General features: G+C 42.9%; 10 protein-coding genes, 1 long non-coding RNA gene and 1 pseudogene across 13 annotated transcripts in view; 4 read left to right on the top strand and 8 right to left on the bottom strand.

Annotated features, from left to right (window-relative positions):
- Window positions 1–34,319: 34,319 nt before the first annotated feature.
- ccdc174 (coiled-coil domain containing 174) lies at window positions 34,320–37,140 on the bottom strand (the record flags this gene model as incomplete). Its single annotated transcript, XM_038964818.1, is given in 13 exon segments — window positions 34,320–34,669; window positions 34,966–35,082; window positions 35,236–35,380; window positions 35,524–35,552; window positions 35,555–35,614; window positions 35,798–35,928; window positions 36,036–36,112; window positions 36,249–36,266; window positions 36,324–36,391; window positions 36,527–36,585; window positions 36,668–36,759; window positions 36,848–36,979; window positions 37,114–37,140. Coding segments are annotated over 13 exon segments (1,305 nt in total), but the record flags the coding sequence as incomplete, so codon positions are not given.
- Window positions 37,141–38,082: 942 nt separating this feature from the next.
- ghrl (ghrelin/obestatin prepropeptide) lies at window positions 38,083–42,610 on the top strand. Of its 2 annotated transcripts, none has more exons than XM_038969798.1 (5): window positions 38,083–38,100; window positions 38,280–38,425; window positions 38,565–38,660; window positions 40,831–40,942; window positions 42,462–42,610. In XM_038969798.1, the coding sequence occupies exons 2-5, from the start codon at window positions 38,312–38,314 to the stop codon at window positions 42,464–42,466; spliced, it is 327 nt and encodes a 108-aa protein (XP_038825726.1). In that variant the 5' UTR covers window positions 38,083–38,100; window positions 38,280–38,311; the 3' UTR covers window positions 42,467–42,610. The 2 variants fall into 2 exon arrangements, with proteins under 2 accessions (XP_038825726.1, XP_038825719.1); XM_038969791.1 differs by having other exon boundaries at window positions 38,280–38,434; window positions 42,462–42,526.
- A 22,982-nt stretch (window positions 42,611–65,592) lies between these two features.
- vhl (von Hippel-Lindau tumor suppressor) lies at window positions 65,593–68,812 on the bottom strand. The gene is made up of 3 exons (XM_038969779.1): window positions 68,423–68,812; window positions 66,685–66,807; window positions 65,593–66,354 (listed from the first exon to the last, which is right to left on the bottom strand). The coding sequence occupies exons 1-3, from the start codon at window positions 68,616–68,618 to the stop codon at window positions 66,158–66,160; spliced, it is 516 nt and encodes a 171-aa protein (XP_038825707.1). The 5' UTR covers window positions 68,619–68,812; the 3' UTR covers window positions 65,593–66,157.
- Window positions 68,813–75,202: 6,390 nt separating this feature from the next.
- LOC120025275 (oxytocin receptor-like) lies at window positions 75,203–78,723 on the top strand. The gene is made up of 2 exons (XM_038969771.1): window positions 75,203–76,010; window positions 78,518–78,723. Exons 1-2 carry the CDS (start codon window positions 75,203–75,205, stop codon window positions 78,721–78,723), a joined length of 1,014 nt encoding a protein of 337 aa, XP_038825699.1.
- Window positions 78,724–101,965: 23,242 nt separating this feature from the next.
- Window positions 101,966–120,651, bottom strand: crbn (cereblon). Its single transcript, XM_039011091.1, has 11 exons — window positions 120,570–120,651; window positions 119,886–119,992; window positions 119,432–119,634; window positions 119,028–119,177; window positions 112,204–112,366; window positions 111,768–111,830; window positions 111,461–111,545; window positions 109,874–109,989; window positions 107,392–107,456; window positions 106,126–106,257; window positions 101,966–103,669 (listed from the first exon to the last, which is right to left on the bottom strand). Exons 1-11 carry the CDS (start codon window positions 120,640–120,642, stop codon window positions 103,486–103,488), a joined length of 1,341 nt encoding a protein of 446 aa, XP_038867019.1. The 5' UTR covers window positions 120,643–120,651; the 3' UTR covers window positions 101,966–103,485.
- A 2,875-nt stretch (window positions 120,652–123,526) lies between these two features.
- Window positions 123,527–125,112, bottom strand: LOC120025267. The gene is made up of 4 exons (XR_005472975.1): window positions 125,041–125,112; window positions 124,914–124,940; window positions 124,328–124,350; window positions 123,527–123,843 (listed from the first exon to the last, which is right to left on the bottom strand). It is a non-coding gene; the product is annotated as an uncharacterized LOC120025267 (long non-coding RNA).
- Window positions 125,113–127,981: 2,869 nt separating this feature from the next.
- On the bottom strand, window positions 127,982–156,941 carry LOC120061332 (proliferation-associated protein 2G4-like). The gene is made up of 12 exons (XM_039011083.1): window positions 156,795–156,941; window positions 145,349–145,477; window positions 143,547–143,652; window positions 141,530–141,599; window positions 132,381–132,537; window positions 131,153–131,231; window positions 130,378–130,456; window positions 130,075–130,208; window positions 129,791–129,885; window positions 129,573–129,700; window positions 129,258–129,311; window positions 127,982–129,162 (listed from the first exon to the last, which is right to left on the bottom strand). The coding sequence occupies exons 1-12, from the start codon at window positions 156,877–156,879 to the stop codon at window positions 129,097–129,099; spliced, it is 1,182 nt and encodes a 393-aa protein (XP_038867011.1). The 5' UTR covers window positions 156,880–156,941; the 3' UTR covers window positions 127,982–129,096.
- A 4,362-nt stretch (window positions 156,942–161,303) lies between these two features.
- Window positions 161,304–194,963, bottom strand: LOC120061323 (receptor tyrosine-protein kinase erbB-3-like). 2 transcript variants are annotated; one of them, XM_039011061.1, is made up of 28 exons: window positions 194,500–194,963; window positions 182,264–182,418; window positions 177,925–178,111; window positions 176,948–177,073; window positions 176,688–176,750; window positions 176,442–176,560; window positions 176,172–176,313; window positions 175,865–175,978; window positions 175,537–175,654; window positions 174,005–174,078; window positions 173,802–173,892; window positions 172,575–172,792; window positions 172,318–172,450; window positions 172,103–172,196; window positions 171,756–171,910; window positions 171,608–171,661; window positions 168,614–168,755; window positions 168,216–168,335; window positions 167,960–168,058; window positions 166,550–166,735; window positions 166,184–166,339; window positions 165,355–165,430; window positions 165,075–165,221; window positions 164,801–164,898; window positions 164,381–164,566; window positions 164,081–164,140; window positions 163,662–163,932; window positions 161,304–163,402 (listed from the first exon to the last, which is right to left on the bottom strand). In XM_039011061.1, exons 1-28 carry the CDS (start codon window positions 194,582–194,584, stop codon window positions 162,531–162,533), a joined length of 4,341 nt encoding a protein of 1,446 aa, XP_038866989.1. In that variant the 5' UTR covers window positions 194,585–194,963; the 3' UTR covers window positions 161,304–162,530. The 2 variants fall into 2 exon arrangements, with proteins under 2 accessions (XP_038866989.1, XP_038866998.1); XM_039011070.1 differs by having other exon boundaries at window positions 164,081–164,141; window positions 164,388–164,566.
- A 15,838-nt stretch (window positions 194,964–210,801) lies between these two features.
- Window positions 210,802–226,963, top strand: LOC120061318 (peptidyl-prolyl cis-trans isomerase FKBP11-like). Its single transcript, XM_039011046.1, has 6 exons — window positions 210,802–211,118; window positions 211,343–211,405; window positions 212,138–212,228; window positions 212,417–212,450; window positions 212,716–212,786; window positions 226,713–226,963. The coding sequence occupies exons 1-6, from the start codon at window positions 211,005–211,007 to the stop codon at window positions 226,916–226,918; spliced, it is 579 nt and encodes a 192-aa protein (XP_038866974.1). The 5' UTR covers window positions 210,802–211,004; the 3' UTR covers window positions 226,919–226,963.
- A 2,744-nt stretch (window positions 226,964–229,707) lies between these two features.
- Window positions 229,708–235,866, bottom strand: LOC120021166 (annotated as a pseudogene).
- An 8,512-nt stretch (window positions 235,867–244,378) lies between these two features.
- LOC120061312 (zinc finger protein Eos-like) lies at window positions 244,379–259,692 on the bottom strand. The gene is made up of 8 exons (XM_039011032.1): window positions 259,614–259,692; window positions 251,025–251,076; window positions 249,319–249,423; window positions 248,869–249,135; window positions 248,513–248,680; window positions 248,223–248,372; window positions 248,002–248,133; window positions 244,379–247,811 (listed from the first exon to the last, which is right to left on the bottom strand). Exons 2-8 carry the CDS (start codon window positions 251,059–251,061, stop codon window positions 246,934–246,936), a joined length of 1,737 nt encoding a protein of 578 aa, XP_038866960.1. The 5' UTR covers window positions 251,062–251,076; window positions 259,614–259,692; the 3' UTR covers window positions 244,379–246,933.
- A 15,080-nt stretch (window positions 259,693–274,772) lies between these two features.
- The window catches only part of LOC120021155 (limb region 1 homolog-like protein), an 18,163-nt gene continuing 7,615 nt past the window's right edge, over window positions 274,773–285,320 (top strand). The window contains exons 1-3 of the mRNA XM_038964797.1: window positions 274,773–274,838; window positions 280,673–280,757; window positions 285,168–285,201. Coding sequence (XP_038820725.1) covers window positions 274,773–274,838; window positions 280,673–280,757; window positions 285,168–285,201 — 185 coding nt within the window. The remainder of the gene's footprint in view (window positions 274,839–280,672; window positions 280,758–285,167; window positions 285,202–285,320) is intronic.

The raw sequence follows: 285,320 nt of genomic DNA, 5'->3' as shown, positions 1-285,320 counted from the left end.
ATAATGTGTTTTCCTATTGTGGTACAAATTGATATACAGTACCTATTAACCACATTCAGCATTATCATGATTATACCATCTCTTTTAACTGCAGCTATTTTGATCCATGTGTACTGAACTGACTTTACCTCACTCTGTATCTCTCACGGGTAAAGAGTGTGACACATGGACTTGTTAGCACGTGAGCGCACACACACACACACACACGCACGCACGCACGCACGCACGCACACACGCACACACACACACACACGCACGCACGCACGCACGCACGTACGCACGCACGCACACACACACACACGTTCAGCTGCAGAGGTAATCCCAGTCTCTACTCACTGTTACTTGCGGTTCAGAGAGAGGCTAAGCCTGCACAGAAGGCATTGCTGGGTCCTGCCCAGGGCCACCAAAGGGAAATGCCAGGATTCCAGCGTTCCCAACAACCATTCCCCCCTGCTGTGACATTGCACATGGCTGGATATTGGATAAACTGCCTTTGCCTGAGAAAGGGCCATGGTGCGCCATCTTTCCTCTCTCTCTCTCTCACACACAACACTGAAAGGTAAAAAAAATTCTGGCCACATCACAGCCGGCCTGGGGATTTCTGCAGATATAATTCAACATGCAAAATACATAAATAAGTCCCATTGCTGGCAGGATTACAAGACGAGACAGACATCAGGGCACCGCAGAAATAATACATTAGACCTGACTAGTAAAGAAAAAAAGATCTAAAAGAACTAGAGCAGGCACCACTGCTGGGTTCCACTAAGTTAGACCTGCCCAAATATGTCACCCACACTGATCCTCTAACACATTAACTAAAACATCCTTGAGTGCCCAATGACCAAAACCTCACAACTGTGTATCTGCAGAATTCTCCTGTTTGTACTTTTGAATCAGGGGTATCGTGCATGCACAGACAACCAGTCCACATAATATGAAGCGAATCTGGGCATGACACATCTGTTTTCAACAGTCCCCCAACCGAGGCTAAGTATAGTGTTACTAGCAGCACAGATTGTTCTGCTCATTTAAAAACATTACATGTTGTTACCTTTGACCCCTTTTGTTGGTCCAATAAGTATGTTTTTATATTGACTCAATGAAGGGCAGGGAGGTGGGCTCAGAGAGCAGCCCTGCTCTGTGGCGTGAGAGAATAATGACGGATCTCCTGATAAACAAGGGGCTGCAGATGTGGAGCATGAAAACATGTTTTGGGCTCATACAAAAACACACACAGATAGACAGACACACACACACAGCCATCCCCGCCTTCCGAAGGGAAGCGGATCTGAAAGAGGGAAAACAGGCCACTAAGTCCAATGCTGCTGATCTCAGGGCTGGAGCACAACCCTCTCACAGGGACGGATGTGAAATGTTCTGGTCAACATGCCAGCTCCACAAACTAGTCTGAGGCCAGTGTTGTGGAACACCTCTGCTGTTACAGAGCAGCTTGTTGGGGGTGTGCTGTGTGCAGCCAGCTGTGCTGTTACAGAGCAGCTTGTTGAGGTGGGAGGAGCAGAGTGATTAATGGACAGACCTATTCAATCTGGCTGCTACACCACATACAGCGATTAGGTACACCTGCAAATCAGCATTTAGAATCAGAGAGTAAGGAAAAGAGTGTGTGAGAGAGAGACAGACAGACAGATAGAGAGAGAGGGGGGGGGGGGGGGGAGATAGAGGGGAGGACCGCTCATGAACCCCATCAATTAAAGTGCCCTTTATTACAAAGCCTTGTTCTCCTGGTAGTAATGGAAGGGACCTACTGACCCCACCAAATGGCATTTATTTGTCCACAATATGTTACCAGGGGATTTTAACATTACATTGATGGTTTTGAGTTGTTCTCTTTAAGAGCAGGAAATACTTACAATGAACCAGCCTTATAGAACAATCACGTGGGATGATTTTACAATAATCACCCTCTTGTAGGAACAGGTGTTATTTAGAGCCACTGGAAAACAATGAGAGCACAGTCCAACCAAGAGCCAGCAAAATCACTCCTTCACAGTTGGATTTCAGGCCATGCATCGAAGAGGCACATGAGCACGATGCTTGGTGTTCTGGCTTAGCTAAATCATACTATGCACAATGGTCTGATGCTGAAGCATTCCAGAGCTAACATATATGATAAAGTGGGGGAATCCCTCCATTGTGTGTGTGTGTGTCTCCCTCAGCACTACACTCCATTGGCTATCTGTCTCCTGTCTGCATCAGGCCATATCGGGGGAAGAGGGAGAGGGTGCGTACCTCTTCTTTCTCCTGCTCTGAGAGAAAACAATAACAATGTGTCTTAAAAAAAGAGCTCCCTCTTGATTTATTCTTTCCTGTGACTGTTTTCACGTCTATCAGAAAAATTGGGCAAGGATTGAGAGAGGGTACGGATTCCAAACTTGTAAACATATTTTCTTTATCTCTTCTTTTTCTTTTCATCTGAACCAATAGCTTTTGTACGTGTGATAGTTATGGCCAGAGCAGTAATGTATTGGGTCCCTCAGTCTATGATATTGCAGTTTAATTTCTAAATATTTGAAGTGTCACAAAGAAGTGCTGGTTATAAAAGAAAGATAATAAGTCATCATTTACAGTGCTAACAACAAACTACTTCTGTTAAAACCCCTCTGACAAGTAGTTGATGTGGATTACACCAGCCGTGATTCAACAGTAACTGTTTTGCAGGTGGGGAAAAAAGTGTGTCAAGGGGTTGAAGTGTTTTCCTGTAAATACGCTTTTATCTGTCATCATATCTATTGTGTGAGCCTGGGAGTCTATTCAAATATTTTCCCACCGGGCCACGCTAACCATAAAATACAGTCACACTTTCGCAGTATTGAAAATGACAGAAAATATTTATGTAACAATGTAAGCAAACACTCATGCTCACACATAAATACAGACACCCACACAAACTGAATGAAAACATGTTTGTTCTACTTGAACTGTGCTCTTGGCTGGCACAGCTATGCTGAGTGTCGCATGGATGCGTGTCCTGTCAGCTTTACAGTGGGAATAGCAATGGTAGCATGGATGTCTGTCTTGTCAGCTTTACAGTGGGAATAGAAATGGTAGCATGGATGTCTGTCCTGTCAGCTTTACAGTGGGAATAGCAATGGTAGCATGGATGTCTGTCCTGTCAGCTTTACAGTGGGAATAGCAATGGTAGCATGGATGTCTGTCCTGTCAGCTTTACAGTGGGAATAGAAATGGTAGCATGGATGCCTGTCCTGTCAGCTTTACAGTGGGAATAGAAATGGTAGCATGGATGCGTGTCCTGTCAGCTTTACAGTGGGAATAGCAATGGTAGCATGGATGCCTGTCCTGTCAGCTTTACAGTGGGAATAGAAATGGTAGCATGGATGCCTGTCCTGTCAGCTTTACAGTGGGAATAGCAATGGTAGCATGGATGCGTGTCCTGTCAGCTTTACAGTGGGAATAGCAATGGTAGCATGGATGTCTGTCCTGTCAGCTTTACAGTGGGAATAGCAATGGTAGCATGGATGTCTGTCCTGTCAGCTTTACAGTGGGAATAGCAATGGTAGCATGGATGTCTGTCCTGTCAGCTTTACAGTGGGAATAGAAATGGTAGCATGGATGCCTGTCCTGTCAGCTTTACAGTGGGAATAGAAATGGTAGCATGGATGCCTGTCCTGTCAGCTTTACAGTGGGAATAGCAATGGTAGCATGGATGTCTGTCCTGTCAGCTTTACAGTGGGAATAGAAATGGTAGCATGGATGCCTGTCCTGTCAGCTTTACAGTGGGAATAGCAATGGTAGCTGGATGTCTGTCCTGTCAGCTTTACAGTGGGAATAGAAATGGTAGCATGGATGCCTGTCCTGTCAGCTTTACAGTGGGAATAGAAATGGTAGCATGGATGCCTGTCCTGTCAGCTTTACAGTGGGAATAGCAATGGTAGCATGGATGCCTGTCCTGTCAGCTTTACAGTGGGAATAGCAATGGTAGCATGGATGTCTGTCCTGTCAGCTTTACAGTGGGAATAGAAATGGTAGCATGGATGCCTGTCCTGTCAGCTTTACAGTGGGAATAGCAATGGTAGCATGGATGTCTGTCCTGTCAGCTTTACAGTGGGAATAGAAATGGTAGCATGGATGCCTGTCCTGTCAGCTTTACAGTGGGAATAGAAATGGTAGCATGGATGCGTGTCCTGTCAGCTTTACAGTGGGAATAGCAATGGTAGCATGGATGTCTGTCCTGTCAGCTTTACAGTGGGAATAGCAATGGTAGCATGGATGCGTGTCCTGTCAGCTTTACAGTGGGAATAGCAATGGTAGCATGGATGTCTGTATGTCAGCTTTACAGTGGGAATAGAAATGGTAGCATGGATGCCTGTCCTGTCAGCTTTACAGTGGGAATAGAAATGGTAGCATGGATGTCTGTCCTGTCAGCTTTACAGTGGGAATAGCAATGATAGCATGGATGTCTGTCCTGTCAGCTTTACAGTGGGAATAGAAATGGTAGCATGGATGCCTGTCCTGTCAGCTTTACAGTGGGAATAGAAATGGTAGCATGGATGCGTGTCCTGTCAGCTTTACAGTGGGAATAGCAATGGTAGCATGGATGTCTGTCCTGTCAGCTTTACAGTGGGAATAGCAATGGTAGCATGGATGCGTGTCCTGTCAGCTTTACAGTGGGAATAGCAATGGTAGCATGGATGTCTGTATGTCAGCTTTACAGTGGGAATAGCAATGGTAGCATGGATGCCTGTCCTGTCAGCTTTACAGTGGGAATAGAAATGGTAGCATGGATGTCTGTCCTGTCAGCTTTACAGTGGGAATAGCAATGGTAGCATGGATGTCTGTCCTGTCAGCTTTACAGTGGGAATATAAATGGTAGCATGGATGTCTGTCCTGTCAGCTTTACAGTGGGAATAGCAATGGTAGCATGGATGTCTGTCCTGTCAGCTGTGGGGAGAGTAAAGGGGTGCTGACTGAACTTCTAGTTGTGTCATGGTGGGCTAAATATAATTTCACATCACATCACGGCTAACTAAGGAAGAAAACACAGCTGGGTTGTTGTTTTTGTACTTCTGTAATACCTTCCTGACTTTCGTACAATGACCATGGGACATTCCCTTGCTCTCTTTCCTCTCTTTCTCTCAGGATTTTTCAGCAAATATGTTTTTCAAAAAATGTTCTGATTAAGCTACTGGTGAGAAAAACAGCTGCCTCAGAATAGGTTTTGATAAATATAACTTTATTGAATTTACAGTGGACCCCCTGACACATGGGAAAAGGGTATCAGGATGAAATAATCTATGTCACAGATAAGAATGACACTTGATTTGAAGGGGCTTTGTTAAAGAAACAAGAAACCTTACAGAGACAATTTCCTGACCTATTAACATTGCTTACCTTCATAAATGACGGTTATGGTGAAAACATACACATATGTCTGTCAGGCGCATTCTTCGAATTGCAAATGAATGTTATTTTTAAAGCTGATTTAAAACTTTCCTGCACTAAATCATGGAAGGCAAACAAAATTAAAGTCCTAAAATAGCAACCACAAAACAGCATGGTGTGCATGCAATTTCAACCCCTGAACAATAAACAATGGACTAAGAAAGGTCAAACTGTGTTTGTGTGTGTGGGGGGGAGAAAGATCATAGACCATAGTTAAGGTTGTAGTTGCTTGTCCTTGGAATGGTTTCAGTACTTGACCTGTCCTCTCATAAGTGTTGTACTGGTCCTGTCCTCTCATAAGTGTTGTACTGGGCCTGTCCTCTCATAAGTGTTGTACTAGACCTGTCCTCTCATAAGTGTTGTACTGGACCTGTCCTCTCATAAGTGTTGTACTGGTCCTGTCCTCTCATAAGTGTTGTACTGGACCTGTCCTCTCATAAGTGTTGTACTGGTCCTGTCCTCTCATAAGTGTTGTACTGGTCCTGTCCTCTCATAAGTGTTGTACTGGACCTGTCCTCTCATAAGTGTTGTACTGGACCTGTCCTCTCATAAGTGTTGTACTGGACCTGTCCTCTCATAAGTGTTGTACTGGTCCTGTCCTCTCATAAGTGTTGTACTGGACCTGTCCTCTCATAAGTGTTGTACTGGACCTGTCCTCTCATAAGGGTTGTACTGGTCCTGTCCTCTCATAAGTGTTGTACTGGACCTGTCCTCTCATAAGTGTTGTACTGGACCTGTCCTCTCATAAGTGTTGTACTGGACCTGTCCTCTCATAAGTGTTGTACTGGACCTGTCCCCTCATAAGTGTTGTACTGGGCCTGTCCTCTCATAAGTGTTTTACTGGACCTGTCCTCTCATAAGTGTTTTACTGGACCTGTCCTCTCATAAGTGTTGTACTGGACCTGTCCTCTCATAAGTGTTGTACTGGACCTGTCCTCTCATAAGTGTTGTACTGGACCTGTCCTCTCATAAGTGTTGTACTGGACCTGTCCTCTCATAAGTGTTGTACTGGACCTGTCCTCTCATAAGTGTTTTACTGGACCTGTCCTCTCATAAGTGTTGTACTGGGCCTGTCCTCTCATAAGTGTTGTACTGGGCCTGTGGTGCTTGGCTGAGTGATGATCCTTCACCGGCACCATCAACTCTCAACACACACAACAATTATCCCTGGTTAAAATACTAATTACATTTGCAGGTGAGACTATGGTAAAGGTTCTGCTTTAGAACACGAGGCCTTGGATCTTGTGACTAGAACTGCAGTGGATTAACCCGAGCTAACCTTTCATCATATGTGTATGTGTGTGTACGTGTGTGTGTGTGTGTGTGTATGAGTGTGTGTGCGTGTGTGTTTGGGATGCAGAGAGGTGGAGAAGTGCACCAGACAGTTATCACGCTGAAGTAATGGATGTCGAAGTAATGGATGTCCAATCCAGGCAATAATCAGAATCCCAGCAGCTCCATAAGGACTATAGAGCCCAGCCTTTAAGTACAGCAGAGCGGCCAAAAGCAGTGGACAGGTGGGATTCTGATCCTGGCATATTGATGGAGTGAGTTCTACAAATTCTTTATCTCCAACGGAGGACACCATGGGGTTAGTTCCACCGGTAGCCTATAGACCTACTGTTTTCCCATAGAGACCACAGACAAGATAATCAAACTGACTTTTAAATGCATTCATAGGCTTCCCTCACTGGCTTTATCACTGGAGGGGATAACCCCGTTGCCATGCTCGCCAGAGTCGTAGAATGCCATGACAGTGGGCTACGTTGGTAAGCCTAGAGAAATTGAGATCAATTGTGGTATGGGTCAGCTAGTGTGCTTCCTGGGTTAATTGAATCAGAGATGCCCTCTGTGCCAACTCAGCACATTGGCAGATTATCTGCTGTTTTCCAACCATTTACTCATTAGTTATCAACTTTACTTCACCATGAATGAGTATTTGAGTATTTATGAGTATTTATGCTGCAGTAGTTTATGTGTCGGGGGGCTAGGCTCAGTTTGTTATATCTGGAGTACTTCTCCTGTCTTATCCGGTGTCCTGTGTGAATTTAAGTATGCTCTCTCTAATTCTCTCTTTCTCTCGGACCTGAGCCCTAGGACCATGCCTCAGGATTACCTGGCATGATGACTCCTTGCTGTCCCCAGTCCACCTGGCCGTGCTGCTGCTCCAGTTTCAACTGTTCTGCTACGGAACCCTGACCTGTTCACCGGACGTGCTACCTGTCCCAGAGCTGCTGTTTTCAACTCTCTAGAGACCGCAGGAGCGGTAGAGATACTCTTAATGATTGGTTATGAAAAACCAACTGACATTTACTCCTGAGGTGCTGACTTGCTGCACCCTCGACAACTACTGTGATTATTATTATTTGACCATGCTGGTCATTTATGAACATTTGAACATCTTGGCCATGTTCTGTTATAATCTCCACCCGGCACAGCCAGAAGAGGACTGGCCCCCCCTCATAGCCTGGTTCCTCTCTAGGTTTCTTCCTAGGGTTTGGCCTTTCTAGGGAGTTTTTCCTAGCCACTGTGCTTCTACACCTGCATTGCTTGCTGTTTGGGGTTTTAGGCTGGGTTTCTGTACAGCACTTTGAGATATCAGCTGATGTAAGAAGGGCTATATAAATACATTTGATTAGATTTGATTTGATGAATGGCACCCAACCCAGTATAAGGAAAATAAGGAAGGAAAATACTATTTCCATTTAAACTTCCTGCCATCAAATGCTTAAACTGTTTTCGGTTGGTTCTGTCAGTGACATTCAGGTTGTTTTGACAATGAAAGGGAGATAGAGAGAGAAGAGCAGCAGGGAGTCCTAGTCGGTGTTGATGCAACTGTTCATTATCATTATATTTGCTTGTTTGTTTCATAGAGGCACAATTAATCTCCCCCTGAAAGACACATTGAGAGGCAAACCACAGTAAAACTGCTTTTGGACTTCACAATCAATATTGGTTTTGGGCCTGTAGGAGCCACATCATCACTGCCATGAGGTGTTAGTCACAGATCCTCCTTATCTGCAACTCATTTGGGATTCTCCCTGGGAAAACCGTGTTGGAATGACTTAATAAAGCCATGCAGGCTGGGAATAAAGAGCAGATCGATATCTGGGCTCCCATCCATCTGTCTGAGAGGGGAGCAACATGAGAGAGTGCCACTGTCTGGCATCTACATTGAGGATACCAAACATTAGGAGCACCTTCCAAATATTGAGTTGCTTCATTTTTTTTTATTTAGCCTGTCTCCTCCCCTTCATCTACACTGATTGAAGTGGATTTAACAAGTGACATCAATAAGGGATCATAGCTTCACCTGGATTCACCTGGTCAGTCTGTCATAAAGAGTACTCAGTGTATATCACCATTAGACTAAACTCTGCTTTTATTTGTAGCACTAAACCTACATTAAACACAAACTCACAGTCATTTGAGTCATGGCATTAGTGCAATTGAACATTCATCTATCACTATTCGTCTTAAGGGCTTTTCACAGTACTGAGCCGAGCTTAGCCAAACCAAGCTGGCCTGGTTACGCATCCACCATATCTGCTGGAACTGTGCCCAAAAAGACAATTGTTTAAAAAAATATATATAATAATATCCATGCCAGCAAAGTTTGGGTTGCCATGAACATTCTAAGGCATCAGAGAGAGAGAGAGAGAGAGAGAGAGAGAGAGAGAGAGAGAGCGAGAGAGAGAGAGAGAGAGAGAGAGAGAGAGAGAGAGAGAGAGAACTGACGGTTTTCTTCTTCTTCCCTCAGCCCCTCCTCTCTTTCTCTTTTCCTTTTTCTTTTACGTCAGCAGAATTTACGAGTCCATTACGAGCGTGCGTGCTGTGCCCACAGCGCTCAGCACTCTGCTAATCTCTTTATCTGCCAGCGTGAGGAACAGGCCACGAAGGACGACAGATACACCACCTGGAAGACAAACGGCCTGTCGAGTTCCCATTTCAGCTGAACACAGAAGTATACAAATGCTCTTTCTGCAATTTGTTACATCTCAGTTTAAACACCTTAACTGCTCTCTTTTGGATAGATTTCCAGGTACTTAGGGGATCAATTGAAACCAGTTTTTATTCTTGGAATCGTCCTTACCGTATCATCCACGAGGGCAGGATCTCATTTGTGGGCAACAAAGGTTTAAAAGGGCTAAATGACTCACTTTTCCTTACAAAGCCACAGTATAGGAACTGAAGGTCCTAGGCTAGTGCCTTGGTTGGGGAAGCCTGCTCCTCCTCACCACACAGAGGGAACAACAGAACCAGTGAGGAGAAATAAAACACTAGGAAATGTTTATCAAACTGTGAAGGCATTATTTACTACATGAATTCAGCAGCCTCACGCTGTGAGTTGCATCATAGCCAAATGGATTCATCACATTATCCACAGGGCCTCTTTTCTCTTTGCTCTCTGTCTCGCTCTGATCCATCTGCTACTGGGATGTACTGGGGAGACACCGCTGCAGATCTGCCATCAGCCCTACTGGTGCCAGCCTACATTACATATGTTGATTTTAGGCTGCTTTATACAGCCAGGTCACCCGTGGTACAAGTCATTATTCAACGTCCATTCATGTCTGAGGACGTCGGCAGATGAAACTGTCCACTAGGGGCAACAGTGAGAGATGTTACCTTCAGGTAGGTTTCAATTTTGCTAGGGTGTTGTGGACGGGATGGCGGATGGGTGTAAGCATCTGCCTGTGGTGCCAAAGGCTGCATCTCTGAATCCATCTGCCTCTGGTGTCAAAGGTTGCATCTCTGAATCCATCTGCCTCTGATGCCAAAGGTTGCATCTCTGAATCCATCTGCCTCTGGTGCCAAAGGTTGCATCTCTGAATCCATCTGCCTCTGATGCCAAAGGTTGCATCTCTGAATCCATCTGCCTCTGGTACCAAAGGTTGCATCTCTGAATCCATCTGCCTCTGATGCCAAATGTTGCATGTTCAAATCCAGCAATAGAAAGTTGTTTTTGAGATTTTTGGAGTTAATACCAACCATTTGGAGTTAATACTTAACCTAAAGATTTCGGAGTTAATGGCTAAACTTAACCCTAACCTTAAAAAGTTTGGAGTTAATGCCTAAACTTAACCTTAAACACTTTGAAATTTGACATTTGAGAAACATGGATGAACGTCTAATTCTGATGTGAGACTGTGAGAGCTAGTTGGCTGTACACAACACAGCAGGAGAGTCTTTTTACGGTGAGCCTCCATACTGGCTGGAGAGTCACAGCGGTTGTGGGAGAATTAGCCTGTGTTGAGCTTTCTAACTCATTATGACTCTCTGTGCGGTGATGGAGGGACAGATCCTTAAGGTCTGGACCGCCTGCTGAACCAGTTGTTAGAGGCCATGCAGTATGTACTGGGCACACCACGCCATTTCAACGTGGATAATTGGGAAGTATTTAGTTGAGATGTTGATCAATGATACTTCAACCTATATTCACACACACAGCCAAAAGTTAGTTGGACTTCGGCCTCCCGGGTGGCGCAGTGGTCTAGTGCACTGCATCGCAGCGCTAGCTGTGCCACCAGAGTCTCTGGGTTCGCGCCCAGGCTCTGTCGCAGCCGGCCGTGACCGGGAGGTCCGTGGGGCGACGCACAATTGACCTAGCGTCGTCTGGGTTAGGGAGGGTTTGGTCGGTAGGGATATCCTTGTCTCATCGCGCTCCAGCGACTCTTGTGGCGGGCCGGGTGCAGTGCGCGCTAACGGAGGGGGCCAGGTGCACGGTGTTTCCTCCGACACATTGGTGCAGCTGGCTTCCGGGTTGAAGGCGCACTGAGTTTAGAAGCAGTGCGGCTTATTTGGGTTGTGCTTCGGAGGACGCATGGCTTTCGACCTTCGTCTCTCCCGACCCCGTACGGGAGTTGTAGCGATGAGACAAGATAGTAATAACTAGCGATTGGATACCACGAAAAGGGGGTAAAATTTATTTTTAAAAAGTTAGTTGGATTTCCAATGTGTTATCATTATGCTTTCAACCATCTAAAAGCACAACCATATTCCAATGGAAAAACAATGTCTGATTTTTGGTTTAGTTGTCACCCAAATGTCTATCACTGGGCTTTCAAAATATTTAAAAGCACAGCAAAGTTCAAACGAGAATACAATGTCAGATATTTTGTTTATTTATACAACGGATTGTTTTATCACTGTGCTTCATCTAATAGCAGAACCAAATGACCTGGATTGCAGTTTAGATTACATGGTGCTAGTGATCAATGCCGTTCGAGATTCTTCGCAGGTTATTACATCAATTGTGAAAATCTCCACAGACCTGCGACGACCTATGCATGCTATCTTGGACATGCACGCTTTATATGATTACATAAGAAGAAATGTATATGTTTATCTTCTGGGTCGTTCCACCTCAAAAAGCACAAGAAAGTGGTTTTCGACACTAACAATCTCAGATGGTTCTGAAATTGTTTCTGTAATTAGTAACAGATACGATTAGCATTCCTGAAACAGTATTTTGTTGATATTAAATTTCATATATAATTGGAAATTAAGCTAATTAATTGCACCAAAATTGGCCATTTTAATTTTTAGAATTCAGATAATATTCAATAAATAAAGTACCCAACATCCAATTTGGACCAAACTTCTTCGACTACCAATGAGTAAAAATAATTGTCAAAAGCCAACCATGGACACCCCACAGCCCATGCCAATCAAACCCTAACAACCAGTATACAGTATTAGTTCTCTATGTTTGTCACGCCCTGACCGTAGATTGCTTTGTATGTTTCTATTTTTTGTTTGGTCAGGATGTGATGTGGGTGGGTATTCTATGTTGAATGTCTAGGTGTTTTATTTCTATGTTTAGGCCTGGTATGGTTCCCAATCAGAGGCAGCTGTCAATCGTTGTCTCTGATTGAGAACCATACTTAGGTAGCCCGTTTTCCCACTTTTGTTTGTGGGTGGTTGTTTTCTGTGTCTGTGTTTTCACCATACAGAACTGTTTCGATTTTCATTTCTTTCATTCACTTTGTTATTTTGTATTTTTCGTGTTCTGATAAAATAAATTATCATGGACACTTACAACGCTGCGTTTTGGTCCAATCCTTCCTATTCCTCATCAGACGAGGACGAAGATCGTTACAATGTTTGACAAGTAGCATGAAGCTGTGATTTGGAGTATTGAATCTTCTCCATACTATGTAATGTATTCCCTATGAATCTGGTGATGTTTTTTCCCCCGTTTAGAAAAATCACTCATTGAAGTCACTTGCATTATTTAAAACAATATGTCCAATTTGCTTAATTTCTCCGAGATCAAATAATACGTAAACAAAATAATGCTTCAGGAATGCAAATCGTATCTATTTCTAACTACAAAAAACGATTTCCAAACAATCTGAGATGGTGGGTGTCATGGCTTGCTGAAAATATATATATGTATTTTTTATAAAACCAAATATCAACATGTCAAGGAGATGTATCTTCTGCTTTCATAGTTCCATCTGTACCACGGACTTAGTCTATCACTAAATATAATGACATTTGAAAACAACTAGTGCTTGAAACCCTAGGCCTATTGTATTGTCTATTTTTTGTTGAATTCTGGGTTGAATTGAAACAATAGCTGTTGATGACTTGCAAATATAGGCCTAAATACCATCAAATCAATTCAAATGTTATTTGTCACATGCACCGAATACAACAGGTGTAGACCTTTCAGTGAAATGCTTACTTACAAGCCCTTAACCAATGATGCAGTTTTAAGAAAATACAAAAAAAAGTAAGAGATAAGAAAATCTAAGAATTAAACAGCAGCTGTAAATAACAATAGTGGGGGTACCGGTACAGAGTCAATGTGTCAATATGCGGGGGCACCTGTGTCGAGGTAATTGTCCAGTTGAAGTCGGAAGTCCAGTTGAAGTCGGAAGTTTACATGCACTTAGGTTGGAGTCATTAAAACTCGTTTTCAACCACTCCACACATGTCTTGTTAACAAACTATAGTTTTGGCAAGTCGGTTAGGATATCTACTTTGTGCATGACACAAGTCATTTTTCCAACAATTGTTTACAGACAGATTATTTCACTTATAATTCACTGTATCACAATTCCAGTCAGATTCCACAATGGGTCAGAAGTTTACATACACTAAGTCGACTGTGCCTTTAAACAGTTTGGAAAATTCCAGAAAATTATGTCATGGCTTTAGAAGCTTCTGATAGGCTAATTGACATAATTTAAGTCAATTGGAGGTGTACCTGTGGATGTATTTCAAGGCCTACCTTCAAACTCAGTGCCTCTTTGCTTGACAACATGGGAAAATCTAAAGAAATCAGCCAAGACCTCAGAAAAAAAATGGTAGACCTCCACAAGTCTGGTTCATCCTTGGGAGCAATTTCCAAACGCCTGACGTTCATCTGTACAAACAATAGTACGCCTAGAGATGAATGTACTTTGGTGCGAAAAGTGCAAATCAATCCCAGAACAACAGCAAAGGACCATGTGAGGATGCTGGAGGAAACAGGTACAAAAGTATCTATATCCACGGTAAAACAAATCCTATATTGACACAACCTGAAAGGCCACTCAGCAAGGAAGAAGCCACTGCTCCAAAATCGCCATAAAAAGCCAGACTACGGTTTGCAACTGCACATAGGGACAAAGATCGTACTTTTTGGAGTAATGTCCTCTGGTCTGATGAAACAAAAATAGAACTGTTGGCCATAATGACCATCATTATGTTTGGAGGAAAAAGGGAGGGGCTTGCAAGCCGAAGAACACCATCCCAACCGTGAAGCAAAGGAGTGGCAGCATCATGTTGTGGGGGTGCTTTGCTACAGGAGGGACTGGTGCACTTCATAAAATAGATGGCATCATAAGGAAGGAAAATTATGTGGATATATTGAAGCAACATCTCAAGACATCAGTCAGGAAGTTAAGGTTGCAAATGGGTATTCCAAATGGACAATGACCCCAAGCATACTTCCAAAGTTGTAGCAAAATGGCGTAAGGACAACAAAGTCAAGGTATTGGAGTGGCCATCACAAAGCCCTGACCTCAATCCCATAGAAAACTTGTGGGCAGAGCTGAAAAAGCGTGTGCGAGCAAGGAGGCCTACAAACCTGACTCAGTTACACCAGCTCTGTCAGGAGGAATGGGCCAAAATTCACCCAACTTATTGTGGGAAGCTTGTGGAAGGCTACCCAAAACGTTTGACCCAAGTTAAACAATTTAAAGGCAATGCTACCAAATACTAATTGAGTGTATGTAAACTTCTGACCCACTGGGAATGTGATTAAATAAATAAAAGCTGCAATAAATCATTCTCTCTACTATTACTCTGACATTTCACATTCTTAAAATAAAGTGGTGATCCTAACTGTCCTAAGACAGGGAATTTTTTACTAGGATTAAATGTCAGGAATTGTGAAAAACTGAGTTTAAATGTATTTGGCTAAGGTGTATGTAAACTTCCAACTTCAACTGTACATGCAGGTATGGTTGTTAAAGTGTAAATACATAGATAATAACAGAGAGTAGTAGCAGCGTGGGGGGGCAAATAGTCTGGGTAGCCATTTGACTAGCTGATCAGGAGTCTTATGGCTTGGGGGTAGAAGCTGTTTAGAAGCCTCTTGGACCTAGACTTTGCGCTCCGGTACCGCTTGCCATGCGGTAACAGAGAGAGCAGTCTATGACTAGGATAGCTGGAGTCTTTGATGATTTTTAGGGCCTTCCTCTGACACCGTCTGGTATAGAGGTCCTGGATCGCAGGAAGCTTGGCCCCGGTGATGTACTGGGCCGTACGCACTACCCTCTGTAGTGCCTTGCGGTTGGAGGCCGAGCAGTTACCAGGCAGTGATGAAACCCATCAGGATGCTCTCAATGGTGCAGCTGTAAAATCTTTTGAGGATCTGACGTCCCATGTCTCCCGAGGGGGGAGTAGGTTTTGTCGCGCCCTCTTCATGACTGTCTTGGTGTGCTTGGGCCATGTTAGTTTGTTGTTGATGTGGACGCCAAGGAACTTGAAGCCCTCAACCTGCTCCACTACAGCCCCGTCGAGTAGAATGGGGGCGTGCACGGTCCTCTTTTTCCTGTAGTCCACAATCATCTCCTTTGTCTTGATCACGTTGAGGGAGAGGTTGTTGTCCTTACACCACATGGTCAAGTCTCTGGCCTCCTTCCTATAGGATGTCTCATCGTTGTCGGTGATCAGGCCTACCACTGTTGTGTCATCAGCAAACTTAATGATGGTGTTGGAGTTGTGCCTGGCCGTGCAGTCATGAGGGAACAGGGAGTACAGGAGGGGACTGAGCATGCACTCCTGAGGGGCCCCCGTGTTGAGGATCAGCGTGGCGGATGTCTTGTTACCTACCCTTATCACCTGGGGGCGGACCGTCAGGAAGTCCAGGATCCAGTTGCAGAGGGTGGTGTTTAGTCCCGGGGTCCTTAGCTTAGTGATGAATTTTGAGGGCACTATGGTGTTGAGCTGAGCTGTAGTCAATGAATAGAATTCTCACATAGGTGTTCCTTTTGGCCAGGTGGGAAAGGGCAGTATGGAGTGCAATAGAGATTTGTGGATCTGTTGTTGTGGTATGCAAATTGGAGTGGGTCTGCAATAAAATGCAAATTAATTGCTTAAAAATCATACAATGTGATTTTCTGGATTTTTGTTTTAGATTCCGTCTCTCACAGTTGAAGTGTACCTATGATAAAAATGACAGACCTCTACATGCTTTGTAAGTAGGAAAACCTGCAAAATCGGCAGTGTATCAAATACTTGTTCTCCCCACTGTACGTGCTTTCAGTTCGTCCTATTTATTTACTAGCTATTGATTATTAGCTAGCAGAACGGAGGGCAAGGGCAGATTAGCCACTCGTCGCCTGGTCTTCACAAGGCACCCTGATCTTTTGCCTCAGAATCTCTGTTTCCTTCTCCAGTGAATCACGGGGATCGGGGCCTGGTCGGGTGCCAACAGTATATCCCTTGCGTCCGACTCATTGAAGAAAATCTCTTCGTCCAGTTTGAGGTGAGCAATCCCAGTTCTAATGTTTACAAGCTCTTTTTGGTCATAGGAGACGATAGCAGCAACATTATTGATGATATATGAGTGATAAAGTAAGGTCACATTTCAATTGCTCTGTTAAACCTTCCCTTTGAAATGACTTTGATAGCAACAGTGAATCTATTTAGTTGGGGAAGTGGAGATCTTTCAACAATCATTCTCATGCTAGCACGTTGGTAATAGTCAATGACAAAACCCTGGGTGGAAGACCAAAAGGTATAGCTGTAGATATATCCATTTTCCAGTAGGAGGTGCTGCCCAACCTATAGTTTTTTGTCTGATAGTGAATATAATGTTGAAGAGTTGACGTTGTTTTAAAGGTAAAAATTCTACATATTTTATGCAATGTTTGTCTATGTTGAAATTTGGTTACCATGATGACATAATCCTGTGCTTGAAATTTTCACCCTCAAAACAACAGTTAATTACTTTTTTCAAATCCAATGTATTTTCCACGTAGATTCCACGTCACAATACATTGACAAATTACGTTGAAACAACATTGATTCAACCAGTTTGTGTTTAGTGGGACACGACTGGAATGAACATTTACAGAAACTTTTGTGACAACACTTAAACTACTTTAGTAAAGCAACTCTTATCTGTAGTGATAAATACTTTTTTAATCTTCTCCTCTGTCCAAGGCTGATTGCCGATGGCCGCGTGTTTGCGTTTTATGATGCCATGACTGTTTATGTAAGCGTCTGATGAATGGATGTGTGTGATTGGCAGGGTATGTGTAGGCATGTGTACATGCTTACATTTACATTTTTGTCATTTAGCAGATGCTCTTATCCAGAGCGACATACAGTAGTGAGTGCATAAATTGTTGTGCTGTGTCGACTCACTGCCCTCCTGCCTGACTGACTGTTCCCATGGGGCATTCTCTGAAAAGGTCTGGTTTATACCCTGCATCGATTTGCATTCACCCTCTCTTTCTCCCTTTCTTTATCTCTCCTTTTCTCAGTGAGATATCAGTCCCCATTGTCCACCTGCTTATCATCTGATGATGTGGGCATGTCCAATGTCAGCAAGGATACCCTTCGGTTTATCTGAAAACGTGGAACTAGATGATAACACTCTGAAATCCTCCCCTATGCCCCATAGTCTTCTCTAAGATACGGTAGATTTCAAATGGGTGTGACCCCAACCAGATGTATGGATGTTGTCATTGCAAAAGGAAACCATGCCTGTCCACCTCATGACTTACTTGACTTAGGCTCTTGGCTTCTATGGAACATAGGACGTTGACAAATGTCCTCCATCACACTCGGTTTGGGACAGGTTTTTCCAGGTCACACTAATTGAGGCCTCTCTTTCATTTCTGCCTGGACGTCTCTCCTCCAAGTGTTTCTGGGTCACCCTCCTCATGAGATAGGCCTATATGAGACAGGGAGCTAGGTTAGCTCCAAAGCTGTTGTAGCATTTAGCTTACAGTTCCCATAGAGGATTCAACTAGAGGTGACCACTGTTTCTGGCATGGAGATAATGACTGAAGAGTTACTATACATGTAACGTCCTGACCAGAGTTCTTATGTGTTTTGCTTGTTTAGTGTTGGTCAGGACGTGAGCTGGGTGGGAATTCTATGTTGTGTGTCTAGTTCGTCTGTTTCTGTGTCCAGCCTAATATGGTTCTCAATCAGAGGCAGCTGTCAATCGTTGTCCCTGATTGAGAATCATATATAGGTGGCTTGTTTTGTGTTGGGGATTGTGGGTGGTTGTTTCCTGTCTCTGTGTTTGTGTTCTGCACCAGATAGGACTGTCTCGGTTTTCACGTTTGTTGTTTTTGTATTGTTGTAAGTGTTCACAGTTCGTTATATTAAACATGTTGAACACTAACTGCGCTGCATTTTGGTCCTCTCCTTCATCCCAGGAAGAAAGCCGTTACAGAACCACCCACCTAACCCGGACCAAGCAGCAGCAGCAGCAGCAGCAGCAGCAGCAGCAGCAGCAGCAGCAGGAGAGGCTGCACTATTTGGAGAAATGGACATGGGAGGACGACCTAGACGGCAAAGGACCCTGGGCAGAGCCAGGGGAATATCGCCGCCCCAAAGAAGAGCTGGAGGCAGCGAAGGCGGAGAGGTGCTATTATGAGGCGCTAGCACGGCAGAGCGGCTGGAGGCCCGAGAGGCAGCCCCAAAAATTTCTTGGGGGGGGGCACACGGGGAGTGTGGCAGAGTCAGGAGTCAGACCTGAGCCAACTCCCCCTGCTTAGCTTAAGGAGCCGGTCAGGGCGGAATTGGAGGTGAGCGACGCAGAGACAGTGAAGGAGTTAATGGGGAAATTGGAGGAGAGAGTTATGAGGGAGGTGCTGGTTTGGTGCATGAGGCACGACATCCGCCCGACTGAACGTGTCGGGGAGTTGATGTCACCGGGAACAGCTCTCCATACTCGTCCTGAGGTGCGTGCTAGCCGTCTGGTTAAGACTGTGCCAGCCTCACACACCAGGCCTCCTGTGCGCCTCCCTAGCCCTGCACGTCCTCTGCCAGCTCGGCGCTACAGCTCTCCCAGCCGTGCTTCCAGTGGAGAGAGAGGGCGTCGTACCGGGCAGGCACCGTGTTATGCGGTGGCGCGCACGGTGTCCCCGGTGCGTGTGCTTAGCCCGGTGCGCAACATCTCAGCTCCCCACATCTGCCGGGCTAGGGTGAAGATCCAGCCAGGGCGGATGGTGCCAGCCCTGCTCTCAAGACCTCCAGTGCGCCTTCACGGTCCGGTCTGTCCAGTACCACCAGTGCCTACACCACGCACCAGGTTTCCAGTGTGTCTCCAGAGCCCTGTTCCTCCTCCACGCACTCTCCCTGTGGTGCGTGTCTCCAGCCCAGTACCTCCAGTTCCGGCACCACGCATCAAGCCTCCTGTGCGTCTCCAGAGCCCTGTACGCACTGTTCCTTCTCGTAGCACTCGCCCTGAGGTGCGTGCCCTCAGCCCGGTACCACCAGTGCCGGTACCACGCACCAGGCCTATAGTGCGCTTTGAGAGTCCAGTGTGCCCTGTTCCTGCTCCCCGCACTAGCCTTAAGGTGCGTGTCTCCAGTCCGGTACCACCAGTTCCGGCACCACGCACCAGGCCTACTGTGCGCCTCAGCAGGTCAGAGTCGGCCGTCTGCCCAACGCCGCCTGCACTGCTCGTCTGCCCAGCACCGTCTGTACTGCCTGCCTGCCCAACGCCGCCTGCACTGCTCGTCTGCCCAGCGCCGTCTGAGCTGCCTGCACTGCTCGTCTGCCCAGCACCGTCTGAGCTGCCTGCCTGCCCAGCACCATCTGAGCCATCCGTCTGCCCAGCGCCGTCTGAGCCATCCGTCTGCCCAGCGCCGTCTGAGCCATCTGTCTGCCCAGCGCCATCTGAGCCATCCGTCTGCCCAGCGTCATCTGAGCCATCCGTCTGCCCAGCGCCATCTGAGCCATCCGTCTGCCCAGCGCCATCTGAGCCATCCGTCAGTCAGGAGCCGCTAGAGCCGTCCGTCAGTCAGGAGCCGCCAGAGCCGGCAGCCAGTCAGGAGCCGCCAGAGCCGGCAGCCAGTCAGGAGCCGCCAGAGCCGGCAGCCAGTCAGGAGCCGCCAGAGCCGGCAGCCAGTCAGGAGCTGCCAGAGCTGCCAGCCAGTCAGGAGCTGCCAGAGCCGCCAGCCAGTCAGGAGCTGCCAGAGCTGCCCTCCAGTCATGAGCTGCCCGCCAGTCATGAGCTGCCCGCCAGTCAAGAGCTGCCCTCCAGTCATGAGCTGCCCGCCAGTCATGAGCTGCCTGCCAGTCATGAGCTGCCCTCCAGTCATGAGCTGCCCGCCAGTCATGAGCTGCCCTACAGTCATGAGCTGCCCTACAGTCATGAGCTCATGAGCTGCCCTCCAGTCATGAGCTGCCCTCCAGTCATGAGCTGCCCTCCAGTCATGAGCTGCCCTACAGTCATGAGCTGCCACTCAGTCCGGAGCTGCCACTCATCCAGAGCTGCCTCTCTGTCCGGAGTTGCCCCTCTGTCCTGAGCTACCTCTCTGTCCTGAGCTGCCCCTCTGTCCTGAGCTACCTCTCTGTCCTGAGCTACCTCTCTGTCCTGAGCTACCTCTCTGTCCTGAGCTACCTCCTAAATAATGTGGGGGCCTTGGGGAGGATTCTTAGGCGAAGGTCGTGGGCGAGGGTCGCCACTCAAAGGACGCTAAGGAGGGGGACAAAGACAGTGGTGGAGTGGTGTCCTCGTCCAGCGCCGGAGCCACCACCGCGATCAGATGCCCACCCAGACCCTCCTCTTGAGTTTTAGGGGTGCGTTCGGAGTCCGCACCTCAGGAGGGGGGTACTGTAACGTCCTGACCAGAGTTCTTATGTGTTTTGCTTGTTTAGTGTTGGTCAGGACGTGAGCTGGGTGGGAATTCTATGTTGTGTGTCTAGTTCGTCTGTTTCTGTGTCCAGCCTAATATGGTTCTCAATCAGAGGCAGCTGTCAATCGTTGTCCCTGATTGAGAATCATATATAGGTGGCTTGTTTTGTGTTGGGGATTGTGGGTGGTTGTTTCCTGTCTCTGTGTTTGTGTTCTGCACCAGATAGGACTGTCTCGGTTTTCACGTTTGTTGTTTTTGTATTGTTGTAAGTGTTCACAGTTCGTTATATTAAACATGTTGAACACTAACTGCGCTGCATTTTGGTCCTCTCCTTCATCCCAGGAAGAAAGCCGTTACAATACAGGAGTAGATCATTGAGGTTAATTAAAACACAAACTAACCGGCCAACTTTCAAAGGCATGCAAATATAATGGGAAATCTCACTAACACCATGTCCAGTGTTATGTCTCTGAGACTTTGACAGGATCCCATTCCATCCCTAGAAACCTAAAATTGTTTAGACACAGGGGTCTCTCTTTATGACCCATGTCCTTTGACCCACCCATGCCCCTCTATCAAAACATTGCAACATCAACCTGCATTAGCATGTGGGAATTCCATCCTGGACATCAATTAAGTCAATCAAGGAAGTGATCCCTGTTGTGATAACATGGCCTACGGTGTGACTCTACTGACCTATGATGAGCTAGACACAAGGTCAAACCACCACTAACCCAGAGTGCCCCTGCTCCACTCGCCTTATCAATGCTAACCCTGGTTGGGGACTTGTAAATGGTGTTGGAAAACCCATGGGCAAAACAAGGAAATGCTTAAGTCAGGTGGATCAATGCTGACATAATCCATCAGACATGTCTCCAGGCTCTTTCATAGAACCAGTGGAAGTCATCCCTCTATCCCTCTCTACCTCCAGCGGTCGCTGAGTGCATCAGGATCCCTCTTGTCTTATCTGGGTGCTTTGACACTTCAGTGAATACAACCTTGTGTAGTGTTATGACATTACCTGCCAAATGATATTATGAATCTGTAGTATTGATAGTACCTGAGATGTGCCACAATATGAGGGGAGCGTGGGGGGCACCGTCGGGGGCATTATTTCAATAACAAGAGTAGGCAGTTGTATGCAATGGTGACACCATGTATAATTTTAGTGTCTATTTAATGTTTAATATGCATGTTATAGATGACCTGTAGTTTGGGCTCTTCCCCCTTTCTTAAGAGCTTTGGAGACACTCCTTCAGGAAAAACACAATATGTCATGATCAGCCATTTTGGCTTTCACAGCATTTATTACGACTACCACCTCAGCCATTTTGGCTCCATGTACTTTCATATTGTTAGTTTTATTGCGCCTGTGAAATGGCATTCACGAGGGGCAGCCATACCGGAAACATGTTCCATCTGCCCCCATCTTCCCTGCACTGCAATAAAGAGGCCATTGATCGTGGTCCCTGCTCAATGCTAGAGGACATAAGACAGGGGGATTACCAGGGTAGATGTGTCAGATACTGGCTGCCCCCCATCCCATCTCCATATATCCCCCACTCATAAAGGCTCCATTAGCTCCTGTTGTGGTCCGGATGGGACAGACGTTAAAACAGACCAACTGTGACGAGTGTCTTCAATAAAGAAGTGCAAACCAACACCACTGTGCTCTTTGTGTGTGTGTGTGTTTGTGTGGACATTTCGCTGGTCCCCACAAAGAAAAAGGCTATTTTAGGTGGCTTAGGGGTTAGGGTTTCGGGTTAGGGAAAATAGGATTTTGAATCGGAATCAATTGTTTGGTCCCCACAAGGATAGTAAAACAAACAAGTGTGTGTGTGTGTGTGTGTGTGTGTGTGTGTGTGTGTGTGTGTGTGTGTGTGTGTGTGTGTGTGTGTGTGTGTGTGTGTGTGTGTGTGTGTGTGTGTGTGTGTGTGTGTGTGTGTGTGTGTGTGTGTGTGTGTGTGTGTGTGTGTGTGTTTCTTTACAGCAGATCAGGAAATGTTTTTCCTTGTAGTCGGAGCAGGAGGATCGGGTCCATCTCCTTTACTGTGTCCTGCTGGCTGGCTGATTCTGAGCAGGACACTTGGCTTCCCAGCCCCTGCATCACTCAAGCAGAGCTCAGTGACAAACTAAAACTACAGTCCACTTGAAGTCATTGGTCACAGGCCTGCTGGCTTTACAGGCCAATGGGAGGCTCTCGCGTACTGTTTTCCATTTCATCCATCACAGCATTGATCTGAAATAGCCCAATCCTTATAAACACTCAAACAAGCACACTGATACATCCACACTCAAACATATACACACTCTTTCTGATGCCAATACACTCTTTCTGATGCCAATACACGCTTTCTTTTACGCTCCTGTTAATGCCTTTGCTTAAAGAGCTGGAGAGTGCTATTGAGTTAACACGTGTCCATTGGCCTGTGTGAATGTATTGATTTTATCGCAAAACATGTTAAATGATCACACTGACTGAGACAAAAAATGTGAATCAAGTGTCATGTTAACCCACATGCAGAATCTGGGACAGCCCTTGGCTGTTTGACCAGTCAGTGAGCAAGGTGATGGGGTCCTATGTGGTTCTATGCCAGACACCCCAGTTTGTAGTCGTGGGGCAGGAAGTTGTCCTTGGCATGGTCACTCTGGGTTTTGGCAATCTCCTTCAGGATGTTGGTCTTCCTGAAGCCGTAGCCAATCAGAGCACCCACATTACTATAGAATACTACAGTACTAACTATAGAATTCTCTAGTATAGTGTAGAATACTATACTACACACTTTAGCATCCCTCTATCATGTGTAGTACATACTATATGATGTTGTAATATACTGTAGAATACTAGAGTAAATACTACAGTATCATACCCACAAAAAAGATTGCAGTAAATACTACAGTAATGTCCGCAAAAACACTACAGTACGCAAAAACACTACACTTTTTTAACTATACTAAATACTACAATATTTCATTTGCATATACCCTTCCCATTCCCCTCCCCATATCCCAATCTGTGCCACCCGTAAGTGAGAAACCTACATGACAAGTATAGACCATATTGTGTTCCATACAGATTATAGAAAAGAGCTGAAGTGCTGAACTAGCTGTCCTACCTACCTATCGACCTACCGACCTACCTACAGGTTATGGAAAACATACTCTTTTAGTATTTGTCAAACATAATAAAACAAAACACTATAGTAAATACTACTGTATACTACAGTATATCCTACAGTATACCACAGTAAAGTCTGCAAAAACAGAATACTAGTGAATTTTTTTCATGTGGGCACTGTCTCACCGAAAATCTACTCTCCCGCTGCGTACATTTGTGGACACAAGACACATTGCACACATAGGGAGAGAAGACAGTAAAGTGTGTTAGGTTGGCAAAGAGAAATAAAAATAGAGTAAAATTAAACATTTTAATATGGTTTTGTTTATTAACCACAACTTTAAGGCAAAATACTGAAAGTCTTATTGCGTGGCCATCTAGTACATAATAGTACAGAGAAAGTCATTTCACTGTGTCTTTATCTATCTGCACAATAACATAGAAACACACCTTATTTACATATCAACAACAAAAAAATATGGCTTGTTGTTTTTCATCTGAGCCCAGTGCGGTCATTGTGTGTATCACTCTCTGCTCTTATTAGGTTGAATTATTCAGTCATAACCTTCATTAAGTGGCCTTTTCTTTATTGTTGTGTGCGTTCTGCCCTGCACTGCATTATATTTTCATGAGTGTGCATATTAAATTTCCCTGCATCACTCTGTGGGGTCCGGTCACTGCACCCCCCCTCCCTCCGCTCTTTCTGAAATGTGCCCTGGCAGCAACCCATAAATCCATCTTCATAAATGGGAGTGCAGACAAACACACACAGACAGTCACAGTCCCACACGCACACACACCCACAAACACATTTACATTTGAAATTTGAGCCATTTACCAGACTTAGTTAGTTAATTAATCTTAAGTTAGTTAGGTGGGACAACCACTGTCCACATTCGACACCATTCTGTATACTTTTGGCCCTTCTTTAGACACTGTGTTAACTAACCTCCAGACGAGCTTCAATGCCATACAACTCTCCTTCCGTTGCCTCCAACTGCTCTTAAATACAAGTAAAACTAAATACATGCTCTTCAACCGATCGCTGCCTGCACCTGCCTGCCCGTCCAGCATCACTACTCTGGACGGTTCTGACTTAGAATATGTGGCAACTACAAATACCTAGGTGTCTGGTTAGACTGTAAACTCTCCTTCCAGACTCACATTAAGCATCTCCAATCCAAAATTAAATCTAGAATCGGCTTCCTATTTCGCAACAAAGCATCCTTCACTCATGCTGCCAATCATACCCTCATTAAACTGACCATTCTACCGATCCTCGACTTGTCATCATTTAACCAGGTAGGCCGGTTGAGAACAAGTTCTTAGTTAAAACTGCGACCTGGCCAAGATAAAGCAAAGCAGTGCGACACAAACAACAACACAGAGTTACACATGGAATAAACAAACGTACAGTGTAATAGAAAAAATCTATGTACAGTGTGTGCAAATGAGGTAAGATTAGGGAGGTAAGGCAATAAATAGGCCGTAGTGGCGAAGTAATTACAATTTAGCAATTAAACACTGGAGTGATAGATGTGCAGAAGATGAATGTGCAAGTAGAGATACTGGGGTGTAAAAGAGAAAGAAAAAAAAAATAACAATATGGGGATGAGGTAGCTGGATGGGTTATTTACAGATGGCTATGTACAGGTGCAATGATCTGTGAGCTGCTCTGATGGTCAGTGATCTGTTTGTTAACTTAGCTTCTGAAGGTGTCCTTAGAAAGGCAGGGTAGGATAGATATAGGTCTGAAACAGTAGCCATATCTAGGAAAATCTCAATTCCAAAGGCTGGGCCTAATATAGTGTATAAAAGGTCATACAATACGTTTTTTTGTGATTCCTATGTTGACGATGTAAAGAATATTCGCTGTAGTGTGTAATGAGGAGCAACCAGACGCTGCACTTGACACATTTATGAAATTGCTTATTCCCATTTGTAAAAACTGTTAAATCCCCGTGGATTGATGAGGAACTGAAACCACATAGGCCTATCATCCGAAGTCATCAAATGCCCATAAGCCACAGAAAATGGCAACACTGATGATGACCAGGCTCGTAGACGAGTCCATCTGCAGAGGTGTAGCATAGCATACATCCAGTTGTGACCGCCATAAAGATACAGACCTGAAAGACAAACTAGTTGTTAGAAGATTCTAGTAGCAGGAAATGTAGAATGAGGCTAATGCCAAATGGTGTCAGGTACTGTATAACTGACATTCCCCTATAAAACCCCCACTAATCCACAACAGTCCCACCCCATGATGAAGATCTATGGTTTCACTCTCACCATGTGTCCCTGGCATTTAATATCACGCAGGAAGCTTTTGAGCTTCACTGTCTTCAGAGCCTGTGGCCTGGTGCCAGTCTGAAACACCATGGTCTTACCCCCAGGCTCCAGGAAGCTATAATAGACACTGATCCTCCTAACCAGACAGAAAGATACATGGGAAAATATTCAGTTACAGAGCATTCACATATTCCCCATGTAATGTTAATGGAAACTAACAAGAATGCCACAGACTGTCAACGTGTCATGTAAATGAATCATTTTTTACATTTATTTCACCTTTATTTAACCAGGTAGGCTAGTTGAGAACAAGTTCTCATTTACAACTGCGACCTGGCCAAGATAAAGCATAGCAGTGCGACAAAAACAACAACACAGAGTTACACATAAACAAACGTACAGTCAATAACACAAAAGACAAGAAAGATCTTTCTATTTATGTACAGTGTGTGGAAATGTAGAAGAGTAGGGAGGTGGGCAATAAATAGGCTATAGAGGCAAAAATAATTACAATTTAGCATTAATACTGGAGTGATATACAGTTGAAGTCGGAAGTTTACATACACCTTAGCCAAATACATTTAACTCAGTTTTTCACAATTTCACAATTTCACAATTTCACAATTCCTGACATTTAATCCCAGGGAATTTCCCTGTCCTAGGTCAGTTAGGATCACCACTTTATTTTAAGAATGTGAAATGTCATAATAATAGTAGAGAGAATGATTTATTTCAGCTTTTATTTCATTCATCACATTCCCAGTGGGTCAGAAGTTTACATACACTCAATTAATATTTGGTAGCATTGCCTTTAAATTGTTTAACTTGGGTCAAATGTTTCAGGTAGCCTTCCACAAGCTTCCCACAATAAGTTGGGGGAATTTTGGCCCATTCCTCCTGACAAAGCTGGTGTAACTGAGTCAGGATTTTAGGCCTCCTTGCTCGCACACACTTTTTCAGTTCTGCCCACACATTTTCTATAGGATTGAGGTCAGGGCTTTGTGATTGCCACTCCAATACCTTGACTTTGTTGTCCTTAAGCCATTTTGCCACAACTTTGGAAGTATGCTTGGGGTCATTGGCCATTTGGAAGACCCATTTGCGACCAAGCGTTAACTTCCTGACTGATGTCTTGAGATGTTGCTTCAATATGTCCACATAATTTTCCTCCCTCATGATGCCATCTATTTTGTGAAGTGCACCAGTCCCTCCTGCAGCAAAGCACCCCCACAACATGATGCTGCCACCCCCGTGCTTCACGGTTGGGATGGTGTTCTTCAGCTTGCAAGCATCCCCCTTTTTCCTCCAAACACAACAATGGTCATTATGACCAAACCGTTCTGTTTTTGTTTCATCAGACCAGAGGACATTTCTCCAAAAAGTATGCTCTTTGTCCCCTTGTGCAGTTGCAAACCGTAGTCTGGCTTTTTTATGGCGGTTTTGGAGCAGTGGCTTCTTCCTTGCTGAGCAGCCTTTCAGGTTATGTCGATATAGGACTCGTTTTACTGTGAATATAGATACTTTTGTACCTGTTTCCTCCAGCATCTTCACAAGTTCCTTTGCTGTTGTTCTGGGAAGTCTTCGCTGATTTCTTTTGATTTTCCCATGATGTCAAGCAAAGAGGCACTGAGTTTGAAAGTAGGCCTTGAAATACATCCACAGTTACACCTCCAATTGACTCAAATGATGTCAATTAGCCTATCAGAAGCTTCTAAAGTCATAACATAATTTTCTGGAATTTTCCAAACTGTTTAAAGGCACAGTCAATTTAGTGTATTTAAACTTATGACCCACTGGAATTGTGATACAGTGAATTATACATGAAATAATCTGTCTGTAAACAGTTGTTGGAAAAATTACTTGTGTCATGCACAAATTCGATGTCCTAACGGGGCCCTTTTTCGGCAGCAAAGGGACCAGGCCAATTGGCAAAAGAGGTATTGAAGCCCAGGGATTATCTGATGGATTTCTTCGGCTAACCGGGAGATGGGCCTAGCTCGAGGCTAACTCCAGGCTAACTGGTGCTTGCTTCGGGACAGAAACCTCCTCAGACGGTTACGGCGGTAGACCAGTCGTGATGGACTGGCGGGCTCCGTGTCGGCAGCCAAGGCCCAGGCCAATTGGTAAAAGAGGTAATTGAAGCCCAGGAATTGCTTGATAGATCTCTTCAGCTAGCTGGGAGATGGGTCTAGAGATCGAGGCTAGTTCCAGGCTAACTGGTGCTTGCTTCGGGACACAGAAGTTAGCCAGGAGTAGCCACTCGGATAGCAGCTAGCTAACTGCGATGATCCAGAGTAAAGGGTTGAGCTCTGGGTTGATTTAATGCAGAAACCTCAATGATTTAACCCTCTACATGGCTCTTCAACAGGGACATGTTGGTAACAATAATTTCAGAGACATTTCAGAGAGGCCTAACAGGTGGAACAGCCTAGCAACAGACTTCTACCAGTGGTGCTGGTCCAAGTGGAGGTGTCATAAAAGAAATGCATCCCTCTCCCCAACGTTCAAAACCCTCCTTGTACTGTAAAATAATATACACACCCTTCTCCGTCTTAACATTTACAACAACAAAAATGTACCACCATAAATAACAACTGTAGCAACCCTGTGTTTATAAATGTGGATTTTGACTTCACCACTTTAGCATAGTTTTGTGGCATAGTCAATGCCACGCAGGGCTAACGGGCCAGTAGGTTGAGAGTTTGCCGACCCCTACGGTCAAGCTCACTCTCCCTGCCTGCCTCATGTACAAATTACCTCAACTAACCTGTACCTCTGCACACTGACTCGGTACCGGTACCCCCTGTATATAGCCTCGTTATTGTTATGTTATTGTGTTACTTTTTATTACTATTGTTATTTTTGGTTAAGGGCTTGTAAGTAAGCATTTCACGGTAAGGTCTGCACTTGTTGTATACGGCGCACGTGACAAATAAAGTTTGATTTGATTACACTACAATCAGAAACGGCTGCAGGCAATGATCAGCTAGGGGGAAATAAGATTTTCAAAATTTTGATGCTATATTTATAATTATATAAAATATACGCAACAAATTTTCCACCAACAGGTTTCTGTGGCAATGCATCACACACAACAATAAGCAACATATAATTGCATACCGATTACTTTGAGCGCTTATCATCATGGTTTGAGTTTTCAACACCACAATCAAGTAATGTCAATCTTGACAAACAGAAAATACATACTTCCCTACTCAGTATCGAAAGTTTGACAATCTTTGAATGTTATTAAACTTTTTGGTGTTTTGTAACAGTTGTCCCTTTCCATGAATCGAATGGCCATTGCGCAGTGGGGGAATATCTGCAAGTAGCCTGCAGGACACTTTTTAAGTAGGTTACCAGTAATCAGATGAAAACATTGTGGTTAGTTGTGTTTTTGCCACACATAAAAGGTCATTCATTTTAAAAGTTAAATGACAAATATTTAGTCTATATTGAAGCGTTAGGTTCTAGCTCTAGGAATAGCCACTCGGATCGGAAAGGAGGCAGAACATGTGTTAAGCTTTCCTGAATAACTGGGCATGCTGGGAGCATAGGCCTTTGTGAGAATGATGATCAGCAACAGACAGCGCATCAGAAGTAAAAATACAGCCAGACTGGGCTGCTACTGTGCCTTTCTATAATCTGTCCAGAGGAGACCAACAACTGATCCAAATGGAATGAAATTCAAATAACAGGGCTTTTGTGATAATAAACAAGATCAATAGGGGACCTTTTTGAGCTGCATGCCTTCACTGTTCTTTCAAGAGCAATGACAGACCTGGCCTCTCAGCTGCCTATCAGCTATTTCCTCTATCTCAGATTGCTAGTTTGCATCATGCAGATCTGGACAAACAATCCACCTACCATTATTGTCACTATGGATAGAGAACAGGATAGATCATTGACTGGTAAAGAGTAGTGCATAAGGGAAGTACCAAAACACCTTTATAGGGGAGGTGGATGCAAGCTGATGAGGAAATGTGGCTATATGGAAGACATTATATAGAAAAACCTGGAAAATGTTGAATGTAAAATTCACTATTTTGGACAAGCACTCCAACCCCAGTAAATTTCGAACTGTCCTAAAGCAGTTTTAAGAGGACTTGTCTTTTTCCGAAGCACCAAAACGTGACTTTTTCCAAATCCTCCTACAGAGTCACATGCAGGTAAGACATTTTGATTTATATATAATATATATATATATATATATATATATATATATATATATAGAACAAAAATACAAATGCAACATGTGCTGGAAATAAGATTGCAGAAATGTTCTATATGCACAAAAAGCTTATTTTTCACATATTTGTTTACATCCCTGTTAGTGAGCATTTTATCCTTTGTCAAGATAATCCATCCACCTGACAGGTGTGGCATATCAAGAAGCTGATTAAAGAGCATTACACAGGTGCACCTTGTGCTGGGGGACAATAAACGGCCACTCTAAAATGTTTTGCTTTGTCACGCAAACAATGCCACAGATGTCTAAAGTTGAGGGAGTGTGCAATTGGCATGCTGACTGCAGGAATGTCCACCAGAACTGTTTCCAGAGAATTGAATGTTAATTTCTCTACCATAAGCTGCCTCCGTCGTTTTAGAGAATTTGTTAGTACGTCCAACCAGTCTCACAACCGCAGATCACGTGTACCCATGCCAACCTAGGACCTCAATACCCAGGTTCTTCACCTGCGGGATCGTCGGGGGAGGGGGGTCATGCTGAGGAGTATTTTGTCTGTAATAAAGCCCTTTTGTGGGGAGAAATGTTGAAATTGTTTATATTTTTGTTCAGTAGATTTGCATACACTTCAGACATATATACCACACCAGACACACCACAATGGGTTTCTACCCAAACCAAAAACAGATTTAATGCGTCACTCAGTTATAATAGAGCCATGTCATCATGGAATGCTCTGCCACCAGAGGTTAATGTTTTTTAAAGCAAGTTTAGCTTTACACAGTTAAAAACAACAAATTGTATCACAGCGCCTCTCCTCTTTCTAAATATCTCATTTAACTGTACTGTATATAAGAATATGAATAGTGTGTAAATAGTACAACTTTTACTTTGAATTTAATGTAATATCTCATGCTGTTCTTGTCTGTAACGGTTCTGTACTTTGTCATGCATTTGTATGTTTTGTGGACCTTCTGGAAGAGTAGCTGCTGCATGTGGGGCGGCAGGTAGCCTAGTGGTTAGTGCGTAGGACTAGTAACCGAAAGGTTGCAAGATTGAATCCCCAAGCTGACAAGGTAAAAATCTGTCATTCTGCCCCTGAACAAGGCAGTTGTTCCTAGGCTGTCATTGACAATAAGAAATTGTTCTTAACTGACTTGCCTAGTTAAATAAAGTGTTTTTTTAAAGTGCAGAAGCTTATGGGGATGCTAATAAACTAAACTCTCTCTTGGGCCTTCCAACAAAGTTCTCACTACCTCCTGCGTGGTCTTTTTTTATTTTTCCTTCCTTGGTCTTTGGGCTCTATGGCGCCATGTTGCTCCCTCGTTTGTTGAAACAACACTGAGCACAATATTAAGACAAAATACATTTATTTGTAGTGGTGTAAAGTATTTAAGTAAAAATAGTTTAATGTACTAATTAACTAGTGTTTTGGGGTATCTGTACTTTACTAATCATATTTTTGACAACTTTTGTGATGTTGGGTGCGTTTTTAAATTCACTCTGGAGTGCCAGAGCGCGCACTGTGCCGTTGTAGCGCTTCGCTTTAGGTGCGTTCAGAACGCACAATGGGCTGGCCGAGGAGTAGGGTTGATCCGAGCGTTCTGACCTCACAACGGCAGTCAAGCACCCAAGCTAACTGGCTAACGTTGGCTAGCTTGCTAGCTACTTCCAGACACAATTAATAGAACACATCACTCTGACCATTTTACTCGCCCTAGCAGAGCTGGTTAGGCTGTTATCCAGGGCGTTGGTGACTGTGCTGCTGGCAACAATTTAATTACACTTTTTTGTTGACAAGAGTGGTCTGAAATCGGAGTACACAGGCAGAGCGAATTTACGAACGCACCCATCATTGAAGAAAAGTCCGTCTCTTGATGTCATTAGTGGTCTACCTGAGTGGCCAACCTGCTACTGCAATATGATTATTTTATTGTAACAACATAATTTCAATGAATACTGAAATTATATGGAACCATTTGCATCGATAACATTTAATTACTGATTGAAATGTAAGATATATTTTTAGGGTATTAAAATAATTGTCCTCATAATTCATATTGGCAAACTGAATTTAAAGGAATTACGTGTAAGCAGTAAGCACATATTACACAGCCTTTTAGTGGTAAGATATATAAAAATATAAAAGTTGGAGGGGGAAAAAAGTCATTTGCAAAAGGAAAAACAGCAGTGATTTTACCTAATCTACAGTACTTCAGAGGTGCATTCAAAACGGTTTAAACATGGAATAAGTGGTACAAAATTAAAACATTTGCTTGCTTACAGAGCCTTGTTGGTAAAGTTTATGATTGTGATTATCTCTGTGTGTGTGTGTGTGTGTGTGTGTGTGTGTATATGTATATATAAATAATACACTCACATGGCATAAATAACTATTTAATACAATCTAATGATCAGAAATATTAAAGTTTCCTTTCATTCGCTGTTTGAAGAAGCTAAACATTTTCCACGTCAGTGTCATTTCCCTGACCTGTCTTCCTGATGGGACAAACACACCTGCCTCCTTGTCAAGCGCATGAAATGGACCAGAGGAGTTCATGCCAGGCCAGTGAGTACTCCATTGGATTGAAAAACGTTTAAAACACTCAACATTACACATTCTGAACACACCTAAACCGAGTCTGGTGGCTCATAAAACAATGGTAAATGGGCACAGCGCCATCTAGAGCATCTCAGTCAAACCTTCCTCACTTATAGCTATATCCCAACACTGAATATATATTCCATAGATCCTTTTAAATGATCACAGGTAATTGCATATGTTTGAATATAATGACAAGCTTCCAGAGACGTCTCAATGTCAAACCCAGAAAACAGCTATTACATCGCGGCTGATCCTCGGTATTGTCCTGTCACTCAAAACACACAATCACCACACATGAACAAGATCACCAGTCTAAAAAGGGTACTGAGGTGGGGGTTGAGGGGGGGTCACTGAGGGGCTGGAGGTGCATTTTGGGGCTGACCAGGGGATCAAATCAAAGTTTATTTGTCACGTGCGCTGAATACAACAGGTGTAGACCTTACAGTGAAATGCTTACTTACAGGCTCTAACCAATAGCGCAATGCACACAATGCAAACAGTCCGGTAGCCATTTGATTACATGTTCAGGAGTCTTATGGCTTGGGGGTAAAAACTGTTGAGAAGCCTTTTGTCCTAGACGTGGCACTCTGCTACCGCTTGCCATGCGGTAGTAGAGAGAACAGTCTATGACTGGGGTGGCTGTGGTCTTTGATAATTTTTAGAGCCTTCCTCTGACACTGCCTGGTGTAGACGTCCTGGATGGCAGGCAGCTTAGCCCCAGTGATGTACTGGGCCGTACGCACTACCCTCTGTAGTGCCTTGCAGTCAGAGGCAAAGCAATTGCCGTACCAGGCAGTGATGCAACCAGTCAGGATGCTCTCGATGTTGCAGCTGTAGAACTTTTTGAGGATCTCAGGACCCATGCCAAATCTTCTTAGTTTCCTGAGGGGGAATAGGCTTTGTCATGCCCTCTTCACGACTGTCTTGGTGTGTTTGGACCATTCTAGTTTGTTGTTGATGTGGACACCGAGGAACTTGAAGCTCTCAACCTGCTCCACTACAGCCCCGTCGATGAGAATGGGTGCGTGCTCGGTCCTCCTTTTCCTGTAGTCCACAATCATCTCCTTAGTCTTAGTTGAGGGATAGGTTGTTATTCTGGCACCACCCGGCCAGGTCTCTGACCTCCTCCCTATAGGCTGTCTCGTCGTTGTCTGTGATCAGGCCTACCACTGTTGTGTCGTCTGCAAACTTAATGATGGTGTTGGAGTCGTGCCTGACCATGAAGTCGTGGGTGAACAGGGAGTACAGGAGGGGACAGAGAACACACCCCTGTGGAGCTACAGTGTTGAGGATCAGCGTGGCAGATGTGTTGCTACCTGCACTCACCACCTGGGGGCGGCCCGTCAGGAAGTCCAGAATCCAGTTGCAGAGGGAGGTATTTAGTCCCAGGATCCTTAGCTTAGTGATGAGTTTTGAGGGTACTATGGTGTTGAACGCTGAGCTGTAGTCAATGAATAGCATTGTGGGTTGAGAGGGTACAGGGGTACTTGACTGTGGCTGGGGTAAATAACTACTTTTGGGCTTGGCCTGAGGTGGCTCCTTATGCCCTCCACCCTGCCCCTCTGACCACTTGAAGGCCATTTTGGGTTTGTCCTGCTCCCTTTTGGCCCATTTCCCATAGCCCTGTCTCTTATCGTCGCTGAAGTACACAGAGGGAGGAGTGAACTCTGACTCCCTATCATCCTGCCGCCGACTCGTCCACTCGCCCAAAAAGTCCACTAGGAAAGGAGTGTTGTCATATTGAAAAAAGAGAAGACAGTTAGTTAATGATCTAACCCTCCAGGCAGCATACAACTCTTTAGTGTCTCACTGGAGGAAATTACCAGAGATGATCTGACAGGCCTTGATTACAGCAAGCAGTCCTTGGTTACACCTGGATCTTTCCTGCTCTACTTTGCCATGTTATACATGTTATGCCAGTGTGATGGCAGTGATTCATCAATGATCACCATTCATTCTAAAAAAAAAAAAAAGATCCATGCCAATCGTGTCAACCAGAAACAAGGAGTAGTACCTTTTCCCCTGTCCCAATCTCTGACGTGGGGTACTCCTGACTTGGTGTCTCTCCTCTCTTGGATCTCTACCTCCAACTTCTTCACTGCAGGGGCCTCCTCATGGGCTTCATCCTCTTCTGAAGGAAGTAATATAAGAGACAACACTTACAACAGCATTCACTACAGTCCAAAGTATATACATAGAGCAGTATACAGTCATAGCCATACAATCTAGCGTGATCAGGTATCATTGTCCCCAATGCTGTATTATTGTGGGAGGTTCCTCTAACCGTGGTTGTGTCCAGCTCCCTGGTTGTCCTGTGTTCCGTCCAGCTTAGTCTTCATCTTCCTTTGCCTCACCTTGGCCAACTGAGCGTTCAGCAGAGCCTTCCTCTTCTCCTTCAACTGCTCCCTCTTACTGCGCTGGTCTGTCGTCTGAGAGAAAGAGAGGGAGAGAAAAGGAGAGATAATTAATCAAAATAAAAAATTGAATTAACATCAACAATCTGCTGATTGAACTGATAAGTAATATAAGAAGGTCCTAATCTCAGGGGTTGCGGAGGCTGAGAGTAACTCACCTGGTGTCTGAGCATGTCCAGAGTCTCTGTTTCCTGCGCTGCTCCTGGTCCTGAGAAAATGCAAAGTAGCCCACACCCAGCTCACGGGCCTCTGACATGGACAGACAGAGAGAGAACAGGGAGGAAAAGTAGCAGTGTGAGAGATGGAGGAAGAGGCGAGAGATCAGAGAAGAGACAAGTCAATCCACAGAGAACACACCTCTCAGGGTTTGGTTCAAAAAGTACAGTAAATTCAGTTTGATTACTGTATCTATGAAACCAGTGCCATGCCAACGTTGCTCCCTGATGTCCTCGTAGTGGATTCGTCCCACAGGCCCGTTCATGGCCTCCTCCCTCTCCCAGGCTTACCTCTGCAGCTCTCCACGCATGTCCTCTGACAGTCGGTCCTTCTCAGCCAGGTCACGTCTGTGTACAAACATTAAAAAACGAAGCTCAGAACAGTATTGTCATTAACATCTTCTTCTATGAACAAACTTACATTCACTTCCATGTTTGATCAGAGTAAAATATACCCTTTTCCCTGAAAGTCTAGGTCAATTTTCTTGAACCCTGGTAGGTCTTTCTTCATGCATCTCCAAGATCGTCCACCCTAAGGAGGAATCAGACAACGGCTTCTTCAATTCCTAACCCTCGACCACTCAATGACATCTACAGTCCAATACTCTGCCTCTGCTATAGATGAAATATACAGTAGTTTGGGGCTTCATGTGCTGTGCAGACATTACCATTCCTTGCCTGGGTTCTCAGGGGGTGGGTTGGGGGAGGAGCTCTCTCTATCCTCTCTCGCTCTCTCATTGGGCATGATTCTCTCTCTTGTCAATAATCTTCTGGGTGAAATCCACCAGGAAAAGTCCCTCTGTCTCCTCATCTGACACAATGGAAAAGAGGACTGTAATTCCAATGCGAGAAATACAAATGGCATATGCAGGGCCTTCACATGTCAACCTTACATACAGAATATGACAGCATGTAATGACCAGTGTAACGAATTACAAAACTATACCAGGAAAGTCTCCTTTGGTCATCTGCTCATACAGTTTAACTTTCTCCTCTAGTTTGCATCTGTGGACAAAGAGAGACATGGCAAACAGCAATGAGCTCTAATAGAAGGCACCGATGGTGTAGTAAATGTGTTTGTACTCACTTTGCCTGGTTCTCTTCCTCTGCCACCTGTTCCACAACTTTCTGTGCCGGAGCTGAAACACCCTCATTCTGTTTGATCCATACATTAGGTTTCTACACAGGGACAAGAACCCAATGAACGTTATGGAGGCGAAGTAGGTTGATTTACGTGTATCTGTACGGTACAAAGTTCAATACATACCTTGCTTTTGGGGGATTTGGCACTAGTCCCAGCATCTTGCCCCAATTGTTCATGTTTGAATTGCTCTTGTTTCCTGTAGAGTTCAGCTTTGAGATCAACCAGATGCAGAAAAAAAGAGTACAGTACAGTATCCTAGCTTGCTATGTGTTAGCGTGCTGGCTAGATAAGTTACAAGCGTTATCTAATCAGCTAGCTATGGTTCACACTGCTGACAGAAAATGTGACAATATTAATTATTGTAAACAAGTCAACGATGAAGCAGTCACTGCATATTGCTTTTTCTTTTTATCCATGGTTGTTAGATTTCGATATAGCAGCTCAAAGTCAGCTAGCTAGTGGAAGGCAACCATTCTACAACTCGGAAGCAGCCATGTTGTTTGGGTCACGTGATAATTTAAGGGTAGGTAGCTAAGTAGATTCAGGACTGCCACCTAGCGGTGTGGAGTAAGCAACTGGCAGTCTAAAAAAAATATTGATGCTTTCAATGTTGACATAATTCGTTTCTGGTTATAATGGATTTAGGCTCTTGAACATGCAGTTATGTAATATATGTATATGTATATCAGACCAAGTATAGACAGAGATTGTTATTTTACTATGTCTCAGGTATCAAATCAAATTTTATTTGTCACATGCTTCGTAAACAACAGGTGTAGACTAACAGTGAAATGCTTACTTAATGGTTATTTTCCAACAATGCAGAGTTAAATATAAAATATATATACATATATTATAACCAGAAATATACAATTTCGATGCTTATAATGATGCACAACATTCTGCCCATTAACAGCTGACAAAGAACGGAAAAACTGAAAGTTGAGATAATGTGTTCTTGGCATATTTCAGTACATAGGACAGTGAATATGTCTATTGTAGACTCAGGAAATGCAGAATGTTTCTGTTGATGGACCAGCAAACAGTTGCTCAGGTATGGGTACACATTCTAAAAGGGTCTAAAGCCCACATGACAGTGTGGTGTCATCATAATAGTATGATTAAAGGTGATAATCAGCAAGAACATTTCTGTTATCAGGTTGCAACTGTGCTATTCTTGTTCTTTTATCTATTCAAACATTTGAACAATCCATCTATTCCCAGTTCCATCAACCATGACTGTATTTGCTTTAATGTGCAAACATAGAAGCAAATATGTGTTTGGATTCCAAATGTCTCAGAGGTAAACATCAGAATAGGTATATATGGTGAAAAGAGGCCCTAGTCCAACCATATCAATGTCCAAGGTATATCTGGTGAGTATAACAATTCGTTTTCAATAAATAAGATATCAGAGGAGATTATATTTAGGTTGGGTATCTCTATTAATTTATACACAAGTAAAAAATATGTCACATTGTGCCATAGGAATGCTTTGGGTAAAAGCATCACAATATACAGTGCTTTAAAATGTTGTTACTTTGTATTTGGTGAGTTCTCTCTACGAAGCGCAAACAGCCATCCATTATGCTACTGAAGAGAAACACCGGTCTCACGATACTGATGCTGTGTACTCTGGCTCTGTGGGCCAAGTCAGTCAGTGCAGGCTCCAGCTTCCTCAGCCCCTCCCAGAAACCACAGGTAAGACAGGTAAGGTGTAGCAGACGTGTGTGTTTGTGAGTAAGGTTTATGAATTGTGTGTAAAATGTGTGTGAGTAATGTTATAGTAAATGTGTGAATAAGGTAGTGTGTGACTCACTGTCGTGGCCTGGCCCTGCAGGGTAAAGGGAAGCCCCCTCGAGTTGGTCGGCGAGACATTGAGAGCTTTGCTGAGCTGTTTGAGGGTCCCCTTCACCAGGAAGACAAACACAATACAGTAAGTGACACAAAGAAGGTTGCTGATGCACATGGATATACCTCTTACAAATAGCTCTACAAATCCAACACTGCTGCTGAATCCAAATCAACCCAATGCCCCTACCATCCACCCAGCCTAAGTCTCTCACTGTTTCCGCCTGTTATAGACCCCCCTCAGCTCCCAGCTGTGCCCTGGACACCATATGTGAATTGATTGCCCCTCATCTATCTTCAGAGTTTGTTGTGTTAGTTGACCTAAACTGGGATATGCTTAACACCCCGGCAGTCCTACAATCTAAGCTAGACGCCCTCAATCTCACACAAATTATCAAGGAACCCACCAGGTGCAACCCAAAATCCGTAAACATGGGCACCCTCATAGATAATATCCTGACTAAATTGCCCTCCAAATACACATATGCTGTTTTCAATCAGGATCTCAGCGATCACTGCCTCATTGCCTGCATCCGCTATGGGACAGCGGTCAAAGACCACCCCTCATCACTGTCAAACGCTCCCTAAAACACTTCTGCGAGCAGGCCTTTCTAATCGACCTCGTCCCGTCAGTCGAGGATGCCTGGTCGTTCTTTAAAAGTAATTTCCTCACCATCTTAAATAAGCAAGCCCCTTTCAAAAAATTTAGAACTAGGAACAGATATAGCCCCTGGTTCACTCCAGACCTGACTGCCCTCGACCAGCACAAAAACATCCTGTGGCGGACTGCAATAGCATCGAATTGTCCCCGCGATATGCAAATGTTCAGGGAAGTCAGGAACCAATACACGCAGTCCGTCAGGAAAGCAAAGGCTAGCTTTTTCAAACAGAAATGTGCATCCTGTAGCTCTAACTCCAAAAAGTTTTGGGACACTGTAAAGTCCATGGAGAACAAGAGCACCTCCTCCCAGCTGCCCACTGCACTGAGGCTAGGTAACACTGTCACCACCAATAAATCCACGATAATCGAGAATTTCAATAAGCATTTTCTCTACGGCTGGCCATGCTTTCCTCCTGGCTACCCCGATCCCCCCCCACGCTCAAGGTACTAAACGAAATCATAACCGCCATCGCTAAAAGATTGTACTGAGCAGCCGTCTTCATCGACCTGGCCAAGGCTTTCAACTCTGTCAATCACCGTATTCTTATCGGCAGACTCAACAGCCTTGGTTTCTCAAATAACTGCGTCGCCTGGTTCACCAACTACTTCTCAGACAGAGTTCAGTGTGTCAAATCGGAGTGCCTGTTGTCCTGACCTCTGGCAATCTCTATGGGGGTACCACATGCTTCAATTCTCGGGCCGACTCTTTTCTCTGTATATATCAACGACGTCGCTCTTGCTGTGGGTGACTCCCTGATCCACCTCTACGCAGAGTACACCATTCTGCATACATCTGGCCCTTCTTTGGACACTGTGTTAACAAACCTTCAAACGAGCTTCAATGCCATACAACACTCCTTCCGTGGCCTCCAACTGCTCTTAAACGCTAGTAAAACTAAATGCATGCCTTTCAACCGATCGCTGCCCGCACCCGCCCGCCCGACTAGCATCACTACTCTGGACGGTTCTGACTTAGAATATGTGGACAACTACAAATACCTAGGTGTCTGGCTAGACTGTAAACTCTCCTTCCAGACTCATATTAAACATATCCAATCCAAAATTAAATCTAGAATCAGCTTTCTATTCCGCAACAAAGCCTCCTTCACTCACGCCGCCAAACTTACCCTAGTAAAACTGACTATCCTACCGATCCTCGACTTCGGCAATGTCATTTACAAAATAGCCTCCAATACTCTACTCAGCAAACTGTTAATTTACTGAATTGTAATTACTTGCTACTATGGCCTATTTATTGCCTTACCTCCTCACGCCATTTGCACACACTGTATGTAGACTTTCTTTTTGATCAATTGTGTTATTGACTGTACGCTTGTTTATTCCATGTGTAACTCTGTGTTGTTGTTCGTGTCGCACTGCTTTGCTTTATCTTGGCCAGGTCGCAGTTGTAAATGAGAACTTGTTCTCAACTAGTCTACCTGGTTAAATAAAGGTGAAATTTAAAAAAGGGTCTAAAATGGCTTTATTAACATATTGCTTATCCCTATCTGTTGCTTTCAAAACCACCAAACATGCCAAGGGATGTTAAGGGCTAGGTTTAATTTGGATACTGATCAGCTCTGCCTGTTCTCAGATCAAGGCTCCTTTTGAGATGGGCATCACCATGAGTGAGGAGGAGTTCCAGGAGTATGGTGCCGTGCTGCAGAAGATCCTGCAGGACGTCCTGGGAGACACTGCCACTGCAGGTGCCCTGCGATGACATTTGAACTTACATACAGCACTACTACTCTAGTTGGATAGAGACAGTGGCGATTTTAGCCTGTAAATCTTGGTGGGGCAAACTCAACTTTTTATTTAATGCATACCAGCAAAGCCACTACACACAACACTAAACAAGACATTAATTGCACTATAACGGTGACAAACGGTGTCCACAAACTGTTAGGGCCTACATAAAGCTGTCCCAATAGCAGAGTCCCAACAGCAGTCCCAACACCTTACCACTGCTACACCTGGTTATCAGCTGAGCCTTGTCTGTCAGCAAAACAGTTCATTCAGCCTCATTTGCTACATATTTTTTTTAAAACAGCTGATATGGCTGACTTGCTTAAACAAATGTGGTTTCTACTGACAATTGAGATGTACATACTATAATACAAGAGAACGGATCAGAGGTAATCCGTAATTTCGATTAAGACATTAATGAGCGAGCTAAGACAGACGTAGTCAATATAACTATCTGTTCAGTATTTTTTAAATGTACAGCAACAGAATTCAGAACAATTGTCCAGTGGCTGTGTTCTTTTGCACATCTTAATCTTTTATTTTTATCGGCCAGTCTGAGATATGGCTTTTTCTTTGCAACTCTGCCTAGAAGGCCAGCATCCCAGAGTTGCCTCTTCACTGTTGAGACTGGTGTTTTGCAGGTATTATTTAATGAAGCTGCCAGTTGAGGACTTGTGAGGCATCTGTTTCTCAAACTAGACACTGTAATGTACTTGTCCTCTTGCTCAGTTGTGCACCGGGGCCTCCCACTCCTCTTTCTTTTGTGGTTAAAGTCAGTTTGCGCTGTTCTGTGACGGGAGTAGTATACAGCATTGACCGAGATCTTCAGTTTCGTTGAAATTTCTCACATGGAATAGACTGACGAGTTTCAGAAGAAAGTTCTTTGTTTCTGGACATTTTGAGCCTGTAATCGAACCCACAAATGCTGATGCTCCAGATACTCAACTAGTCTAAAGAAGGCCAGTTTTATTGCTTCTTTAATCGGAACAACAGTTTTCAGCTGTGCTAACAATTGCAAAAGGGTTTTCTAATGATCAATTAGCCTTTTAAAATGATAAACTTGGATTAGCTAATGCAACATGCCATTAGAACACAGATGGTTGCTGATAATGTACGCCTATGTAGATATCCATTTTTAAAAAATCTGCCGTTTCCAGCTACAAGTCATTTACAAAATTAACTGTCTACACTGTGTTTCTGATAAATTTGATGTTATTTTAATGGACAAAAATTTTGCTTGAACAGTAGTGTATATTCATTTTTTTGCTCAAAGCCCCACCTGCCCTGAATGACAGGTTGCCACTGGATACACTGCCTGTTCATGATGGTAGCTATAACAATTCATTAGCACATATTTGGAATTAACCATATTTGGAGCCAAAGAACAGTCATCTGTCAAATCTAAACCATCAGACAGACAGCAGAGTGCATTAAATGTTCCAGAGCAGCATTGTTTAAAATCATGTTTCTGTGTTTCAGAATGATCACAACTTGGCATAGACACGGAATACAAAGAACCTCCCATTTCCTGTTCTCCAACTTTCTTTTCTCAATTTGTCTTATACCTGATTTACTGTGTGAACATCATTTGAATTGTAAAAGATGAATAAAATAACACTGCTTCATTACTCCCTGGGTCATTTTGGGTATTTGAACAGATCTCTCATCCTTATCTTCAAAGAGTTCTCTAGTAAAAATACTTTCTTAGATTGCGGCTCATAATGGCAAAAAATCTGAATTTGAGCGCCAGGAGAATATGAAACAGCCCATCGATCTCACTAAATCTGCCAGAAATAATTATTCTTATAAATCCCCTCAGCTGTTTCCTGCAAGTATAACTCATTTGTTCTGGTCAGATTACAGTCACAGTGCAGTGAATAGGACGCTTGACATAACCCTGTGAAACATGCTAAATTATGACCATTGAAGGAAAGAACCCTCCTCTCTTTGTGTCTTGTTTAATATCTGTTTCAGTTTAGCTGAAGAGGCCGCTACTCAGACCTGGGGAACTAGGGCACCTCTGGCAGTGGGCTGTGGGCCACGTGTTTTATTAGAAGGCCTCGTCTCTACCTCCAGGCTGCCCTTCCTACAAGAGTGTACTCGCATATCCGGACCTATATACAAACAGGCTCAAGTAGAACACAAAACAGTTACATGGGAAACGTGTGTCCATGAATAACTCAAAATCATTCAGTTCAGTAGAGGCACTTAGGTACCATTCACACATTGAACCCATTGTCCTAGCCGCTTTTCCACCTTGATCTGGTGTGATGATAGTGTCTCTCTGGATGTGTCACTGGGTACTCCTGTCAATCATTCTCAAATGGAAATGCTGAAGCTAAACTCTCTTTCTTAACCCATCTCTGACTGCTCACAGGAAGTGGCTAATGGACAGGCCACTCAACCTTATTTCTCCCTAACGCCGGAGATGTTCAGCCTGGTTCCCCCATACAAAACACTACAGAAATCTGTATAAGACAAGGCCCTATATGGACATTCTACTCAGTTTCCCTCTAGTCTATACAACCCCCTGCAAACCCTTTACACACTTAACATCTTTCCTTAGTGTATCAGACTTGAAGCATACACAATTCCTTCCCATCAAACTACACATAAAAACTGACTGAATTGACACCAGTGGAACTAAGGTATAACTTCAAGAGTAAAGTATTAACCTTTAAAAAAATGCCTTTGCACATAACAGGCTTGTTATACCATTACCAACCACTGAGTACACCAGCACCCTCAGAGGTATTTACCTGTTGAGAGTAAATTGGCCTAATGCAGCAGACTCCATGTTCTTGATAGGAGAGGAGTTTAATGAGGGGCGCTGGAGAAAGAGCTGTATTCAAAGGACCAAAGTGCTCATGTATCAATTCACATAAAAATCAGGAGAAAGTAAAAATAAGCTTTTAATTGAGTAAATAACAGCCTTTTGATAGTGAGGAAGGAACCAGGAAGGAAGGCTTCTACATCGACTAAATCAAAACCAAACCATTTCACAAGTCAGCAAAACAACACATGCAGACAGGAGGAAAAGAAATACACACCAAAATTAAACGAATTAAAGCTTCCGTCAAATCTAATAAAAAAATATGTAAAAATAAAATAGGATTTGGATTCCAGTCGATGCATATGGAGCCTTATGTTCAGGGTGAGATCATAGTTGCTGAAACCATTGGGATCTTTTAGAACAGAGTGAAGCTCAAACTGAGCATTTCATGCTCCTAATGCCTGCTAGCCTGTTTCAGACTTAACTCCTAAAACTATGCAAGGGCTTGGGGCCAGCTAAAACAAAGCTTCACAACTACATCCTTTTTTCCTCTTACCTTATATACATTTTTCTGCAATGCGTTAACTACCAAGACGTTAAATGCCACAGGCAGCAAACAAAACCAGTTTGGAAAACATAGTTGATTTATTCTATATATTGTTTTACGATTATTATTTAACGTGAACCTTCGATAACACAATTCTCTCCTCCATGAGGCTGCCTATGTTTGAGGAGACCGAGTGTGTGTCAGGTCACTACGACAGCTACACCTTGTACTTTCCATGCCTACAAGGGTGGTAGTCATGGCCTCCGTGGTGACCTTCCCTGTCGTCGTGGTCATATGCCGTAGAGCTGGGTGGTGTTGCGTCGGATCGTGGTGAGCACCGTGGTGATGCTTTCTCCCTTCAGAAGGCTGATCTCACGCAGGGTGTGAATACCCATGCCTGGGTGGGCAAACCTACAGACATCTTTACTAACCTACCGGTACACAGAGAACAAAAATGATTTACATACATGCACTGTCAACCTTAAACTTTCACCTGTATACGCCTAGCTTGTGAATCGGTGCCCGTCGAACCACCCTCCCAAATGTGTGTTGTCGTGTGGTGTTTGTGTGTACCTGTCGGGGCAGGAAATAGGGTGCGTCTGTCTCCAGGAGGATGCGGTCGAGGGGGATCTTGCGGATCGCGTCACGTGCCTCGTATGCACTAGGGTAGGTGATGAGAGCCGTGAAGCCCACACACAGGTTGGGAAACTCCTTCAGGAAGGGCTCGATCACCGGGTAACTGTTGGTGAAACAGTGTCTGTGGAAAAGAAAGGCAGATGTAAGTCTAAGTTTAAGAAACATTCCTTGTGCCTTGTAATTCTGTTACCAAAAAAATATGTTTTAAGACATGCTCCAGTACTTTGGCGACTAGTAAGTATATATTTTTTTTACCTCCCACTTTAGGCTGGATGTTACAATGTGTAGTTCCATACATGCATAATCTATGAGCAGAATTACTGACTTACCTCAATTAGCCACGAAATCCTTAGTTTGAAAGTGACTGTTTTCTGGAAGCCGTGTGGCACCACTTCCCCTACATTTCCCCCCATGTGGACCAGCCCCTAGCAATTTGAGTTCCAGCCAATAAGATTCAGCCCCTCGCCATTTGAGTGACAGCTAGCAAGAATCACACACAGTAGAGCAAGAAAGAGAGCAATGACATGGTGCACATATGATTTTTTTCAGGGACCACTTTTGGCTCGTGGGTGCTACTTTCAGAACTACTCGCTAAAAAGAATACAAAAGTAATGGAGAATCCCTTTAAGATATTTTATTTCTCTCCCTCATGAGGGAAGATAATGAAAGTTCACAGACTTATAACAAGTAATGGTAGACCTACCAATTAGTTAGTGATTTACTGATATCAAATTCTCTTATGAATTATTACGTGATTAAAACTCGTCATTCTGTTACAAAATTAGTAACAGAATTACCAAAACAGTAATGGAATTACAGATACTGAATTGGCTACAATGGGAAATCGTAGCAGCCACAAACCACAAGTTGTGTCACCTGCTACTGTTTTCCCTTCCACTGGCATACTGTTGTGTTCAGCTCAAAACTGTTTGGTTTGTGGCTGCTTTGTGTTAAACCAAGTGTTAAAACAGTCTGTCTTGACAACCACTTCCTCTCCAGTTAATGTCACCTACCCTCAGCTCTTACCGACACCTACCCATGAGCCCCCTCTTTTTCCATTTACTGTTACCAGCGTCCTCACCCACTGAGCACTGACCGACACCGGTCATCCATTGACGTCGAAAAGTAGTTGAAATTTGGTCAGTCCACCCTGACGTTAATGTTAACGTCCACAGATGGACCGGACCAAATCTGAACCTATCATAGATATGTTTCACAAGTTTGGACAGCATAGTACAGTGAGAGCACAGTCCAATACATTAGTACAATACAGTAAAGAAAAGTAGAGTACAGTATATTGTAATGTACTAAATTATACTGTAATCCACTCTACTGTGCTATATTGTACTGCACTCTTACTCTACTGTGCTGCAATATCCAAACTTGTGAAACATGGAGAATGACATTCATATGCATTTCTGTGTAGTACAGATCAGGGACCTATGATGTAAATCCACTTCACTTACTGTAGTTAAAAAACAAAGCAGATATTTCAGTTTTTGGAAAAGGTGGTCGCATAAAAACACTGAAGGAGATTTTACCATAATTCTGTTAGCAAAGTTATCATCTGCACAGTTCTTCCACTAAACTTGTTTTTGTAATTTTTTCTGTGGAAGTTGTTCAAAGTAGTCCTTGTGTATAGACGGGTTGGTTGTTAAGCAACAAAACCGACGTGTACGCGACTATGGGGCAAACCAGACGAGGTTGACTTAGACTGTTGACAACATGTAAACTATAGTTAGTCTGCAATGTTTATTGAAAACATACATTTGCGGAATGAGCACTTCTCAAATACATTGCTAGTTGTTGCTCATCTAGCTAGCAAATTGTTTTGCCATATTAGCATAGACATGACATCAGTCAAAACAAGACATGGTATCAAGAACAAGAAACCTACAATTCCCCACATGGCAGCTTCTTGTCATTGTTGATAGCCATCTGGCCATCCAGAATCACTACACAGGCTTCTGCCCCATTGAAGCGTGCGCATCGTTTTCCTGATGCTAACCCGTCTATAGAGTTGTATGGATTGTTAAACTTTGAAATCAATGGTTTTTGTTCAGCACACATTTTAAAAGTGAAACAAAAACCAGTCAAATTGTAATTCTGTTACTGTGGAATTCCCCATGAACAGTATCACAGTCACACACACATGCAGACACTGACCTGTGGATTTTGTAGTCCTGGGGCACACACTTCTTCATGATGAGCAGCAGGTCATCGTCTGCGTCCCTGCAGTGGATCACCAGAGGCTTGTTCATAGCCACAGCCAGTTTCAGCTGACGTTCAAACACCTACAGGGGGCGCCAAACACTCAACACCATCACTACCTCCACCAAGCAGCAGCTAATTAACTACTTCAAATGGATCAGTTGAATGAGAGGGAGAAAATTCAGCTCTGATCATACCTCTTTCTGCCTGGATGTGTTGGTGGAGTTCTTATGGGAGTAGTCCAGGCCAATCTCGCCAAAGGCTATAGCTTTAGGGTGTCGCATGGCCATTAGAATGCTACGCTCGTGGACCTCAGAGTACTCCTTGGCGAAGTGGGGGTGGCACCCAAACGCCCCCCAGACCAGCTCCTCCGCCAGCAGGCCCTCCCACAGCGCTTCCCGCACCATGATCCGAGGGTTGCAGAAGTCGGCGATGCAGCCGTGAAAATCAGTCGGGAAGCTGCTCTGATGCAGGCTGCGGAAGCGAGCAAAGGTGCCCCGGAAGCCCAGCTTGCCCCACAGCATGTCCAGGTGGCAGTGGGTGTCCACGAAGCCATGTTGGCTCGCCCTCCGCTGGGAGGGGTCGCATGCCCAGATAGGCTCCACCCCCACTGACATTCTCCTGGTGTTGGTGCTGTTGTCATAGCACCTGGAGGGGGAGGAAGAGGAGGGGCCTCCGTCAGAGTACCTTCGGAAGGTCTGTTCACAGGGGCGGTAGGGGCTGGAGAACAGGGGGTGGATTTTGTGTGTAGCAGGCGAAGTGTTGCTGGAGCGAATAGCAGGCTCCCACAGAGCAAAGGGGTCCGGGGAGGAGGAGACACTGCTGGGGGAGCGCGGGGCACCGATGCCCCCCATGCCAGTCCTGGGTGTCCCGGGGGCAGGCGGCTGTGCACTGTTTGGCTTCTCTGGGGGGATTTGCTTGGAGGAAATGAACACCGTCCTCCATGACTGAGGGAAGGGCTGAGCTGGGCTCTCACTGGGTGACTGAACAACACCATTCAGTCTGTTTGTAGAGGGGGAGGTGAGAGAGGGTGCTGTAATACTACTACTCTGAGCATTCACAGCAGGAAAGTTGAGTTTCCAGGTGTCTGGGTGGTATGTTTGAGGCTTCGTGAAGTAAAGTAGAGAGTTAGGAATGTAGTCCAGAGCAGGTAAGGAGGAGTCACTGCTGCTGACCTCTCTCTTGGGCTCCACCGTGGCAGTGGAATGCGATGGAGACTCCTCCTGGGAGAAGGTCTCCACCACCACAGGGTCCTCAACATCTGACCAATCAGGGGAGTCATCCCTTTTCAGCACCACACTCTGAGATGGAAAAGGAGAGAATAGAGAGATATTTCTGTTGAATAATAATATAGGTTCAGGAACAAAATATTTATCTTAATTGAACCGCCCCCAACCAATTATCCATACTACACATGTAAATCCCTGCTAACCAACCTTTGGAACCTTCTTTCCTGTGACTCACCCTTGTGTCTTTTTTGAGACCAGTGTTCTCATCCTGTGTCCCTGTTTCCTCAAACACCATTGGGCGGGAATAGTAGTCTACGCCCTCGAGGGGAGCCATGTCCTCTGACTCGCTCTCTGACTGGGCTGAGCAGCAGTCCAAGTCAAGAGCCGTGCAGTCGTCTGGTTCCAAACTGGGCATGTCGTCATTGGCTGTGTCCAAAGACTGGTTCTTTTTTGTGGACTTCTTGGCGAAAGAAGGGCTTTTCTCGGCAGTTGCTTTGGCCGGGGACTGCTTCTCTCCTCCTCCCCTGATAGCGGCGGTCAAAGCCTTCAGGTAAATTGCCTTCGACCCCTCCTGTGGGGTCCGGTCTTTCCTCTTCAGGCCACAGGCTGAAGGTGTAGGTGAGGAGACACGGCTTTCTGACTGGGATGTTGTGTCCTTGAGTACCGCCTAAGGGAAAAAAAAATTGACATAGATATATCCAATGGAAGCAACACCAGTAAATGACATGTAACACTGGCCATCTGAGTTCATGTAGGAGAGGAGGCAAAGAAAGATGACATTTGGGAGAACAGAGCAATGGTCCGTGCATTGAATTGCTTAGCAGAGTCCACAGTCATGATTTACCTTGGACTCGGAGGGAGTGAGATCTTTCAGACATTTTCTGGAGAGATTCCTGAGCCCCTTGATTTTCCCTGTGAAGAGGTTGCTCCCGCTGGGTTCGTCTGGCGAGGTGACCTTTCTCTTGGGTGTGTCTAGGCAGATGTCCTCCAGCTCTCCCAGGCCAGCCGACACGTTCAGATCAGAGGCATTCAAAACCTCACTGGGCGACACACTCCAGCGGGTGGGCTTGGGTGCGCCACCATTGCTCTTGTGGAACTTTGTAGGCGAGCCGAGTGTTGACCGTAGCCAGTCAAACTTCACCTTCTCTCTGTTGTTGCTGTCCATATCAGAAACCCTAGTCAAAAATACAAGCAAAAGAGATGTCTGCATTATTAGTCACTAAAGTCAAACAATATCTTAAAATTGTCTTCAGAACAAGCATATAGTTCAGTGATTTGTATCTTCCCAATGTATCAGACACATCACAATTTGAAAAACACCAATAGACAACAATTTGTTAAAGTTAAGTTTTACCCTGCAGAGCTGTTTCTTTCAACCGAATTATGTTATTTTCTGTAGAAACAGACCTGAAACTTTGTTCTCCATTTGTCTTTCCAAGAGGGTTAGCACAGAGGCATAATTTCTCCCTAATGAAATCACAGAAGAAAAAAAGATGGATAACAAAGTTTCCGTTCTGTTTAAAGATGTGAAGTTTCCGACTACAGACAGGCTTGTTAGCTAGGTAGCTAACTAACCTTCACAAATCAACCTTATTTTCTTTCTCACGTGTCAAAGCCACATCTCTGGTCTGGATACTGTGGCTAGTAAAATTTGGTCTGACATGTAAATTACAGGATTCTGCTACCATGCGTTAACTCAGTTGCTACCTAACCTAGCTAGCTAATGTTACCTACCTAGATACCTAGCTTAATATGTTAGCTTGGATCACATCACTTTGTTATCATCAAAATGGGTACATTACCTAATATAACATCTGATATAAGACTGATCAAATATTTACAAAACATGTATTCGAAGTGCAATTCGATCGGAGACTATATAGCTAGCTAGTTTAACAACTTTACCTTCTATGAGAATTCTGATGACAGAAACTAGCTAGCTAACTGTAAAACAGCCACGTGCGCACTGATGAGCAAATCCACGTGACTGATTTGACGTCAAAGGGACATTTGTGATTGATTCATTGGTTGGGGTCTTTGCTGATGAGAAAAAATGTATGTCAAGCAAATACTCTTCAAGGCACCCCAAAATCAAGGGCACAATGTGGGGGAGGATGATTGACCCTACAAACCGATCTAAGGTCAGATCTTGCGTCGTTTCCTAATTGTTTCTGGAAAGGTAAACTGATTCTAGATCTGTCAATTTGCGAGTTCATATGAAATCTTTCAATCCCTGCCATTTTGCAAGACTCCACTTGATGGCAGTGTTGTTACTACTCGGATGAATGAATAAATGCATGAATATTCTTTGCACAGATTCAATTTGTCATGGTTGTAACAGTCTAGTGTAAGTCGTAGGAGTCAATAAATGATCATATCTTAGCCCACTATGTTGTCAGTCTGGTTGGTACCAGGTATAACAATTATTAAAGGTATAGCTATGTATGCCATCCATCTAATTGTCAAGGTTAATTGGACAGATCTAGAGACCCCACCCACCATACAGCTCAAACATTACATTTTAGTTTCATATGACTGAATTCTAGGAAAACAATTATCAATACAAACAGGCTTATCTATGTTGACCCTCTTAACCTCTCAGAACTGATTAAGTTAGACTGTTGCATAAGAATAAATATGTTTTTCTATTCCTGCAATTACTACTGTCCCCCAATCCTCTCTCCTTTGACTTTGTATCAGTCATCAGTAGTGGTGTACTGCAATGTAATTACAAGAGACCCAATACAAATAAGCCAATATTCGGGTCAGATAAGGCAAGCTCAAGATGTCCACATGCTCTTGATGGAATAAATGTAACAGTATAACTTTAGTACGTCCCCTCGCCCCGACACGGGCGCGAACCAGGGACCCTCTGCACACATCAACAACTGACACCCACGAAGCATCGTTACCCATCGCTCCACAAAGGCCACGGCCCTTGCAGAGCAAGGGGCAACACTACATCTAGGTTTCAGAGCAAGTGACGTAACTGATTGAAACGCTACTAGCGCGTACCCGCTAACTAGCTAGCCATTTCACATCCGTTACATAAACATATCAGATTATTCATAGGTGAGATACTTAGCTATTGCCAAGATTTTATGATTGACAAGATAAGTTGGTTACAATTAGTATGTATAATTCAACTCTCTCATAACGGTTGATAAATGGGAATAAAACCTGAAAAAATGGTACTTGGAAGTTTACAATCTTGGCAACGTCATGTATAGTGATTGACAGCTTCAGAATATGATTTCTGGGGAAACTTAATAAACCTCTCAATAACAGAATCTACCTTTGAAGTCCTTTAATATTATTCATCATTTGTCATTTACAAACACTGTTTCATTCAACCATCAGAGTGCATAATTCATACTTGGTCAGTAATAGTATTTAAAAGTACTGACAGAAAAAATAAAATGTATGAGCACAGCAGTGGTGTAACGTACTTAAGTAAAAAATACTTTAAAGTACTACTTAAGAAGTTTTTGGGGGTATCTGTCCTTTACTATTTATATTTTTGACAACTTTTACTTCATCATACATTTTCCCTGACACCCAAAAGTACTCATTACATTTTGACTGCTTAGAAGGACAGGAAACCGGTCCAATTCACACACATATCAAGAGAACATCCCTGGTCATCCCTACTGCCGCTGATTTGGCGGACTCACAAACACAACTGCTTCGTTTGTTAATGATGTCCGAGTGCCTCTGGTGATCCATAAATTTAAAAAACAAGAAAATGGTGATAATGCCGCTGGAGGGGATGGCTGCCGTTTTACGAGCTCCTTACCAAATGTGCTATTGTGTGTGTTTTTTCGCATTGTTCGTAACTTAGTTTGTACATAATGTTGCTGCTACTGTCTCTTATGACCGAAAAGAGCTTCTGGATATCAGAACAGCGATTACTTATCTCGAACTGGACGAAGATTTTTTCTTCAATGAAGACAAGATGGAAATATATGGGATGGAGGTTCAAAATCAAATCAAATTTTATTTGTCACATACACATGGTTAGCAGATATTAATGCGAGTGTAGCGAAACGCTTGTGCTTCTAGTTCCGGCAATGCAGTAATAACCAACAAGTAATCTAACCTAACAATTCCACAACTACTACCTTATACACACAAGTGTAAAGGGATAAAGAATATGTACATAAAGATATATGAGTGATGGTACAGAACGGCATAGGCAAGATGCAGTAGATGGTATAGAGTACAGTATATACATATACATATGAGATGAGTAATGTAGGGTATGTAAACATTATATTAAGTGGCATTGTTTAAAGGGGCTAGTGATACATTTTTACATAATTTCCATCAATTCCCATTATTAAAGTGGCTGGAGTTGAGTCAGTATGTTGGCAGCGGCCACTAAATGTTAGTGGTGGCTGTTTAACAGTCTGATGGCCTTGAAGCTGTTTTTCAGTCTCTCGGTCCCTGCTTTGATGCACCTGTACTGACCTCGCCTTCTGGATGATAGCGGGGTGAACAGGCAGTGGCTCGGGTGGTTGTTGTCCTTGATGATCTTTATGGCCTTCCTGTGACATCGGGTGGTGTAGGTGTCCTTGGGGTGCCCCAAGGTGTCCTTGGGGTGCATCCTTGGGGTGCATTGTGAGAATTTGTCGGCGAGGGGGTAACTCGCCTCTACGATCCATTCTATTGGCCAACGTGTAAACTCTGGAGAATCAACTGGGTGATCTCCATTCAAGATTATCCTACCAACGGGACATTAAAAACTGTAATATCATATGTTTCACCGAGTCGTGGCTGAACGAAGAATCAGATAATATACAACTGGCTGGGTTTTCAGTGCATCGGCAGGACAGAACAGCTCCGTCTGGTAAAACAAGGGGTGGGGGTGTGTGTCTATTTATCAATAACAGCTAGTGCACGATGTCTAATATTAAGGAAGTCTCAAGGTATTGCTCGCCTAAGGAAGAGTACCTCATGGTAAGCTGTAGACCACACAATCTACCAAGAGAGTTTTCATCTATATTTTTTTGAGCTGTCTATTTATCACTACAAACCGATGCTGGTACTAAGACCGCATTCAACAAGCTGTATAAGGCCATAAGCAAACAAGAAAATACTCATTCAGAAGCGGCGCTCCTAGTGGCTGGGGACTTTAATACAGGCAAACTTAAATCCGTTTTACCTCATTTCTACCAGCATGTCACGTGCAACCAGAGGGGGAAAAAATCTAGACCACCTTTACTCCACACACATAGACTCTCCCTCGCCCTCCATTTGGCAAATCTGACCATAATTCTATCCTCCTGATTCCTGCCTACAAGCAAATACTAAAGCAGGAAGTACCAGTGACTTGATCAATACGGAAATGGACAGATGATGCAGATGCTAAGCAGCAGGACTGTTTTGCTAGCACAGACTGAAATACGTTCCGGGATTCATCCAAAGGCATTAGGGAGTATACCACCTCAGTCACTGGCTTCATCAATAAGTACATTGACGACGTCATCCCCACAATGACCGTACCTATATTTCCAAACCAGAAGCCATTGATTACAGGCAAAATCCACACAGAGCTAAAGGCTAGAACTGCAACTTTCAAGGAGCGGAACACTAATCCTGACGCTTATAAGAAATCCCACTATGCCCTCAAACGAACCATCAAACAGGCAAAGTGTCAATACAGGACTAAGATAGCACCCACATCGGTAGCTAAGAAGTGCTTTGAAAGGCTGGTCATGGCTCACCATCATCCCGGAAACTCTAGACCCACTCCAATTCGCATACCGCCCCAACAGATCCACAGATGACGCAATCTCAATCGTACTCCACACTGCCCTTTCCTACCTGGACAAAAGGAACACCTATGTGAGAATGCTGTTCATTGACTACAGCTCAGTGTTCAACACCATAGTGCCCACAAAGCTCATCACTATGCTAAGGACCCTGGGACTAAACACCTCCCTCTGCAACTGCATCCTGGACTTCCTAATGGGCCGCCCCCAGGTGGTAAGGTTAGGCAACAACACATCTGCCATGCTGATCCTCAACACGGGGGCCCCTCAGAGGTGCATGCTTAGTCCCCTCCTGTACTCCCTGTTCACCCATTGCTGCGTGTCCAAGCACGACTGCAACACCATCATTAAGTTTGCTGATGACACAACAGTGGTAGGAATGATCATCGACAACAATGAGACAGCCTATAGGGAGGTGATCAGAGACCTAGCAGTGTGGTGCCAGGACAACAACCTCTCCCTCAACGTGAGCAAGACAAAGAAGCTGATCGTGGACTACAGGAAAAGGAGGCCCGAACATGCCCCCATTCACATCGACAGGGCTGTATCGGACCGTTAAGTTCCTTGGTGTCCACATCACCAACAAACTATCATGGTCCAAACCTACCAAGACAATCGTGAAGAGGGCACGACAACACATTTTCCCCCGGGACACTGAAAAGATTTGGCATGGGTCCCTAGAGCCTCAAAAAGCTGTACCATCGACAGCATCCTGACAGGTTGCATCACCGCCTGGTATGGCAACTGCTCAGCATCCGACCGTAAGGCGCTACACAGGGTAGTGCGTACGGCCCAGTACATCACTGGGGCCAAGCTTCCTGCCATCCAGGACCTACAGTTGAAGTAGGAAGTTTACATACACTTAGGTTGGAGTCATTAAAACTAATTTTTCAACCACTCCACAAATTTCTTGTTAACAAACTATAGTTTTGGCAAGTCGGTTAGGACATCTACTTTGTGCATGACACTAGTCATTTTCCCAACAATTGTTAACAGACAGATTATTTCACTTATAATTCTCTGTATCACAATTCCAGTGGGTCAGAAATGTACATACACTAAGTTGACTGTGCCTTTAAACAGCTTGGAAAATTCCAGAAAATGATGTCATGGCTTTGGAAGCTTCTGATAGGCTAATTGATATCATTTGAGTCAATTGGACGTGTACCTGTGGATGCATTTCAAGGCCTACCTTCAAACTCAGTGCCTCTTTGCTTGACATCATGGGAAAATCAAAAGAAATCAGCCAAGACCTCAGAAAAAAAATTGTAGACCTCCACAATTCTGGTTCATCCTTGGGAGCAATTTCCAAACTCCTGAAGGTACCATGTTCATCTGTACAAACAAGAGTACGCAAGTATAAACACCATGGGACCACGCAGCCGTCATACCGCTCAGGAAGGAGAAGTGTTCTGTCTCCTAGAGATGAACGTACTTTGGTGCAAAAAGTGAAAAACAATCCCAGAACAACAGCAAAGGAACTTGTGAAGATGCTCGAGGAAACAGGTACAAAAGTATCTATATCCACAGTAAAACAAGTCCTATATCGACATAACCTGAAAGGCTGCTCAACCAGGAAGAATCCAATGCTCCAAAACCGCCATAAAAAGCCAGACTACGGTTTGCAACTGCACATGGGGACAAAGATCGTACTCTTTGGAGAAATGTCCTCTGGTCTGATGAAACAAAAATAGAACTGTTTGGCCATAATGACCATCGTTATGTTTGGAGGAAAAAGGGGGATGCTTGCAAGCCGAAGAACACCATCCCAACCGTGAAGCACGGGGGTGGCAGCATCATATTGTGGGGGTGCTTTGCTGCAGGAGGGACTGGTGCACTTCACAAAATAGATGGCATCATGAGGTAGGAAAATGATGTGGATATATTGAAGCAACATCTCATGACATCAGTCAGGAAGTTAACGCTTGGTCACAAATGGGTCTTCCAAATGGACAATGACCCCAAGCATACTTCCAAAGTTGTGGCAAAATGGCTTAAGGACAACAAAGTCAAGGTATTGGAGTGGCAATCACAAAGCCCTGAACTTAAGCCCATAGAAAATTTGTAGAACTGAAAAAGCGTGTGCAGAACTGAAGAACTGAAAAAGAGTGTGCTAGCAAGGAGGCCTACAATCCTGTCTCAGTTACATCAGCTCTGTCAGGAGGAATGGGCCAAAATTCACCCAATTTATTGTGGGAAGCTTGTGGAAGGCTTCCCGAAACGTTTGACCCAAGTTAACCAATTTAAAGGCAATGCTACCAAATATGAATTGAGTGTATGTAAACTTCTGACCCACTGGGAATGTGATGAAAGAAATAAAAGCTGAAATAATTCATTCTCTTTACTATTACTCTGACATTTCACATTCTTAAAATAATGTGGTGATCTCAAATGACCTAAAACAGGGAATTTTTACTAGGATTAAATGTCAGGAATTGTGAAAAACTGAGTTTAAATGAATTTGGCTAAGGTGTATGTAAACTTCCGACTTCAACTGTATATCACTCCAGTATTAATGGGAGATCGATGAGGGGAAAAAATGATTTAATCAATTTTAGAATAAGGCTGTAACGTAACAAACTGTGGAAAAAGGGTAGGCGTCTGAATACTTTCTGAATGCACTGTAAGCATTTTTAAAACCAAACACTTTTACACTTTTACTCAAGTAGTATTCTACTGGGTGACTTTCACTTTTATGCAAGTCATTTTCTATTAAGGTACTTGACTTTTACTCAAGTATGACAATTGGGTACTTTTTCCACTACTGGATCACAGTAGCAAGAATACATGAAAGGCAAGAATGATTTAGCAAACTTCAAACATTGAAATTAGCAACAGATTCTCCTTCTTCAGACTATTGGTAATCCCAGGGTTTTGTTGGCTCCAAATCTGTGTCCATGTCCTAGAACATTTTGAGCTACATCATCACCAGTCACCTGGGTAGGTGATATAGTCATGCTGTTACTCTAAAATATAGGCACTGCTTTGGCCCTCAGTGAATCAGTCAAAAACACTTTTATGGAGACACCAATCAAATCCCCTGCAAAGTAGGCAGGTCAGAGAATATAGTATTCCTATCAAGCTGTATGTTAGCTGACATTTCGATGTATAGGCAGTAATACTGTATTTCCTGTAGTGTTAAACCCTGGCATGCACTCACTAACCCGACACGAGTTAGATGAATTTAGACAAGGGGTCTCAGAGGAGCAAATGCAGAGGGGATTAAGGAGTCTGGAACAGAGGGAAAGGATGGGTGTCAACTCTGTGAAGCAGAGGGAAAGGATGGGTCTCAACTCTGTGGAGCAGAGGGAAAGGATGGGTCTCAACTCTGTGGAGCACAGGGAAAGGATGGGTCTCAACTCTGTGGAGCAGAGGGAAAGGATGGGTCTCAACTCTGTGGAGCAGAGGGAAAGGATGGGTCTCAACTCTGTGGAGCAGAGGGAAAGGATGGGTCTCAACTCTGTGGAGCAGAGGGAAAGGATGGGTCTCAACTCTGTGGAGCAGAGGGGAAGGATGGGTCTCAACTCTTTGAAGCAGAGGGAAAGGATGGGTCTCAACTCTCTGGAGCACAGGGAAAGGATGGGTCTCAACTCTGTGGAGCAGAGGGAAAGGATGGGTCTCAACTCTGTGGGTCTCAACTCTGTGGCGCACAGGGAAAGGATGGGTCTCAACTCTCTGGAGCACAGGGAAAGGATGGGTCTCAACTCTGTGAAGCAGATGGCAGGGATGGGTCTCAACACTGTGGAGCAGATAGGAGGGATAGGTGTCAACTCTGTAGAGCAGACAGAGGGATAGAGTTAACAGCAACAGCCTGGGGTTTGTCTCTGCAGCTCCCGGTTGCAGCCTTATAAATATGATGGAGATGAAAGCATAAAGGTTGAGAAGGCCAGGGATAGATTGCACAGCGGGATCTGAAATAAAAGAGACTTAAGGAGAGATGTCATTCCCCTCTCTGATATGTGTATGTGAATGTCACACAGTCCACATGTCATATACAGTGAGCTTCAAAAGTATTTGCGACAGTGACAAATGTTTTGTTGTTTTGGCTCTATACTCCAGCACTAGGGATTTGAAATGATACAATGACTATGAAGTTAAAGTGCAGACTGTCATCTTTAATTTCAGTGTATTTTCATCCATATCGGGTGAACCGTTTAGAAATTACAGCACTTTTGTACATAGCCATTTTAGGGGACAAATTCACTTATATGTGTATTAAACTAGTAACATTTTTAGTATTTGGTCCCATATTCCAAGCACGCAATGATTACATCAAGCTTGTGACTCTACAAACTTGTTGGATGCATTTGCTGTTTGTTTTGGTTGTGTTTCAGATTATTTTGTGCCCAATAGAAATGAATGGTAAATAATGTATTGTGACATTTTGGAGTCACTTTTATTGTAAATGAGAAGAGACTATGTTTCCAAACATTTCTACATTAATGTGGACGCTACCATGATTATTGATAGTCCTGAATGAATCATGAATAATGATGAGTGAAAAAGTACCATACGCACAAATGTCATAACCCCAAGCCATGCTAACCTCTCACCATTACAATAACATGAGAGCTTAGCATATGGGGGGGTGGGGGAGTGGGGGAGAGGTCTGTAACTCTCCCAATACTTTTGTAGCTCACTGTAGGTTATGGAAATTGTTGTGTAACCAGGGAGACATAAGGGGGGGGGGGGGGGGGGGACGACGACAAATGCCTGTTTACAAGACGTTCACATTTAGGGGTCTTCTTCTCGATGGGCCAGTAGCGGAAACCCCTCCTGGCGTGGTTGTTGTACTTGTTTCCATCCTGGGGCTGGTTTTGGAGAGAGGTGTTACCCCCCAGAGTACTATGGGTCTCACCTAGAGGGAAACACAACAGCATGACATGTGGAAAATATGCCCCCCAAAACTCCCAGCCTGAGCTCAGTTTGATCATAGCTTTGGCCTCATTCATTATTTATCTCCAACAGATCATAAAAATAAATAGAAACCCCGAAAAGGACTTACGTTGTGCCTTAGCAGGTGCCAGATCATTAGGTGAAGCCTCAGACATGTCTTGAGTCAGGGGAGGAAAATGATGGTCGTGTGCGGGTTCTAAACCAGCTGGACATCCCATACAATAGAGGATCTAGGTACAAGGGCAGGGACAAACAATGTTCTTAATGGAATATATTATCTTTATGTTTTTGGGGAACTCACCTCAGTCCCCAGCACAGTAGAGCCTTATTTCAACCTACTGTACCAAGCTACTAACACACTGGACCCTAATAACCAGCCTAGCAAGAATACCTACTGTAAGAAATACCAGTCACCAAAAACTAGATATACCTACATACTATACAAACCTACAAGCTGCAGAAAGAGACCAATATATCAAGCAGAGCAACAGCTGTCAGCTCAGAGACAGTCAGTACACAGTAAAAGCGAGTTTGAAAAGAGTCTCTGCCACGCTTCTAGTCAGAGGACCTTGAGGTAAAGACAAAAGTAGTTGAAGTTTAAAGAAGTATTCACAAAACCTGTCCTCTGGGCTCTTGTCGTCAAACAGCAACGTAAGAGAAAGGCCAAAAATAACCACAGTCAGTGTCGTTAGAGCCAATTTAACTAAAGTAGAGATTTCCTCTTCAAACTTCCACCTATTACCTTTTGGAGAGACTGGACAATGACTCCAGATGTAGTGTGTGAACAGAGGAGCATGTCAATGTAATTCAAATCTTATATAAGATGGACTGTGTTAATGAGATGTACATTATCAGGAATGGAGGAATAGGATACTCGGACTTCAATCATTCCATCAGCATTGCTTAACTTAACCTGGGAGAGACTTGTTTATTGAATGTTATTTCACATTTAAATTACATACGATGATTGCTGGCATGAACAGTTATGAGAAAATCTTTTCATATGTTTAATTAGTTTGCTCAGGGGTACAGTACAATTCTGTGTCTCCATGGCAGCTGGCATTGAGAGCAGATAGGTGGGTACCTTCATGAATATAACATTGTGATTTACAAATCATTCTAAGGGATGAGTTTATATGATTGTTTTACTCAATTATTCATGTAGGACCAAGAGATTTAAAAAATACTTTTTTGGAATTTAACCAGAACTGCATCAGTGTGTTATGAAACAGTCTAATCTTTACTAATGGGATAAATGCACAAATTCACATGACATATGCATGCTAGACTGAAAGCCTGCAGGAAACCGTTCATCTTCTATTCTATATCTGATTGACGTCATTGGTAATCTACAAATGGTCGCCAGGGTTTTTAAAAGGTGGATATCAAGATAGGAGGCAGATAAACATCCACCACAAAGCGAGAACTCGATCTTTGTCTGTGATGCTGGGTTTTTGTGTTGTTTACCCACGTAAAGGACTTGGTGGCATAAGATATTTCTACATTTTCACCCATGAGATAGACTTTCGGAACAGAAAAGTGCATGCATGTATAAACGACAGCTATTTTGGTATGAGAATCGCTATTAAAACATGATCGATGTAGCCTTACCTAATCTAGCTGTGTCTACATATAACCCTGTGGTAGATTATTTTATCCACACTTGGTACATGTCAGGCAGATTAGCAGTGGCATTGCGATAAGAGTGAAATGGTCCAATAGTGAAGGAAAGAAGAGAGATGATTGGACTCCCTGTTGTCATCTGAAGTGACTGGGGTCCTAAGTGTTCTTCCTTTTATCCTCGGCCTGCATGTTTCTGCAACTCTTCTCACAAAGACAGGTACAGATAGTGTTTCTTCGTAGCCTAGCAACAGGTCCTCCTCTATAATTTAATATCTGTAGCACAGTATTCATATCTTCTGATGTGAAGCTGCATAGAATGCACACACACACACACCTATAGACACCATAGAAAGGTACATACCTAACATACATGAATGGAACATCCATAGATCTGAACATAAAAAACATAATAGTTTGTCCTTAGTAGAAGAAAACTGTAGTATATAATCCACAGGAGGTTGGTGGCACCTTAATTGGGGAGAACGGGCTCGTGGTAATGACTGGAGCGGCACCAGTGGAATGGTATCAAACACATCAAACACATGGTTTCCAGGTGTTTGATGTCAGTCCATTTGCACTGTTCCGGCCATTGTTATGAGCTGTTCTCACATCAGCAGCCTCCACTGATACAATCACTATGCTTTTTGCATTTATCAGGAAGCTTTTTTATATTACCACCTAAAAGGAATGTATCAGGTGTGTTATTAGAAGTTCTGGTACTTAGCTTTGGTAGGTAGAAGCTGGTGCAGAAACAGTGAGCAACGGGGAGTGCAGTACGAACCGACACGGGAGAGGAGTAATAAGAGGGGGGATAAACTAGGCAACAGAGATCCAGCACTGAGAAGTCTTATATTCAAATGACATTTTGAGTGGTATTTTTTTAGCAAACCCCATCTGAATGCTGAGCCCATAGAATTATACACTGAACAAAAATATAAATGCAACATGTAAAGTGTTGGTTCCATGTTTCATGTGCTGAAATATAAATGTTTCATACGCACAAAAAGCTTAAATCTCTCAAGTTCTGTGCACAAATTTGTTTACATCCCTGTTACTGAACATTTCTCCCTTGCCGAGTTATTCCAGCCACTTGACAGGTGTGGCATATCAAGAAACGGATTAAACAGCATGATCACTACACAGGTGCACCTTGTGCTGGAGACAATAAAAGGCCACTCTAAACTTTGCAGTTTTGTCTCACAACACAATGTCACAGATGTGTCAAGTTTTGAGGGAGTGCGCAATCGGCATGCTGACTGCACAAATGTCCACTAGAGCTGTTGCCAGATAATGTAATGTTAATATCTCTACTGTAAGTTTCCTCCAAGTAGTTTTAGAGAATTTGGCAATACGCCCAAACGGCCTCACAACCGCAGACCACGTGTATGGCGTCGTGTGGGTGAGCAGTTTGCTGATGTCAATGTTGTGAACAGATTGCCCCATGGTGGCTGTGGGGATTCGGTATGGGCAGGCATAAGCTACAGACAACGAAAATAACTGCATTTTATTGATGGCAATTTGAATGCACAGATACCGTGACGAGATCCCGAGTCGCATTCTCGTGTCATTCGTCCGCAGCCATCACCTCATGTTTCATCATGATAATGCACGGCCCCATGTCGCAAGGATCTGTACACAAGTACAGGAAGCAGAAAATGTCCTAGTTCTTCCATGGCCTGCATATTCACCAGACATGTCACCCACTGAGCATGTTTGGGATGCTCTGGATCGACGTGTACGACAGCATGTTCAAGTTCCCGCCAATATCCAGCAACTTCGCACAGCTATTGAAGAGGAGTGGGACAACATTCCACAGGCCACAATCAACAGCCTGATCAATTCTATGCAAAGGAGATGTGCTGGCTTTATAAGGCAAATGGTGGTCACACCAGATACTGACTGGTTTTCTAATCCACACCCCTTCCTTTTTTTAAGGGTATATGTGACAAACAGATGCCTATCTGTATTCCTAGTCATGTGAAATCATATTTTAGGGCCTAATTTATTTATTTAAATTGACTGATTTCCTTATATGAACTTTAACTCAGTAAAATCTCTGAAATTGTTGCATGTTACATTTATTTTTATCATTCTACTGTATTTCTGTGGCGGAGACATGGACCAGCTGTGTAACGGTAGGGACTTACGTCCGTTAGTCCATACATCACTATTCCCTTGAAGTGTGAAACTTACTGTCTTAAGAAAAATTGGAACAGGCCAAGAACATAAACATTTATTAGGTTTATGTATCAGTCTTTTGCATATGTGGAATATATTACAAATAGAAAACATTGCAAAAAAAACAGGCACGTAGATACATACAGTATGCATTTTTCACGTAGCCTCAAAGGTTGTTTGCAATATACACTGGGTGTACAAAACATTATGAACACCCGCTCCATGAGCCTGACCAGCTGAAAGTTATGATCCCTTATTGATGTCACTTGTTAAATTCACTTCAATCAGTGTAGATGAAGGGCCGGAGACAGGTTAAACAAGTATTTTTGAGACATGGATTGTGTATGTGTGCCATCCGGAGGGTGAATGGGCAAGACAAAAAAATGGAAGTGCCTTTGAACGGGGTATGGTAATAGGTGCCAGGCGCACTATTTTGTGTCAAGAACTGCAATGTTCTTGGTTTTTCATGCTCAACAGGTTCCCGTGTGTATCTAGAATGGTCCACCAACAAAAGGGCATCCTGGGGGTGCAACTCAATATTAGGAAGATGCTTAATGTTTTGTACACTCAGTATATATTCCTATACTTAAGTAGGCACAAGGGGGTGTGGTATATGGCCAATATACCACGACTAAGAGCTGTTCGTAGGCACGACGCATCGCAACCCTTAGCTGTGGTATATTGGCCATATACCACAAACCCCCGAGGTGCCTTATTGCTATTATAAACTGATTACCAACGAAATTAGAGCAGTAAAAATAAATGTTTTGTTATACCTGTAGTATCTGGTCTGATATACCAAAGGTGTCAGCCAATCAGCATTCAGGGCTCAAACCACCCAGTTTATAATAGTTACTTTGACCCATCCCTCATTCAAACCTGTACATCTTTTCTCACAACTTTACATTTTATGATGAATAAATACATTGAGCTTTTTCATTATAAAGTTACAGTATGTAAAAAAAAAAAAAAAAAAGCTACCTTGATTGCCAGCTAACGTGTAAATCAAGCTAAATCAATATATTTTGGTTGATTTAATCTTATTCCAAACCCAGTATATTTGATTAACAAGCTGATGAGCAAAACCTGCTTGAAAGTCTTAAACGCTCCAAAGCAGGGTTCCCCAACCAGTGGGGGATTTTATTTGGTCACCCAAGTTTTCTGAGCAAAAATAATAATTTATATATATATATATATATATATATATATATACACACACACACACCAGTCAAAAGTTTTGGACACACCTACTCATTCGAGGTTTTAGTTTTACTATTTTCTACATTGTAGAATAATAGTGAAGACATCAAAACTATGAAACAACACATATGGAATCATGTAGTAACCAAAAAAGTGTTATACAAACCAAAATATATTTTAAACTTGAGATTCTTCAACATGGCCACCATTTGCCTTTATGACAGCTTTAAACACTCTTGGCATTCTCTCAGCCAGCTTCACCTGGAATGCTTTTCCAAAAGTCTTGGTGTTTCCACATATGCCGAGCACTTGTTGGCTGCTTTTCCTTCACTCTGTGGTCCAACTCCTCCCAAACAATCTCAATTGGGTTGAGGTCGACGGATTGTGGAGGCAAGGTCATCTGATGCAGCACTCCATCACTCTCCTTCTTGGTCCAATAGCCCTTGCACAGCCTGGAGGTGTGTTGGGTCATTGTCCTGTTGAAAAACAAAATGATAGTCCCACTAAGCGCAAACCTGATATGACATATCCCTGCAGAATGCTGTGGTAGCTATGCTGGTTAAGTGTGCATTGAATTCTAAATGAATTACTGATAGTGTCACCAGCAAAGCACCCCCACACCTCCTACTCCATGCTTCACGGTGGGAACCACACATGCAGAGATCATCCGTTCACCTACTCTGCATCTCACTAAGACACAGAGGTTGGAACCAAAAATCTCAAATTTGGACTCAAATTTCCACCGGTCTAATGTCCATTGCTCGTGTTTCTTGGCACAAGCAAGTCTCTTCTTATTATTGGTGTCCTTTAGTAGTGGTTTCTTTTAAGCAATTCGACCATGAAGGCCTGATTCACACAGTCTCCTCTGAACAGTTGATGTTGAGATATGTCCGTTACTTGAACTCTGTGAAGCATTTATTTGGGCTGCAATGTCTGAGGTGCAGTTAACTCTAATGAACTTTTCCTCTGCAGCAGAGGTAAGTCTGGGTCTTCCTTCCCTGTGGCGGTCCTCATGAGAGCCAGTTTCATCATAGCGCTTGATGGTTTTTGCGACTGCACTTGAAGAAACATTAAAAGTTCTTGAAATTTTCCGCATTGACTGACCTTCATGTCTTAAAGTAATGATAGACTGTCGTTTCTCTTTGCTTATTTGAGCTGTTCTTGCCATAATATGGACTTGGTCTTTTACCAAATAGGGCTATCTTCTGTATACCATCCCTACCTTGTCACAACACAACTGATTGGATCAAAAATAAATTCCACAAATTAACTTTAAACAAGGCACACCTGTTAATTGAAATGCATTCCAGATGACTACCTCATGACGCTGGTTGAGAGAATGTAATGAGTGTGCAAAGCTGTCATCAAGGCAAAGGGTGGCTACTTAGAAGAATTTCTTGGGGGGTTTTTTTAGTAACTTTTTTGGTTACTACACGATTCCATAGTTGTAATGTATTCACTATTGTTCTACAATGTCAAAATAAAGAAAAAAACGTTGAAATGAGTAGGTGTGTTGAAACTTTTGACTGGTAGTGTGTGTGTGTATATATATATATATATGGACATAAAAAAAACTTTAACAAAAAATCAAATCAGCTCCAAGTGATTGAAATTTCAGAAATCTGTTCCAAAGTATTCCCATGTGGCAAAAAAGAGAGCTATGTAACCGTGCACAAATGTAAGCAAGGTTTGAAATTATTATGCTTTCGTCAAATCTTATAAATGTTTGGGCTTCTTGCAGTGATTTTGCAGTCTACAAATAAATTGTAATTATGTTCCAACCACCTGACATTCCGCAAGAACAAAAAAACAGCCAGCAGCTGAATCATGTTGATGATCCTTTCTCTAAAGTCAGACCACTGAATTGGTTTACACATTTTTTTCCTAAGCTACGAAGACCATATTAAACAATTGCAACAATAAAAATAAAAAAAATGGAGAAGATCCGCGGTAGTCGCTACAGCAGTGAATTCAACCCTGACCTCCCAGTGTCCAATCAAACAATCTTACATTCTGTCATCTTATTATTTTGATAGAATCAGAAACATCAACATCAGAGCCATCCATATAGCGATATCTATATAAGCACTCCTACTCTAAGTTGCTCCTCATGCATCCTGGGGTTGCTGCCTGTCTTCTAGGAGGCGCTGTTCCACGCGCTGGGCGATGCGCATCAGGTCCTTCAGCACGCTGGGACGGTCCTCCAGCTCCTCATGGAGACACCGAGCAATCTCCAGCCTCCTGTAGTCCTCTGGACGGACCAGGCGCCGCACTACCTGGAGGGCACGCTCCTTCAAGCTGAGGACTGAGGGGAGAACACACATACACAGATATGACATAGTTGTTAGATTAAAGAATAATATTCCTTATGTGTGTTCTCAGTGCAGAGTAGTAGTAGTAGTAATAGTAATAAAATAAAAAATAATGTGTGCTGATCAAAACACAGAACAATGATCTACCAGTCATAATCCCCAGTGACCCTGCTGTTACACAGGGAGTACAATCGCACTAAAGTGCCATAAAGGTCCAAACCTCTTAGCAGAGATGCCCACATACAGGGAGATGACACTATTATCGGTGTACAGATGATCTGTACAGGTCAAAGGAGAATTCAAACCTGATGTTTCTCTCTAACCTGGTAATGTGATGTTAACCTGGACAGCCTGTCCATTCTCCATTGGTTTGGGCAGGAACATCTCTTTACTATTCGCCTTCAGCGCCTCATCTGTTTCTGCATCTCTGAACATCCAAGGATGACCTGATAGAATAAAAACATGGAAAGGCATAAAGACGATAAACACCAAGAAGACCAAATACAGCATGACAAACAAATAAATGCATATGTGTAACACTTGTGTGAAAAGAACCAGGCGTAACTTTGCTAAACTGCGCACTGTAAGGGTATATCTTTATTTTTTGAAAGATTCTCTCGCTTATTTGAGAATTAAGTTCCAAAATGTTTCCAAAATAGTATCAAAAGTGAGGCATATTTGCGTGTAGACAGAGCATCGGGATTGAACCAATGATATGTATTAAGCCTAGACGAAGGCTCCCTGTGAGTAGACCGAGGCCAATAAAGAGTGATAGAAATAACATGTGTTTCAGTAAGGTTCACCAAGACGACTGACAGCGGAGAAGATGGTGGAGGCGGATGTTTTGTTTGAAACTGATGGCGCGTCGAGTGGAGATGAGAGTAAGAAGGATTTGACTGCAGTGGCGAACAGGAAGGAAAACGTGAGAAGTGGTTGTGAATCTAGTAAAGTCAAGCCTTGCTCTGAATCTTTTTTTTAGTTGGATTGAGGGTTTTGGACCGTTGGCGTTATCTGGGAGATCCGTTTGACGTCTCGATGAATATTATAGATGCATTGGATAAGGTTGCGTCAGAGAGGATAACAAGAAGTGGGCTTTTTTGTGTGTGTCCGAGGAGCATAAGGAGCGTGCTTTGCAACTGAAAAATATACCAGATAGGAATGTGTCTAAACCCCTGCAGTGTGATAAATGTAAACTATTTGGGCATGTGTCAAGTGTATGTAGACAATAGGAGTATCGTATGCCAGTTGAGGCGAAATGCTGCAATTGTGGTGGCGAGCATGTGCCCGGATTCATGAAGTGCCCTGTTAGGGTGAAGGAGACAGAGGTGGCAAGAGTAAGGGCCGTCCAGCATGTCTCCTATCCCGAGGCGTTGAGACAAGTGGAAGAACGTTGAAGAAACCATGGTAGTTGGATTAGAGAAAGCAGGAAATGTTACTCGGCAACAGGATTCTGATATGTTGCATGTTTAAAAGGTGGACTTTGTATCATTTATTGCATTGGTTATAAACTGCACAGCGCAGTCTGAGAAAATCTGAGAAAAAAGGCATTGTGAGCGTGGCTTAAAGTTTTTTGGGCCTATGGGGTTTTACAGCAGAGGCATTACAAGGAATCCTGTCAATGGATGTTAAGTCCTCACAGGCTCAGGGATGTGATTTGGACTATGACAGAGTGGTGTTGGGTTTTTGGATTGATATTGTATGTTCTTTTCCCCCATTTCACCTATTTTTTTTCGTTCACTACACGTACAGCAGTTGGCGGTATGCACTTTTAACGTTTGTTTGCGGACCGAAATAATACCAGAGAAGAAGACTGACAGGGGTGGGCGCTGTTTTGAAGCCAACGCGCAACCATTTTGGTAACGTTACTCCATTCTAAAACAATATTTTCGAAGCTATATGAATTCCTTTATTAACAATTAACTTATATTACAGACACATTAATGTATACTTGGGTTATTGACAGCTATTGATTACCAATTATTGAATTAACAGAAAATCTTACACTTAACGTTACTCGCTGTGGCTTATTTGCTAACTGGTGCTAGCCAAGCTTCTACCTACCTACGAAGGTGTTCATTTTCATTCCTTTTCCTGGCTGTAAAATATCGTAGGGTTGAGGTTCCCCGAGGAAATTAATCCATACTGGTCGCATGATTCGAGGACTCCGGTTACAAAACACTGCAATCGACGGTATTCCGCTTTTCAGAGACCTTACCAACGGGAGCTGTTCTTCTCCCCCTTGAATCTCTTGAGGCATAATTTAACGTTAGCTAGCAACAACAACAAAAAGTATAAATTGATCTAGCAGCTGTAGCTAACAAGATATGTCTTGAAGAAAGTATGATAAACATATAGTCATAAACGCAAACGCGACATTATAAAGGTAACTTATTTAAAGTTGTTATATCTTGTCTTTTCATGCCAGCCAGCAAGTCGCTTGTGTTTGTTATGTAATTATTTTCCGGTTGAGGAGGGCGTGGAAAGAATGTCTTCACTGAGTGGTCCGTTTTACTGTCAATCAATGGCTCCTGACCAATTACTTACCTCACACAATGTACATTTTTGATACAGAAGACCTTCTGATGTCTATTTAGTTATTATTACTTACTTATTGGGAAATTAAGAAATCGTGTGAATTGTAAAGCAGAAATATTATGACTTGTAAAGCAGAAAACTTGTTAAGTTGTTTTCTAAATGAGCAACATTTTTTTATACCCTACAGTGGAATTTTTTAAATGCTGTTCACACACGGAGAAGACATGCAGATGTATGCAAATAAAATGGTAATCTCGTCCAACCAGCTGGCTCTGAGTTGTCTCTATATGCTGTAGCAATCGAGCCTAAGGATGAGGTTAATAAAATGTTCGCACAATTACCCTCTTTAGAAGTGAAGGGAGCTTTTTGACATTGCTCTTATATGATTGTTGCAATTTTGCATCTATTTTTGTAGTGAATACAGTTTGACATGTCTGTCATTACAAGCAGGCCAACAACATACCTCTCCTGGCAGCACTTGCAGTGCCTCATGTTTTTAGTTTTTTTGCATCACAAAAGGGCTGACTGGGTACATAAACAGGCATTTGAGTCACCTAAGTGGTCGACACTTTATCAGGCATACACTGTATACTCATTTTCAATAAGCCACATGGCTCGGTGTGAATGGATTTGGAGTGCAGCCTGAGTGCTGTACTGTATTTTATCAAATGTGTTGTTTGGATCGTATTGTATTTCCCTATGCTGACTGTGTACATAGGCTTATTACAATATTCAGCTTCCCCCACTCCCCTTTTCCAGAAGTTGCTCTCTCTGTGAAATGTGAAAAATGAATGCTTAAAGCCAAACCCTCAAAATAGTCAAAAGATGTTAATGGACGACCGTACCCGAAGTGGAGAGGTGATTAATAAAGCCAGATTGAAAGAGCCCTTACGGCAGAGCCTGATGCTTGCATTCCCAGACATTGAGCGCAGCAACTACACCAGCAGCCAGATACTCATCTTGTGTGTGCAGAATAATTGGGCCATTAATTGACACAATAGTTCCTAAAGTGTAGAAAAAGGCTAAGAACAAGGTGCACAGTCCTGTACAAATGGCTGCGCATGGGAGAGTTGAATAAAAGCATTGCGGTCAACTGTAAGTGCGGTTATTGTGAAGTGGAAAGTCTAGGAGCAACTACGGCTCAGCCACGAAGTGGCAGGCCACACAAGCTCACAGAACGGGACCACTAAGTGCTGAAGTGTGTAGCGTGTAAAAATCACCTGTCCTCGGTTGCAACACTCACTACCGGATTCCAAACTACCTCTGTAAGCAAGGTTAGCACAAGACCTGTTCGTCGGGAGCTTAATGACATGGGTTTCCATGGCCGAGCAGCCACACACAAGCCTAAGAATACCATGCGCAATGCCAAGCGTCGGCTGGAGTGGTGTAAAGCTTCACAATCTGGCTGTCCGACACACGAATATGGGTTTGGTGGATGCCAGGAGAACGCTACCTGCCCCAATGCATATTGCCAACTGTAAAGTTTGGTGGAGAATGAATAATGGTCTGTGACTGTTTTTCATGGTTTGGGCTAGGCCCTTTAGTTCCAGTGGAGGGACATTTTAACGCTACAGCATACAATGACATTCTAAACGATTCTGTGCTTTCAACTTTACGGTAACAGTTTGGAGAAGGCCCTTTCCTGTTTCAACATGACAATTCCCCCATGTGCAATGCGAGGTCCATACAGAAGTAGTTTGTCAAGATCAGTGTGGAAGAACTTGACTGTCCTGCACAGAGCCCTCAACCCCATTGAACACCTTGCGAGCCAGGTCTAATCGCCCAACATCAGTGCCCGACCTCACTAACTCTCTTGTGGCTGAATGGAAGTAAGTCCCTGCGGCAATATTCTTCTTCCCAGAAGAGTGGAGGCCGTTATAGCAGCAAAGGGGGGGACCAACTCCATTTTAATGTCCATGATGTTGGTCATGTAGTGTGTATAGTAGTATAAACTACTGTGTACAAAACATTCTGAACACCTGCTCTTTCCATGACAGACTATCCAGGTGAAAGCTATGATCCATTATTGATGTCACTTTTTAAATCCACTTCGAAAATCAGTGTAGATGAAGGGGAGGAGACTGGTTATAGAAGGATTATTAAGCCTTGAGACAATTGAGACATGGATTGTGTATGTGTGCCATTCAGAGGGTGAATGGGCAAGACACACGATTGAAGTGTCTGAACAGGTTTTGGTAGTAGGTCCCAGGCGCACTGGTTTGAGTGTCAAGCACTGCAACGTTGCTGGGGTTGTCACGCTCAACAGTTTCCCTTGTGTATCAAAAATGGTCCACTCAAAGGACATCCAGGCAATGGCTGGCCAGTGGTCAAAAAACAGGTAATTGATGAAAGAGAAAAAGGAGGCTGACACGAATTGTGCAGAGCAGTGCATCTATCAATTCGCAGATGGATACACTGCTGCCATGAAGGGATGTACGTGATTGGCAATGATGTTCAGATATCCTGTGCCATTCAAACATTAATCCACATTTATCAAGGGTCCCAATGTGTTGCATGAAAACACCCCACACCATCACAGCACCACCACCAGCCTGCAATTTTGACACGCGGCATGATGGATGTACTTGTGGTTTTCTTCATACCCTAGTCATCCCATCAGAGTGAAACAGAAGTACCGGGATTCATCAGACCAGGCAATATTTTTCCAATTCTCCAGCGTCCAGTGTTTTTGTACCATAGCCCACTGCAATCGTAGTTTTGTTTTTTGCTGAAAGAAGTGGACTCTGTAAGGTCGTTGGCTGCCATACCACATTTGTGTCAAGGAACGATGAGTTGTGCATTATTTTATGGGTCTTTGGGCACCAATGTTGTACTAGACTGTCAGTTGACTAACTGTAGCCCGCCTGTTGCTCTGCACAATTCGTAGCAGGCTCCTTTTCCCTCTTTAATCAATTTATCAATTACCTGTTTTCGACCACTGGCTTGCCATTAGCTGGATGTCCTTTGGCATTCTTGATACATACGGGACACTGTTGAGCATGAAAAACCCACCAGTGTTGCAGTTCTTGACACTCAAACCTGTGTGCCTGGCCCCTATTACCATACCCTGTTCCTGTCCCAAGAGCATCTTATACAGTTAATCTCTTTTTGTAACGTGTTGAGGCCGGTGTTGTGCCGAAAATCTTCCCCCTGCCAGAACCCCCCCCCCCCCCCCCCCCCTCGCGTGAACGCGCACACATTTCTTCATTGCTGCGACTTGCTTGCTAGTTGAGATTTCTGCTCTTCACTCCGTTGTCAGCTTAGCCTACATTTCACTGATCTTAGTAGCAGAAAGCATTTTTTATTTGTGTCCTTCAAGGCAGCTGTCAATGATCACATTAGGCTGCGATTCAATTTATTTTTTATGGCGGTTTGATCACGGGGGAGGCACTAGTAATGTCTGCAATTTTCAGTTTGGCTATTTGTTTCAAGTGTATTAGTCTATAAATAAATATCTTTGCCAAAATTCGTCACCTCTCCCATGTCTTATTCGACTAGTAGTTGTTTTGAAATGTTTATTGCTTGCCTACATTTTACTCCCTCTGTTTAATATAACACACATACATTACTTATTAATTTTGGTTGCCTATCCTGATATGAAGTTTGTTCTATAGAAAGTATTTGACTCTGATGTGTGCACAGAAAGTATTTGACTCTAGCCCCCAAATTAAGGAAATTAGAAGGGGGGGGGTTCGGCAAGGCCATGTTCATGCCTTGCCGAAATCTGTGTTGTGTTGTGTGCTTAATAACCTCTTGTAAGTTTGTAAGTTTACTCAAGGCCTGAGTTGAATGCTCTAGCCTACATGAGAACCCGGCCCCCAGGCCCAGACCATAGACTGATCAATCAGATCAATGGATATCTCTTTCTTGCTCTCTCTCATATAGTCAAACAAATGGACTCTCTGATCAGTATTAATCCAAGTTAGTGCCCGGTGGCCTCCATGTAATCAGTATGATGTAAAGGTCCTCTTTGGAAATATGTTTACTGTAAGATGCACAAAACACCGCGATGTGTTAGCTTTCCAATACAGTATTGAGTGTTTATCTCCAATTGGTTAGACTCAAAGATTGTTCCCATTATAGGTAACTTACTCTCTGTTGACAACATGGGTCCTCTGATCCCACCTTCTCCATAGCTCTCTCCCCATGGAAGACATACACAGTCTGGACATCCAGGAGGCTGTGTGGAAGTGAACTAGCCCTTGCCTCCCCTTTAGTGGGTAAAACCCAATGATGTGTGACTATGCTGATGTCTATCATAACGCCAGAGGAGGACCTGCAGCTCCCAGGGATTCTGATACAGGGGAATATGTTGAGGGAGTCAGAGAGAGGAGCAGGACACGCTGGGCACAGAGGCTCAGCTGATTACCAAATTCTCATATTATTATCAGTCAGAGCTACAGAATTTTTTAAAGGACCCAATGAGAGTTATTAGTGATATAATTCTCTTGATCTTTTGTGTGTTCCATACAGCAAAATCAATGGTGTACATTTAACTCTGAAAGTGTTAAATGTACACTTTTTTCAGTGAACATATGAGTCCCACTGTACTGGTGTATAACACTTTTGAAACTATTAACACCAACACTGTTGGTTATTTTACATCACTTAGTGTTAATGTCACTCGTACAGAGTGAATTTAACTCCTGAATCAACACTAGAAATGTAACACAACAAAAAAATCAACACTGGCCAATTTGTTGTGCACATTAATACTTAAATATGATATTTGTGATAGGCCTCTCACAAGAGGGACCCCAAGTACAAAAGTGTAAGAGTAATTTCTCCTCCAGTGTTTCCAGAGAAAACATCTGTAACCATTTGGAGTCAACTGTGTGTCTGGAATCAACAATGTCTGTTTCAGAACATCTGGAGGCTGTCAGGAACATTGGCACATGTCCCATGCCCTGTGATGTGTCTGTCTGGATAAGCCAATATAGGGAGGATGAGACTATAGGTCATAGGGTATTATGGTAGATTGTTATTAGAGGAGTGCATTTATTGTCAGTATTGATCCATTTTGTGGATGGAACACAAAGCATTTGCACGGGCAGGATCTGATCCCTGGTCAAATGGGAATAATCGACATCTTGAAAGTTACAGTAAGTGGCTGGTGATGTCCAATTGTGCACTCATAGAAATATTATTATTATTATTTAAATGTTACATTCATTAAATTTTTAAACAATGCCACCCACTGCCAGGCACACTGTAGGCCTATGAATTATGATAATTGTATCACCATTTTTTTTTTAAACATTGTTTATTAGATTTCTATATAACCTGCTCATTTGGGGTTAAGGTTTCAGGAAGCTCAGTTCTGTCTAAATTGGGCTGTTCTCATTATCCCAGGAAGCTAATACATAATGACTGGAATTATTCTGTATAAATATGGAGCCACAGAGTTTCTCATACTGTACAGTCTTTGATTGAGCTCTTCATGGAAAGGGAAACTCTTGAATGGCTGAGACAAGTTCCAAACACTTGGTGCCTATGTAAACAGTATACCTCGCGCAGTCCAATGTAAACATCCGTTAGCCTATACAGACAGCCTAGCAGCCTGAAGTACTCTAGCCTATGACCGAACTGTAAATAAAAAATGAAAGCGTTGTTAAAAAACAAATCAATAGTTACATAAAACGTTTTGATAAACGTCTTCATATTTGAGACTTCTCGATAGAGTGGACAGGGTTCTCTATCATGAAAGGTGGCAGTCGCTGTGCGCGCGAACATCTGGAGCTGAAGGATAGCTCCACCCTGCTCCCACGCAAATAATATAAAACCCAGAGCAACAGATGCAACACCTCATCAATAGACTACTAGGCTGCAGCTCATGTCGACCCCTCCCCAACTTCTCCTGCGCACTGCAATCAAACTGAATATCAGTTAAGTTGTCTTTGTTTAAGTTATAGGCCTAAGTTTCTTTAGCCTATGGCCCTATGTTTTTTGATGGGTTGAAATCATTGGGCTATTAGTTATTTGGAGATTTAGGTTAATTAAAATTCTCGGACATGATGTCAGTATTTAAGCATTGATGCATTGTAATTTTGAAAGTTAAATTAGCCTAAAACGCATCTTACTAACTCAGTAGTTTTAGATCAGATATAGTAGGTATATCAAACATTAGTGTAATAGCATATCAGAGTATCTCTGTTAGTCAGTGTATCAATTTTTGTCTTGTTTCTCTGCAGAAGACCGCTCGTGCGTAAAGTTGCTGGCACCCGCCTCTTCGCTCTCCAAACCTGAACCATGTACCCGTTTAATGGCAGTTTCAGTAACTTCAGTCTGATGATGGAGGTTGCAGACATGCCCCGGGATGAGAACCTGGCCAAAGTAGAGATCGCGCTGCTCAGCGTCATCTTCGTCAGTGCCGCTATCCTGAACACAGGGCTACTACTGGTTCTGTGGAAGCGGCGCAAACAGGTATCCACGATGCGTGTCTTGGTGTTCCACCTTTGCGTTGCGGACCTGGTTGTGGCGTTTTTCCAGGTGTGCCCGCAGCTCATGTGGGACATTACGGACAGATTCATCGGACCGGACCTGGTGTGCCGCTTGGTGAAGTATCTGCAGGTCGTAGGCATGTTTGCGTCCACCTACATGATCGTAGTGATGACCATTGACCGCTACCAGGCTATCTGCAACCCTATGGTCAAATTTCAGAGGAGGCGCAAGCGCTGGAACATCCCTGTTTGCATCGCCTGGGCGATCTCCCTCGTGGGCGGCCTGCCCCAGATCTTCATCTTCTCGCGGGTTCAGGTGGCGCCCGGGGTGTTCGACTGCTGGGCGGACTTTATCCAGCCCTGGGGCTTGAAGACCTACATCACCTGGACCACGATGGTTATCTTTGTCTTGCCCATTTTGACCGTGGTGGTGTGCCAGGTGCGAATCTGTCGAGCCATCCAGAATAACCTTTACTTAAAGACGCACCAGGATGGGGGTAGCGGGGTTGCCTTTCAGCTGCCCTCCAGAACCAGCAGCGTGGCGGGGGTGTCCAAAGCACGAATCAAAACTGTGAAGATGACAGTGGTTATCGTACTTGCCTACATCATCTGCTGGACTCCGTTCTTCACGGTCCAGCTTTGGTCTGTGTGGGACAAGGACGCGCCAACAGAAAGTAAGAACACGGATATCAATCTTATTATAACTGTATAATAAAGTCCCCAAATATGACTGTCAATAGGGCGTTAGGGGTGGCGCCCCACTTGTGATGAAATAATAGATATATTTTATATAGTAATTATTTTTATAAAAATATAAGCCTATATATTATATCATTCATGGATTGTGTTTTAAACGCTCATAAAAGTGGGGTAGATCTGTACATTTTCCTGTTTCAAAAATAGATTGTTCAGAACAAGCTGTTCAGTTACTACTCCTCTCCTCAGCGACTGCAAGCAGCCTGCATCAGCACGGCCTCCGTGGGCGCATAGGCCATGCTGAATGTTGAGGGGGTTTGATTAACCTCGCCCAGGCGCACGTGTAGGCTTGTTTTTGCACCGGCTTAAAGGCGCATAGGCCATGCTGAATGTTGAGGGGGTTTGATTAACCTCGCCCAGGCGCACGTGTAGGCTTGTTTTTGCACCGGCTTAAAGTTGACTGCATGAACCAGGTGCCCGAGCCAGCGTAAAATAACTCCCTCAATGATTGTATTGTTTTGCCAGTCAGCTATTTGCTATGAGGGGGAACTGCCCATAGCATAAATTATGACAGCACAAAATAAATGGACTGACATGGGTTCTAAAATTTGCATCCGTTCAGTCAGAACTTCTGAATCTGCTTTAGTCTCTCTCCCAATGAGTCTCTCATGCCAGACGGTTTACTTCTGCATGTGAGACTAGATCTGCTCTATCAGGTATAGATGCCGCTAAAGCAAATTGTAATTAACTTGTTAATAAATAATCATAACACTCACGGGTGCCTGGGACCTGATAAACCAGACAACAACATCCAAGAAAGGTCGAAGGACAGAGGGATACACTAGCTAGAATCTTCTCAATGCGGATCTGGTAGGACAAAAAAGCTTGGCCAATTTTATTGTCCATCAAGGTAGGTAACAGGGTGACGTGTGTGGACTAAAACAGACTAAAACCGTGTGTATCAATCACAAAGGATGATGAAAATAATTTGCCAGCTACAGTAATTTTGAGAAATAGTTTGGATGATTTTTGGGTCAAATTAACCAGTTAGGCTATCTTCCTTTGATAAGTAGCTTGCTAGCTAGTTAATAGTTCACTCTCATGCCAATTTCAAGTCTTTCTAAACTAATATCTGACTAAGGGTGCGTTTGTAAATTCCCTCGAGTGTCAGAGTGTGCTGAGTGCAGTCAGATTGTCCGTTCATAAATTCAGTGCATTTTGCTCTCGGAGCGTACAGAGCGCACACTGGACGTTCAGGCAGAGGAGTAAGCTTGATGCGAGCGTTCTGACCTCACAACGGCAGTCAAGTGCCCAAGATAACTGGCTAAAGTTAGATAGCTTGCTAGCTACTTCCAGACACAAATGAGAGAAACCTCACTCTGACCATTTTATTCGCCCAAGCAGAGCTGGTTAGACTGTTTTCATGTTATCTAGAGTGTTAGTGACTGTAACTGTGCTGCTGGCAACAATCTAATTACGTTTTTTTGCCAATGTTTACTGACACGATCATATTCAATGGGTGTTGCGGGTGTTGTGTGTTCAGAATTTATGATCGGACAATCTGACAACTCTCTGAATTTACGAATGCCAAGATCGGTCTCTGAGCGCACTCAGGCACTTTACAAACACACCCTATGTTAGCTAGCTATCCCCAGTTAGATAATGTGTTTTCCCAGTTAGATAATGGGTTTTCACTTATTGCATCTGCATGCATGTTATGTTCTCCCTGGTGCACTCATTTGTTTGTGACATGAGCTGGCTGCTCATTCTAAATAGTAGCCTATGATCTAATCTGTTCAAAACAGTGGCAGCAGTGGTCATTTGGTTTTTGACATGCAAATGTGAAATAGATCTATTTATGCTGTTGTTCAAATGCACAGATTTCTTTATATGTCTTCTCAAATAATCTACTGGTAGTTTGAAAACATGACATCATATTTATGTCATGCTGCTTTGTTGACAACTCCAACCACCTCATGCCCGGGTATTCACACCACAGGTACACACCCTCTGATTTAGGCTAGTCTCTTACACGCCAATCAGACCTACAGCATCATTGGACAAAATGGTGCCCAGCATAATCTGGATATGTGTGCAACAAAAGTTCAACAGTCATCTTCTGCTACCATTTCTGTCAAGCCATCTACGCATACAATTTGATGCATACCTTTAATAAATCCAACATATGCACCACACAGAACACACTGCAACTACCTCTGCAACCAGTGGAGGCTGTTGAGGAGGGGACAGCTCATAGTAATGGTAACCACTTTTGATACCATTCCATTTACTAAATTCCAGCAATTATTATGAACCTCCCCCTCAGCAGCCTCCACTGTCTGCAACGCAATGCTGCAAGGCAAACGCAGCGTTCCATTGGAAATGAATGTACTTCTGGTGTACCAAAACGCAATAACACTGTCGGTGTGATCGAGGCGTAGGGCGCAGTAAATGTGCGTAATTTCTCCTTGTGTTGTCATTGCAGCCGCAACGTTCACCATCCTGATGCTGTTGGCAAGTCTGAACAGCTGCGCAAACCCCTGCATCTACCTGCTCTTCAGCGGCCAGCTGCCCAATAAGCTGATGGTGCTGTGCCGAAGGCCTTCCAACGGGAAAGACTCCATTAACTATGAGGCCACAGTGGTCAGCTCGCTCTACATGAGCTTCAAAAGCATCTCCGACTCCAAATAGAACACACTGTTTTCATATTTTCCCGGTATGGGGAAGCAAGTAACTAAAGGTACGCTTTAGAACCTGAAAGAGTTCTTTGGCTGTCCCCATAAGATAACCCTTTGAAGAACCCTTTTTGGCTCCATGTAGAACCCGTAACCAAAAAGGTTTCTATGGGGTACAGCCGAAGAACCCTTTTGGCACTCTTTCTTCTAAGAGTGTATGTGCGCAAATACACGCTAAATACTGGGGAATAGTCCACCACTAATGGATGAAGGCAGCCTGTTTGTGATGTGGGCTGGCGCTGGGTGTCACAGGGAGATATATCACGGTTGTAACACCTCTGGCAGACAACATAGGAATGAGCAACATTAGCTAGATTTCCGACAGTTTTCATGTGAATATTATCAAATCCGCATAAAAACAATATGCGCATTTCCCACCGGAGGTGTTTCCATCAAATGTACTTGTTTGACTTGATGCAGATAAAAGGCTGTGTGCGCGTGATCACGCGGTATAATTCCCAATGTACACAAGAAAAAATACAAGTTAAATGAGTTTCCAGCACATTTTCAACTCTACTGATTGGTTTTCTAGCCAACAGCGCTATCTTCTTTATATTTGTCAAACGGCGGCCAAGCATTGATTAACATGTCACCAGAAGAAAACCCTGGATATTTATTGGAAAGGAGCATCAAGCTCAGCACCTTGTACTTTCACCACCCTGTGAACTTCATCATTTATTTAATCTGTAGCATAATAAACTGCATGCTTTCCCAAAGAGTCATAGTGGGGGGGACCACACAACATGTCATTAAGTGACTCCAAGTTTTCTTCGACATGATGTTATTATATCAATATTTGCGCAGAGCAGTGTTTCCCAACTCCTGTTCTCGAGTAATCACAACAGCACAGACATATTTGTTGTAGCACCAGACAAACTCACCTGATTCAACTAATTGAGGGCTTAATGATTAGTTATCAAGTTGAATCAGGTGTGCTTGTCCAGGGTTACAACAAAATGTGTGCTTTTGGGGGTACTCGAGGTTGATTAGTTTCCTACCTTTTTGTGAATACATGTCTAAATCTAATCTAACACCACCAGTTAACACCTGTAAACTTTTTTGTTTTGTATAGTGTATAGTGTAGACTGCATTTACTGCCTGTGATTGTTTACAATAATCATATGATCATCTTCAGCTGTTTGGTGCTTTTATGAAGCCAGTGAAGTGGTGAAAGAAAGCAGTTACAAAATAGAAGGTGTGTGTTCACAGACATAGTCCAATGTTGATGTAACCTAACAAAATACAAGCCAACTGTTTGATGTCTTCTGTGCCCATGTGAATGTACCCTACGATGTAACTGCAATGATGAGATAGATGTTCTTCTTCTTTGTTTTATTTTCTCGCAGTCATACTATGTTCAACCGTGTTTGATCTTGCCTAGCCATCTTGTCTCAAGAGGACCACATTGGAAATAAGTCCCAGACTTTATTGTGTGTTATCCTCCATGCTTTCACTCATGTGCATGTATGGCTTTTTCTAGTTTTATGTGTGCTTGTTTTTAAAATGGTCAAATTAATAAACTAACTTAACTTCAGAAAGACTAGACAGATTTTTGGAAAACTTTGTTTAAACCAAAAATGATGTACGAAAGCCTTCTATGTTTAGGTCTGTTGTAAACTGACAAAGACTAATGATTTTGTAGTGCAATTGACTGTAAAATAAACAACCACATTTTTGTGGGTAGATGTTCTCCATTTGAAATGAAGCCCATAAATTTGCCAAGTTGCTGGGAGCCATTTTATTTTTGTTCTGCAACAGAGCTGTTTCTGGGAGATTTCTTGGAGTTAAGGAATTCTTATTCAATTCCCTTTCCTGTTTGAGTTGGGCACCATTAGTAAGAGGGCGTCTGTTCTACAATTGCAGAAATGCAACATTTCTAATGATCTCTTCTTAAAACAGATCCCCCAGTATCTATTTTGTCATTAACAAAGAGTGAGACCTAGCACACCATCAATGCACAAACATAATCAGCAGCATATAGCCTACTTGCGGCTACAGCATAAAACACAGTGGATAAAATGTCTAGTTAAGTACACAATCAAAAACCGTCCAGCCTAGAGTCTAAACATGTCACTTTAGTCTATGGTACACAACCACAATCATACAGCTAATAGAACGACAGAAAATTAGCTGCTGTATAATGAGCTAAATTTAATTTGTGTGTCTAGCTGCACTGCTATTCCATAAAGCATTTGTACGTTTGTAAATCATGTTCCCCTTCTTTGTTTTGATATCATTTGCACAGTATAATATGTATGATGAATAAAGTGTTACATTTTCCATACATGAGTCTGGCTTGATTGTGTTTTCTAACAGTCAATCATCTATTAGTGACATGGACATACATTTTTCAGATGCATCTCCAATTACCTATATCTATCCACCACAATACACAATAACACCAGCAGTACAGTATGTTCTGTTTTATATTGTTGAAGACATCACTTCAGTAATTGGTCATGAAAACACAAAGAACACAACCAACTCCTTTGCCTTAATTGGTCAGTGACTGAAAGAAAGGAAGATCATAGTGTGAATATGACTTCCGAGAAATATAAGAATGTCATATAAAATATCTCTCCAGCCTATTACTGATAACTGCTCACTGTATAAGTGCAAATTTCAGTCCCAGTTCAAATACATTATTTTAAATTGCTCTGAATATCATGCTCTCCAAATTCTGCATGCACTGACAGTCTCAACAAAGCCATTGAATATATCAGGAGTCCTCTGTAGACTATACATTAGGTGGAATGGCATTTACTGCAATCAAATACTAATCCGCAGGGACAATAACGACAGCTATGTAGACATGGAACAGACTGGTCATGTTTGGCAGTGATGTAAGGACATAGTTCTAGATGACAATGAGTTTAGGATAGCCTGAGTGTCAGTCGGTTTGTGCCATCATGCCAACTCCTTGTCACTCATTGTCATGCACAAAACATGATCGGATTGACAATGACAGCAATGGAGTTGGCAAGAACACAAACAGATCTGAGACCAGGCTAGGTTTACAGTGCGTTGCAAAAGTATTCATCCCTCTTGGCATTTTTCCTATTTTGTTGCATTACAAACTGTAATTTAAATTGATTTTTATTTGGATTTCATGTAATGGACATACATAAAATAGTCCAAATTGGTGAAGTGAAAATATAAAAATTACTTGTTTAAAACAAATAAAAATGGAAAAGTGGTGCGTACATATGTATTCACCCCTTTGCTATGAAGTCCCTAAATAAGATCTGGTTCAACCAATTACCTTCAGAAGTCACATAATTAGTTAAACAAAGTCCACCTGTGTGCAATCTAAGTGTCACATGATCTGTCACATGATCTCAGTATATATACACCTGTTCTGAAGGCCCCAGAGTCTGTAACACCACTAAGCAAGGGGCACCACCAAACAAGCGGCTCCATGAAGAATAATTGCGGCTATATAATAACCTCCCGGGGGGCGCAGTGGTCTAGGGCACTGCATCGCAGTGCTAGCTGCGCCACCAGAGTCTCTGGGTTCGCGCCCAGGCTGGGCTGGGTTCGCGCCCAGGCTCTGTCGCAGCCGGCCGCAACCGGGAGGTCCGTGGGGCGACGCACAATTGGCATAGCGTCGTCCGGGTTAGGGAGGGTTTGGCCGGTAGGGATATCCTTGTCTCAGTATGTAAAAATGTAATAAAATGTATGCACTCTACTGTAAGTCGCTCTGGATAAGAGCGTCTGCTAAATGACGTAAATGTAAATGTAAGAAAGTTGTGGAGAAGTACAGATCAGGGTTGGGTTATAAAAAAAACACGAAACTTTGAACATCCCACAGAGCACCATTAAATCCATTATTGAAAAATGGAAAGAATATGGCACCACAACAAACCTGCCAAGAGAGGGCCGCCCACCAAAATTCACGGACCAGGCAAGGAGGGCATTAATCAAAGAGACCAAAGATAACCCTGAAGGAGCTGCAAAGCTCCACAGCGGAGATTGGAGTATCTGTCCATAGGACCACTTTAAGGTGTTCACTCCACAGAGCTGGGATTTGCGGAAGAGTGGCGAGAAAAAAGCCATTGCTTAGAAAGAGGTAAGCAAACAAGTTTGGTGTTCACCAAAAGGTGTGTGAGAGACTCCCCAAACATATGGAAGAAGGTACTCTGGTAGAAGGTAAGGTAAGCTTTTTGGCCATCAAGGAAAACGCTATATATGGCGCAAACCCAACACCCTTCATCACCCCGAGAACACCATCCCCACTGTGAAGCATGGTGGTGGCAGCATCATTCTGTGGGGATGTTTTTCATCGGCAGGGACTGGGAAACTGGTCAGAATTGAAGGAATGATGGATGGCACTAAATACAGAGAAATTCTTGAGGGAAACCTGTTTCAGTCTTCCAGATTTGAGACTGGGAAGGAGGTTCAACTTCCAGCAGGACAATGACCCTAAGCATACTGCTAAAGCAACACTTGAGTGGTTTAAGGGAAAACATTTAAATGTCTTGGAATGGCCTAGTCAAAGCCCAGACCTCAATCCAATTGAGAATCTGTGCTATGACTTAAAGATTGCTGTATACCAGTGGAACCCATCCGACTTGAAGGCGCTTGAGCAGTTTTTCCTTGAAGAATGGGCAAAAATCCAAGTGGCAAGATGTGCCAAGCTTATAGAGACATACCCCAAGAGACTTGCAGCTGTAATTGCTGTAAAAGGTGTCTCTACGAAGTATGGACTTTGGGAGGGTGAATAGTTATGCACACTCAAGTTTGTTTTTGTGTCTTATTTCTTGTTTGTTTCACAATAAAACATATTTAGCATCTTCAAAGTGGTAGGCATGTTGTGTAAATCACATGACACAAACCCCCCAAAAATCCATTTTAATTCCAGGTTGTAAGAAAACAAAATAGGAAAAATGCCAAGGGAGGTGAATACTTTCGCAAGGCACTGTAGGAGCCTGTCAGAACGGTCTCTGTATCGTTATGAGAGCTGGTTGACATAGTTTCTCACTGAATATAGCCATACTGTAAGGTATGAACAGGTGATGAAATATAATATGGTCTGCCAAGGGAATGGATATCAGCAGAATTGTATATCAGAAGTAGTGTTCCAAAGCTCCACACATTTATCAGAAAGCTGTTATTAGCTGTTCTGTTCCAGGGCCTGTCAGTGCCGCACTGGGAAACCAGTCTGTACCGTGTGACAGCCTGTCAATCAATCACAGCTAATGTGTGAGCAATGCATTCTTACAATTAGGCAACTTGACAATTGCCTGAGGCCTCACATCCTCAGGTGCCTCGTTAACTTGGCATAATTTTGTTTAATAATACATAATTTTGTTATCTTGCCTTCCTCCTCCGCTCAAAGCCTTCCTCAGCTCGTGGGTAACCTCTGATCGGTTTTCTTCCTCTGAAATTGGCTCTAGTTTTCGAACAGTTGGGACTATTAGCTCTCTCTCTATGACGCTCACAGGCCACGCAGGACACATAGAAGGGATGGTGACAAAACTGCTATTTAAAACACTGCAGATCTTTTTTTCTACACATAATTATTACCTGACAATCTTCCCTGATGTTTTCTCGCACTTTCCAATACCTTTCTGATGCATTTCACTCATGTTTTGATTCAAATGTTTGTACACTTTGCCCATATTAAAGTAATTTGACATATTTTCTTATTAGCCTTATGAATATAGAAACTTGGTTGCAGTTTTATTTATTTTTTACTATTTTCTACTCTGTAGAATAATAGTGAAGACATCAAAACTATGAAATAACACATATGGAATCATGTAGTAACCAAAAAAATTGTTAACAAATCTAAATATATTTTATATTTGAGATTCTTCAAAGTATCCACCCAAGCTCTTTTGAATTCTCTCAACCAGCTTCATGAGGTAGTCACCTGGAATGCATTTCAATTAACAACTGTGCCTTGTTAAAAGATAATTTGTGGAATTTCTTTCCTTCTTAATGCGTTTGAGTCAATTAGAAGTGTTGTGACAAGGTAGGGTTGGTATATGCAGATGATAGCCCTATTTGGTAAAAAACCAAATCCATATTATGGCAAGAACAGCTCAAATAAGCAAAGAGAAACGACAGTCTATCATTACTTTAAGACATGAAGGTCAAACAATCCGGAAAATGTCAAGTTTCTTCAAGTGTAGTCGCAAAAACCATCAAGTGTTATGATGAAACTGGCTCTCATGAGGACCACCACAGGAAAGGAAGACCCAGAGTTACCTCTGTTGTAGAGGAGAAGTTAATTAGAGTTACCTGCACCTCAGAAATTGCAGCTCAAATAAATGCTTCACAGAGTTCAAGTAACAGACATCTCAACATCAACTGTTCAGAAGAGAGTGTGTGAATCAGGCGTTCATGGTCGAATTGCTGCAAAGAAGCTACTACTAAAGGACACCAATAATAAGAAGAGACTTGCTTGGGCCAAGAAACATGAGCAATGGACGTAGACCAGTGGACATCTGTCCTTGGGTCTGATTAGTCCAAATTTGAGATTTTTGGTTCGGAGGATGTGTGATGGTGTGGGGGTGCTTTGCTGGTGACACTGTTGTGATTTATTTAGAATTCAAGGCACACTTAACCAACATGCCTACCACACCATTCTGCAGTGATACGGCATCCCATATGGTTTGCGCTTAGTGGGACTATCATTTGTTTTTCAACAGGACAATGACCCAACACACCTCCAGGCTGTTTAAGGGCTATTTGACCAAGAAGGAGAGTGATGGAGTGCTGCATCAGAGGACCTGGCCTCCACATTCACCCGACCTCAACCCAATTGAGATGGTTTGAGATAAGTTGGACCGCAGAGTGAAGGAAAGCAGCCAACAAGTGCTCAGCATATGTGAGAACTCCTTCAAGACTGTTGGAAAAGCATTCCAGGTGAAGCTGGTTGAGAGAATGCCAAGAGTGTGCAAAGTTGTCATCAAGGCAAAGGGTGGCTACTATGAAGAATCAAAAATATATTTTGATGTGTTTAATACTTTTTGGGTTACTACATGATTCCATATGTATTATTTAATAGTTTTGATGTCTTCACTATTAGTTGACAATGGAGAAAATAGTAAAAATAACGAAAAACCCTTGAATGAGTAGGTGTGTCCAAACTTTTGACTGGTACTGTATCTATAATATAGGTATTGGCCCAGAATTTCCACATCAGTGCATCCCTAACTTGAATGTCTAGAACCAGATAGAAAATATGTAGAAATGATAATGGACCTACATATTTTAAAATAACTGCCCTTTTTCTGGCCCGCAAATCTGTGCCACCCTACATGGAATTTTGAATTCCCGGTTTTATCCCTTGAGCCAAAATTATTGCCCACCCCGGTTTTATGTGGTGATACAAAGACCTTTACTAGTAAAGGGCATTTAAAGTATTTTCTGTAAGCCTATTCATTCTGCTTTGTTCACTTAAAAGAGACGTCTCTGAACAGCTCTTCGTTCAGTAGCCATGATTATGATAAATAAACATGAGTTGGGGCCTCAGACTGGCCTATGCATAGGGCCTCCAAATCTGCTCGTGTGTGTGTGTGTGTGTGTGTGTGTGTGTGTGTGTGTGTGTGTGTGTGTGTGTGTGTGTGTGTGTGTGTGTGTGTGTGTGTGTGTGTGTGTGTGTACAGTATATATATATCCGTCTGATATGAGCAACATTATGACTCATAGTTGTAGAACCATGTACTTTGGAAGTACAGTATACTTCCTACACAAACTGACATGGACACAGAGAGACACAAACAAACACCTAAAAGTTCTGTACTTCATGTACACACTTACATGGACAGAAAGAGACACACGAACACACACATATCTAATAGTTCTATACCTCAGACTAAGAACAACTTCAGAGGATGTCCAAGTTATTTGAGACTGTCGTGAGACAAAGGGTTGGAACTGGTTCAAAAAACGGAAAATAACACAATTATTTGAGGAACAGAACCCAAACCGAAAACAAAAGTGACCTATACTGTTCCAAAACTGAACCATTATTTTAAAAGCATAGGAACCGGTTAATAACATTACTTTACATTCCAGGCATTTTTTTCCAGTCCAACAAAAATCGCAACAAAGCACCTATGCAAAGCCCTCACTCTGTCACTCAGAAACGTATTACAACAACCTTTCATTCAATAGAATAAAATAAGGAGTAAAGTACAAACATAACAGGTATCAGAATAAAAACGTCTATTACAACAATAATGTCAGCGACATCAACAATGGGTGTGCGTGTGTGTGTAGGCTACCTGCCCCTCTGAAGCATAGGTCGCTGTAGCCTATTTACGACGTTACAAGCGTGATTCAGAAATTATGGAGAGATGTTTAATTAGAGAAGAGTGGAATTAATTTTTCATTGCTAGTTAAGGATACTATAGTTATCACTTTCCACATTGTATTTATTAACTACAAAAAGGTCAAACGTGTTTTTAATTCTACTGCTGCTCTGCACACACAAGCTTGTTAGCTAGTTAGCTAGTTAGCTAGCTAATGTTTACTCTGGTCCAACATTAAACCAACTCGGAAGTTCAAAGACTTTGAAAGTTCCTACATGGATACCACTCCTCCGTAGGTAGAATTCTGTGAGCCTAATTCAGATAATGCATGTCATGACAAGATGCCCAGTGCTTCAAGGTAAGCTTCCTTCATCCTCTCTCGCCCTCTCCTCACCCTCGAAATTTCAGTTGCATCTTGCGCCCTATACTGCGACTAGCAGCACAGTGTGTGTTTGTCCCTCATTATGATTAAACCATGCTTTTACTGCATAATACAATTTGTTCTTAACGACTTTCCGATAAAGATGAAATCTCTTACCTGCTCCACAGCAAGCTGCTATATCTGCACTGATTGGTGAAGTAATTGAATGTTGTGCTAAATGTAAAAAAAGGTAGGCTATATTTCAGAGGTTTTAAAAGGAACGATATAAACTGGTACTTTTTTGGGGTTTGAACCAGTTCAGAACTTAATTTCTCTGGTCGGAACAGTGGAACTGAACAAAAAAAATAATGGTTTTGTTCAGAATTAAACGATTTGAAAATAATTTTGTTTGAACCCCTGCCTGAGACAGACATTGGTGTTGTTGTTGTGAACTGAAAACAATCTGGGGTCCTGCCCTAGAAATGCTGTCTGTGCCTCAGGCCAGCCAGGGTCTCAACATTCTCTAAATGGCAAAGTAATACTCTGTATTGGAACCTTTCACAATTAGACACAGGATTTATAGGCTTATAGGCTCTTTCACTGGGATTGAACTGAAATCCTGTGTACCCGTGGCTCTAAATATGCTGAAATTCAAGATAAAATTTGTTCATCTTTCAGGCTAACATATTGAAACTTGGACAAATCCAGACTGGAATATGATGACTGTAATCAGAGGACTCCATATGTGCTGATTGTATCCACAGTGTCCTATTGTGGGGAGAGGGAGGGCAGTTTGTTGGTGTGATAAATGACAACTGTGTTTGTAATTAACACAAATACAACATCAGTCTAGGTCCTATAATCATGATTTGTTAGTAGCAAATATGTATTGTTTCTCTAACTTATGAGTTATTGAAACATTCAAAGGCTCATTCATGTGCACTTATGCATACAGACAGGCATAAACACACACCTTTTGATACACCTGATACAAACAATTACTGTTTATCGCAGATATAACAGTCAAGCAGGTAATAAAAGTTTAACATAAGAGGTCTGACGTCACCAATGGTGGAAAAAGTACCCAATTGTCATACTTGAGTAAAAGTGAAGATACCTTAATAGAACATGACTCAAGTAAAAGTTAGTCACCCAGTAAAATACTACTTCAGTATTTGGTTTCAAATTCTGAAATATTAAGCAAACCAGAAGGCAGAATTTTATTTTTTATTGACAGATAGCCAGGGGCACCCTCATAATTTACAAATGAATCAAATCAAGTTTATTTTATATAGCCCTTCGTACATCAGCTAATATCTCGAAGTGCTGTACAGAAACCCAGCCTAAAACCCCAAACAGCAAGCAATGCAGGTGTAGAAGCACGGCGGCTAGGAAAAACTCCCTAGAAAGGCCAAAACCTAGGAAGAAACCTAGAGAGGAACCAGGCTGAGGGGTGGCCAGTCCTCTTCTGGCTGTGCCGGGTGGAGATTATAACAGAACATGGCCAAGATGTTCAAATGTTCATAAATGACCAGCATGGTCAAATAATAATCAGGAGTAAATGTCAGTTGGCTTTTCATAGCCGATCATTAAGAGTATCTCTACCGCTCCTGCGGTCTCTAGAGAGTTGAAAAGAGCAGGTCTGGGACAGGTAGCACGTCCGGTGGACAGGTCAGGGTTCCATAGCCGCAGGCAGAACAGTTGAAACTGGAACAGCAGCAAGGCCAGGTGGACTGGGGACAGCAAGGAGTCATCATGCCCGGTAGTCCTGACGCATGGTCCTAGGGCTCAGGTCCTCCGATAGAGAGAAAGAAAGAGAGAAGGAGAGAATTAGAGAGAGCATACTTAAATTCACACAGGACACCGGATAAGACAGGAGAAGTACTCCAGATATAACCTAGCCCCCCGACACATAAACTACTGCAGCATAAATACTGGAGGCTGAGACAGGAGGGGTCAGGAGACACTGTGGCCCCATCCGATGATACCCCCGGACAGGGCCAAACAGGAAGGATATAACCCCACCCACTTTGCCAAAGCACAGCCCCCACACCACTAGAGGGATATCTTCAACCACCAACTTACCATCCTGAGACAAGGCCGAGTATAGCCCACAAAGATCTCCACCACAGCATAAACCAAGGGGGGGCGCCAACCCAGACAGGAAGATCACGTCAGTGACTCAACCCACTCAAGTGACGCACCCCTCCTAGGGACGGCATGAAAGAGCACCAGTAAGCCAGTGACTCAGCCCCTGTAATAGGGTTAGAGGCAGAGAATCCCAGTGGAGAGAGGGGAACCGGCCAGGCAGAGACAGCAAGGGCGGTTCGTTGCTCCAGAGCCTTTCCGTTCACCTTCACACTCCTGGGCCAGACTACACTCAATCATATGACCCACTGAAGAGATAAGTCTTCAGTAAAGACTTGAAGGTTGAGACCGAGTCTGCGTCTCTCACATGGGTAGGCAGACTATTCCATAAAAATGGAGATCTATAGGAGAAAGCCCTGCCTTCAGCTGTTTGCTTAGAAATTCTAGGGACAATTAGGAGGCCTGCGTCTTGTGACCGTAGCGCACGTGTAGGTATGTACGGCAGGACCAACTCGGAAAGATAGGTAGGAGCAAGCCCATGTAACGCTTTATAGGTTAACAGTAAAACCTTGAAATTAGCCCTTGCTGATTTGTGTTAAATGAGTCCACCCAATCAGAGGCAGTAGGGATGACCAGGGAGGCTCTCTTGATAAGTGTGTGAATTGGATCATTTTCCTGTCCTGCTAAGCATTCAAAATGTAATGAATACTTTTGTGTGTGAAGGAAAATGTATGGAGTACAAAGTACATTATTTTCTTTAGGAATGTATTGAAGTAAAAGTTATAAATAATAAAGTACAGATACCACCCCAAAAAAGTAGTACTTTCAAGTATTTTTTACACCCCTGGACCACTATTTTAAATCTCTTATTCCCCCTTCATCAAAGGCTTGTTTTTGAAATGAAAAAAGGATGAAAGGGATGAAAGCGAGAGCTGGATAATTCATGTATCCTCCAGCAATGTGTTTGTGTGGGGCGAGCACTAGACTATGGAGAATCAATCCATACCATTTCATCTCCTAATACATATTTGAACCAAACACACCTCAAGCCACCCCATTGTCCTGTTCTTCCAAAACAAATTGTGGCTTTGCTTTGCACCCATCCAACTTATTAGGCTACCAGGGAGAAAGGCAGTTATCATAGCAGACCTAGCTGACAATGACAGAACACTGTGGACACAAAACATCTCTGCCACAGACACAGCTTCATTATCGCTCTGGGATTCTCTAGCATTATTGGCATCAGCAGGCCAATGTCATTGTCACCATAGAAACAACAGACAGGTTGTTTTTGTCTAGATCACTATGGCAGCCACCATGCCCGGCTCTGTTTTGACTGAGAGGGCTCCTGTGATTGGACAAGATCTTATCATGAACTGTAACTACCTCTGAAGTTTATAAATAGTCTGGGATCTGTGGGCATGCATCTTTCAGTGCAGTGGGTACCGATGATTATCCAAGCAAGGGAACAGAACCACTTCACATATTCCACATAAACATGTATAGGCCTAACAATTTTCTTGCAAACTCCAATCACAACAATCTTCATGTGGATTTTGCTGTATCAAAGTTGAGCTACAAGGGTAAGGTTTAAAGTAATTAAATAACTGACACTTGTGAATTATCTCATCAAAAGAATTCTCTGGTGAACTGAGGTCGGTGTGTACATGCGCTTACTCCGACACTCTTATAATCAGTGAAATCACCAAAACGAATAATAGATTGAGAGCAGGAGGGTGTGTTCACTTCTCTCTGATCCTTGCAACAAATTAGGCTCTTGGCTGATGAGCTGCAATTGTGCTACAGATCATGGAGAGACTTGCGGGAGTCACCACTTCCCTCAGAGTTTGTGAGAGAGATGTACAAGACCTTATAATAACATATGCCATTTAGCAGATGCTTTATCCAAAGCGACTTAGTCATGCATGCATACATTTTATGTATGGGTGGTCCCATGAATCAAACCCACTATCCTGGCATTGCAAGCACCATGTTGTACCAACTGAGCTACAAAGGGCGAGTGACTTAAACATACCAGAGAACGAGGCCCTATGGTCTCAGCTCTGATGATGTGAGCGATGACACTTCTTTATTAGCAGGATACACGTTTATTCACCACGTACTGTAGCACCCACTCCAACTATATCATGACTCAACTAGCTCCAATAAAGAGCACCATTCAGGCAGTCAAAAAGCCACCAGGTGAGCGAGGAGAGCCCTGGAGGGCTCCGTGATTAACTCCAGCTGGAGTGGCTGACTTACTTGACATCACAGGGCAAGGAGTGGGTGGATGAATTAAACCTGTCAGTTAGAGCCACTGTGAAACTCAGTACATGCTATTATAGCATGTACTGTAGCTAGCTCTGTGCCTATCTGCTGTCCTTCACACTGGCCAATTAGGAGGAGGACATGGAACAAATAGCTGAGCGGAGACAGCAAGATGGAGAGAGATGCCGAACAATAAGAACACAGAGGAAAACTAATATAATTACTTGCCACACCCACACTGCGGCCAGCTTGAGTGTGGGCAAAAATTAAACAAGATAACAAGAGAGGCCAGCCGTCTTTTCTCTGGGGTTCTTTTAAAGAGTTTGAGGAGTGGTGCAAACCTTGATTCAGTTTTAACTGCCTGTCTCTCTCATCATAACAAAACATATGCTGAGCGATACAACCAAAAGTGCTGTTGTGAGGACCTCGCAAAGGCTCATGAAGTCATAAAACCTCCTCGATATGTTTCCCATTAATTCCTAAGAAAAAGTGACCAGCTGTGGTTCAAACGTAGGCCTATTGTAATGACTCAATGGGCCAGTTCCCGGAACACAGATTAAGCCTAGTCCTGGACCAAAAAACATGCTCAATGCAAAGTGACCATTGAAATAGTTTTTTAGTACAGGACTAAGCTTAATCTGTGTCCAGGAAACTGGCCCATTGAGTCGTATTTGACCTATTTGCACAACGAGATTGATGCAGATTCAGATGGGCATGAAACCTCATAGGGAGCTCATCATACTAAATCCTTGATCAAACACAACACAGCGGGTCCACAGCAGTCTCATTCCCAGCGCTCTTATCGGATTAAAGTCCAGGCTGCCACCACATCAACGGGTACCCCTGAGTGTTCCCAACACGTTCCCCTTAGAGTCATCTGGCCTGGACAGCAAACAATCTGTTGGATCAGGTACACCAACATGGTTTAGTCAGGGTGGTGGTGATCAATCTGCCGGAACCCAATGAGTAGGTTGCCATTACCGACTCCTGCCAAATCAAATATACGGTAACTTTGAAACTTAAGCAAACTGATATCTAGTTTGTTCAATGACAAAACTTTTGGGGGATCCATGTTTTGGATGACGCTGGAGGTTAATTCTGTTCTTTTGTGAATTGCCTCCATCGTCAAGAGGGCATATTTTTCTTTGAATGCAGCTTACGATTACAATTTGTGAAGAGAAGAAAGTTAATAATTAGTACAGACATAAAGACAACAACCATCATTAAATAGTCTCTGCAATTTTCTTAAATTCACCACTCTTTAAAATGCTTGTTATACTGTATGTCCACGTGTGGTCTCTGAGCGCACATATCATGGCAGTGGAGTGTATCAGAGAGTGGGTGACTCGTAACAGCTTGTTTGTTGTCTCTCTCCGATTCATCCCTCCCTTTTGTTGACCCTGAGAATGGAATGTATATGTTTTAAATATGTTCTTTAAACGTTTCTAAATGTTTTCATAGAAAGTTTCCTTAATGTTTTGAGAACATGACTTCAAATAGAACCATTAAGTAACCTGTAGAACGCAGAAGTACTGAAATTCCCACAGAAGAACATTGTTTAAAATACTCTGAACTATGAGAACATTCCCAATGTCAAACCAGTTGGAGAATGTTCCTAGAACATTACCAAAATAAAAATTAAACGTAAGAATGTTCAAACCTTTAGGAAACCTTCTGTTAAAGTAATGAAATTTGTCAAGTTCCTTATATGTGCTGGATAGTGCTCATTGAGACTATCATAATAATATGTAGACAACCCAAATGAATAGTCATCAGTCATTACTGTGTATTTACAAACACATAAAAATGGATATCATTCATTCCTCACCGAGGTTCAGCAGACACATGCTCACATGGAATTGTACACATGTGGAGAATAACACAGGACACTCACAACGAGTGATGTCTGTCTAAAGGTGAACATTTACAGTGTTCAGCTACAGTGCAATCGCATGCATGAAAACCTTTCCCTACCATTGTTATTTGACAATTACTTGTTCTTTCTTTGACATCCTGGACCTGTGCAGCCTTCTCTCTTTCAACTGCCTCAAAACTAACAGCCATATGAAAATGCCTATGATAGAGCTATCGCTCACAACAGTACACCAGTCTTCGAGGATAAATGACTCCAGGTTATGGCAGGGAGAGAGAGGGTAGAAAGAGAGGGCTGAGAGTAAGAAGAGAGGAGAAAGAGTGAGACATGGAGAGATTGTTCATAGATTATATTCATTATGGCCATGCCGATGGAAAATTTCTAATTTAATTGTGAAGAAACCAGGGCACGAAATTATCTAACGAAGGTCGTCCTTTCTAGTTTCAAAGAGCGTAGTAGGCTAACTGCACAGATAAACCCAAGCAAGATAAAAGCAATGCAGATCAGAGAGAGCAGGTTCACAGCCAGGGAGACGAGAGAGACAAGCCAGGCACCGTGCCTGTGACAGTAGCAGGGGGCGTCTATAACAAGCTCAACTGAGTGCTGTGAGATATGAGCTGTCACACACTGGACATGAAAAGGAACACAATTTCACTGGCTGCAATTATTCCACGATGAGGGCCTCTCGTGGAGTGTGCTAAGGCAGGTTGAGGTGCGTGCTGGAGAGCCCCCAGAGAGGCCAGTCTCCTGCCCAGTAGCCACTCGCTGGGCCAGAATATGAGACAGCGGCAGAAGGCTGCAGGAAAGCACTGACCAAGCCAGCACACAGCAGTGCACGTGTACCTGTATGCCTACCACACACACACTTTGTATGGATAATCAGTACAAACACAGAGGTTCAGCCCAGGCTTCTGCCATCTCTTTTCCTCCCACCTTCTTTTCATTCTCACCGTTGTTCCCTTTTACCCCATTCTGTCTAAAGAGGTTTTCCCTACATTCTGCATCTCTCTATAGGTGTTGTTTTTGTCTGAGGGAGTGTGCCTAGTGTTCCTTTGTTTGTTGGAACAGTAAAGTGAGAAGTGTATCTGTTGGCTTCTAAAATCCCTTCTGATGCTGAGTGCACCTCCACATGTGCCAAGAAACAAACACTTGGACGCTGTGGAGTATACAGCTCCTTATTTTGATTTTAGCTACAGAAGAACACTGAAAACATTCAAGGGCAATGGAGTGTCCTTAGACTAGAGGGAATAGTGCCCCCTACTGGCCCTCCAACATCACTCTCGCATCATCTGGTCTCCCAAGGCTCGACCAACCCAACTTAACTTTAGAGGCAAGACAGGACTAGGATGCTGGGTAATATGGCTCCTGACCACAGGAGGTTGGTGGCACGTTAATTGGGGAGGACAGGCTCGTGGTAATGGCTGGAGTGGAATGGTTAAAATACAAACACATAGGTTCCGTGTGTTTGATGCCAATCCATTCGCTCCTTTCCAGCCATTATGAGGAAATTATGACAAAAAGGAATGCCGTGTTTGGATCTTGAATCTCTTGGGTAACTTATTTGGTAAGACACTACAAAAATGTCCTCTGTATTGGTTTCATTCTACTATATTAAACCACAATTAATACCAATCATGTGTTCACCAGCTCTGTGAGACTAGGATCCCCATAGTAAGTCCAGCAGACATGGTCCTATTGATATTGTCCCATGGTGATGGTTATTGTCTCTGTCAGGTGGATTACACTGTATTGACCTTAAACAATCTGTCCCCGGGGTCTGCCACTGAGGACACAAACAAACACACAAAGGGAAAGCAATTTCCTTCATAGACACTTTTCCATATTGGTAAAATCAGACGACAACCACTGGTTGTGTAGCTAGCTGCCTTTATTCAAATCAACCACACACACACACACACACACACACACACACACACACACACACACACACACACACACACACACACACACACACACACACACACACACACACACACACACAGCATTAAGGCATATTGACATGTCAAGATGAGTTTGTAGATAAATGTCACGTTACTGCCAACGGAACTTCAGGTCACACTGATGCATTAATGACAAGAGTAAATCTGGATCACGAATGGAAAAATCCATTTGAGTAGCTTTACCCTTAAGAATTGTTTTCATCATATCTAATAGAACAAGCTCAAAAGCATGCCTGTTTGATTAAATTTAAAGTAATCACAAAGCTTACACTGAGTGTACAAAACATTAGGAACAACTTCCTAATATTGAGCTGCACCCAGGGTCAAGATCTCTCACCAAGTCAAAACGAGGACCCGAACCAGCTACCTATCGGCCACCGGCCCAAGCTCCCAACCGCCAGGCCACCAACCATCCAAGATCCCCCTCACAGTTCCCCCCCGAGAGCTGCCCCTCAACCATCCAAGATCCCCCCCACAGTTCCCCTCGAGAGCTGCCCCTCAACCATCCAAGATCCCCCCCACAGTTCCCCTCGAGAGCTGCCCCTCAACCATCCGAGACCACCCCACAGTTCCCCTCGAGAGCTGCCCCTCAACCATCCGAGACCCCCCCAAAAAACCTCTCCCTCTATTCCCCACATCCATTCCCCACCTCCAACAAGCCACCACCTCCCCACTGCACCAACAAAGTGAACAAGAGATAAAAACAATGCAAAAACAAGACATCAAGGACAACAAAAATCAAAACAGCAAGGCCAACTATATATACGTTTGAGTGCATGTGGTACTATTTACATGTGTATGTACAGTTGAAGTCGGAAGTTTACATACACGTAGGGTCGAGTCATTAAAACTCGTTTTTCAACCACTCCACAAATTTCTTGTGGAAATGTAGTTTTGTGAAAATTTGTGAAAATTAAATAAAAAATAAAAAACTTGTGAAAATTATAGTTTTGGCAAGTGGGTTAGGACATCTACTTTGCGCATGACAAGTCATTTTTCCAACAATTGTTTAAAAACAGATTATTTCACTTATAATTCACTGTATCACAATTCCAGTGGGTCAGAAGTTTACATACACTGAATTGACTGTGCCTTTAAACAGCTGGGAAAATTCCAGAAAATAATGTAATGGCATTAGAAGCTTCTGATAGGCTAATTGACATCAAAAGAATTGTAGACTTCCACAAGTCTGCTTCATCCTTCGGAGCAATTTATAAACGCCTGAAGGTACCACGTTCATCTGTACAAACAATAGTACGCAATTGACATAATTTGAGTCAATTGGAGGTGTACCTGTGGATGCATTTCAAGGCCTACCTTCAAACTCAGTGCCTCTTTGCTTGACATCATGGGAAAATCAAAAGAAATCAGCCAAGATTTCAGAGAAAAAACTGTTGATCACAAGTCTGGTTCATCCTTGGGAGCAATTTCCAAACGCCTGAAGGTACCACGTTCATCTGTACAAACAATAGTACGCAAGTATTAACACCGTGGGACCACGCAGCCGTCATACCGCTCAGGAAGGAGATGCGTTCTGTCTCCTAGAGATGAACGTACTTTGGTGCGAAAAGTGCAAATCAATCCCAGAACAACAGCAAAGGACCTTGTGAAGATGCTGGAGGAAACAGGTATAAAAGTATCTATATTCACAGTAAAACCAGTCCTATATCGACATAACCTAAAAGGCTGCTCAGCAAGGAAGAAGCCACTGCTCCAAATCTGCCATAAAAAGCCAGACTACGGTTTGCAACTGCACATGGGGACAAAGATCGTACTTTTTGGAGAAATGTCCTCTGGTCTGATGAAACAAATATAGAACTGTTTGGCCAAAATGACCATCGTTATGTTTGGAGGAAAAAGGGGGAGGCTTGCAAGCCGAAGAACACCATCCCAACCATGAAGCACGGGGGTGGCAGCATCATGTTGTGGGGGTGCTTTGCTGCAGGAGGGACTGGTGCACTTCACAAAATAGATGGCATCATCAGGTAGGAAAATTATGTGGATATCTTGAAGCAACATCTCAAGACATCAGTCAGGAAGTTAAAGCTTGGTCGCAAATGGGTCTTCCAAATGGACAATGACCCCAAGCATACTTTCAAAGTTGTGGCAAAATGGCTTAAGGACAACAAAGTCAAGGTATTGGAGTGGCCATCACAAAACCCTGACCTCAATCCTATAGAACATTTGTGGGCAGAACTGAAAAAAGCGTGTGCGAGCAAAGAGGCCTACAAACCTGACTCAGTTCCACCAGCTCTGTCAGAAGGAATGGGCCAAAATTCACCCAACTTATTGTGGGAAGTTTGTGGAAGGCTACCTGACATGTTTGACCCAAGTTAAACAATTTAAAGGCAATGCTACCAAATACTAATTGAGTGTATGTAAACTTCTGACCCACTGGGAATGTGATGAAAGAAATAAAAGCTGAAATAAATCATTCTCTCTACTATTATTCTGACATTTCACATTCTTAAAATAAAGTGGTGATCCTAACTGACCTAAGACAGGGACTTTTTACTAGGATTAAATGTCAGGAATTGTGAAAAACTGAGTTTAAATGTATTTGGCTAAGGTGTATGTAAACTTCCGACTTCAACTGCATGTGTGTGTGTCCGTGCATTTGAATGTGAGTGTGTGTATATGCATTTGTACACGCCTACAAGCACCTGCGCGGCAACAGCCTCAGGGAAACAGGCATTGGATGTAACAGCATTGTCCCTCCGTGTCATTCAAACTTACTTTCTTTAGTTCCACAGGGATGCTGTCCCATGTTGACCCCAAGGCTTCCCACAGTTGTGTCAAGTTGGCTGGATGTCCTTTGCGAGGTGGACCATTAAGACACACGGGAAACTACTGAGCCTGAAAAACCCAGCAGCGTTGCAGTTCTTGACACACTCAAACTGGTGCGCCTGGCACCTACTACCATACCCCGTTCAAAGGCACTTAAATCTTTTGTCTTGCCAATTCACTCTGAATGGCATACATACACACTCCAGGTCTAATTGTCTCAAGGCTTAAAAATCCTTATTTAACCTGTCTTCTCTTCATCTACACTGATTGAAATGAATTTAACAGGTGACATCAATATGGGATCATAGCTTTCACCTGGTCAGTCTCAAATCAAATTAATTGGTCACATACACATGGTTAGCAGATGTTATTGCGAGTGGTGCGAAATGCTTATGCTTCTAGATCTGACAGTGCAGCAGTATCTAACAAGTAATATCTAACAATTCCACAACAAAACCTAATATCTAACAAATTCCACAACAAAAATCTAGTAATGGGGTAAGAATATATAAATATACAATATATGGCTGAGCAGTGACAGAGGGGCTAAGATGCAATCGATAGTATAGAATAGATATGTATACTGTATCCTACACTATGATATAAGTAATGCGAGATATGTAAACATTCTTAAAGCGGCATTATTAAAGTGACTAGTGTTCCATTTATTAAAGTGGCCAATGATAAAGTCTGTAGGCAGGCAGCCGCCTCTCTGTGTTAGTGATGGCTGTTTAACATTCTGATGGCCTTGAGATAGAAGCTGTTTTTCAATCTCTCTGTCCCAGCTTTGATGCACCTGTACTGACCTCGCCTTCTGGATGGAAGTGGGGTGAACAGGCAGTGGCTCGGGTGGTTATTGCCCTTTATGATCTTTTTGCCTTCCTGTGACATCGGGTGTTGTAAGTGTCCTGGAGGGCAGGTAGTTTGCCCCGGTGATGCGTTGTGTAGACCGCACCGTTTGGAGAGCCCTGCGGTTGTGGGCGGTACCAGGCGCCTACTGTACCAGGCGGTGATACAGGATGCTCTCGATTGTGTACCTGTAAAAGTTAGTGAGGGTTTTCGGTGACAAGCCACATTCTTTCAACATCCTGAGGTTGAAGAGGCGCTGTTGCGCCTTCTTCACCACACTGTTTGTGTATGTGGACCATTTCAGTTTGTCGGGGATATGTACACTGAGGAACTTAAAAAACGTTCCACCTTCTCCACTGCTGTCCCGTCGATGTGGGTAGGGGGGTGCTCCCTTTGCTGTTTCCTGAAGTCCATGATCATCTCTTTTGTTTTGCTGACATTGAGTGAGAGGATATTTTCCTGACACCACACTCCGAGGGCCCTCACCTCCTCCCTGTAGGTTGTCTCGTTGTTGTCGATAATCAAGCCTACCACTGTTGTGTTGTCTGCAAACTTGATGATTGGGTTTGAGGCGTGCATTGCCACGCAGTCGTGGGTGAACAGGGAGTACAGGAGGGGGTTGAGAACGCACCCTTGTGGGGCCCGTGTTGAGGATCAGTGGAGTGGAGATGTTGTTTCCTACCTTCACCACCTGGGGGCGGATCGTCAGGAAGTCCAGGACCCTGTTGCACATGGCAGGGTCAAGACCTAGGGACTCAAGCTTAATGATGAGTTTGGTGAGTACTATGGTGTTGCATGCTGAGCTGTAGTCAATGAACAGCTTTCTTACGTAGGTATTCCTCTTGTCCAGATGGGATAGGGCAGTGTGCAGTGTGATGGCGATTGCATCGGCTGTGGACCTATTGGGGCGGTAAGAAAATTGAAGTGGGTCTAGGGTGACAGGTAGGGTTGAGGTAATATGATCCTTGACTAATCTCTCAACGTACTTCATGATGACAGAAGTGAGTGCTACGGGATGATAGTCGTTTAGCTCAGTTACCTTAGCTTACTTGGGAACAGGAACAATGGTGGCCCTCTTGAAGCATGTGGGGACAGCAGACTGGGATAGGGATTGATTGAATATGTCCGTGAACACACCAGCCAGGACGCGGCTAGGGATGCCGTCTGCGCCGGCAACCTTGCGAGAGTTAACACTTAAACGTTTTACTCAAGCCGGCCACGGAGAAGGAGAGCCCACAGTCTTTGGTAGTGGGCCGTGTTCGGTGGCACTGTATTGTCCTCAAAGCGCACAAAGAATTTGTTTAATTTGTCTGGAAGCAAGACGATGTCCGCACCGGCGCTGGTTTTAATTTTGTCATCCGTGATTGTCTGTAGAGCCTGCCACATACGTCTCGTGTTTGAGCCGTTGAATTGCGACTCCACTTTGTCTCTATACTGACACTTTGCTTGTTTGATTGCCTTATGGAGGGAATAACTACACTGTTTGTATTCGGCTATATTCCCAGTTGCCTTGCCATGATTAAATGCGTTGGTACGTGCTTTCAGTTTTGCGCGAATGCTGCCATCAATCCACGGTTTCTGGTTAAGGAAGGTTTTAATAGTCACAGTGGGTACAACATCTCCTATACACTTCCTTATAAACTCGTTCACCGAGTCAGCATATGTCAATGTTGTTCTCTGACTCTACCCGGAACATATCCCAGTCCACGTGATCAAAGCGATCTTGAAGCGTTGAATCCAATTGGTCAGACCAGCTTTGGATAGACCTAAGCACGGGCACTTCCTGTTTTAGTTTCTGCCTATAGGAGGGACGCAACAAGATGGAGTCATGGTCAGATTTGCCAAAAGGAGGGCGGGGGAGGGCCTCGTATGCATCGCGGAAGTTAGAGTAGCAATGGTCGAGCGTGTTACTAGCTCGTATACTGCAATCGATATGCTGATGGCATTTAGGTAGCCTTTTTCTCAAATTAGCTTTGTTAACATCCCAGCAGCTACAATAAATGCAGCCTCAGGATATATGGTTTCCAGTTTGCATAAAGTCCAGTGAAGTTCCTTGACGGCCATCTTGGTATCCGCTTGTGGGGGATATACACGGCTGTGACAACCGAGGAGAGTTCTCTTGGGCGATAATACGGTCGGCATTTGATTGTGAGGAATTCTAGGTCAGGTGAACAAAAGGACTTGAGTTCCTGTATATTGTTACAATTCCGCCATGATTTGTTAATCATGAAACATACACCCCCGCCATTCTTTTTACCGGAGAGATGTTTATTCCTATTGGCATAATGCACTGAAAATCCCGTTGGCTCTACTGACTCCGACAGCATGTCCCAAGCTAGCCATGTTCCCGTGAAACAGACTATGTTACAATCCTGGATATCTCTTTGGAAAGCAACTATTGCCCTGATTCCATTGACTTTGTTAACTAGGGACTGAACATTAGCGAGTAATATACTCGGAAGCGGTGGGTGGTGTGCGCTCATCCGAAACCTCACTAGAAGACCGCTCCGGCACCCTCTCCTCTGGCAGCATTGTTTTGGGTCGGCCTCTGGAATCAGTTCTAATGCCCTGGGAGGTGCCAACAAAGGATGCGCTTTGGGAAAGTCACATTCCTGGTCGTAATGTTTTGATATAAAAATGGCTGCATTGGACCTTTAAGGTTTACCAACTGTGACATCACATATAAACACTTTAAAAAAAAAGAATCTTAAAACTCAAGGGGAAAAAAAGAAAAAAGACAATCTCAATCGTATTGTAGAACATTTCTTATTGCGTGGAATTACTTTACTCAAATGTTGATAATCGAGCTGAACAAATCAATCATGTATTACATGTTCTAAAATGGAAATACACTGCAATGAGGGGCAAGAGTGTTGAGGTTCTACATAGATAAATCAGTTATATCAGACCAGAATTGCTATCATTGATTCTTATTGGTTACTTACAAACATGAGCCAAAATAACCTTGTACATCAGCAAGGAATACAATTCTTAATTTAAAACATAATACATTGATTTAAACAAAAATATAGTTATGTAGGTAACACTTGATATGATGTTGCCATTTTCAACCAATACAGGTTAATTAACACAATGTCCCATTTAATTGTGTGGCTCATTAGACATTGAATTGGACCATAGGCACGCCATCCAGCCATGCCCTTAGTGCAGCAACATCACATATAGAAGAACCATGGCGAAAGACTGAAATTCTAGTATCTCTGGCTCCACTGCCTTGTGCCCTGCTATCCAAGTCTATATTACACCAGGCATCAGACCAACTCTAGTCTTCACTAACCAGAGGTACTCCTTGTCTTCAGAGAAACAGTGTCTTGCAGTTCAATGGGCCTCCACCCGTTTCAAAATAGAAACCTCTATCTCTACATGTGTATTACATATACTGTACATTTTAGACAATGTGAAAATATGATAACCAATCAAATAATATATTTCCACGCATTTCAAAATAAAGCAATAGCTTCCTTACATTGTTCATGTTCCGAATTCCTCCATCATATTCATTCAACGGGCATATGAAACAAAGGCATGATACATCCTTGTAAAAGCAGTATACTTTCATATGTACGTACACAGTCTAAACCGTGGATTTAACATGGTTTAACTCTCCATGACCCGATCCAGCTGGACTGAGCTTCTCTGAGAAACACATCAAGGACAAACAGTGGACCTGAATCACAAGTGGTTTTCTATTGATTGGTTTGTTTAGAGATAGATTATGGGGACTGAAGGTCCTCTTGATGGCTGTCTATAAGCCTATATACACCTAGCTGGATACCGCATGCAAAGTCACACCCACTATGTTTAAGAGCAAGTGGCAATGCACTGGTGCGTGCCGTGTCTGTGGCAAATAGCACAGACACAGACCACAGTAGACAGCCATACAGACAGGTCAAGAGTAGCATGCTATGGGGAAGATATGCCGTGTTGCAGAACTAATCTCTTGCTCCATTCCCCACATCTATCTGTCGATGTGCAACGCATTCCATCACCAGTGTCCCTGCAGTCAGGAACAAAACACCCCTCCCACCTCCTTGCTCTCTCTCGCCCCCCTCTCTCTATGTTAGAAAATGCCATTTTAAAGCAGGATGACCTTTACACTAATATGATGAATGTGCTGCCATGGCTGTCAGGGGGTTGGGCGGGACGCATCGATTACTAAAATAGAGACCCTTGCCCTGTGGACAGGGTGGGGCGATCGAAGACCCGTTGGGGACATGGGGGGTGGGGAGGGGAGGTCCCCATGTTGTCACAGGCAGAGCAGGCGGGAGCCCTCGTCCCCCTCCTCACCCTCAGTCTGGGGGATGCGGGGCAGCATGGCCGAGCGGGTCAAGCCCCAGAAACGAGGAGGGGACAAGTCTTTCTTGGTGGCTGTGAACTTCCAGCCCATGTGTGAAGCACAGGTACGACACTGAGCGATCGTCCAGGCATACCTGAGGGGGAAGGGAGAGAGGAAAAACAGAAAGAACATATTAGTCCTCATGCATTTGTGCTGCATGCCACATTTCTTATTATTGTTGTCATAAGGCACCTGACACAGAAACTAATACCCTAGTTGGTTGTCTTTCAAATCCCCCTCACCATATATGGCATACCAGATAGTATTGTTCTAATCATCAGCTACTAGAGGCCTAAGGCTCTCGGAGGCTCTCCTTCCCAGATATTACACTGAGAAAGAACACAGAGTGTGTGTCTAATCAATACAATCCACTCGCATCTCCTCTCTATTTGTTCCAGCCTCATTTCCTCCTCAGACCAAAGCTTTGTTGGCTTTCACGTGGGAACGGCGGCGGGAGATGGAAGCAAGGCACACATACAAACCACTCCCCTCCAGCCTCTCATCTGACACCTGTCAAATTAAGACGTATCCCAGTGTTCTCTTCTTGGCAACAGCATACCATTTGAAGCGGCTGCATGACAAGTATCACCCAGCAGCACTGGCAATTCAAATCGTCTGTATACTGACAAACGCCAGTATACAGCCTAAAACTGCCATCTTGTGGGTCTGTTGCTCTCTCTACAACAAGTCTTCTCAGAACACCTTATGCTAAAAGGCTGTAAAAGCACCCTTCCCCAGAAAAGCAGTGTGGCACAGAGAGGTTGAGTGGAGTAAAAGCCCTTTCTTCCCCCTCCCCCTCCATACCTCCCCTCTGAGAGGACTTGAATAAGACTCAGCTTGACCAGTGCCAGCCCTCGAGGAGAATAAGTGGAGGCCGTTATTACTGTCATTATTATTACTGGAGGCTAACACCGGCACAAATGCATTGTCTCAGGCAGAAAATGCATACTGGGGATCATTTATGAGGAGCACTGAGGAGTGGCGTTGGTTGAAGGGGCCTTATGTTACAGAACCACTGAGAAGCCCGTGGAGCATTCCACTTCTCTCCAAACAGTTCAGGTTCTACGTCAATACCTCGGTCAAGCCTGATGTTATGTACCCAGGCACTCACACACACAGCTGCTGTATGTGTAAGGTATCCCCGCAAGGAGAACTATGTAAAAAAAAAAATACAATTAGCATATTGAGGACATACCAAAAATGACAAACGATACCAAAAATGACAGTACACCAAAGGGGCCATACGCTTTCGTTTTCAAGTCTTTAGCAGCTTAGATTATTCCTGGACCAAATAAGGTATTAAAGCGCAAATTAACCAAAAAAACTACTTCTCTGGTTGAAAACGGCCTGTGTGCATAATATGAGTCAGAAACATGTATTCTAGTGTCAAAATTGACTACAAAATGTAAATAGGATAATTTTGGTCATTAAGTCAGTATCGTCCCAAACTGAGATTTGCGAGATGTAAGCTTTCCTTGGGTTTATTTTATTTCAATCCTGCCCACATGCCCACAGCTGGCAGCACCCAAGTAATCATCAATTGAAGTGTTTCCCATAAAAACAAATCCAGCGCATCGGGGGTGCATTGCTATTTCTAGCTGTTCCCATAGACTTCCAGTCATTGAGCCCACGGCTATCGCGTCTTGGCAGAAATATATATTTACAAACATGACATGTTTTTTTATTTATTACATGCTTTACATACTTTTTTGCAGCGGCGGCAACAATTTAGCAGTGGTGGATCACCGCTGCTTAATTAATATAGGGGAAACACTGAATTTGAAGTGCAGCTGCACACGACCCAATTGTAATGCCCACTAAACACATGGGTGTGGAAAGCACACTGACCGTGCTAAATTTGATTTCACTTTGGATATCCCTATGGGGCTAGTTAGGGTAGGCTATCCAAAGTCAAACAACTTTTGCAATGGTCACACACCGGCCAACTGAAGCCAATTGGCGAAAGCTGGTTGGCCTAGGATACTTTCAGAATGTTACATCTTCGCCATACCATCTGGTTTGCGCTTAGTGGGACTAAAATTTGTTTTTCAACAGGACAGTGACCCAAAACACACCTCCAGGCTGTGTAAGGGCTATTTGACCAATGAGAGTGATGGAGTGCTGCATCAGATGACCTGGCCTCAACAATCACCTGACCTCAACCCAATTGAGATGGTTTGGGATGAGTTGGACCGCAGAGTGAAGGAAAAGCAGCCAACAAGTGCTGAGCATATGTGGGAACTCTGTTGGAAAAGCATTCCTCATGAAGCTGGTTGAGAGAATGCCAAGAGTGTGCAAAGCTGTCGTCAAGGCAAAGGTCACTACTTTGAAGAATCTCAAATATAAAATATAAAATATAATTTGATTTGTTTAACACTTTTTTTGGTTACTACATGATTCCATATGTGTTATTTCATAGTTTTGATGTCTTCACTATTATTTTACAATGTAGAAAAATTTTTAAATAAAGAAAAACCCTGGAATGAGTAGATGTGTCCAAACTTTTGACTGGTAGTGTATATGTGCGTGTCATGTATAGAGAGGCATTACCCTGGAAACCAGCTGTGGAGCGTGGACGGCCTACCGACCAGGTTGAGGTTGCTGGCTTTGTAGACGGTCAGGGTCTCATGGACATAGCCGTGGGGGTTGACATAGGCTGCCATGGGGCCGTACAGAGACAGGCTGCAGGAGAAGAGAGAGGAGACATGGTAGAGATAAAAAAAGTTATTGTCTAAACCACATTGTACAAATAGCAGCTGAATTGACTGTAGAAAATGACATGCAAACATTTTTAAGTATAGAAATATACTAAAACTACAAATATTCTAAAATTATACAAACATACTACAATGACCACAGGCCAGGTGGCTAAGGCTGTGGTAAGGTACAGGTCAGACAGTTTAGACCAACTGAATGGGACAGTAGACAGAGAGATGGTTATGAAACCTAACTCGATGAATGTCAAACAAGAGACAACTTCTGCTTAATCCTTCCTTCATCGCTCTCATTTGAGCAGATTACAAATGCACCTGCAGCATCATTAATCTAGTGTGTTTGAAACGTATACTGTATCAAACACATCCGTCATCAGTTATGTACACTGAGTATACCAAACATTAGGAACACCTTCCTAATATTGAGTTTCACCCTCCCTTTTGACCTCAGAACAGAGTCAATTTGTTGGGGCATGGACTCTACAAGGTGTTGAAAGCGTTCCACAGGGACGCTGGACCATGTTAACTCCAATGCTTCCCACAGTTGTGTCAAGTTGGCTGGATGTCCTTCGGGTGGTGGACATTCCTGATACACAACGGAAACGGTTGAGTGTGGAAAAACCCAGCAGCGTTGCAGTTCTTGACACACTCAAACCAGGGCGCCTGGCACCTATTATCATACCCCGTTCAAAGGCACTTAAATCTTTGTCTTGCCCAATCACCCTCTGAATGGCACACATACACAATCCATGTCTCAATTGTCTCAAGGCTTAAAAATCCTTCTTTAACCTGTCTGATCCCTTCATCTACACTGATTGAAGTGGATTTAACAAGTGACATCAATAAGGATTCACCTGGTCAGCTTATGTCATGGAAAGAGAAGGTGTTCTTAATGTTTTATATACTCAGTGTATAGCTGCCCGTTCCCTAGTAGGGCTGCACAGAACCAAAAACGGGTCTGGAGAAGCTCATTGCCTCTGCTTTTGGGTCCCTGTGTTTCGCAACACTCATCACACACACTACCAGCTCACTCTGACAACCAGTGTTAGACTACTCGACAGACACAGACACTATTCAGAGTCTAGGTGCATCTCTCCCTCACCTGAAGATCTCGTTCTTGGTGGTGATCTCTGTATCTTGGCACTGCTTGCAACACAGCGAGGTGCACTGTGGGAAGAAAAAAAAACTAATGTGACTTCATGTTCAATCCACCAGACTTCTGTAGCAGAAGCAAACATCCCCGTAGTTATTGCCCGTACTAACAACCACCTCAGAATGGCCAGGTGTTTCTCTTTATAACAATCTTTCTCCAGGCAGCAGCATGAGAGTGCTTATTATCTTCAATCAGAGGAAAGAAAGCCAGCTACAATAATGAAGCTAGAGAATTACCTCACATATTCATACTGACACACACATCCATCATCTCCTAACAGTCATGCCCATAGAGATTCTGCTGTTGTAATATTATCCCATTCTTATTTCATTTCTATGACCGTGCTGGAATCATGAGAGTACAAAAATAGGGAGAGTATAAAAACTGGGAGTGTACAACAGGACTACATGCTCATGTCTTTGTGTGTGAGGGAGTCTCATGCTCAACCATCCTTATGTTTATGTATAGAAACTCCATGCACTTCCCCCTTGTCTCCCTCGCTCCCTATTTTTATTTAACCTTTATTTAACTAGGCAAGTCAGTTAAGAACAAATTCTTATTTACAATGACGGCCTACCCCGGCCAAACCCGGACGATGGGCCATTTGTGCGCCGCCCTACAGGACTCCCAATCACAGCCGGTTGTGATATAGCCTGGAAACAAACCTGGGTCTGTAGTGACGCCTCTAGCACTGATGCAGTGCCTTAGACCGCTGCGCCACTCGGGAGCCCAAATATGAATGAACAGAGAGAGGATAAGGAAGGACATTAGGTATACTTGTTCCTTTCTTTACTTTCAGACAATTGCTGTTATATTCCAGACATAATTCCACTTTCAATTCCCACAGAAGTGGACACTAAGCCTCTCTGCCCAGTTTTCCTGCTGTGGCTGATGAACGCAGTGCGGAAGCAGTTTAAGCCCTAAGTCCTGAGACATATGCCAGAGCACCCTTTTCTGTTGACGTTGGAACTGAAGGGAGTCTTTGAGGGACGATGAGAAACAAGCAAGCAGTGGTGTAGGCTCTGAGTGATGAAATCATAGCAGGGGGTGCAGAGTGGTCAGAGTGGAGATGAGGGTGATGATGGTGGTAGGGTTTAGGGAAGTAGCACTGTAACAGCTCTCAATGCTTCAGAGAGTTCACAAAGGAAGGCAACATCTCCGACCCACCGACTCAGAGGGGAAATTATCATGACTATACAGTATATATGCAGTGGCTAAATATACTGAACAAAAATATAAAACCAAACAAGTGCTGGTCCCATGTTTCATGAAAAGTTCCATACACACATAAGGCTTGTTTCTTTTAAATTTGGTGCATAAATTTGTCTACATCCCTGTTGGTGAGCCTTTCTCCTTTGCCAAGATAATCCATCCACCTGACAGGTGTGGCATACCAAGAAACCGATTAAACAACATGAGCATTACACAGGTGCACCTTGTGCTGGGGACAATAAAAGGCCACTCTAAAACACAATGCCACAGATGTCTCAAGTTTTGAGGGAGTATGCAATTGGCATGCTGACTGCAGGAATGTCCACCAGAGCTGTTGCCAGAGAATTTAATGTTGTTTTAGACAATTTGGCAGTACGTCCAACCGTACTAAAAACCGCAGACCACGTTTAACCACGCCAGCCCAGGACCCCCACATCCGGATTCTTCACCTGCAGGATCGTCTGAGACTAGCCACCCGGACAGCTGATGAAACTGAGGAGTATTTCTGTCTGTAATAAAGCCCTTTAGTGGGGAAAAACGGATTCTGATTGGCTGAGCCTGGCTCACCAGTGGGTGGTCCTGGCTCGCAAGTGGGCGGGCCAATGCCCTCCCAGGCCCACCCTTGGCTGCGCCCCTGCCCAGTCATGTGAAATCCATTGATTAGGGCCTAATGAATTCATTTCAATTGACTGATTTCCTTATATGAACTGTAAATCTTGAAATTGTCACATGCTGCATTTACCTTTTTGTTCAGTATATAAACACTAGAACATTAGAGGAGAGGGAAGAGAGAGGAGAGGGAAGAGAGAGAGACAGGGGCGTTTGCCACAGAACAGCAGGGAGGAGTAGGGGGTCAGAGGTTAGACAGATCAGTCGGGGAGTCAGTCGGTACAGCTGGATGGATGTGTGTTGTGTGTTTAGGGGTACATATCAGACAGTGTGTGGATGGTCAGTGCTATCCGTGATCCTTGGGGCGTCCCTACCCATAACCATAACCCTTAACCATTTTAAATTACCTCAACTTCAATGGGGTAGGGACGTCCCAAGGATTTCTGATAGGAACGGACCGTGTGTGGATAAGGCTCTGTGTTTCTCACAGATGAACAAGTCCTTGCCTGGTCCATGTGTTGAGCAGTGTGCCTGGCCTTTAAATTGTAAGGTTTAGTGATATGTATTTCTGGCTCTGTGCGTGGGCGCACATGTCTGTGTCTGTGCTCACCCGGGCCATGATGTCCAGCTCACAGCGCAGCCTCTGGATGGCACTGCCAATCTTCAGCAGCTGGAGCCGAAGGGCATCATCTATGGGCAGACAGGCCGCCACTCTATAGGAGAAATCTGACAGGAAGGAGGGGGAGCAGGTATATTACAGTTCAGGATTTGAATTCCGTGAGATTGTCAGTAGTACTCTAAAGATTTTAGGTGACATATATACTCTGAACAAAAATATAAACGCAGCATGTAAAGTGTTTAATGAGCTGAAATAAAAGATCCCAGAACTTTTCCATACACACAAAACGCTTATTTCTCTCAAATCTTGTGCACAAATTTGTTTCCATCCCTGTTAGTGAGCATTTCTCCTTTGCCAAGATAATCAATCCACCTGACAGGTGTGGCATATCAAGAATCTGATTAAACAGCATGATCATAACACATGTGTACTTTGTGCTGGGGACCATAAAAGGCCCCTCTAAAATGTGATGTTTTGTCACGCAAACGCAATGCCACAGATGTCTCAAGAGGCATGCTGACTGCAGGTATGTGGACCAGAGCTTTTGGCAGTACGTCCAACCGGCTTCACAACCGCAAACCAAGTGAAAATGTCCTTGTGGCCTCCCGGGTGGCGCAGTGGTCTAGGGCACTGCATCGCAGTGCTAACTGCGCCACCAGAGTCTCTGGGTTCGCGCCCAGGCTCTGTCGCAGCCGGCCGCGACCGGGAGGTCCGTGGGGCGACGCACAATTGGCATAGCGTCGTCCGGGGTAGGGAGGGTTTGGCCGGTAGGGATATCCTTGTCTCATCGCGCTCCAGCGACTCCTGTGGCGGGCCGGGCGCAGTGCGCGCCAGCCAAGGGGGCCAGGTACACGGTGTTTCCTCCGACACATTGGTGCGGCTGGCTTCCGGGTTGGAGGCGCGCTGTGTTAAGAAGCAGTACGGCTGGTTGGGTTGTGCTTCGGAGGACGCATGGCTTTCGACCTTCGTCTCTCCCGAGCCCGTACGGGAGTTGTAGCGATGAGACAAGGTAGTAATTACTAGCGATTGGATACCACGAAAATTGGGGAGAAAATGGGATAAAAATTTTAATTAAAAAAAAATAAAAAAAAGAAAAAGAAAAGAAAATGTCCTTGTTCTTCCATGGCCTGAATACTCACCAGACACGTCACCCCATTGTGCCTGTTTGGGATGCTCTGGACTGACGTGTACGACAGCGTTCCAGTTCCCGCCAATATCCAGCAACTTCGCACAGCCATCGAAGAGGAGTGGAACCAACCATCCACAGGCCACAATCAACAGCCTGATCAACTATATGTGAAGGAGTGTCACGCTGCATGAGGCAAATGGTGGTCACACCAGATACTGACTGGCTTTCTGATCCACACCCCTTACTTTTTTTTAAAGGTATCTGTGACAAACAGATTCATATCTGTATTTCCAGTCATGTAAAATCCATAAATTAGGGCCTAATGAATTTATTCCAATTGACTAATTTCCTTATAGGAACTGGAAATCAGTAAAATCTTTGAAATGGTTTCATTTATTTTTTTGTTCACTGTATATACACAGTATACATAGCCTAGAGGGCAGTTGTACCTATAGCGTTTGTGGGGAGGGAATCATCCTTGAGGTTCTCGTCCCACTCATGGAGCTGTCTCTTCACTCTCTTCATAAGAGTCTCCTGGGAGACAAACACAAGAAACCATGTTACAAACAGGATGTGTGTCATAACAGTCACTAAACTCACTTACAATATTTCTCTGAAACGCATTATAGAATAAATCAGCTCAATCAAGTTCCAGTGGAAATGTTATGTCTGTACACACACAGTAGTTATATCTAGCCCTGATAAGTTAGCACACTAACCTACAGAGCAGAGATGAGCAGGGCATTCAGTACTCACAGAGTCATAGAGGGCGTAGACCCAGGGAGGCCATGAGGTCATGTTGGCACAGTGGAACTTCCTCTGAGGAGAACAGAGGCAAACACACAGACAACAACACCTCAGCAAGAGAACTTCTTTATTCATCTTCATTGTTGAACACAAACACTGGGATGCCAGGTCGCATTCAGGAGTGAGCAACTCTATAAAGAGCGGATATGTTTCCTTTTCCCATATGACAAAGAAGCATGTCTGTTCTAGCTAAAAACAAGTTTATATGAACACTTCATAAGGTTGGGCCTTGATTTGAACACATCTCATGTTTTGTATGTCTCGGCCTGAAGACCGCCACCTCTCCTCGGCATCTTAAACATCCAAACATCACCCTAACAAACAATTAACATTGACTCCATCCCTCCCCCGTTCCTAATTTCCACAAGAATAATGTGTGTCGGACCTGGCGGTAGGTGGCCCACCAGCGCTGGGCCTGTTTGCAGCTCTGGGCTGGGGGTCTGGAGGAGGGGTGCATGTGGAGGCGGGACAGGGGCGTGAGCTGCACTGCAGTCAGGGGGTCTGGAAGGATCCGCTCAGGGAGGATCTGCACCTTGGCCTGTCTGATTCTAGAAGAGACAAGAGAGAAGACAGAGAGAGAATTGGGGGCTAGATAAACAAAGATAGTGAATAAACCCTTAGGTACGTATACTATGCATTTCAATTACAGAGCAAAAGCATACTTCATCAGAGAGAGGAGATAATCTGGGGCCTAAGTGAAAAAAACATTACGTGGTGGATTAAAGCATGCAATTTGGTGTAAACATTCCTCAGGTGACATGAAAACATCCCAGAAGGGGTGCCCATTAACATTTTACCAGGAATATAGTTTTTATTTTTGCGTAAATCCAAAATGGCTTCCATAATATAGGTATTTGACCATAAAAAGTGTTATGCAACAGATAAAAGCATGATATTTGGTACAAACATTGCTCAGATGATATAAAAACATCCTAGAAGGGGTGCTCATTGCAGATAGCTTGTGCGAATAGCTGCATAAACTGGACACAGAGAACAAACATACCATATTAGGGTGTGGTACCCACCCTTAAAAAAATAGATAGTGGCACATCCAGTCCACAAGGTGGCGTAGCGCCAGTCTTACATTCTTTGGAGAGAACCCTGCCGGACATATTAACTCTCTGGCTTCATTCATACATTAGACCAGTCATCACAATGCTAGCAGCCAACCATATTTAGCTTAGGCCTACTCAACGTAAAGTCCCCAATAGAAAACATCACTTACGTGCATGACTTTAAATTGTATTGCTTACTATTATTTCCATGCTACACGCCACCTCTCAACACATTTACTGAAGGCAATCTCCATCTCGCATTCCCAAATCTCCAAACTAGCTTTGTGACACTGGCAAATGCTCAAAATATCAACTGCAGCTACTCAGTGTTAACAAAACGGCTGGTACACTGTGTCCACAAACGCGCTTGAGGAAATGGACATCTGCTACATCGTTCCATGTTACAATAACAAAAGTGAGTGCACAGGCTTCACAGTGATTCACAGTGATTTGATCAACCACTGCGCTATCCATGGTGCTGAATCTCTGCTACTAGGCCTATTTGCTTGTAGGTTTGTTTAGCAGAGAATTGGATATGTTCCCTGTGACAAAGTCATCACAAGCGGGTTACCATAAAGTAAAAACAGCCACAACCTTCCAAAATTACACTGACAGCCAGGTGCAAGAGAAGATAAATGGGCCAACAAGCTGGCTGACATCTTTCAGTCAAAAAGTGAGCTACAATAAAATGTAATTTTCACTAGGCTGTAGGCTAATAACCTCATATTTTAGGCCTACATTTCAACTAGGCTCCTTCAATGAAATAGTCTGGCGACTGACTAAATTGATTAAATTGTGGAAAATACAAGATAGATTCAAGTCCATTTTTTCAATTTACAGTGATATAACCATGTCAGAGGAGAAAGGCTTGCCTTTGAGATGAATACATTCATGGATGTATGTACTCTATGATATGTATTGTCTTTTCTCTGTGTGACTGATGACTATTTCAATGCTAATAAACAGTAGACATATGTTGAAGAGGTCACCAGGGTGTATAGATTGCAGGGTGGTCACAGTGTAGGGTAAATGACCGCTGACACATAATCATAGGTAAGTCACCAAGTGCACCAACAGGTCCAAATTGTTTTGAGCTCAGGGGGTCTATGTACACCTACTAATGAATAAACCGACTGAAGACGCGAGAGATATCATTATAAACACTATTAATGTACATGGAACACATGGGGTTTCCATGGCAATGAGGATCTTAGTGACGTAAACTTCTAGAACAGCTTAATCAGTGAGCGATTGACCTCTATAATAACCAGGTGCAGCAGCCTGTTCTTCCTCCATGTCTCATATATGTTGGAACGTAATATGAACTGAACTGTGTGATCTATTTAACTATTCAATGAAGAAACTTAAATGACCGCACCTTCCCTATCTGCAGAAACTTTAGTTGCGGCAAAAATGTTACTAAATTTAAAGTTCCTCAGTTAAAATTTTGATTAAATTATGAGTAAACTGTGTTACAGAACAACAATGCCAGTTTAAACCATAGCTTCAGTTTTACGGATAATTTAATGCAATTCTACCCACCTTGCCATGACTTATGCCATGTTAATATGACATCTGAGTGAGTGACAGTGACTAATAAAATCAATGGCTTCATGCCCGGTCGGTATTCGGCCATGATTACTACAAGTTTAAATAGCTGGCGCAACTAATTTACCAATCAAAAAATTGTTAGCTAACTGACTCTAGCTTGGTTTCCATCCAATTGGCGACAGATTTTCATCGGAATATTATAAAATCTGCCTAAAAACAATATGCACATTTTCCCACCAGAGATGTGGTTCAATAAAATTGGGCTTGTTAAATGGATTTCCATCACAACTGATGGTTTTGTCACAAATGTAGAGTTAGATAGTGAATGTGCCCACTCTGGTATTGGCACGTGCTCTCTAGCCAACAGCTCGCAGAAATAGTGTGGTATTTTTGTATTTATTTAACTAGGCAAGTCAGTTAAGAACAAATTCTTATTTACAATGACGGCCTACCCCAGCCAAACCAAAACAACGCTGGGCCAATTGTGCGCCGCCCTATGGGACTCCCAACCATGGCCGGTTGTGATACAGCCTGGAATCGAACCAGGGTCTGTAGTGATGCCTATTATGGATTATTAAAAGTACGAAAACTTTTATTTGTCAAATGGCAGCCAAGCATCGATCATCATGTCAACAGGATAAGCCCCTCGATATTTATTGGAAAGGATCATCAAGCTCATCAACTTGCACTTTGACCACCATTTGAAGTTCATCATAACTTATTTATTATGTAGCCAAATAAACTGCATGCTTTCCCAAGTCATAGTGGGATGACCACAACATTTCATTGCGTTATTCCAAGTTTATTTCGAATGATGATTATTATACTGAACAAAAATATAAATCCAACATGTAGCAATTTTAACGATTTTACTGATCATAAAGAAATCAGCAAATCAAAATAAATAAATAAGGCCCCAATTAATGACTGGGCAGGGGCACAGCCATGGTTGGGCATGGGAGGGTATAGGCCCACCCACTGGGGAGCTGGCCCAGGCAATCAGCATGAGTTTCCCCCCACAAAAGGGTTTTTATTACAGACAGAAATACTCCTCAGTTTCATCAGCTGTCCGGGTGGATGGTCTCAAATGACACTGCAGGTGAAGAAGCCGGATGTGGAGGTCCTGGGCTGGCGTGGTTACATGTGGTCTGTGGTTGTGAGGCTGGTTGGATATACTGCCTAATTCAACGTTGGAGGCGGTTTATGGTAGACAAATGAACATTAAATTCTCTGTCAACAGCTCTGGTAGACATTCCTGCAGTCAGCATGCCAATTGCACGCTCCCTCTAAACTTGAGACATCTGTGGCATTGTGTTGTGTGACAAAACTGCACATTTTAGAGTGGCATTTTATTGTCCGCAGCACAAGGTGCACCTGTGTAATTATCCTGTTGTTTAATCAGATTCTTGATATGCTTTGTGTGCATTTACAATTTCTGTGATCGTAGCTCATGAAACATGGAACCACTTTACATGTTGCGTTTATATTTATGTTCAGTGCGCATGTACAGTACCAGTCAAAAATTTGGACACAACTACTCATGCAAGTTTCATTATTTTAACTATTTTCTAGATTGTAGAATAATTGTGAAGACATCAAAACTATGAAATAACACATATGGAATCATGTAGTTACACCTCCAGGCTGTGTAAGGGCTATTTGACCAAGGAGAGTGATAAGAGTGCTGCATCAGATGACCTGGCCTCCACAATCACCCGACCTCAACCAAATTGAAATGGTTTGGGATGAGTTGACCCGCAGAGTGAAGGATAAGGAGTCAAATGATCAGCATTGTGGGAACTCCTTCAAGACTGTTGGGAAAGCATTCCTCATGAAGCTGGTTGAGAGAATGCCAAGAGTGTGCAAAGCTGTCATCAAGGCAAAGGGTGGAAACTTAAGAATGTCAAATATAAAATATATTTAGATTTGTTTAACACTTTTTGGGTTACTAAATAATTCCATGTGTTATTTCGTAATTTTGATGTCTTCACTATTATTCTACAACGTAGAAAATAGTCAAAATAAAGAACAGGTGTGTCCAAAATTGACTGGTAATGAACTGGCAGCTTCATTAAATAGTACCCGCAAAACATCAGTCTCAACGTCAACAGTGAAGAGGCGACTCCGGAATGCTGACCTTCTAGGCAGAGTTCCTCTGTCCAGTGTCTGTGTTCTTTTGCCCATCTTAATCTTTTCTTTTTATTGGCCAGTCTGAGATATGCCTTTTTCTTTGCAACTCTGCCTAGAAGGCCAGCATTCCGGAGTCGCCTCTTCACTGTTGACGTTGAGACTGGTGTTTTGCGGGTACTATTTAATGAAGCTGCCAGTTTGGGACTTGTGAGGCATCTGTTTCTCAAACTAGACACTTTAATGTACTTGTCCTCTTGCTCAGTTGTGCACCGGGGCCTCCCACTCCTCTTTCTATTCTGGTTAGAGACAGTTTGGATGGAAACCTGGTTAGTGACTGAAATACCAAAAGGAATTGCTTATGCACAACCAAATTCCGAAATTGCACCTTGTGTATTCTACTATTCTAACTCTCAACAACCATGTATTTGGGAAAGAAACACTGCTTTAACTATATACTGCTGGTCACAAAACAATTTGTTTACCACTGTCTCTGAGGATATATGATTGTCCACCCTTTTATAGGGGATAGTGTCTTATGTGCTTTCCCACTCAGATGATACAAATAAAGTGAGTTTTCCATCTTGTGGTTACTTATGGTATCACTTCCAAAATATTTCCTGCTCATACATACATAATCTCTGTTTACAGTTGAAATCGGAAGTTTACATACACCTTAGCCAAATACATTTAAACTCAGTTTTTCACAATTCCTGACATTTAATCCTTGTAAAAATTCCCTGTCTTAGGTCAGTTAGGATCACCACTTTATTTTAAGAATGTGAAATGTCAGAATAATAGTAGAGAGAATGATTTATTTCAGCTTTTATTTCTTTCATCACATTCCCAGTGGGTCAGAAGTTTACATACACTAAATTAGTATTTGGTAGCATTGCCTTTAAATTGTTTAACTTGGGTCAAACATTTCGGATAGCCTTCCACAAGCTTCCCACAATAAGTTGGGTGAATTTTGGCCCATTCCTCCTGACAGAGCTGGTGGAACAGAGTCAGGTTTGTAGGCCTCCTTGCTCGCACACGCTTTTTTCAGTTCTGCCCACAAATGTTCTATAGGATTGAGGTCAGGGCTTTGTGATGGTCACTCCAATACCTTGACTTTATTGCCCTTAAGCCATTTTGCCACAACTTTGGAAGTATGCTTGGGGTCATTGTCCATTTGAAAGACCCATTTGCGACCAAGCTTAAACTTCCTGACTGACCTCTTGAGATGTTGCGTCAATATATCCACATAATTTTCCTACCTCATGATGCCACCTATTTTGTGAAGTGCACCAGTCCCTCCTGCAGCAAAGCACCCCCACAACATGATGCTGCCACCCCCGTGCTTCATGGTTGGGATGGTGTTCTTCGGCTTGCAAGCCTCCCCCTTTTTCCTCCAAACATAACGATGGTCATTATGACCAAACAGTTCTATTTTTGTTTCATCAGACCAGAGGACATTTCTCCAAAAAGTACGACCTTTGTCCCCATGTGCAGTTGCAAACCGTAGTCTGGCTTTTTTATGGCGGTTTTGGAGCATTGGATTCTTCCTTGCTGAGCAGCCTTTCAGGTTGTCAATATAGGACTTGTTTTACTGTGCATATAGATAATTTTGTACCTGTTTCCTCCAGCATCGTCACAAGGTCCTTTGCTGTTGTTCTGGGATTGATTTGCACTTTTCGCACCAAAGTACGTTCATCTCTAGGAGGCAGAACGCGTCTCCTTCCTGAACGGTATGACGGCTGCGTGGTCCCACGGTGTTAATACTTGCGTACTATTGTTTGTACAGATGAACGTGGTACCTTCAGGCGTTTGGAAATTGCTCCCAAGGATGAACCAGACTTGTGGAGATCAACAGTTTTTTCTCTGAAATCTTGGCTGATTTCTTTTGATTTTCCCATGATGTCAAGCAAAGAGGCACTGAGTTTGAAGGTAGGCCTTGAAATGCATCCACAGGTACACCTCCAATTGACTCAAATTATGTCAATTAGCCTATCAGAGGCTTCTAAAGCCATGACATCATTTTCTGGAATTTTCCAAGCTGTTTAAAGGCACAGTCAACTTAGTGTATGTAAATTTCTTACCCACTGGAATTGTGATACAGTGAATTATAAGTGAAATAATCTGTCTGTAAACAATTGTTGGAAAAATTACTTGTGTCATACACAAAGTAGATGTCCTAACCGACTTGACAAAACTATAGTTCGTTGACAAGAAATTTGAGGAGTGGTTGAAAAACAAGTTTTAATGACTCCAACCTAAGTGTATGTAAACTACTGACTTCAACTGTATATGGCCATGAAGATAATGCCTTTATGAATATGAGAATGATGATGAAAGTCAGAGTGAAGCTCAACTGATAGACAGATTGGATAGATGTTGGTCTGTGTTTTATTAGCCGTTTTACTCATTACTATGCCCAGGTTCTACGAGGTTCTAGGTCGTTCTGGTCTGGTCAGTAACATTTAGTTCCACTCACCCATCTGCTTGGGTTCTGATCTCGTGGACCTTGAACCGCTGCCGTCCGACTGCCTTCACTTTGACTGTCTCAATTCCGTACTCCTGCTCCTCCCGGTAAGCATAGATCTCAGCCGTCGTCCCAAACTCTGCCTGCACCTCGCCTGTTTCACTGGGGGTGGGGGGGGTACAGACACATCTATTTAGCAACACCCTACTGTGCTCTACTCTAGCCATGCTCAAACGCAGCGCAATACACACCAATCCAATGCATTCTAATACATGACAGAGAATGAGCAAGCGAAAACTTTGTGGAGAGGGGTAGCCAATTGGAATGCAGCCCATTACAATTCTCACTCTTTCTGAACCCATAAACTCTCCCTCCGTCCCCCTCTCCCATCCTCCTCCTCCTCCCTCCCGCCATACCTGTGTGCGAGAACAGCAAAGGTGCGGTCTCTCTGGATAATGCTTCGCATCATGCTGACCTCCTGCGGTCTGAAGAGCTGCAGCGGCAGGGTCTGTCCTGGGATCAGCATGACAGCTGTGAACGGCAGCACTGGGATGGTCTGGCAGCTGTCGTCATCGTGCACCGTGCGCCCATGAAACTCCTCCATGTCTGAGCCCAGGTACTGGGAGGGAAGGGGAGCATTAGAGGGAGAGACATTATCAGATACATGAAGAAACAGCACTACTGGAATCAGGAGGCAAATCTAACTGCACTGCTTATTTGAATAAATGACTGACTAAGTGATTAAAAGGCAGAAGGGAAGCATTTCCCAGATACGGAAAGAAGAATTAGTACTGTGTGTGTAGAAAACCCCATACTGAATACTGATACAGCTGCACAACAATACTTTGTAGAAGTAAATATGAAACCCACAGCATGTGAAGTTGGAAGACTGGGGTCAAAGTTTATGTTTGGTTTTTCTGCATCCTCACTGTCACGGTCCTCAGTCTCCATCTCATTCTCCTCTTCCTCTTCATTTTCTATAATAGTGAGTGGCAAGCAATACATACTTAAACAAGCAAATATGTACTTTCTCTTTCACTTCAAATGACCCCATTGTAAAAATAAAAAAGTATTTCCCTTAGTCATTGTGTTGACAATAGCATAACCTGTTGGACATGCATTTCGATGATGATTACCAGTGATCATACACACAGACCAGAAAACCTCGCTCTGGCAAGCTACTGCATCTTAATGCCAAGTATAAGTAGACTGACATGACTATCAGCTGGGGATTAAATCACATTAGCATACATGGTAGCTAGCTAGCTAATAGACAGTTTAATTACAGTCTGTTGAAACAATTCCATAGCTAGCTAGCAATAAATGACAAATTATAAAACAAGCAATCAATCCGTCAAGATAAAAAAAAACGTGCTTTACTGCGACAGCGATTGAGTGAGTTGATTATGCTCTGTCACTTGCAGTGGTGTGGCCTCGATTCTTTGCAGAATACAAAACTGATTTTGGCTTGCATAACGAGGCTTTACCATTTACAATAACCAACGTATTCAGTACACTAGTCTACCAATGCAATTCAATTGAAGACACATTTACCGGGTAAGAGTTGTAGTTGGTTGCCCATGTTGTCGTTGATATTATTGTCGCCTGCACCCCTCTCGTCGGCCATATCCTTCTGTTTACACCATAGACTGTAAAAAAAAAATGGTTTAGACTCTTCTTTCTCAGTGGTGTCTTATCGCAGGATATGCGTTGAAAACGACTCACTATCGTCCCTCAGTGGAAGGAGCTAGTCTTGTATTCCGGTTCTCAAAATGAATTATACATTTTGAGTTAAGGGAATTAATATTTTCAAGTTTCAAAGTTTATTCGCCACGTGCACAGGATACAGCAGGTGTAAAACCGTACCTTGATAGCTGTTTCCCAACAATATAAAAAATGTCAACCACACAAAAACTACAATGTGAGTTAGAAACACGAGAATGCAAGTACATACAGGTCACTGCCAGTACCATACTAAATGTGAAGGGGTACTGGAGCGGTTGAGGTGGATTTATAAATAAAAAGTGACTGGTAGTAGAATATACATGTGAACCAGGCTGAAAAGTGACTGGTAGCAGGAATATATACATACTTATGGTAATATACTAATGGTCATTTATAAACTGGGTGGTTCGAGCCCTGAATGCTGATTGGCTGACAGTCGATGGTATATCAGACAGTATACCACTGGTATGCCAAAACATTTATTTTTACTGCTCTAAATACATTGGTAACCAGTTTAAAATAGCAATAAGGCACTTCGAGGGTTTGTGGTATATGGTCAATATACCACAGCTAAGGGCTATGTCCAGGCACTCCGCGTTGCGCATAAGAATATAGAGTACCAGTCGAAAGTTTGGACATGCCTACTCATTTAAGGCTTTTTCTTTATTTGACTATTTTCTACATTGTAGTGCAGACATCAAAACTATGAATTAACACACATGGAATCATGTAGTAACCAAAAAAGTGTCAAATCAAAATATGATTTATATTTGAGATTCTTCAAAGTAGCCACTCTTTGCCTTGATGACAGCTTTGCATTCTCTCAACCAGCTTTATGAGGTAGTATCCTGGAATGCATTTAAATTAATAGGTGTACCTTGTTAAAAGTTCATTTGTGTAATTTCTTTCCTTCTTAATGTGTTTGAGCGAATCAGTTGTGTTGTGACAAGGTAGGGGTGGTATACAGAAGATAGCCCTATTTGGTAAAATACCAAGTCCATATTATGGCAAGAACATCTCAAATAAGCAAAGAGAAATGACAGTCCATCATTACTTAAGACATGGTCAGTCAATTAAAAAAAATAAGAACTTTGAACATTTGTTCAAGTGCAGTTGCAAAAGCGCTATGATGAAACTGGCTCTCATGTGGACCGCCACAGGAAAGGAAGACCCAGAGTTACCTCCGCTGCAGAGGATTAGTTCATTAGTGTTAACTGCATCTCAGATAGCAACCCAAATAAATGCTTCTCAGAGTTTAAGTTACAAACACATCAACATCAACTGTTCAGAGACAGCGTGAATCAAGCCTTCATGGTCAAATTGCTGCAAAGAAACCACTACTAAAGGACACCAATAAGGAGACTTGCTTGGGCCAAGAAACATGAGCAATGGATATTAGACCGGTGGAAATCTGTCCTTTGGTCTGATGAGTCCACATTTGAGATTTTTGGTTGCAACCATCTTTGCCAGATGAGTAGGTGAATGGATTATCTCCGCATGTGTGGTTCCCACCGTGAAACATGGTGTGATAGTGCTTTGCCTGTGACAGCAATTTATTTAGAATTCAAGGCACACTTACCCAGCATTGCTACCACAGCATTCTGCAGCGATATCCCATCTGGTTTGGGCTTAGTGGGACTATCATTTGTTTTTCAACAGGACAATTACCCAAAACACACTTCCAGGTTGTGTAAGGGCTATTTCACCAAGGAGAGCGGAGTGCTGCATCAGATCACCCGACCTCAACCCAATTTAGATGGTTTGGGATGAGTTGGACCACAGAGTGAAGGAAAGGTGCAAACACCTTCAAGTCTGTTGGAAAAGCATTCCTCATGAAGCTGGTTGAGAGAATACCAAGTGTGCAAATCTGTCAAGGCAAAGGGTGGCTGCTTTGAAGAAATTCAGATATACAAATGTTTTTGGTAACATGATTCCATGTGTTATTTCATAGTCGTATTAACTATTCTACAATGTAGATCATTTTTCTTTTAACTACCAGTAGCAGGATAAATATGAATGGCAATCGATGTGGACAGGAAAGCAGTAGTTAGCCATATTACTGCCGGGGGATAGAAACTGATTAGTATTCTGAGCTTTGATGCACCGGTACTGCCTGCTGGACAGCAGCACAGAAGTGTCTGGGGTTGCTGGCAGTTTCAGGCCTTGCGCTGGGCTGTCTGCGCCTTCCGGTCACAGGCAGTGCAGTTGCCATACCTTTCAGGATGCCGCTGTAAGAGGATGAGGGAACATGCCAATCGGGCGTCTAAGAGAACTTGGCACGCTGGAAGACCACTGTTAAGGAACTTAAGAATTTAAAGTTTGAGACATGTTCTCATTAGCCGTTTGCCTCAAATACCCACTGGATGGTGCCACAGACCAGGCCTTCCAGTTTGCACCAATCAAGATAGACCTGCAAGCAATTTTCATAGTACCACTATTCTAGACAGGGTTTGTGCAACTGAATGCACGTCATTGTTTAGGACAGGTACAATTGTACAAGGCCTCTTGTCGATGTCATCTTCATATCCCACAGAGAAGTTAGGCCGGAACCTCAACTATATTACTTGATCCCCAGGGCATTTCAAAGCCTACCGCTGTAAACCAAATTGTGCTGCAACTGGGCTTCAAAAGCATCCCAACTGGTTCCCCAGATATTAGTTTCAAACATTATCAAAAGCATAAGTGCAGTGCAAGTTGGGTGGACCAAAAGACATGCATTTCACTACACCCGCTAAATGTGTGACAAATAAAATTTGAACCTGAATCAATGTTTACAGAGACAGCAATGTAGTTAGTAAACCAAATATTTATTATGGTCTTGACAACAAATCAGCTGTGCAGGTGGTAAAAGGCCAGAGTTCAACGACAGGAGAGATTCTAGCAGTAGTCAACAGCCAGGCGCCATTGGCAGAGTAGAGGGCTGGGTAGGCAGGATCTGTCCTTCACACCAATGAGACCGGCGTCAGACGACCATGGTTCAGCTCTTTACAAATCATGGACCGCTGGCTTCAAACGGAGGGCTTGAGAAAAAGAATCACAGCAGTAGGGGAATGGGCAAGTCTACTTGGACCTCTGCCTCATCTTTCGCCTTTTACGCTTCAGCCTACAAAGACCAGAAAGAGTCAATTAGTGACCAGAGCTGCATCATTACACACCAAACACAACATGTCAGTTTGTAGAAGTCCCTACAATGATTTGCATTAATCCCACCATTGTTGTATGCTCATTATTTAAATGTAACGTTTATTTAACTAGGCAAGTAAGTTAACAAATTCTTATTTACAATGACACACGGTTCCCCAGTAGGCTAAGTTAGCTGCCTTGTTCTTGGGTAGAACAGATTTAAGTTCATCCAGCAACAATTCTCTAACCACTAGGCTACCTGCCACCCCAAATGAACAAACATCCTGGATATAACTTATGAGCCTGAAAAAATGTCATATGCATGGTTGTCAAATCTATTGTAGTAGTTCGTTTATTGCAAATGTGTGCCGTGTCCATGTTAACAGAAGGAGTACCATGCTTATCTGAACGAAACTACAGTAAAATTAACATTCAGATAAATCCTTCAAGGAAATGATCCTTACCTGCGCATACGCTTCTTCCTCCACTAAAAGAAACAAACACGTAAGTCAATTGAAAGACTCAAACAAGGAATCATTCATGTTTACAGCAAAAACTGCGGATCTAAACAGGAAAACACGTGACTATCTGGCATGGCAATGCGGACCATGCGTCACAATGTTAGGAGTTAAGACCATACAAACTCTCAGTAGGCATGGCACTGGTGAACAGTATCATTTATCCTGTTAATATAAGCCATTCCTGAAATCTACAAAATACATTACAAGTAATATTGATATTACCTTGTGCGGCATTGGGCCGTGAAACCTAGTTCACCAACGTGGTCAAGCTAGCTAACGTTAACCAATACGCCATGGATGAAGCAAATTGTATATCCAACATTCAAAACTCTTCCGCCAATTAAGCGTATACCCTTTAATGTAATATTGGATACAGACAATGTTTCCACAATACAATATAGAAAGCCAACTATTTAGGCACGTTATCGCGAGAGAAATGTTTGTATAGCGTTAGGTAGCTAGCCACTGCTTAGTGACAATGAGCCAAACAAAAACCCGCTAATACGGAGTTAGATATTAGTCAACTCACCTTTGCTCTCATCTTGTGGAGATGTGTCTGCAAATAAAGATAACAAGGTTATTGGATGTAATGGATGGCAAACAATTACTATCGATTCAGTTGGATTTGTTTTGGGACATAATTCAATGTTTCTTACCTCTACAGCGAAGACACCAAATTGAAAGAGGACGTGACGAAGAAAGGGGAGGGCCTTTATAGAACAAAACGCAACGTCATATTCAATCGCCACTTGCTCAGCTCATTGCTCACTGGGAGATGTAGGCAGAAATCGTTGAAATTGAAATCATATTTTATGTTGGAATTATATACCTGCGTTCGGCTGTGTTCAGGCATGTCTACAATCACGTAAGTCTATGGGTGCTGTTTGTAATAGAAAAATGGGGCACACTTTCCATCCATGTAAGTTTCCTTTTAAATCTTATCAAGCAAATGTTATTTTTCACCACACCTCCCAAGTCCTAGTCCTATATATAATCTGAAACCTCTGATTAAAGTGTAACTGAATGGTCCAGGCATCAATTATATACTCTACATGACTAAAAGTATGTGGACACCTGTTCATCTCATTCCAAAATCATGGGCATTAATATGGAGTTGGTCCCCCCCTTTGCTGCTAAAACAGCCTCCACTCTTCTGGGAAGGCTTTCCACTAGATGTTGGAACATTGCTGCAGTGACTTGCTTCCATTCAGCCACAAGAGCATTCGTGAGGTCGGGCACTGATGTTGGGCAATTAGGCCTGACTCGCAGTAGGTGTTCCAATTCATCCCAAAGGTGAACCATGAAAAACATCTCCAGACCATTATGCCAACTCCACCAAATGTTACAGTTGGCACTATGCATTGGGGCAGGTAGCGTTCTCCTGGCATCCACCAAACCCAGATTTGTCATTTGACAAACCATTTTTTTGTGCTGACCTTGCTTCAGGAGGCAGTTTGGAACTCAGTGGGGAGTTTTGCACCTGAGGACAGACCATTTTTACGCTCTACACGCTTCAGCACTTGGTGGTCCCGTTCTGTGAGCTTGTGTGACCTACCACTTTAACACTGATGCTCCTAGATGTTTCCAATTCACAATAACATCACTTTCAGTTGACCGGGGCAGCTCGAGCAGGGCAGAAATTTGACGAACTGATTTGTTGGAAAAGGTGGCATCCTATGACAGTGCTACGTTGAAAGTCACTGAGCTTTTCAGTAAGGCCATTCTACTGCCAATGTTTGTTTATGGAGATTGTATGGCTTAAATAGCCAAATCCACTAATTTGAAGGGGTGTCCACATACTTTTGTATATATAGTGTACGCTTTATGCCTGTGCAGTCTAAAGTAATATACAGTGCCTTCAGAAAGTATTCAGACTCCTTGACTTTTTTCCACATTTTGGTAGGTTACAGCGTTATTCTAAATTTGATTAAATTATTTCCCCCCCTCATTAATTTACATACACTACCCCATAATGACAAAGCAAAAACAGGATTTTAGAAATTGCTAATTTATAAAAATAAACTGAAACATCACATTTACATAAGAATTCAGACCCTTTATTCAGTACTTTGTTGAAGTACCTTTGGCAGCGAATACAGCCTCGAGTCATGGGTATGACACTACAAGCTTGGCACACCTGTACTTGGAGAGTTTCCCACATTCTTCTCTGCAAGCCTCTCAAGCTCTGTCAGGTTGGATGGGGAGCGTTGCTGCAGAGCCATTGTCAGGTCTCTGACATATTCGATCAGGTTCAGGTCCGGCTGGGCCACTCAAGGACATTCAGAGACTTGTCCTGAAGCCACTCCTGCATTGTCTTGGCAGTGTGCTTAGCATCATTGTCCTGTTGGAATGTGAACCTCTGCCCCAGGCTGAGGTCCTGAGCACTCTGGAGCAGGTTCTCATCAAGTATCTCTGTACTTTGCTAAATTAATCTGTCCCTCAATCCTGACTAGTCTCCCATTCCCTGCTACTGAAAAACATCCCCACAGCATGATGCTGCCACCACCATGCTTCACCATAGGGATGGTGCCAGGTTTCCTTCAGACATGATGCTTGGCATTCAGGCCAAAGAGTTCAATCTTGGTATTATCAGATCTTGTTTCTCATGGTCTGAGAGTCTTAAGGTGCCTTTTGACAAACTCCAAGGCAGGCTGTCAGGTGCTTTTTACTGAGGAGTGGCTTCCGTTTGGCCACTCTACCATAAAGGCCTGATTGGTGGGGTGCTGCAGAGATGGTTCTCCTTCTGGAAGGTTCGCCCATCTCCACAGAGGAACTCTAGAGCTCTGTCAGAGTGACCATCAGGTTCTTGGTCACCTCTCTGACCAAGGCAATTCTCCCCTGATTGCTCAGTTTGGCCTGGCAGCCAGCTCTAGGAAGATTCTTGGTAGTTCCAAACTTCTTCCATTTAAGAATGATGGAGACCACTGTGTTCTTTGGTGACCTTAAATGCTGCAGACATTTTTTGGTACCCTTCCTCAGATCTGTGCCTCGACTCAATCCTGTCTCAGAGCTCTACGGACAATTCCTTCGACCTCATGGCTTGGTTTTTGCTCTGACATGCACTGTAAACTGTGGGACATATAGACAGGTGTGTGCCTTTCAAAATCATGTCCAATCAATTGAATTTACCACAGGTGGACTCCAATCAAGTTCTAGAAACGTCTCATGGATAATCAAGGTAAACAGGATGCACCTGAGCTCAATAAGAGTCTCATAGCAAAGGGTCTGAATACCTTTGTAAATAAGGGGTTTCGGTTTTTGCTTTGTCATTATGGGGTAGTGTGTGTAGATTGCTGAAAGGTTTGTATTTATTTAATTCATTTTAGAATAAGGCTGTAACGTAACAAAATGTGGAAAAAGTCAAGGGGTCTGAAGACTTTCCAAAGGAACTGTATGTTGACAGACATCGGCAACTTATTTCCTGTCACTAAAATCTTTCTGTTCTTGCTACTACAACAATTTACCTATTGCCTGCTTTCACTGTCAGATATGTGAGAGGGGACCATGATTAATATGTAATGTTGACTCATATCTGTGCAGATCAGATCATGACTCAATAGCTTTGTTGGAACCTTCCAACAGAGAATAACATAGACATATTAAAAGGTAATTTTATTTCATTAGGTACAAATAAGTATTGGATACTGGTTATGCTTTAAAAAGTACATCTCAACATGTACTACTGTTGTCAATTTAGCTTCTTGCCATTTAATGACATGCTCTCATTTAGTTGAAAAACGGATTTGCATAAAATATGATTTCAAGCAGTTCTGAATGAAGACACTTTGTTTAAAAGCTCCACTAAAATGTTTCATTTGGTTGATAAAAATTAGTTATTGTTGAAAATAAAAATTGATTTTTAAACTGAACAGCACAACACCATTCCCTTAAAAATCCCCTACCAGGAAATAGGGGGGGGGGGGGGGGGGGGTGCCAGTAAGTATAGCAGGGTTTGTTCCCATAATAGTAACTCTTCAGGTGTTGGTGCAAGAATTCTGTCTTCGAAATTCTGTGCTTTAACCTTTCAATACTGTCATGTTTGAATAATTGTAACGCTTTAACCAAATATGATTCGAGGCCAAAAGATTGAGTTGCTAACTCAGTCTCATTCATGTACAATAGAAATACCAAGTCAGCTCATTTGGGTTTGGAATTATTTAAAAGTGTGACTGGCACCCAACTATTATTTTCCAACAAATATCATCCAGTTAAAATTGAGTTAATCAAAACAAAACTTCTAATTTGTTTTGACATTTTTAATTTAAAAAGTTTATAACACTTCACCTATAGATTGCAACATTTCTGAAGTCAGGTACATCACCTAACGATAAGGTGTAAAAACACAATGCTAGAAAAGGTTTTTTATCCATCATATTCCAAAAATGTGTTTCCCCAATCTCATACTCCAGTTAAGTATCAATGGAAAATAAACTCCATATATATGTGTTACAAGGATGTGACTCTTCTTCAGACTCCAGATTCAACTGAATGGCTACAACAACAACAAAAAAATCAACAGATTTGAGAGCATTCCAAACAGGCTCAACTCCAAATCTATCAGATGTATTCAATGGGCCAAATACTAGAAAAGGACATGAGGGTCAAAAAGAGCTAACAGTTGGGGAAGATTTAGATTCACTTTCTAAGTTTGTTATATGGTGTGTGTGTGCGTGTGTGTGTATGTGTCAGTGTGGCTGAAGACAGGTAGGCATCTATTCTGCAGCCTTGTTGCTCTCCTCGGTTGGCTGTCCAGTAGTGGTTTCCACAGTCTTGGAGGCCTAGGAGGGAGGAAGCAAGGCACCGATTTAAGAATGGAGAGAGCAAACAGAATGTTATGAATTAATTTGTTTTTCACCATTGTCATATCAAATACCTTCTTTTTCTTCTTCTTCTGTGTTTTGCGACTGGCTGAGCTCTGTAGTAGAGTCTGGGGGAGAAAGAGGGATTGTTTGCTGTCAATCAAGAAATGTCTTCCAAGGAAGAGAGCCACAACAGAGCTGCTAAGTGTGGAAATAGACTGGTCAAAACCTCAGATGCCATCTCATACCCTGATGCAGTTACTTTACGTGTAGGCTCTGAGGTGCAAGTCCCTGTTCATTAATATAGTTATTCATGTAATATGAGCGGTGAAGAGCCATTCAGGTTGCCTGAGGCCATGGGCTGGGAGCCAGCTGGAAGCCCTACTTACCCTCAGGTCTGCATCCTGCACCTCGTGCTCTGACTTGTAGAGCTCTGGCTCAAAGGGTCCGCTGGTGATTTTATGGGGGCCGTTGGCCATCAGCAGCACTGTGAACTTAAACTGGGCCACAAACTCTCCTGAGAAGCAAAGAGAGAGATAATGAGACAAGTAGTTAGAAAAAAGAAACAGTGTACAGAGGATAGGAAAAGAAAGATGCAGAGACTCACCCTCCTTCTCATTGAGCACACTGAAAGGCTGTAGCAACTCGTGTTTGGCACACTCCACCACGCCCAGGCGGGCTTTGGCCTCATCCTCAAACGCCCTGAAGAGAGGAGAGGAACAAGACACACCTGTTAGCTGAGGAGGTCTCCAATGGACAGTCAAAGCACCTGACTCACAGCATCAGATGGTTGATGAAAAAAAAGTCTATGACTTTAATGATAAGATTATGGTGTTGATGCGGTTGGTTATAACAAGTCTCTCTGACACTTCTAATATGAGGACATCCTACCTGAGAGTGAAGGGCATGGCGTCAAAGCGTCGCTCCACCTCGCTGAAGAACATGCGGGAGGTCTTCATCTTCAGCCCGTACTGCTTACTGGGGTCCCTCTTGTAAATGGTGGTCCTCTGGCCTCCATCCCTGGCCTGGGCAGGGGACAGGAGCATAGAAACATCAGTATTGGACAGTCACATTTAGCCAGGTAAGAAAAAAGAAAAAAGAAAAAAAGGATAGTTCAGACTCAAAGTAATATTGCCCTTTTCTATCGATGTTACTGCATGGGGGCATTGGGATCCCCCCCCCTCGCTCTCTCACCTTCCCTTCACCAGTGCTGATCAGCACATCAACAGCGTAGACCTCGTGCACCTCAAACTCTGCCTTCTCATGGTCCTTCCTGCAGATGGGCATCAACAGTAGCCAATCAGAGCAACTCACATGTCATTTATCATTCAGTCCTAGTGACTAGGGCTGTGACGGTCATGGAATTTTGGATCGGCCAAATTACCGTTATAACTGTTCGAATAGCAAAAAACAACAACAAAAATCGTTCTCCTCATGACTGTATGTGCTGCTCCAGACTGCATGTGCTCCTAGGCGTTGCCTTGGACTCAAATCAGAAACGGTGTTTACTGTTTAGCCAAGCTGACTGACAGCTAGCAGAGGGGATAGCTAGCTAGCTGGAGTTAGCTAGCCTAACTTGCTGACATTTCTCTGTGAAGTCAGTGTGCCCTGTTTTTGGTAATCCATTGGGTGCATGTTTTTCCATGATTGCTACAATACTGTACCTTGCTGAAACAAGGAGCAACAATGTTTCATCACGGTGTAAAGAGACCATGTTAGTACGGAAACTGACTCAACATCACTTCTTGTCTTTTTGAATGCCCGGCCATTCCGTCTTCAGTTCCACAACACAAAATTCAAAAACTGGCTAGTTTTGTCTCCTCTTCTTATATCAGCTGTTAGATGTGAACCAGACTTACTTTTATACAAAACAAAAATATAAACGCAACATGCTGTCTGCCTTCGTGGTACTGCACTTCATCAAAGCACTATTCTCTACATGTGTTCAAGTGCTTGGACGTTAATGTACCTTTGCTGGTCTGTGGGGTTCTGAATGATGGTTTTCTCTCCATCGATGACGTGTTGCTTCAGCTGATGAGATAACATACCTTAAACAGAAAGATACAAAGCCATTGCAACAGTTTTCTCCCCACATTTTACTGCAGTCACACAACAGTTAACTTCATAGACTGGTTGGCTGACAATGTCCTGAAAATTATGCTTGTGTTGTGCATGATGGGGACGGAAGCCATGCATTGTTATCATTCTGAACGGTCAGATGGCTAGCAACAATTACAATAAGCTGCCATGTGGGGAATTTTAGGTGGCTCATTTCAGCTAGTTTATCATGTTTTGATACTATGTCTTGTTGTGAGGCGTTTTGAGTGATTTCATGTCAATGCTAATGATTAAAATTCACGAGCTAGTGTAACAGTATAACTTTAGTACGTCCCCTCGCCCCGACCCGGGCGCGAACCAGGGACCCTCTGCACACATCAACAACTGACACCCACGAAGCGTCGTTACCCATCGCTCCACAAAAGCCGCGGCCCTTGCAGAGCAAGGGGCAACACTACTTCTAGGTTTCAGAGCAAGTGACGTAACTGATTGAAACGCTATTAGCGCGTACCCGCTAACTAGCTAGCCATTTCACATCCGTTACACTCACCCCCCTTTCAACCTCCTCCTTTTCCGCAGCAACCAGCGATCCGGGTCACGGCACCAATGTAACAGTATAACTTTAGTACGTCCCCTCGCCCCGATCCGGGCGCGAACCAGGGACCCTCTGCACACATCAACAACTGACACCCACGAAGCGTCGTACCCATCGCTCCACAAAAGCCGCGGCCCTTGCAGAGCAAGGGGCAACACTACTTCTAGGTTTCAGAGCAAGTGACGTAACTGATTGAAACGCTATTAGCGCGTACCCGCTAACTAGCTAGCCATTTCACATCCGTTACACTAGCTAACCAACAACTGTAACAATGTATTTGAGAGACAAGTGCTCATTGTGCAAATGCATTTGTTTTCAATAAACATTTGGAGACTAACTATAGTTTACATGTTGTCTACAATCTATGCCAACCCAGTCTGTTTTGCCCCATAGTTGCGCAAGTATCGGTTTTGTTGCTAAACAACCAACACGTCTATATGTAAACGGTCAGCTAAAACCGTTGATTCACTATCTTAGACCCATGAATCAGAGTCAACTCTCAGGGCAAAACTGACTTTCTGCCTCAACTAGTGAAGGCACTCACCCTCGATGGCTGTGCATTTGAATGACTGAGCGATCTTGTTCCAAGCCTCTGTCACCTTTGAGTTCTGGTTGCCAGGCTTGACAAGACGTAGGGCTGCCTCCGCACACAGATGAGCTGCCTTTATCACATCAGCTTTCTTCCCCGTCACTGGCGCCTCCTACATGTACAAGGCAGAGGTAAGGTCAGGGCGCTACGTTGACTTTTTTTTTTTCAAGGAGCACGTGCACCTTAATTGAAAAAAAGGTAGAAGTACACAAAGACAATTATGAGCTAAATGGAAAATATTTGAGATATTAAAGCTAAAATCATAACTTTTTTACCAGCACACTGGTGGTCGCACAGCAAAAATATTTAGGCACACATGCCAGAACCCTGAAGGAGAGTTAATGTGGGCGATTTAAAGATATTTTCTGGAAGTTTTGTATAATTTCAGCCAGTAGTTTTGAAAGTAGTGCTCACGAGCCAAAACGGATCCCGAAAATTGTGCACAATTGTGTACAACGTCCTCACGTCATTGTTCTCAAGCCTCTGTAGCGTGTGCTCAAAGAGAGTAAAAAAAACTCTGTGGTGTGCATGTTGGGCTCACTCCAAAACTGGGGCTGTAATGAAAACACGAAGCAGACCAAACTCTTTGGTCCTTTAAAAACCTGCTGTATGTAAAATATTGTGTGCTTTAGCTTGGAAAATAAATACATGTGACTCTGGATGACAACATAATGATGTTTGTTTCCAACATTAGGACTGTTTTCCTAAAGAAGTTCCTTCTGCTTCATGTTTTGTTTCCTTGCCAGTATCGAGATACTGGTATCGTCCCGGCTCTACCCTCAACCTCATTGGACAATACTGGGCCTATCCTGATCCCGCCTCTCACTTTAACCTTGCAACCTCATTGGACATAATTTTACCTGCCAATTAACATTGTCCATCAGTTTGGTTGTTGCAGGCCAGTTCCCGAATTCCTGTAGTTGCACCCAAGGTCTCAAAGTGATGTGATAATGTAATTTCATACAATGGAAAGTTATACCGGTAGTTATACGTTGGCATCAACTCCTTGAAAGTTGTGTATTTATTATAAATAGCATTTGGCTACGTGATGAATAATGATCGCTGACAATGAACTGCAGTGTTGGATTATTATCCCATATCATGGAATAATACCTTTGTGAACGTTTATAATGACAAAAGTTGGACACATGGAATTATTTGAATTGGATGGATGGTTGATAACAGAAAGGTAGGACGATATTTTATTGTCTAAAAAGTGGGTGAAAGCATGCATTTCTCGAGCGCGTCAAAATGCGTGTTGTGTCATGATTGGCGAATGGGACAAACGGATGGACGCGCACAAGGTAAAAACCTTATAGCCTATTGTGAAATATGTTCCAAAATTCACCAGCGACACCATTTAGAAACTAAAGGTTGTCAGTACAGTGTTTGTGATCGGGTGGACAATTACCTGCTAATGTATTTGTGTGGCTACAAGGGCATCTTTAGCGCACAACATTCTCTGGTTTGCAGAGAAATGCTTTGAAAGAAATTAAACAACTACCTAGGTCCAATAGATCTCACTTCTAATTCAGGAGGCTTTCTAACTTCTGATGCAAGGAAGTTAACAGCGAAAATACATTGAATGCATGATATCAAAATAACTAATGGTAAGCGCATGCAGCCACTCATCCCACTTGCTTCAGAGCGCACGTTCACTGCATGACAGAAATGAGCAAGTAGATCTCATGCACTAAATTATGTAAGGGAAGTCCCCCCCCAATTGTACAAAATAACATGGCAAGTTATTGGCACCGAGCGCAGCATATACACGATGGACAAATACACTACTTCTGGCGGTGTTTCATTCAAAGTTGATGGCAAATGCCATGCTGCAAATGAGCTGTGTAACACTCCAAAATTCCTATAGTGGGCGAGTTTGTTCTATCTAAATTTTTCATAGGCTTTATGTAACGCAAGTCAAGACCCAAGAGTAAAATTTTGAGATTTTGAAAGTTTTGGCAAAAACTTATCACCCCCTTAAAAAAGTGCTTTCTGGACCGTTTTTCGAAATTCTTTTGAGTTTTATGTCAATTACACATGTGTAAGAACTATATGAAAATACTTTTTTCAAATGTTATTAACATAATTTTTTTTGAAATTTTATTTGAACTTAAGGTATATGTTTTGTGCATTTGGAATGTGATTTCATAGGAAGTCAAAAGTCAAAAGTCAAAAATGTCAAAAATTTGGAAAAAACGTATCACCCCCTTTAAAAAAGTGCTTTCTGGACCGTTTTTTCGAAATTCTTTCGATTTTTAGGTCAATTACACATGTATAAGAACTGTATGAAAATACATTAGTCACATTTTATTATCATAATTTTTTGTAAATGTTTATTTGAACTTAAGGAATATGTTTTGTGCATTTGCAATGTGATTTCATAGGAAGTCAAAAGTCAAAAGTCAAAAGTAAAAAATGTCAAAAATTTGGAAAAAACGTATAACCTCCTTTAAAAAAGTGCTTTCTGGACCGTTTTTTGAAATTCTTTCGATTTTTAGGTCAATTACACATGTATAAGAACTGTATGAAGATACTTTAGTCACATTTTTTTATCATAATTTTTTTTGAAATGTTTACTTGTACTTAAGGAATATGTTTTGTGCATTTGCAATCTGATTTAATATGAAGTCAAAAATGTGAATAAATTAGAAAAAACTTATCAACCCCTTTAAAAAAGTGCTTTTTGGATTTCATAGTCGAAAATAACATTTTGTTTTTAAAAGGCCAAAATGAAGCATTTAAAACCGTTTTGAAAAATGACGCCTGGTAACCCAAAACATAGAATATGTTTTGACTTTTTTTTGGAAACCTCCTTAAATCACTCAGGCCGGACCCCCATTGACTCGAGAAGAAAAAACAAAACAAAAATTCCAGAAGAAAAAACATAGAATATTTTCTGACTTTTTTTGAAAACCTCCATAAATCACTCAGGCCAGCACACATTGATTTTTGTCCGTAGAATAGTGCTCCCAGAGCGGGTATGGAATTCTGGATGCCCCCTAAAAGCAATTTCAACCATGGCACCTGGTAACCCAAAAAAAATACCAGGTGCACGAAAAGTTTGGACTTAGAATATTTTTTGAGTTTTTTGGAAAAACTCCATAAATCACTCAGGTCATTGACTCGAGAAGAAAAAACATAAAATATTTTCAAGAAAAAAAAACAATATTTTTTGACTTTTTTTGTAAACCTCCATAAATCACTCAGGCCAGCACCCATTGATTTTTGCCCGTAGTATAGTGCTCCCAGAGCGGGTATGGAAGTCTGGATCCCCCCTAAAAGCATTTAAGGCTCTGTGTGTCTTTAAGCACCATACTTTTTCATTCCATCCTTGCTGTGTGTGTCTGTGTGTGTGTATGTGAGCTTTTCTTTGTTTAGAGAAATGACTGATTTACAGTGCATGAAGGTTGCCTAATCACACACTTAAAGTTTTGGAGAGATCTGACTTTTTTAACCCTTTGAAACAGCACCTATGACCCCATTTTAAGGCACTTCCGGTTGGCACAGGAAGCTATAAGTAAAGACCTATCCTGATCGGGGTATGCTTTTACAGAATCCTGAGTTTTAAGTCTATACGTTAAGAACTGACTGATTTACACAGGGTTGAATGCACTATATATCACAAACTGCTGGTTGGGTAAAACACTTTTAGGGTGATTTTATCACTTCCGGTTGCTCCAGGAAGCTTAGAATCAACACAGGTAGACCTCATAGTGGCTTGATGGATTGTCATTGAAGACAGGTTCATAAGACATTCATAACCCACATAGGGTTTATTTAAAGAATGCACGTTACATTTGCATATGATTCAACAGTGAAAAACATCACATCATATTGCAAACATAACACACTGTTGAATCATATTGCAAACACACACTGTTACATTTGCAATATGATGTGTTGAATCATATTGCAAACATAACACACAGTGTTACATTTGTAATATGATGTGTTGAATCATATTGCAAACATAACACACAGTGTTACATTTGCAATATGATGTGTTGAATCATATTGCAAACATAACACACAGTGTTACATTTGTAATATGATGTGTTGAATCATATTGCAAACATAACACACAGTGTTACATTTGCAATATGATGTGTTGAATCATATTGCAAATGTAACGTGCATTCTTTAAATACTTTAGAAATACAAAATTGAACGTCCTGATGACCTCAGGATGGCCGGGCAGTGTTAGTGGTTCCTCTCCATCGCTCGTTGCGTGGTAATTTCATCATGTCGATTTTGGTGATGGTACCCCCCCCGTTGAAACATATTGCAAATGCACAAAAGTCAATTAGCAAGTCAGTGTCCATCAGTCAATTGGATATTGTCAGACACCAAACTGATACCATCTGACACCAAACTCACTTTTACCAACTCCTTTAGAAGCCAACTATCACATATTTCAGAGCAGGCCCAAAATTCACAGCGCCTTCTATTTAAACCATAATAAAACAAATAATACGTAGTTATGTTCTAGCTGCGGGTCCAATATTCACATTATGTTTAGCCCTATGTGAGGCGACCTGGAATCCCAAGTTTCGGCTCGATAGGTCATTCGGTGCCCGAGCAAAACCCTAATTGGTGCTGAAAATCCACTTTTTTCCATGCCTTGCTACGGGGTGCTTGAATGAGCAATCGGACAGAATCGTTGAGGTCCATCTCTATGGGCCGAGCCGGTTTCAATGCACCTAGTCTTGAGACTCTGGGACTTTTCTAAATGTCGTCCGTTTCGTTGAGCTGAAAATGAATTGAAAACATAGCAAATACACGAGGCTGTTTATCGGTCTGAGAACCTTCTAGAGCCACATAACTCACCGTGCACAATCGACCTGAGGTCTAGAACAGGTTTGTAAAGTTTCAGAACTCTAAGTCTGACGGTTCTTTAAAAGTTGGAACAAAAGTAACTACTACAGGCACTGTCTGCCTCTTAGCCCCTCAGTGTGTCCCTCCATCATTTCTGTTTGGGTGTGTAAATTTTTCTTTGAAATCTGATGGGACTAATGACTGATTTACAGTTCAGGAGGGTTGCCTAATCACAATTATGAAGTTTTGGAAAGATTTGACATTTTTAACCCTTCAAAACAGCCCATTTGACACCAATTATGGCACTTCCGGTTGGCACAGGAAGCTGAAAGTAAAGACATATACTCACTGGAGTATGCTGTTACAGAATCCTGAGTTTTAAGTCTATATGTTAAAAATTGACTGATTTACATAGGGCTGAATGCACTATTTCTCTCAAATTGCAGGGTGCTTATTGCAAACACTTTTAGGGTGATTTTAACCACTTCCGGTTGCTCCAGGAAGCTTAGAATCGACACAGGTAGACCTCATGGTGGCCTAATGGACTGTCATCAAAGACAGGTTCATAAGACATTCATAACCCACATAGGCTTCAGGTTGAATTTAGGGGAGCAGTCAATGTATTCCTATGGGGCGAAATGTCATTGTAAACTGTTTGATGTAAACACCTTCTTTTAACTGTGAAGGGTTAATGCCACAAGCTCAAGGATAGGCTTGCACAGATCGGGAGGACCTTAAGAACATTCCTGAGGTGAAATTGTGTTTCTAACCTTAACGGTTCTCTCTCTGTCTCCCAAAAGCAAATAAAATTGACATTGAGGTCAAAAGGTCATTCGTGTCCGTTCTCTTGTAACGGTCGCTGCGCTCAGACCGAGCGAGCTACGGTCAAGCGGGGCATCCCGTTGAACTCGGCACGGCCTGGAGAATATGGCGATGTCATTTTAGTGGTGATTTCAGAATGCTATTTTGGTGCATTCATGGAAGGCGCTGTGAATTTTGGGCCTGCTCTGAAATATGTGATAGTTGGCTTCTAAAGGAGTTGTAAAAAGTGAGTTTGGAGTCAGATGGTATCAGTTTGGTGTCTGAAAATATCCAATTGACTGATGGACACTTGCTAGTTGACTTTTGTTGACACTTGCTAGTTGACTTGCTAGTCGACTTTTGTACATTTGCAATATGTTTCAACGCGGGGGTACCATCACCAAAATCGACATGATGAAATTTCACGCAACGAGCGTTGGAGAGGAACCACTATCACTGCCCGGCCATCCTGAGGTCATCAGGACGTTGACTTTTGTATTTCTAAAGTATTTAAAGAATGCACGTTACATTTGCAATATGATTCAACATCACATCATATTGCAAATCTAACGTGCATTTGCAATATGATGTGATGTTGAATCATATTGCAAATGTAACGTACATTCTCTTAAATACTTTAGAAATGCAAAAGTCAACGGTCTGATGACCTCAGGATGGCCGGGCAGTGATAGTGGTTCCTCTCCATCGCTCGTTTCGTGAAATTTCATCATGTCGCTTTTTCCTCATGGTACCTCCCCGTTGAAACATATTGCAAATGTACAAAAGTCAACGAGCAAGTCAGTGTCCATCAGTCAAATAGATATTTTCAGACACCAAACTGATACCATCTGACTCCAAACTCACTTTTTCCAACTCCTTTAGATGCCAACTATAACATATTTCAGAGCAGGCCCAAAATTCACAGCGCCTTCCATTTAAACCATAATAAAACAAATAATACGTAGTTATGTTCTAGCTGCGGGTCCAGTTCACACATTATGTTTAGCCCTATGTGAAGCGACCTCGAATCCCAAGTTTCGGCTCGATAGGTCATTCGGTGCCCGAGCAAAACCCTAATTGGTGCTGAAATTCCACTTTTTTCATTGCCTTGCTACGGGGTCCTTGAATGAGCAATCAAACAGGCTCGTTGGGGTCTGTCTCTATGGGCCGAGCCGGTTTCAACGCACCTAGTCTTGAGACTCTGGGACTTTTCTAAAGGTCGTCCGTTTCGTTGAGGTCAAAATGAATTGAAAACATGGCAAATACACGAGGCTTTTTATCGATCCGAGAACCTTCTAGAGTCATATAATTCACCGTGCACAATCGACCTGAGGTCTAGAACAGGTTTGTACATTTTCAGAACTCTAGGTCTGACGGTTCTTTAAAAGTTGGAACAAAAGTAACTACTGCAGGCACTGTCTGCCTCTTAGCCCCTCAGTGTGTCCCTCCATCATTTCTGTGTCGGTGTGTATTTTTTTGTTGTTGAAATCTGATGGGATGAAGAACTGATTTACAGTTCATGAGGGTTGTCTATTCACATATATGAAGTTTTGGAAAGATTTGACATTTTTAACCCTTCGAAACAGCCCATTTGACACCAGTTATGGCACTTCCGGTTGTCACAGGAAGCTATAAATAAACACATATCATCACTGGAGTAGGCTGTTACAGAATCCTGAGTTTTAAGTCTGTATGTTAAAAATTGACTGATTTACATAGGGCTGAATGCACTATTTCTCCCAAACTGCAGGTTGGCTATGGCAAACACTTTTAGGGTGATTTAACCACTTCCGGTTGCTCCAGGAAGCTTAGAATCGACACAGGTAGACCTCATGGTGGCCTGATGGACTGACATCAAAGACAGGTTCATAAGAAAATCATAACCCACATAGGCTTTAGGTTGAATTTAGAGGTGCAGTCAATGTATTCCAATGGGGAGACATTTCATTGTAAACTATTTGATGTAAACACCTTCTTTTAACTGTGAAGGGTTAATGCCACAAGGTCAGGGTTAGGCTTGCACAGATCGGGAGGACCTTAAGAACACTCCTGAGGTGAAATTGTGTTTCTAACCTTAACGGTTCTCTCTCTGTGTCCCAAAAGCAAATGAAATTGACATTGAGGTCAAAAGGTCATTTGTGTCCGTTCTCTTGTAACGGTCGCTGCGCTCAGACCGAGCGAGCTACGGTCAAGCGGGGCATCTCGTTGAACTCGGCACGGCCTAGAGATAATAGTAATGCCATTGTGGGCTTTGTGTGTCTTTAAGCACCGTACTTTTTCACTCCATCCTTCCTTTTTGTGTGTGTGTGTTTGTGTGAGAGAGCTTTTCTTTAAAATCTGTTGGGATAAATGACTGATTACAGTTCATGAGGGTTGTCTAATCACACAAGTGAAGTTTTGAAAAGATCTGACCTTTATTACCCTTCAAACCTGACCCTGTGGCACCATTTTAAGGTACTTCCAGTTGACATAGGAAGCTGAAATTGAACACATACCCTCCTTGGCGTAGGCTCTTATATAATATTGAGTTTTAAGTCTTTATGTTAAGAACTGACTTATTTAAAGAGGGTTAAATGAGTGTGTGTTATTTCATAAAATCATATAAAATCACAGGATTCTCGCAGAGCTTCGAGACCCACTTTAAAAATGTACGTCTGAACACACTGCAACTGGATCTGTGAATTTTTTGAAAAAAAAATTCCTCTTTGTGAACATCACCAAACGGTCAATGTACGATTTCTCTTAAATTACGATAGATAAATGGCTGGTTCTTTTTTTCCTGACACCGTATGCTTATGTACTTTGACATGAAGCGGTCAAATTAGCACCCTACTTGCGTTTTAACCCTTTAATCCCAGAAAAATGGCCATAACTCAAAAAGCGCCGAGGTCTCGACGCCATCTTGTTCGGGGCCAACTGCCCATTACTCCAAACCTACGCTCGCCGAGTTTCGTCTTCTAAATATTTTCAGTTTAGGAGAAAAGGCCGCGCTCGTTTGCCACGTGCTCGTGCGCCTGCAATATGATTTATTTTCCCTCTTGTGGGAATTTTCGAGAATGCAGAAAAAAGTCAAAAATTTGTCATTTTTATAAAACGGAAACCGAAAGTCCGAGACGTTTTTTTGAGTGACTTCCTGAAAGAGCTCTCCGACGCCCACGGCCCGACGCCGTCCGCGATTTTCTGCGACGTCGTAAGACGTCAGGTAAGGGACCGTACATTTGCAATGGGACTTTCTTCACTAACCATACGGCTCCCGTCTCAGAGTTCCCTTAAGGTATGGCAGGTTAGAATGTAAGGATTCTGTTCCTTTTTTTCTGCTGGGAGAGGCCTGTAGATAATTTATTATGCATGCATGAGCCATACATTTATACGTCAGGTCCAAAACGGGAGGCAAAAAAATAATGAGGTCATTTTCAATCCTCCAGAATATATCTCTTCAATGAGGGCTTAAGAATTCCAAGTCATTAGGTCATAACGGTACATACCTTGGTAGCTCCCACAACAAAGCTATGAGCCACATTTGAGATGAAGCCATCAACATGGACTCCAAGATCACTGCAGAAATAAAGGGGACAGAGATGGAGAGGATAAGAGAAAAGGAGAGATGGAAATGTTTAAGTCATGAAGGAAATAGAAGTTCATCAGACATTCAGAAATCGTTATGCCAACCATGTAGTGGTGTAGCGATGTTATGATGACCTGTTATATCTTGTGTAATGTAAGTGTCTTGATGTGTTTGGACCCCAGGAAGAGTAGCTGGGGATGCCTAATAAAATACAAATACAAAACCAGTTGCTGATATCTATGACATTGTGTAAAAGGACATATAGATGAGATGATTAAATACATTTAGAGAAGGACAAAATGGCAGTCATGTTGTGCTTCCAAAGATCAAATGGGAAAAAGTTTACTGACAGAAAAGACAAGGTCAGAGATAAATTAAACAGTCTAATTTGTGTGATTATATTATGGTAAGTGTCAAGTGAGGATATGGCTTGTTCACCTACAACCATACTGCAGGGGGGTCATAATGTATTCCAAAGACAGCACCCATGACAATGACATTGCTAGTGAAGGATACACCCAGCCTTTTGTTATAGTAATGAAAAATATGACTTTAACAGATTCAGAGAATGGCACAGCCCTACAGTAATACAACATAAGTTGGCATAATCATCTACACTGAACAAAAATATAAATGCAACAATTTCAAAGTTTTTACTGAGAGTTCATATGACCAAATTGAAATAAATTCATTAGGCCCTAATCTATGGATTTAACATGACTGGGAATACAGATATACATCGGTTGGTCACAGATTTCAACAACAAAAAAGGTAGGGGTGTGAATAAGAAAACCAGTCAGTATCTGGTGTGACCACCATTTGCCTCATGCAGCGCAACACATTTCCTTCGAATAGAGTTGATCAGGTTGTTGATTGTGGCCTGTAGAATGTTGTCCCACTCCTCTTCAATGGCTGTGCCGAAGTCGCTGAATATTGGCGGGAACTGGAACACGCTGTTGTACACGTCGATCCAGAGCATCACAAACGTGCTCAATGGGAGATATGTTTGGCGAGTATGCAGGCCATGGAAGAACTGGGACATTTTCAGCTTCTAGGAATTGTGTTCAGATCCTTGCAACATCAGGCTGTGCAGTATTATGCTGAAACATGAGGTGATTGCGACGGATGAATAGTAGTGAAATTAATTCAATTCTCTGGCAAGAGCTCTGGTGGACATTCCTGCAGTCAGCATGCCAATTGCACGCTCCCTCTAAACTTGAGACATCAATGGCATTGTGTTGTGTGACAAAACTGCACATTTTAGAGAAGCCACTTATTGTCCCCAGCACAATGTGCACCTGTGTAATGATCATGCTGTTTAATCAGATTCTTGATATGTCACACCTGTCAGGTGGATGGATTATCTTGGCAAAGGAGAAATGCTCATTAAACAGGGATGTAAACAAATTTGTGCACAAGATTTGAGAGAAATAAGCGTTTTGTGTGTATGGAAAAGTTCTGGGATCTTTTATTTCAGCTCATGAAACATGGGACCAACACTTTACATGCTGCGTTTATATTTTTGTTCAGTATAGTTGGCTCTTTAACACTCACAATATTCCAGACAGTGACATCCTTATATTGACAGAAGACAGAAAACAGGAAAGGGAGGGTCAACAGAGAGATGACAAAAGTGGCAATCCAACAACTAAGATGAAAAGGCTTGTTCAACTATACAATGGCAATAGTGACAATTAGACACCAATACCAGATGAACAAGGCTAGTAATCCAATCTTTACTTATCGTTTGCCATATAGACATACAGGCACATAGACATACAGGGAGACGAGACCTAACGAAGACGACAAGTCAACAGCCAAGGAGACCCCATCAGATGCATGAGAACACAGCAAACAAGATGACAAACAACACATACTTGGGAGACTGAAGACACACAGAGTGAAGGGGTAACGTTACTGTAGATTGAGGTTCATACATTTTGACCAGATCTCCATCTTTAAGTGTGTAGTCAGGGTCACTCTTCAGGGGAGAGAAGTGGCAAACACAGTTATTGACTGAGACGCTGGTGGGGAAGGCAATTCCTGGAAGAGGGAAGAGAGAACCACCAAATCTTCAATTGAAAATAATCTGCAGTGTTTATGAGAGACCTGACTGATGGCAAATAATGTCCCTCTTTTCAACCAATATCACTCCTCATAGTTCTGTCATCTCACTGACATATTCAATAACTCATGCCATGTTCAGGCCCATTGTGAATGTGTGGCATGTGTTTCTGATCTGGAGACAGTATGACAACATACTGTCCCCCTCACAAAAGAAAGCATGGCTTTGAACCACCTGCCCTATATAAACATTTATGGGAGACAGGACCAACAGTCTTACCTGTCTCTTATAACTACATAGTAGGGGTGTGAATGTTTAAACGACATTGGGATAGTTAACGGTTATAAAAAAACTACTACCAACAGGTCCCAATCAATCAAATCAATCAAATGTATTTATAAAGCCCTTCTTACATCAGCTGATGTCACAAAGTGCTGTACAGAAACCCAGCCTAAAACCCCAAACAGCAAGCAATGCAGGTGTAGAAGCACGGTGGCTAGTAAAAACTCCCTAGAAGGCCAGAACCTAGGAAGAAACCTAGAGAGGAACCAGGCTGTGAGGGATGGCCAGTCTTCTTCTGGCTGTGCCGGGTAGAGATTATAACAGAACATGGCCAAGATGTTCAAATTTTCATAGATGACCAGCAGGGTCAAATAATAATAATCACAGTGGTTGTCGAGGGTACAACAGGTCAGCACCTCAGGAGTAAATGTCAGTTGGCTTTTCATAGCCGATTATTATCATCATTAAGGGAAAATAGAAATTAAACAAATACCTAACGCAACAATTCTGTAACGTTAGTAGGAGATATGCATCTTTCAAATGATTTGCCAAGGATATAAAGCGCTCCACACCTCATTGCGGTTAATAGTTATCAAAATGGCAGAGTGAGGCAGGGAAGGGACAGCAGCGAAGTCCTGTATGGCAATACTTTGAGAAGTTAAATGAGAAGGTGGTGAAATAAATACAAACTGTGCAAGGTGGAATTGAGCTACAGTGGCAAAACTGTAGCTCAATTGAAATACTTGGTGAAATACTTAACCATCATCTGAAAGGGAGGCACCATGGAGTGAGAAAATCACAGCACTGATTACAGAAATTATTGCAGTTGATATGCATCCATTGTCAATGGTAGAGAATGTCGGCTTCACTGCCCTGATGGCATATCTAGAACCAGTCTATAAGCTGCTATGTAGAAAAAAATGTAATGACCTGGATGTTGAAATTATACAATGATTGCTCTGCGAGTACAAAGCGCGAGCTCTCAAACACCATACGTGGTGTTAACAGCAGATTGTTGGATGTCTATGAACACGCCGTCATAGATCACTGCAACGAGCCATCACATTAATGAAAAGTGGGACATGCACTGACAATTGAGCACATGGAGGAGAGGGACACAGCAGGGAACCTAAAACAGCATTAACTAGCAGTAAAGTGAGCGTCTTCTGTAAGTAGCAAGGACTGCGGTAGATTGAACTGTACTGCCCCCTAGCGGTCATACGCAGGATCATATCTGAATAGTAAATTCACGTCATTTTAAGATATTTCTTTTCCTTTAAACGTTTAAATGATTTAAAAAAAATTGCAGTTTAAACATTAAGAACAATTGTAACCCCATTCCGCTTGCACTTCTCACCCAGCTTTTACCCCCCTTCCACCCCGGCCCTTTACCTTTCTTCAAGTCTTTTTCCTTCCTGAAGACCTTGCCAGTTTCTGCCATGATGTGAGCATCTCCCTTTTCACAGAGAATGAGCACAGACACCCCTGACTTGGCCGCCTCAATCACCATGCGCAGGGCCTCTAGAGAGAGCGAGAGGGCAGGGGAATAGGAGGTGGAGAGGTATGAGACATTTGAGAGGTGAAAAATAGTGTAGAAGTGAGACCAAATATGTCATCATGGTTGTATTATGTCATGATGAATCAGCTGCCATTTAACTGAGTTCAATGTTGGGGTATGAATCATGACCCTGGGCCTGAGGTCAGTTTGAAGCCTGTCCATAGAGTGGCTCAGTTGGTAGAGCATGGCGCTTGCAACGCCAGGGTTGTGGGTTCATTCCCCACGGGGGGACCAGGATGAATATGTATGAACTTTCCAATTTGTAAGTCGCTCTGGATAAGAGCGTCTGCTAAATGACTTAAATGGGTAAGGAGGATGAGTCTACCGTGTCCGGAATTTACTTCATCGTTAATTTATTGTATTCAGGGTTCATTAAAACATTATTATTATTTTTTTTACTATTGACAGTTACAGCGGATTTCGATATTGTATACCCATTCGCTCTCCTTAAATATAGGTAATCTGATTTATTTGTTTCAGTCTCTGAATTGTTTAAATCAAACTTTTCTCTGCCAGCTCCTGATATCAGTGCATAAAAACTTAAAGCTGTCTACTGAATTAGCCAGGTGCGCATGGGCACACATGCACACTAAGGCTAAGCTCGTTTTCCCATTTGAACTATGCTAGTTTCCGTCCTCATTACCAAACTTCATAAATACTCCACCCTCGACTTCAAAACTCCTTTGCTAGTTATATAATTATGTAAATAAGAAATTTGCTGTAACGAAACTTCAAAAGTATTTGTTTTATTGAATAGTCATGACCGGTTCGAGATGTCGTAAGATGACGGTGGTGAAGGATATCATTGCTACTTAACGCGGATCCAAGTTCAGTTTTGAGATCCACCGGCATCATTGGCGCTGGATATTTCTGACTGGTCTTGGAACTGTGACAACGAGCAGCCTCTCCTCGCTTGGTTCGATGGGATAAGTAGTGATTTTGCCAACACCGCCAGCTATGTACAGTTATGTACCCTTATACCCTGACTACACCGTGCGCGCCAACAAGCATCTGCGTTGCCAAGGGCTAAAATAGAAGTCAGTTCTATTTGTGATGCAGATCGCGCTGCAAGTCCTGCCTCTCCTATCTCCTCATTGGTTTATAGAAGCAGATACCCACGTGCCATCTCCTCATTGGTTATACCCACGTGGGTGATTGAAAGACGAACTGTGTTGTCGGTCATCATGGTAACGATGAAAGTTTGGAAGCCAATCATCATATAAGTTCAAAGAAGAAAATGCCTGGAAGGAGGCGAGATGACTAGAAACGATTTGGTTGGCCGTTTTATGTGTGGATTAATTGTCGAAGTAGAGGACCTTGTGCATTTCAGGTAAAATAACAACTTAATGTTTATATCCCAGGACAAATTAGCGAGCAACAGCAAGCTAGCTAGCTAAATAGGACAAAGTAGCTAGCAAGTGCAAGCTAGCTAACTAAATTGGCATAAATGTTTAATGCTTTTTGACCTGTCCCCAAATGAATGTAATTGGTTCAGAGTTTGTTTTGATAATTTAACCTGCGTGCCATGATCGCGTTTGGTGTGGGGGGACAAAATACATTTATGCACAATAGTGCACGAGTTTGGGTCCGTGTTAGCCCTCGGCAACGCAGACGCTCGTTGGCGTGCGCGAGCAGTGTGGGTGCAATAATTGAACAATATAGATTTCTAAATTTATTTTGCAACGCTCGCACACACAAGCGGTGTAGTCATCCTATTAACCTTTTGTTAAACTGACTATCATATCTGTTTAAATCTGACTTACTATAATGAGTAATCCAGGAATGTCACAAGTTACGAGAAAACAGCAACTCTACAGAGCGCATTCACTACACTGAATGGCAAAATTACTTCCGGACACAAATGGTCTGCGGAGCGCCTCCTCCTGCTCAACACCTCCACGATCTAGCTGTGTCATGTCTAGAAAGGAAACAGCTTTGTCAAATTATCGTCAACAGTAGAATTTTGGGGCATTTTAGCTAACCTAACCCAATTCTCCTAACATGCTACGTTATTTTTTGTACTGTCAATTGAGGTGGCTCAACAAATCACAGCACAGATTGAAGGGTAAACTTCCTGCTTTTACTTCCTGCTATGGTTACACTCAAAATGGCTGCCAGTCCACCCATTATGTCATCATTGACTTGAATGAAGAGCCCCGTCTACTCATTCTATTTCTGTGTGTCATAAAGCTACTAAGGTCATGCCAACAACACGTTATTTTTTGTATTGTCATAATCTTAGTTCACTGTTTGGGGAGCTACAGTAGTTAACGGAATGTATGTTTCCATGTCAACCACACAGTTAGGAAGTGGCCTTGGGGAAATTTGGTTACTTATGTCAAACAAAAACCAAGAAACAAAAACTCTATGCACAAAGATTACTTTTAAAAAAATGTAACAAAAGTGTTTATAAAAATACATTTACTTGACGAACAATGCAAATGCAAAGTTTTGTAACAGAATGATGGTTTATGCTGTTTGTGCCATTATTCTGTTACCAAACTTTGCATCTGTACTGTTAGAAGTAAATTCGTTTTTGTAAAATTCGGTGGAAATTGTAAAAATGCTGGCTTGTGCATAGAATTGTATGGTTTGTTTAACTTTGTAATCATTTATTTTTGTTTACAAAAATTACATTATGATATACAACATGCCACCTCCATATATCAGCAGTTCACTGGCATTTTGTACATAACACAGTAACCTGCGTCTTGGTCAACTTCAGGTTTCACAGATTGTACCACTATCTGAAGAATAAACTTAGGATGGTGCTCCCAGATCTGTTGCAAAATGGAAAAGAAGCGTATTAACTGAAAGTCCTCTAATAATCCTTTGTTTCACTAGACTGGCATCCTCTACTTCGACAATTAATCCACACATAAAACGGCCAACCAAATCGTTTCTAGTCATCTCGCCTCCTTCCAGGCATTTTCTTCTTTGAACTTATATGATGATTGGCTTCCAAACTTTCATCGTTACCATGATGACCGACAACACAGTTCGTCTTTCAATCACCCACGTGGGTATAACCAATGAGGAGATGGCACGTGGGTATCTGCTTCTATAAACCAATGAGGAGATAGGAGAGGCAGGACTTGCAGCGCGATCTGCATCACAAATAGAACTGACTTCTATTTTAGCCCTTGGCAACGCAGATGCTTGTTGGCGCGCACGGTGTAGTCAGGGTATAAGGGTACATAACTGTACATAGCTGGCGGTGTTGGCAAAATCACTACTTATCCCATCGAACCAAGCGAGGAGAGGCTGCTCGTTGTCACAGTTCCAAGACCAGTCAGAAATATCCAGCGCCAATGATGCCGGTGGATCTCAAAACTGAACTTGGATCCGCGTTAAGTAGCAATGATATCCTTCACCACCGTCATCTTACGACATCTCGAACCGGTCATGACTATTCAAGTTAAAAATTTGCCCACTTGCTTTGGGTAGGAAATTAGCTGTCCATTTTATAATACCTGTGAACAAATTGTCAGTGAGGCAGCTAGCTAGCCAGATAATGTGTGGTTGGAATAATATTTCCCTGACAAGTTTAAGCATTTCCCAGTAAAATTGTCTCAGTTGACTACAGCTAGTGTAAGAAATTGTATTAGATATTGGTAACTTGTTTTAACAACTTCTCAACATTAGCTATAGTTGACACAATATGCCCACACCCCCTCTTTCTCTTGGACATATGCTGGACTCATTAGACATATACACGACACCCACAACTCCCCTCCCCCATGACAATCACACAGACACACACAACTCAGGGTTGGAGCTCAAGACAAAGAACTATCTCAGGAACCAATGGAACGTGGACACCAGGCCTGTTCAGGACTACCCAAGACCCAGATCGACCAATCGGAAGGCCAGACTTCCAGATCAACCTACTTTGCTTGTTGTCTATATAAAACTGTACAACTGTTGAAACTAGTCTCTTTTCCGGACGATTTCATACAAATCAGACAGAAAGAGCCGTGCCGCACGCTTTGCCTAATATTTTTACACTTGAATAAATCTGCCTTATTATACAATTATACACCTTGTCATATGTCTCCTCTTGTTCTCCTGTCTCAAGTAAAACGAATTATCAACAGAAACTTGGTAGCAGAGGATGGTTAAGACATCTTTGAATTCGGCCCAATAGAAAATTGATCGGACAGGAGACGAGAGGGAGAAAGATTCCAGAGGAGAGGTGACCTTTTCGAGGAAAATTGCGATTCAACGCACCCAGGAAACTGATCAGAGAGCTCGAAATTAAAAGGTGAGCAGATGCCTGTTTAATCAAAATCTGTATATTGTATTATAGCCAATATCTAAATTATGATCAGGAGTACTTGGGTGAGTGTGAATTGTGTTAAATTTATGTGTAGAATCTAAGGCATTGTGTAAAGATATTTGCGAAGTATAAAATCAAGTTGTATTAGTAATCTGGAACTAGTTGAATTGTTCTTCAACTAGGAGTATCGGGGATAAACCTAAGCTTGATGAAGTGTTGAAATGTAATGTGATCTTGATGAAGTGTTGAAATGTAATGTGATCTGTTCAAGTCGAATTAGTAATCTGGGGTTAGTGGACATGGCACCCCACTAGGAGCATCGGTGATAAATCTAAGCTTGGCGTATTGGGATTCAAGTTGCATTAGTAATCTGGGACTAGTCGAAATATTCTTCAACTAGGAGCATCGGTGATAAATCTAAGCTTGAAATAGGAGTAATGGTATTTAAACCTGAAACTCTCCAAATTAATGTGAGTGATTGAACGTTCCACGAGACCGATTGCTACTAATTAGCCATATGCTAAGTTGAGGCTGTGTTGAAGTGACCGCCGAGTCTACTGTGAAGCAGTTATTTTCTGTTGAGAAGTTGACCTGATTTTTCCCTCTCGTGCTGTTGGTAAATCCTTAAGGGTTAGACTCTAAATGGGTTGAGGCAATACCAACAGCAAGGGAGGATGCAAAATCGGTCATTAAGTGGCTGCAAACCGAACTCATACTAAGGTATGGAGTTCCAAGGCAAATTTGATCCGACAAACGGGTCCCGTTTCAGTAACCAACACCTGAGATAGGTGGAGGAAAGATTGGGTATTGTGCACAAGTTTGGGTTAGTGTACAGGCCACAATCTCATAAGTCTCGTGGAACGCGCCAATCAAAGGTATGTGCAGGTTTGAAGTTGATTTGGGTTAAAGTCCTGCCCCTGGCGTTGCTGGCCATGATAGCCTCTCCAGGTGCAGGCACCCATCTCTCTCCTCATGAGACAATGGCTGGAGGAGTCATGCTGGGTTCACCAAGGGAGGGAGGTCATATGCCCGCCCTTGATGTACAACAAATTGTAATGTCTGATAATTGACGGAACTTTCTGCAGCTCTCTCCACACAGATTCACAAGGTCCAACGGGGAAGCTGACGGGAGATCCGGCACCACTGAAGGAAAAATTGGTGACTGGGTGGGGTGAAAGTCCACAAGAGAAAGTGGCTAGAACCCAGGTGGACTGGACTGTACGAAGTGAGGGAGGTTACTTCACACTCAGTCCAGGTCAAAGGTAAATCAGGCGCACCTTGGCACTACCTCACACATTGCACTCCAGCCCCAATCCCTTCTAGAACACTGACAGAAGTCAGAGCTGATTTAAACAGCTTAAATTCGATTCCAAATGAAGACATTCCTGACTCAGGTGATGCGGCATCAAACTCCGCCTCCCCTGATAAAGGAACCTCGCCCAGTTAGAGGGATATTTCTCCCTCCCTGGGCAAGGCTAGGGATATCTGGCCCCTTATTTGTGATATTCCTACTGATATTTGGGGTGTCCCTGGGCACTTTCACATGGTTAATAGAATAACTATAACCGGATCCCCATGGATGTATGTCACGGACACTCTAGTCTAACTAGGTAATAATAGATTAAAAAATTAAAAAATTAAAATTTAGAAAACAATAGTTAAAATAAGAAACTAATGGCTCAAATTGAGAAGGTTGAATAAGAGTGGGTGGAGAGCTGTGCAGAGAATGGACAGAAGATGGCAGTATTGCAGCACCCAACGGTTTCCCAGCCGACGGGGAGCCTGGTTGAATGCTGGTGACATAATTTTGTTTTTTGGAGTAAACATTAAGGTTAAGGGTTTCCGTGTTCCCAGAGATAAGATATCTTAAAAGAATACACTCATATTGGAATAGGAGTTTTACTTTCTGAGTTTTATTTAGGCAAGGGACTTTGAGAAGATAAAGGGTTCTTTTGGTATGTATAGATATGGTATGGAACACGAATGTAGGTGTAACCTTTTGACCTATTTTCTGTTTTCATTGCATTTTCCGGCGACTTGATCACTCGCGGGGAAATGTAGTGAGAATAATGAGATTGTGTCATTTGGGATACTAGTTTTGAGGTAAATTGATTATAATAGAGTTTATAACTCTTGACCATAAGGTAAGCATTTGTATTGGCCATTAGTAGATAGAGATAGGTTAATTAAGGTTATGTAAGGACTTTAGAGATTGACACTATAAGACCTGTTGTTATTTTTAAATCCATGCAGATAAAGTCAAAACAGTGAGACACTTAGTTAATATTGTAAAGGAACACATAGTTGTTATTGACTATTATTAGAAAAAGGCAGACAGATGGGTCTACCCCGCACTGTTGAGACCTTGAAGGTTTGAGAGCAGAGTGGGGAGGGTGGACCAGGAAATGAGCAAGGTAGGCTGTGAAATAAGATAGGAGAGAAAGGGGTTAACATATATAAGCAGCACAGATACATATCAAAGTAGATAAGTCACTTGACAGAGAATTGGAAAAGAATAGATATGAATATACGCCCAAGGGAGAATTGGATATGCGGCGAATAAAAGGGACGTTCTTATAATATGATGTACTAAGTCATTATTTAGAGTAGGTAAGGTTGATACCTGGCCAGAGCCAGGTATCAAACGAAGGAGGGTACATTGTGGTCTAGGAAAGGATGGGGCCTATTGGATAATAAACTTATTTAAAATTAAAAATTTCTAGTTAACCAAACCTGTATGTCCAAGAGTTTATGCATTGCAGGTGAATTAAGGGAGAAGGTGAATCACTCGACCTGGGGGCATATCGCACTTGGAGGGTGAGACACACTGACACTGCCGAATGATCACAGAGTTAAGGAGAAGAACCGTTGCTAATAGAGCTCGGGGATCAACTCCTTAATGAAGAATCCCTGACCCCGACCTCTCAACACTGTGTACGTTCATAGAAGTGAAAGTGTTGTTTGATCTCTGGCTGATGATGTGTTCTCTGGGAGAGGGTGGGGTTTTACAGGACTGCTTGTAGTCCTGAGCTGTCTGATTAGGATACGATGGGGATGTTACCATCGCGGTGCTGCCAGAACCACCACCAGTTCCAACGGACCAGGGTTCAGCCGGCCTCCTCCACCACTTCAAGACCAAGTCCCACGCCATCACCTAAGCTCTCCAATCTGGTACAGATAATAAATATAAAAGACATCTCAGATAGTGAACATTTGGGGACTGAAACTGGTTATGAGGAAAGGGAGAATATGTGGTTGGCCTACAAAACACTTAATAGAAAGGACTGTGTCGTATGTGGACATGCCAGACCTATTCTGGCTGCTCACCCATTTGTCCTAAGTAATGGGGAAGGTTGGATGTGCATATTGGAAAGTTCAAGCCAAATTCAACCCTGTGTAAAACTCTGAGTCTTGTGTTCCCAGAAGTCCCTCCCCAGAAGGTACCGTGGGGAGTTAAGGCATATGGAGGACATAACAGCTGTATCACTGGTACAGGTAGAGGTATAGACTATGGAAGGCTCCCTACTATTACCTGCATCACTAATGCCACTATTAACTAGAGGTGTTGCTGATGTATGGTGGATGTGTGGACCTGCCAGGCGGTTGACCCCATGTTTGAAAGGAAATTGTCGTTGCTCATGTGTTTTGGCCAGTCTGATACCACCATTGCCTATTATTGAGGTTATAGCTAATCAACTTCTGGGAGCTACACATGACACAGAGGCTTGGGACCAACCCAGGAGACGGCAGAAACGTGACGCTCCTTGGTCCGAGGGTACAGATAACATGCACACCAACCTGTTGGGGGTCCCAATAGGGGTCCCCCACGAATTCCAGACAATAAACAGGAATGATGGCCTGTGGCTTCTGATGCCCATCATTGGCCCAGCTATTGTTGATGCTAAAACAAAAGGTCTGGATCAATTATATCTACTATAATTAATGATGATTTGTTAAACACACCCACACAGGACTTACAGGGATGGCTGAACAATTGGATGCTACCTCTCAAATCAGTAGACACAATAGACTAACACTGGACATAAGTCTGGCCAACCAGGGAGGTGTATGTAAAAAGATTGTAGAACAGTGTTGCACGTTTGTTCCTAACAATACTAGTCCGGATGGGAGCATTTCAAAAGCTCTGAGTGGGTTGGCAAGGTTATCAGTGGAGATGAAGGGTCTTGCAGGTGTGGAGGAGAGTGGACTGTTCCCCTGGCTGGGTGGTTGTTTTGGTAAGTACACTGCAATGATGATTACTGGATTTCTGACACTAGTTGTTGTTTTTCATTTCTGTGTTGCCTGTATCATACCTTGTTTGAAGAAGTTTGTTACAGATGTGTAAGGGGCCTCTGGTATGATGCCGTTGCTTGATGCTCCAGTTGGAGAGGCTGATACGAAAACAAGCTTCCGCAGGAAAGTGGGCTGACAGAGGAGGACCCTTGGTTTGCTGTAGTAGATGTTGTTGAATGAATAAAAAGTGATGTTTGTCCTCCCTGTTGTGAAGGTTTGAAGTTCCCGGGTGGCGACGAGCCCACCTGGTACAGGTTGTATAAAGGGATGGACCTGAGGGTTTAACATATTCTCGTTTTTTGGTTTACTAATGTGTGGTTGGCCACTCCAGGTGTAGTTATTGGAGTGGTCTCCTTTTTGGTCCTTGCTCATTTACGACTCAACTTACATTGATGCTATTGGTATCCCTAGGGGGTGCCAGATGAATATAAACTGGTGGACCAAGTGACAGCTGGGTTTGAATCTTCTGTCTGTTGGTGGTGAACAGTTAGTAAAAATGTGGACAGAATTAACTACATTCATTTTAATGTCCAGAAACTGGGCAATTGGGCTCAACAAGGCTTCGAGGCGGTCCATGGACAATTGGCAGCCACATCCCTGATGGCATTTCAAAATAGAATCGCGGTTGATATGTTATTGGCAGAACGGGGGGGGGGTCTGTGCAATGTTTGGTGAGCAGTGTTGTACTTTCATTCCCAATAACACAGCTACGGATGGGAGTCTGACTGTAGCATTGGAGGGACTTCGTACCCTTAATGGTAAGATGAAACAGCATTCTGGAGTGGACACTTCTGTGTGGGACTCATGGATGGATGCTTTTGGTAAATATAAGACGCTGGTTTCCTCCATCCTAGTATCAATTTCCGTTTTTGCGGCCATTCTTGTACTTTGTGGATGCTGTTGCATTCCATGTGCGTGCACGCTTGCAAGCCGTGTTATAACTGCCGCCATAGACCCTAATCAGGAAAGGGCCCAAATGTTCCCATTGCTTGATGATGGGGAAGCTGGACCTGTCTATCTATTTGAGGACTAAGATACTTTTATGTCACGTCTCTTGTGAGACGTGAAGAGAGGGAATTAAAAATTTGTCTTCTGACAAATTTTATCCTTTAGTTTTGTCTTTTTATACTTTTATGTCACGTCTCTTGTGAGACGTGAAGAGAGGGAATTAAAAATTTGTCTTCTGACAAATTTTATCCTTTAGTTTTGTCTTTTTATATACTTTTATGTCACGTCTCTTGTGAGACGTGAAGAGGGGGATTTGTAAGAAATTGTATTAGATATTGGTAACTTGTTTTAACAACTTCTCAACATTAGCTATAGTTGACACAATATGCCCACACCCCCTCTTTCTCTTGGACATATGCTGGACTCATTAGACATATACACGACACCCACAACTCCCCTCCCCCATGACAATCACACAGACACACACAACTCAGGGTTGGAGCTCAAGACAAAGAACTATCTCAGGAACCAATGGAACGTGGACACCAGGCCTGTTCAGGACTACCCAAGACCCAGATCGACCAATCGGAAGGCCAGACTTCCAGATCAACCTACTTTGCTTGTTGTCTATATAAAACTGTACAACTGTTGAAACTAGTCTCTTTTCCGGACGATTTCATACAAATCAGACAGAAAGAGCCGTGCCGCACGCTTTGCCTAATATTTTTACACTTGAATAAATCTGCCTTATTATACAATTATACACCTTGTCATATGTCTCCTCTTGTTCTCCTGTCTCAAGTAAAACGAATTATCAACACTAGGCAGAACAAACGTACACATATATTGCCAGACCTATTTCACTTTACTTGGAACTAGCTAAATTAGCTAGTTATGACTGCTAGTAAGTGGCAATTCCATGACGACAGAATTATGCGGAGGCAAATTTTTCACTTTAAATGTATGCCAAACAAAAATAAATGATTGCAAAGTTAAACAAACCATACAATTCTATGCACATGCCAGCATTTTTACAATTTCCACCGAATTTTACAAAAACGAATTTACTTCTAACAGTACAGATGCAAAGTTTGGTAACAGAATAATGGCACAAACAGCATAAACCATCATTCTGTTACAAAACTTTGCATTTGCACTGTTCGTCAAGTAAACGTATTTTTATAAACACTTTTGTTACATTCTTTAAAAAGTAATCTTTGTGCATAGAGTTTTTGTTTCTTGGTTTTTGTTTGACATAAGTAACCAAATTTCCCCAAGGCCACTTCCTAGCTGTGTGGTTGACATGGAAACATACATTCCGTTAACTACTGTAGCTCCCCAAACAGTGAACTAAGACTATGACAATACAAAAAATAACGTTTACTAGCTAACTACATCTACCTAACAAATACAATAGTGGTTACTATTGTCTGGTGTCACTGTTGATAATTAATGTGTAGGTAACTTTTGCTAGCTAGCCGTTATGTTCACGGTCCTTTACAAAATAACCGTTAACCATAGCTAGCTGGCTTACTGAATTTTGCTCACAAAATAACGTCATGAAGTCCGCTTGCTAGCACTAGACTGGGATACCAGGGCTAGGCCAATTTCCATTCCACCATCACACGTTTCTAAACTGCGCCTACTATGTCAAAGCACATGGTTGTGTCTGTGCCTACACATCAGGCTGGTGTTGTACGAAAGGCCGCCAAGAGCAGGTCACCTCATTTAAATGCAAGTCACCCCGATCTGGCACTTACGGTTGGCGATGTCACCTCCCATTTTGTACTTGGTGACAACCAAGTCCTCAGCGATAGTCTGTTCTTGTTCTTCATTGTCAGACATCTTGACAGCTACTCTCTTTACAACACACTTCCTAATGTGTCGGCACCAAGACCGACACCTGTGTGAAGCTAGCCACAATAGTGGATTTGCGGTTCGACTTCAAAATACAAGTCACCAATTGAAAGTGATAATAACTGATACAAATAATGGAATCATGTCATATTTGAAGTAGATAATGCTAAACAAGTTGGAAAGTTGTTATATACATTTGAAAAAAGTCCATAATTGCTGAACAATTAATCAAATGGCCACCCGGACCATTTACATTGACACCTCCCACCCCCCACTTTGTTTTTACACTGTTACTACTTGCTGTTTATTATCTATGCATTGTCACTTTACCCCTACCTACATGTAAAAACTAACTCGACTAACCTGTACCCCTGCACATTGACTCTGTACCTGTACCCCCTGTATACAGCCTCATTATAGTTATTTTATTGTTTTACATTTATTACATTTTTTACTTTCTTTTATTTAGTAAATATTTTCTTTACTCTATTTCTTGAACTGCATTGTTGGTTAAGGGCTCCTAAGTAAGCATTTTATGGTAAGGTCTAAACCTGATGTATTTGGCACATGTGACAAATAAAATGTGATTTGATTTGATAATTAGTCAATATATGCTAATATTTGTGAAACTCTTCACAGTTGTAATCTGTGGATGACACTGAGTAGTCTGATACCCCATTTCAAAATCCGTAGGTAAGGCTATACATTGCAATATGAACGTCAATACGCACAATAGGCTATCTAGTGAGGTGACCTCCCACAGTTAAATTTCCCAAATATGAGCAACAATGATAATATTTGTGTAAACTCTTCAGAATTGTAATCTGTGGGTGTCACCGAGTAGGCTGATGCCCCTATTCATGGACCGATGATCAATAGGTAAGGCTGTACAAAGGAAAACTCAGCCGCGAGCTGCCCAGTGACGCGGGCCTACCAGACGAGCCAAATGCCTTTTATGCTCGCTTCGAGGCAAACAACACTGAAGCATGCAAGAGAGCACCAGCTGTTCCGTATGACTGTGTGATCACGCTCTCGGTAGCAGATGGGAGCAAGACCTTTAAACAGGACAACGTTCGCAAGGCCGCAGGGCCAGATGGATTACCAGGACGTGTATTTAGAGCATGCGCGGACCAACTGGTTAAAAAAATATATATATATATTTATTTGACCTTTATTTAACTAAGCAAGTCAGTTCTTATTTACAATGATGGGAACAGTGGGTTAACTGCCTTGTTCGGGGATTCGATCTAGCAACCTTTCAGTTACTGGCCCAATGCTCTAACCACTAGGCTACCTTCCGCCCCTTAAGTGTATTCACTGACATTTTCAACCTCTCCCTGACCGAGTCTGTAATACCTACATGTTTCAAGCAGACCACCATAGTCCCTGTGCCCAAAAAGGGAAGTTAACCTGCATACATGACTACCGCCCCGTAGCACTCACGTCGGTAGCCATGGAGTGCTTTGAAAGGCTGGTCATGGCTTACATCAACACCATCATCCCAGAAACCTTAGACCCACTCCAATTCGCATACCGCCCCAACAGATCCACAGATGACGCAATCTCAATCGTACTCCACACTGCCCTTTCCCACCTGGACAAAAGGAACACCTACGTGAGAATGCTGTTCATTGACTATAGCTCAGCATTCAACACCATAGTGCCCACAAAGCTCATCACTAAGCAAAGGATCCTGGGACTAAACACCTCCCTCTGCAACTGGATCCTGGACTTCCTGAATGGCCTCCCACAGGTGGTAAGGGCAGGCAACAGCACATCTGCCACTCTGATCCTCAACACGGGGGCCCCTCAAGGGTGCGTGCTTAGTCCCCTCCTGTACTCCCTGTTCACCCACGACTGCGTGGCCAAGCATGATTCCAGCACCATCATTAAGTTTGCTGACGACACAACAGTGGTAGGCCTGATCACCGACAACGATGACACAGCCTATAGGGAGGAGGTCAGAGACCTGGCAGTGAGGTGTCAGGACAACAACCTCTCCATCAACGTGAGCAAGACAAAGGAGCTGATCGTGAACTACAGGAAAAGGAGGGCCGAACACACCCCCATTCACATTGACGGTGCTGTAGTGGAGCGGGTTGAGAGTTTCAAATTCGTTGGTGTCCACGTTCTCTCTGCTACCACACGGCAAGCGGTACCGGAGCGCCAAGTCTAGATCCAAAAGGCTCCTTAACAACTTCTACCCCCAAGCCATAAGACTGCTGAACAATTAATCAAATGACCACCCGGATTATTTTGCATTCACAACCCCCCCTTTGTTTTTAAACTGCTGCTATTTGCTGTTTATTATCTATACATAGTCACTTTACCCCTACCTACATGTACAAATTACCTCAACTAACCTGTACCCCTACACATTGACTCGGTACCGATACCCCCTGTTTATAGTCTCGTTATTGTTATTTTATTGTGTTACTTTTATTTTATTTTTTACTTTAGTTAATTTAGTATGTATTTTCTTGAGCTACATTGTTGGTTAAGGGCTTGTAAGTAAGCATTTCACATTAAGGTCTCCCCCTCTTGTATTCGGCGCATGTGACAAATCAAATTTGATTTGTACACTGCATATAAGTATGCCACCAATGCAATTCTAATACATCCACTGATTTTTTCTTTTTTTGTGTCAAATTAATGAATAATTGTCTTTTGGTGAATTTATATAATTACATTCCGACCTTGTTTACTGTTATCTAGTCCAAATATGGAAAGATTCCACTATTTATTTATGTTTCAATTACTTTCAATGGGGTACTTTTATTTTGAAGCCAAACCGTCGAGTCCACGATTGTGGTTAATCCTTATTGTGGCTAGTTTCACACAGGTACTGCCACTACCAAGCCAGAGATACTTATTAGGAGATGGTAAACTCGTTCAAGACGTCAATGGTTTGCGCTGTGCATTCTGGGTGATTCTGGGACAAGGAGAGCTCTCCTTCAAAGTGTGAATGGGAGTCAATCTGACGCTGGCTCAAAAACCCAACATTAGCATGAATTTCGGTAACAAGAAGTACAACATTACAAATATTTTCAAAGATGTGAGATAAATAACTTGCTCTCTGTAATATTGTATAGCTTTGGAATCGTGAGATTACGTACTTTCGATGAAAATAGGCACGTTTCTCCACTCATACCCTGACTTTGAGAAGGGATTGCGTGACAATTATTTTGGCAATCGCGTGATGCAGCATGATAACGTGAACGCGATTGGTCGACAGTCTGCTGGGTGGGGCGTTGTACATTATTCCATTCATTGCCCAATGTGATTCCTATCTCCTCCTTTCTGTAATATCAATTCAATTTAAGGGACTTTATTGTCATGGGAAACATATGTTAACATTGCCAAAGCAAGTGAAATAGATAAACAAAAGTTAAATAAACAGTAAACAAAAGTGAAATAAACAGTATGTACAGTAAACATTACACTTACAAAAGTTCCAAAATAAAAAAGACTATCTCTGACCAAGCTCCACTTCATGTAGCTGCTCAAGCCCCCGATTCTCCAATCTCCTCCTATGTTCTTGCTACGTAAGCAAAAACGTCACAACCAAATAGGGCTTTATGGTCTAAATCAGGAATGGGCAACTTGATCGGGATGGGGGTTAAAAAAATCTGAACTCATGAGGGGCCACAGTTGCTCGCGGGTCTGTGTACACACTTTGTTACATCTGCTGTTGTAAAAAGGGCTCTATAAATACATTTGATTGATAGAAATAGGCAGGGTTTATGATCCTTGGGACATTGCTACCCTAAACCCTAACCCTAAAGCACTTTTCATACAGCCAGCGGAATATCGTTGAGATACGACTTGATAACTTCTAGAAAATGATCCAGTTTCCCACCTGGGAAGTTTCGGAATCAACCAGTATGAAGCTCTGCGCAAAATAACTTAAGTTAATTGTAATGCGGAGGTTCCAAGTTTCCAATAGCATGTGAACACGGCGTTAGATCAGCATCTTTGATTTCCTTGCGCCTCTACCGAAGGCTGTAGGGACAGCCGCATCAAGGTGCCATCCCACTTCTGACACCAATGTGTAAATTCTGGCCTGGGTCGCATCCTTATCGGGACTCAATCTACAGTCCCTGAGACTGTCAGTCCAACACCTTAACCGTTATGCACAGAGAATAACTTGACAAGGACACTAATTGTTGTACTAAGGTCACTATAAATGTGGTTCCTGGGATGTTGTTTCAGGTGTTGAGCTCTGGTAATATGCTCAGCCCAACTGGAATAACGACAACATGGAGTGTGCCTATTCATTTCTCACTTACCCCAAAGAATGGGACTGTGTAACAAGTGAACAGCAAGACACCACTGAAATGAATTAAACATCTGTTATCAACAAACAGATTGTGAATTATGCTCATTCCCACTAATTAATGAAAACAATCACATACATTCTTCAAAGAGTTTTATTATGTAGAAAATAATCAATAATATCACTTAAAGGTTACATTAACATTTTCAAAACATGAAAATACCATAGAAAAATAACATTGTACAAAACCATTTTTTGTTCTTATAAGTAAAAACATATACAAAGCTTATAAATCGGCCATTTCTATTAGTGCTTCACACACTCAGTGCCTTACACTTATAATACAGTATCATATTTCAAAGAAAAGAAAAACATCCCAAAGCCTATATGTTATTATGGCTAAAAAACATGATCAATGTAAACCTGTAACAGACACATTAATGGCTGAACTTCCTGATTTGGCTTCTTTTTTGGCTTGGTCATTAAGAAATGCAGCGGCCATAACTGAAGCCAAACAAGAGTTGTCTTGTAAGGTGGTATAATGTGGGTGTCTCTTGTGTTCGTATGTGGCAAGCGTTTGTACATTCACTCTACCAAAACAGTACACAGTTACAGTAACTCACCCTTCTAGATATCTTGAAACCAGTTCTTGTGTCTTAAAGTTGCCTAAGATAGCTAGTGCTAGCCAACTTCTTTTGCCAGTTAGCTTCTGCAGGCTGGTATGTGACCGTGGCAAAGTAGATTTTTCATATTGCACATCTTTTAATTGTCTCATTAAATGCTTTCAATATTTGTTTATGAATTTCTACAATTTATAGTTTGTATTAGGTTTTTAAGTCATTTAAATTTGGAGCTATTGATATTTAAAAAATATTGCCCCATGTACCATTTACTGATGGTCCCTATCTAGCCCCATAGAGATATTGAATGTCAAATCAAATTGACTATGGGCATTACAACCTCCAGATTGATGACTGATGGTGGGCAGGATTGAAATAAACCCAACCCCAGGAAAACTAATACGGTACCCTTTATTCCGTGACATAAAATGTTTTCCTATCATCTTGCAAATCTCTGTTTTGAACGAGACTGACTTTATGATTTACACTTTGTTTTGACACTAGAATGAATATTTCTGACTCATATTGATGCCACATAGGCCATTTTTAAAACAAGAAGTAGCTTTTTAGTGTCAGTCGCTCTTTAAAATACAAAAATGGCACACAGAGATATGTCTTAAATATTTTTTATATTTGGATGGCTTGGTTTCTCTCCTCTCCTGGTCCTTCATTGAATTCAATGGATGTGGAAAAGCTACAGAGGCAGCTATCCCCTTCAGGTTTGATGAAGGAGGTCCACTTCCCTACGTGCTTACAGCATTAGGCTTCAGGAACAACCTGCTCTGCCAGTAGTCTGGATTGTCAAATGAGCGATCTCCGCCACCAGGCTCCCCCATCCCTACCCCTGCACGCACTTTTACAAATGCCGCCATCCCTGTGCGCTGACCCCCCATGCCCCCCACTACACCCTCACCTTCTCCCTGCAAATTCTCATACTCCACTGGGTCTCCAGCTCCAGGGGAAGCCAGGGAATCCATGTCCTCGTACTCATCCACCTCTCCCTCTCCTCCTCTCTGCATCCTCAGCCCCTCCCTGCTTCGCAGAGCCTGCCTCAGCTTGGGCTGCCTGTTAGTGTAATGATAGTCGTCCTCTTCTACGTATTCATCGTCCTCTTCCTCCACCTCTCTCGCGCCTCTCATCCGCTGTTTGGGCGTAGCTCCAGGATGAGGGACAACTCGTGTTGGGGGATCGTCTGGTCTTTCACTGGCCTCTGGTCCAACACTTCGAATGTCCATGTACTCATATTCAACGTCACCAGAGCCCCTTTCCTCTATTTTGTCTGAATCAGAGTTGAGGGCAGGGAATTCATAGTCCTGGTTGGTTTGGCCTCCCCTGTTCTCCCCAGCTGATGTCCTGTGCCCCGTGCACTCTGTATACTCTGTGTCCAGGGATGGCAGAGAAGAGCGTTGCCTCTTGTTCATATTCAACCACTGGCCATCTTTGGAGTGGCCAGGCTGCTGCCTGGGGGAGAGAGACATCATGAACGCCTGTTTGTTCATGTACTCATATTCTTCACAGGCACTGTCATTGTCCTCCGAGGGTCCTGACGGGTATGAGGGAACCTTGGAAGTCCTCCCGTGAGGAAGGGTGACCCGTGAGCTAGACAGTAGCGTATCTGTGGAGAACAGTGACAAGGGAAAGAGGAATGAGTAAGGTGATCCAGAGATCTGAAATGATCTGAGTAATTAACACTGACACTTTGAGTTATAACAATGACCATGCACCCATCCACAAACAAAAACATGTGACTCTATTTATATAGCTTAAAGAAAATATAAAAATGCAATATGTTCAATAGTCAGAAACACAAAGATATATGTTCCTATGCATATTGTGTGTGTATGTTTGTTTTCGTGATCTATCTATGGTATCACCTCTCTCTGGACTGTCACCCAGTCCGGGGAGCACGTATCCGTTTTGGTCCTCCTCCCCCTCTGTGTCAGGGGAGGGGGTCTCAGACAGCACCCCTGACATGCTGTCCCTCTGGGACATGTAGGCACTGTCCTCCCGATGCCACTTCCTCTGCAGGCTGCCAGCCAAGTCCTCGCTCATCTCCAGCTCCACCAACGTGCCCCGCCCCTCTGAGCTCTCTGACACAGTGCGGGCAGAGTTGAGGCGAGAGCGAGATGCTGGCGGCCACACCATCTATATAGAGGTACAGGGGGTATAATGTCAAATGAGTGATCAACCCTTTAGGTTTGATATAGGCTGGAAGACTTTCAATAATACATGTGTTAGCATGTAAACGTTTTCAGTAGGTTTTCATGTATCTTTGTCATCTCTAGTGACTGACCTGAGAGTTATCCAGTCCTGGGTTCATGGGCAGGTATCCAGCCTGACTGCTGTGAACACCCTGAGGGGAATACAGGAATGGGACAGGACGGGATGGGAGTTAGAAAAACAACTTGGTGAACAAAAGGTTGTTTCGATCTGCCCATGTTATACATTGACGACGTGACCTGACCAGGACTATAGGCTAGAACTTGGATTTTCCTGGTCAGGTCACATGGTCCGGAAAAACTCCTGGCCCCATACAGTTTAAAATGTATACATCGAATATGCATCGGGAGAGATGCCTTATATGAGCCCTCACCCTGTGGCTTTCCATTCGTGAGAGTCGAGAAAGACTCCTGGCCTGTGACAGATAGAGAGGAGGTGTGGCCATGCCGTCCCCTAGCCTCTCCTCATCCTGGTCCTCCAGTCCCGCCTCTATGTGATCCAGTTCTGTAACTCGGTGGTGAGACTCGTCTGAGGGAGAGTCCGACGGGCTGCAGTCCCCCTGGTGAACAGAGGAAGATAAAGAAATAAACTTCAATCATCATCATCACTAACAACATCATTATTATTATCCTCATGAGCTGACATTTGGTGTGGATGAACAAGAGTGTGACTCGGGCAAACAGCACAGTCTTGGGACTGTATTGATTGGCATTTGGGAGTGGACTCCAAAAAACACATTCTTAGCAAACATTGATTTATATGGCTATCTCCCAGGTGTGGCATTCTGTCTTACCTTGATCACAAGGTACCGAGGCGGGTCCCTGGCCATTCTGGTAAACTCATTGGCCAGTTCCTTGAATGTGGGACGGACATTCTCGTCAATCATCCAGCCTGTAAATGATGATCATGCCATGTGAGTCCCATTTGAAAATGGTGTCAGTTGTTTGAACATTCTTTATATACTACACTTTCATAGCAAATCAAATGATTTCAATGCAATGTACTCTGACACATTTCACACAGATCTGATAGGAATTGAGGGTGAAGGAGAGAGGGTGGGCACTCACACTTGACCATGACCATGTAAACATCTATGGTACAGATGTGTGGCTGGGAGAGACGCTCGCCCTTCTCCAGCAGGTCAGGCACTTCCTGTGGACGCATCGTTGAGTAGGGCTCCGCCCCGTATGACATCATCTCCCACACGGTCACTCCTGCAAGATGGAGTAATATAATTGACATTCTAAAATCCTGGTAACTCAACATACACATAAGTACTTTCAAGTTACCGTTGATATAAAAGTCTATAAAAGCACACAAAACATACACACACACACAGTGACTCACCATAGCTCCAGACATCACTTTGATGTGTGTATCTGCGGAACAAGATGCTCTCCAGAGCCATCCATTTGATAGGTGTCTGTGGTGAGAGAGACAAGACAGGGAACTATGTCACCATGAGTTGCACCCAGTTCAAAGCCTGTGGCCACTGGGAAAAAACACCTATTAGTTAGTGTTCATGGCAACAATAGAAAACACGTAGAGAAACAGGCCATGTATGTAGTCAACATCTCACCTAACAGAAAATACACAGGCCATGTATGTAGTCAACATCTCACCTAACAGAAAATACACAGGCCATGTATGTAGTCAACATCTCACCTAACAGAAAATACACAGGCCATGTATGTAGTCAACATCTCACCTAACAGAAAATACACAGGCCATGTATGTAGTCAACATCTCACCTAACAGAAAATACACAGGCCATGTATGTAGTCAACATCTCACCTAACAGAAAATACACAGGCCATGTATGTAGTCAACATCTCACCTAACAGAAAATACACAGGCCATGTATGTAGTCAACATCTCACCTAACAGAAAATACACAGGCCATGTATGTAGTCAACATCTCACCTAACAGAAAATACACAGGCCATGTATGTAGTCAACATCTCACCTAACAGAAAATACACAGGCCATGTATGTAGTCAACATCTCACCTAACAGAAAATACACAGGCCATGTATGTAGTCAACATCTCACCTAACAGAAAAGATAACAGATGGTGCACAGGATGGTTTTTCCAGAAGAAGATAAATAGTAGGCTGAGACATTGTCCATGACAAGTTATTCCGGACCATGGGACCTAACCAAGAAGCCAACACACCTTGACCTCATTGTAGAAGTACTTCTTGTCGTCAGGGTATAGCAGGTCTGCGATGCCATAGTCAGAGATCTGGACCATGTAGTCACTTTTCAAGAGAACATTCCTGGCTGCCAGGTTTCTGTGGACCATCCTGTGTTCCTCCAAATAGTACATACCCTGACGTGGGAGAGGACACACACCTCGGTCACATAAACAATAACATGCACGCATACATACACACACACACACACACACACACACACACACACACACACACACACACACACACACACACACACACACACACACACACACACACACACACACACACACACACACACACACACACACACACACACACACACACACACACACACGGTATCTCACCTTGGCAATCTGCACACACCAGTTGAGCAGCCTCTGTGGGTCCAGGCTATCCCTGTAGTGCCTGATGTGCTCCAGTAAGGACCCCTGAGTGCTGAGCTGGGTGACCAGCTGGAGACTGGCACCTGGACAGACGCCTAAGAGCCTGACTATGTACTGGTGGTCCAAGCTACCCATCGCCAACATGTGCTGCAGGGGTTATTAGAAAAATCTGCATTAGTAAACAGAGTCAAGATAAGTGTTATCAGGTCAGTTATGATTTGAAGGGGAAGATGTTCTTGAGAATGGGTATGTGAGATATACACTACCGTTCAAAAGTTTGGGGTCACTTAGAAATGTCCTTCTTCTTGTCCATTAAAATAACATCAAATTGATCAGAAATACAGTGTAGACATTGTTAATGTTGTAAATGACTATTGTAGCTGGAAATGGCAGATTTTTAATGGAATATCTACATAGGCGTACAGAGGCCCATTATCAGCAACCATCACTCCTGTGTTCCAATGGTACGTTGTGTTAGCTAATCCAAGTTTATCATTTTAAAAGGCTAATTGATAATTAGAAAACCCTTTTGCAATTATGTTATCACAGCTGAAATCTGTTGTCCTGATTAAAGAAGAAATAAAACTGGCCTTCTTTAGTCTAGTTGAGTATCTGGCGCATCAGCATTTGTGTGTTCGATTACAGGCTCAAAAAGGCAAGAAACAAAGAACTTGCTTCTGAAACTCGGCAGTCTATTCTTGTTCTGAGAAATTATGGCTATTCCATGTGAGAAATTGGCAAGAAACTGAAGATCTCGTACAATGCGGTGTACTACTCCCTTCACAGAACAGTGCAAACTGCCTCTAACCAGAATAGAAAGAGGAGTGGGAGGACCCGGTGCACAACTGAGCAAGAGGACAAGTACATTAGATTGTCCAGTTTGAGAAACAGATGCCTCACAAGTCCTCAACTGGCAGCTTCATTAAATAGTACCCGCAAAACACCAGGCTCAATATCAACAGTGAAGTGGCGACTCCGGGATGCTGGTCTTCTAGGCAGAGTTGCAAAGAAAAAGGCATATCTCAGACTGGCCAATAAAAATAAAAGATTAAGATGGGCAAAAGAACACAGACACTGGACAGAGGAACTCTGCCTAGAAGGATAAACTTGGATTAGCTAACACAACGTGCCATTGGAACACAGGAGTGATGTTTGCTGATAATGGGCCTCTGTACGCCTATGTAGATATTCCATTAAAAAATCTGCCGTTTCCATCTACAATAGTCATTTACAACATTAACAATGTCTACACTGTATTTCTGATCAATTTGATGTTATTTTAATGACAAAAAATTAGCTTTTCTTTCAAAAACAAGGACATTTCTAAGTGACCCCAAACTTTTGAACGGTAGTGTATATATATTTTCTTACGTCTGTGATCTCATGGAAGGTCTGCCGCCCCGTTCGATCATGAATAGTCTTTATGGCCACGGGGATCTTTACTGAGTCTCCCTCAGGAATCCAAATGCCCTGAGAAAGGTGGAGGAAAAGACAGGGGGAGAGGGGTTACCTCACAATGAAACAAAGACAAGTAAGGTAAGAAGCACAATTTGGTAAATGGTAGAAAGGTGCATAGTGATGATGAAAATATGGGGTTTAAGAGGGCGACGGTTGATGTTGTAAGCACCTTGTGGATGGAGCCAAACACCCCGGTGCCCAGCAGCTTGATCTTACGGAGCTCTCTGACCTTCAGGATCCTCGCATGAACTTTGACCCCCTTCTCACCAGGGTCCAAGGGCTCTAAACTCTACAGACAAACACAAATGCACACAGTTAATATCAGGACATATCAAGACAATAACACACACAAACAGTGCTTTAAAAAAATCCTTATTTTCTCTCTCTCGCTCTCTCTCACTCACTCACTCACTCACTCACTCACTCACTCACTCACTCACTCACTCACTCACTCACTCACTCACTCACTCACTCACTCACTCACTCACTCACTCACTCACTCACTCACTCACTCACTCACTCACTCACTCACACACACACACACCCTCTCTCCCCTCCCCTTCCCACCTCTCCACTCGCCAGGTATCTCCTCATGGCTCTCTTGCGCCGGATTGCAAGACCTCGGCGGTACAGAACACTCATCACAAAGATAGAGATGCCCACTATCACCACTGCCAAAACTCCCAGAACAATGCCTATAATGGGTTGGCTGGAAAAAGACACAGGAAGAGGTATTAGCCAATCAGCAGCTGATATTCGGCAGCATTCGGATAGTATTTAGACCCCTTGACTTTTTCCACATTTTGCTATGTTAAAGACTTATTCTAGAGAGTATTTAAAAAATCTAATCAATGTACGCCATAATGACAAAGCGATAACAATTTTTGATGAAATGTTGGCAAATTCAATTGATTGGACATGATTTGGAAAGGCACCCACCTGTCTATATAAGTTCCCACAGTTGACAGTGCATGTCAGAGCAAAAACCAAGACATGAGGTTGAAGGAATTGTCTGTAGAGCTCCGAGACAGGATTGTGTCGAGGCACAGATATGGGGAAGGGTACCAAACATTTCGGCAGCATTGAAGGTCCCCAAGAACACAGTGGCCTCCATCATTCTTAAATGGAAGAAGTTTGGAACCACCAAGACTCTTCCTAGAGCTGGCCACCCGGCCAAACTGAGCAATCAGGGGAGAAGGGCCTTGGTCAGGAAGATGACCAAGAACACGACGGTCATTCTGACAGAGCTCCAGAGTTCCTCTGTTTAGATGGGAGAACCTTCCAGAAGGAGAACCATCTCTGCAGAACTCCACCAATCAGGCCTTTATAGTAGTGGCCAGACGGAAGCCACTCCTCAGTAAAAGGACTCTCGGAACATGAGAAACAAGATTCTCTGGTCTGATGAAACCAAGATCAAACTCTTTGGCTTGAATGCCAAGCGTTACGTCTGGAGGAAACCTGGCACCATCCCTACGGTGATGAATGGTGGTGGCAGCATCATGCTGTGGGGATGTTTTTCAGTGGCAGAGACTGGGAGACTAATCAGGATCAAGGGAAAGATGAACAGAGCAAAGTAGAGAGAGACCTCCTTGAGAAAAACCTGCTCCAGAGCACTCAGGATCTCAGACTGGGACGAAGGTTCACCTTCCAACAGGACAACAACACTAAGCACACAGCCAAGATAATGCAGGAGTGGCTTCGGGACAAGTCTCTGAATGTCTTTGAGTGGCCCAGCAAGAGCCTGGACTTGAACCTGATCAAACATCTCTGGAGAGACCTTAAAGTAGCTGTGCAGCAACGCTCTCCATCCAACCTGACAGAGCTTGAGAGGATTTGCAGAGACGAATGGGAGAAACTCCCCAAATACAGGTATGCCAAGCTTGTAGCGTCATACCCAAGAAGACTCGAGGATGTAATTGCTGCCAAAGATGCTTCGACAAAGCACTGTGTAAAGGGTCTGAATACTTACAGTACCAGTCAGAAGTTTGGATACACTTACTCATTCAAGGGTTTTTCTTTATTTTTACTATTTTCTACATTGGAGAATAATAGTAAAGCCATCAACACTATGAAATAACACATATGGAATCGTGTAGTAACTAAAAAAGTGTTAAACAAATCAAAACATATTTTATATCTGAGATTCTTCAAAGTAGCCACCCTTTGCCTTGATGACAGCTTTGCACACTCTTGGCATTCTCTCAACCAGCTTCATGAGGTAGTCACCTGGAATGCATTTCAATTAACAGGTGTGCCTTGTTTAAAGTTAATTTGTGGAATTTATTTCCTTCTTAATGAGTTTGATCCAATCAGTTGTGTTGTGACAAGGTAGGGATGGTATACAGAAGATAGTCTTATTTTTTGTAAAAGACCAAGTCCATATTATGGCAAGAACAGCTCAAATAAGCAAAGACAAACGACAGTCCATCATTACTTTAAGATTTGTAGGTCAGTCAATTTGGAAAATTTCCATAACTTTGAAAGTTTCTTCAAGTGCAGTCGCAAAAACCATCACGCCCTATGATGAAACTGTCTCTTACAAGGATTACCACAGGAAAGGAAGACCCAGAGTTACCTCCGCTGCAGAGGATAAGTTCATTACAGTTACCAGCCTCAGAAATTGCAGCCCAAATAAATGCTTCACAGAGTTCAAGTGACAGACACATCTCAACATCAACTGCTCAGAGGAGACTGTGTGAATGAGTTCTTCAAGGTCAAATTTTTGTAAATAAAATACTACTAAAGGACACCAATAGGAAGAAGAGACTTGCTTGGGCCAAGATTCACGAGCAATGGACATTAGACCGGTGGAAATCTGTCCTTTGGTCTGATGAGTCCAAATTTGGGATATTTGGTTCCAACTGCTGTGTCTTTGTGAGATGCAGAGTAGGTGAACGGATGATCTCCGCATGTGCGGTTCCCACTGTGAAGCATGGAGGAGGAGGTGTGATGGTGTGGGGGTGCTTTGCAAGTGACATTGTCAGTGATTTATTTAGAATTCAAGGTAAACTTAACCAGCATGGCTATCAGAGCATTCTACAGCGATACACCACCCATCCGGTTTACGCTTAGTGGGACTATCATTTGTTTTTCAACAGGACAATGACAAAACACACCTCCAGGCTGTGTAAGGGCTATTTGACCAAGAAGGAGAGTGATTGAGTGCTGCGTCACATGATCTGGCCTCCACATGTCTTCACTATTATTCTAAAATGTAGAAAATAGTTCAAATAAAGAAAAACCCTTGAATGAGCAGGTGTGTCCAAATGTTTGACTGGTACTGTATGTAAATGTGATATTTCAGTTTTTGCTTTGTCATTATAGGTTATAGTGTTAGATTGATGAGGGGGGAAAACTATTTGATCAATTTTAGATCAAGGCTGTACCTTAACAAAATGTGGAAAAAGTCAAGGGGTCTGAATATTTTCCGAATGCACCGTACGATAATGAAGATTGCTGTGTTCTAGACTAGAGAACACAGAACACACTTTAATTGTCATTACATTGAGGAGATATCAGGTTGTCAGTCACAGGTGGAGAAAAGACAGAGGCTCCACTCACCTAGTGGTTATTCTGGACGAGTCCAAACAGTCCCCAATGCCTGGCCCTGAGCAACTGAAAACACAGAACAGAGAGATATTTAACACGCACGCACGCACGCACACACACACACACACACCCCTCCCCCATTCTCTGACTCGTTTCTCACCTCTGGGTGCAGTTGAGGTGGCAGGGCTCACAGCGTCTCTGCTGGTTGGGGTATTTAAAGATGAGACCCTTCTCCCCCATCACTCCCTCAGGGCATGAAGACACACAGTGGGGACCGTCCCTCAGACTGGCACACACCACACACTTATTAGCTCCCTGCAGAGAGACAGAGAGGGAGAGAGAGGACAATTTCCATCTAACTGTGGTCCAGAATATCATCCACAAGGTGGCAGTAAAACGCTACATTTCAGATAGTCCTAACAATTTTGAGAGACACTTTTCAACTGATCACTCTGAGCTTATGTCTTTTTATGATGCATTGAGAGATATGGTCAGAGGTGTGCATACCGGTCCTGTGCAGGTGAGCTGTCCCTCCTGGACCTCACACTCTGAGTGACAGGGCATACACTCGCCCTTTGGACCTGCAAACTCACGCCCCTCCCTGGAGAAAAACATAGAGATTGAGATTGAAAAAGAGGTTGAACATAGTCACACACACACATTGAGACATACTGACAAATCTACATTATAATAAAGATACATTGTTTTGACTGACTACTGACCCAGTGAGAAATCTGCACTGATGGACACAGGTTCCTCCTCGGTTGTAGTTCTTACAGGACATACACTGGTCCGGACCAGGACCCCAACACCCCTCCAACGAACACAGTGGGTCACACATGTGCCCCTCCTCAACTACACACACACACAAACAGAAACATATGCAAAAAACTATTAGTACTTTACTAGTTTACCCGCCATATTCACTCAATGATTTTGAGATTTCACTCAGTCTCTCTCCTCAGTCCCCCTGTCTCACCACACTGGCTCTGGAGACGATTCTCCTTGATGTCAATGTTCTTCTGGCGGCGCTGTGGGCGGGAGCTGCTGCTGAAGAGGCGTGTCCAGTTGACGGTGTGGTGGTAGCACAGCTTCTTGTTTCCTGTGATGTAGACGCCGCCGTCGTTGATCCTCCGCAGCGAGCGCAGCCCCAGAGATGTCAGGGACGGGATGCGCATCACCAGCAGGGAGTAGCCCCTGAACAAGAGGGAGGAGGGAATAACGCAGGAGGAGGAAGATGGGCAGGGCAGAGGGGTAGAGAGGCAGTGAGATGACAGGAAGGGAGAGTGGGTCAAAGGTGAGGGAGCAGAGAGAGGAGAACCATCAGGGTGGAGGGAATGGAGGATACTTCAGACAAAATATGTACAAATGTATACTGGTGCTGGGAACATCAAGTCAGGACAGATAAAAAAATGAATTGCGCAATCGGCATTGCTGCTCCCAAACACTAATTGTCTACATGCAGACAGAAAAGATGTATGTTGCTATGTAGGGAATGCATATGTCATTGTCTTTGAGATTAGTTTCATCAATAACACCTATTCACCCAGTGACTCCCAGTACCCAACTCTTCACTTATACGTAGACGTGTCTATGGTCATATGGTATGATCAAGTTCAAAATACAATCATGAGGATAGTGGTTACCTTATACCTCAACACAAATCCCTCACCCACCACCACCACCAACTGAGACACTTCCCATACAGTTCAAGACACAACACATAACCAATTCTGAGTAAAATGTTGCTTAGCATAGTCACAGGTGATAAGGAGGAAATTGTGTAAGTATGATGTCATATCAGGAAGATTAGTAAAACAGCTGTCACAAACACTACTGTACCTTTTAGAGCGCCCTCTGATGGGACAAACAAGACAGAGAGAGAGACAGAAGAGACAGAGAGACAGAGAGAGGAAAACAGAAGAGACAGAGAGACAGAAGAGACAGAGAGACAGAAGAGACAGAGAGAGAGGAGAACAGAGTAGAGAATGAGAAAAGGGATGAAAGAGGATGAGAGAAAGTGGTGACAAGACACACAAGACACAACAGGTCTACAATGCAGTTGAACACAGATGGAAATGGTGATGGGTTCAGTGTACACATACTGTAGAATGTGAACAAGATATTTCTTCTTTCCTTAGTGCAGAGAGACAGAGACACAAGTATAGTGTCAGACAGTGAGGGAAACAGACAGACAGATCGTCACCTGTAAAGAGTTCTTCCTTGTATGGTTGTCAAGTTGGAGAACACTGACAGGTCTGTCAGAGTTTCCGGCCATGACTGGATACTCAGAATGTCTGGCAACCGGAGAAGGTGTGTTACAAACACAGAACACCATACAAACACACCACTAAACTGACACTTGCACTTGAAACTTCAACACACACACACATTCATACACACACATACTTGTGATCTCTCGCACAGTTCTGAAGATCTTCAGTTTCTCTGGGTCCAAAGCTGTGATGTTGTTGTAGGGATCACTGTGTATAGAAGATCAACCAACAGAGAAGTAGTGAGGACCAACGAAAAGGGAACAAGTTGACATTACTGTGTCATTTTGAATATACAGATGTAGGATCTTCATTTGAGCCAGTTTGCTACAGCAGGAAAATGAGCCTGCAGAAACAGGACTTGTGAATTATTATCTGGATTATAATTAATGGCATTTTTTTGTAGGGGATGATACATTTTTCATTAGGGCAAATCAAGTCTGACATTTTAAAGTGGAAATTAGAAACCTTAGAAGCCTTTTTTAGCCTTGAATAGACTACAAGTTTGCATTTCGTACTGTGCAGGAAAATTCTCAGCAACAAATCTTAATCAAATTAAGATCCTGCATCTGTACATTGAGTGTATAAAACATTAGGAACACCTGCTCTTTATGAAATAGACTGACCAGGTGAATTCCCTTCAATCAGTGTAGATGAAGGGAGGAGACAGGTTAAAGATGGATTTTAAAGCCTTGAGACACTTAAGACATGGATGGTGTGTGTGCCATTCAGAGGGTGAATCGGCAAAACAAAATATTGAAGTGCCTTTGAATGGGTTATGGTAGTAGGTGCCAGGCGCACCGGTTTGAGTGTGTCAAGAACTGCAATGCTGGTGCTAGCTGTGCCACTAGAGATTCTGGGTTTGAGTCCAGGTTCTGTCGCAGTCGGCCGCGACCGGGATACCCATTGGGCAGTGCACAATTGGCCCAGCGTCATCCGAGTTATGGGAGGGTTTGGCCGGCAGGGTTGTCCTTGTCCCATCGAGCACTAGCGACTCCAGCGGCGGACCAATGTTCCTCCGACACATTGGTGCGGCTGGCTTCCGGGTTAAGTGGGCATTGGTTGGGTTGTGCTTCTGAGGACGCACGACTCTCGACCTTCGCCTTTCCCGAGTCTGTACGGGAGTTGCAGCGATGAGACAAGACTGTAACTACCAATTGGATACCACGAAATTAGGGAGAAAAAGGGGTAAAAGTAACAACAAAAAAACAACAACAAATAAATTTATTTTTAAAAAGAACTGCAACGCTGCTGGGTTTTTCACGCCCAACAGTTTCCCATGTCAGTTTCCCATATCAAGAATGGTCCACCACTCAAAGAACATCCAGCCAACTTGATACAACTGTGGGAAGCATTGGAGTCAACATGCATCCCTGTGGAACACCTTCGACCCCTTATAGAATCCATGTTTCGACGAATTGAGGCTGTTCTGAAGGAAAAGGGGGGTGCAACTCAATATTAGGAAGGTGTCGATTTTTGAAGGTGTTTAAAAATTTAAAAAATTGATAGAGGTGAAAGGTAGGGGAGAGAGTGCTGAAAGCATATTGGGCCAGATTGGAAACTATACTGGCAGCGGTACATTGTACATGTGCTCCAGCTGCAGTGTCTTAGATCATTAAACCACCTCAGGTCATGCCATTTTGATAGGACATTGCAACTGTCACTCACCCTTTGATCCCGGTGACCAGAAAGTGCAGGCTGCCCTGGATCTTGGTGCAGTTGATGAAACTGTCAATGTTCTGAGAGTCCACTGTCTGTCTGGAGGCTGTGCCTGTTCCTCGACAAGCTAAAGAGGAGAGGAGAGGAGAGGAGAGGAGAGGAGAGGAGAGGAGAGGAGAGGAGAGGAGAGGAGAGGAGAGGAGAGGAGAGGAGAGGAAATAATTAATAAAGCCCAAGTTTCACTACATGAGTGAAAAGGACAGGTTGCTGGAGTAGAGGACACTACAGATCTATGATATTTGATGGGTGTATGTGTGGACACTGGACAGGCAGGTACCTTTGGGACAGAGGCCTCCACAGGGCTCACATCTCTTCACTCCTTTCTTCTCCACCTCCGTCTTATAAGGGGGGCAGCTGCTCACACACGAGCTCCCGTCCACCACAAAATTAGCTGTGGAAGAATGAGAGACAGAGAAAGAGTGGGGCAGAGGGACAGACAAATCATTAGAATCCATAGGAAAATACACAGGGAGATTGGACCATGCTAGAAATTGATAGATTGAATGTCGTCATGATGGTCATGATTAGGACCAGGAGTTGACCGGTGAGGTGTAGTGGATAGAGCATGCTGTGTGTGGACTCACTGGGGCACTGGGCCACGCAGATGGAGCCGTACTGGTACTTGGCGCTGGGGTTGGGCTCCAGTTTGAAGGTGTGCTTGTTGTAGATGAGGGTCTGGGGACACTGCGGCACACAGGAGCCTGAGTTGTTGAAGTTGCGGCAGGCCTGGATAGAGAAAATACAGTTATGCATTGCTTAGTAGTATAGGTTTAACCTATTCATTTCTATTCAATGACTATCAAAACTTCTGGTAACACTTCTTTGCAGTATGCTTGTGTGTATAGAAAACTCACAAAGCAGTCTGTGTCCAGGGGTCCGGTGCAGCCTCCTGCACACTCCATATGACAGCACTCACTGGGACTCCTCCCAAAGCAGCGGCCATTACACTGAGGGGCACACACTGTCTTCGTCACTGAGGGGGAGAGAGAGAGACAGAGAGAGAGAGAGAACACTTTGAGCCAAGCGATCTGACTGAGCTGGGTTGTATGCGACAGAGGGGTTATCTAGTGTTGCAAGACAATGAGAAGGAGGTGACTAACAGATCTGGCAGGTGTCATTCCTGGACCCCCAACATGGACCTGCGCATGCCTCATCACATGGCTCTGAAAAACAACATGTCAGAAATGTTAGAAAACGTAGAAGCTACATTATACAAGAACACAGATCCTAGCCATTTAACATAAAAGTTATCCGTACTGTAGCAGTCCCACCACTAATCTGAATACATAAACATGACAATTGACTTCTGCGAGTCCTACCATGTACCTCCCACTGTACGGCTGAGCTGGGTTGTACTCACGTTCAGGCCCGTTCTCGTTGATGATGACCTCAGAGGCTCCATCCTTCACTATGTCCAGCCAGTTCACCTGAGGGGTGTAGCTCAGGAACTTATTCTGAATGATCTGCACCCCTCCCTCCAGGATCTCTGTGGAACACACACACACACACACACACAAAAAGGAGGACAAACAATTAGTTTACTGTTTCCAGTCAAGATAATTGCCATAACAGGCCAGAACCCATTGGTGAGTAACCACATCAAAACTGACACAAGTCTGTATTTCTCTCTCACCCTATTGTGCCGTCTCTCACCTCTCATGTTACACTGACTGTTGGGTACATAGTAAAGGGCATTTCAACAGGGACTTCCAATAAAGACATCTACTCATATTGTACCTGACATAAACAATAACATGCACGCACACACACACACACGCACGCACGCACGCACGCACGCACGCACGCACGCACGCACGCACGCACGCACGCACGCACGCACGCACACACACACACACACACACACACACACACACACACACACACACACAAACAAACAAACAAACCTCCTTAAACCCTACTGTACTGTATCCATGCCAACAAGGGGTGTGGTTGTACTATGTGGGTGTGGGAGTGCCAACAGTAACATGCAACCAGGCTCTCTTTTCTTTATGTCCAGCCTCCCACGCGCAGCCATACTACAACTCTAGAGAGGGAGGGTTGTAGTAACATGCCTGCCATTTGTCACTGACACTTTGATGGGACGGGAGCATAAGGTTAACTACTGAAGCTGGCATGGTAGTTGACATGTGGACCATGATAACCATAGTGTTGTTTATGATGATGATGTGTATCACTTAAAGACTTATCTTCATCTCCATTAACATGTTTTTGAATGTGTGTGTGTGTGTGTGTGTGTGTGTGTGTGTGTGTGTGTGTGCGTGCGTGCGTGCGTGCGTGCGTGCGTGCGTGCGTGCGTGCGTGCGTGCGTGCGTGTACCTGTGAGGTGTGTGAGGCCCAGCTCCTCCAGTCCGTGTTGGCCGTCCTTCTGGTAGTTGACGAGGACAGCCAGAGCAAAGCGCTCCTCGAACAGAGTGGTGCCTCTGATGATACGGAGCTGGTCCAGCGGCAACCGACTGAACTGGTTAATGGCTATGAGGATGTAGCCTGTCACTTCTCTGATAGACTACAGGGGAGGAGAGAGGTCAGGGAAGAGGGAAAGAGTCAACAAAAAAGTTTTATTCCAAAGTGCAGTAAACTCCCACTGACATCCGTTCTTCTTGCTAACGTGCAATCATTGGAAAATAAAATTGATGACCTACGATTAAGATTATCCTACCAACAGGACATTAAAAACGGTAACATCTTATGTTTCACCGAGACATTGCTGAATGACGATACGGACAATATAGAGGAAGCAGGATTTCCCATACACCGGCATTACAGAGACGCTACCTCTGGTAAGACGAGGGGTGGAAGTGTGTGTCTATTTGTCAATAACAGCTGGTGCGCGATGTCTAATATTAAAGAAGTCTCGAGGTATTGCTCGCCTGAGGTAGAGTATCTTATGAAAAGCTGAAGACCACACTATCCACCAAGAGAGTTCTCATCTATATTATTCGTAGCAATCTATTTACCACCACAGAACGAAGCTGGCACTAAGACCGCTCTCAACCAACTCTATAAGGCCATAAACAAAGAAGAAAATGCTCACCCAGAAGCGGCACTCCTAGTGGCCGGGGACTTTAATGCAGGCAAACTTAAATCAGTTTTACCAAATTCTAACCAGCATGTCACATGTGGAACCAGAGAAAAAAAAATCCTAGACCACCTTTACTCCACACACAGAGATCCATACAAAGCTATCCCCCGCCCTCCATTTGGCAAATCTGACCATAATTCTATCCTTCTGATTCCTGCTTACAAGCAAAAACTAGAGCAGGAAGTACCAGTGACTCGCTCAATACGGAAGTGGTCAGATGACGCGGATGCTACACTACATGTCTGTTTTACTAGCACAGACTGGAATATGTTCCGGGATTCATCCAATGGCATTGAGGAGTACACCACCTCAGTTATCGGCTTCATCAATAAGTGCATCGACGACGTCGTCCCCACAGTGACTGTATGTACATATCCCAACCAGAATCCATGGATTACAGGCAACATCCGCATCGAGCTAAAGGCTAGAGCTGCCGCTTTCAAGGAGCGGGAGACTAATCCGGACGCTTATAAGAAATCCCATTATGCCCTCAGATGAACCATCAAACAAGCAAAGCGTCAATACAGAATTAAGATTGAATCCTACTACACCGGCTCTGACGCTCGTCGGATGTGGCAGGGCTTGAAAACTAATACGGACTACAAAGGGAAACCCAGACGCGAGCTGCCCAGTGACGCGAGCCTACCAGACGAGCGAAATGTATTTTATGCTTGCTTCAAGGCAAGCAACACCGAAGCATGCACGAGAGCACCAGCTGTTCTGGATGACTGTGTGATAACACTCTCGGTAGCCGATGTGAACAAAACCTTTAAACAGGTCAACATTCACAAAGTCGCTGGGCCAGACAGATTACGAGGACGTGTAGTCAAAGCATGCGCGGACCAATTGTCAAGTGTCTTCACTGACATTTTCAACCTCTCCCTGACCGAGTCTGTAATACCTACATGTTTCAAGCAGACCACCATAGTCCCTGAGCCAAAGAAAGCGAAGGTAACCTGCCTAAATGATTACCGCTCTGTGGCACTCACGTCGGTAGCCATGAAGTGCTTTGAAAGGCTGGTCATGCCTCACATCAACAGCATCCTCCCAGACACCCTAGATACACTCCAATTCGCATACCGCCCCAACAGATCCATAGATGACGCAATCTCATTCGCACTCCACACTGCCCTTTCCCACCTGGACAAAAGGAACACCTATGTGAGAATGCTGTTCATTGGCTACAGCTCATCGTTCAACACCATAGTGCCAACGAAGCTCATCACTAAGCTAAGGACTCTGGGACTAAACACCTCCCTCTGCAACTGGATCCTGGACTTCCTGATGGGCCGCTCCCAGGTGGTAAGAGTAGGCAACAACACGTCTGCCACACTGATCCTTAACACTGGGGCCCCTCAGGGGTGTGTACTTAGTCCCCTCCTGTATTCCCTGTTCACCCACGACTGCGTGGTCAAACACGACTCCAACACATCATTAAGTTTGCTGACGACACAACAGTGGTAGGCCTGATCACTGACAACGATGAGACAGCCTATAGGGAGGAGGTCAGAGAACTGGCAGTGTGGTGCCTCTCCCTCAGTGTGAGCAAGACAAAGGAGCTGATCGTGGACTACAGGAAAAGGCAGGCCGAACAGGCCCCCATTAACATCGACCGGGCTGTAGTGGAGCGGGTTGAGAGTTTCAAGTTCCTTGGTGTCCACATCACCAACAAACTATCATGGTCCAACATACCAAGACAGTCGTGAAGAGGGCACGACAAAACCTTTTCCCCCTTAGGAGACTGAAACGATTTGGCATGGGTCCACAGATCCTCAAAAGGTTCTACAGCTGCACCATTGAGAGCATCCTGACCGGTTGCATTACCGCCTGGTATGGCAACTGCTCGGCATCTGACCGTAAGGCGCTACAGAGGGTAGTGCGATTGGCCCAGTACATCACTGAGGCAAAGCTTCCTGCCATCCAGGACCTATATAATAGGCAGTGTCAGAGGGAAGCCCATAAAATTGTCAGAGACTCCAGTCACACAAGTTATAGACTGTTTTCTCTGCTACTGCACGGCAAGTGGTACCGGAGTGCCAAGTCTAGGACCAAAAGGCTCCTCAACAGCTTCTACCCCCAAGCCATAAGACTGCTGAACAATTTAAAAAATCGCCACCGTACAATTTACATTGACCCCCTCTCCCTTTTGTACACTGCTGCAACTCGCTATTTATTATCTATGCATAGTCACTTCATCCCCACCTACATATACAAATTACCTCAACTAACCTGTACCCCCGCACACCGACTCGGTACCGGTGCCCCCTGTATATAGCCTCGTTATTGTTATTATTTTTGTGTTGCTTTTAATTATTACTTTTTACTTTCGTCTACTTGGTAAATATTTTCTTAACTCTTCTTGAACTGCACTGTTGGTTAAGAGCTTGTAAGTGAGCATTTCACGGTAAAGTCTACACTTGTTGTATTTGGCGCATGTGACAAATAAAGTTTGATTTGATTTGAAATTTCGAACTTTCACCGTATGTATTCTACTATTCTACCTCTCAACAGTAAGTTGAGATCCCGCTTAGCGGCCGGAGGCCCTAAGCAATTGCCTATATCGCTTATGCCTGGGGCCGGCCCTGGACTAAGGTTATAGACTGGAATGTAAGGTGACTCATTTTGTACAGGAGACAGTGACATTATCCACAGGAGACACACACTGATAAGAGCTCTGAGTAGTTCTCTGTGCAGCAAAGGGAAGTCTGTGGCCTGACATGTCTGATTGTGTGTTTAGTGTTGTCAGCAGTGGTGGAAAAAGTACCCAATTGTCATACTTGAGTAAAAGTAAAGATGCCTTAATAGAAAATGACTCAAGTAAAGTAAGTCACCCAATAAAATAGTACTTGAGTAAAATTCTAAAAGTATTTGGTTTAAAGATACTTAATTATCAAAAGTAAATGTAATTGCTAAAATATAATTAAGTATCAAATGTAAAAGTACAAGTATAAATGATTTAAAACTCTTTATTTGAGCAATTACAATTTTCTTGTTTTTTTTTATTTATGGATAGCTAGGGGCACACTCCAACACTCAGACATCATTCACAAATGAAGCATTTGTGTTTAGTGAGTCCGACAGACAAGAGGCAGTTGGGATGAACAGGGATGTTCTCTTGAGTGTGTGAATTTGACCATTGTCCTGTCCTGCTAAGCATTCAAAATGTAACAAGTACTTTTGGGTGTCGGGGAAAATGTTCAAAGTATATAATTTTCTTTAGGAATGTAGTGAAGTAAAAGTAAAAGTTGTCAAAAATATAAATAGTAAAGTAAAGTACAGATACCCCAAGCACCTACTTAAGTAGTACTTTCAAGTATTTTTACTTAAGTACTTTACACCACTGGTTGTCAGGAAAATAGACTGGCACTATATATAGACTTCTGTTGAACTGGACTAAATTATACATACACTCCTGATGCAAGAAACACACACACACACACACACACACACACACACACACACACACACACACACACACACACACACACACACACACACACACACACACACACACACACACACACACACACACACACACACACCTGTTGCCATTCATCCACCTGTTCATCCCCTCACCTGTAGAAAAGTGAAATCCCTCCAATGTTCCATCATGGTTATCTCCAGGTTGCCCATGACAATCTCACAGCCGCTGTACATATCCTTCATCAGTGTGTACTGCGTCTGTGAACTTCCTGTCACGCTCAGTGCGTTCTGGGTGCCGGAGCATATCACTGCGGGGAAAGAAAGGCAAAAGATAGTTCTTCAGTTTTAAGGATTTCACTTCAAAACTCTAGCCTAAGTTGTTGTCAGTACTGATCCATTTTGTGTAGTTTTGATGTAATACATCAGCTCACAACATACATTCAAACTCTGACTAATACATACTGTAATAACTGTCAGTGGTAGGAATAATAATTCATTGGTTTATGCTCATTTCTCATGCCCTTTAGCTTTGCATGCTAACGGCCAGAATGGATACATGTGATGTGAAATAGGCTGAGGCCAGTGCTACATTCAATACAGTAACTGACTGTCTCTGGGGCAGACATACTGGGCCTTTCTTACTGTGGACTGTAGGAGTCCAGTCCCTTTCCATGTCATTGGGACAGAGAGACTGTTTTGCTATTCAAATCTCAGCCAGATGTCCAAAGAGAGAGAAAGAGAAAGGGAAAGAGGAAGGAAGAGAGGCTAACTCTGTATAATAACTTGTTTGTTTTTTTATTTCCAGTTGCTGTTCGATGAATATGTTTCCCTATATACCAATAGGTAATTTATTCACAGATTGAAAGGTAGCTAAGAACAAGCTATACTGTGTTGGATCTGATGGGACGTTGAACTGCACACAGGCCTGCTTGTGACTACCCTAAAGAGATAGACCATGTTTATAACGAAACAGGATGAGTCCCAAATGCAGACACAGGAGGCAGAGGGTTTGACTCTCTGGTATTTATTAATAGACAAGGGGCAGGCAAAAGGCAGGTCGAGGACAAGCAATAGTTCGTAAACCAGGTCAGAGCCAGATGGGTACAGGACGGCAGGCGGGCTCAGAGTCAGGGCAGGCAGAAAAGGTCGGAACCGGGAGGACTAGAAAAACAGGAGTACAGAAAAACACGCTGGTAGGCTTGACGAGACAAGACGAACTGGCAACAGACAAACAGAAACCACCGGTATAAATACACAGGGAGACACCTGGTGGTGTACAAATGGGAGACACCTGGTGGGGGATGGACACAAGCATAAGACAGGTGAAACAGATCAGGGTGTGACAGCATCCCCACCTCTAGGGGCGCCACCTGGCGTCCTACCCGGGCGCATGCCTGGTTGACCGGGATGCTGGCGGTAAAAGTCAGCGATGAGGGCCAGGTCCAGGATGTTCTTAGCGGGGACCCAGCACCTCTTCTCCGGGCCATTACCCTCCCAGTCAACCAGGTTCTGGAAACCCCTGCCCGAAGTTGAACACTCAGGAGGCGTCTCACCTTGTATGCCGGAAGGCCATCAATGAGATGGGCGGGGGGGGGGGGGGGGGTCTGGAAACAGGAGACATAGGGCTGTGAGACAGAGGTTTAATCTTAGACACATGAAATGTGGGATGTATACGGAGGGTGCGGGGCAACAGAAGACGAACAGCAGTGGGACTAAGGATTTAAGAGATGGGAAAGGGGCCGATAAAGCGGGGGGAAAGTTTATGGGATTCCACTCTGAGGGGCAGATCCCGAGTGGAGAGCCATACCCTCTGCCCAAGACTGGGGTCCGGTGGTGATCCGCCTGTCGCCGATACCTGGAGGTGGTCTTAAGAAGAGCGGACCGGGCTCTCTTCCAGATATGCCGACAGCGACGGACGAACATCTGGGTTGAGGGCATGCTGACCTCTTCCTCTTGCTCTGGGAAGAGCGGAGGCTAGTAACCCAGGGAACACTCGAAAGGCGAGAGCCCAGTGGCCGAGCAGGGTATGATGTTCCACCCACACGAGTTGCTGGCTCCAGGTGGTGGGATTGGCCGAGACGAGTCACTGAAGTGTCGTCTCCAGGTCCTGTTTGGCACGCTCTGACTGGCCGTTGGACTGAGGACAGGCTGGCCGACGACCCAATGAGGGTGCAGAACGCCTTCCAGAATCGTGACGGAAACTGAGGACCACGATCGGAGACCATGTCAACAGGAAGTCTATAGATTAGGCACTGTGCAGGCGGCGACCGCTGTAGGATGAAACGTTATTGGATGAAAGCCAGGGTCCGTCGGGAGCCGAGATGACAGGTAAGCTTCGAGGAATGGGCCCATTCAGGACCGGGCCGAATCAGGGACGAACATCCGGTTAGCCATGCCCCCTGCCTGGTGCACCTTGTGGACCAGGCTCTTGATTCACGAGACAAGTGTAGCAGTGAGACAGGAGGTAGGGAGGATGATCTCTGGGTCTGATTGTATAGCCGCAGAACTGTACAGGCGGGAGAGAGCATCAGGCTTAACATTCTTGGACCCAGGGCGGTAGGTGATGGTAAAGTTAAACCAAGTGAATAACAGAGCCCAACGAGCCTGTCTAGAGTTGAGGCGTTTGGCGATGCGGACATATTCAAGATTCTTAGGGTCGGTCCAAACTAAGAATGGCATTAAGCCAATGCTTCCACTCCTCCAGCGCCATCTTGACTGCAAGAAGCTCTCGATTACCAATGTCATAGTTCCTCTCAGCAGAATTCAGGCGATGAGAAAGGAAAGCGCAGGGGTGCAACTTTTGGTCCTGTGCCGAACGTTGGGACAGAACGACCCCCACTCCAACATCCGAGGCTTCAACCTCCACCACGAACTGATGGGATGAGTCCGGATGGATGAGGATGGGCTGTGGTGAAACGATGCTTGAGATCCAAAACCCAGTGTCAGCAGCTGGGGACCATGTGAACGGCACCTTAGAAGAAGTGAGTGCAGAAAGGGGAGAAGCCAGGGTGCTGAAGCCAGGGTGCTGTAGCCCCGAATGAAGTGCCGTCCAGTGCTCTGGCGTCCATGGGAACGTAGAGGAGTTGTGTGGCGATACGCAGCTCAGATACTAGAGTAGCGTCCATGAAGCTCTCGTCAGCCCCAGAGTCAATGAGCATCCGGAGAGATTTAGACCGGTCACCCCACAGCAAGATAACATGGAAAGGAGTACGAGTAATAGGAGTTAGAAGACTCCCAGTATGGCCCACCAGCGTACTCGTACCTACTGATGAGCCTGGTATTTTACTGGACAGGTGGATATGTAACGCCCTGTAGCACCACAATACAACTGCAACTGTTGTAGCTCATCCTGCGTAATCATACGATAGGCGACAATCTTGCCCTGCCCAGTTGCATAGGCTCTGGAGTAAACGAGTTGCCCGTCCCTGATGATTTCCGAGGGGGCTCGGGTGACATCGGATCCTCTCGGGAATGCAGGCGTCGGGGACATCCGTGTTCCTTCGGAGGAGAGAAAGCAGCCGTGGAAGAGCGAGTGTGGACGAGAACAGACCTCCTCTCCCTCCTGCATTCCCATAGGCGCCCAACAATCCTTATGGTTAAGGCTATGAGGGAGTTGAGGTCCAAGGGTAACACCCGAGCTGCGAGCTCGTCTTTAATCTCCTCCGATAATCCATGAAGGAAGGTGTCAAACAGGGACTCCGGGTTCCAGGCACTCTCGGCAGCCAACGTGCGAAAGTCTACCACGTAGTCTGCCACACTACAGGAGTCTTGACGTAGTAGAAGTAGCTTTCGGGTCACCTCTCCCGGTCAACGGAGAATCGAACACCTTCCTCACATCCGCCACAAAATCCTGCAGACGAAGGCAAATAGTGGATTGTTGCTCCCAAACCACTGTGCGCTGTTCCAGACATCAGTGTTATGAGATACGCTTTCTTCGAACGATCTGAAGGAAACGAAGAGGGCTGCAGCTCAAAGATGAGGGAGCACTGAGAAAGAAACGCCTGGCAGGTTCCAGGATCCCCAGCATAGCGCTCCAGATGAGGTAAGCGGGTTCTTGGGAAGCCGGGGTAGGCTAGACAAAAATCACCACTGGTAGGGGGATTACTGAGCATCTGGGAGGTCTCCGTTGTGGCATGCTGCCTGATAGATAGTCCACGGAATTGCTCCAGTAATGATTTGAAGCCCTGGTCATGGCGTTCCGCCAAAGTATGGAGTCCATCCATAAGATTCTGGAGTAGATCCTCATGTCTTCCAATGGTGGCTCCATGCAGGGAGACAGTGTTGCGGAGCTGGTCTGAGTCTGCTGGGTCCGTCATGGCCAGTTCGTACTATAACGAGGGACAGGAGGCAGATGGTTTGAGTCTCTGGTATTTATTAATAGACAAGGGGCAGGAAAGAGGCAGGTCGAGGACAGGCAGAAGTTTGTAAACCAGGTCAGAGTCAGATGGGTACAGAACGGCAGGCAGGCTCGAGGTCAGGGCAGGCAGAATGGTATGGCAGGCGGGCTCAGGGTCAGAGCAGGCAGAAAAGGTCGGAACCGGGAGGACAAGAAAAACAGGAGTATGGAAAAACATGGTGGTAGGCTTGACGAGACAAGACGAACTGGCAACAGGCAAACAAAAACCACCGGTATGAATACACAGGAGATAATGGAACAAATGCGAGACACCTGGTGGGGGGAGGAGACAAGCACAAGACAGGTGAAATAGATCAGGGCGTGACAATGTTTTCAAGTTCGTGTGCTCTCATATGTTGTATATGTGCTCTGTTCTTGTGCTCTCACAATGATCGAAATACATGTTCAGCATTAAATCTGGAGACTCTGAGGAGTCACATAGACATGAGCACCGAACGTGTTAACATGTACTAGTTCATTAGATTCACACATGGAATAACAATCAGTAAAAGCTAGAAGGTGATTCTGGAGAGAGTATAGCGTGTGATAACAGTCCAATGAGCAGGCCCAGCCATCATAAAGCAGAGATAGCAGCTACTTTATTGTGTTTGTGAAGGAGCAAGAGAGAGAGGGTCACAGGTGCTAGTCTAGAGGAATTTGGACACACTTGGACATCAATCGCAGTCAGACAGAGCACACTGACTCTACCTGGGTAGAGGGTCTATGGAAATTCCTGAACACTACACTCTTAGAGAAAAGGGTTCCAACAGGGTTCTTTGGTTGTCCCCATAGGAGAACCCTTTTTGGCTCCAGGTAGAACTCTTTTGGGATCCATGTAAACTCAGCAAAATAAGAAACGTTCCTTTTTCAGGACCCTGTCTTTCAAAGATAATTAGTAAAAATCCAAATAACTTCACAGATCTTCATAAAAGATCTAAAGGAAAGGATTTAAACACTGTTTCCCATGCTTGTTCAATGAACCATAAACAATTAATGAACATGCACCTGTGGAACGGTCGTTAAGACACAGACGGTAGGCAATTAAGGACACAGTTATGACAACTTAGAACACTAAAGAGGCCTTTCTACTGACTCTGAAAATCACCAAAAGAAAGATGCCCAGGGTCCCTGCTCATCTGCATGAACGTGCCTTAGGCATGCTGCAAGGAGGCATGAGGACTGCAAATGTGGCCAGGGCAATAAATTGCAATGTCCGTACTGTGAGACGCCTAAGATAACGCTACAGGGAGACAGGACAGACAGCTGATCGTCCTCGCTGTGGCAGACCACGTGTAACAACACCTGCACAGGATCGGTACATCCAAACATCACACCTGCTGGACAGGTACAGGATGGCAACAACAACTGCCCGAGTTACAACAGGAACGCACAATCCCTCCATCAGTGCTCAGACTGTCCGCAATAGGCTGAGAGGCTGGACTGAGGGCTTGTAGGCCTGTTGTAAGGCAGGTCCTCACCAGACATCACCGGCAACAATGTCGCCTATAGGCACAAACCCACTGTCGCTGGACCAGACAGGACTGGCAAAAAGTGCTCTTCACTGACGAGTCGAGGTTTTGTCTCTAGGGGTGATGGTCGGATTCGGGTTTATCGTCGAAGGAATGAGCGCTACACCGAGGCCTGTACTCTGGAGCGGGATCGATTTGGAGGTGGAGGGTCCGTCATGGTCACACACCAGATACTGACTGTTACTTTTGATTTTGACCCCATCCCCCAAGGTTCAGGGGCACACTATTCAATTTCTGTTAGTCACATGTCTGTGGAACTTGTTCAGTTTATGTCTCAGTTGTTGAATCTTGTTTTGTTCATGCAAATATTTACAAATGTTAAGTTTGCTGAAAATAAACGCAGTTGACAGTGAGAGGACGTTTATTTTTTTGCTGAGTTTGGAACCCTCCGTGGAAATAGTTTGACATGGAACCCAATAGGGTTCTACCTTGAATCAAAAATGGTTCTTCAAAGGGTTCTCCTATGGGGACAACCGAAGAACCGTTTTCGGTTCCAGATAGCACCTTTTTTCTAAGTATACCTAGCAGCATGCTACATTAGACCAGTGCTCTTCTATCTTGGTCCTGGACACCCACAAGGTTGCACATTTTGCTCTTGCCCAGCACTTGCATATGTGCAACCTGCCATTGTGAGATTGCATGTGTGTAATAAACGTGTAATAAACAAGGAACAGACATTTTTATATAACGAATCACCAGCTAGATGCCAGGTGTACAAGTTACAACACAAGAGAGTGTCATTTAAGCATGTGTACTGTAGGAGCTCTGTTCAGCTCAAATTGGGCCATGGACTTTGTGCAGTGTAGACACGTTTGGGCCTTGGAATTGTAATTATCATTAGATTGTAATTATGTTCTTATGTGTACATTGCACACTGCGAACCATCTTATCACTGCCCCACCTAGATTAAGCACTGGGAGAAGCCTGAGCTTGGTCACTGCTATCAGTGGATGGCTTAAAGCTGTTTACACTCAACCAGTTCAATTACCTGTTGAGAAATAGTCCTGTGCACCTGCACATGTACACCCAGGCAAACAAAATCACGAAAGTGTACAATCACCAGACAAACATTAATGTGTATGCAAGCACAATAATTGTACACAAAGAAGGTCATCAGATGCTGTTCAGCCACGTTATCTACCTCCACAGTGTTCCTGTACACTGTTTCACATTGTTTGTAAAAAATTGTCACTTTTTGTCTTCTATGTTATATATTGTATTACCTTGTTTTTTTAAATCGACTATTGTGCTCTTGTTATTTTCTTACTATTTGTATTACTTTTATTAATCTACTTTGTATATTGTATATTTAAGCAATAAGGCCCGCATAGCGTCGTGGCTAAGAAAGGGGAAAGGGGGATACCTAGTCAGTTATACAACTAAATGCCTTCAACTGAAATGTGTCTTCCGCATTTAACTCAACCCCTCTGAATCAGAGAGGTGTGGGGGGCTGCTTTAATCGACATCCACGTCTTTGGTGCCCGGGGAACAGTGGGTTAACTGCCTTGCTCAGGGGCAGAACGACAGATTTTTACCTGCTCGGGAATTCGATTCAGCAACCTTTCGACAGCCCTTAGCCCTGGTATATTGGCCATATACCACACCCCCGCGGGCCTTATTGCTTAAATATACAATATACAGTAGCAAAACTATTATAAACTGGTTACCAATGTAATTAGAGCAGTAAAAATACATGTTTTGTCATACCCATGATATACGGTCTCCTATACCATGGCTGTCAGCCAATCAGCATTTAGGGCTCAAACCGCTCAGTTTATAATGATAGTTTTGCTACTTCACATTTATTCTGCACTGTTGAGGAAGAGCTGGAAGTAAGCATTTCACTGTATCGTTACACCCGCTGTATTCTATGCTAGTGGAGAATAAAAATGTCAAGGGGTCTGAGTACTTTCCAAATGCACTGTATATCTACTGTACATAGAAATCGTGGCCAATTGCTTCCTGTTTAAGTCATGTCTTTAGTCACGTTTGTATGGGTCAAACAAAAACACTCTAATGATTGCTTGACAATAGAGCCTCCCACAATGCAGGTGATGACTGCAGGATGAAGTTGGTGAAGAGCAGCTGCAGAAACTTGCAGTCGACTGTAGTCAAAACATCATGACCTTTCAATGATTTTTGGAAAGTTCATGCAGTCGACATTTAGGAGCATGCACAGGGCCCCAGGGTTCTGGTATAGAAGCTCCTCTCTCTCTCTCTCTCTCTCTCTCTCTCTCTCTCTCTCTCTCTCTCTCTCTCTCTCTCTCTCTCTCTCTCTCTCTCTCTCTCTCTCTCTCTCTCTCTCTCTCTCTCTCTCTCTCTCTCTCTCTCTCTCTCTCTCTCTCTCTCTCTCTCTCTCTCTCTCTCTCTCTCTCTCTCTCTCTCTCTCTCTCTCTCATAATGAAGATATTTTCCTAGACTCTATACCTCTTTTCCATTTTCTCCTGACTATTTTCCTCTGTTGCATATGCAGTCAAGGCTAGATAGTGGTGTCATTGTCCATTTCCATAGACAGCAACCTAACACACTAAAAAACATTACTGCCATAGACAGTAACCTAACACACTAGAAAACATTTCTCAGTTCTGGATCAGGTTTAGTTGTCATTTTCATTCAGCTGTTTCTGAAAGGGAGGGAAAGAAAAGGGAGGGAAAGAAAAGGGAGGGAAAGAAAGAAAAGAAAGAATGGAGGTAGGAGGAGATAAACCATTTCTATAAAGCGATAGAAACAGTGGATGAGGTAAACAGAAACTTGGCTCAGGACGCCAACAGATTACTGCATACCTTAGAGGTCTATTCTCACATACACGCCTCACTGAGATGTATGTTCAGCACACACACACTGACACACACACTGACTCACACACACACAAACAGACATACACACATACACACACAGAGCAGAAGGATCAACACACACATCAAAGCATATAAACACATACTATGTCACATTTATTTTATAAGGCACATTTTACATTGCTATTGTTCACTTCCCACGGGGTATAATCCTTCAGGTCCATTGATATTGTAATAATGCTTAGCTTAGGAATACTTTTTCTGTGATAAATGAAAAGAGTAAATAAAGAGTTTCATTCCAAAACGCTACATATCCATTTTCAGAAATGTTGGTAAATTAGCTTTTTTGGTTTAAAGAATTTACCAAAGAGATTGGTGTGTTTTTTCCACATCTAATCGTGGCATGGGGTTGTTCAGTAACAGACATGTATTTATTTGAAATCTATCACTGGATGGTTTCATTTCAGAGATACAAACAACCACATTTTGCTGCAAAACAAGATATATTCGCATCATTCTCAGAAGAAAAAGTAGCATTCAAGGATTTACACAGTCAAATGTGACAAATAATTACATTTGTAATAAAGAACTGAACAAATGATACATTTGATATCAATAATAAAAAATATATATAAAACATTATCAATACAGTAATATGAGATCTGGGCTCTGGTCAAAAGTAGTGCACTATATAGGGAATAGGGTGCCATAGGGACAGGGCCTAAGTCTAACCAAACACTATACCATTAGAGGTTAGATTCATGATGGGTTGAATTTCTATGTTAAATATACAGGATACGAACATTCCATTCCAGCTTAATAATGGATGTACACTGAGTATACCAAACATTAGGAACACCTTCCTAATATTGAGTTGCACCCCCCTTTTTGCCCTCACAACATCCTCAATTTGTTGGGGCATGGACTCTACAAAGTGTTGAAAGCGTTCCACAGGGATGCTGGCCCCTGTTAACTCCAATGGTTCCCACAGTTGTGTCAAGTTGGCTAGATGCCCTTTGAATGATGGACCATTCTTGATACACATGGGAAACTGTTGAGCGTGAAAAACCTAGCAACTTTGCAGTTCTTGACACATTCAAACCGGTGCGCCTGGCACCTACTGCCATACTGTTTAAAGGAACTTAAATATTTTGTCTTGCCCAATCACCCTCTGAATGGCACACATACACAATCCATGTCTCAATTGTCTCAAGGATTAAAAATCCTTCTTTAACCTGTTTCCTCCCCTTCATCTACACTGATTTAAGTGGATTTAACAAGTGACATCAATAAGGGATCCTAACTTTCACCTGTATTCACCTGGTCAGTCTATGCCATTGAAAGAGCAGGTGTTCTTAATGTTTTGTATACTCAGTGTATAGCGTTTCGCAGCAAAACCCTCATCTAAAATCTTTGGAAATAAACTTTTGAAATATTAACTGTAATGGGTACAACGTTTGGATAAGTATTGTGCAATTACAAAGAAAGACATACAATCTAAGCTATTAATACATATTGAAATCAATGAAATCATAAAAAGTGATTGAGTGCAATTAACTTTGTTCAGCAAACATTCACTGGTTTATGCTGTTCCTCTACAGTGGCCATGCACTGCACTAGTCTGGGAGACCAATATATGAAAATAACCCAGGTTTCCTACCTCTCTATTTCACAGACATGACTCCAACATCTGTAGAATTAAACCTGAAGATCTGGTAAATGGTTTGTTTTTATTAACCAAAAAACAATCCACATCTTACAAAGGTGTGCATGCATCATAATATCATTACGGTATGCCATAATGAATCTTTATCAGAAATCACTCAATCATCAACATTTGAAAACAACATGTATCACATAACAAGAATGATTTGATGCGGATAAATATGCTCCAGTGTCAAATCTTAAAACACACACCACACACACGCGCACACATACACACACACATGCACAAGCACACACTGTACACATACACACACAGTTCCGGGTGAAGAAAAACAAGCTTGAAGAGATTGAGGACAATCCAAGCTTCAGAGATGCCTGAGAAAGGGCTGTGATTGGTAAATTTTTATGGCATGGCTGTTATCGTTATCTCTGACCCCTGATATGAGTTCATGGCACACAGTGCTTTTATAGGGCCTTGTAATCTAGAGCTCTGTGCCACATCTTCAACGGCTAAGAAAACAAACCACTGCCTGACCAGTGCCCATGGTCACATATAGGACAAATAATCAAACAACCAATCAATCAATCAATCAATCAAATTGAAATTATATTTCATTAAATTAAATTTGGATCAATTTTAGGATAGGAGCAAAACTGTCTTCACCCCATAGCTGCAATGTTGGACCAGCTGTCCCTCAATAAATAAAGTGTGAGTTATTTAACTGCTTATAATAATTGGGGCACATGCAGATGCAACTCTGGTCCATTGTGTAATAAACCATTTATGAACTTGTAGTAAATATGATCCATGCATCATTTACCTTCAATGAATTCACTGTTTACCACATATTTACAACATTTGTCAAATTGTTTACCACATATTGATAAGGGGTTATAGATCTCTAGAGAATACATTGAAATAGGTATAGGCCTAGTGTGCTAGCAGATGAAATAAAGTACTGATTTGATGCAGATCAAAATCTACATTAATTATATTTCCTCAGTTGCGTGACATGTATGAGTATATTTACTTCTGCCTATTATCCTTCACTGATGCCAGAGGCTCAGTCTGACTATCAACTGCCTCCTGACCTGTTGTTGACTTTGTTTTCCTCCTGCACTGCACCACCTTATTTACCTAAGGCCAGATGACATCAGTACAGAGCCAAAGTTCAGATTCAAATCACAACACTTCACTCTAACATGGAGGCTATACAATCATACCTGACTCACTATGAATACACCTCACAGATTTGACAAGTTTCCAGGAAGCTTGTTATTAATGAGTAGCTATTTTTTTAAACTCTTGACCATATCATATGGACACTGGGGTTAAAAATGTAAAGAGGTGCAAAGTGAGAAAGACAGAAAGACAAAATAGCCATTTCTAGGGAGGAGCTGTTTTTTGTTAGCAGCTTGCATGGAGAGCGATAACATACAAAAGAAGCACAGAGACAATAGACACAAACACATAGGCACACTCTGTTCTGCAAGTTGGCTGACGCACAGCAAACAGGTTCTGCACATATGAAACTGGTTTTCTCCCTATGGTCAGATTGACAGCACTGATTTAGGTGAGCACAAGAGATGCACCATTGACTCTTTTATGTACACAACTCTGTGGGATTGGTCACTGCTAAAATAAAATAAAAACACTACAGCATGTAGCTTGATTGTAAATTAACACAGTGAGAAAAACATATAGGACATATGGGCACTAGTGCCACTAAACACTGTTGACTCTTTCTTTTGCCTATAACAACATTTCGTAAGCAATGTATATTTTTAGTGTTAAACTTCCTGGGCCTAAAAGTGGGATTATTGACAAAATAATAGGCAACATACTTTGGGCATAAATTAAACTATTTTCCCAAGTACAATTTTTGTGGTTAAAGTCAAATAGAAAACATAATGGCTCATAAAATCGGGGGATTAGGAAATCATTTGAAAGACATTGCAGCCTACTCAATTTGAGGGCGAGCGCAATACAGACACGGAACCTACCTTCTTGGGTTTGAGCGCAGGTAAACTGGAGCCATGTTAACGTGACGCACAGCGCGAGCACCTGCCGGAGACCTGTCATCCTCATTCGGACAGTCGACAAAATGTATCAAACATTACGAGCTCGGAGAGATGTACAATATCGACTAAACTCTACTATTATCTGACTGCTCAGGAATTGTTAGGCTACGAAATCCTTTGAATAAAAGTCCAAATCTACAGGTGAAGTCTTCGAACGTATCCCCTGCTATGTACAGTATCCCAAAGAGAAGAACAGTTAAAGTAAGTCCATTTAAAGTCGACTGAAGAGTCCTCTTGAAATTTTTATGTGAGGCAGAAAGCTACTCAGCAGAGTCCAATTGGTTAATACATTCCTTTAATTGACAGAAAAACGCTAAGAGTATTGACAAAAGTACACGCTATGAATAGGATAAAGGCAAGTGTACATCGGTTTGACACAGAGTTTACAATCGTTCAACCTCTGATGTGTAAAATCATCACTAGTCACTGATTGGACCACATACTGGTCGTTGAACCTATCAGAGGCAGATGCGCCTTCTGTAGGCTACTCTACAACAGTCTGCGTAAATCAAGTCTACAAAGTAGCACTTGCCACAAATTGATTATTATTGAACAATCCTTCGTAGTAAATAAAGCTCATTTTTCATTTGCTTATATTAGGTATATTAGTCATGCTAGTACAGTATGATAAATCAAGATCATTTTTTAATCTGATTTCTGATTTCTGAGATATATTTAGAAATCCCTACATAATTCTATACCTAAATTATTTGAAGAAATAACTTGTAGACAATCTTGAAGCCCTACCAGTAAAATATGATGAACCACACACAATAGACTCAACATCATTTGGGCATCCTGGCTTCTCGCAGGGAGACCTTATCCGGGCTAATGTAAGCCCACCATTGACAAATGGCTGCTTGTTGAGAGTTACATTGCACCGCTGTTCCCCATGAAGGGCTGTATTGTACCTCGGTATCTTGGACTGGTTAATCAGTCTTTCTTTGAAGGGTGCTGGACCAGAGCTATCACAATGACCACATTGTCAACGGATCAAATTGACTTCTGAACCCTTACAAGCGCACGCACAGACGGGCCAAACATTCTTGCATTCTCTTGTCTGCGTCACTGAAACAAAATATCACATTTTATATTAAACGTTTCATTTTGTTTTGTGTTTTTCTCAGTGTGAAAAGTACATCAATATTCGGGCATGAATTCAACTATTCAAATTTGGTATTCTGTGACGGACAGTAGGCTAATGAACTGATGATGTTATCCTAGTAGTGGAACAGGAACTGTAGATGAATAGACTCTTTATAGTTCATACCGTCATCATAGTGGTTATTTAATGAAAAAAATGGTACATGTATTTAGACTTCTCATTCACACACACACACACACACACACACACACACACACACACACACACACACACACACACACACACACACACACACACACACACACACACACACACACACACACACACACACACACACACACACACACACACAAGGGGTACACAGCTCAAATTGAGGCACATTTCTGGTTTGGCAAGACAAAGAACAACATAATCTCCTCTCTTTGACTAGTCACTTGAGCTTTATGCAAACACAGTCTGTCTGAGTGGGTGAGCCAGCTAAACAACTGCTCTACTGAAACTGGCTCTGCCTGTAGCTCCAGTCTGTGTGTGCACGTGTGCGTGTGTGTGTGTCTGAGTCAGTGATTGACCAGACAGGCACTGATTACAGTTTTTCTCAATCACGTGAAAGCATTTTTGGGATCTGTGTTGATACTTATCAATAGCAGAACAGCAATGACCAAATGCTCAAATACATTTATCGAACTTGGGATCATTTTCTTGCTCGAGTTGCGTATCTCAGAACAACCCCTTTTGCGAAACTTTAAATACAAATGTCATCAGTGAACACAAGAAGTGTTTTGTTCACAGAATATTAACAAATTGTTTTCATCTGAAGTGTAATTGTGTTCTAAATCACCCCATCAGTGTCATACAATATAGGGAAAGATCTAGTCAATGAGGACTGTCTAATTTCTAGGATTTTTACAATATTGCGGACATGCAAAGGTGTCATAATCTCCAACATTGTGACTTTCCATTATAGAGCTGCGCTTTGGTGTGGATTGAGGCCTATACATTCATATCAGTTGTTTCTTCAATGTATTCACCTTTCCTTATTTCTATTGTGGATTGTGTTTCTGTATGCCAATGGAAAGTCAACAAAACTATGAGCAAATCAGACAATGTATTTTATATATGGAATTTGATTGTGATGATGCTGTTGAATAAATCCTGCATACCATGTGCACATTTTTTATTAGACTTTTTATCAGGAATACAATTTGATTTGTTTGGAGAAATATGCATAAAAGGAGGCCCATTTCTTGCCCATAATGCTGCACCTTTGCATAGATGTACTTCCACTTTTGATCATCATGATTTAGTGACAGTAAAGAACATGTATTGATCTATTGGAATTGTTAAAAGACAGACTAACTTTCAGTTTTGTGTGCTTGGACTCAAGAGATAAAAATGGTTGTGTTCGTCGTTTTGCAGGCAGTTGTGTTCTTTTTATGAATGTATTTACAATTTTGACGGTATAATATAGTTTTGATGAATTTATTCATGTTTTGAGAAGACACCTACATTTTGAATGTGCATTTACTGTTTTGCAAAAGGCCACAGAGTTCTTGTTGTGTTTTGTCGACAACGTTTTTCCAAGAAATGTACGCGATTGAGAAAACTGTAAAGAACAACACTGAACAAAGTATTTTGGGTTAAATCACCTGCACTTAAGCATGTGACCAATCTAGTTTTAGAATAATAATGATCATTTTAAGACTTTTTTTGTAACTAAACACCAGAAAGACCCCAAATGTTCCTATTTGTGGCATTGCCACATGTATAAATCTACTCTTGTTATGCATTATGCTAAAATAAAAAGTAAACATCTCACTATAGCCAGAGGTTCCATCAGGAAGTTATTCTCAAAGATCTTATCATTTTCCCGAAAAGGACCTCTTGTTTCGTCTTGGTTAACAGTGAGGTATGGGGTCAAATACAATAAACAAAGATGAGACAATTAAAAGCAAGCATGTAGGGGTTGTTTTACAATGTCTTTATGCAGCTAGACAAAAAATGACTTCACATTAGGCCAGGCAATGAAACATTTAAGAGGCAAATGACAATGACATTTTCGTAATGCATTAGCCAGTGAGAGACGTGTGCTGGTGAAGACTGACCTCTTCAGGCCAGCATGAAGAAATAACTTCAGTGATTGTTGTCTGAATCTAGGTTAGATGTAACGGAGCACTCCAGGTATATAGACAACATCGTCTGAAAGTTGATTGTATCTAATGTCACCCCATCTGTCAGAGCCTGTGAGTCAGGTCATACAGAAAACGGATTTATTTTTGACACAGCAGGATTTTCCTTTGTTTTATAACATCACTCTACAGCCTTACAAGGTAGGATGTCCATGACACCCCTGAGACTTGGTCATCATCACAGAACAATTCTTCAATAAGTAATTTACGTTATTTTCCCCATTGATTATCATTATTAATGTTCATTTATGTTCACAGACACAGTCTAAACCATACATTTTTTTAAACTCAAGCACCAAAAATCGACTACCAAAATTGAACCAACCACTCTCTTCAAACACAGGAACCCAAAGGAACACAGAACAGACAACCCTTGCTAACTTATTTTGCACAATGGAATAAAATACAACATTTTCATAGAAGGTATAAAGAAATTGTAGGCTGATTATATAGAAAATTATATTATAGATATTATATTCACATCCTCATACAGATGTAGAATATTAATTTGATCACTCTTTTATTGATGAGAATTTTCCTGCACAGCATGAAATGCAAACTTGTAGTTTATTCAAGGTTTAAAAAGGCTTCTAAAGTTGCTAATTTCCACTTTAACATTTCAGACTTGATTTGCCCTAATGTAAAATGTGTCAACCCCTACAAACATGTACATTAATTATAATCCATATAATAATTCCAATTTCCTGTTGCTGCAGGATTATTTTCCAACTGTAGCAATCTGGCTCTTAATTAAGCTCCGACAGCTGTATGGTTGACAAGCAAACCAATTTGAAACGAAAATTTCTTATAATACTATAAGGCTGAAAAACTCTAATTATTCAACACATGTAACATACTGTAGATGTTGTATGTACAGTGCCTTCAGAAAGTATTCACACCCCTTGACTTTTTCCACAATTTGTTGTATTACAGCCTGGATTAAATGTATGACTGCATAATTCCACTTTGACATTATTGGGTATTGTGTGTAGGCTAGTAACAAAAAAAAAACACAATTTAATCCAGGCTGTAACACAACAAATTGTGGAAAAAGTCAAGGGCTGTGAATACTTTCTAAAGGCACTGTACAGAACAAAAAGATTTAAAAACATGCATCCTGTTTATAACAAGGCACTAAAGTAATACTGCAAAAAATGTGGCAAAATAATTCACTTTTTGTCCATAATACAAAGTGTTATGTTTGGGGCAAATCCAATACAACACATTACTGAGTGCCACCCTCTATATTTTCAAGCATATCGGTGGCTGCATCATGTTATGGTATGCTTGTAATCGTTAAGGACTGGGGAGTATTTCAGGATAAAAAATGTACGGAATGGAGCTAAGTACAGGCAAAGTCCTAGAGGAAAACCTGGTTCAGTCTGCTTTCCAACAGACACTGGGAGATTAAAATGTGAAGCTCATTTATTTTATTCAATTCAGTCTGGTATGAGAACGGTAGCCCCTATCTGCAAAAGCCGGGTGTCTGCGGAAAGCTGAGTATCTTGGCTATTCATCAGTGCCTTCAAAACTTGGTATGACTAACTACCATATATGGACATACAAATTTATAAGGGCAGGCCGAGTTGATTACCTCATTTCAAGATGACTGCTACTTACATTCCGGTTAGCGTTGTGAAGAATAAACAAAATAAACACGGAATACGTTGATACCCACCAAGAACCGGGACTCCACAGATCATGAGGATATCTTATTTGTCTGCCTGTGACCTACCGTTATTGATCACCAGCCCCGAGAGTCAAAATGTTTATTTAATACAACGTTTTCACCAAACAGCAAACATCTTACAGGGTAATCTTCGATTTGCTCTGTGCTATAGCTACATGGGGGGTATCAAATGAATCCTTAGGTTGGTAGGAACAAATATAGCCTATTGCCAATATTATCTGATGATGTATGACTTAATGGAAACATCGAATGTCCACCGAGTGACTATATCTTTGCGCATCAAAAATATGACGTTGCCTGCTTACGCTCAAGGGCATCCATATCCCCTGTATGTCCCCCCACACCAACACAATGTTTCAGAGAGTTTGGTGTTGTAGAAATGTCGTTTTTTAGTGAACAATGACTTTTAGGCACATCCAGTGTGCAAAAAGAGTGCAATTACCACATTCGTACACTTTGGAGAGGTTGAAATCTACTTGAAAATATATGGCAAGACCTAAAAATGCTTGTCTAGCAATGATCAACAACCAATTTGACAGAGGTTGAAGAATTTTGAAAAGAATAATGGGAAAATGTTTCACAATCTCAGTGTGGAAAGCTCTTAGAGACTTACCCAGAAAGATGCACAGTTGTAATCGCTGCCAAAGGTGTTTCTACAAAGTATTGACTCATGGGTGTGAATACTTATGTAAATTAGATATTTCTGTGTTTTATTTTCAATAAATTTGCAATAATGTCTAAAAACATGTTTTCATTTTGTCATTATGGGGTATTGTGTGTAGATGGGTGAATTAAAAAATTATATTTAATCAAGGGGTATGAATACTTCCTGAAGGCACTGTATGTGAATATTGGACTGTTTGGTTTGTTAGGTAGATACAGTGTACTGTATAATAGTGTTAAATATTACAACACTCACCAAAAATACTGTTTTTGACAGTAAACTCTGAGTTTGGCTGGTATCAATTCCATTTATATTGTTATTAGCTTTAGGTGTTAACATACAGTATCTGGCATGTCAAATTGAAGAAAGGACCCCTGAAAAAGAGTAAAGGACTCCTAAAAGAGGACAAATACAAAGATAAATTGTTTCACCCTGCTTATTTTTAAGTAACAAACAATTAATTAAATACATTAAATGAACATCAAATAAAATAGACACCGTCATTAATAAATACATCAACAAGAGTCAAATTCAATTACACTCTGCTATCAACTTGGACCCTTACGTCTTCCCCAGATCCAACTCAACACTGAGACAAAATGAACTCAAGTAAGAGCAACATGATGCAGTTTGACTCCTAACTAGGACAGGCAGGTAGGCAAGCAGTAGCAACTTGTGTTAGTGAGGTGAGGTGTGCACATCTTCATGTAGTAGTGTCTGAGTCGAACTACAGGACATCATTTCCAATACTGACATCACACACCTTACTACTTGGCTAAAATAGACACCCAGCAGTGATGCATCTATTTATCCAGTTATAGCACAATACATTGAGTGTGAGAGAAGCTGCATTTTAACTGTTTGCAATCTAAGCATCCAGCTATCTATTGTGACTATCTATTACACAGAAAGCAGTGCAGTTAGGCCATGCAGTGCTAGCACAATTACGTAGGTTAGAGGAGACCAGTCCATATCCCCATTAAGTACTGTATATTGACCTGATCACAGTGTTAGCATGGGAGGGCATACAACTAACCAGTGGTGTGTATTCAAGGATGCCAGGGGAAGCCAGGCTTCCCCCCAAAAATGACCAAGAAAAAACATACAAAATAATGTATCTTAAATCTCTCTGTGTTTCATAAATGTCCTTCAATTCGCAAGAGGCTGAATGTATCTCACCGGAGAAAGTATCCAAGTGAACAAAACAACGCCCCTCTGTCTCTGTATGTATAGCTCATCTATGCTGTCTGGTCAAAAATAGTATGACATTGTTGCCGCTCGTAGCATTGAGTGCAAGGGAAGCCAGCGAGCATTTGGCCTCCCTTGATAAAAAATATCAATAATAATAGCCAATGAGTGTTGAGCTAAACTGAGTGAGCTCAGCTGTGAATGCTCCTGGCGCACCACAAAAAAAGTGTCAAGGGAAGCCAGTTTGGATTTGGATTCACACCAATAACATCACATTAGAAGCCAAACATCTTTGACAAAAAAAAATATTTGTTGCATTTCATTGTGTCGTTGGACTCCAGAAGCTAGCTAGCTGGCTAAAATCATCTCTTTTCTAAATTAGTTATGGATGGAGATAGGGATTTGGACTTGTGGTTTTACTTAATTCTCTGTACTGGCCAATGATTATAACAATGATTCTAATCCAACCAATAAATTCATACATTGTGCCCCTGGCCTGAGAGGATGGAAGATCAACAGATAGCTAGATGTAGTAACACATTAGGCAAATGTTAATTATCTGGCCTGGTGCATCATTGCCCATGAAAGGAAGTTAGGCTAGCGAGCAAGCATTTTATCCAGGTTTTTTTATTTAAGATTTATTTAACTAGGCAAGTCAGTTAAGAACAAATTCTTATTTACAATGACTGCCTACACCGGCCAAACACGGACTACACTGGGCCAATTGTGTGCCGCCCTATGGGACTCCAAATTATGGCCGGTTGTGATACAGCCTGGATTCAAACCAGGGTGTCTGTAGTGATGCCTCAAGCTCTGAGATGCAGTGCCTTAGACCGCTGCCACTCGGGAGCCCCCCAGATATCCCCCAGATAGCCATAAAAAAAGCCAGACTACGATTTGCAACTGCACATGGGGACAAAGATCGTACTTTTTGGAGAAATGTCCTCTGGTCTGATGAAACAAAAATAGAACTGTTTGGCCATAATGACTATCGTTATGTTTGGAGGAAAAAGGGGGATGCTTGCAAGCCGAAGAACACCATCCCAACCGTGAAGCACGGGGGTGGCAGCATCATGTTGTGAGGGTGCTTTGCTGCAGGAGGGACTGGTGCACTTCACAAAACAGATGGAATCATGAGGAAGGGAAATTATGTGGATATATTGAAGCAACATCTCAAGACATCAGTCAGGAAGTTAAAGCTTGGTCGCAAATGGGTCTTCCAAATGGACAAAGTTGTGGCAAAATGGCTTAAGGACAACAAAGTCAAGGTATTGGAGTGTCCATCAGAAAGCCCTGACCTCATAGAAAATTTGTGGGCAGAACTGAAAAAGCGTGTGCAAGCAAGGAGGCCTACAAACCTGACTCAGTTACACCAGCTCTGTCAGGAGGAATGGGCCAAAATTCATCAAACCTATTGTGGGAAGCTTGTGTAAGGCTACCTAACATGTTTGACCCAAGTTAAACAATTTAAAGGCAATGCTACCAAATACTAATTGAGTGTATGTAAACTTCTGACCCACTGGGAATGTGATGAAAGAAATAAAAGCTGAAATAAATCATTCTACTATTATTCTGACATTTCACATTCTTAAAATAAAGTGGTGATCCTAACTGTCCTAAGACAGGGAATTTTTACTAGGATTAAATGTCAGGAATTGTGAAAAACTGAGTTTAAATGTATTTGGCTAAGGTGTATGTAAACTTCCGATTTCAACTGTAAACAGAGATTATGTATGTATGAGCAGGAAATATTTTGGAAGTGATACCATAAGTAACCACAAGATGGAAAACTCACTTTATTTGTATCATCTGAGTGGGAAAGCACATAAGACACTATTCCCTATAAAAGGGAGGACAATCATATATCCTCAGAGACAGTGGTAAACAAATTGTTTTGTGACCAGCAGTATATAGTTAAAGCAGTGTTTCTTTCCCAAATACATGGTTGTTGAGAGTTAGAATAGTAGAATACACAAGGTGCAATTTCAAAATTTAGTTGCGCATAAGTAATTCCTTTTGTATTTCAGTCACTAACCAGGTTTCCATCCAAACTGTCTCTAACCAGAATAGAAAGAGGAGTGGGAGGCCCCGGTGCACAACTGAGCAAGAGGACAAGTACATTAAAGTGTCTAGTTTGAGAAACAGATGCCTCACAAGTCCCAAAATGGCAGCTTCCTTAAATAGTACCCGCAAAACACCAGTCTCAACGTCAATAGTGAAGAGGCGACTCCGGAATGCTGGCCTTCTAGGCAGAGTTGCAAAGAAAAAGGCATATCTCAGACTGGCCAATAAAAAGAAAAGATTAAGATGGGCAAAAGAACACAGACACTGGACAGAGGAACTCTGCCTAGAAGGCCTGCATTCCGGAGTCGCATCTTCACTGTTGATGTTGAGACTGATGTTTTGCGGGTACTATTTAATGAAGCTGCCAGTTCATTACCAGTCAATTTTGGACACACTTTTTTTTGGTGACTTTTTTTGAATATTTTCTACGTTGTAGAATAATAGAAGACATCAACACTACGAAATAACACATATGGAATCATTTAGTAAACAAAAAAAGTGTTAAACAAATCAAAATATAATTTATATTTTATATTATAGAGATTCTTAAAAGTTTCCACCCTTTGCCTTGATGACAGCTTGATGAGGCCTACAAACCTGACTCAGTTACACCAGCTCTGTCAGGAGGAATGGACCAAAATTCACCAAACTTATTGTGGGAAGCTTGTGGAAGGCTACCCAAAACGTTTGACCCAAGTTAAACAATTTAAAGGCAATGCTACCAAATACTAATTGAGCGTATGTAAACTTCTGACCCACTGGGAATGTGATGAAAGAAATAAAAGCTGAAAGAAATCATTCTCTCTACTATTATTCTGACATTTCACGTTCTTAAAATATAGTGGTGATCCTTACTGACTTAAGACAGGGAATTTTTACTAGGATTAAATGTCAGGAATTGTGATAAACTAGGAGACAGGAGACAGAATGTTCATTATGGCCAAACAATAATATTTTTATTTCATCAGACCAGAGGACATTTCTCCAAAAAGTATGATCTTTGTCCCCATGTGCAGTTACAAACCGTAGTCAGGCTTTTTTTTTCATGGCAGTTTTTGAGCAGTGGCTTCTTCTTTGCTGAGTGCCCTTTCAGGACTCGTTTTACTGTGGATATTGATACTTTTGTACCTGTTTCTTCCAGCATCTTCACAAGGTCCTTTGCTGTTGTTCTGGGATTGATTTGCACTTTTCGCACCAATGTACATTCATCTCTAGGAGACAGACCGCATCTCCTTCCTGAGCGGTGTGACGGCTACGTGGTCCCATGGTGTATATACTTGCGTACTATTGTTTGTACAGATGAACGTGGTACCTTAAGGTGTTTGGAAATTGCTCCCAAGGATGAACCAGACTTGGAGGTCAACAGTTTTTTTTCTGATGTCTTGGCTGATTTCTTTTGATTTTCCCAGGATGTTAAGCAAAGCTGCACTGAGTTTGAAGGTAGGCCTTGAAATACATCCACAGGTACACCTCCAATTGACTCAAATGATGTCAATTAGCCTATCAGAAGCTTCTAAAGCCATGACATAATTTTCTGGAATTTTCCAAGCTGTTTAAAGGCACAGTCAACTTAGTGTATGTAAACTTCTGACCCACTGGAATTGTGATACAGTGAGTTAATCTGTCTGTAAACAATTGTTGGAAAAATGACTTGTGTCATGCACAAAGTAGATGTCCTAACCGACTTGCCAAAACTATAGTTTGTTTAACAAGAAATTTGTGGAGTGGTTGAAAAACAAGTTTTAATGACTCCAATCTAAGTGTATGTAAATGTATGACTTCAACTGTGTATATATATACTTGTTAAACAAACTATAGTACACATATATATATACACACATACATACAGTACCAGTCAAAAGTTTGGACACACCTACTCATTCAAGGGTTTTTCTTTCGTTAAAAATGTATTTGTGGAATTTCTATCCTTCTTAATGCGTTTGAGCCAATCAGTTGTGTTGTGACAAGATATACAGAAGATAGCCCTATTTTGTAAAAAAACAAGTCCATATTATGGCAAGAACAGCTCAAAAAAAGCAAAGCGAAATGACAGTCCATCATAACTTTAATACATGAAGGTCAGCCAATCCGGAAAATGTCAAGAACTTTTAAAGTTTCTTCAAATTCAGTCGCAAAAACCATCAAGCGCTATGGTGAAACGGACTCTCATGAGAACCGCCACAGGAAAGGAAGACCTAGAGTTACCTCTGCTGCAGAGGATAAGTTCATTAGAGTTAACTACACCTCAGATTGCAGCCCAAATATGGGGAAGATGGGCGACACCTGGAGGGGGGTGGAGACAAGCACAAAGACAGGTGAAACAGATCAGGTTGTGACAACATCATCTATTCAGAGGAGACTGCATGAATCAGGCCTTCATGCTCGAATTGCGACAAAGAAACCACTATTAAAGGACACCAATAAGAATAAGAGACTTGCTTGGGCAAAGAAACACGAGCAATGGACATCAGACCGGTGGAAATTTGAGTCCAAATTTGAGATTTTTGGTTCCAACCGCTGTGTCTTTGTGAGACGCAGAGTAGGTGAACGGATGATCTCTGCATGTGTGGTTCCCACCGTGAAGCATGGAGGAGGAGGTGTGATGGTGTGGGGGTGCTTTGCTGATGACACTGTCGCTGATTTATTTAGAATTCAAGGCACACTTAACCAGCATGGCTACCACAGCATTCTGCAGGGATATGTCATCCCATCTGGTTTGCGCTTAGTGGGACTGTCATTTGTTTTTCAACAGGACAATGACCCAAAACACACCTCCAGGCTGTGTAAGGACTATTTGACCAAGGAGAGTGATGGAGAGCTGCATCAGATAACTTGGCCTCCACAATCGCCCGACCTCAACCCAATTTGGGATGAGTTGGACCGCAGAGTGAAGGTAAAGCAGCCAACAAGTGCTCAGCATATGTGGGAACTCCTTCAAGACAGTTGGCAAAGCATTCCTCACGAAGCTGGTTGATAGAATGCCAAGCATGTGCAAAGCTGTTAGTAAGGCAAAGAGTGGCTACTTTGAAGAATCCAAAATTTTAAATACATTTGTATTTGTTTCACATTTCTTTTGGTTACTACATGATTCCATATGTGTTATTTCATAGTTTTGATGTCTTCACTATTATTCTATAGTAAAAATAAATAAATAGTAAAAATAAATAAAAACCCTTTTGACTGGTACTGTGTGCATTTATGATGGCAATGTTGAGCATCCCCCAAAACACATCCTTCCACCATTTTCTGCCTGTGCGGCCAACATTGTAATAGCTCCTCAGTTGGTCCAGATGGTCAAACCTGCCAATTTTCTTGTTGTAATCCATTACAAGCTTTGGAACAGATATACTGTAAGTTCCTACCTCTTTTAAAAACAACTCCAAAAGACACACTCCACAGAAACGTAGGCTCCCCTCTCGGGTGTGCTCTCCCTTTTCCCTTCCCTCCTCCTTTCCCTCTGCTTCGTCCTCTTCTCCCTCTCCCTCCTCCTTTCCATGTTCCTTTTCCTCTCTTCCTCCACTCTCCTCTCACGCTACACCTCCCTCCTTGCTCCACATCTCTATCCCTCCAACTCTAACTCCTCTTCCTCCCTGCCTTTTGCTGCTGAGCCCTGACTCTCAACATCACTTCCCTCATTTTCACTGACACAGAGTAACAGAGGGATAAACAAATAGTATACAATTGTGGTCAGGAACATAATCTCTCCCTCTCACACTATTTCTCTCTTCCTTTCTTTTTCTAAACCATACATACTCTCTTCTTAAGGGGTTTCCATAATAAATTGTGTGATACAGTTACACGCCTACCATTCTCCCCACACACTCTTTCTCTCTCTGTGTGTCTCTCTCTCTCTCTTCCATTCAACTCGTGCTTTCTTGCCTGACAGACTAACTACAGAGTTCACCAAAGTTAGCTGATTAGTTATGAAGCTGGGACAGTTTCCAAATGAATTGGATCGGTAGAAACTGGACAAAACAAGCAACTTGTTAGCAGGCTATGTAAATCTGGCTATGTAAATCCAACTCATCATATGAGCTCCGCTGCACGGGCATCTACTGAGCTGTCAAATAATAGGAAAACGAGGCAATATATAGCTTATGAATATGTGCACCTAGCAAAGATGACAAACCATAACCTACGCCCAACAGATAAAAAAAGAATTGCTCTAGTCTTCATTTCGGTGGCTAGTTAGCTGGTTGTCTGTATAGCTAGCTAATGAAAGTGACAGCTGAGGTTGACGCTAATTTGCTACAACACACAAATTTTCTTGCCTGACAGACTAACTAGTTAGCTAGCTATAGCAAGCAGCTTGAGCCATTTCCATACGAATTACATCGGTAGAAACAAGACAAAACAACCAACTACACTGAACAAAAATATAAACGCAACATGTAAAGTGTTGGTCCCATGTTTCATGAGCTGAAATAAAAGATCCCAGAAATGTTCCATATGCACAAAAAGCTTATTTTTCTCACATTTTGTGTACAAATGTGTTTCCCTGTTAGTGAGCATTTCTCCTTTGCCAAGATAATCCATTACATATCAAGAAGCTGATTAAACAGCATGATTATTACACAGGTGCACCTTGTGCTGGCGACAATAAAAGGCCACTCTAAAACAGGCAGTTTTGTCACACAACACAATGCCGTAGATGTTTTGAGTTTTGAGGGAGCATGCAATTGGCATGCTGACTGCAGAAATGTACACCAGAGCTGTTGCCAGAAAATGAAATGTTAATTTCTCTACCATAAGGTTGTTTAAGAGAATTTGGCAGTACGTCCAACCAGCTTCACAATCGCAGACCACGTGTATGACATTGTGTGGGCGAGCGGGTTTGCTGATGTCAATGTTGTGAACAGTGGTATGGGCAGACATAAGCTACGGACAGCGAACACAACTGAATTTTATTGATGGCAATTTGAATGCACAAGAATACAGTGACGAGATCCTGAGGCCCATTTTTTTTAAGGTATCTGTGACCAACAGATGCATACCTGTATTCCCAGTTATTTGAATTCCATAGATTAGTGCCCAATGAATTTACTTCAATTGACTGATTTCCTCATATGAATTGGAACTCAGTAAAATCAAGGAAATTGTTGCATGTTGCATTTTTATATTTTTATTCAGTATAGTTAACTGACTTAATACAGCTAAACCCTGCAATTATTTCCATGAGACAGAGAGCAATCAATCGAGCTCCACCGCTGATGTGCTCGCCTGTACCAACCAAGTTATCATGACATGACTTGCTAATATGAGAGCTATTCCCCAACTTTCACAGCATCAAACAACATCAACAACGTCAAACATATATCTGCTGTTTACTTATTTCACTCACCTCGACATCTTCGCTTTTCAAAGTGCAAGGACGAGTCCGAATCAGTATCACCAATCAACATACAGTACCAATCAAAAGTTTGGATAGACCTCCTCATTCAAGTTTTTTTTTACATTGTAAAATAATAGTGAAGACATCAAAACTATAAAATAACACATTTGGAATCATGTATTCACCAAAAAAGTGTTAAACAAATCAAAATATATGTAATATTTTTGATTCTTCAAAGTAGCCACCCTTTGCCTTGCTGACAGTTCTGCACATGCTTGGCATTGTATCAACCAGCTTCGTGAGGAATGCTTTGCCAACAGTCTTGAAGGAGTTCCCACATATGCTGAGCACTTGTTGGCTGCTTTTCCTTCACTCTGCGGTCCAACTCATCCCAATCCATCTCAATTGGGTTGAGGTCCGGTGATTGTGGAGGCCAGGTCATCTGATGCAGCACTCAATCACTCTCCTTGGTCAAATAGTCCTTACACAGCCTGGAGGTGTGTTTTGGGTCATTGTCCTGTTGAAAAACAAATGATAGTCCCACTAAGGGAAATACAGGTAGGATGGTGTATCGCTGCAGAATGTTGTAGTAGCCATGCTGGTGAAGTGTGCCTAGAATTCTAAATAAATCCCGACAGTGTCACCAGCAAAGTACCGCCACACCATCACATCTCCTCCTCCATGCTTCACGGTGGGAACCACACATGCAGAGATCATCCGTTCACCAACTCTGCGTCTCACAAAGACATGGCGATTGGAACCAAAAATCTCACATTTGGTCTCATCAGACCAAAGGACAGATTTCCACAGGTCTAATGTCCATTGCTCGTGTTTCTTGGCCCAAGCAAGTCTCTTCTTCTTTTTGGTGTCCTTTAATAGTGGTTTCTTTGCAGCAATTCGACCACGAAGGCCTGATTCACGCAGTCTCCTCTGAACAGTTAATGTTGAGATGTGTCTGTTACTTGAACGCTGTGAAGTATTTATTTGGTCCTCATGAGAGCCAGTTTCATCATAGCGCTTAATAGTTTTTGCGACTACACTTGAAGAAACTTTAAAAGTTCTTGAAATTTTCCGGATTGACTTACCTTCATGTCTTAAAGTAATGATGGACTGTCGTTTCTCTTTGCTTATTTGAGCTGGTCTTGCCATAATATGGATTTGCTATTTTACCAAATAGGGCTATATTCTGTATACCTTGTCACAACACAACTGATTGGCTCAAATGCATTCAGAAATAAATACATTCCACCAATTAACTTTTAGCAAGGCACACCTGTTAATTTAAATGCATTCCAGGTGACTACCTCATGAAGCTGGTTGAGAGAATGCCAAGAGTGTGCAAAGCTGTCTTCAAGGCAAAGGGTGGCTACTTTGAAGAATCTAAAATATATTTTGATTTGTTTAACACTTTTTTGGTTACTACATGATTCCATATGTGTTATTTCATAGTTTAGATGTCTTCACTATTATTCTCCAATGTAGAAAATGATTTTAAAAAAGGGATAAAGAAAAACCCTTGAATGAGTAGGTGTGTCCAAACTTTTGACTGGTACTGTAGATACAGTCTCTTTCACAGTGAAAAGTCATGTCCGCTTCGGCGCTGTCATTTTCTGTAATGAAGTTTAAAAAACGGTGAAAAGTCAAATGACAGCATACCCTGTTTCCGGTTTCTGGTTGATGACAACAGCCACGCGAATACGATACCAGATTGTTAGCAAGTTCACTTTGCGAAACTGACACATATTATTGTTAGAAAAACAAGGTCGTTCACACCCGCTGGAGTAAATTAAAGAAACCCCGTCGAGGGCCACTATGGGTTCTAAAGGGAATATTAATTATGTTTTTTTCAGGGGGTACTGATACTGCTGAAGCTTTTAGAAGACTCACAACTGCCCTCAACCGACACAAATAATGTAACTGCACCGTTACCTATCAGCAATTGACTTCTGGGATGCTGGCGGAATGTTTAAGGCGGGCTCTTCGCAGTCACTTCGGCGACACAGGTCCGCGGGTCGACTGCATCGTTATCACCATACTATAACAACACATCAGCCTTAACTGGCGTCTAGCCTATATATACACACAGTACCTCCGAATCTCTATTCGACAGATTGTCTGTGGTGGTCAGTCGTTGGCGCTTGCTGTACTACGGATTCACGGAAGTTAGTTGGATAGTTTTCCAAAAGTTCGGATTTACAATGAAAGCCAAGACTGGGGTCATCCTAGTCTTGCTAGCTGCTTTCGTTTATGTTGCAGCACAGGAAGGCGAATCCGAGCAAAATGTTGTGGAAGAGTTATTGGTGGAAACCTTGGTGAGTTCTGTCTTTTTCTCTCTATTGTAGGCTATAGAGCGATAGGAAAGTGGCAACTCTTGCACTAACCGAATGCCATTCATTGCAACAGTCAGACCAAATTGAAACAATGTATCAGTTTGTTATAATTGTCAATGTATCGTTTATTTTGTGTAATAAAACGATGCATTCGTATTTATTTGCAATTCAAATATCTCACTTTTTTTCTTCTCCCCCTTCATAAGGTGAAACCCGAAACTTGCTCTATAACGTCAGAAATGGGAGACACGCTACAAATCCACTATACGGTAAGCAAAAAGGAGTGGAAATGAATGGCCTAAAAAACATTTTCAATTTCGAAGGTATAGGCACCGCCCTGTTTGACTTCAGACCTAGCCTGCTTATTGAGAGATGTCAACTACATTTTTGGGGAAAATGTGAATGAAATCTGGTCAAAAGTGTGCTCTGCATTTTAAGTGGTTCTGATTCATTGCACGTCAAACTTGACTAGAGTCAATACGATGTTGTCTGTGGCATGGTGCAGAGTTACAAGTTACCGTTTTTCATTTGAGACTTGGAAATTCGTGAATGTGGTATCAAATATTGTCAGATAAAAACTACTTTATATTTTGCATTACACATCGTTTGTATTCATATCTGGGATGGCAAGTAAACGGCAATGTTTTACCCCATGTGGCGAAAAAAATGACACGTTTTATGCGTGCCAGACATTCTACTCGGCACTGCAATGGGGGAGGTACAACACGTCAGCACTCCTGCTCCGGCGGTGGGTAGGGCAGTAGTCCAACCGAAACTCGTCACTCATGAAGCGTCATGCTTGAGCTTGACCATTGCCTCACCTAACATACAGCCACTCCTATAAAGACATTTGAAAAAAGTCTGTCAAGTGTTTCACATTTTAATGTGACTTGCAGGGAATGCATCTTAACCTTCTATTTGGATTCTAATCACTGCTTGCATGCAAAATCCTTCTTTTTAACATACGTCTTCCATTCATATTGTTCCAATGCTCTGAACAGGGTAAACTACTTGCTGATGGCAAGGTGATTGACTCATCACTGTCTCGGGACCCTCTTGTTGTTGAGCTGGGAAAGAGGACAGTTATCCCTGGTAAAATCACATAACTATTCAAATTGCCTGTATTAGACCTGATATTGATCACACAAAATAACAGGAACACTAGCTTATGTTTCAAACAGCAATATACCTTCAGATTTAGCTCACACTAGCAGTGCAGTGTTTTTGTTATCGCATCAGTCACTGTATAAAGATAACATGAAATACTGTATCTCCAACAGGTCTGGAACAGAGTTTGGTAGGAGTTTGTGAAGGGTAAGTAAACAGTCAAGGTCTGCCAATACAACGTTTTGAAAGGGACATGTTGCATTAATTTACGTAAGAGTACCACTTTCACTAGGAAATCAAAAATGTATATTATATGAACTAGGATAACTAGTTTAAAATATAGATATTTCCAGTGTGTGAAGCAATCACAAAGATCCTGTCTCAAATGACTGTTAAAATTGTGTCACTAAAATAGTAGTGGAAAACATGCAAACCTATAAGAATAGGCCTTTTCTGTCTTGTGTTCCTCCAGACAAAAAATCAAGACCACTATTCCACCACACCTTGCCTATGGAAAAAGAGGATACCCTCCAACTATCCCAGGTACTTAAACACATGTGCATATACACACGTACATACGCATACTGTATACATGCATATGTATCATATACAGTGCCTTCAGAAAGTATTCACACCCCTTGACTTTTTCCACATTTTGTGTTACAAAGTGGGATTAAAATGTATTCAACAAATTGTTTTGGTCAATGATCTACACAAAATACTCTAATGTCAAAGTGGAAGAAAAAATGTATGAAAAATAAAACACTATGTTGATTGCATGAGTATTCAAACCCCCTGAGTCAATACATGTTAGAATCACCTTTAGCAGTTATTACAGCTGTAAGAGCTTTGCACACCTGGATTGTACAATATTTGCACATTTTATATATATATTTTAATTATTTAAGTTCTGTCAAGTTGGTTGTTGATCATTGTTAGACAGCCATTTTAAAGTCTTGCCATACGTTTTCAATCGAATTTAAGTTCAAACTCTGACTTGGCCACTCAGGAACATTTGCTGTCTTCCTAGTAAGGAATTCAAGTGTAGATTCGGCCTTGTTTTAGGTTATTGTCCTGCTGAAAGGAGAATTTGTCTCCCAGTGTCTGTTGGAAATCAGACTGAACCAGCTTTTCCTATAGGATTTTGCCTGTGCTTAGCTCTAAGTTTGTTTTTATCCTAAAAAACTTGCTAGTCCTTGCCGATGACATGCATACCCATAACATGATGCAGCGACCACCATGCTTGAAAATATGAAGAGTGGTACTCAGTTTTATGTGTTGTGTTGGATTTGCCCCAAACGTAATGTATTGTATTCAGGACATAAAGTTAATTTCTTAGCAAAATGTTTTGCAGTTTTACTTTAGTGCCTTATTTCAAACAGGATGTATGACTTGGAATATTTGTGTACTGTACAGGTTTCCTTTTCACTCTGTCATTTTAAGGAACGGGAAAGGGGGATACCTAGTCAGTTGTACAACTGAATGCGTTCAACTAAAATGTGTCTTCTGCATTTAACCCAACCCCTATTTAGGTTAGTATTGTGGAGTAACTACAATGTTGTTGATCCATCCTCAGTTTTCTCCTATCACAGCCATTAAACTCTAACTGTTTTAAAATCACCATTGGCCTCTTGGTGAAATCCCTGAGCGGTTACCTTATTCTCTGGCAATTGAGTTAGGAAGGACTCCTGTTCTTTTTGTATTGACTGGGTGTATGATACACCATCCAAAGTGTAATTAATATCTTAACCATGCTCAAAAGGATATTCAATATCTGCTTAGGTTCTCTTTGCAAGGCATTGGAAAATCTCCCTGGTCTTTGTGGTTGAAACTCACTGCTTGACGGAGGGCCCTTACAATTATTTGTATGTGTGGGGTACAGAGATGAGGTTTTATTTTACCAGGTAAATTGACTGCGAACACATTATCATTTACAGCAACTACATGTGGAATAGTTAGAGGCGGATGAATGAGCCAATTGGAAGCTGGGGATGATTAGGTGGCCATGATGGTATGAGGGCCAGATTGGGAATTTAGCCAGAACGCAAGGGTTAACCCCTACTCCTATGATAAGTGCCATGTGCTCTTTAATGACCACAGAGAGTCTGGACATCCATTTAACGTCCCATCCAAAAGATGACACCTTACACAGCAATGTCCCCAATCACTGTCTTGGGGCATTAGGATATTTTTGGGGGACCTGAAGAAAGTGTGCCTCATACTGGTCTTCCGATACCACTTCCAGCAGCATCTGGTCTCCCATCTAGGGATCGACCAGGACTAACCTGCTTAGCTTCGAGGCAAGCTAGCAGTGAAATACAGGGTGGTATGCTGCTGGCCAGGTAGTCACTCAAATCATGTTAAACACTATTGCACACATGCAACTTATTATGTGACGTGTTAAGCACATTTTTACTCCTGAACTTATTTAGGCTTGCCTTAACAAAGGGTTGAATACTTATTGACTCAAGTCATTTCTAAAAAAACATTATGGGGTATTGTGTGTAGGGCAGTGACTCATTTCAATATAATCAATTTAAAAGTCAGGTTGTAACACAGCAAATTGTGGAAAAAGTCAAGGAATGTGAATACTTTCTGAAAGCATTGTACACACTCAATCATACAAAGAAACAAACACTAAATAAATACGGCATCTCAACTTGATGACACTGCCCTGCCAGTCATATCGACGTAAACTTGGAGCCACGCGAAGACGTGTGTCCCACAACGACTCGTCGGAAAAGCATGCAGTTTATTAGGATACAGATGAAATAAGTTATGAGCTGGATGCTCCATTCCAATAAATATCAAGGGTCTTATTATGGTGACATGATCATCGACGCTTGGCTGCCGTTTTGACAAATACAAATAATCTCGCTTTTTTGTCCATAATAATCTCTTCATGTAGACTAAACCCGCACTGTATATGCGAGCTGTTGAGCTGTCAGCTAAAGCGCATGTGGAAATACCAGTGGGCACACCCGCTATATAACGAACAAAAATGTGAGAACCATTAGTAGAGTTGTAAATGCGATGGAAATAATTTAACTTCATTTATTATTTAGTACATGGGAATTGAACTGCAAATTGTATTTTTATGCGCAGTACGTCATCACGCACAGGCTTTTATCCCCAACAAGTCAATTTGATGGAAATGCATCTGGTGGGAAATATTGTTTTGATATGTATTTTAGAATATTCGTAAGAAAATCTCTTGCCAATTGGATGGAAACCTAGCTACTGTCAGCTTAAAATCCTTTGCAAGTGATATAAAACACTAAATATTAATTGGTATACTGTATGTAATTACAATATATTAGCATATGCTGAAATTTTATTACAATACAATTTAAATTTGTTGCACCCATTAGTGAGAATGCTGTACCAATTGAACTGATGTGGTAGTAGTGCCCATACAATTTCTGTGTGTGTATAAGGGACAAATCAGTGTCAGCAAGTAATTACAGTTAAAGTCTGAAGTTTACATACACTTAGGTTGGAGTCATTAAAACTCATTTTTCAACCACTCCACAAATTTCTTGTTAACAAACAATTGTAGACCACAAGTCTGGTTCATCCTTGGGAGCAATTTCCAAATGCCGGAAGGTACCACGTTCATCTGTACAAACAATAGTACGCAAATATAAACACCATGGGACCACGCAGCTGTCATACCGCTCAGGAAGGAGACGCATTCTGTCTCCTAGAGATGAATGTACTTTGGTGCGAGAAGTGCAAATCAATCCCAGAATAACAGCAAAGGATCTTGTGAAGCTGCTGGAGGAAACAGGTACAAAAGTATCTATATCCACAGTAAAACGAGTCCTATATCGACATAACCTGAAAGGCCGCTCAGCAAGGAAGAAGCCACTGCTCCAAAACCGCCATTAAAAAAGCCAGACTACGGTTTGCAACTGCACATGGGGACCAAGATTGTACTTTTTGGAGAAATGTCCTCTGGTCTGATGAAACAAAAATTGAACTGTTTGGCCATAATGACCATTGTTATGTTTGGAGGAAAACGGGGAGGCTTGCAAGCCAAAGAACACCATCCCAACCGTGAAGCAGGAGGGTGGCAGCATCATGTTGTGGGGGTGCTTTGCTGCAGGAGGGACTGGTGCACTGCACAAAATAGATTGCTTCATAAGGAAGGAAAATTATGCGGATATATTGAAGCAACATCTCAGACCTCAGTCAGGAAGTTGAAGCTTGGTCGCAAATGCGTCTTCCAAATGGACAATGACCCCAAGCATACTTCCAAAGTTGTGGCAAAATGGCTTAAGGGCAATAAAGTCAAGGTATTGGAATGGCCATCACAAAGCCCTGACCTCAATCCCATAGAACATTTGTGGGCAGAACTGAAAAGGTGTGTGCGAGCAAGGAGGCCTACAAACCTGACTCAGTTACACCAGCTCTGTCAGGAGGAATAAGCCAAAATTCACCCATCTTATTGTGGGAAGCTTGTGTAAGGCTACCCGACATTTAAAGGCAATGCTACCAAATACTAATTGAGTGTATGTAAACTTCTGACCCACTGGGAATGTGATTCAATAAATAAATAATTCTCTACTATTATTCTGACATTTCACATTCTTAAAATAGTGGTGATCCTAACTGACCTAAGACAGCATTTTTACTAGGATAAAATTTCAGGAATTGTGAAAAACTATGTGGCTAAGGTGTATGTAAACTTCCGACTTCAACTGTATGTGTGTTTTCTTAAGTCCTTTTGGTCTGTTTGCCCTGGAATCATTGTAAGTTTGGAAGCCTTTGTTTACACCTCTAGAAGTGCAAGTGATATAAATATGCTGTAATATATCATTTATTTTTTATTTAACCAGGTAGGCCAGTTTAGAACAAGTTCTCCTTTACAACTGCGACCCGGCCAAGATAAAGCAAAGTGACAAAAACAACAGAGTTAAACATGGGATAAACAAACATAGTCAATAACACAATATAAAAATCTGTATACAGTGTGTGCAAATGACGTAAGGCAATAAATAGGCCATAGTGGCGAAGTAATTACAGTTAAGCAATTAACACTGGAGTGATAGATGTGCAGATGAGGATGTGCAAGTAGAAATACTGGTGTGCAAAAGAGAAGAAAAACAAATATGGGATGAGGTAGGTGGTTGGATGGGCAATTTACAGATGGGGCTGTGTACAGATGCAGGTAAGCTACTCTGACAGCTGATGCTTAAAGTTAGTGAGGGAGATATGAGTTTCCAGCTTCAGCTTTTTGCTATTTGTTCCAGTCATTGGCAGCAGAGAACTGGAAGGAAAGGCGGCCAAAGTAGGTGTTGGCTTTGGGGATGACCAGTGAAATAAACCTGCTGGAGCACGTGCTACAGGTGGGTGTTGCTATGGTGACCAGTGAGCTGAGATAAGGCGGCGCTTTACCTAGCAAAGACTTATAGATGACCTGGAGCCAGTGGGTTTGGCGACGAATATGTAGCGAGGACCAGCCAACGAGAGCATACAGGTCGCAGTGGTGGGTAGTATATGGGGCTTTGGTGACAAAACGGATGACACTGTGATAGACTGCATCCAATTTGTGTTGGAGGCTATTTTGTTAACTACATTGCTGAAGTCGAGGATCGGTAGGATAGCCAGCCCTATGAGGGCCTATTTGGCAGCATGAGTGAAGGAGGCCCGTTGTGAAATAGGAAGACGATTTTCTAGATTTAATTTTGGATTGGAGATGCTTAATTTGAGTCTGGAAGGAGAGTTTACAGTCTAGCCAGACACCTAGGTATTTATAGTTGTCCACATATTCTATGTCAGAACCGTCCATAGTAGTGATGCTAGTCGGGCGGCATTTAGTTTAGTTTTACTAGCATTTAAGAGCAGTCCAAAATGGTCGGCGATCTGTTTGTTCGCCTGGCTTTCGAAGACTTTGGAAAGGCAGGGCACGATGGATATAGGTCTGTAACAGTTTGGGTCTAGAGTGTCTCCCCCTTTGAAGAGGGGGATGACCGCGGCCGCTTTCCAATCTTTAGGAATCTGACAATACGAAAGAGGTTGAACAGATTAGTAATAGCTGTTGCAACAATGGCGGCGGGTAATTTTAGGAAGAGGGGGTCCAGATTGTCTAGCCCAGCTGATTTGTAGGGATCCAGATTTTGCAACTCTATCAGAACATCAGCTGTCTGGATTTAGGTGAAGGAGAAGCAGGGAGGGGGGGTGCAGAGCTGTTGGCCGGGGTTGGGGTAGCCAGCCGTAGAGAAATGCTTATTAAAATGATCGTGGATTTATTGGTGGTGATAGTGTTTCCCAGCCTCAGTCCAGTGGGCAGCTGGGAGGAGGTGCTCTTATTCTCCATGGACTTGTGTCCCAAAACTTTTTGGAATTAGTGCTGCAGGATGCAAATTTATGTTTGATAAAGCTAGCCTTTGCTTTCCTGACTGTGTATATTGATTCTGGGCTTCCCTGAAAAGTTGCATATCGCAGGGACTATTCGATGCTAGTGCAGTACGTCACAGGATGTTTTTGTGCTGGTTAAGGGCAGTCAGGTCTGGAGTGAACTAAGGGCTATATCTGTTCTTAGTTTTTTTTTTTTTTGAATGGGGCATCTTAAATAAGCATGTTGAGGAAAGCGCTTTTAAAGAACAACCAGGCATCCTCTATGGGATGAGGTCAATATCCTTCCAATACACGGCCCAGGTCGATTAGAAAGGCCTGCTCGCTGAAGTGTTTTAGGGCGCGTTTGACAGTGATGAGGGGTGGTCGTTTGACCGCGGACCCATAACGGACGCAGGCAATGAGGCAGGGATTGCTGAGATCCTGGTTGAAACAGCAGAGGTGTATTTAGAGGGCAAGTTGGTCAGGATGATATCTATGAGGGTGCCCATGTTTACGGATTTGGGGTTGTACCTGGTAGGTTCCTTGATCATTTGTGTGAGATTGAGGGCATCTAGCGTAGATTGTAGGAAGGCCGTGGTGTTAAGCATGTCCCAGTTTAGGTCACCTAACAGTACCAACTCTGACGATAGATGGGGTGCAGTCAATTCACATATGGTGTCCAGGGCACAGCTGGGAGCTGAGGGGGGTCTATAACAAGTGGCAACAGTGAGGGACTAATTTCTGGCGAGATGGATTTTTAAAAGTAGAAGCTCGAACTGTTTGGGCATAAAGGGGCACCTGGATAGTATGACAGAACTCTGCAGGCTATCTCTACAGTAGATTGCAACTCTGCCCCCTTTAGCAGTTCTATCTTGTCGTAAATGTTGTAATTGGGGATGGACATTTCTGGATTTTTGGTGGCCTTCCTAAGCCAGGATTCAGACACGGCTAGGACATCAGGGTTGGGACATACCTAGTAGCCAACCTGCTTGCACCAATCCCATAGAATTACAGTGAAATACCAACATAAAAATTACAGTAGCATTTACTTACAGTATAATAGGCTAATTTTACAGTATTGTACTATATGATTACTCTATTACAGTAACTTACAGGAAGCTGGTGGCAAGTTACTGTGAATATTACAGTAACATACTTGGCACTAGCCAGAGTTGGGCAAAGATACCTTTTGATGTATCTCAAAATCAAATACAATTTTATTGGTCGCATACTCATGGTTAGCAGATGTTAATGCCAGTGTAGCGAAATGCTTGTGCTTCTAGTTCCGACGATGCAGTAAGATTACTTGTTAGATATAACAATTTCACAACAACTAACTTATACACACAAGTGTAAAGGAATGAATAAGAATATGTACATATAAATATATGGATGAGCGATGGCCGAACGGCATAGGCAAGATTCAGTAGATGGTATAGAGTACAGTATATACATATGAGATGATTAATGTAGGGTATGTAAACATTTTATAAAGTGGCATTGTTTAAGTGAATAGTGATACATTTACAACATCCAATTATTGAAGTGGCTAGAGATTGAGTCTTTGTTGGCAGAAGCCACTCTATGTTAGTGATGGCTGTTTAACAGTCTGATGGCCTTGAGATAGAAGCTGTTTTTCCAGTCTCGGTCCCAGCTTTGATGCACCTGTACTGACCTCGCCTTCTGGATGATAGCGGGGTGAACAGGCAGTGGCTCGGGTGGTTGTTGTCCTTGATGATCTTTTTGGCCTTACCGTGACATCCGGTGATGTAGGTATCTGGTCTTCAAGTTATTTTGTGGTTGTAACAAATCTATCCTTAAAGGTCCCGAACAGTCATTCTGATTCCCATGTAGAATAGCCTTTCGTGTGACTAAAATATCCCTCATAATATTTTGGGGGGATAGAAATGCTAAACATTTTAGAAAGTAATGTTTCTGTCATGGCCAACTACCAGGAAGTTTGAAAAGACAGGCTGTGGGGAGGGAGCTTATATTCATGAGCTCAACATGACTGACAGCACTTTGAGATGCCTCTGTCAAGAAACTTGGATGCAGTGTTGCAGTAAAATCATCTCAAGCTAATTTGATGATACACAAAGCAACTCAAACATTGAAATTGCATCAATGATGTACTTAAAAAAAAAATACATCTTCTGTTTAGCATGTCTCTTGTGATGCGGTTCACAGCAGCATTGACTGATGTGTTGACATGACAACTGTGTCAGTTTTGAACAACCCTCCCCCCCTTTTGTTCCATGCTGGCTGAAGACCTAGCTAGCCAGTAACTGGGAAACACCAGACACAGATGAAAGCAAGTACCCCTGACTGCAGTGTGCAGTTCATGGCTGAGCTAAATGAGGGTGGAGTCAAATGTTTGACCCTACCCACCGGTGTTTTGTTTTTTTGTTTTGTCAATCTGAGGTTTGACAGTCACACTCGGAATAAAAACCCACACGTTAAATACAAATGTATTTCATTTTTGAAGATTGTAAGAAATATTATATAAAGTGGTACCAGCACATGTTGTAACACTTTTTGCGTCATGCTATATTTGAGACAAGCTACTGATATTGTTGCAGTGAACAACAGACTTGTTATGTATGTCATGTACTGTCAAAATTGTGTTGATAAATGTTCTAACTTTGTAATTATTTCATTGAGCATATATACAGTTACTACCTATCCTGATTTATAATGCTATTTATTTTCCTCATGAGAATGGAGACAGACTATACCACATAGACATACTGACAAGATGAATGTGCTCTGTACATGAAGTTATACCAGCTCCAGTAAAGAGATCAGAGACTCGGGTGACTTCTACATCATCTTTACTAAACAACATAACACAATTCATAATTGAAACAATTAACACAGCAGACAAAAACAAGGTTTGACCACTCTTCAAATGGCTTCACTCCTGCTCAACATTTTCTTGTTGTCAACTGCCTCCACATAGAACATCTCATAATCTCTCTAACTGGAACGAGAACATGAATGGTTCCTTGAGGAGAATATTTTCCTCTTCATCCAGGCCATCATACAACCGTAGTTCTTTAAGAGTTGTAATACGGTCTTCCCCGTCCATCCCAATTACACTAGGGAGGGACACGGTGCCTTTAAATGTTTGGCGTTCGCACCACCTTGCTGCCTCTAGGCTGTCCCTGAGAAGAACATCTGCTTCCTTGAAGAATAAATATTAAGAGTAGTGTCTCATTGGGTGATCAAGTCAAATTACACCCCACTTTCACAATACCACCATGCAAACAAAAGTCACTATTACTAAAGGGTTTTTCAGTGATATCTATAACTACTCAACAAGTCATCACAACTATTATATCTTGCCATGCATCAAGCCTTCAGCTTTACACACAGTAGACTACATACCTAGTTCACAGCTCCCAGTTCGCCGTGCAATTTGTTTTCAGTATCGTCTAGAACGAAAACAGATTGTGGTCATTAAGTAATGTAAGGGAACCTCTAGGGATGTGTGTAAAAGAGTGCACCTTACTTTAGCTAATAGCCTATACAGTACCTGTTCCTGCAGAGCTGGATGCTGTGACATGCTGTGACTTCTTAGTGGGGATGTCTTCTACACTGGTTTAAGACTATACCACTCATCATAACACCTACCTGTAGTGTGTTTTGTTTTCGCCGCCTTTTTCGATCTTTCAACCTCTCCTTCAGACCTTAGTGAGTGAATGACATACATTGCATACAAAAAGAGTAGGTTAAATTTGATTTATGATGATGGTAAATAATAATACCACCACCTCCCTCAGGAATATATTTCAGGATATAGATGTATGAATTGTGTATGTAGTGTAAAAACTGTAGGAAATGGGTCCCGAAATGGGTCCCAAAAAGTGTCAAGAATAGTAAACAAGAAAAAGTATAATCAATAACCACAATGGACTAATATACTGAATAGCCAGCATCTTACCATCAAAACAAACACCCAACAATTGTTTGAGAAACCTTGCTTTGGTAGGCACTGTGGAATGAACAAGGTACATTCTTCAATAAAGGAATGACAATCAAATGGTACAGTTCAGTGGAATAATTAAGAAATATATAACCTGAACATCATATTAAATAGACAAAAAGCGAAATGGTACCTCTGCCCCACTGAAGTAGGAGCTTTGATGTGGTTGTTGACCATATATTGTTCAGCCTTATATGTGCAGAAGGGACAGTGATGAAGTTGACTGCTGCTGCTCCAATAACACACTAACTTGTTTCTATACATCAAAGAAAATAAGCATAGACATAAAAGGCATGATAATTAGAAAGGCATAAAATAAGCAATAGGCATTTAATTTAATTATTGTGTATACTATGTGCAGGCTATGTAGACTTGCTATATGTAAGTTAACTTAGGGAATGGCCGTCGACATCAACGATACACATTTAGATGCAGCCAAACACAACAAGGAATACATTGAAGAAACACAGAAAGTCAACGATCAAATCGATTACTTAACTGTACATGTAAACCTAGGCTTACTGCTCAAGTAGGCAAATTTGTCCAAATAAGATTTCCTCATTGTAAGCAATTAGCTAGCTCACGTGCAAAAGGGTGCTATTGCTAATTAGCTAGCTCACGTGCAAATGGATGCTAATTAACGCTATGCTAACATCAGTGCGGTAGTTGGTTATATACAAATATACCACTGCACTGGTATTACATGAATATTACAAAGTACATTATGCATAATAAGTCTCACTTCCATGGTTTATCATTTTATCCATGTAGGTTAGATTTGATTAAGATTCGCTTTCGTTGACACCGTCGACGTGAACCTCCACTTGGGTGACCTTGAAGGAGACGGGACGGGTTGAAACGCGCTTGACTGCCCACATTGAGCCCAGTGCATCCGGAAAGTATTCAGACCCCTTGACTTTTTCCACATTTTGTTATGTTACAGCCTTATTCGAAAATTGATTCTTTAAAAAAAAAAAATCTCAACGATCTACACAATACCCCATAATGACAAAGCAAAAACAGGTTTAGACATTTTTGCAAATGTGTATATAAACATTTAAAAAAAACATTGTGGTGGAATTATTGTAATCAAAAGGAGAGACTTTAAGATTTCTTAAACAATCAAACTTGATTATTTAATTAGTGCAGTAATGGAGCTGGTCGGTAATCACCCCTGGAGGTGTTCACTGAACTCAACGAGCTGGTTTGAACCACAGCATTTTGTAGCAAATCCATCCTCCTTCAGTCTACATGACACACACCAGATGTATGGAATGGGTCACAAGGTTAAGATTTGTATGAAAGATACTTATAATTCAAAGCATACAGTATCTGCTGTAAAAACAGTTCTCATTGTGTAGAGACCAGTGTCTGGCCCCCCAAATCCATACTGGAGCCATCTCCCCCTGTTACCCCAGTACAGAAACATTAACTCATGTTCTGGAATGCGGTATCCCCAAAGACATTGTAAATCTCCTGTCAGTGTTCTCCCAGAGGCCCACTTCCAGTTCACACAGACACAAGAGTTAAGAACCCTCTTCTGTTGCATAAAACAACCATTTGATGCAATAAAAGTATTGACATAATCTTGTAATTTCCACCATAACATTTACATAAGTATTCACACCCTTTACTCAGTACTTTGTTGAAGCACCTTTGGCAGCGATTACAGCCTAAAGTCTTCTTGGGTATGACGCTACAAGCTTGGCACACCTGTATTTGGAGTTTCTCCCATTTTTCTCTGCAGATCCTCTCAAGCTCTGTCAGGTTGGATGGGGAACGTCGCTGCAGAGATGTTCGATCGGGTTTAAGTCTGGGCTCTGGCTGGGCCACTCAAAGACCATTCAGAGACTTTTCCCGAAGCCACTCCTGCTTTGTCTTGACTTTGTACTTAGGTTTGTTGTCCTGTTGGAAGGTGAACCTTCGCCCCAGTATGCAGTCCTGAGCGCTCTGGAGCAGGTTTTCATCAAAGATCTCTCTGTACTTTGCCCTGTTCATCTTTCCCTCAATCCTGACTAGTCTTCCAGTCCCTGCCGCTGAAAAATATCCCCACAGCATGATGCTGCCACCACCATGCTTCACCATAGGGATGGTGCCAGGTTTTCTCCAGGTGTGACGCTTGGCATTCAGGCCAAAGAGTTCAATCTTGGTTTGAGAGAATCTTGTTTCTCATGGTCTAAGAGTCCTTTAGGTGCCTTATGGCAAACTCCAAGCGGGCTGTTGTGCCTTATACTGAGGAGTGGGTTCTGTCTGGCCACTCTACCATAAAGGCCTGATTTGGTGGAGGGCTGCAGAGATGGTTGTCCTTCTGAAAGGTTCCCATCTCCACAAATTAACTCTGGAGCTTTGTCAGTGACCATCAGGTTCTTGGTTACCTCCCTGACCAAAGCCCTTCTCCCCCGATTACTTAGTGTGGCCAGCTCTAGGAAGTCTTGGCGGTTCTAAACTTATTCCATTTTAAGAATGATAGAGGCCACTGTGTCCTTGGGGACCTTCAATGCTGCAGAATGTTTTTGCTACCCTTCCCCAGATCTGCGCCTCGACACATTCCTGTTTCGCAGCTCTTCTGACAATTCCTTCAACCTCATGGCTTGGTTTTTGCTCTGACATGCACTGTCAACTGGGGGACCTTTTTATATAGACAGGTGTGTCTTTCCAAATCCTGGCCAATCAATTGAATTTACCACAGGTGGACTCCACAATCAAGTTGTAGAAACATCTCAAGGATGATCAATGGAAACCAGATGCACCTGAGCTCAATTTCGAGTCTCATAGCAAAGGGTCTGAATATTTATGTAAATAAGGTATTTCTGTTTTTTTAATACATTTTCAAAAATGTCAACCTGTTTTCGCTCTCATTTTGGGGTATTGTTTGTAGATTGAGAAAAAAATGTAATCATTTTTAGAATAAGGCTGTAATGGAAAAAGTCAAGGAGGCTGAATACTGTCCAAATACACGAAATATATTTGCCATACATTTGGTGACACAGTACATACAGTCAATTTTTAGCACCAGTAGAGTAGCTATATAAACCCCGCCCCTCCTTAAACATGCCTTCTCTGATGTTGCTTACAAGGCAGTAGTTATTTAAATATCAAGTTACAATTGGTGTATTAAAATGAGAGTTAGGGTGATGTCACCTATCTCCTTAATAATTGGGTCATCATACTTTGATCCAAATATAATTACATTTCATGAAAACATGATTGACTGTTCATGAACCTTAACTACAACAACATTTTCAGTAACGGTTACAGAAACGTTTTACTTGCTATGACTTTTTTTTAATCAACCTTAGTTTAACACACTTACCTAAATGTAGAAATTAAGACTTGCAAAGCAAACTGATGTGTATTATTTCTAATCAGGTCTGCCCTCAAACTATTTGTATTTTAATCAAATGTGGCCTTTTTGGGGGGCAGAGCTCATTAGAATAATATCCAGGAATGTGCTTTGCAAGTGTTCATTTTTACATTTACATTTGTCATTTAGCAGACAATGTTATCCAGAGTGATTTACAGTCAGTGCGTTAAACTAAGGTAGATAAACAAGAACATATTAGTCATAGCAAGTAAAAAGATTCTTACCGTTAGCGAGTATGCTGTTGTAGTTAAGCAGGCTACTTGCACGTCTATTTTTGTATTGTAAAAATACAAAATACATTGTATTCCAATTAAACTGTTACAAAATAGATGTAACATACTTCCCATTGTTGGCACTAGCTGCATGCACTGTAAATCTGCAACAGTTTACTAATTACTGTTCTTCTAGTAATGCACTGTAAATTCTAGAAATACAGCATGTTGCTGTAGTCAGGTGTTCTCGTAATATGCTCTAAAGGTCCTGTAAATATACAGTAATTTACTGTCTTCTGTGCTGCCAGTATTTTACTGTAAAAATGACAGGACATTTTTTACAGTACACACAACGTGACTCTGTTAGGGTTGCAAAACTTTCCCAAGATTCCCTGATTTTCCATAAATCCAGATTGGAGGATTCTGGATTTCCCTGCTTATTCCCTCACAATTCTGGAAAGCTTCCCACCAAGATTTAAGGAAAATTTTGGGAAAGTGAACGGAATTTTGCAACCCTAAACCCAGTACTTGATCCTCCGTCTCTCTTCTTCCCTCTGTCCCGTTAGCTGATGCTGCTCTAGAGTTTGAGGTGGAGGTGATGTCACTGATCCAGTCAACCCCCTGGCAGAAGATGGTGAATGATGTCTTTCCCCTAGTGTGTCTGGGCCTGGTTCCCACTCTGCTGGGTATGGTGGGCCTCTACCTCTATAACAAGGCCAATGCCCAGCGGCCAGGAAAGAAGGCCAAGGACAAGAAGAGCAAGAAGAAGTGAAGGAGACTCACAACTATTTAAAGAATAAAAATTTAAAACAAGGGAGTTTTTTTGTTATTATTGTATTAAATACTCTTTTTTTTGTTGCTAGTTATTGTATGACACACAAATAGAATAAGGAATAGGATTCTGCCAGTAGGAGTGCATTCTACCAGTTTGAAGTTCTATTAGTCAGTATATAGAACTCTTAGTCAGTATACAACTTGAAACCCTTTAAGTTCATGTATGAGTGATGCTGTGTGTGATTGATGTGTAGCCTGTTAGTTTGCATGTGCTGCACAACATGTGCCGCCTCTTGACAGTGTGGCTTGCGTTGGGCGTCAGCAGTGAGTTGAACGACGAGGGTGGCTGTGATACCATCAGCAGGGGCTTGCGTTGGGCGTCAGCAGTGAGTTGAACGACGAGGGTGGCTGTGGTACCATCAGCAGGGGCTTGCGTTGGGCGTCAGCAGTGAGTTGAACGACGAGGGTGGCTGTGATACCATCAGCAGGGGCTTGCGTTGGGCGTCAGCAGTGAGTTGAACGACGAGGGTGGCTGTGATACCATCAGCAGGGGCTTGCGTTGGGCGTCAGCAGTGAGTTGAACGACGAGGGTGGCTGTGGTACCATCAGCAGGGGCTTGCGTTGGGCGTCAGCAGTGAGTTGAACGACGAGGGTGGCTGTGATACCATCAGCAGGGGCTTGCGTTGGGCGTCAGCAGTGAGTTGAACGACGAGGGTGGCTGTGGTACCATCAGCAGGGGCTTGCGTTGGGCGTCAGCAGTGAGTTGAACGACGAGGGTGGCTGTGGTACCATCAGCAGGGGCTTGCGTTGGGCGTCAGCAGTGAGTTGAACGACGAGGGTGGCTGTGGTACCATCAGCAGGGGCTTGCGTTGGGCGTCAGCAGTGAGTTGAACGACGAGGGTGGCTGTGATACCATCAGCAGGGGCTTGCGTTGGGCGTCAGCAGTGAGTTGAACGACGAGGGTGGCTGTGATACCATCAGCAGGGGCTTGCGTTGGGCGTCAGCAGTGAGTTGAACGACGAGGGTGGCTGTGGTACCATCAGCAGGGGCTTGCGTTGGGCGTCAGCAGTGAGTTGAACGACGAGGGTGGCTGTGGTACCATCAGCAGGGGCTTGCGTTGGGCGTCAGCAGTGAGTTGAACGACGAGGGTGGCTGTGATACCATCAGCAGGGGCTTGCGTTGGGCGTCAGCAGTGAGTTGAACGACGAGGGTGGCTGTGGTACCATCAGCAGGGGCTTGCGTTGGGCGTCAGCAGTGAGTTGAACGACGAGGGTGGCTGTGGTACCATCAGCAGGGGCTTGCGTTGGGCGTCAGCAGTGAGTTGAACGACGAGGGTGGCTGTGGTACCATCAGCAGGGGCTTGCGTTGGGCGTCAGCAGTGAGTTGAACGACGAGGGTGGCTGTGGTACCATCAGCAGGGGCTTGCGTTGGGCGTCAGCAGTGAGTTGAACGACGAGGGTGGCTGTGGTACCATCAGCAGGGGCTTGCGTTGGGCGTCAGCAGTGAGTTGAACGACGAGGGTGGCTGTGGTACCATCAGCAGGGGCTTGCGTTGGGCGTCAGCAGTGAGTTGAACGACGAGGGTGGCTGTGGTACCATCAGCAGGGGCTTGCGTTGGGCGTCAGCAGTGAGTTGAACGACGAGGGTGGCTGTGGTACCATCAGCAGGGGCTTGCGTTGGGCGTCAGCAGTGAGTTGAACGACGAGGGTGGCTGTGGTACCATCAGCAGGGGCTTGCGTTGGGCGTCAGCAGTGAGTTGAACGACGAGGGTGGCTGTGATACCATCAGCAGGGGCTTGCGTTGGGCGTCAGCAGTGAGTTGAACGACGAGGGTGGCTGTGGTACCATCAGCAGGGGCTTGCGTTGGGCGTCAGCAGTGAGTTGAACGACGAGGGTGGCTGTGGTACCATCAGCAGGGGCTTGCGTTGGGCGTCAGCAGTGAGTTGAACGACGAGGGTGGCTGTGATACCATCAGCAGGGGCTTGCGTTGGGCGTCAGCAGTGAGTTGAACGACGAGGGTGGCTGTGGTACCATCAGCAGGGGCTTGCGTTGGGCGTCAGCAGTGAGTTGAACGACGAGGGTGGCTGTGGTACCATCAGCAGGGGCTTGCGTTGGGCGTCAGCAGTGAGTTGAACGACGAGGGTGGCTGTGATACCATCAGCAGGGGCTTGCGTTGGGCGTCAGCAGTGAGTTGAACGACGAGGGTGGCTGTGATACCATCAGCAGGGGCTTGCGTTGGGCGTCAGCAGTGAGTTGAACGACGAGGGTGGCTGTGATACCATCAGCAGGGGCTTGCGTTGGGCGTCAGCAGTGAGTTGAACGACGAGGGTGGCTGTGATACCATCAGCAGGGGCTTGCGTTGGGCGTCAGCAGTGAGTTGAACGACGAGGGTGGCTGTGATACCATCAGCAGGGGCTTGCGTTGGGCGTCAGCAGTGAGTTGAACGACGAGGGTGGCTGTGATACCATCAGCAGGGGCTTGCGTTGGGCGTCAGCAGTGAGTTGAACGACGAGGGTGGCTGTGATACCATCAGCAGGGGCTTGCGTTGGGCGTCAGCAGTGAGTTGAACGACGAGGGTGGCTGTGATACCATCAGCAGGGGCTTGCGATGGTGGAGGATCTGGTCGCTAACAGAGATGATGGCGCAGCAAGACCCGCAGCTGCTGGGTATCTCAGGTCAGAGCTCCCCTCTCCCGTTCCAGATCAGTGTGTGTGTGTAATACAGTATTACCCATCGCTGTGCCAACTCCTCAGATGGAGGCTCATAGCATTAGCTCTCTCGTGCTCTCCTCAGCAGCGAGAGGTGTAGAAGGGCAGGAATTTCTTATGTTCTGTCTCCAGCTTATGACACATCTCAGCCAGACTTAGAAGCCTCTCCCCCTTATCCACACCATCGCACAAATGTGAGAATGTATAGGAAGCGAGTAGTCAGTACACATGCATAAGTGTGAATGTGTATATAGTGTGCATATGACAGTCGAAGGGTGTGTATGTTTGGCTGCTATACGCACACTAAGGTACTGTATGCCGACACAAGCACCACACACTTCACTATTATCGAATAAACCCCCACTTCCTTCCATTCTGCTAGCAAACGTGCAATCTTTGGACAATAAAATAGAGGACCTACGTGGAAGATTAAACTACCAACGGGACATTCAAAACTAATATGGCTGAACGACGACGCTATCAACATACAGCTGGCTGGTTTATACGCTGCACCGGCAGGATAGAACAGCAGCGTCTGGTAAGACAAGGGGTAGCAGACTGTATTTTTGTAAATGACTGCTGGTGCACGATATCTAAAGAAGTCTTGAGCTATTGTTTGTCTGAGGTAGAGTATCTTATGATAAACTGTAGACAACACTACCTACCTAGAGTTTTCATCTGTATTCTTCGTAGCTGTTTACATACCACCACAGTCAGAGGCGCACTAAGACAGCATTGAATGAGCTGTGTTCCGCCATAAGCAAACAAGAAAACGCTCACCCATAAAGGCGGCGCTCATAGTAGCCGGGGACTTTAATGCAGGGAAATTTAAATCCGTTTGACCAAATTTCTATCAGCATATTAAATGTGCAACCAGTGGGGAAAAACTCTGGACCACCTTTACTCCACACCCAGAGATGCATACAAAGCTCTCCCTCGCCCTACATTTGGCAAATCTGACCATAATTCTATCCTGATTCCTGCTTACAAGTAAAAATGTAAAGCAGAAAGCAGCAGTGACTCAGTCAATAAAAAAACTGTTCAGAAGAAGCAGATGCTAAAATAGAGGACTGTTTTGCTAGCACAGACTGGAATATGTTCCGGGATTCTTCCGATGGCATTGAGGAGTACACATCAGTCATTGGCTTCATCAACAAGTGCATTGATGACGTCGTCCCCACAGTGACCATACGTACATACTCCAAACAGAAGCCATGGATTACAGGTAACATCCGCACTGAGCTAAAGGCAAGAGCTGCCGCTTTCAAGGAGCGGGACATATAATAACCCAGAAGCTTATAAGAAATCCCGCTGTGCCCTCCGACGAACCATCAAACAGGCAAAGTGTCAATATAGGACTAAGCTCGAATAGTACTACACCGGCTCTGACGCTCGTCAGATGTGGCAGGGCCTGCAAACCAGTATAGACTACAAAAGGAAGCACAGCAGAGAGCTTTCCAGCAACACGAGCCTACCAGATGAGCTAAACTACTTCTATGCCCGCTTCGAGGCAAATAACACTGAAATATGCATGAGAGGACCAGCTGTTCTGGAAGACTGTGTGATCACGCTCTCCGCAGCCGATGTGAGTAAGACCTTTAAACAGGTCAACATTCACAAGGCCGCAGGGCCAGATTGATTACCAGGACGTGTACTGCGAGCATGCGATGACCAACTGGCAAGTGTCTTCAATGACATTTTCAACCTCTCCCTGTCCGAGTCTGTAATAACATCTTTTAGACCACCATAGTGCCTGTGCCCAAGAACACTAAGGTAACCTGCCTAAATGACTACCGACCCGTAGGACTCAAGTCTGTAGCCATGAAGTGCTTCGAAATGCTGGTCATGGCTCACATCAACACCATTATCCCAGAAACCATAGACCCACTCCAATTTGCATACCGCCCCAACAGATCCACAGATGACGCCATCTCTATTGCATTCCACACTGCCCTTTCCCACCTGGACAAAAGGAACACCTATGTGAGAATGCTATTCATTGACTACAGTTAAACACCATAGTGCCTTCAAAGCTCATCAATAAGCTAAGGACCCTGGGACTAAACACCTCCCTCTGCAACTGGATCCTGGACTTCCTGACGGGCCACCCCCAGGTGGTAAGGGTAGGTAACAACTCATCCGCCACACTGATCCTCAACACAAGGGCCCCTCAAGTGTGTGCTCAGTCTTCTCCTGTACTCCCTGTTCACTCTTGACTGCACGGCCAGGCACGATTCCAGCACCATCAATTTTGCCGATGACGCAACAGTGGTAGGCCTGATCACTGACAACGACGAGACAGCCTATAGGGAGGAGGTCAGAGACCTGGCCGTGTGGTGCCAGGACAACAACTTCTCCCTCAACATGATCAAGACAAAGGAGATGATTGTGGACTACAGGAAAAAGAGGACCGAGCATTCCCCCATTCTCATTGACAGGGCTGCAGTGGAGCAGGTTGAGAGCTTCAAGTTCCTTGGTCTCCACATCACCAACAAACTAGCATGCTCCAAGCACACCAAGACAGTCGTGAAGAGGGTACGACAAAACCTTTTCCCCCTCAGGAGACTGAAAAGATTTGGCATGGGTCCTCAGATCCTCAAAAGGTTCTGCAGCTGCACCATCAAGAGCATTCTGACTGGTGGCATCACTGCCTGGTATGTCAACTGCTCGGCCTCCAACCGCAAGGCACTACAGAGGGTAGTGTAAACGGCCCAGTACATCACTGGGGCCAAGCTTCCTGCCATCCAGGGCTTCTATACCAGGCGGTGTCAGAGGAAGGCCCTAAAAATTGTCAGACTCCAGCCACCCTAGTCATAGACTGTTCTCTCTGCTACCGCACGGCAAGCTGTGCCGGAGCGCCAAGAGGCAGCAGCTTCTACCCCCAAGCCATATGACTCCTGAACACCTAATCAAATGGCTACCCAGACTATTTGCATCCCCCCCTCTTTTACACCGCTGCTACTCTCTGTTATCATCTATGCATAGTCACTTTAATAACTCTACCTACATGTACATATTACCTCAACTAACCGGTGACACCGCACATTGACTCTGTACCGTATAGTCTCGCTATTGTATAGTCTGCTGCTTTTTAATTACTTGTTACTTTTATTTCTTATTTTTATCCGTATTTTTTTTAAACTGCATTGTTGGTTAGGGGCTCGTAAGTAAGCATTTCACTAAGGTCAACACCTGTTGTATTCGGCGCATGTGACTAATACAGTTGGATTTGATTTTACTGTATGTGTTCAAATGCATAAACATTAGCACCACTATGTATGGGTATGCTTGTCATCGGCAAGGACTAGGCATTTTTGGGGGGATAAAAATAAATGGAATAGAGCTAAGCAGACAAAATCCTAGAGGAAAACCTGATTTGGTCTGCTTTTCAACAGACACCGGGAGATGAATTCACCTTTCAGCAGGATAATAACCTAAAACACAAGGCCAAATATACACTGGAGTTGCTTACCAAGAAGACATTACAGTTTTTGACAATTGCTTACACATGGTTTCTGAAACTATGGCTCCTTTTCTCTAGACTCTACACACAAAACCCCAAAACACGCAAAACGTCACATCTCTTGCAAAACCAAGCGCTTCATTCAAAACTATTTTAATTCTTCTCAAAATTGTGTTTTTGCATCAAAACTTTACACAAAAAACATAAAATGATCGGCTCTTATACACACCAACTACACACAGATGTGACAAATGTAAAACACTACTATCTTGTGTCTTTTCCATGTTCAGTGGAGTCCACGGCAGTTCGTCATAGCACTCACACGTACATGTATGTGCACAAATATATACAATATGTATGCATATTCCGTACATATTTACCATATAAACATAAATGCAAGGGGGGGGGGAAATAACCGTTTTTTGTAATCGCTTACATGCTAAAAGTGTTACTTGAGGCACACTCAGTGAAAGCATTAACTCATGTACCTAATCCTCAGACCAAGTCTGCAAAACTGCAAGCACGTTATCTGCTTTACACTCAGTTGGCAATTGTAAAACACACTTTTTGCTGAACAGTTCTCTACATTAGACACATCATTCAAAACTAACAGGTCTTGTGTTTCATTTGGAAAACACTGCTATTCAAAATGCCACACTCATTTACCGATTACCTATACCCAAGGCTCACGTGTGAAAACACTTATAGCTAATTTCTTCACTTCGAAATCAGAGCTTGTGATGTTGAGATGTTGAGCCAACGTTTGCAATAATAATGACAAAATAATCAATATTTTGACTGCCTGTATGTGTCTTGCTTGTGTTTGATATAATTGCTAACGATTGCTTGTGTGATGTGCTTGTCTAAATAGCTGCATGTAGCCTAACACCCCTCCTGAAAAAATAATGAAAATAACATGAAATCGGGCTTGAGGCATAGAATGCATAGTTCGAACATGTCGACGATCTTTAGTATACAACCTGACATTTCATCCCCCGATAATGGGAGCACTGAGAAGAAGCTACGTATACAGCAGAGTGGGCAGCAGGTACGTAAAAAAAAAAACATGCACATGCGCAGAGATCTCCATATCAATAGCCATGGCAAGTCGGTTAACAAAAAATCCGGCACCGCAGCCACTGTTTTTTTAAAGGAAGTTGGTCAATACATAAATACTTTCCTAACCCTAAATATTCTACATGATCAGAGTATTTTTTAATCTACTAAACGGAGGCAAATATGTATATTTTGATGGCTTTCTTCATTGATTCCTGATGATCAGAACCGTTCTCGCTATATATTCTAGTGAGTCTGTAGAGAAAATTCGAATTAAAGGTACACCATATTTAAAGGGATGGCTTTTGATAAATGTACTGAAAAATGTACTGAATGAAAACTTCATGTGAAAATCTGTTGGTCAACAAGTGGGGAGGTTTTCGGTGGTTGAATTACATTTGTTCAGTGTGCATAAGGGCTCCACACCCAAAGAGTTTGTTACGCATCTGCATACGGCAAGTCTCAATACCAAATACTGAGAAGGCATAGATTTCCTAAGTCTGAATTGTCCCCTATAGGAACAGTAGTCTGTAGCCCTACACTGACCTGCATCTTCTGCAGCCTCCTCATCTGAGTGTCGATCTCCTTGGGGCTGTGCTGGTCGAGGGTCCACAGCGACTCGATGGCCATGAGACGGTTCTCTGTGGCCTGATTGTAGCAGCCCAGGGCCTGTTGGAACTGACGCCACAGATCCTCCACCGTCCCCTACCCTATTCTTGATGTCATCTTTGGTTCTCTGGTAGTCCTGGCGTGCCTCCCATATATCTCAGTCATAGTAAGTCCATTTTTCACACACACACACACACACACACACACACACACACACACACACACACACACACACACACACACACACACACACACACACACACACCTGTCAATTCACATACAACGCATAGCATCACTATCTAGTTAATATCAAACTTGCATGATTGGGGTTAGAAAAGCTTTTAAATTCAATAGTTTAGTGCATCACAATTCAGATATATTAATTGCTGTGCATAACTGTGTATAGTATGTCTGTCGTATTAGAGAACTGGATGGATAGATCTATCTGTCCTGGTGTGTCTGTATGTGTGTGTGTGTGTGAGAAGGTTTTACATACACCTCTCAGAGTTAAAGTCGTAGCTCAGTCCCTCCAGGACTATGTCCCACTGCTGCTCCAGGGATGCCAGCCTACCCTTCTGCAGGGCCAGCAGACAGTCCACACACTGCAGGTGAGAGCGCAGGACCTGGGCTGACTGCTGCTCCGCCTCACTCAGGTTACACACCAAACACTGCAGCACAGAGAGAAAGAGATATATAGATTGTCACACACACACAGTCAAACAAGAACTCTCTCACAGATGTGGAAATAAATACCTCACCTTGATGACACTGTCCTTCCGGTCCAGCACCCTCTCAAATGTTTTTCTGTGCTCCTCCTTCTGCAACTTATTCTGGTTGCATTATAGGGTATAGTAGTGCGGGATGGTACTTAGAGGTCATGCAAGGAAACTTTGACAATAGAAAAGGCTTAACAAGTTGCATTGGGCTGTGCGACTTTTCATTGGTTTAAATTCTTGAATGTATACTTTGAGGAATTTAGTTAGTACGTCCTCCTTTCTTTCTGACCATCTCCTCCTCTGCCTGGGCCCTCTGTTGCATGTACAGGAGTCTCTCCTCCTCCGTCATCCCTGCCTGCTTCCCCCTCCGCCTTTCTTTGCACTCTTCTTTGTCATGGTTTCTCTCTCTCAAGCTCCTCCTGGGGTGCTCTGTTTTGGTGTCACTCTGGCCCACTTCACCTTCTTCCACTCTTCATTCAGAATTGGAAGCCATGAGTTGAGGTAAGACAGACCGACTTTAAAAAAAATTGCATCCCACACAAAACAGCCTGGACATTTAATTTACATCAAGTTGGTTGTCATTGTCCAATAAGTGTTTGCATAGTAAAATCCTCATGAAAATGCCTGCTAGCCAGCTATTATTCCTTCCATTCATTTTATGATGCAATTTCGCACTGTCATATGGTCATATTCAGAGCATGCCATGTCCATGTAGTTTGCAAACAACTAACATGTTGCAGTGTCTTACCTGTAGGAATTCTACAGAGATATGACAGCAGCTCTACCCATAATAAGTTTGTGTATGGTCTCCTAGCAACATTCTAGGGGTAAACAGACCAAGTGGGCATACTAGACTCAGGGTTACAAGGTCTAGCTAACATTTTCCACCCAAAACCCACACACAAGGCCTGAAAACTAGCCCCCAATTTTTTGGGGGCAGCAAGAATGGAGTTGTCACATTTATCCAATAGGACGTGTCTCCTAAATTGACAATCTAAATCGGCTTACAACTGGTAAAATTGCTTTGTTTTCTGCATTTCTCCCTTTGTTATATACAAGACTGACTTGAAAAACTGGAGACCGATTACCCTTTTAATCTTTGATTGTAAACTTTTTACCAAGGTTTTAACAGTCAGATTGTCTTCTGTTTTAGGGGAGGTGATCCACCCGGACCAAGCCTGTGCCATCCCCGGAAGGAAGATCACGGACAGCCTGGTACTTATCAGAGATGGCATCTGTTATGCGAGAGACAGAAATATGCGGCTTGTAGTCATACATTTAGATTTTCAGAAAGCTTTCGATCAGTACATCTTCAAGGTACTGCAAAAAATGGAGTTACCTGAAAGGTTTCTAGCTTGGGTGGGATTGCTGTATGGGGACATTACCAGCCAAATTCTTGTAAATGGGCATTTGTCAAAAGAAGTGGGAGTACACTGAGGCGTTCATCAGGGGTTTCCGTTATCTCCTCTTCTGTTTGTGGCCTGCATTGAACCACTAGCACAGGTCTTGAGAAGGGACCTACGGATCAGTGGGGTGGGTATCCCGGGGAGTGGGGCGATGACCACCAAGTGTGTGTTTTATATGGACGACGTCAACCTTTTATGTACCGACCTTTTATCCGTTGACAGGACTCTGGACAGGACTGACTGGTACGGACGAGCCTCTGGGGCGAGACTGAATAGAGACAAGATGGAGGCCAAATTTTTCGGACTGTGGGCAGACTCAGACTTGACCAGACTACCACTGACAGTTAAAATGACGGACATACGGTTACTCTGAGTAAAGTTTGACCAGGAGGGAGTGGCAATTGGACTGGGATTTTAGGGACAGTGACAAAAAAACTGGGCTTTTGGGGACTACGACAGTTGACCTTTGAGGGCAAGGTTTTAATCATTAAGGCTGTGATTTTACCTGTGCTTTTACTAATCCGTTCTGTTTTTATCCCACCACGAGCGACACTTTTAGCCCTGGACCCGGATGGTGTTTTACTTCCTGTGGGGAAGCAAGTGGAAGAGACTGAGGAGGGAGGTTGTGAAGAGGCCCAGGTTCAAGGGGGGAAAGGCTTGCCTGACCTCTACTTGTTCCTGGGCAGCCGTTACACAGCGTTACATCTCACTCTTGCCACCTCCCCGGTCAACAACAAGACGCAGGCCCTTGCACGGTTTTGCCTGGGGTCCTAACTCAGGACCCTGAAGCTGATCCCAGTCGACCTGCGAGCCCCAGTCTGTTTCCTACTCCCACACACTATGCACAGCTCAAAAAGTTCTTAAGACATTTTAAACTGGAAAAAGAGCCAGTCACGGTTTTAACTAAACACCGTTCTCTTCTCCAGGAATGGGAACCAGTGTGTCCAGTGCGCGGGCTCGCTATAGGTGAGCCAATAACGGTTTGGTGCAATGTGGCCCATCCTGCTCTGCTGAACCGGCACCGGGAACTGTCCTGGATGGTCACCCACGGGATCCTCCCAGTCAGGACTGTTATGCTCTCTCGGGGCATGGCGAGGTCATCCGCGTGCCTCTAACTAGGCTGCGACCAAGATGAGTCAGTGAGGCACTTGCTCTGGGAGTGCAGAGCTGCCAGGGACCTATGGAAGGAATCAGTTCCCCTAACACCTCAGCTCGTGCTATATGGCGTGGGCCGAAGGTCTATCCCACCGAACGCCTTCACCAAGCTCTGGCTCACCCTCACGTGTCTGAAGGATGCACTGTGGTCCTCCCGCAACCTGCTAGTAGGAAAACCAGTAGATACCACCCCCCAGGCACTGGCTTTGGTAGCAACGGAAGCCATGGGGAGGTACGAACGAAGGGTCCCCCACAACACCTAAGGTCCCGGCAGCCATGGCCTGACAGCGCTGCGCCTAGGGGAGGGGTCTCCTCTAGACCCCGATTCGGAAGAGCAGGATGAGGCTTTTTTGATAAGGACTCACCCCATTCCTGTACAAAGGACCGAAGACAGCTTTTTTAACAAAGTTACTTTTTAACATGTTTTCCATGTCTTAAAAATGTTTACTTTTGTTTTAAATTATGTGTGCACATTTTTAAATGGCTTTACAGATTGGATCTTTTTTTAGATCTTTTTTTTAAGTACTTTTGTCTTAGGTTGTTTTTTATTGTTTTTAATTAACACTAAACTAATATTCAATGCTGTTTTTAACACATATTATGCCGTTTTTAATGTTTACATATGATGATTTAAATATGAGCTGTGCAAGTGAAATTATGTTCAAACAATTTTACCAAAAGAAAAAAGTGCAACAGTGTGTGAGGATGGCCTGGAAATCGGCGATTAAATCCTCATCAAAATATATCGACGTATGCCAATTTTATGTATAGAGCACACTTCTGGCAGAACAGAATTCAGTTTTTACTTTCTGCATTGTTGCAAACTAGCATACGGAACAACTCCCTGCAAAATGTGTCGTACCCGGTCTGAAAACAGTGATGAACTAACACGCAGTACCCCAAGCTAAGATTTTTGTAACTAAACCAAGATAGACCACAGCCTGTCGTTTCCAATGGGAACAATGAGTCATAGTGGGCAGAGTCAAGCACGAGCTAGCATACGTCTGCATATTTCCGTTAGGGAACGCCACCTCTGTGAAGTGCGAGTGTGCAATAACTCAATTCGCCTTTGCACTCCTTCTAAACAATGCATTTTTTTTGTGCAAAGGATAAAGTCTACAAAACTTTGTCCAGAACACATTCTAGTTTTGGGAACAGAAAACTGAATTGAGATCAAATGTTATCGGTGAGAAAATTTGCAAAATGTCGGCCAAAATCCATTTCGTTCCATCTTCTCCCACTGCCGGCCAATGGGCTTCCTCTCACTACCATCGTCACATCCGAGTCTACCTTATTAAATGTCCCTTGCCCAAGGGAGGGAGAGTGATGATCAGAGAGGCAACATCCTTGGAAACCTTGAAGTTGAGCTTACAAACAACCAACCTAAAGCAATTAAAGGCCCAGTGTGAGTACTCAAGCACCAAGCTCTGGCATTTGTCCAGTTAAGACCTAGACAACCAGGTGAGAGTTCCTAACTAATCAGTGACCTTAGGGCTCTATTCAATCAGATCTGCATAGCAGTTGTTTTGGCGGTGTCGAGGTGAAGCTGAGTTAGAGCTGTCAAATCCACAAGTGGCTCCTGGAATTATACCTAAAGCGAACCTTTTCATTGGCTGCACGGAGTCGCATTAAGATAAATCGCATGTAACCTTGTTTACATTTCAAATACTGGAATGTGAGATGTAATTTATCCCTCGATTAGGTTGATAGAAATCCTTATTATTTTGTTTAATCATTTTCAATTTGAGCATCATTATTCATATATATATACACACACACACACACACACACACAGTACCAGTCAAAAGTTTGGACACACCTACTCATTCAAGGCTTTTTCTTTATTTTTACTATTTTCTACATTGTAGAATAATAGTGAAGACATCACAACTATGAAATAACACATATGGAATTATGTAGTATCCAAAAAAGTGTTCAACAAATCAAAATATATTTTATATTCTTCAAAGTAGCCACCCATTGTCTTGATGACAGCTTTGCACACTCTTGGCATTCTCTTAACCAGCTTCACCTGGAATGCTTTTCAAAAAGTCTTGAAGGAGTTCCCACATGAGCTGAGCACTTGTTGGCTGCATTTCCTTCCCTCTGCGGTCCAACTCATCCTAAACCATCTCAATTGGGTTGAGGTCGGGTGATTGTGGAGGCCAAGTCATCTGATGCAGCACTCCATCACTCTCCTTCTTGGTCAAATAGCCCTTACACAGCCTGGAGGTGTGTTGGGTCATTGTCCTGTTGAAAAACTAACGATAGTCCCACTAAGCGCAAACCATATGGGATGGCGTATCACTGCAAAATGCTGTGGTAGCCATGCTGGTTAAGTGTGCCTTGAATTCTAAAGAAATCAGCGACAGTGTCACCAGCAAAGCCATCACACCTCATCCTCCATGCTTCACGGTGTGCACCACACATGCGGAGATCATCCGTTCACCTACTCTGCATCTCACAAAGACACAGCGGTTGGAACCAAAAATCTCACAATTGGACTCATCAGACCAAAGGACAGATTTCCACCGATCTAATTTCCATTGCTCTTGTTTCTTGGTCCAAGCAAGTCTCTTCTTCCTATTGGTGTCCTTTAGTGGTGGTTTCTTTGCAGCAAGTCGACCATGAAGGTCTGATTCAAGTAGTCTCCTCTGAACAGTTGATGTTGAGATATCTGTGAACTCTGTGAAGCGTTTATTTGGACTGCAATTTCTGAGGCTGGTAACTCTAACGTATCCTCTGCAGCAGAGGTAACTCTGGGTCTACCTTTCCTGTGGTGGTCCTCATGAGAGCCAGTTTCATCATAGCGCTTGATAGCCTTTGCGACTGCACTTGAAGACACTTTTTAAAAGTTCTTAATTTTCCAGATTGACTGACCTTCATGTCTTTAAGTAATGATGGACTGTCGTTTCTCTTCGATTATTTGAGCTGTTCTTGCCATAATATGGACTTAGCCCTATTTGGTAAAAGACCATCTTCTGTATACCCCCCTACCCTGTCACAACACAACTGATTGGCTCAAACGCATTAAGGAAAGAAATTCCACAAGGCACACCTGTTAATTGAAATGCATTCCAGGTGACTACCTCATGAAGCTGGTTGAGAGAATGCCAAGAGTGTGCAAAGTTGTCATCAAGGCAAAGGGTGGCTACTTTTAAGAATCTCAAATATAAAATATTTTTGATTTATTTAACACTTTTTTGGTTACATGTGTGTTTTGTCATAGTTTGTCTTCACTATTATTCTACAATGTAAAACATAGTAAAAATAAAGAACCCTTGAATGAGTAGGTGTCCAAACTTTTGACTGGTACTGTATATATTTTTTATTTTACCTTTATTTAACTAGGAAAGTCAGTTAAGAACAAATTCTTATTTTCAATGACGGCCTAGGAACAGTGGTTTAACTGCCTTGTCCAGGGGCAGATTGACAGATTTTTTACCTTGTCAGCTCAGGGATTCAATCTTACAACCTTTCGGTTACTAGTCCAACGCTCTAACCACTAGGCTACCTGACGCCTACACGTACCTCGTTCTGAACTTCTAACACGAGTGGGAGGGTGTGGTTTTGTTTCAATGATCAAGAGCAGCTGCGCACCGATTTCACAGTTAACGCATTTACATCTCAGACGCCTCCAAAACATCAGCTATGCGGGTGTTGGCTATCGCGGGTTAACTCATGATCTGCTTGAAACTAGGCCTTAAGTACAAGGGAGGAGTGTAAACTCGTAGACACTGCCCTCCATGGGATGAGTTTGACACCTGTGGCCTGGACAAAGCCTTCTGTCTGGATATCTGCATGCATTTAAGAGACCACTCAACCAAATCCAGAAATTAACATTGCCATTCCTGTTTTTCCTCTAACGTTGGCTGTTATTACATGGTGTGATTGTGGACTACTGTGCTGATGGCATATGTTATCTTTTTACAGGGTGGCCCACCCAGAGCTCCTCCTCCTCTTGATAAATATCTGACTGTAGGAAATATCAGCCAGCCAAGTAAAGTTTATTTATTTGGAATAGACTCTTCAATACAGTACAAAACTTACAGTAGTTTTAATCTTGATTACACTTAATTACATTATGTTACATGTAAAAAGGCTCTGCAGTAGTTAAAGCGAATCCACACCATTCACAGGGGCAGGAGGAGAAAAGGTGACAGAGCAGATAGTCAAGTCAAAGGGAACACAAACACAGTGCAATAGAGAAACCTTGAAAAATAAAACATTCAAACAAGGGCAAAATGCAACCACAAAAACAAGAGCACATCAGTAATAAAATGTTCTCGCTGAAGCTGGGGTGGCTGTTAAGGAGAAATACAAAATAATCTTGAGTGATTTATCCTCAAGACTATTTGGAGAAAGCTGAGTAAGGAAAGTGTTGCAAACAGCATTGTTACCTCATGCACCAGGTTTTAAAAGCATAACTGTGATCCAAATAATCAAATCCAGGATGACCTTTTCTGGGATTTTCTGCTGAATTTATGTCCTAAATGGATTTCATGTAAAAGAAACTGTACTGGTCACAGCCAGGGCAAGTATGAGATACATCCTGTCCAATTACCCTTGTCGAGTTAGGTTAACTGAATTTTCCTTTCCCACACTATCACCAAAGCCCAGACATATCTGATATAAATTCAGTTAAGCTCTTTAATATAGCTCTGTTCAAAAACTGTACATGCCATTTGGTTTACAGAACAAAGATGTTTTTGCATCATAATTCACAGATCTGAGTAAAGTCCTAGGCACATTTTAAATTAAAGCTGAAACTGTGAGATGAGTCAATTACAAGCTACAGAGATTTGTGCTGTGCCATCAGCCTGATTTGTGGAATGACAGTCAATGAGGGAGTGTTATTATGCTGGCCCGGGTGCATCGTACATCTCTTTTCCAAAAAATAAATATTAGAATTTTCAAACTAGTTCATTGGTAAGGCGGACAAAGCGTTATCAAAAGCAATCACTTTCGCATGTGAAAATATTGAATCCTACCTACTTCATTACGTAACTTTTGTTTTGAGACGACTTTGCCGTCGGACGGGTCAGGACACTTGGCTCATGCCCGAGAGGCAGCCCGGTTCCAAATGGAATGCAGTAACCTTCAGCCGGTGCAGAACATGCCTGCACAGGCACCATTAATCAAACCCCCCCATTGTCACCGGGAGAGCCTCAATTGCATACTCCATGCATTCCCTCTCCTCATAACCCATTGGATGAGAAAGCCAGAGGTCCCCTCCCTCCGACCTTCTCCTCCAATGGATTTTGAGGAGGACGGGAGGAGTATGCAATTAAGATTCTCCCATAGGCTGCATTTACACAGGCAGCCCTATTCTGATCTTTTCCCTAATTGGTCTTTTGATTGGGCTGCCTGTGTAGCTAGTTGTCAGATCGGTGACTGATGTGAAATGGCTAGAACTAACACTGATAATTTAAAAAACTAAACATTCCAAATGTATCTAACCACGTTTCCATCCAGTTATTATCTGAGTAAAGTCATACCGTATAAAGAAAAATCACAAAAGCTGTGATGGAAACAAGTTTCAGTACAATTTTATAAATGAATTTGTTCTTTTGACATGGTGGGATCTTTTTGTGTTGGTAAAATGTAGTATGCGAGAAATGGCGGTGGAAACACCTTTATGCGCAAATATTGATATAACTATCATATGGAAGTAAACTTGGGAGTCACATGATGACATGGTGTGTGGTCCTCCCACTACGACTCTGGAAAGCATGCAGTTTATTAGGCTACAGATGAAATAAGTTCTAAACTTCACAGGGTGGTGGAAGTGCACGGTATGATCTTGAGGGTCTTATTCTGGTGACATGATCGATGCTTGACTGCCGTTTAAGAGTTACAATATGTGTTTGTCAATCATAATAATCTCATGTTTGTAGACTAACCTACCTGAACTGTATCGGCAAGGTGTTGGCTAGGGCGCACGTGCTAAGACCAGAATAAGCACATTTGCTATTTAATGTAACAGTTTGTGATAAAACTATCAGTAGAATTGAAAATGCGATGGAAACACATTGAACATTAGATTTTTATTCGGTACATAAACTTAAGCGAAAAAGTACATTGTGCACTACGTCATCACGCACTGATTTATATTTGCAATAAGTCAGTTTGGTGGAAACGCACCACTGGCGGGTAAATTCACATTTTCTTTATGCGGATTTTTGAATATTCACATTAAAATCTTTCACCAATTTGATGGAAACCTAGCATATGACATCAATTTGTGTTACCGTTTATTGAGCTTTCAAGACCCATGGCCAAGCGTTCTATCCTCAAATCTGATGTAGCCAACATCAAACAGTGAAAACCTAAGAAGGGGAGGGGGGGGGGGGGGGGGGGGGGGGGCAAAGGCACAATAGCAAGATTTACACACAGAAACATATCTGGAGACACCTAAACCTGCTCTTCCAAGAACTGCCGTCAAACGAACAATGCAGAACTTTCACATCAATTCAATAATTCAACCATTTCGGATTACATTAGATATATAATTTCTCTACTTTGAACAGTAATTACATATCCGTTCATAAGGCATTACGTTTAGAACAGCATTACAGATGAAGTTTAATGCAACTGATTAAGTGCAACTATGCCCTGTAATTCAGTACAATTTCAGTGCTATGTAATTGTTTTAGAAGATTGTGTCTTTTCTGACATTGGGATGAGGCATTTTCTTGTATACAGTCCACTTCAAAGCACATTCCTTTTTTGTAAGATTAATTAAATATTAAATGAAGTGAAGATACAGGGCTGCTAAAACCAACTTAAAAACTTTCAAATTAACCACAGAAAAATTCAAACATCACCAAACCCATACTCCCGACAGAGGCAATTATCATTTGAGGTAAAGAGTTTCACATTTATAAAAAAAAAATAATCCGACAGCCACAGCAGATTTTCCTGTCTCTCATACTTCATCTGTGTCATGAGTAGGGCCAGGAGTTTTGCTTGACCATGGGAAACTCTGGGCCCTATTCAAGAACTATAAATCCTACAGGCTTCCAAGTTCATTCAATGTGAAGACTAAGAGATTGGGTGAAAGAGTAGGACCACAACTGCCCAAACTGTTTCTTTTCATTCACAAATGGTGTATTCATCACGTTCCCTTGATCAAAGCATTGTTAAGTCAGTTGCCTGAAGGGATCTGAATGCTTCATGATTCCAAGGAAAATGTTTACCAACGTCAGTGCTCTCTATAAAAACAACAATTACAAGTCCGATGAGAAAGAAAGAAAATCATTGAATGAAAATAAGCATTTCAAAGTCACTTCTGAAGAATCACCTTCTCAATCTTAACCACCGACAACTGTGGTCAACCACACACACACATTCAAGCCTTAGCAGCAGGTGACAAACTCTCATGCACATGGACTTATTTCTAAACCTTTCATGTATGAAAAGTTACTCTTTTTTAACATGTCTTTGTCTCTTTCCTTTTGGGACGATGTTATACAATTTATATCTACAGTCACTAAGAAATTAGTGACTGCAAATTAAAATGTGTGATTAGTAGAGGGAAATTTAGGATTCAGCTTGGGCATTTAGCAGGGCCAGCTGGGATATTTCATGTAACGTCAAAGATATCTTTATGGATGGAAAAATGTATATTGGCAAGAATTGTCAGCAAGGTCAATGTCATGAAAGGCACAATACAATGAATATACAACAATTGTTTTAGGTCTCACTTAAATAAATAATATTGGTTTTGGTTTGTTTCATAGTAAGCAACACATTGGGATATCAGGGACCTTCTAAAATTGCCAACAATCTCCACCCTTTGTTGAAGTCAACTCCAAAATAGTGTCAGTGGCTCTCTTGAATAATAAAAAAAAAAGTTGTATTATTTCTTTCAACACACTGCACAGAGAAATGTGCAGGCCATAAATAACCTCTTCTATAAAATAGTTTAATATAATTATATCTCAGTGCAACAAAAGCAATCAAATGAAACAAAACAAACATACTGTACCCCATTCCACCCACAACATTCACACTGATAAAAGCCTTCAACTCTGTCTCTCATTTAACTTACTAAACTTCCAAAAGAACCAACACACACAAACTGAAATTGGAAAGTGCACTCATTTGAGGCCAACCCCTCAAATCCTTCTTACTATTTGACTTGGGATCCTGGGCCTGGCCTGCACCGCAACTGTTATTAAAATACATTACCCACTATACATCAAATACACAATCTTATACAACACTGTCTGTCTGCCACACCCCCAGGGACCAAGCATGTTAGGGAATGGATTTTAAAAAGTGCTTTTCAAATAGGGCTTTGTTAAACGGACAAATTCCTAGGAAGCCTAATGGCATCTAAAGACGACTACTGATGTCTGACTGCAGCTTGCAAGTGCAACGAAGTGCACATTGACAACTGTTTGTTTTCTTGCATTATAAATTTTAGATAAAATCTTGATTAAAGTGCAGTAGAGGAAAACAAAGTCAGATGTAAATCACATTGTCTAGCTAGTAGCATCACTTTTTTTGTGCGCCCGGTTTTTTACCCGGATAAGAGAGGAAAGGTAGACAGACCACACCAGAGAAAGGCACTTCTGAGGATAGAAAAGTGCATTTACTCTTCATCTTAGCATTTTCTGGCAAGAATTCATACATTTTGAAAAGTGTATTCAGAGTAGTGAGGATTCTCCCTTTTTAAAGTGACGCAATTGAGCTATTCTAATGTGCCTATTTGAAGTTGAGGTTTATGTGATATCAGTATCAATGCTTGTGTACAAATCATTTACAAAAAGCAGTTTTTTTTTTTTACTACCCTTCCCCTTCTACCCCCTCTTGTGATGCAGTGCAGACCAAACCCAAGCAGGCCCTTCTCTCAGAGTAAAAACAGCCCTAAGTACAGAGGCCCATCCAGCCAGCCTCAGCCTGGCAGGTGCTCTCCGCGGACAATGTGGGAGGAGAACTCATAGCGGTCCTGGCTGCGGTGGCCACAGATGTTGCACTCGAAGGGCTGGCGGAAGCCGTGGCAGCCCATGTGGATGGTGAACATAACGTGGTCCAGGAAGAGCACACGGCAGTGCTCACAGCGGAAAGAGCGCACTGTGTGCCCCTCTCCGTCCACCACTCGAAACGCCTGCCTTGAGGTGGGGGAGCCTGGGGCCAGGGCAGGGGGTGGGGGGAAAGCAGGGTGGCCACCCTCCTCCCTGTCCCTCTCTCCATCCCTGTCTTTGGCATGGCTTGGGCTGTCCATGCCCCTGTGGTGCAGTAGGGGTGGAGGGGGAGGGTGGTGGTTGGAGTGGAGGTGGTGGAGGTTGTGGTGACTGTGGTTGTTGTGGAGCGGCAGGGCAGGCGCGACACTGCTAAACACTTCATCCGGCATGCTCTCTGTGTCCGTGGAGTCCTGGCAACCGTTGCTAGGTGACGGGCCGTGGCTGCGGCCAGGGGGCAGGTCCTCGTGGCCCTCTGCAGCCTCCCTGCCCCCCACACCCGTGGACCCTAGGCAAGCCCCGGCCCCAGTGCAGTCTAGCCTCGGCCCCAGCGTAGCCATGGGGGTGTGAGCCGAGCTGATGACCGGCCGGAGCTCCGACAGGCAGGAGGGGTGAGGGAGAGGCAAGCGTAGGGGTCGGAGGCCTTCAGATCCACCACCACTTCCAACTCCCTGTCCCCCCAGGTACCCTCCTCCCAGGCTAGTGTAGTGTGGCTGCTCCAGACCACCGTGGTGCGTAACCCCGTCCTTGTCGAAGGCGGTTCTGAGCTCGTAAGGCGTGTCGGCCAGACTGAGGCGCATGTGCTTCTGTCCTGCAGGGCAGATAGGCATGGAATCACACTGTACCACAACTCATAGGGAGGAACTAGTGATGTGCAGGTCTTCATTATTTTTAAACTGACACCTGATCTCATGAATGATCTTGTACCCTTTTTGTGTTACCTGTGTGTGAGCGGTGTCTTTGCTCACCTCCCCAGAAACAAATTCCAATTAACTGCTTACCTACAAATTTCTGTGGTGTGGATCTCTTGCGTTTGGTGATGCTGTGGGCTAGCCGATCGATGAACGCCATCTTGTCTGAGGAAGGTTGCAGCAGCTTGTCAGGCATGAACTCCAGGTCCCTCAGCTCCTCTTCTATAAAAGATATGATCACACCATAGATAGAAGCAGTAACATTCAGTGTGTGAGTATGTGTGTGCGTGTACGTGTTATTTCTCCACTACCTTGAGTGTGAGCGCTGGCTGGCTGCTGTGTCTCCAGGCTCTGCAGGTAGCTGTGGCAGCGTTCACGGTGCTCTTCCAGGGTGCTCTGCTGCTTGTAGCTGCGTCCACAGTAACTACACTTATAGGGCTTCCCCACTGTGGGAGACGACACTGGGGACAAAGTCAACATACCTTGAATACATACAGAACTCTAGGTCTGTGTCTTTTGCTCAGGAACTGACATGCTCAACTCAGACCCTCTTTTCCTCACCCAAGTGTGTGTGTGTGTACAGTATGTATATCCCTCTCACCCGAGTGAGTGCGGAGGTGGCCTGTAAGAGCGTCCCGTCTGCGGCATGCGTAGCTGCAGAAGGGACATTTAAAAGGCTTCTCCCCCGAGTGCAGCTTAATGTGACGCAGCAGGTTCCCCTTCTGGGTGAAAGAGGCCCCACACTGATTACACTGGAATGGCCGCTCACCTGGAGGAGGCACATACCAGTTTACACACCCGACTCCGTACAAACCAGTTTGAAATCAGTTTCACTCCCAGTCACGTGCCCAAATTACAATGTCAACCTGGTTTCGGGGCAGATCTGCGCAACAAACTAACCTCATCTTTTTGTATAAAGGACTAATCAATCAATCACTCAATCAATTGATCAGTCACCTGTGTGGCTGCGTTTGTGCACCATGAGGACATTGGGCCCGATGCAGATCATCCCACAGATGTCACACTTGAGTTTTCCGTTGGGCAGCCGGATGGCACCTCCTGGTGACATGGGCTCTGGACTGGCCAGCTCCCTGTAGCCCCCTCCTCCGGCCTCTCCTCCCTGCTCAGAACCCCCCTCCTCCACCCTGTCCCCTCTCTCATCCTCTGGCCCCGTGCCGTGGCCCGGCTCCTCATCACTGTACAGCTCCACTTTGATGGAGTTGGCTGGAGAGAGACAGGGTTTAGACCAGGAGAGGGACATATGATGTGAGCAGAGACACGGATGTGCTTGCTAAAGTAAAATAAAAACATCTGAGCCATAAAACCAACTACCATACTCTCCCTTGGGAATAATAAAGTTCAGTACTTGTACTACAAAGACAAAGGAATTGACAAATTGGAACTGACCACTAAGAGAGCGGCTGGGAGAAGTGTGCTGGCTGTTGGGGGTGCTCACTGTGGGGCCTCCAAGGGCCCCTGAAAACTCCCTCTCCATCGAAGAGTCTCCACTGCCTGTTATCCACACACACAAAATTATGTAGGCCTACTGACAGTTCATTCAGCCATCTCGATAATGTCACAACCATAAGGTCAGTAAGTCAGCTAATAAACTCAGCAAAAAAAGAAACGTCCTCACTGTCAACTGCATTTATTTTCAGCAAACTTAACATGTGTAAATATTTGTATAAACATAAGATTCAACAACAGACAAACTGAACAAGTTCCACAGACATGTGACTAACAGAAATGGAATAATGTGTCCCTGAACAAAGGGGGGTCAAAATCAAAAGTAAAGTCAGTATCTGGTGTGGCCACCAGCTGCATTAAGTAAGTACGGCAATGCATCTCCTCATGGACTGCACCAGATTTGCTGTGAGATGTTACCCCACTCTTCCACCAAGGCACCTGCAAGTTCACAGACATTTCTGGGGGGAATGGCCCTAGCCCTCACCCTCCGATCCAACAGGTCCCAGACATGCTCAATGGGATTGAGATCTGTGCTCTTCACTTGCTATGGCAGAACACTGACATTCCTGTCTTGCAGGAAATCACGCACAGAATGAGCATTATGGCTGGTGGCATTGTCATGCTGGAGGGTCATGTCAGGATGAGCCTGAAGGAAGGGTACCACATGAGGGAGTAGGATGTCTTCCCTGTAACGCACAGCATTGAGATGCCTGCAATGATAAAAAGCTCAGTCCGATGATGCTGTGACACACCGCCCCAGACCATGATGGACCCTCCACCTCGATCCCGCTCCAGAGTACAGGCCTCGGTGTAACGCTCATTCCTTCGACGATAAACGTGAATCCGACCATCACCCCTGGTGAGACAAAACCGTGACTCGTCAGAGAAGAGCACTTTTTGCCAGTCCTGTCTGGTCCAGCGACGGTGGGTTTGTGCCCATAGGCGACGTAGTTGCCGGTGATGTCTGGTGAGGACTTGCCTTACAACAGGCCTACAAGCCCTCAGTCCAGCCTCTCTCAGCCTATTGCGGACAGTCTGACCACTGATGGAGGGATTGTGCATTCCTGGTGTAACTCGGGCAGTTGTTGTTGCCATCCTGTACCTGTTCCGCAGGTGTGATGTTCGGATGTACTGATCCTGTGCAGGTGTTGTTACGTGGTCTGCCACTACGAGGACGATCAGCTGTCCGTCCTGTCTCCCTGTAGCGCTGTCTTAGGCGTCTCACAGTACAGACATTGCAATTTATTGCCCTGGCCACATCTGCAGTCCTCATGCCTCCTTGCAGCATGCCTAAGGTACGTTCACGCAGATGAGCAGGGACCCTGGGCATCTTTCTTTTGGTGTTTTTCCAGAGTCAGTAGAAAGGCCTCTAGTGTGTTAAGTTTTCATAACTGTGACCTTAATTGCCTACCGTCTGTAAGCTGTTAGTGTCTTAACGACCGTTCCACAGGTGCATGTTCATTAATTGTTTATGGTTCATTGAACAAGCATGGGAAACAATGTTAAAAACCCTTTACAATGAAGATCTGTGAAGTTATTTGGATTTTTACAAATTATCTTCGAAAGACAGGGTCCTGAAAAAGCAACGTTTCTTTTTTTGCTGAGTTTACAAAGGACTGTCCATGCCCTGCCCTCCATACACTTACCTGACATGTAGGGACGGCCATTGCAGTCGTCATCCATTCTAACACCAGTAAACTGACAGAAAAACAAACAGGTAGAGGAGAACCTCTTTTTTAAAAAAATCACAGTTCTTCACTCTGTAAACACAACGACACAGTTCCAGGAAATGCATAGTAGCTTAAAATTCATGAAGTGCAACTGACCCTCATTGAGCTTAGTCCAGCAATTTCAGCAGACGGGTAGCAAATTGAGTTAGAAAACCCAAGATGCCTAGATTATGGCACAGTGGCTTATTTAAAAATATATTTAACATTTCCGCCTGAATTCTTTACATTTTCACCCCAAATTCTCATTTCTTAAATGCTTCCAGATTAGGTCATTTTATTCAATTTTACTTTAGGTTTTTAACTTATTTGAATAAAACAGTTTGTCCATAAATCATAAAAATGGTATACTAGAAGTTTACATTAAACTATATTTATTACATAAAAACAGTGTATGTGGACATGTTTCTTATTACTGTATCACTTTTTGAAGTTGCTGTAAAAACTTCAATATTTTAAGTAAAGTTTTATTCACCCATGATGCATTGTCTAGAGGAGTAATCCTTAGATGAGCACAAGTTCATTTAATTTCTTAATTTATATGCCTTCAGAATGAGGATCTTATTCTCAAACAACGCCTTTACTACACCTGACCTTCTCATTAACGAAATGGCTTAAAAAAAAGCTCAAATTGGGAAAAACGTAGAGTTCCATTAATTACCTAAATGGAGGCATGAATGGGCTTTAGTGATGTGGTCAATTATTTGCTGACTTGGCTGTCTCCTATTACTTGCAGGCTGAGCTAAGGGGCTCTCATTACCGAAACATTTTTACCTTTGTTTTGGTCATGAGACCCTTCATTTCGGTATTGATAATAAGCTAATTCTAATGTACAGTCAATGGGTGTGCTAGTAACTTTAATTACTTACTAGGACCACTGCTTACACCTATTATATAGATTTTTTTGTAAAACATTAGTTATTTGATTAAGTAGGAGTTGTCAAGAAATATGGGTGTATAAACCACATTTAATTTACATAAAGCCACGATCTGGAGTTTGTGTTTCAGCAAAGAGCAACCCCACCACTTAAAAAGGAGGATATCCACCATTTTGATGTGTACCCGTTTAGCACATACAGTGCCTTGCAAAAGTATTCATCCCCCTTAGCATTTTTCCTATTTTGTTGCATTACAACCTGTAATTTAAATAGATTTTTATTTGAATTTCATGTAATGGACATACACAAAATAGTCCAAATTGGTAAAGTGAAATTTCAAAAAATAAAATAAACAGTAAATGCGTGCATATGTATTTACCCCCTTTGCTATGAAGCCCCTAAATAAGATCTGGTGCAACCAATTACCTTCAGAAGTCACATAATTAGTTAAATAAAGTCCACCTGTGTGCAATCTAAGTGTCACATGATCTCATATATATATATATATATATATATATATATATATATATATATATATATATATATATATATATATATATATATATATATATATATATATAAAACTAGTTTTTCAAACACTCCAAATTTCTTGTCAACAAAGTATAGTTTTGGCAAGTTGGTTAGGACATCTACTTTGTGCATGACAAGTCATTTTTCCAACTATTGTTGACAGACAGATTATTTCACTGTATCACAATTCCAGTGGGTCAGAAGTTTACAAAAACACTAATAGGCTGACCACACCGACGCGAGCATTGCAAAATAAATTTAGGAATATATATTATTCAATTATTGCACCCACACTGCTCGCGAGCGTCTGCGTTGCCAAGGGCTAAAATAGAAGTCATTCCTATTTCTGACGCAGATCGCGCTGCAAGTCCGGTCTTTCCCATCTCATTGGTTTATAGAAGCAGGTACCCACGTGCCGTCTCCTCATTGGTTACACCCACGTGGGTGATTGAAAGACGAACTGTTTTGCCGGTTGTCGTGGTAATACTATGAAAGTGTAGATGCCAATCACCATATAAGTTCAAAGATGAAAAAGCCTGGAAAGAGGAGAGATGACTAGAAACTATTCGGTTGACCGTTTCATGTGTGGATTAATTGTCGGAGTGGAGGACCTTGTGCATTTCAGGTAAAATAACAACTCAATGTTTATATCCCAGGACAAATTAGCTAGCAACAGCAAGCTAGCTAAATTGGACAAAGTAGCTAGCAAGTGCAAGCTAACTAGCTAAATTGCCATACATGTTTAATGCTTTTCGACCTGTCCCCAAATTAATGTCATTGGTTCAGAGTTTGTTTTGATATTTTAACCTGCGTGTTGTGATCGCGTTTGGTGTAGGGGGACAAAATAAATGTATGCACGATGGCGCACGCGAGCAGCCGGTTTGGGTTCCGTGTAAGTTGACTGTGCCTTTAAAAAGCTTGGAAAATTCCAGAAAATTTTGTTATGGCTTTAGAAGCTTCTGATAGGCTAATTGACATCATTTGAGTCAATTGGAGGTGTACTTGTTGATGTATGTCAAGGCCTACCTTCAAACTCAGTGCCTCTTTGCTTGACATCATGGGAAAATCTAAAGAAATCAGCCAAAACCTCAGACAAACAATTGTAGACCTCCACAAATCTGGTTCATCCTTGGGAGCAATTTCCAAACGCCTGAAGGTACCACGTTCATCTGTACAAACAATAGTACGCAAGTATAAACATGGGACCACGCAGCCGTCATACCGCTCAGGAAGGAGACGTGTTCTGTCTCCTAGAGATGAACATACTTTGGTGGGAAAAGTGCAAATCAATCCCAGAACAGCAGCAAAGGACCTTGTGAAGATGCTGGAGGAAACAGGTACAAAAGTATCTATATCCACAGTAAAACGAGTCCTATATCAACACAATCTGAAAGCCCGCTCAGCAAGGAAGGAGCAACTGCTCCAAAACCGCCATAAAAAAAAGCCAGACTACGGTTTGCAACTGCACATGGGGACAAAGATTGTACTTTTTGGAGAAATATCCTCTGGTCTGATGAAATTTTTTGGCCATAATGACCATCGTTACATTTGGAGGAAAAAGGGGAATGCTTGCAAGCCGAAGAACACCATCTCAACTAGAGGTCAACCGATTATGATTTTACAACACCGATACCGATTATTGGAGGACCAAAAAAACCCGATACCAATTATTCGGCTGATATTTTTATTTATTTATTTGTAATAATGACAATTACAACAATACTGAATGAACACTTATTTTAACTTAATATAATACATCAATCAAATCAATTTAGCCTCAAATAAATAATGAAACATGTTCAATTTGGTTTAAATAATGCAAAAACAAAGTGTTGGAGAAGAAAGTAAAAGTGCAATATGTGCCATGTAAGAAAGCTAACGTTTAAGTTCCTTGCTCAGAACATGAGAACATATGAAAGCTGGTGGTTCCGTTTAACATGAGTCTTCAATATTCCCAGGTAAGAAGTTTTAAGTTGTAGTTATTATAGGAATTATAGGATTATTTCTCTCTATACGATTTGTATTTCATATACCTTTGACTATTGGATGTTCTTATAGGCACTTTAGTATTGCCAGTGTAACAGTATAGCTTCCGTCCCTCTCCTCGCTCCTACCTGGGCTCGAACCAGGAACACATTGACAACAGCCACCCTCGAAGTAGCGTTACCCATGCAGAGCAAAGGGAACAACTACTCCAAGTCTCAGAGCGAGTGACGTTTGAAACGCTATTAGCGCACACCCCGCTAACTAGCTAGCCATTTCACATCGGTTACACCAGCCTAATCTCAGGAGTTGATAGGCTTGAAGTCATAAACAGCGCAATGCTTGAAGCACAGCGACGAGCTGCTCGCAAAACGCACGAAAGTGCTGTTTGAATGAATGCTTACGAGCCTGCTGGTGCCTACCATCGCTCAGTCAGACTGCTCTATCAAATCATAGACTTAATTATAACACACAGAAATACGAGCCTTAGGTCATTAATATGGTCGAATCCGGAAACTATCATCTCGAAAACAAAACGTTTATTCTTTCAGTGAAATACGGAACCGTTCCGTATTTTATCTAACGGGTGGCATCTATAAGTCTAAATATTTCTGTTACATTGCACAACCTTCAATGTTATGTCATAATTACGTAAAATTCTGGCAAATTAGTTCGCAATGAGCTAGGCGGCCCAAACTGCTGCATATACCCTGACTCTGTTGCAAGAGAAGTGACACCATTTTTCCTAGTTAAAAGAAATTCATGTTAGCAGGCAATATTAACTAAATATGCAGGTTTAAAAATATATACTTGTGTATTGATTTTAAGAAAGGCATTGATGTTTATGGTTAGGTACATGTTGGAACAACGACAGTCCTTTTTCGCGAATGCCACCGCATCGATTATATGCAACGCAGGACACGCTAGATAAACTAGTAATATCATCAACCATGTGTAAATAACTAGTGATTATGATTGATTGTTTTTTATAAGATAAGTTTAATGCTAGCTAGCAACTTACCTTGGCTTCTTACTGCATTCACGTAACAGGCAGGCTCCTCGTGGAGTGCAATGTAATCAGGTGTTTAGAGCGTTGGGCTAGTTAACCGTAAGGTTGCAAGATTGAATCCCCGAGCTGACAAGGTAAAAATCTGTCGTTCTGCCCCTGAACAAGGCAGTTAACCCACCATTCTAAGGTCGTCATTGAAAATCAGAATGTGTTCTTAACTGACTTGCCTAGTTAAATAAATGTGGGGGGAAAAATAGATTTCCGATTGTTATGAAAACTTGAAATCAGCCCTAATTAAAATCGGCCATTCCGATGAATCGGTCGACCTCTAATCCCAACCGTGAAGCACGGGGGTGGCAGCATCATGTTGTGGGGGGTGCTTTACTGCAGGAGGGACTGGTGCACTTCACAAAATAGATGGCATCATGAGGTAGGAAAATTATGTGGATACATAGAAGCAACATATCAAGACATCAGTCAGGAAGTTAAAGCTTGGTCGCAAATGGGTCTTCCAAATGGACAATGACCCCAAGCATACTTCCAAAGTTGTGGCAAAATGGCTTAAGGACAACAAAGTCAAGGTATTGGAGTGGCCATCACAAAGCCCTGACCTCAGTCCTATAGAAGATGTATGGGCAGAACTGAAAAAGCGTGTGCGAGCAAGGAGGCTAACAAACCTGACTCAGTTACACCAGCTCTGTCAGGAGGAATGGGCCAAAATTCACCCAACGTATTGTGGGAAGCTTGTGGAAGACTACCCGAAATGTTTGACCCAAGTTAAACAATTTAAAGGCAATGCTACCGAATACTAATTGAGTGTATGTAAACTTCTGACCCACTGGGAATGTGATGAAAGAAATAAAAGCAGAAATATATCATTCTCTACTATTATTCTGACATTTCACATTTTTAAAATAAAGTGGTGATCCTAACTGACCTAAGACAGGGAATTTTTACTGGGATTAAATGTCAGGAATTGTGAAAAACGAAGTTTAAATGTATTTGGCTAAGGTGCATGTAAACTTCCGACTTCAACTGTATATATACACACACACACACCTGTTCTGAAAGGCCCCAGAGTCTGCAACACCACAAAGCAAGAGGTACCATGAAGACCAAGGAGCTCTCTAAACAGGTCAGGGACAAAGTTGTGGAGAAGTACAGATCAGGGTTGGGTTATAAAAAAAATATCAAACTTTGAACATCCCACGGAGCACGATTAAATCCATTATTCAAAAATTGAAAAATAATGGCACCACAACAAACCTGCCAAGATAGGGCCGCCCACCAAAACCCACAGACCAGGCAGGGAGGGTATTCATCAGAGTGGCAACAAAGAGACCAAAGATAACCCTGAAGGAACTGCAAAGCTCCACAACAGAGATTGGAGTATCTGTCCATAGGACCACTTTAAGCTGTACACTCCACAGAGCTGGGCTTTACAGAAGAGTGGCCAGAAAAAAGCCATTGCTTAAAGAAAAAAAATAAGCAAACGCATTTGGTGTTCGCCAAAAGGCATGTGGGAGACTCCCCAAACATATGGAAGAAGGTACTCTGGTCAGATGACTAAAATTGAGCTTTTTGGCCATCAAGGAAAACGCTATGTCTGGCACAAACCCAACATCCCTCATCACTCCGAGAACACCATCCCAGTGAAGCATGGTGGTGGCAGCATCATGCTGTGGGAATGTTTTTCATCAGCAGGGACTGAGAAACTGGTCAGAATTGAAGGAATGATGGATGGCGCTAAATACAGGGAAATTCTTGAGGGAAACCTGTTTCAGTCTTCCAGATTTGAGACTGGGACAGAGGTTCACCTTCCAGCAGGACAATGACATTAAGCATACTGCTAAAGCAACACTCAAGTGGTTTAAGAGGAAACATTTAAATGTCTTGGAATGGCCTCGTTAAAGCCCAGACCTCAATCCAATTGAGAATCTGTGTGACTTAAAGATTGCTGTACACCAGCGGAACCCATCCAATTTGAAGGAGCTGGAGCAGTTTTGCCATGAAGAATGGGGATAAAACCCCAGTGGCTAGATGTGCCAAGCTTATAGAGACATACCCCAAGAGACTTGCAGCTGTAATTGCTGCAAAAGGTGACTCAACAAAGTATTGACTTGTTTTTTTGTCTTATTTCCTGTTTCTTTCACAAGGAAAAATATTTTGAAAGTGATAGGCATGTTGTGTAAATCAAATGATACAAACCCCCCAAAAATATATTTTAAATCCAAGTTGTAAGGCAACAAAATAGGAAAAATCCCATCTATAATACCTTAGAACCACACATATCCACGTCCTAATACAGCAATATTATCTGTGAAGACCTGGGAGAATTAACTTTTTCAAAAGAAGTCACTTTGTGCATAAGTCTACTTTTTAAAATACTGTACTTGCCCGTAATTACAGTACTTATATTTATGCTAAAATAAGGGTTATTTTAGTCAGTTGCATTAAGATCAGTGATTTTGGTATTATGCAACTCGTTTGAGATGATCAAATTACACAGTTTGATGTTGTTTTGGATTAATGAATCTAATAGAGCCCAGTAGTTTTTCCAATGGCAAACTATCAATACCAAAACATTATTATTACTGTAATGCACCAATTTTTGGGAAATAATAGAAAAAATTAAATGTATACTTTAATAATGTTGGCTTAATCTGATAGTCTGATATAAAAATAACATGTATACACAAGTAATGAAGAAAAAAATAAACATTCATAAAAGGTTGTTGCAGTAATGAGAAATTACAAAATAAATTGTAATTTAATTTTAAATATACTTGTTTTCAGTGTTGTTTAATTGAGGCCTTTGCATTGTAAATAAATGTTAGAAATGTATTTTCTTAATAGTTTTAACTTAAACTGTTGCAGTAAAGTAATGAGCATTTTTGCATTTGTAGTTCTGGAGATTGTGATAAAATGCATATTATCTCATCAATAAACATAATTATGAAAAAGAAATACAAATCCTAATATTAGTATTCCAAGAGGATTTTTTGTCAAGTGGCATTTAATGGAGTGAGAGGCAATGGTCTTTTGTTTAACACTTCACTATAAAATCCTTCAAGACCATGGACTAAGCCTATACTGTCTGTGGTTTAAGGATAGGTGGTTGTTGAAATACCGCGGTAACAGAATGATGCTAACTAGCTAGCCATCTGACTAAAGTCAAAGATATAGTTAGCTAACTAACACTTTCATCTGTGCTAACCAAAGATTATCTGTGTTAATGCAGTACGGGTTACAACCCCCACCAAAAGTGTGAGCATATAACTAGCTAGCTACATTAGCTCTAGGGCAATTCCATGATAACAGAATGATGCTGAGAGTCAGATTTTACACTTTTCAGATGCAAAGTTTGGTAACAGAATGAGTTGTTTTAATAACAAAAAAAATAAAAATAACTGACCATCTTCTTGGGGGTTGTAAGCTGCACTAGCGTTACGTTAGCGCAGATAATCTTTGGTTAGCACAAATGAAAGTGTTAGCTAGCTACAGTAGTTATCATTGATCATTGACGTTAGTCGGATGACTAGCTACTTAGTTAGCTAGCTTGTTTGCACATGCTAGCTAACTGAGCTCAGCAAGTCAGCCACTAGCTAGCTAGCTATGCTAAAGTTAGCCACAAATACTGGTAACTAACCCTTCTTCTATCTTTGAGATAGCTGTCTGACCAGCTTGGCAACTGACAAGCTAACTATTAGCCAATTGCTTTTAAGTAGCGTTAGCTACCCAAGGCAGACAGTGACAGTTGGATAACATCAACAAAATAGTAAGGAACATAAAATATTACTACTAACGATGCTTTTCTAAATCATATCGGTTGCAAACATTGTGGATGCAAGTGTTTAATCTCAATGCCACGTCTTGGTTAGCATGTCTGGCTGCTAGTTACATGAATAATGCCTGTTTCTTAAGCGGTTGCTATGGTACCCACCGCCCAGAAAAATGCGCTAGGCTAGACAGCTAACGTTAATCAGTTGGCTAGCATCTATGGTTGATGGCATCGTCAGCTACCAACTTTACATTAAAAGCACTTCAACAAACTCCAACCTCTATAGAAACAGCATCTACACAAACATTTTTGCAAATCTTCCTTACCTGTCACGATAGGCCTCGATTCTGGGATTTTATGTTTCTGCTGCTCTGCTTGTTTTCTCTTGCGACGAGAGCATCTCCCGGCACTTGGGTCGTCACTAGTTACCACAGCCACAAAGTCATAAACCCCGCCTATTTCTACAATTTATATTATTAAAATATGATTTTAAACCTAACCTTAACCACATTGCAAACATTATGCCTAACCCTAACCTTAAATTAAGACCAAAAAGCTCATTTTTGTTTTCATGAATTCTTACATATAGACACTTTGACTTTGTGGCTCTGCTATCTAGTGGAACCCCGGCACTCGGCAGCATTTACATCGCGTTCTAAACAATTTCCGGTCCGTCAAATACCGGGATAAAGACCCGCTTCCAACTCCCATGGATTCTCATCAATAGAATGTCGAGTGTGTCGAGCTTGAATGCTCAGCTACCTTCATCTCTCTCAAATTACCCACTTGTTGCACATTAGGCTACATGTTATGTCACATACATAGTCCACCTTTTTGTTCTTGCACTAATTAGTTCCACCCTCTTGCCAATTTCCTTTTCACCAGTATTTTTTTTCACAAAACTTTCTGTAGGGATAGGCTAGCCCTGTACTCGTCCCAAGAGAGCATTTTATATAGGCTACAGCCCACTAGCAGTATAATTTCTGTGTGGAGGGTTGATGAAAATTCAGTGGTTGGGAAGAAGTGTAGTAACAATTGTTTTATTTAGGCAAGTCAGTTAAGAACACATTCTTATTTACAATGACAGCCTACACCAGCCAAACTCGAACAACCCTGGGCCGATTGTGTGCTGCCCTATGAGACTCCCAATCACGGCCGGTTGTGATACAGCCTAGAGCCAGTGATACATAATCGAATCAGGGTCTGTAGTGACACTTATAGCACTGAGATGCAGTGCCTTAGACCGCTGTGCCACACGGGAGCCAAGAGCATTGATTGAATGATACAATCTCAATCATAAGACTGCAAAAGACAATAGGGAACAATCACAGGAAATGTTTAATAATGCAGATTTACATTAATTAACCATTTGTACTGATTTGGGTCAAACACCAGCAAACACATCATTATTTGTATTCCCAAAACTAGAAAATTGGCAGTGTTATGTAGCAATGTTACAGACAAAGTATAGAAAACTGCCAGAGGGTGGCACTGCTGCTGTACAGTGTGTGTGTCCTTCACAAGAGAAATAGTGATTGCAAGGCACATCCAGGTAAGCCCATGTAGAGCCTGTGAAATATCAGAATAGGCTAGCTTTGATTTAACTGCATAAGTCAGTTGGAACATGTGTCATTCTGGTGTTTCTTGATGCATCTCGTTTATAGACACCCACAGTCAAATAGAGGGACAGGGTGTGGTCAATCAAAGAGGTGCATTTCAGGAAATGTGCAGCAGGCCTACTACATACAACAACTTACCCACCCCCCCTATCTGCCCCTTTGTCAATGGAACTACATCAATTCACTCCCCATCTTTTTTAGTCAGACCGTTATGTCTTCAGCGAACGCGAGAGAGACTGAGAGAGAGCGATGTGTAGACTGATGTGTATAGGATATATTGTGTTCAGGCCACATGTACCACAGATGTCCACAATGCTGAAACTGACCTAGAAGAGAAGGAAAGGGAAAGATTACCATTTATTTTTTTTACAAAATACAAAAAAAAATGCAAAAATTGTGTGTGTATGAAAGTATGTAGATATATGTGAATGCACTCCTTAGCGCCCCCACCCCTCTCCCCCCACACAGTTGTGAGATATAACTTTAATGACATTATTATTTATTTTTTTAAACACTACAAACTCGGGGAAAAGGTTAAACTAATCTACGCCTGTTCTGATAAAAATCTTAGGGCCTTCAGCCTCGGGGGATGCCTTGCTTGACCACACCCTCCTTCCTTGCTCCTGGCCTGCCCTGCCTCTTCCACCAATCCATTTGTTTTTTATGGACAGAAAAGAGCAGAAACTCTGAGCTGTCCGATCAGGTCCATTGTCTACTGAATTGCATGTTACAGAAAATAGAAAGAACTGAACTATCTGTTCACCTTTATTTAAACCAGGTAGGCTAGTTGAGAACAAGTTCTCATTTACAACTGCGACCTGGCCAAGATAAAGCAAAGCAGTGTGACACAAACAACAACACAGAGTTACACATGGAATAAACAAACGTACAGTCAATAACACAATAGAATTAAAAAAAGAAAGTCTATATACAGTGTGTGCAAACGGCGTGAGGAGGTAAGGCAATAAATAGGCCATAGTAGCAAGTAATAACAATTTAGCAAATTAACACTGGAGTGATAGATGTGCAGATGATGATGTGCAGAAATACTGGTGTGCAAAAGAGCAGAAAAGTAAATAAAAACAATATGGGGATGAGGTAGGTAGATTGGATGGGCTGTTTACAGATGAGCTATGTACAGCTGCAGCGATCGGTTAGCTGCTCAGATAGCTGATGTTTAAAGTTAGTGAGGGAATATAAGTCTCCAGCTTCAGCGATTTTTGCAATTCGTTCCAGTCATTGGCATCAGAGAACTGGAAGGAAAGGCGACCGAATAGGTGTTGGCTTTGTGATGACCATTGAGATATACCTGCTGGTGTTTGTTATCGTGACCAGTGAGCTGAGATAAGGCGGAGCTTTACCTAGCAAAGACTTATAGATGACCTGGAGCCATTGTCTGGCGACGAATATGTAGCGAGGGCCAGCCGACTAGAGCATACAGGTCGCAGTGGTGGGTGGTATATGGGGCTTTGGTGACAAAACGGATGGCACTGTGATAGACTGCATCCAGTTTGCTGAGTAGAGTGTTGGAGGCTATTTTGTAAATGACATTGCCGAAGTCAAGGATCGGTAGGATAGTCAGTTTTACGAGGGTATGTTTGGCGGCGTGAGTGAAGGAGGCTTTGTTGCGAAATAGAAAGCTGATTCTAGATTTAATTTTGGATTGGAGATGTTTAATTTGAGTCTGGAAGGAGAGTTTACAGTCTAGCCAGACACCTAGGTATTTGTAGTTGTCCACATATTCTAAGTCAGAACCGTCCAGAGTAGTGATGCTAGTTGGGAAGGCAGATGCAGGCAGCGAATGGTTGAAAAGCATGCATTTGGTTTTACTAGCGTTTAAGAGCAGTTGGAGGCCATGGAATGAGTGTTGTATGGTATTGAAGCTTGTTTGATGGTTTGATAACACAGTGTCCAAAGAAGGGCCAGATGTATACAGAATGGTGTCGTCTGCGTAGAGGTGGATCAGGGAATCACCCGCAGCAAGAGCGACATCGTTGATATATACAGAGAAAAGAGTCGGCCCGAGAATTGAACCCTGTGGTACCCCCATAGAGACAGCCTGAGGTCCGGACAACAGGCCCTCCGATTTGACACACTGAACTCTGTCTGAGAAGTAGTTGGTGAACCAGGCGACGCAGTCATTTGAGAAACCAAGGCTGATGAGTTTGCCGATAAGAATACGGTGATTGACAGAGTCGAAAGCCTTGGCCAGGTCGATAAAGACGGCTGCACAGTACAATCTTTTATTGATGGCGGTTATGATATCGTTTAGTACCTTGAGTGTGGCTGAGGTGCACCCGTGACCAGCTGGGAAACCGGATTGCACAGCGGAGAAGGTACGGTGGGATTCGAAATGGTCAGTGATCTGTTTATTAACTTGGCTTTCGAAGACTTTAGAAAGGCAGGGCAGGATGGATATAGGTCTATAACAGTTTGGGTCTAGAGTGTCACCCCCTTTGAAGAGGGGGATGACCGCGGCAGCTTTCCAATCTTTAGGGATCTCGGACGATACGAAAGAGAGGTTGAACAGACTGGTAATAGGGGTTGCAACAATGGCGGCGGATCATTTTAGAAAGAGAGGGTCCAGATTGTCTAGCCCAGCTAATTTATACGGGTCCAGGTTTTGCAGCTCTTTCAGAACATCTGCTATTTGGATTTGGGTGAAGGAGAAGCTGGGGAGGCTTGGGCAAGTAGCTGCGGGGGGTGCAGAGCTGTTGGCCGGGGTTGGGGTAGCCAGGAGGAAAGCATGGCCAGCCGTAGAGAAATGCTTATTGAAATTTTAGATTATCGTGGATTCATCGGTGATGACAGTGTTACCTAGCCTCAGTGCAGTGGGCAGCTGGGAGGAGGTGCTCTTGTTCTCCATGGACTTTATAGTGTCCCAAAACTTTTTGGAGTTAGAGCTACAGGATGCAAATTCCTGTACTCACTGGTTATGGGAAAAAAAGTATTTTTGTAATTCTCCAGCAGGTTTCCTGAAGGAGAAAGCCTCCACTTCTTTGTAAAAAATAATAATACAAAAACACTATAGTAAATACTACAGTCATGTCTGCAAAAACGCTATATTAATACTACATTATAAACTGGGTGGGTCGAGTCCTGAATGCTGATTGGCTGACAGCCGTGGTATATCAGACCGTATACCACGGGTATGACAAAACATTTATTTTTACTGCTCTAATTGCGTTGCGTTGTGCCTAAGATTCGCCCTTAGCCGTGATATATTGGTCATATACCACACCCCTTCGTGCCTTATTGCTTAAGTATACTACAGTCAGCAAAAACACTACATTAATTACCATAGTATATACTATCAGTCAAATGTGAATTTATAAAGTCCTTTTGTCACGCCCTGACCATAGAGAGCCTTTTTATTCTCTATTTTGGTTAGGTCGGGGTGTGACTAGGGTGGGTGATCTAGTGCATTTATTTCTATTTTGGCCTGGTATGGTTCCCAATCAGAGGCAGCTGTTTATCGTTGTCTCTGATTGGGGATCATATTTAGGCAGCCATTTCCCCACTGTGTTTTGTTGGATCTTGTTTTCGTGTTGATGCCTGTGAGCTCTACAGAACGTCACGTTTCATTGCTCTTTATTGTTTTTGTGAGTTTCAATTAATAAACGTGTGGAACTCTATGTACGCTGCGCCTTGGTCCGAGTATGATTACCACGACGATCGTGACACCTTTTTACATCAGAAGTTGTCACAAGGTGTGTATGCAGAACCCATCCTAAAACCCCAAAGAGCAAGCAATGCAAATGTAGAAGCACGGTTTTCTTTTACTACAGTATTTATACTATAGTTAACTGTAAATGTTAGAGTATACTACACTAAATACTACAGTGAAAACAACAGTACAGTCTGTAAAAACTATAGTATTTATAACCAGTGGCGACCCGTCATTCAGGGCAGGTGGGGCATTGATTTGCCTGATTTTCTATGTTATTTTGGCATATATACATGTCACATATCAGTTTGCAAACAATGTAAAAACAAAAATAAATGATTGAGTTAATGAAGCGGCACACAAACATGGTCTCATTTTTGCTTTCTTGAGTAAGGCAGCTCCAAAATGCAGGTGTTTCAGACTAGCTCAGTGCTTTCTGTGGTGGTGGGGCAGCCAACGGAAAATAAGGCGTGTAGGGGTTGGTAATGTTTTCTAGTTGCGCCGTGATTTGCTCAGTGTTCTGTCACTCACAGGGACACTACGTCACCGCAAAATCTACGGGTAGAGCTTGAAAATTCAAGCCCCTTGGGTGCTGCCATAGAGTTACATTAGAAGTGCCCATCCAAGTAGGCTCAAGGTCATTGACCACAGATAAAATTACGTCAAATCACGTTATATCTACCGTAGCTTTGATTGAACTGATCATGTCAACATCATACTTTCAAAATCTTAGCTAGCAAGCTAGACATCATCATGAATCATGTTGACAATCTACTGTCTAAATCCTTTTCAATCCTTGTCATATGAAGAGAAACTGCTCATCCATATATTTTATACTTATATATTCTCATCCCATTCATTTACTAGATTGTGTGTATTAGGTTTTGTTGTGGAATTTGTTAGATATTACCTGCTGCACTGTCGGATCTAGAAGCATAAGCATTTCGCTACACTCGTATCAGTGCTCATCGGCCATTGGAAATAAACATTACACAAGTTTGAATACATTGGCCATGCTGTCAATCCAGCATGACTTCTGCCACGTTCAAAACAACTGGAAACTCAGAACTGGGAAATCTCAGACTTCAGTGAGTTCAAGACAACTGGGAACTCTGAAAAAAAACTAGCTCCGACTGGAAAAATACGGTCATCCAACTCAACTCAGAATTACAAGTCGGGAACTCGGGCCTCTGTCTTGAACTCCGTCCTGAAGATCACTCACTTGTTTTCCCAGTTGTCTTGAAACCACCAAAAATACAGAGAATGCTCGACTTTTATGACAAAATTTGCCCACAAGGATCGCCGCACAACCTTCCTGTTCAAGTGAGCACAGCATAATAAGGTGAGTCCAAAAATGTATTGTATGCTGCTGCATAAATTATGTAATATGTCAGGGAGATATGTATATTGTAGCTAAGAAAGTAATACTAAGTGTATGCTGCGGCTATGGAAACCTGACCTGTTCACCGGACGTGCTACCTGTCCCAGACCTGCTGTTTTCAACTCTCTAGAGACCGCAGGAGCGGTAGAGATACTCTTAATGATCGGCTATGAAAAGCCAACTGACATTTACTCCTGAGGTGCTGACTTGCTGCACCCTCGACAACTACTGTGATTATTATTATTTGACCATGCTGGTCATTTATGAACATTTGAACATCTTGGCCATGTTCTGTTATAATCTCCACCCGGCACAGCCAGAAGAGGACTGGCCACCCCTCATATCCTGGTTCCTCTCTAGGTTTCTTCCTAGGTTTTGGCCTTTCTAGGGAGTTTTTCCTAGCCACCGTGCTTCTACACCTGCATTGCTTGCTGTTTGGGGTTTTAGGCTGGGTTTCTGTACAGCACTTTGAGATATCAGCTGACGTATGAAGGGCTATAGAAGTAAATTTGATTTGATTTGTTGTGTAATAAGATGTTAGTAGCCCATGCGCCTCACCCTAATAATTTGGTCCCTTTCCCCCTCATAACTTAGCCTACTGTTGTGACTTGGTGGTGCACATGTAGCCTATAGATAGCCCGTTTTAAAGAAATGGCATCATTGAATAATGTAAGAGCTTTCATTGTCTGCTTATATTCCCCCTTTATTTATCCTATGGTTCTGACTTGGTGTACAGAGAGAAAACTGTAAGAACGGCCCATGTTCTGAATTCTGTTGCTGTACATTTTAAAAGTACTGAACAGATAGTTAGTTATATTGACTACGTCTGTCCAAGCTCGCTCATTAATGTCTTAATTGAAATTGCGGATTGCCTCTTATCCTCTCGTAGTCCGCTTATGCCATTGTTTGTACATCGCAATTGTCAGTAGAAACCACATTTGTTTAAGCAAGTCAGCCATGTCAGCTATGTTTTTGTAAAAGGCACTAAATGAGGCTGAATTAGCTGTTTCGCTGCCAGACAAGGCTCCGCTGATAGCCAGGTGTAGCAGTGGTAAAGATTCACTCCAAGGTGCTGAAAAGAAAGCTCTGCTGTTGGGGCAGCTTTATGTATGCCCCAACAGTTTGTGGGCACCGTTTGTCACCATTATAGGACAATGAATGTATTGTTTAGTGTTGTGTTGTGTAGTAGCTTTGCTAGCATGCATCTAAAAAAAGAGTTTTCCCCACCAAAATTGACATGCTAAAATCGTCACTGTTTCTAACATAGTATACTGAAGTATTTTTTAATGTGGGTATATATTGGCTGGTACAGAATCAGTTTGGGGTGTAGCTTGTGATTGACATTTCATTTTTTGTTCGATATTGTTTCTTTGATGAAGACTATTCAAGTAACAATCACATGATGAACAACCCAATAATTTTCCTAATATCTTACCAGATAAACTCAGCAAAAAAAGAAATGTCCCTTTATCAGGACGCTGTCTTTCAAAGATAATTCGTAAAAATCCAAATAATTTCACAGATCTTCATTGTAAAGGGGTTAAACACTGTTTCCCATGCTTGTTCAATGAACCATAAACAATTAATGAACATGCACCTGTGGAACGGTCGTTAAGACAGTAACAGCTTACAGGCGGTAGGCAATTAAGGTCACAGTTATGAAAACTTAGGACGCTAAAGAGGCCTTTCTACTGACTCTGAAAAACACCAAAAGAAAGATGCCCAGGGTCCCTGGTCATCTGCGTGAACGTACCTTAGGCATGCTGCAAGGAGGCATGAGGACTGCAGATGTGGCCAGGGCAATAAATTGCAATGTCATACTGTGAGACGCCTAAGACAGCGCTACAGGGAGACGGGACGGACAGCTGATCGTCCTCGTAGTGGCAGACCACGTGTAACAACACCTGCACAGGATCAGTACATCCGAACATCACACCTGCGGAACAGGTACAGGATGGCAACAACAACTGCCCGAGTTACACCAGGAATGCACAATCCCTCCATCAGTGCTCAGACTGTCCGCAATAGGCTGAGAGAGGCTGGACTGAGGGCTTGTAGGCCTGTTGTAAGGCACGTCCTCACCGGCAACAACGTCGCCTATGGGCACAAACCCACCGTCGCTGGACCAGACAGGACTGGCAAAAAGTGCTCTTCTCTGATGAGTCGCGGTTTTGTCTCACCAGGGGTGATGGTCGGATTCACGCTTCTCGTCGAAGGAATGAGCGTTACACCGAGGTATGTACTCTGGAGCGGGAACGATTTGGAGGTGGAGGGTCCGTCATGGTCTGGGGCGGTGTGTCACAGCATCATCGGACTGAGCTTGTTGTCATTGCAGGCAATCTCAACGCTGTGCGTTACAGGGAAGACATCCTCCTCCCTCATGTGGTACCCTTCCTTCAGGCTCATCCTGACATGACCTTCCAGCATGACAATGCCACCAGCCATAATGCTCGTTCTGTGCGTGATTTCCTGCAAGACAGGAATGTCAGTGTTCTGCCATGGCCAGCGAAGAGCCCAGGTCTCAATCTCATTGAGCACGTCTGGGACCTGTTGGATCGGAGGGTGAGGGCTAGACCCATTCCCCCCAGAAATGTCCGGGAACTTGCAGGTGCCTTGGTGGAAGAGTGGGGTAACATCTCACAGCAAGAACTGGCAATCTGGTGCAGTCCATGAGGAGGAGATGTACTGCAGTACTTAATGCAGCTGGTGGCCATACCAGATACCGACTTTTACTTTTGATTTTGACCCCCCCTTTGTTCAGGGATACATTATTCAATTTCTGTTAGTCACATGTCTGTGGAACTTGTTCAGTTTATGTCTCAGTTGTTGAATCTTGTTATGTTCATACAAATATTTACACATGTTAAGTTTGCTGAAAATAAACGCTGTTGACAGTGAGAGGACGTTTAATTTTTTGCTGAGTTTATATATATATATATATATATATATATACAGTTGAAGTCAGAAGTTTACATACACCTTAGCCAAATACATTTATCCTGACATTTAATCCTAGTAAAAATTCCCTGTCTTAGGTCAGTTAGGATCACCACTTTATTTTAAGAATGTGAAATGTCAGCATAAGAGTAGTGACAATGATTTATTTCAGCTTTTATTTCTTTCATCACATTCCCAGTGAGTCAGAAGTTTACATACACTCAATAAGTATTTGGTAGCATTGCCTTTAAATTGTTTAACTTGGGTCAAACATTTCGGGTAGCCTTCCACACGCTTCCCACAATAAGTTGGGTGAATTTTGGCCCATTCCTCCTGACAGAGCTGGTGTAACTGATTCAGGTTTGTAGGCCTCCTTGCTCGCACACACTTTTTCAGTTCTGCCCACAAAGATTCTATAGGACTGAGGTCAAGACTTTGTGATGGCCACTCCAATACCTTGACTTTGTTGTCCTTAAGCCATTTTGCAACAACTTTGGAACTATATATATATATATATATATATATATATATATATATATATATATATATATACCGTATATATTGACCATACTGTCTATATGTAACAGGGTTATAATAATAATAAGAACTGGAGACTGCGTCCAAGATGTCATCGTTTTCAAAGTAATCTACTCACGTTCGCATACACCGATTCATGGACCATCTATATACAGGTTGCATCCGGTTTAATGCGGACCAACATCACATTTGCACTAGAACTCATTGCACACAGGGAGCTGCACGAGCAGCGACAACATCATTAAGTCATCCAAAAACATGGCAGACATTGGATGAATGTAAAATAATACATTCGGCTGTGAGTGATGGAAGAAATTGGCCTCAGCAACACTTATTTGAATAGTTCAATGGATGTTTTGCCCACAAAGGTAATGACTAAAGTGTCTCATTATGAATTTTCTAATCTGACTTTTCTGTGTGACCGTCTATGGGAATTGTCTTTCTGGGCCGAGCGTCAGTTAAACTGCAGTACTGAAGCAAGACTGTAGGAGCAGTCGAAACTGTGCTGCTGCAACCTGATTGTTTGAAAGTGATACACAACATCCATTCAGCCACTCCTAGCATGGTGGTGGTAAATTGTGTTTCATAAAGAAAGTATGAATATTTTCCCTGTTTTTTTCCACCACCTTGCCATTTAATCAAGTTAAGGAGGAAATTGACGCCTTTGCAGCCTGAATGGATATTTTGTTACGTAAAAACCGGGATACGAGTGTATAGCTGCATGCATGGATTTATTTTGGACGGTAAGAAAAAGTGACTGACAGGGGAAGGGAATATATAGCTGGATATACAGTCGTGGCCAAAGGTTTTGAGAATGACAAATATTATATTTCACAAAGTCTGCTGCCTCAGTTTGTATGATGGCAATTTGCATATACTCCAGAATGTTATGAGTGATAAGATGAATTGCAATTAATTGCAAAGTCCCTCTTTGCCATTCAAATTAACTGAATCCCCAAAAAACATTTCCACTGCATTTCAGCCCTGCCACAAAAGGACCAGCTGACATCACGTCAGTGATTCTCTCGTTAACACGGGTATGAGTGTTAACGAGGACAAGGCTGGAGATCCCTCTGTCATGCTGATTGAGTTCGAATAACAGACTGGAAGCTTCAAAAGGAGGGTGGTGCTTGGAATCATTGTTCTTCCTCTGTCCAACCATGGTTACCTGCAAGGAAACACATGCCATCATCATTGCTTTGCACAAAAAGGGTTTCACAGGCAAGGATATTGCTGCCAGTAAGATTGCACCTAAATCAACCATTTATCGGATCATCAAGAACTTCAAGGAGAGTGGTTCAATTGCTGTGAAGAAGGCTTCAGGGCGCCCAAGAAAGTCCAGCAAGCGCCAGGACCGTCTCCTAAAGTTGATTCAGCTGCGGAATCGGGGCACCACCAGTACAGAGCTTGCTCGGGAATGGCAGCAGGCAGGTGTGAGTGCATCTGCACGCACAATGAGGCAAAGACTTTTGGAGGATGGCCTGGTGTCAAGAAGGGCAGTGCAGAAGCCAATTCTCTCCAGGAAAAACATCAGGGACAGACTGATATTCTGCAAAAGGTACAGGGATTGGACTGCTGAGGACTGGGGTAAAGTCATTTTCTCTGATGAATCCCCTTTCCGATTGTTTGGGGCATTCGGAAAAAAGCTTGTCTGGAGAAGACAAGGTGAGCGCTACCATCAGTCCTGTGTCATGCCAACAGTAAAGCATCCTGAGACTATTCATGTGTGGGGTTGCTTCTCAGCCAAGGGAGTGGGCTCACTCACAAGTTTGCCTAAGAACAAAGCCATGAATAAAGAATGGTACCAACACATCCTCCGAGAGCAACTTCTCCCAAACATCCAGGAAGAGTTTGGTGACGAACAATGCCTTTTCCAGCATGATGGAGCACCTTGCCATAAGGCAAAAGTGATAAGTAAGTGGCTCGGGGAACAAAACATCAATATTTTGGGTCCATGGCCAGGAAACTCCCTAGACCTTAAACCCATTGAGACCTTGTGGTCAATCGTCAAGAGGCGGGTGGACAAACAAAAACCCACAAATTCTGACAAACTCCAAGCATTGATTATGCAAGAATGGGCTGCCATCAGTCAGGATGTGGCCCAGAAGTTAATTGACAGCATGCCAGGGCGGATTGCAGAGGTCTTGAAAAAGAAGGGTCAACACTGCAAATATTGACTCCTTGCATCAACTTCATGTAATTGTCAATAAAAGCTTGTGACACTTATGAAATGCTTGTAATTATACTTCAGTATTCCATAGTAACATCTCACAAAAATATCTAAAGACACTGAAGCAGCAAACTTTGTGGAAATTAATATTTGTGTCATTCTTCAAACTTTTGGCCACGACTGTACATGTAGATATGGTTAAAGTGACTATGCATATATGATAAACAGAGAGCAGCATCAGCGTAAATGAGGGGTTTGGGGGGGGGGGGGGGGGGGGGCTCACGATGCAAATAGTCCAGGTAGCCATTTGATTACCTGTTCAGGAGTCTTATGGCTTGGGGGTAAAAACTGTTGAGAAGCCTTTTTGAACTAGACTTGGTACTCCGGTACCGCTTGCCATGCGGTAGTAGAGAGAACAGTCTATGACTGGGGTGGCTGGGGTCTTTGACAATTTTTAGGCCTTCCTCTGACTCCGCCTGGTGTAGAGGTCCTGGATGGCAGGCAGCTTAGCCCCAGTGATGTACTGGGCCGTACGCACTACCCTCTGTAGTGCCTTGCGGTCAGAGGCCCGAGCAATTGCCGTACCAGGCAGTGATGCAACCAGTCAGGATGCTCTCGATGTTTGCAGCTGTAGAACCTTTTGAGCATCTCAGGACCCATGCTAAATCTTTTTAGTTTCCTGAGGGGGAATAGGCTTTGTCGTGCCCTCTTCACGACTGTCTTGGTGTGTTTGGACCATTCTAGCTTGTTGTTGATGTGGACACCAAGGAACTTGAAGCTCTCAACCTGCTCCACTACAGCCCTGTCGATGAGAATGGGGGCGTGCTCGGTCCTCCTTTTCCTGTAGTCCACAATCATCTCCTTAGTCTTGGCTACGTTGAGGGATAGGTTGTTATTCTGGCACCACCCGGCCAGATCTCTGACCTCCTCCCTATAGGCTGTCTCGTTGTTGCCGGGGATCAGGGCTACCACTGTTGTGTCGTCTGCAAACATAATGATGGTGTTGGAGTCGTGCCTGGCCATACAGTCGTGGGTGAACAGGGAGTACAGGAGGGGACTGAGCACACACCCCTGGGGAGCTCCAGTGTTGAGGATCAGCGTGGCAGATGTGTTGCTACCTACCCTCACCACCTGGGGGCGGCCCGTCAGGAAGTCCAGGATCCAGTTGCAGAGGGAGGTGTTTAGTCCCAGGATCCTTAGCTTAGTGATGAGCTTTGAGGGTACTATGGTGTTGAACGCTGAGCTGTAGTCAATGAATAGCATTCTCACATAAGTGTTCCTTTTGTCCAGGTGGGAAAGGGCAGTGTGGAGTACAATAGAGATTGCATCATGTTAGAGAGAGAGATCAAGTAGTAGAATCTCTACCTGATTACTACTGGAAGAACTACTGTTTTCCTACTGAACACTACAAAACTCAATCTTACCAACAATGGCCTGTTGAGGGCCTCCTTGGCAACAGATTTAAAAAATGTAAGTAGAATGGGGAAGTATACTAATATGAAAATACTACACATTTGCATACAAACACATACTTATTAGCTAGCATGATGAAAACAGAGGCTACATAGCTAACGTTACATTTCAATAGGGCTAGCAAGCTGCTAGGCTAAACACAATACATCTCTATGACAATGGCTAAGACCTTTTTGGCTAGCAATTTTTTTGATGTAGTAAAAAGTTATATAAACCGCTAAACAATGACATGTAAGTATTCATAAAACATAAAGGAAAGTTAAACCTACATATGGTGTCAGCCTAAGGGGTATAAAAGACAGGATGGAAGGCTGGAAGATGATAATATTTGGGATTGTCAAACACTAGCTAGCTAACAACAACCAACTTTTCTTCAACTCTTCTTCTGCGGTCACGAGCACAGGATGTGCAGCCTCAAGCTGCAAAACTCTACTGCTCACTACTGAAAAGTCGGTGCAGTTTGCCTGTAGTGTTTTGGCTACTTATTTACTACCAACATCAAGTAGTAGAATCTCTACCTGATTACTACTGTTTTCCTACTGAACACTACAAAACTCTACTTGAGTAGTGCATCTTGAGAACTACACAATTCCTAGGTTTTGTATAGTAATTCAGTAGTACTTTATCATGAGGGATGTGAATTGGGTGGCTGTCCTTGATGTTCTTCTTGGTCTTTTATGACACCGGGTGCTGTAGATGTCATGGAGGGCAGGCAGTGTGCCCCTGGAGGGCCCTGTGTTTGCGGGTGGTGCAGTTGCCGTGCCAGGCGGTGATACAGCCTGACAGAAGTTTCTCGATGGTGCATCTGTAGAAGTTTGTGAGGGTCTTGGGGGCCAAGCTGAATTTCTTCAGCTTCCTGAAGTTGAAGAGGTGCTCTTGCGCCTTCTTCACCATAGTGTCAGTGTGGAGGGACCATTTCAGGTCCTCAGTGAGGAACTTCAAACATTTTACCCTCTCAACTGCAGCCCTGTAGATGTGTATGGGGGCATGCTCTCTCTGCTGTGTCCTATAGTTACTATTTTACTGACAGGTACTGTTCTGGGGATAGATCACTGTCATCCTGAGATCTCACAGCACACATAGCCTAACCCATATACTTGGTATGTAACTTTTTCACTTATGGTTGACACAAATTTGCGATATGGGGGAGGGGAATGGGCAGGGTATATGCAAATGTATACTGTAGTTTTTACTATAGTTAAAAAAGTGTTGTGTTTTTGCGGACATTACTGTACTATTTACTACAGTGTTTTTTGCAGATAATACTGTATAATTTACTATAGTATTCTACAGTATAATACACCATTCTATAGTAAGTACTACACATGATAGAGGGATACTACAGTGTGTAGTATAGTATTCTACAGTATACTGCAGTTTACTATGGCATTCTATTGTAAGTACTGTAGTACTCTATAGTAAACTGCAGTATTTTTTCATGTGGGTATACTATATACAGTCATTGGTAGAAGCTAATTTTTGGACACCGCACCGCGACAACTGCACGCCCATTGTGGCGCAGAGGGACAATCTGTTCACAAGAGCCGAGAGGCAGCGACACGACTCATTTGCATGAGCCAGCCTAGTAACGAGGACAAGCTGCGCTGCTGTTCTGGTCTGATGAGGCAGCAACAAGGACCAGAAAACATGTACATTTCAGCCACATAAAGGGCGAACAATCCGCGATATGGTTGTCGGAGCATGGAAGCTCCAGAAGACGTGTCGGTCCGGGAACAGCTTTTCCACGACCGAGTCAGAGAGACCATAGTAAGTACAGTCTGTTCTCGTCGACTGCGGTGAAATTGAGAGCTTGCCTGTTGATTGGAGTGCTCTCGCTGCACTGCTGTGATCATCAGCCAACTGCAAATGCAATTGTATCTCATAACATTTACAATTTGCTGAATATGTCTGGCTGTAGGCTATTCCAGGAACTTGCTGTTAGAATTTGTGTATCTGTATCATATTTCTCAATTACCCATTTGCCCTACCATTACTAATGTATACCTTCAGCGTCCCTCCTGTGTTTTTGGTAAAGAAAAATGTGAGGTCAAGAATATTGTGCAGCAGCATGCACTTTTATCTTACACCTGTCTACAATGTAACAACAAACATCAGACAATAATTAGATAGTTCACCAAGTAGGCCTGATGCAGGAGAGTTATTGCATTCTTGATGATATAAATTACATTTACTATAATTATTAACACCATTGTCTGTGTACTGGTAGATCCAGATGTTGAAGCATCAACATCTCAGCATCAATGAAGTGTACAATGTAGACTAACTTTAATTTAACCTAATATTCAGCTCTAAAAACCGAGTCACAATGAGAACCTGGGTATTTGTGGTAAAGATTGGTTATTGCTGCACAGGTATGTGCTCAAAGCACATTATGTTATGGGATGTCAAACCTGTTGCCATTTTTATGTAGTGTAAAATGGAGTTGGACCAGTATTTGTTGCATTAAATGTTGTGCTGTATGTGCTCATGTAATCCTGGCATGATGGCTCTATCACCACAGCAGCACAGGGAAGTGACCTATGACCCTGCTTAGCACAGTAGATCTCTGTCTCTTCTGCCTGTCTGACTCACTGATACAGATGACATTAAGTCATTCCAGACTCCCTTCCTCTTTCTCTATTTTCTAACGCCCATTCCTGTGAGTGCATTATAGGCTGCTAATAGCGTTAATCTTTGTGTGTTTATGTGGGAAATTGTGTTTCTATCCACATGCACGTGTGTCATATGTGCCTTAGGCTGGACAGAGTGTGCAGCCTTTTAATCAAGTAGTGGTAGTGCTAGTTCACATTTTCATGACCTACATCTGCCCTTCGAAAGGCTGTTCAGTCTTAACAGGTACCGTGACATGCATAGGTATCAATAATAACATTCCTCCACTTCTATTTTCCAGTAGGGCAGAATGGACACAACATGGTCTCAATGACAGAGCCATGCATTAGTAGCCCAACCTGTCATCAGAGGTGTGCTTTTTCTCACAGAAATATTCAGCAAATACTTGTTGTGTACAGCACTAACAAGCAAAATATTTGTATGATATGATGTTTTACCTTTACATCCAAACTTTTAACAACATGCCTGAGACAGTTATCTTTTGTTCTGTCTTTACGACATCAGTGTCCAGCCCACTGACTAATAGGAAATACTGGAGAAATCCTTCAGCACACAGGACTTGAGTTTGTCTAGTGGGCTGGTAGCCTAGCCTAACCTGAAAGTATTTACACAACTGCAGAGAGGAGGATAGAGACAGACTGAGAGAGGGAGGAAACATTTCTGATGTGAAAGTCAGAAAGACAAAGAAAAACATACAGAGAAATACAAGGCAGAATGACAGACAGACAGGTGGGAACAGACAGACAGATAGGGAGTGTGCGTCAGAGCTGAGACAGGGAACACTGTTGTCCTCTGGACTAGAGCAGGTGAAGGTGCCCTCAGTGGGGCTCTGTCTGTCTCTTCAGGAGGAGAAAAAAATATAACAGGCCTGTGGTGTTTTGTCCTTCACAAAGGACAGTCTTGCTGTGACTGAACATGATGGCTGTGTTTGTTGGGATTGGAGTCTCAACTTAAAGTGCAACTATATACAGTATATGCTGCTTGCTGTGGACCCTCAATGGTGCTCCATATTCTCTGTCTGCCATTTATTGGCAGTTTGCTCTGATACAGAGTGGGGCTTTTGTTTGGGGCATTAGCGTGCTGGGCATTAGCGTGCTGGGCATTAGCTGTTGGGGCTGTGAGCTGTTGGGCATAAGCTGGTTAGCATTGTGACATGAGCTATGTTTGCCCTCTCCCCCACACTCCCACATCTCTCTATCAAAGGGTGGATTTACATCAGTAAAATGTGTGTAGTAAGATCTATCTCCAACATCAGATGTGCAACTTTTCTGTTTACACCTTACTTTAGCCTTGGATGTGGTGTGGCCAAAGCCACATACCAGCTTCATGTGTGAGTGCAGCTATTACCATACCGTAAATACCATAGTATATAGAAAATCAAAATGTTTTTAAATGTATTTTATTTAACTAGGCAAGTAAGTTAAGAACAAATTTGTATTTGCAATGACGGCCTAAGGATAGCAAATCAAACTCTACAGGAGCTTCTCATCTAAACCATATTCTACATAATGTTGCACATTTGATTAATGCAACGATTCACAAATGTGTGGATCTTTTATAAGCCTTTAATTTTCAATTTAGCTAACAGAGCAAGAATGCTGTCTACTGATATTAAGGTAATTCTTGCAGGGACAGGTGGTGTGGGAGACATCTCTAAAAGGCAGATTTGAATCTAGATCTGTCTTTTTACACTACAATATCATCTTTCCTGGAACTAGTATCCATTGTCAAAGTATTGTAGTGTAAAGAGGCCCAAAGTTCTCATAGACCTTACAGCTTTGTGGTCTGTGGATTTAAAACCCCTGTCTCCCAAAATCCTCAAACTGCCCAGCATGGGCTCCATTCTCTTTGAGATGTCTGAATGCCTAGGCTGTTTCAGTCCAGCCTAGTTTATTATTCTTCAGCCTGTATCTTAGTACTGGCCAAGGACTGGTTTTAGATGGCTTGCTTTATTACAGAGCAAGTCACACATAATGTACTTTAAGCATCTGAATGTCTCAGTTGGCTATTTGAAGCACTGTGTCACTCTGTAGCAACGTCTTTCAGGTTGGGAATGGGAAATGAATAGTTGTTATTAGACATTTTCTGCAGTTGCGTATTTATATTGTAGTCCATTGCTCTAACAAAGCTTTTACTTGTATACAGCTAAGCCTGCAACTCAACTCTGGTATAATTGCAGTGACATCACCACATTATTTCCATCAGTAGATTTATTAGACTCCAAAAAAGACTGGCAAGGACATGACGTCAATCCACACTTACATTAGGTGAAAATGGTTTAGAAACTAACAGTATACAGTATATTGCATGTGTGAGGTAGTTCTTAATGCTAAACATGATCTGTTACAACTACTGAGCTCTGCCCTAGTTCATTGGATGTTGGTGTCACTGGGCAGGCTATGAGGTGGGGTATCCAATTCTGCCTTGTCGTTCATCCACTCACTAGGTAAATCTGTGGTGGCTGCCATTTGTGGGTCAAGCTTATCAAATGTACATGATTATTCAAGTCAGCAGGCACATCATGTCCAAGTATACATTTAAGGGCATCATCACAGACACAGATTCTCTCCCTGTAACAATGATCAAATTCAGATAGGAGTGCCCACATTGCTAACATTTACAGTTATAGGATGTAGCCCTGTTTTTATTTACCTTCATAACATGTTATATTGGAGTATTTTATTAGACCACCGGAATATTCTGGAACAGAACATTTACTTACCTGCGGGATCAGAGGTAGCTATCTCCTTATGTCATATTTATGATATTATGATGTTTTTCACTCTCTGTTATTCGTTATCCTGATTGCGTCATCTTATTCAGACCAAGGTGGGGATATGTTGCTTTGAAACTGGCACAGAACTGCTGCCATTCCTAGTTCCCTAAATTGGAAGAATAGTGTCCTCCATTTTAGAAAATGTCTGGTCATTTCTGTTTTATAGGGGATCGGTGGGTATGTGAGTATTTTGTTTGTTTTATGTTTTTGGCTTTTTTTGTAATCCCAGCCGGTCTCCTCTCCACTCTCTCGTTGCTTAATCTGGTAATCCTGATCATCTGACCCCCTCATCTATCTACTACATAACTAATCCCGATGACCCTGTTTATAAAACCAGGGGCTCAATCAGTCACAGATTGCCAAAACCTTCATTTGGTAACTAGAAATCCACTCCAATTATGTAATTCAGCATCTGTAATACAGTTAGGCTACCTACAGAGAGTACAGTATACAGTATCACTAACCTAGGGATCTTCCATTTTCCGATAATAAACGAGAACTTAATTTTGTTGTAAAGGGAGAGAATGCAGAGTTCAACTTGATTCTACTGATCAGTGATTGATTCACGTACATTAGGATGTGCCTCCTGGAATGCAGGCTTGAGGGTAAACTATTGTTTTGAAGGTAGAACCACAAGTGATGATCTGCATTCATCTCGCCACACATGCAACAATAAATCACTCTAATCTGAGTTATGCGGCTAAACGGGTTCATAGCATGCGTCTATTGGCTTTTGTTCAGAAGTCTTCAAACAAACAGCAAGATATACAGTTTGACGTGGATGACAAAATTGACTTTCCACTCCCTAGAATGTGCATGTTCAGTCTTATCCATGTTTTCTCTAAAGACACCCAGCTTTGACAGAGGGCATGCATGATGTTACTCGGGCAACCATAGCAAAAATAAACACAGTGCGGGTAACAGAGAGGGAGATGATTGACTCTTCTGTGTGTTCCTGGGTTCAGTCATCTCTAAGATCATTGGGGTGATGTCTTGATGAACCAGCTGGAGGTTGAAAAGCCTGCCTGTAAATGATCTGCATTAGTGTGACAGAGAGGACTTGAAGACTTTGTCTGGTGTTTGTTTGCCCTGTGCGAACCTGCTCACCTCTGTTATACAGCAACACTCGGGGTCTACAGCAGCGTTGTGTGGATTTTCTCTATAGAGTGAATTCTTGCTTTATAAATGCAAATAGAGACAAGAAAACAAACTAGCAATGTGCATGTCCCCACCCATATGTCTTTTTCAGCCATCTATTTCCTGTGTGAGGGGGGCAAAGTTCACTTGTCACTTAAATCTCGCTGGACTGATTGCTTTTATTTTTCTCCTGCGACTCTTTCATGCTTTTGCGTGTGCCTGTTTTTTCCCGTTAACGTTACGACCGCGGATATATTTGTAATGACCTGTCAAACACACCCAGTATTGGCTGAAATGGACTCAATGGAATACATTGTCTTTCCATTGCGTCTATAAGAACACAAAAGTTTTGTTGGGGATTTAACACATCATCTCGACACTTGCATCATAAGAAAGAGAGGAAAGATAACTTTATTTTGATTCATTTTGATTCGTGTACATTGTGGAATTGAAAAAAGTAATAATTTGCTACAGTTGAAATGTTAACAAATTAAATGCGCTGAAATGAAAGCATTCCTGAAAATGAACAGTTGGATTTTAGTGATATTATGTCTGATTTCGCAAACAATGTAAAGCATGTAATCTAAATCCAAGGATGTTGATTTCTAATCCGAGCGTATCCTGCTATTGACACTCTTGTTGAATTATTCAACAGAACGTGACAACATGAATTAATGAGTGCAGGGAGGCCTAGACTAGGGATGGCCAACTTGGATGGGGTTGGGGGCCACAACAAAATCTTAACTCATATGGGGGGGCCGCAGTTGCTCGCGGGTCTGCGTACCCACATCCATACCCCCCTCCCCCCACATTGTAAACAATTCTTTTTAGCGGGCCTCCCTCTTGACAGCAGAGAGAACCATCATTTTGTGCAATTCTACACATTTTTGCCATTTTTCATTTATTAGAATTGTTTTTAAAACTTTAATAAATTTTGATGACCTGTTGCTACAATAACCGAATAATAAAAGATTCTTGACTTATTCCCACAATTAGCATGGATTAATCATAGGAAGTTTGATCCTAAATGTTGATCTCAGTGTTTTTATCTCCACAGATCTGTGTCCTGCTTTTCATATGTCTCTACATTGTCTCCTATCTGGTCATCACCCACTACAAGAGGAATGCTGAGTTTACCATAGGTACGTGTGAGTCTGAGGTCAGCGGTCAGTGGAGTGGAGGCCAGGTCACAGTGGACTGCAAGGTCTGCTGGGTTTCTGCGGCGCAACACTACTGATTTAACTCTAAAAGTAATTGATTAGACTCTTGATAGTTCTGTATGCCTCCCAATGTCCTCCTTTGGTCCTGTACGTGTAGGTGTTGTATTACAGCCAGGACGGCCGTATATATGTATACAGTGCCTTCGGAAAGTATTCAGACCCCTTGACTTTTTCCCCATTTTGTTACTTTACATCCTTATTCTTAAATGGATTACATAGTTTTTTCCCACTTCAATCTAGACACAATACCCCATAATGACACAGCAGAAACAGGTTTTAGACATTTTTGCTAATTTATAAAAAATACAAAACTAAAATATATTATTCAGACCCTTTACTCAATATTTTTTTGAAGCACCTTTGGTAGTGAGTCTTAATGAGTATGACGCTACAAGCTTGCCACACTTGTATTTGGGGAGTTTCTCCCATTCTTCTCTGTAGATCCTCTCAAGCTCTGTCAGGTTGTATAGGGAGCGTTGCTGCACAGCTATTTTCAGGTCTCTCCAGAAATGTTTGTTCTGGTTCAAGTCCGGGCTCTGGCTCGGCCACTCAAGGACATTCAGAGACTTGTCTCGAAGCCACTCCTGCGTTGTCTTGGCTGTGTGCTTAGGGTCGTTGTTCTGTTGGAAGGGGAACCGTCGCCCCAGTCTGAGGTCCTGAGCGCTCTGGTGCAGGGTTTTCATCAAGGATCTCTGTACTTTGCTCTGTTCATCTTTCCCTCAATCCTGACTAGTCTTCCAGTCCCTGCTGCTGAAAAACATCCCCACAGCATGATGCTGCCACAACCATGCTTCACCATAGGGATGGTGCCAGGTTTCCTCCAGATGTGATGCTTGGTATTCAGGCCAAAGAGTTCAATCTTGGTTTTATCAGACCAGAGAATCTTGTTTCTTATGGTCTGAGAGTCTTTAGGTAACGTTTGGCAAACTCCAAGCTGGCTGTCATGTGCCTTTTACTGAGGAGTGGCTTCCGTCTGGCAACTCTAAGATAAAGGCCTGATTGGTGGAGTGCTGCAGAGATGGTTGTCCTTCTGGAAGGTTCTCCCATCTCCACAGAGAAACTTTAGAACTCAGAGTGACCATCGAGTGTTCTCGGTCACCTCCCTGACCAAGACCCTTCTCCCCCGATTGCTCAGTTTGACCAGGCGGCCAGCTCTAAGAAGAGTCTTGGTTGTTCCAAACTTCATCCATTTCAGAATGATGGAGGCCACTGTGTTCTTGGGGACCTTCAACGCTGCAGAAATGTTTTCGTCCCCTTCCCCAGATCTGTGTCTGTTCTGTCTCAGCGCTCTACGGACACTTCCTTCAACCTCATGGCTTGGTTTTTGCTCCGACATGCACTGTGGGACCTTATATAGACAGGTGTGTGCCTTTCCAAATTATGTCCAATCTATTGAATTTACCACCGGTGGACTCCAAGTTGTAGAAACATCTCAAGGATGATCAATGGAAACAGGATACACCTGAGCTCAACTTCGAGTCTCATAGCGAAGGGTCTGAATACTTATGTAAATAAGCTATTTCTGTTTTTTATACTTAATACATTTGCAAAAATGTCTAACTTGTTTTTGTTTTGCCATTATGGGGTATTGTGTGTAGATTGCAGAGGATTTTTGAAATGTATTTAATCCATTTTAGAATAAGGCTGTAACGTAACAAAATGTGTAAAAGGTCAAGGGTTCTGAATACTTTCCAAAGGTACTGTAAATGCATATATCGGCATATGTTTGCCCTTGCTTCACACTGCTGTGTATAGATTTTGTATGTCTGCATAAACAAGTTGTTGTTTACTATGAAGGAGCCATAATAACTGTATGTGTGCAGGCATGAGCTAGGGTGTTTTTCACTGCAGCAGCCTCCACTTCACTTGTGAGTGTATGTTTCCATCAGGAATTTACAGCAAGCGTTGGTATGGCGGACAGGATGCTTTCCAAAATACACTCTGGTACAAATTACAGCCAGAGCCTGTTATGCAACCTCCCTTGGTCTCCCGGATCCTCTGTCCTGTTAGACTGGGCGAGGGGCGCAAGAAATGTTCCCCTGGGATAATAATACGCTCCGTAGGGCATACACAGTGCACAACAACCCCCACACAACACACTTAGACACACACTTGGACAGACGCGCGCGCACACACACACACACACACACACAGAACCAGCGCCCACCTAGTCAGGAATGTACGGTCTGCAGCACCCCTTGGACAGCCAATATGGGTGTGTGGACTGGGGTTTTTCACAAACCAGATGTTTCTGGCTATGGTTCCGTTCTAGTAATATCTCTTGTGTAGTGTGTAAACCATGTAGGATGCCAGAGATAGAGAAGTAAGGGGGAAACGGAGAGCTCCATGGGTTTTACTTTAACCAACAAAGGACTCTGCACTTAGGCTGTCTATCCAGTCTTAATTTGCTGGTACAAAACATTGGGGTACGAAATAAGCCTCAACTTCGAAGCCTGTGCCAAATATGATAATTCCGTTTTTATGACAAAATTGTTCATCGTAAGGGGACTGGTTAGCAAATTGTTCAATACCACCCCCACCCCTTTTCCCAACACTTGCACATGCGTACTAAATTGTGCACTGATTTGTTCAGTTGTTGGAAATAGCTGACCGATCTGATCAGTCACGGATCAGGGCCATACACATATGGGGCCCAGAGATCTTCAAACAATATATTACTGTACTTTGATAAGGATTAGCGGTTTGCTTTTGGGCAATTTAATTTCCTGCTTTCAGAAATAACCTATTATTTCCGGTTCCTGGTTTGTAGCCTGCAGCATAAACACACGCGCACACACACACACACACACACGTACACACACACACACACGCGCACAGACACACACAGCTTTACACACGCACAGACACACAGCCTTACACACACACACACACACAGCCTTACACACACACACAGCCATACACACAGACACACTGTACGTAGGCCTACACAAGAATTTGCTTTGTTTGATCACACACAAACACTCTTCCACACATGTGCAAACATGTTTGTCATTTATAATTGTTACTCCAAGAACAGTTTTAGCCTGCAGGTGTTTGTTAGAATCAGTGGTGTAGTGGTGCCTGGAGAAGTGGGTGTTTTGCCAACATTTTTCCAAACGGCCTGAAGGAAACACACCGTGTGAAAACTTCCATGAGAAACAGTGACATACTCTCTGAATGACCTAAAATGATGAATCCCATATTGGTTTCAGTCAGGTCAACCCAAGCTGTACTGTGCAGTAGGCTAATAGTAGGCCTACTATTGAAACAGATCAACTGAGTCAGTAATTCACCGGTTTCAGATTTTCCCCCCCAAAATTCAGGTATTCATTCTCAGTCACACTTTTTTTTCTTCTTTTTTTTTTTTTTTACAGAAAATCAACAAAATTGTATGTTCTAAGTCTATAATAATGCTTAAACCACGTGAGGTATGGGAAAAATCAATGATTTATTTTTTATTTTTTTAGAGTAGTTGACCTTTAATTCAAGTGTGCAGGCATCTAGCACTATTGTTTTATAAGCAGTGTTTCTGTAGCACGTGAGATGGAATTTGCAAAATAAATGGCATTTGATTGATTAAAATAATCATCATGACATCATTCTGACAGGTAGGCATGGGCTACTTTGTAGCTAGTTAATATTTCATAGAGCAGGTTTTTGGGAAAGGCTTTCCATCTACTAGAAGACAGTTAGGCCTGTCATTCACATCACTATATTTTCCTGTTCCTTAATTTGTTTGAAACCTGGACATTTTGCTTCATATTATGAGGCGTGTCTTACCTTTCTTCTTCTTACCTTTTGGCCTATGGCCAAAATCCCACCATATAAACGTGGAGGCAATTATTCTTATGAAGACTTAATCAAATGTCTTCTCCTGTTCTATTGGTTTCCTTTCAAAGTTATTTCATTGTCTAACAGCCAAAGGCATTATCCTAATCTTATTAGCAACCCATGATAGTTGTTGCATCTTTAAATCCCCCCTCTTTCTAACAGATCTTTCCATCTCTGTCCATGAAACCGCTTGCATGTGCGGTGAGCGTTTTGGAACAGTGTTTTCACACAAATTGCATTTTGGAATATTCACGCGTAGTCCTACTGCCCTGTGCACATTGCTGGGCCTAAAAAGGTATACCTGCGTATACCCTCCACTACACCACTGGTGAGAAATGAGCAATGTGTGCTTGTCGCCCTTCAGGAATTTAGGGGAAGGAGGTCTTGTCTTTGATCAGGTTCCCAGCTTCTTGCACAGCCTGTCTATCCCCTCAACCCCACACACTTTTTCCTCTTTCTGTAAGCCATACTAACAATTGCGTTGTGTTCTTTAAATTGTAGATAACAGTGAAGATGCAACAGTCAACAAAATTGCGTGAGTAACTTTGAACAATAGAGGCTTTATTACCACCAATCATATCTATTCTGCCACAGAATGTCAGAAAACCAATATACTGAACCTACCTACATATTTGATATTTCTATGTATCATAT

The sequence above is a fragment of the Salvelinus namaycush genome, chromosome 2, assembly GCF_016432855.1.
Source record: "Salvelinus namaycush isolate Seneca chromosome 2, SaNama_1.0, whole genome shotgun sequence".
Taxonomy (NCBI): Eukaryota; Metazoa; Chordata; class Actinopteri; order Salmoniformes; family Salmonidae; genus Salvelinus; species Salvelinus namaycush.
This window is presented reverse-complemented; position numbering and strand designations above follow the sequence as displayed.

Coding starts and splice junctions, on each gene's coding strand:
- LOC120025275 (XM_038969771.1), top strand. CDS start 75,203: ATGCCCCGGGATGAGAACCTGGCCAAAGTAGAGATCGCGCTGCTCAGC. Junction 76,011..78,517: donor CAAGGACGCGCCAACAGAAA/GTAAGAACACGG, acceptor TTGTCATTGCAG/CCGCAACGTTCACCATCCTG.
- LOC120061318 (XM_039011046.1), top strand. CDS start 211,005: ATGAAAGCCAAGACTGGGGTCATCCTAGTCTTGCTAGCTGCTTTCGTT. Junction 211,119..211,342: donor AGTTATTGGTGGAAACCTTG/GTGAGTTCTGTC, acceptor CCCCTTCATAAG/GTGAAACCCGAAACTTGCTC. Junction 212,787..226,712: donor ATACCCTCCAACTATCCCAG/GTACTTAAACAC, acceptor CTGTCCCGTTAG/CTGATGCTGCTCTAGAGTTT.
- crbn (XM_039011091.1), bottom strand. CDS start 120,642: ATGGCCGACGAGAGGGGTGCAGGCGACAATAATATCAACGACAACATG. Junction 119,635..119,885: donor GTCTTCCAACTTCACATGCT/GTGGGTTTCATA, acceptor CTTCCCTCCCAG/TACCTGGGCTCAGACATGGA. Junction 111,546..111,767: donor TCTACGCCCTCTATGACTCT/GTGAGTACTGAA, acceptor TTTGTCTCCCAG/GAGACTCTTATGAAGAGAGT.
- ghrl (XM_038969791.1), top strand. CDS start 38,312: ATGCTACTGAAGAGAAACACCGGTCTCACGATACTGATGCTGTGTACT. Junction 38,435..38,564: donor AGAAACCACAGGTAAGACAG/GTAAGGTGTAGC, acceptor CTGGCCCTGCAG/GGTAAAGGGAAGCCCCCTCG. Junction 38,661..40,830: donor AGGAAGACAAACACAATACA/GTAAGTGACACA, acceptor GCCTGTTCTCAG/ATCAAGGCTCCTTTTGAGAT.
- LOC120061332 (XM_039011083.1), bottom strand. CDS start 156,879: ATGTCTGACAATGAAGAACAAGAACAGACTATCGCTGAGGACTTGGTT. Junction 145,478..156,794: donor GGGAGGTGACATCGCCAACC/GTAAGTGCCAGA, acceptor CGCTCTCTCTAG/AGGCCCTGCGCATGGTGATT. Junction 130,457..131,152: donor AACCCCACAGACCAGCAAAG/GTACATTAACGT, acceptor GCCCATCTGCAG/GAAGGACCATGAGAAGGCAG.
- vhl (XM_038969779.1), bottom strand. CDS start 68,618: ATGCCTCAAGAGATTCAAGGGGGAGAAGAACAGCTCCCGTTGGTAAGG. Junction 66,808..68,422: donor GAAAATGAACACCTTCGTAG/GTAGGTAGAAGC, acceptor TTATTCTATCAG/GTCATCCTTGGATGTTCAGA. Junction 66,355..66,684: donor GGTTAACATCACATTACCAG/GTTAGAGAGAAA, acceptor TTCTCCCCTCAG/TCCTCAGCTTGAAGGAGCGT.
- LOC120061312 (XM_039011032.1), bottom strand. CDS start 251,061: ATGGATGACGACTGCAATGGCCGTCCCTACATGTCAG. Junction 249,136..249,318: donor TCCCAGCCGCTCTCTTAGTG/GTCAGTTCCAAT, acceptor GTCTCTCTCCAG/CCAACTCCATCAAAGTGGAG. Junction 248,373..248,512: donor CCACCTCCGCACTCACTCGG/GTGAGAGGGATA, acceptor CTTTGTCCCCAG/TGTCGTCTCCCACAGTGGGG.
- LOC120061323 (XM_039011061.1), bottom strand. CDS start 194,584: ATGAGGATGACAGGTCTCCGGCAGGTGCTCGCGCTGTGCGTCACGTTA. Junction 176,314..176,441: donor CCCTGGACACAGACTGCTTT/GTGAGTTTTCTA, acceptor TTCTCTATCCAG/GCCTGCCGCAACTTCAACAA. Junction 175,655..175,864: donor TGGAGGCCTCTGTCCCAAAG/GTACCTGCCTGT, acceptor TCTCCTCTTTAG/CTTGTCGAGGAACAGGCACA.